The sequence below is a fragment of the Pholcus phalangioides genome, unplaced genomic scaffold, assembly GCF_987345545.1.
Source record: "Pholcus phalangioides strain wild (caught in Gottingen) unplaced genomic scaffold, Ppha-v1.0 ptg000039l_1, whole genome shotgun sequence".
NCBI classification, from domain to species: Eukaryota; Metazoa; Arthropoda; class Arachnida; order Araneae; family Pholcidae; genus Pholcus; species Pholcus phalangioides.
Genome location: NW_028301625.1, coordinates 28,482,640 through 28,770,997, shown reverse-complemented (window position 1 = coordinate 28,770,997; position 288,358 = coordinate 28,482,640). Strand labels below are relative to the sequence as shown.

General features: G+C 35.4%; 3 protein-coding genes and 1 non-coding gene across 6 annotated transcripts; 2 read left to right on the top strand and 2 right to left on the bottom strand.

Annotated features, from left to right (window-relative positions):
• The first annotated feature begins 29,492 nt into the window (after window positions 1–29,492).
• On the top strand, window positions 29,493–53,254 carry LOC149065794 (uncharacterized). 3 transcript variants are annotated; one of them, XM_089253610.1, is made up of 2 exons: window positions 29,493–29,909; window positions 49,494–53,254. In XM_089253610.1, the coding sequence occupies exons 1-2, from the start codon at window positions 29,856–29,858 to the stop codon at window positions 51,111–51,113; spliced, it is 1,674 nt and encodes a 557-aa protein (XP_089109736.1). In that variant the 5' UTR covers window positions 29,493–29,855; the 3' UTR covers window positions 51,114–53,254. The 3 variants fall into 3 exon arrangements, with proteins under 3 accessions (XP_089109736.1, XP_089109737.1, XP_089109738.1); XM_089253611.1 differs by lacking the exon at window positions 29,493–29,909 and adding an exon at window positions 33,566–33,929; XM_089253612.1 differs by lacking the exon at window positions 29,493–29,909 and adding an exon at window positions 39,297–39,516.
• A 78,983-nt stretch (window positions 53,255–132,237) lies between these two features.
• On the top strand, window positions 132,238–139,614 carry LOC149065793 (uncharacterized). The gene is made up of 2 exons (XM_089253925.1): window positions 132,238–133,978; window positions 138,580–139,614. The coding sequence occupies exons 1-2, from the start codon at window positions 132,363–132,365 to the stop codon at window positions 139,511–139,513; spliced, it is 2,550 nt and encodes an 849-aa protein (XP_089110051.1). The 5' UTR covers window positions 132,238–132,362; the 3' UTR covers window positions 139,514–139,614.
• Window positions 139,615–145,868: 6,254 nt separating this feature from the next.
• LOC149065791 (uncharacterized) lies at window positions 145,869–286,927 on the bottom strand. Its single transcript, XM_089253924.1, has 29 exons — window positions 286,764–286,927; window positions 281,308–281,382; window positions 274,241–274,444; window positions 270,174–270,231; window positions 264,795–264,901; window positions 259,681–259,767; window positions 259,539–259,576; window positions 254,923–255,063; window positions 250,123–250,191; window positions 247,469–247,565; window positions 247,290–247,363; window positions 239,616–239,718; window positions 239,439–239,503; window positions 235,115–235,208; window positions 230,842–230,895; window positions 228,180–228,281; window positions 220,221–220,349; window positions 211,995–212,138; window positions 206,970–207,224; window positions 195,340–195,498; window positions 190,215–190,304; window positions 181,945–182,076; window positions 179,280–179,375; window positions 175,724–175,813; window positions 173,414–173,597; window positions 168,383–168,437; window positions 160,776–160,896; window positions 149,179–149,277; window positions 145,869–146,637 (listed from the first exon to the last, which is right to left on the bottom strand). The coding sequence occupies exons 1-29, from the start codon at window positions 286,809–286,811 to the stop codon at window positions 146,515–146,517; spliced, it is 3,093 nt and encodes a 1,030-aa protein (XP_089110050.1). The 5' UTR covers window positions 286,812–286,927; the 3' UTR covers window positions 145,869–146,514.
• Window positions 275,152–275,225, bottom strand: TRNAI-GAU (transfer RNA isoleucine (anticodon GAU)). The gene has a single exon. It is a non-coding gene; the product is annotated as a tRNA-Ile (tRNA).
• Window positions 286,928–288,358: the final 1,431 nt, after the last annotated feature.

Here is a 288,358-nt window from a genome sequence, read left to right as displayed (position 1 = left end):
TGACGTTCGAAATCGGCAATAAATTTTAAGCCCGGTCTAATTAGTCCTCGTGTGCAGAAAACAACCGTTGTGCGACAAGAATGATCGAAATTGTATATTTCGTTGAATAAAAAATCAAGTTACATTACTAACATTTTGCACAAATTTTCATAGGATTGATCGAGTCGATAGGTCAACTAAAATTTTTAACTGTAATTAATAACTGATTGATTTACCGACCTGATTAATCGATCAATCGGACCAGTCCTAATTAGAAGAAGTCAATTTTTGAGAGCTCTGAAGAAAACGAGGCTAAAACAGGAATGAGATGGATGCAAAAACATGAAAATGGCGCATAGTTTTACTGCGAGTTTCTGTCTACGGTGACAAAAGACAAACATATACGGCAAGACAGATCTATAAGACAGAAAGAAAATATTATCTTTGTCCCAGAAACTTCCCATAATGTCCAAGAATCCCTTTAGAATCCTACAAGAAAAGATAAGCTTTAACAGAGGTACCGTAACTTGGGGTAACTTGGACCCCAAAAAGTGGACATTTTTGTACATTTCTTAGCAAAGGATAGACTTAAAAACATTATATATATACAGGGTGGTAACTATCGACCGCCCAATAATTGCACAGGTGATTCCTTGTGAAAAACTAATATAGAAAAGTGTTTTTTGTTTTTCGATCGGACGAATATTAGAATATTAAGTGAGTTATAAGCTTTTAAAATTTTGTGACGTGTCATTTTTCTAACTGTCAGTTATATGCCAAACACCGAACCAAAGTGCATTTCTCCGCCAGCAGCGGGTTGTCACTTCTTAAAAATGAACTGAAATATCCAATCCCATTAGAAGCCAAGTTCGGCCTTCTTTCTTCACTATTGGCGCTTTTACTCTCAATGCAGTGTGATAGTATAACCTTGTTTCCTCCACTATATTGGCAAATTTATCACCAGATTTTTAAAGTGTTAGCCAAATGAGATCTACTTGAAATTTTTTTTTAACCAAAGCAATACTTAGAAGAGTTGATCCACTTTGCCCAAGAATATTTAGAAGACACCAACGAATAAGGCAAATACACAAAAAATAATAAAAGTCCTAATGCATTTCAACACCAATGGGTGCCGTCTTCAGAGGAAAAATTTAACCACTAGTCTCGCTGACCGAGTTTCCCATTTGCGTTGAATACCAAATCTTCACGCTCGGTTGCTCAGCGGAAGAAGTACGTCTGTTCACTTCAAACGTCGTGGTCAGAATGAAGCTGTGAGCCTGCGTGAGATACTAATGCAGAGTATCTTCTGCATTAGTATCAGGACCGGATTAAGACGTTTGAAGACCCTAGCACTTGAATATTTTTGGTGGTTCCCCCTATACCTACAAGTTTATTTTACTCGATATTCAGTCTATAAACTTAAAAAAAATGAAATTTTATACACTGGTGTAAGAAATTAAGAGAATTTGCAGACTTGGTCGATTATCTCTAGAACTACTGTACCGATTTTAATGAAATTTGATATGTACATACATTGATACAATACAAAACGAATAACCATTCAATAATTGTAATACACACGCATGATCGTGCGTAACACTCGTTGGAGTTGGAAGGTATGAAACACCGGTTGCAGAATAAACAAAAAAATGAGTTAATAGGGGATATGGTCCCCTCTTACAGATATACAGGTCTCGCAGCGTGATTTCATACTTGAAATAAGGCAGTTTATCATTTCCTGTGGCGATTGGCCCACTCGTTCAGCAACGCTGTTTTCATTCCCTGGATGGTTCCCGGAGGGGGGTTGCGAGTTGCAATTACCCTCCCCAGAGCGTCCCAGTTCTGGAGATCTGGCTGGCCAATCCATCCGGCGAATATCCTCACAAATACAAATACAACGTCACAACAGGCAAAATGCCCAACGAGGTGGCTGAGAAAAAGATGCCCATAAAAATATGGATGTCATATATTTCAAAAATACAGCAACCCAATTAAAAATGCAATTAATAAAAATTATAAACAATATATACACGTGATAAAATATTATACAATGCCCATAAAGAATACTTATGGTTGTCTTATTCTAAGTATGGATAGCTTCTCGATTTACCCCAACATGTTTATCGTATTTCTTTTTGAACGTGTCAATTGTATTACAATTTACTACCTCCGGGGGTAAGCTATTCCATTTATTAATAACCCTATTAGAGAAAAATTCCCTGCGACACCATAACCTTGCATTGTCCCTCACCAATCGATACTGGTGTCCTCTTGTAAAAGCAGTCGATTGGCGGTGCACTAAAAGTTCATGGTCCATCCTATCCATCCCATTAAAAATTTTGAAACTTCGATCATATCTCCTCTACACCTGCGTTCGTCCAATGTAAACATATTCAAAAAATGAAGTCTCTCTTCATAACTCAAGCCCTGTGTCCCAATAATGACACGCGTAGCTCTTCTCTGCACCCCTTCAACCAAGTCTATGTTCCTCTGCAGGTATAGTCTCCAAAACCTTACAGCATATTCCAGTCCAGGACGAACTAAGCCTCAAAAAAGCGGAAGAATGACTTTAGGAGAACGCGAAGAGACTTTTTTGAAAATGAGACCAAGCATTCTATTCGCTTTTTTGACCACCGCTGAACAATGTTCAGAAAACCTAAGCCGCTCGTCAATGAGAATTTCCAAATCGGTGACCCTAGTTGCATCCGGGATAGTGACACCATTCAACTCGTAAGAGAACCGTGTGTTGTTCGAACCAAAATGAGTGACCATGCACTTACCAACGCTAAACGTCATGCTCCATTCATTTGCTCATGCTGCAATCCTGCTTAAGTTGGTCTGGAGCAACTCCCTATCGCTTTGATTCCCGATTACCCCCATTAGCTTCACATCATCTGCGAGTTTGCTAGTTATCCCATCGATACCCTGATCGAGTTTATCGATAAAAAGTGAAAAAAGTATGGGACCAAGGACACTTCCTTGAGGAACTCCACTTGTGGCGCCTGTCCAACCAGAGAATGCCCGGTTCACCATAACTCGTTGTGACCTATCTCTTAACCACGATTCTATCCAATTCAGCAAGTTGCCCCCAATTCCAATCTCGTGTAAACGCTTCAAGAGTTTACCATGTTGGACCTGATCGAATGCCTTATGGAAATCAAGGTAAACAACATCTACATTTTTGCTCTTACCCAAAGCCTTAGTCACGTGATCATAGAAGCAAAGGAGGTTAGTTACACATGACTTCCCTTTCCTGAACCCATGCTGATTATCCGACAATACATTATTCTCGTCTATCCACTTCACAAACTGCCTTTTGATAATAATTTCCGAAATTTTCGAGAGGGAGCTCATCAAACTCACTGGACGATAATTGGACACAACTTCTCTACAACCCTTCTTAAATATCGGAACAACATTAACAAGTTTCCAATCCCTTGGGACGATACCCTCAGCAACACTACTCCTGTATATCTGTGCGACTGGACCCAACAAATCATTAGCACATTCCCTGAGGACCCTGGGATAGATATCATCTGGTCCTGGTGCTTTGCTTGCACAAACATTTCTTAGAAGATTTAGGACCTCCACTTCTTGTACTTGAATATCGTTGAGGATTTTATTACCCCATGCAACACCCGTATATCGAATATCATTATCTCCGTTAAAAATCGACGCGAAAAAGTCATTGAAAGCATTACACATACCTAAATTGTTCTCTAACCCAGAGCCTCCTATCGAGAGGGGAGCCGACCGTCCCCTTACATCCATTATTGACATATCGAAAAAAGGATTTTGGGTCAGAGCCAATGTTATCTGCCAACCTAGATTCAACTTCCTTTTTACTATCCCTTATCGCTTTCTTCAACAGTCTTCTTTTATCAGTAAACAATGATAGGTCACCTCGTCCACTTTTATACTCTCTGAATCCTCTTTTCTTTTCAAGATAAAGGTTCCGCACGCTATCCGTGAACCATAGAGGGTGCGATGTACAAACACGCTTTTTTCGAACGGGGTATGACGTCGTGCAAAACAGAGGACAGCTTCGTACAAAATTCTACCCATTGACTTACCACCCCCACTCTCTAGAAAATCGTCGAGCAGAAGAGCTCTATGTGGCCTCGCGTTATTGTCCATTAAAATGAACTCGGGGCCAACTGCACCCCTGAAAAGGCGAACTTAGGGCTCCAAGACCTCATCCCTATACCTCACACCAGTCACAGTGCCTCTTTCAAAGACATGGAGAGGTGTGCGTCCATCCAACATGATGTCTGCCCAGACCATTAAACCTCCTCGCCATAATGGTCGATTTCGCGGACATTGGAGGGTAGGTAGCGGGTCCCTGGTTCTCTCCATATGAACGGACGGCGAGAATCGGTGCTTAGGCTGAACCGGGACTCCTCAGTGAAGAGAACGGTCGCCCATTGATCCATACTCCAATCTCTATGCTCTCTGCACCATGATAAACGGATTCTCCTTTCCGTAGAAGTGAGCGGGACGCAAACAGCAGGTCTTCTTGCAAACAACCCTCTCTCATGAAGTCTTTTGGAAACAGTCACCCTTGATACACGGGTTCCTGTGGCTGCATACAAGTCACGAGAGAGTTGAGAAGCTGTAGCACTCCTGTTACGCCTCGCTATAATCGACAAATGGCGATCTTCTCTGGCCTGCGTGACTCTTGGACGACACTTGCCCAGGCTTTCTCTCTATGGATCCGGTATCCTGGAACTGTTTCCATAAGTTACACACGACACTAGGCGTTAAATTGAACTCGCTACAAATCTGGACTTGAGATTGGCCTGCTTCTAGCCTCCCCACAATTCGTCACCTCATTCCATCATCTAAACGTTGGTGGTTACTCATTTTTTTTTTTTTTTAATAATAATAACGTGGTCTTCACGTATTCCCAAGGGATCAGAATGATCCGTCCAGGGAATTCGTTAGTGTTAGTGGACATCCATGCCCGAACCGGGATTCGAACCTGCACAGACGTGCACAGTGAGAAGCTAGTTCCCTAACCACTCGACTGACAGGCGGCCAGTTACTGTTACAATTTGAAATTAACCGATTGCTGCAAAATAACACCAAGAAATTCGCCGAGGTGTGCTAGCGAACGAAATGCGTCTTAACTTACGCGCGCTTATAAAGCCTGTTTCTCTACTAGCTCCGCCTACACACACTTGTACGCTTACGTATGCGAAGTACAAGATTTGCATTTTCGTCTAGTAGCAGTGGTTCAGTTCTTTTCATGAAATTCGATAAAATACGCAAATTGTCTTAATTTATTTCACCAGTGTAGAATAAGGCTACCATAAACATTTTTTATAGGCATTGTATAATGTTTTATCATGTACATATAGTTTTTAGTTGTTTATGATTTCATTTTTAATTGGGTTGCTGTATTTTAGAAATATATGACATCCATATTTGTTATGGGAATCTTTTTCTCATCCATTCCGTTGGACATTTTACCTGTTGTGGCCTTGTATTTCTGTTTGTAATTTGATATTTAATTTGAAATTACATCAAAAATATTTCATAAATTTTGTGATGTTGAATTAAATATTTTAGTACTCTTTTATATCTTTTTAACTAGTCCTAATAAGGATGTGATGTTTTAATTTTATGTAAATTACTGGCCAACTCTTCTTCACTAGTAAAAACGATTGGATGTCCAGGTCTGTTCAATAAATCATTCTTCAATCTCCTTTTTATAGTAGACTTACTTATTTTAATGTGCGCTGATGCGTTTCTCTGAGACATTTATCCTCACCTTACAGCATTTAAACAGTCCTTTAGTTTTCCAGCTGTAATGTAATACACTTTGTGCTCCCAGGAAACCTCTCGTAATTTCAGGAATTATTTTCGGGAAATCGTAATTTGGAGTAGTTTCGTATCCTTACGGGACATGATTTTTTTCCATGCTCACTTGTTTGAGTGTAACATTGTGGATTCACCTGCCTATATTTTATGTGATAGTGGACAACACGTGACGTCTGATCACCTTGACGTGTGCAGCGTGCTTAAGAATTTTGAAAACAGACAGCAGTCATATCGGAAGGCCAAATAGTTAATGACGTGAAGTCAGGGCCTTTCATTTCTTCATCAGATTGAATATATTACTGCGATATAATTGTAGAACTTATTATGCAAAGTCTTGTTTATTAAAAACAAAACTAGCTGCTGATTTTCTTAAGATATCATTGTTATATATAAAATCCAATTACCTAAATTATTTCATCGATCATTTTATCCATAACTTTCTTTCAGCACTTTCATGAATTGCATAATTCGTTCCCCATGTTCCAGAAAAATTCTATATTCTGCTAGTACGAGAAGAAGAGAAATATAGATAGAAACGCGCGTCAACTGGTCTCGTGTTTGCTTATTCCATGACATCATGCTGGAGTGATTAATCCAGTTGTATAATTCTACTATAGAAAGTATACGATTCCGAAAAACCCGCGATTACCGGAATGAAAGTCCTGCCCCTTTTTACTTCGGCCCGCCCGTGCAAAAGTGTGTCTAATGAAGGCATTGCAAACCAAGTCCTTAAGCAAACACCCCGAAAAAAACAACTAATTCTGCATGGCGTCACTAAAGAATACTATCTTGATCAAGAAACCTAGCGGAATTCTAGAGTACCCCTTAAGCGGCTGCGTCGAAAAATAGTCCACGAAATGCTTCCTGTTCAAAGAGTCCATGTCCATAGCAATTAAACAGCTGTCACCCGGAGTCCAAGATATCCATCTTTTACAGGCAGCTTGCGTTCATTACGTAGTATTTATTTGTAGCAAGTGCGTGTTTCACTGATACTGTAAAGAACAAGAGAAAATCGGGTTACTTCTGGCCATCTTTGATATAGCTCACATTATATATTTTTTTTCTCGCTTTATGTACCAGCTCAAGCTTAATACGACATTTTTTTTCCTCCGTATATACACCAACATTTGCCCTCCCACACACTCACAAAATCTTCACTTAAGGCTCAATTACTCGTGCAATGAGTGAATTTACAAGCTATTCAGCGGTGATCCCTGAGGAGCTTATTTTCAATAGAGAACATTTCCACTTCAGCTAAATTTATGGTAGAAGTAAAAAACGTATTTCTCCGCAATACGTTTGCTTTGCAAAAGTAGAAAATAGCCCAACAGGTAGTTGTAGGAATAGTAGACGAATATTTAAATACTAGGTTTCTTGATTAACATTCAAGAGAGTTATCCACATTTGAATTTTTGAAATTTTAAAGAGTATTAGTGGTAATGTGTGTTACTTTTTGATTAAAATTTAAGATGGTCAAAGTCTGAAAAATTGAAAATTTCTACCTCACTTGTTCACTCCAGAAGGTTTTTACTAATCCAGGAAGGTTACTGCCATCTCGTCATTAACATAAGAAACACGATCATTCTACGGTGGAACCTCCCATAACGGACACTCCAGTTAGCGGACACCTTCACTGATTGACGCAATTTTGAATTACATCGACGGGACTCAATGTTATTATTATCCGTTAACGGACAAAATTTTCGGTCTCATGGGTGTCCGTTATCGAGAGATGAAAAATACCGAAGTGTATGAAAAAGGTGGATATGTTCCCTTTTAATAGAAACGACCCACTTTACGTTGTCATTTCTACCAAAACTATACCCGTTTGAATAATCCCGGTTGTATAATATGACAGAGCTTATCCCAAAGATTCTTAAACCGTTAAAAAGTGTATTTCATAAAAAAGTAGAAATGTTCTCTTTTGAAAATAAGCTCCTCATATATAGAAATGTTGATGAAGAATGGATACGATAATTTGTACTAGAAAAATACGATCATATTGACAGTTCTGAAATTTTTGCGAAAAAGAATTATTATTATTATTTTTAATTTGGACAGTAAAAATTATATAGGGTCAACCGGGGTATATGTGGCACACGGGTAAATGTCCAGCAGGCTGTAATTTTTTTTAAAATAATCTTGTAGCCCGCGGTATGAAACACACATATTTTACTTCTGAGGCCTCTATATACAATTTTATAAGAAAGTTTCACAGTTAAACATATTTATTTTTGCACACCAAAATGATACTACCAAGGAATTTAAATTTCAAATTCAGAGTTTGTTTATACAAATTCTAATACTTTCTGCCATAAAAAAGTAATTACACTAAATTTTTATGAAAATACTCAGTATAATTTTATTTACATACTAGTATATTCAGTTTTATTTTTTTAATTATTAGTAATGAAATAAACTGGGGTGACACACTTACCCCGCATAAAAACATAGGATAGGGTAAGTGTGGGACCTGTGAAAATTTAAAATTTTTAAAGTAATTATCGATTTTTTTTAACATATTTGTATAAACCTTCACAGGCAACTGGTTTTCAATCTACTACTTATGTTAACTGCATTTAACGTGTATAGAGATCATCTATGAGATTCCACGTTCGGCAAACACAAATATCCACATACAAATTGCGCAATAGAAAATTGATAGATGATTGCAACACTCTCTCTTCAGTGATTCAAGAATTTGTATCTGAAAAGGTAGTTACCGCTCATCTAGATATTTTCATCTATGATATAAATGTATAGCATATGACCTGTTGAATTAGTTGAAACTTCTATTGCTTTAAATGTACCGATTCTGAAACAACCTCCCCATATTTCTGCATCTATCAAATGCTTCACCCATTAGATGTTGCAGTTTCATTGATACAATACTTTGTCTGATTATTCCACCATAGCGCAAGCAATCAAATTACTCTACAGCAAGCAGTAATTCCTAATTCCCATGACAGCGCTGGAGGGGAAATACTGTACAATGATACCTCGGCTAACGAAAATAATTCGTTGCGGAATCACATTCGTTAGCCGAAACACGATTTCTCATTGGTTTCCGTGTAAAATCGTTTGATTCGTTACTGAAACGGCCCAAAAATTAGAGATAAGTTTTTTAAAACAACATGGAGGCTATAAAAAGGATAAAAATTGACCGAAGGCTAAAATGAACAACTTCAAAATTGCATAAAATGGAATTTACAGGAAAAGATGAGATACTGATCTTTTTATTTTATACCATATACGCAACCATAGGCGTACGCAGAATTTTCTCGGGAGGGGGGTTCAAAATTTTTTTTCTTCTGAAGGGGGGGAGGGGTTACTTTTTACCTGCAAAATAACACCATAAATAATAATTAAAAAAATAATATATAAATATGTAAAGTAGAACCTCTCCCCCACCCACCCACTTTACATACGCCAATGTACATAACCAACACCAGCTTTAGTCTTCTAAAGCTATGTTTTCTAGGCATCGTAGCACTGCAAAAAGAGATTGCAGAAGACTACCAAGATTTGGTGCTTATTCTCAATTCTAAGCAAAGAGCTGGCAACAATATCAAAAGCCTCAAGACACATCAATGACGCATGTGTAAAATTTACTCCTTTTCCTATACGTGTATGTAATTAATTAAAATTGTTCAATGAAATAAGATATAAGAGTTCTCCCAAGAAAGTATCAGATCTGCATACAATCAGTGTTGGTCTGATGATAACTATTAAAATTCCACGAAAAAATTAATTTGCATTATTATACCACCGTTCTATGGTTATATATTATCTTCCTAAATATTTATTCTTTCCGAAAAAATCTATCATTGTCCAAAAATCTCTACTACTGGCGGAAGATACTTTTCCTTTGGATCTGTATAGAAAGCTTTTTTTTAAACTTGAAAATATTTTTTAATACCATAAGCGGACATATGGAAGTAATCATTATTCCACGACGATGTCATGGTCATAGTCAGCCACGCCGAATTCTATCATGAACGATTCAAAATTGGCTTACAAATGGTTCTCGAACTGACACTGTGAAAATGTTTATTCGAGGTTGGTTCAACTTATTGTTATGAGGGTCGTTATCAAAGTAATTTATTTTGGACTGAATGCATCGACGTCAGTGATTCTGGAACTGATTAAAGGCTTTTTGTGTGGTAGATGTCTTTTGACAGGGTGTTCCATGTTGTTCTCGTGCTGTGTTTAAATATATGGACGAGATGGTTATAAATAAACTGGCACTACTCAGATGTATGTAGCAGCAATTCTACACACATCGCTATAACGTATATAGAATGGTATACGACGATACCATGGCACAACGTACGATACCATGGCACAACGTACGATACCATGGCACAACGTACGATACCATGGCACAACGTACGATACCATGGTACGATACGAATGGTACGACACTACTACGACGGCGGAGTAGTGTCAGTATAATTCAACTAACGCTAACTCAGCTTAATTATGCTGACATAACTCCTGCCTATGTAGCGCCCGTTGTGGTGGACGTATTTCATTGAAACGTGGTATATACAGTCGAACCTCGATGTAACGAAACCATTTGTCTCGCAGATTTGTTTCTCTACAACGAGTTTGGCATTATATCGAATCACAAATTGACGTGTGTAATCCCTATATATATGTTCACTGAAAAATTTTGGAGCTAAACGTGGTTGGTGCTAAATCGAGGGCGCTACAACGGGGTTTGACTGTACGTTATTTAGACCATGGGAAAAAGATAACTGAAAATCAGTTATCAGTTATCAAAAATTGAACTTTTTTTATTAAATCTTTCTTTTCCCCATGGTCCACTCGAGTTTTTTACCTTTCCAGACATCATTTTATTCCAGGAAATATATAAAAAAAATCATAATGAGCGCTGAATAAAATGAACGAGGAAACGTTGGAAATATTACATTTTCTAAGAACCTGCTGAGCTTTGTATACAGTGCACATATGCAGGTGAATTCTCGCGGGGAAGCATCCAATTGTTTAGAGTCCTCGGCGCTATGTGTTATTTTTTTCTTTTTTTTTGTTTCCGCTTCCCCAATACCTTTGACAATCCGATGCCTACTCATTTCATTTTCAGCCATCGCTTAGACCAGTGATTCTGAAAGTGTGCGTCGCGGCTCCTAGAGGCCTCGTCAACCTTTGTCAGAGGCGTCGCAGTCAGACGGCGATATGGATGTGTGCTTGTTTGGTGCTTTGGCGGGTTTTTTATAACTTTATTCTGGGGAGTCGTCGATGAACGTTGCCCAAAGTAAGGGGGCCGCTGGTGACAAAAATTTGAGAACCACTGGCTTAGACCATTCCGAAACCAAAACCAAACATTTCGATGTAAGGTCCGTTATAGTTTTTCTTCGGTTTTCTAGACATTTTCAAGGATTGTGGTCGTTCAAAGACACCTAAAACGTTCTTGACTCCTATTTGTTTCTGGGCTCGTTCAAAATAAGAATACCATTTTTAGAAACTTTGGTTCTCTCCTTGTAGCACAATCACTAAAAACCTACCAACCTAGACTGAGCTCAACCTAGAACAGGATTTTCTATGGGGGGCCCTATTTTTATATATAGTAATACCCTTGAAAAAATATTTTCAACTAAATCAATAGAAAGATTTAAAAATATAGGGGGAACGTGTGTGGTAGGGAACTAATGGGAGACAAGGTTAAATTTCAGTATTTGTTTTGTTTGTATTTAAATATTTATTTCACATTTGAATGACAAGAATGACAAGCTCTACTGTCAGTAATCACAAGAAGTTAACCATCCCTGAATATCAGAGAAAAAGAGGACGTAAATCTCCGTTTTCCACCCTGATAAGTAAGTTTGATGTTTTTTTGAAAATGACAATGAATTATTAAATTTCTTCGCATTGGCGAAGATACTGCTAAGATACTGCAAATTTGTATACTGATCAAATTTTCAGTTCTAAACATGTGCTGTTTAGATTTCAAAAATATAAACTTTCAGCCTCTGGAGACTATTAGGACATGTAGTAATGATTTAAAAAAGGTGTTTCTGGTTAATTTGAAGCACTATTTTTCAGATTTTCAACAAGTTAGACTATATAATGGAAAAATATATGCCCACAATCAACTGGGATGTGCTTGATTATATACTTAATACTTAACTGAAATAACGGTTACATAGAAAGTGATGTTAATGAAACTCAAAATATTTTGGCAGTTCAATGGAACTATAGGAAAATCAAATTTCGAAATACTACCCAAATAAGCATAGTTACAAACCTATTCGAAAGAAATTTTGTTTTAAAATAAAAATTCATATTCAGTATGGTTTTATACGACCAAAGACAATAATATTTCACAATGTGTATCCAGTTTTTTTGTGGGTTTATTTTTCCAGTCCCCGAATTGTAATGGGACAAAAGAGTTGATGCATAAAATTGATCATCACAGCAAAAGCAACTAAAAAATTACTTGTTTTGAATATTTTTTTATCTTGTAACATAGAATACATATATGTATGCTCGTCAATAAAACAAAAAGAAAATTTAAAAATTTGCTTATTTCACTTTAAAAAAATGAAAAACTAAAATTCGTCCTATTAGTCTCACTTTCGCCTATAGGCTACAGCTCAGTCAGCTTATCTGTGCTTTATCGTATATACCTTAAACGCGGGCTACTTTCGCCCTGGGATCCTTCTTTGGCACAAAATGATAAAATAATAAAACGTACAGGGGGGAAAAATCCAGAACCTAGTTTTTGTGCATTTTTGCTAAGTAGCAGTAGTAAGCAAGACAACTAAATGCACCTGGTAGTTCACAAATGGCCGACTAGGCAGCAACCGTGGTGGTTTTGTATGCTGTGATTGTTTGTACGTGCTTTTTACATGTCAAAAACTTCCAACTGGGGGGGGGGGGAGTGGAGGGTTGTAATCCAGCTTTGTCCAGTTAGGTAAGTACCTAATTATACAATACAATACAATACAAATACAACGCCACAACAGGCAAATTGCCCAAACTTGAAACACAGTTTAATGCTTTTAACTGTAGTATGATTAAAAAATTTATTTTAATCTTTAATTTTTTCCGGAAACATTAATTGTGAATTTAAGCCCTGGTAATTTCAGAAATGCGCCCTACTTTGGCCTATCAAGATGTTGTATTTTCGGAGTTGAGTTTTTGTTTCCAGACTGGAAAGAAGGCGTATAGATACAAACGTTAGCCTGGCAGTCGAAGTTATATAGACTACAGCAATGAACGCCTTCAAAACTGTTTAGATGCGATTAAATCTATTGAAAAAAACCAAAAGCAAAAGCCGCAGATTACTTTTAAATACCTCGAAGCACCATTAAAAACAACCTTTGAAATGCATTTTCTGGCGAACCTGGTCATCCCAAGGTTTTTTAGTGCCAAGGAAGAACTAGCATCTGCTAGTCATGTTGACAAAATGTGTGATTATGGGTTTCTAATAATTAAGCCTTCAAAGCCTGTAAAACGACGTCTGTTTTGCCAATTTGTAAGACATAAGATTGTTAAGTAAAATCTATTAAAAAAAATGTAAATATTGCTATTTTTGTGATCAATATAAGTCGAAATATAAGTTTTCTTTCAAAAATTCGAGTTTTATTATGGGCCTAGGTTCAAGAAATTTATACCGTAACTTTCCAATTACAATAGAAGTAGAACCTCTCGATAACGGACATTCATTGGACCAAACTTTTGTCCGCTAACGTGGAGTGTCCGCTATTGGGGAGGTACGATATACAGTAGAACCTCGTTTACACGACTTTCATATTTATACGACGTTTGGCCTCAGTCGTAATTGGTTCCTATATGTTACTGTGTGTAAAAGTGATATGTAACTGTGGTTATGCATAATCATCAATCGTCTCGATATAAGGAAAGTTTGATTAAATTGCACTACATTTATCACTTTTTCCGCTGATTATGTATAATTCCCAAATAAAGCCTGATAAATATGAAAAAAATTTATAAAGTTTCTTCTCTTCATTAAACCAATTAATTATTTTTCCAGTACATGGTATGTGCACTACACATATTTCGCAATAAAAATTAAATTAAATTAAAATAAGTGTGAAGAAGAAATAAACGTTCATAACATTATCAGTTAGTTACGTTGGCTTTCTTCACACGTATCAACATGGGCAAACAAAACCAACATTACCAGTCGGAATCAGATAAAATCTAATTTTACTGTCCGCTATCGAGCGTGTCCGCTAACGGTGGGAGGTGAAATACAAGAGGCAATCTCCTTTAATTGTGAAAGCCCTATTCCACGGTACCGGGGATCCGAAAAGTGTCCGTTAACGGGAGGTGTCCGCTAACGGGGAGTGTCAGTTAAGGGAGGTTCTAGTGTAATGCTTTAAAATGAGAAAAAGTGAAGGGGCCAAAGTTACTCACCTACAATGGTAACATTAGCCCAAAATGTGTTTTTATTTTTTTTAATTAGCTAAAGTTAAAAAAAATTCGGTGTCTTATTTACGTATACATAGTATAAAATAGCCTATCAATATAAAAAAGGTTATCAGAACTCTAAAGTAGCAATGCACAATATTGGGTTTATTGGAAAGTGAATTGAAAATTGTTAAAAAAATGAGCCATAGTTAGCCCACCGTTACCGTTACCGTGAAATGTGAATGAAGCCCCGGCCCCCTAGGGCCGTATCTTCTCCGTTTCGACCATTTCAATTAAAAGGTTCTGCTATGCTCATTGTAATTTAGTAAATGAACATAGGATAGTTAGCCCACGTTTATGGTATTTAGACAAGATGTAAACATATTTGAGTTTAGTTAAATGAAAAACAGATGTCGCCACCCACAAGCAGCACAGTTCTATTGTGAAGACGATTTTTCGGAAACAAAAAAAATTAACAATCCTTGGTATGGGGCTTGAAAAATATGATGGAAAATGAGAATGTGTAAAAATATGTACGTCTCGTGGTAATTTTTGTTCCAGTCGAAAATCTATTCTCTATTCTTTATTTTTTTGTAGTCCGTACTCTTGATGTACCGTTGATGATAACGCAGTACTGTATTCGACGGAACAAAGCGAAAGCAAAACCTGGGTGGCTTCAGCGAGGGTGCAAGGGGTGCAGTACACTCGCGGCTGCAGGTTGTAAGGGGCGGCAACGTAGACTAGTTAAGACTCCAAAATTTTTAAAAATTTCACACAACGAAAATTTGCGTGATATCGCGCTTTTGAGTCATACCTCAACAACGGAGATGTTGAGAAAACTTGACGGAATAAATAGACAGGGCCTGCGACCGTAACACCTGAAACAAGAATGTAAGCTATCAGGGGCGGCTCGAGAGCAAATTTCTATTTGGGATCTCGGATTTTTGCGCGCTTCCTGCCTATTTCCTCCCATAGCCCCTACATCCTGCGTCAACACCCCTAGACTGGAATCTTTCGCTGGCCCTAGGCCAGACTTTCCATGGCGGAGATACGGGGGGGGAGGCGTTCGGGGGGGGGGCATTGCCTCCCATCGTCAAAGGTGGAGTCGACTGATCTAATGTATATATGAATTGATATCATCATCATCGTGCCCCTCAGCAATAATGACCGTGCCCCCCAGACTTCCAGGTCTATCTCCGCCTATGGGTGGGGGATCCTTCTACATTTAATTTATAGCGTGAAAAAAAAATAAGGATAGAGTCCCAGGCTCCCGGGCCGGAGCCCCGTCAGCCCTACCCTTGTAGGTCATTTTATTTATTTATTTATTTATACAATATTGTTGGCCCTGGGGCCTATACAAGAGGATGCGATTGAAAATGGCAAAGATATTGTTTGATATTGGACAAAAAACTAGTGATAGTTGAGGATTCGACAATAGAGCTTTGGAGTTTGTTCCATTCACCAATGGTATGAGGGAAGAAGCTGTATTTAAAGCAGCAGCATGGAAGCAAAAATAGGTTTTATTTTAAGGGAATGGTCGAGTCTTCGAGAGATGTAGGATGGTTTGGCTTAAATACCAGAAAAGTATCTGTGTTGAATTGGCCATGGAAAAGTTTATATAACAATATTATTATCGAGAAATGAGACGAAGAGTAGAGAGAGGGAAGAGATGAAGTTCGTTTTTTGAGTTCGGACACACGGAAACGAAAGATAACCAAAATCGTGAGCAAATCGGGTGGATTTATTTTGGATTGATTTGAGTTTGTCTATATATATATCACTGGAGGTGTAGGGGTCCCAGATTTCAGTGGCGTAGGAAAGATCGGGGGAAGACATAAGTTTGATAACAAAGAAGTCTCTGATATCCCGAGTGGAGTGTTCAAGGTTGGCGGAGGAAGAAAAGTTTGTTTAGACACTTCTGGTAAACGTAATCAACATGTTTGTTCCAACGTAGATCGGCTGAGATTATGACACCGAGGTATTTGATTTGAGAAACTTGGATAACGTTAAATTATTGATGGAGTACGATTATGCAAGAGGAAGTAATTTACGGGTAACTTTCGTGTGAACCGTTTTTGAGATATTGATTGGCATTTGCCATAAAGAACACCAGTCCGCGATGGAGGCCAGGTTATGTTGGAGAAGTTCTTGATCAGATTCATGGTGAATGATACGGTAAATTACACACAGTCATCAGCAAATAATCTAGTGGTGTAGTTGAGGGATTCTAGAAGGTCATTGATGTGAATTAAGAAAAGTAACGGGGAAAGCTGAAGTTTAGAAAGCTTACAAAGCTGAAGTTTAGAAAGCTTACAAAACTTAAGTTTAAAAATGACTTAAAAATGAATAGAAATGATTAGAAAATGAAATCGGGTGTATCAGGAGTGTTTATACCTGGGCTGGACAAATCTCCAAAAATTACAGTCAGGCAGGTGACTTAAAACACGTCCGAAAAATATTACTAAATACTATTTCTAAATTTACTTATTTCATTGCAAAAATCTCATTTCTAATCGTTAAAAAAATTCACAAAAATAGCTTCACGCGCGCGCGTGTGTGTGTGTATGTGTAAGTAATAGTATTCACATAATACTCTTTAAAAATAATCAGAAATTGATACACAAATTTTAATGTAAATCGTCATTTTAATCTGCCTTATCACTACCGTGACTGCTGGTGCCATTCACAGTGTTTCCCAATCTTACTTGCTTCTCTTACTGCCCCTTGTCAGAATTTTTTTTCTAACAATTCCTAACAAAACAACTTCTTCCAAAAAAATATTTCTTTTTGTCCTTTCATCTCGGATTTGGCGCCTCTCCAGAACGGACAGAAATAATTTCATTTGGCCAATGCAACTTTTTTCACCCATTCACCACAGACTTAGTACCCCTCTTGAGCGGCACCCCCCGTGACCGCAATGGGTCGCATGACCCAAAGGCCACCCCTGTACTCTATCAAAAGGGGCAAGTGTGCATTTTGGTAACCTCACTTGGTATTTATTTTTTCCAGAATGGTCCGGAAGCAAATGAAAAATTCAGCTTCTCACTTGTCCGGTTCCTGGAGTACCAGAAACACCTTTGAAATAAATTTCTTAATAAAAAAATAACCTCGTGTTATACGTCATTTTTACAGGATAAATGATGATGGCTCCCCAAAATAAGTGCGGTTTTAAGGATTAAGTTACCTGTTATTTGGCATTATTAAGAACGGTAAAATAATTCTGGACAACAAATAAACAGAAAAATCTGGTCCAAAAGCGGAACGCGTGGTCACAATCATTTTGTATGATGAACAGTGGTGTGCGGCTACCTTCTGAAAAAAAAAAATCCGGATTCTCACGAATTCTTCTTGACCGAAGCCCTGCCAGCCTCCAGCAAAGGTAACTTTTAGGGGAGGTAAGCTTTCCCTCAGCAAAACTATTTATGAAGTGTTGAGCACGGGGCCCTGTGGAGTCACACCTGTCGCACACCCCTAAGAGCGGCTTTGCCCTGGGAAAAGCAAAGTACTATAGTCCCGACCATAGGCACTGGAACCTGGGGGGGGGTGGCTGAAGAAATTTGAGCCCCCCCCCCCCAATAATTAAGGGATATACAACACACAATGCAATACACCTTCCCTCTCCTGCGTATGCGCTGGAGTCCCGTAATACAGGACGACCAGCAACTTTCAGCCCCCCTCCAATGGTATTTTTTTCATGCCGGCGCCTCTGGTCCCGACTAGCTTTCGACAATGATGTTAATTACGATAGTTATAATACAATTTTATCATGGGCCACTCATACACCAAGGGCTCCGGGTATTTCCTTAGATTTAAATGTCTATAAGATCGAGTGATCCAGCTATCATAAAGATAGTTGAAGTTGAAAATGACCTTCGGACCACACATGAATATAAGGAGAGAGAAGCTTTCGCGAATAAACTGCATTTTGTCAGAAGTCTGACTAAAAAAAACATTTCAGTATTCGCATAGTTGAGATAAAAATTAAATATCGTAGATCAAAACAGAAATGCTACAAACACTGCTACAGGGAGAGGAGGAGGGGGGGGGGAGGGGCTCATTTATTCCATACTAATTACTAATTTCTACACAATGTTATGATAGAAATCAGATTCAACTCATGTAATACAACACAAATACAACGCCACAACAGGCAAATTGCCCAACGAGGTGGCTGACTTAAGAACATCATGGATCCCCGAGCCATTTTTTGGAGGCCCTACCGACTACTGCTACACCACACATGCACCCCGCCCACATCCTCCCGGAACCCCACAACGAATCGGTACATGCGGGAATGTGCGTGTACGTGTAGTGAAACCTGACGTGAATTTCTGTTGTTTCTCTGTAATGCTTGTTATGTGTAGTGCTGCCAGCTGCCACCAGTTTTTCTAACTATGAGTGAAGTGTTATGATTGAATGATTTATCGTTGTAGGACTGTTGCTCTCTGTGGCGAGGCTTTTTAACGGGGAGATCGGCTCGCATTTGCGCCTTGAAGTTGGGAACCACAGAAAACCAACTTCCGCCGACCACCACTGTGGGGTTCGAACCCGGATCCTCGCATCGCGAGTCCGTCACTATAATCACTCGACCACCACAGCGGCCACCATCGGCCACTTCGGACTTCCATATAAATTATCCATTTTATGCGAGTAATCCATACAATTGACGAGAAACCATATTCGTTAAAAATGTTTAAACTTGGGAGCAAATGTTCCGTTTATGAGTTTGAAACTCACGAGAAAAACTTCATTCGTCCCGCAAAAGCAAACCGCTTTGAAGATGTCGAAGCCGACAGTAATTTTTGGGCTGTATTGCTTATTGTATTGTCTTGGAAGCGAAAACTACTTTTATCGTTACACAGAATACAGTGCGCGGTAATGGGTCAATTGGTTTTTATTTGGGTGTCAATATATTGTTTGAATGTGGAACGAATACAAAGAAAAAAAAAAGATTTCCATTTTTTTTTTTTTTTTAAACGGGAAAGTTCGCTTTGAAATACGAGATACGACTGGGAAAACAAATGAAACTCGTAAGTCGGGGTACCACTGTATTCTAATCTAGAGAACTGTTTCTCAACCGCCGGGCCGCGGACCAGTACCGGGGCCTAACACTAGTCACACCGGGCCGTGAGTGATCCGCAGTTTCATTTTCCCATTAATTTCTCGTTAGTTGTGTGTATGACCGGGCCTTTCACTAAAAAGATTTACCGGGCCGCGGACTTCCAAAGGTTGAGAACCACTGTTCTAGAGAAAGTCACGGGGGCGGGGTAAAAAAACTGCGTTAAATGATGATGAATCGAAGCTGGTAAAAAGAAAGGTCTCGAAACTTTGAAAAGAGTTGATCGTTATAAAAACAATTTTATTCATTTTGTTCAACTTGGACGTCGTCCATGCACTCAAATGCAACACTTAGACCGCTACCAGAGGCGTATTTAGGATTTTTCCGCCTGTGGGCTACACGAATTTTGCCACCCTTCTAGTTTAATTTTCCTGACCACTCATTTCTCGAATTTGCAACCGTGTGCTATAACCCGCTTAGCCTCTCCCACCGTCTGTAAATATGTCCATGTCCCTACGTCCTTTTGGTCACTCACATGCTCACACACTCTCTAAGTCACTCTTTTGGTCATTCACGTGCTTGCACACTGTTTAAGTCACTCACATGCTTGCACACTGTTTCGGTCATTCATATGCTTGCACACGCTTTAGGTCACTCTTTCTGTCATTCACACGCTCGCACCGCTCTAGGTCACTCTTTCTGTCATTCACACGCTCGCACCGCTCTAGGTCACTCTTTCTGTCATTCACATGCTTGTACACGCTTTGCGTCACTCTTTTGATCATTCAAATGTTTGTGCACACTGTTTCAATCACCCACATGCTTGCACACTCATTGATCACTCATATGTTTATACACACTCTAGACTCAGCCATTCATATGCTTGCACACGTTTTGCGTCACTCTTTCAGTCGTTTACATTCTTGCACACGCTCTAGGTCACTTTTTCTGTCATTCACATGCTTGCGCACGCTCTAGATCACTCTTTTGCTCACTCACGTGCTTGTACTCTTTTTCTCATTCACGTTCTTGCACACTCTTTTGTTTACACACGTGCTTGCAAACTCTCTAAGTCACTCACTGATTATGTACTAATTTTTTAGCCACTCATTCCTAAAGTTTGCCATTCGTCCGAACTTGCCACCCTGGGCTATAGCCCCGCTAAGCCCCCCTGTAAATACACCACTGACCGTTACACCAAAACCGAAAGCTCATTGTCGAATGACTATGAAGATATACTGTATAGTTATATACAGTGTGTCCTGTAAGCAGGGCCGTCTATCATGGGCCCCCGAGTCAATTGATTTTTTTGAGGCCCTACTAAAAAATATTTTTCGAAAATTTCAACCAGATGTCATTTTTATGAGGCCCCTCTTCACTTGAGGCCCCGGGTCGTGCCCGGGTGGGCCCATACCTTCATACCCATGGCAATTCATACACAGGATGGTCATAAAATAACTTTTGCTGATATACGATCCCCTAGCGGCCGCAAAAACCAACGAATTTGGATAAAATTCGAGATGTAGGTGCTTGTCAGAGTATGCGCTCGAGGATGTCAAGAAAAAAAAATGAATTCCTAGCTTGCGGTTACGGCCATAACGAAAAACTTCGAAAAATTTGAATGGCAACACCCCCTTTTATGCATTACTAAATGATCAGCGTATCAAAAGAACAAATTGTGTTGGAATGGTACTTGTAGCACCATACATGCTGGCGCAGGACACAGACAAACAAAGAATATATTACCAAGCGGGGTTGGTGCACTAGACACTCGGTCGGGGAATTTCTTCAAACCTGTGGAAGTCCCTGACCAAGCATCTAGCACAGTTTCCCAAACTTTTTTTTTTTTGTTACATCGCCCTCTTCTTCAAAAAAATTTTTTTTCTCTCATTGCCCCCAGACTCAAGTGAACGCCTAGGATCCTATGTTATACTCGTGGCTTTTATCACCCCCCCCCCCCGGACCATTCCATCGCCAACCAGGGGATGATCTTCCCCACTTTGGGAAACACTGGTCTAGCGCACCAACGCCTTTGTGATATCTTCGTGAGATCTTCTTTGTTTGCCTGCGTCTTGGGCCCGCATGTATGGTATGGTGCTACAGATACCGTCCCAACGTCATTTATGTTTGTTTTTTTTTTGATACGCTGATCATTTTGCAATGCATGAAAGTGGATGTTGCCGTTCGAAGTTTTCGAAATTTTTTCGTTGTGATCGCAACCGCAAGAGCTAGGGTTTCGTTTTAATTTTCTTTTTTTCAGATCCTTGAGCGCATACTCTAAAGCACCTATATCTCGAATTTCATCCAAATTCGTTGATTTTTTTTGCGGCCGCTAGGGCTCGTGCAAAGTTATTTTATGCCCACCCTGTATATGAATATGCATTAGACTTGAGTTCTGTCGTGGTGAGTTGGTAAGATACGGAGTTACAGAGGGGAAGAGTTCAGGGTACGTGGGTTCAAACCCACCCACCTACAGATAAATACGCATTTTTTTTCAGCCATCTCGTTGGGCATTTTGCCTGTTGTGGCGTTGTATTTCTATTTGTATAGATCAGTCGGCTTTATCATTGATGCTGGGTTTCCCCATGCCCACCCCCTCGTTTCTCCGCCCTGTTAACTGATGACAGTAACCAGGGCCGTCTTAACAGCATCATGGGTCCCCGGACCAAGGTATTTGAGCCCTGCCTGAGAAATTCTCGAAAAATTCAACTACTTCTCGTTTTTCTGAGGCCCTCTCCTCTTGAGGCCCACGGGCCGTTTACGGGTGGGGCCCATGCATTAAGACGGCACTGACAATAATGACTCATACATTTTAGAATGTTTGCAACTTTACCTTATTAATTACACCAAGCCAGATTGCGATTCTTGCTTTATTTGATTAGCTACACGCAACTCATGTCATGTCAAAAATAGCAGGTGATAACAATAATGTGATTCGGCTGTGTGTGATTGCTTTTATAAATAAATTTTTGAAATATGGATACACAAGTAACCTACAGATCTGAGTTATTGATATATGGTGGCTGATTCAATTTTAAACCACGCATAATAAACAGCATAAATTTATACAAAATTATTTCGAACAGAACTAGTAAAAATTGACATATTGGTTAATAAATTAATCAAATATTCCAGGCAGTTCTCGTGCCTGACTAGAATAGAAACTGAAAATGAATTTAAAAGTTTCCGAGGAGGACTTTTCGCCGTGGGCCACTTCCAGGCTTATCTGATAGGCCTGCATGATGCCAATAATCACATCACTAGAGCCTGGGTTACATGCACTAAAAATATGCAAATATCCACTTAAAAATGTCAAAACATACATTTAAAAACCCAAAATATACACTGAAAAAGTTAAAAATTCTAAAATATGCGCCAAAAATGAGAAAATAGTTTAAAAAAATCACCATGCACAAAAAAATCAGAGATACGTTTTTAAAATGCATATTTCTTAGTGCATATTCATTTACAAAAAAACATCCCCACATATGCATACACCTGCATATGCAAATAAGCTCTACACATTTTTAATTTCTAGTTAGTCGTGGCTGCTCAGTAACGAAATACCAGTAACAAAAGAATTTCTATTTCTAAAAAAACACTTTTGACATCTCTAGAAATAGCCTTACAATAAAACGGTTGATATTTGGAAAATACAGTATTACAAATTTCTCTATTAGTTCATTAAATCCCGCCTGCGGGAAAAAAAAACCGATGTTCTGAAAATATTATGAGCAATACTCATTTGAGAAATTATTTAAAAAAAAGGATCGCGCTTAAATAAATCTTCAGAAATATGCACTTATTTTGAAAATGCTTTGATTTTATGCATTTGTATGCATTAATGCTAAAAAAAAAAGCCAAAATATAAAAATACGTATGTGCGTTTGCATATAATCCGGGCTCTAGACATCACTGTCCAGAGATCTCTTCTAGGAATCGGGTCTCTAGAACAGGATTTTTGCAGGGCCAGATTTGAGTTCTGAGCTCGGTTCTTGCAACCTGCAAGTGATATCTGATAAAAAAAATTCTCCTGCCATCTGAAACAAAAAAAAAAAAAAAACAACGTTCTTTTGTCACACATTTGCCTTGATATGAAAAATTGAATTTTGTGAATTTTACGTATGTTTCTCATCGGAAAACGCATTTTCTCAGCGAAGCTTAAGAGCAGCATTAGATATAAAATAAAATATTTATAATATAATATTTATTATATTATTATGTGGCGTTGTATTTGTATTTCATAATCTTTTTTCTGATCTTCCATTGTATGACATTTCTTAAGGAGTTGTTAGTTTCTAAGTGCAATATTTGCTGAGATATTCGAATTCAAAAATCGGAGAAAAGTTAGGGAAGTACAAGCGTAAATCAGGGAGAAGAGCATTGTTCGTTAGTTTCTGCTGTTCTTTCATAACATTTTTCCGATTTTTGAATTCAAATATCTTAGCGAATATGGCACTTAGAAACATGAGATTTTTTTTGTTAGCCTCAGGAGATACAGGACAACAACTTTCTAATTGGAACTTAGAGGACAAGGAGACCGTATAAAAATGATTTAGATTTTTTTTATTTTGTTACACAATGTATTTTCACTCTGAAAACTGGTACAGGGTGATTGTTGAACGCTTTTTCAGCACTTTTTAAAATAGAATCATACCTCTACGACGGACGGTTGGATGAGATAAAAGCCGCATCACCACTTACAGGACACCCTGTATAGCATAAATGGCTATTAAACCAACCTGTATAATATTCCAAAGAAACCTACATGATGCACAGAATTTCGTACAGCTTGAGAAGAAATACAAATGTATTCGTAAAAGAATAACAACGTGACTTTCCAAATGACACTTCCGACACAACATGGTCAACTAGCGTGAAAGTACGCATCCCGCAAGCAAAACAAAATTAGGTTAGGTGTCCAAACAAATAGTTACACAGCATAAGAACATCGTTCTTATGATTATACACATAAAAAAATACGAAAAATTCGTCATTTACCATCATGACACCTTATAACCGACCCTTAGGGATCTCGCAGTGAGTTGGAGATATTGGTTTGTGTGTGTTTGAAAATATGTATTAAACTTTTCTGGGGTGAGCCGCAGTTGATTGGTTTATCCAATCTCCCATGCCCAATAAATTGGACAAAAGTGTTTGGGAGTCACTGAGCTACAAGGTGTTTCAGAAAAGACCCCCCCCAACTTTAAAATAACATAACTTGGGAGCAGTGATAGATAGAACGTTGAAACAAGTAGTTCGTTTAATGGACAGGCGTGGAAATTTCAGATAAGCTGGTTTCTGAAATTAGTTACGACTTTATGGCTTCACAGTTTTTTATAAATGGTCGCCTGGCCTAGCAAGGACATGACATAAGTGAACAGTGGAGTTTAAATCCCCACTTCTTTCCTGCAATGTCTCTACTGCAATGTATTCGTATGCCTTACAGATTAACTGTTCAAGCTGATAAGAGCTGGATATTGACTGGATTTGCCTGCCACCAAGGTTGCAAACCCTGACAAAACGCGTTTATAATCATTCTATAAAACCCGACAAACTTTTTAAAACTCTTTGTTGATCAAAATGATAATCATACGTGGCATTAAAATATGACGTGTATATTATACACGGATACAAAGGGGGTGGGGAAGAGTTATCGCTCCTATCATCCGCCACCCCCCCCATGGGCGGAGATACGGGGGGCGTCAAAGGTGAAGTCGACAGATCTAATGCATATATGTATAGATGAATCGACATCATCATCATCTTGCCCCCCCCCCCAGCAATAATGACCGTGCCCACCCCCAGACTTCCAAGTCTATCTCCGCCTAGGCCCATCCCCCTCCCGTTCAGTGAAAAAATTGTATTATTGCTATAGGTGGCGCGTGCCGTTCACTATGCATAATCTCTATGATTCGGCATCCCCGCACGTTCGAGGAGTCCGTATCCGCTTATAGTCTACTCATGTACAGAGTGACTCAAAATTAACTGGTTGTTTTTAAAATGGAATAGCATGCAAACGGTGACAGCTATCAAAATTATTCTGGCATTAATGTACAGTATAAAGAGAAAAATGTGTGAGTCAGAAATTTTTGTTAGTATACATTTTCTTGTGTCATTATTAAATGTCCCCGACAGATGGCAGCTGCATCATCATGATACCATATACATGGCAAGGGTATGAATTGGCTACCGTATTCGCCGGATCTCAATCCGTGCGATTTCTGGGGTCACTTGAAGGATGGGGTGTATCACTTTTGGAATGTGAACGTCAAGCCATTCCAGCAGCGACGTTATTAAAGATGTTTACTAATTTCCGATTTCAATTATGACATGTATTTGAAGTGCGATATGCACATTGTAATCAATTGGATTCGCATCACATTCTGATGGGATTTCCTAAAGTTTTTCAATAATTGGCCACCTGTTGGTGACATTAATCTCTTACAAGAATTACTTTAATTATTATCACTGTTTGGTTACTATTTCATTCTATAAACCATCAGTTCATTTTGGGATACCCTGCATATACGTATATATATTATGAAACTGAAACAACGAAACACGATCATGAAAAGTTTATTAGTCTGAAAAAGTCAAAATTTGGAGAAAGATGTCCTCGTTCACTTAACGTGTTGTTAAACGTAATGTGGCTTTTACTATGCATTTACTACGCAATCGCTACGCCATTATGATTTTTATCACACAAACAGTATCTTTCGAAATCAATATACACATATATAGGTGATATATTTTGATTTAACATGGCGACTGAAGCATGTACTGTGCTCAATTCATTTGTCCCTGTCTAGAAAAGACGAATTTCGGTCAGAAAATAGAACTACTAGGTAGTTTTACGCGAGCATTCCTTTGCGTTCCCTTTTATATTTTTCTTAGAAGAGAACACTTTGCCAAAAGTAATAAGGCCTAACTCGAAAAGATGCCTCCCTTAAGGTATGTTTTTCCTTTCACTTATATATATTTCGACTTTCAAAAGAAAATAATGCACATGTGTTTTCAGTTCCGTTCCTTTTTTAAAAAAGCGATTCTACTCTCTCTTTGAAACTGTTTTTCTACTGCCAAATTACGTCAACAAAGATTTCTTTCTGAAGTTTTTCTGTTTTTACAGAAGCTTGATGAATAAAGGGTGTGAAATACAGCTGGGAAAGAAGCGTCGGTTATTCTAAAAAAGATTGGATAGATTCTGACAAAAACGTGGTCAGTATAAACTTGCTATTTTTGTGTGTTTTCATCTTACACATTGCATCCTTACTGAAGACTTATGCTTATTCTTCCATTGATAATTTTTGCGCTTTTTTAAAGTATTTTCCTCCGTACTTACGTCATGGCTCTTTATCTATATACCAGCTAGAGTACTTACGAATGAATATATCTGAAACCTAATTTTGGAAGCACTTGGAAAACCACACACACTCTAGAATCCGGTTTTTTCCATAAGCCATTGAAAATTTTCATCACATTTGAAAGTAGCTTGGAACTACGTGTCTATATAAGAGAAGATTCATCCTTTCCAGAAACTATCGATAGTAATTAATAGATTAAATCAGCGTTTCTCAACCATAGCGTTCTCAACCAGCGTTACCAAACCCAAGGACTAGTAAGCTGTCTGAGAAAATTCGACGACCACTGGTGCTCCGAATTACTGGACATTCTTGTCACCTTGCATTTGTATTTGTATTTTTGGTTTCCCAACTTTTTTTATTCATTTTGCCCGTTTTTTCAACTGCGCTTATTCTAATTTTTAATATTTGCTAAAATCGTGAACGAAGATAATTTTCATAACTTTTCATTCATTTAATTCATTCCACATATTTGTCAGGTTATTAAGTTCAACGTTTTTTACACGCACTACTTTTCAATTTACTGAGATTTCCAGTAGCTCTACATTTCACCTTCCATTTCAACAATTTCAACAACAATTGGTGATTTTACCGACTCATGGCAATGTTTTTGGTGGCAATTGGCGATTTCCCGTATTTAAGGTACTACTTTCCCGTATTTTTCTGAATGGAATATGGCACCCGTTCATTTAAATGTTTTATGTTTTTGTTTTTTTCTTGAAAAAAGGTTTTGGTTATTGCGATGTAGTGACATTTATTCCCCACCCTTCAGTAATTCCAGCAGTTTTCATCAAATTTGTCGTAAATTGCATTTGCTTTTTTTTTGCTACAATCAGTGATATTGCGTATTTAGGATAGAAATTACCCATATGGATATTACTAACATCAACTACAACAATTGAATGATTTTTCATTCAATTAGAATCGAGTTGCCAAGTCTGCCTGCGGACCACTCATGCCATCGTCATGGACCATAGGTTGAGAAACACTGGCTTAAATGAATGAATAATTCTTCGATATCGGCTTGATTTTGTCTTGATGTAAAAAAAAGGTCTCGGGCCAATGCTTCCGATTTTTTAGTCTTATTGAAATTTTCCAGTCTGAAACCAGATTCTTCCTATTTTTCGTATCTTTTCGAAAAATACCTGAAAATCGTCAAATTGTACTTCACAAAAATGAGAAATTCTCTGGTCCTGGCATTTCTAGGCTGTTTCCTCCAGAAAAATATGGAAAATTATGGTTCCGAATTCGGCTAATTACCAATTGTCGCCACATATGATGCTAAAAGTTAGCCGAGAGTTGCCTATTATTACTTAAATCTCTAAAAAATTCGCCAAAGACAGGAAATAAAGCACTACTATCAATCATTGTGGATTGAAATAAAATCCACGGAAAAAAATGTTTGACATGATAGGTATTTGAGATGAATATTTATAATCTTAATAATCATAATATAATTTATAAGTTGGCAAAATAATTCTTATACTTGATTTCAATGAAAATATAAATCCAAGTAGACTTAACTGAAAATAAGAAAAGAAAAAGGAACGTCTCTTTAGAAATATCTGGACTGTCATAATCACAGGAAAATACGGGAATGTCCCGGAAAAACTGGTCGTATGGTTACCCTATGCCAGCGTTCCTCAACCTATGGTCCGCGTACTAAAGGCGATCCGCAGGCAGATTTGATAATTTAATTCTGAATGAAAAATTATTCAACCATTGTAATATTGATATTATTAATAACGGTAGGGGTAGGCAAATAAAAACTGCACCTTCATATTTAGGTTCACCATAAATCATCGAGGAAAACACATTTCTAAGTACGGGATATCACTAAATTTTGCTAAAAAACTTGATTTATTGTCTTAAATGCAACTTGCTAATTATTACTGCTAAAGTTGCTAAAGGGCGGAGAAATAAAGGACTGCTACAAATAGCATTAAAAAAATTGTTTCATCAAAAATATTCGAATAATCTATAACCACATTCCATTGAGAAAAATACGGTAAATAGTGAGTAATACTGGAATCTTAAACATGGTAAAATACGAGACATCGTCGATTGTGATCCAAAACGTTGCCAGAAATAGGCACAATTGTTATTAAAATTGCGGAAAAGCAATGAACCTGACAAATATCTGAGATGGATATTTATATTTTTTGCCATAGTCATCATAATATAATTTATATACATGTATAATAAAAACGCTTTGTATTCACTACTTTAGTAAACATTAAAAAGTCAAATAAAGTGGAAAAAAAACGGGACAAATTTATTCAAAAAAATCGAAGCAACCAAAATTACAGGAATGTCCGTAATACGGGACGGAAGTGGTCTGTCAATAATTTGTTTCAGTCATTTTGCTGATCCTTGGAATCAGAAGGGTTGAGAAACGCTGCCCTATGCAATTCCCCCCCCCCAAAAAAAAGGAAAAAAAAATCTCCAACTTCCATTTTTTTGCTTTTATGACATGTTTCCCCCACCAGCGAAGTGTGTCGTCACGTGACAAACTACAAATTTTCCAAGTCTGGGCATCGGCACCTATGGGAAGAGGTTGGAGTGACGGCATTTCGAGCCACATCCATCTCCCCCGCACGCATGAACCAGTTGCAATCACGTTTATCAACATCAACAACATCCATGCTTACTTACATCCCACCTGTATTTCGGACACCGAACGGCTAAAAAACGTCAACCCAGTCGAGAAACCTTGGACGTATACTTGCTTTATAAGGACCGAGATCCTCTTGGCTGGTGAATATCTAGAAAGTAGTCACATGACGACCGCCACCTATCCTCATTGGCCGAGATCCCGAAAAATAAAGTAACAATAAAAAAAAAATAAAAAAAACTCGTCAACCGAGTTTCACCGCAGAAAAAATGATCAGTTCAACAGTAAACTCCAGCCTGTGCAACTCGTTAGAGGTAGTAATTCGTTAAAGCCGTGCCGTTATATACCACACGTTGCTGTGTTTTTCTTCGCTCTCTCTTCTCGGGTGTGAGAATATTGCTATCATCTTTCAAAATAAAGAAAAAAAGTTGCGTCGCACACAACCGTACGACGCATCGCCGACGCCGCAAACATTCTATTTAGGTGCAGTTGCGGCTACCCCCCCCCCGCCCCCCTTGTTTTTCCCGTACTGTTTTCTTATTGTACCTTTTTTCGATTATTCACGTTTATTTACTGATAGCATCGGAAAAAGTGTTCGAAGTGTTATAAGCTGTGGACTATGTTTTATGAGACTACCCAAAATGTAGGACCTGGATGGCACAGATCATATAAGGTGAGTTACAATATTGAAATTTACGAATCATGATCATCAACTTATTTTCATGGGATTATAATTTTAAGTTCAGGACTTAATGTTCAACCACAAATGCCATATATATGTTACGGTAAACGTGATAAATTCGGTTAACCGACCAAAATGGCTGGTTATTGTGCATAATAACAGATAAAAATCCGTTTAATTATGCATAATAACCGATAAAATCCGGTAAATTATGCATAATATGACAGATTTATTACACTTACAGTAACATATATATTAGACATCCCTATCTATTCGAAACCTAAAAACTACAATATCTGCAATGTGCAAATGTTTTTCATAGCAGCACTTCAAAATGGTGATTATCTATTTTAATAATCACCTGAATTTTTACCTGCTGTTAAATAGTCGTACCACATTGACAAAGAAAGCGATATATAGTTGGTCACAGGTAAAATTTATCCTCGCCATATTTCAATAGCCAACGTCACTTATTCATCAATAATGTACGTATATATAATTTTTTTTTTTTTTTCGTGCCACAAACTTTTCCTTCTGAAAAGGTAAGTGAAATAATGTATACATTCCGTGTATTTTCTATATTTCAAATTGCAAAAATGTCAAATACATGTACATTCAACGATTGTGTAAGAAATACGATAGTTTGTTATCGCGTGCGATCTGTAAAACGGTTTTCCTTACAAGCATATGATGTTCCGTTGCAATGTCGTTTACTGTATTTTAACATAATAATTAATCAGAAACGCGCTTTTTTAACATTTAATATCACATATAATTAATATATGGTAATTAACGCAATATCTGAAAGACATTTAGAGATACGCAATAAAAAAATGTATTAAAGTTTGAATTGTCGTCAGTATAAATGGTAATTTCGGAAAACCGCTTTTTACACGGTATAAAATTAGTTTTCAACTACATGTAAATAATGTTAATTATTTTTCAACTGATTTTCATGAAATAATTTTTCTAACAATACAGTTTTTATTGTAAAAAAAATATCGGTTAATATCCATAATATTTTGATTAGGGCTGGAAATCGATTATAAAGTTTTTAACTATTAAAGTATTTTAATCGATTAATCGAATTTTGATCGATTATTTCAAATGCTAATCATTCATAGCAAACGAAGTATTGGTAACTAGTTAATATTAATTGGTACTATAAAAATATGTTCCATTAATTTCAAGCACCAATCAACTGAATGAATGTAAACAAATATATAAATTTTACTCGTAGATTAAGAAATGGAAGTTAACCCCCCCCCCCCCCCAAAGCCACTTAATATGCTGAGCATACTTGTGATATCTTGGAATTTCTTGATTTTATCTTTTCGGATTTATTAACTTGGATCAGTTATTATAGGTTAATCACTGATTTCGAAACTAATTTCGTTTCTCAGGCTGTTACTTTCCACCCTTGAAACTGCTCTCAAATGGTGCTGGTGGGGTCCGAGGAGCTGATGTTTTCCGAATAAGAAAAATGCTATTCCTGGTAGAGACAACAAACTTTGAACTTTTCTTCTAAAACTTCATCAAAACTCTATTTGAAACTGAAATCATCGCTAGTTTTCGTTGAATTGACTTGTCGAAATTGACTGACTTGACTTCATGTTGAGAAATTTGATCAAAATATTGAATCAAATATTTTTAAATATGGTCGCATATTCACATATCTTGAATGTTATGTATAGGAACATAATTTATAAGCCATCTAATCGGTTAAATTATAAACTTTTAACAAAAATTTCAATCGAATTTTGATCGGATTGATCGAGTCGATTAACTCAACTTAAACCTTTAACTAAACTAAACCTCTAGAAAAAAAACTTGTTGTTAAAAGTAAACTTCTAAGCAACTAAAACTTTCTAGCACTAATTTTGATATTTGTAAATATCTTAACTTAACGTCTTTGTTGTCAAGAATTAAGTACAAAAAAAGAAGAAAAATCTTAGGAAAAAAGGTTCGTTATCATTTCAAAATTGTATACAGTACAACATATTAATGGAATGTGAAAAAGGAAAGAGAAGAAACAGGTTTTATACATTTTTTTTTTTTTTTATGTCTTAATGGTTAACTATGACTATATCGTATCTGGCACAAGGAAATAACTTTCACACGGATACCTCTTTTATTTATTTATTGTGTGTTCTGAACATGACCGTTCGGGAAGAAAAGAAAACGTGCTGGTCAAAGAATCGAAAATAATAATAATAAAGTGAGTTACCTTTGGTCACGCAATGCAATCTGTATGTGAAATCAAGATTGCGTCACGACAAGTAGATGTTATAAATCAAGATTTAACGGGAACTACCTTATAATCTAGCCCTTCCAGTTTTGTTGAATGGGTAACAAGCAGTGAAAGCTCTTTTAGACTAAAAAAATGATGTGAATCCGTTTTGTTTCCTCGTAATAAAAATCATTAATAGTTTTTGTGTCCCAGTAAAAATAATACATTCTAGTTTTTTCTCTTCTAGTGATTGGGTATCACTGATTATTTTGTCCGATTTGAAAAGAAATCTTTCTGTCTTCTGGAACTGTTCTATATTCGGTATTTTTAATTATTTACGTCCACTGATACTAACCCTCTATGGCAGTGGTTCGCGACCTTTTTTGATTCGCGGAGCCCTTTTCGGTCTATAATTTCTATGGCGGAGCCCTGCTTGACTCGAGGAGCCCTTTTTGTGAACAGTTTTTATGGTAGAACCCTGTAAGCTTCTTTTTTTTATTATTTACTTATCAAATTTGCTCATTTATTTTATTTCCCTCGAGTGGCCGCGGAGCCCCTGGGAAGTGCACACGGAGCCCCAATGGCTCCACGGAGCACCGGTTTAGAACCGCTGCTCTATGGTTTATCACCATAAAAAAGTACTGAAATTTCTTTTTTTACAAAAAAAGCGGATATAAATTGATGTTGTTAGCATATTTTTAGTCAAACAATGCAACATCACAACAATTTAATTAATTTCAGTGGATTTTTAAATTAGCTAAAATGGTTAATTAAGGGTAAAACAGAGTTTGCCTTGATTTGAACGTTATTTATAAATAGATAAAATCGTTCTCAGCAAAGTTGAATAGTTTTTACTTCGAATTTTTTATTTCCAATTCCCTAAATTTGGTACGATTTTATGAATCCCTGAACACGTAAAATTTCAGCAGCTATCAAAAAAATGGGACTGACAAGGGGGAAATCAACTCTTTCTAGATAGAAAAGTATTCTACTTATATAAAAACCATATTTTGTACTGAAATTACTCTGGAAGATGTACTTTCTAAAATACCAAAAAAAAAAAAAAAATAGAAAAAAGAAATTGGTTTAATGGTTTTTTTTTTCGAACCATGTATTTGAAATTTCTTGAAATTTATCGAATAGTCTAGTAGGTTAGAGTTTTCATAAATAGATGTTTAGTACTTCTTTTGATAACTTATTTGATTTTGGACAAATTGGAATTTATTCCAGATGAAACATGTCATATCGTCGTAAGAGGTAACGCCAATATCCGTCTAGGTTGCTAGGAGCCACATGTGAATGTGGAAATCTAGTTGGATGGATGCCATGGGTTTCGTCGTGATTTGAGTTAGATTAAGCTGAATCTTGTTCGCAGCTGTGAAAGAAACTAAACAGAGCCAAAGAACTGAATGAAAAACGCGCATTAAAATATTCTGACACGCAAGACTTGGCAATGTTCCTCTTGTTCCTTGTAGATGTCTCACTCACTTCACCGCGCTCCTACCGAAATTACAAATGGTTGGGATGAGAGTGAGAGATGGAAGACTTTATTTTTTATGCTCTTTTTGAGGATTATCGTTCTTTGTGTTTGGACATTATCAGCTTATGTGATGATGAATTTATCATTTTTTGCCAAGATGCCGATATCTCTTCCTTTTAAACGTCAGATTTTCCCCTCATCACGATAGCTTTTATTTGTTGAAATGTATATTATTTAATGACGTGATTAATTTTGAAGCGTCACAAGATAGATGTCACAAATAAACGGAGACTTCACTTTGGTATGTTCGCTATATTTCCTTACTACGAATATTAAGAATAAAGTGCAGCGAATACTTGAGAAATGTTATTAAAAGTATGCGATGCAAAGATTAGACATTAAATTAATAAAATTTATACTAATGAAATAATGACGCGTAACTTGATGATACGAATGAACAAAAATTTTTTTCTATTGTAAAATGTCGTCTTAATTCAGGTGTTAATTACGTATAATATAGTTAAAACTTTTCGTTTATTAGGGAAAATATGTTTTTACAACGCTGTTTTATTTTATTATTTATTTATACACATCTCAACAGGCAATCATTGCCCAAAAACAGAGATGGATAAGTAATACGAAGAAGAGAAACATAATAAATACAAATGCGCAAAAGCAAATGAAAGGTGGTGATTAAAAATATAAATAACATGATACGGAAATTAATGATTAACCTATCAATGCATGAATTTTTTACTTTTTATTCAAAATTTACCATGTTTACCCATATTTTTTACCGAGTTCTTAATTTAAGATTTACGGTTGTTTCTTCGAATTAGAACACATAAAAGTGATTCGAAGGTTTTTAACAACTGGCTGTTGCGAAGATGAATTTTGAAAAGAGAGAAAATTCAACTGCCCTTGTGTGGAATCGAACCCACGTCCTTTCAGTTGAATTTTCTCTCTTTCCAAAATTCATCTTCGCAACAGCCAGTTGTTAAAAACCTTCGTATGTATAGCGGAGTGTGACGTCATCCTTTTAAAATAACAAATTATAGATTATGCCATCAGTTTCAAGATACATTGATGAATAAAATATGGTTCCTTGTTGTCATTGTTAAAATATTTGGTTGGAATCCTTCAACATAATCATTCATAAGGACAGACGAAATGAAATGTCGCTACAAACCGATATCGAGCTGTGTCTATGGAGACCAGAGTGATTTGGCTCCTCAGTAAAACTTCTTGGCACTTCTAGTCATAAAAGTTTTCATAAAAATAAAAAAATGGAACCAAAATTTTGTTTACATCTCAGTACAGATTTTAATTTATGCTGACGTCTAATTAGTCGCGAAAAAACAAAATGCGAAGCAAATCGAGAAACCCGAGAAGCTGTGTTCATGCATGCGTGAAATATAAAGTACAAGCCAACTTATTTTTGAGCTAAATTTAGTAGAACTTAACCCCTCAAGCCTGGAGGAGATTTAAATTAATTCCATCCCGTAGGTCGGAGGAGATTTAAATGAAATCGCTGGTTTTCGCAGATGTTTAGTAAAAAATTTATAAATTTTAAACTAATCATTAAATCAATTTGATATTTTTGATGTTTATGAAATAACGTCTTATCTATAATATTATATACAGTGAAACCCCTCGCTACGACAATAAATTTCTCTATAACGACATCTTTTTTTAGGATATTTCGAAACAGCTACAACCGCTTTTTTTTTTAATATTTCCCTCGTAAGCGTTTAACGTCGTCATTTGTTTGCATTCTTCTGAAGGTGTCTAATAACATCGATATTTTGCACTAAAGGATCGCCGTTAGCACTAAAAAAGTTATTGGTATTGCTACTTTTTCTGTGAGACACAAAAGTGCGAAGCAATAAACTTCTTTACAGTGACAATGCATCTCACTGAATTTTATTAATCAACTAATCAATTAAAGTTTTTTGCAGTGAATAAATACATAAAAGCACATTTCCTGGTGGTATTAAGAATGCCAACGTAAAAACGATGAAACAACAGCATAAATTTCATCTCGCGTAAGGACCATGTTGCCTGTAACGATAGTGTATCGTATCCTGTTCGATATAATAAGTTGCAGATAATACCTCTACAACGATATTTTTTCTTGGTCCGCAAAATATCGTTATAACCGGATTCCACTGTAGTATCATTTGTATTACCTAAAATTTATATATTTTCTTTGGTAAAATTGTTTTTTTTCTTCTACCACAAAAATCGGATTTCTTTCGATAATTTCGCATCATTGGAACACTCACAATGAAATATGATAAATGAAAATAGTATAATAGTTATGATTGCACAAAACCACATTATTATTCGTGGAATAATATAATGGATTAAAAAATAAATATATGAATTGGCCGCCACCGCGATATGAGTTAAGGGGTCAATGTAACTGTTAAAAGACGTATAAATCTTAATTACCATCGAAATAAATCTTTCCCCATGACCACAATTTCGGTTGATAATCTATTTATACTAATGTAGTGTGTGATAAGTATAATAGCAACCAATATTATTCTGTATCAACATGTTTATTGGTACTTTGTTGTGCGTTTTCAATTAGTAAATTGTAGTTTTATTTTCTGTAGTATATAGAATCATCGGTGTAATTCTGGTATCGAATAGTATATTGACTATTTCTTCTATTAATGATCATTATAGAAGTTACAAAGGTATCTAGAGCGTGCAATGTACTGCTATTATTTTTATATAGCAATCAGTAAGATTATGACAGTAGTTTTTCACGGATGAATCGGCAACTAAACACTCGTTAGCGGTGTGAAGTTTTTCTGGATTACGGATGCAATTATGTGGCGGGCGTCGAAAGAGGTTAGTGTGTTTGTCGCACCTTTCCGGATCATTCGTGCCGCTCATCGGACTACGCAAAATATGAAAAAGGACTACAGAATGTGTGTCGTTAGTAATGATAGCAGTAGTTAGTAATTTGCATTTCTATGCCGTGTACTTTTACCCTCTATGCTTCATTCCCCCCATACAAACGTATTAAACAATTTTTTCTACAAAAACGGATGTAAATTGGTGCTGTTAGCATATTTTTAATTTAACTATACATCAACACAACAATTTAATTGATTGCAATAGATTTTTTTCATTAGCTGAAATAGTTAATTAAGGATGAAATATACAGTTTTTCCTTGATTTTGATGTTATCTATAAACAGATTTGCTTCGCAAAGTTGAATAGTTTTTACCTTGAATTTTATTTGCAATTCCCCTCATTTTGGTGCGATTTTATAAAACTCTGAACATGTAAAATTTCAGAATCTCTCAAAAAAAATGACACCAACAAGGAATCAATTCTTTCTAGACAAAATGTATTGTACTTATATAGCCTCATTTTGTGTGTACTGAAATGACATTAAAAGATGTACTTTCTAAAATATCAAAAAAAAAACAAAATACAGAAAACAAATTGCTATAGTGGTTTTTTTGACCATGTATATTTTTCAAATATACACGGAACCATATAAGTTATAAAAATTAGTCAAAAAGCCTGTATTAATAGATATTGGTTGTAGGTTGATTAATATAATATAAATACAGTAAAAGTCTGACATAACAAGTGCAGCTTATAAGGAGAATCTCGCTATAATGGCTGATTGTTAAATAGCTAATGTTAAAAATACAAAACATATTCGGTTACAGCGAGTTAGAAATTGTAAATCTCTCGCTGTAACGTCAACAAAATTTTTAAAATGATCAGCTTTTCTAACTTTTCTTTAAGAGTTGAACTAGAAAGACGTATTTTTATCATCGCACATACCCCTTATAAACATTACTCAGAGGTACTTCTAACAAAGGACGGACTCGAAAAAAAAAGTAACATTTTATACCCCTTCATTTCATATCTCCCAGTGACGAAGAGACCACTGTCGCAGTCAGGACTTACTTAATCGTACCTTGCAGTTTAAAATCGCTTCCAAACGACTGAACAAATCATGCTAATAAAACTTTCCGATTGACAAATGAATGTTAACGAATCCATGAAACCTGCAGTGAGAGGATTTTAATTCTTCGGTCGATTGGCTAAATTGAAATGCTTGTTTTGAAAATACGAAATCCTATGCAAAAACGTCTTAGAGAATCAACTGCTTTGGGGCCAAAAATCAAATTAACGACTAAAGTGCTGTTCATTAGCTGATATTAGAACTAAATTATTTAAAAGGCGATTATATGAAACAGATATAGAGCAGGAGCGTTGAAAATTTCCTCCGTGATTGTGAGCTTTCGTTGTAACGATTTTTGCTGTAGTTAAAATCATAGCCGTAAACTTATATTGGGCCAATGAGCCAGTGCCCCCATCCTCAATACTTTCAATAAACTCACGCTTACGGGTAACAAACCATACCGTCTTTTTCAAAAACGAACATCATGTCTCTTAGAAATTTTAGAAATGATGGCTTATTTACCAAGAACGCTGGAAACTAACTTGTCTTTACTAGAAGCAGAATGAAAACGGAAAACTGAATCAAAAGCCACCAAAATTAAGTCCAACTCCTTTACTCTACTACTCCATTACTCCCTACTTTATCCACTCCTTTTTAGTAAAAGAAAAGGCAACCTATACTGTGCATAATATAAACATTGGGTCTATTACATACCGGACATGTCCGATCTATTGAAAAAACAATTTCGCAGATTCTAATGGTTAAATAAGAAAGTAAATCTAACTTCGCAATCAAGTGAAATAGAAAAAAAACTTTTACTTCAAAATGTTTTAGGGTTATTGTCAAATTATATCATCAGTTGCCACCAAGAAACGGGAAACAAGAAATAACAGCCCGTTAGAGTCATTTGAAATAAATGTGTGTGGTTACAGATACATTTAATCACCACCAAGCGATTAATCATCTTACAAGCAATTTACTGACTTAAAATACAACGTAAAACAAAGTGGAAATAAATAATTTGCTGTTGATGCCGTTTTATTCTTATTTGCGTCATCTCGAATTTCGTTCACTGACTTCACCGTAGTACAACTAGCCACACTGAAGCGTAATTCGACATGCAGATTCCACTTACGTTCGACTGGTCGTTATTACGTGTTTCCGAGTTTCTTGGTGTCGATTCCTTACCATTCTCTCTCATAAGTGACAACTACTCTACTACTTGCAACAACCCACTTCATGTCCGCAGGGGGTCTCAGTAATATTATCAACTCAGTCATAAGAAATTTTCAGACTTGTTCGGTTATCAACTTAGATTCCCTTTTTATTCCGTCATTAGAAGTACTACAATTAATTTTAATAGATTAAGCATTTAGGCTTTATTATGGATAGATCCAAGATTAAGAGTCGGAACTTCTCATTTATCTTAAAAATGGGGGGAATACAGACTTCATTTTTGAACTTGTTTATAGATGTTATTGTTTGACAACAAAAGCATTAAAAATTTGGTTTTCGACAGCACAAACTGCAAATATAGACAGGTTGGGAGAGTGTTTTTGGCTTGTGAAAGATTCTCGTTTACTGAGCTCAGTCGCCGCTATTTGAAGACTAAGCTGATGCAGCAAAATCTAGGAATTTCAGCAATGGTAGGCACCGCTTTCGGGGAAATCTTGCTGAGTGGATGATTCGAAAACTTCACGGCAGTTCTTTTCACAGTTCGAATCACCTCTTACTAAGAACCGAACCCCTTGTTAATCGTCCTGTCTACAACTGGTGCTGTAATAAATGTCGAATACTTCAATGCTATATAGTGCTATATATTATATAGTGCTCTTCGGACAAGATGAAAGAACAAGAGACAATCAAATCGTTCAAAATATTCCAATGAAAACATGTAAAAAAACTATATCGAGACTGAAGGTCTTTTGGACTATATTAGGCTCAGGCGGTAAGAATTTTTCAAGACGCTATATTAGATTATTAATTTTGTATTCCATCATCTTGTATACAATTATAAAATCCGATGAAATTCCTATAAGAAACTGATTCTATTGTCGTATTTCAAATGCATCAGGTTTCATTTCCTTAATATTGTTTCTGAGGAAATTTCGTTTGAGTCTTTGGTGAGGACTATAGTACAAAAAGGCAACAAGAGATGAAAAATTACAATACAAAGAGAAAAATGTAAAAAATTTTAATTTGTAATTGTAATTGTATAAAAATTGTCAAAAAATACAATCCAAGAGAACTAAGTATTTAGCGTACTTTTAAAATTATTCAAAACTGAAATGCGAAGATTGTTTGACTTAGATATCTAAACTACTAAAAGATCATCATAAAGATTTCGATGGAAACTATTTCTTATCTCTTCTTTTTTTTTGAGCAAGTGTAATTTTTTCTTTGGTTTTACGAACTCTTTTTCATAATCACGTTTTTAAAATCATCTAGTTCATTGGTTATCATTGAGTTTTCCATTTGTCCTGACCGACCTGGTAACATATTTTTTATAATTATCTGCTAACATATAGACAGCTAGCGACCAGTAATTACGATTCCTAACCTGTCTTGTAAAAGTTCAAAGACGGAATAAGTTGCTAAAGAAATTATATCTATTGCCTCTGATTTCTATAAACTCATTATAGAAAAATGAGTTCATAATATATTTCATCATCGATTTTCAAAATACGGCTTTGAAAGAATTCGCGATGGTTTATCAAAAATTGATATTACATGGATACGAAAAACTAATCAGAAATTTCATTCTAAGTAAATACATGTCATATTCAATTACTATCAGTCAAAAAAAATCATTTTCTTTCTAAATATGACTCTTTCGGTTTCGAAGCGTTTATAAAAAAAAACTTCTACGAAACACGCACGTTGAAATGTCATTTCTATGAGAATGTGACAGCGTGATCTTCATATTTTTAATTGATTGTTCTGTCATGTCGGAAAAGAGGTTGCAGCGCGCTCTGGCAAAAATTTGGCAGCTTGATCCCACGGCAATTCTTTTTTTTTTTCTTGACGATCTGATATTTTCAGTTCGTTAGTGATGTGTGTGTGTGGTTGCGAACCTTGGCAATGAGCCGCCATTTGGCATAACCTTAACGAAAGTGCTGGAGAATGTCTTATTTTTGTGTTCTGCAACGTTCCAGTGGAGCATCTCCTACAGTTGACGTATCCATACGCAGAAAAAAACCCTTAAATTAGTATTTCAGTCAGAAAATTATGCAACTTTTTACTGTTGGTATCTGTATATCCTTTATTGAATACAGTCAATGTTGATGTGGGTCACTCATCGAGCATACGTTTCATCTCGTAAGAATCGGGAGCACCAATATTATATTATTTATAAAATTATAATTGTTATTTATTTTATTTTTTCTTTCTTGCATTCCATGCTTATTGCAATAAAAGTTATCGCTAGCGCAATATCTATTATAAACACTCAATTTTAGGAAAATAGAAGATACCAATAATAACAATCTCAGATTGTCTTAAGGTAATAAATCCGTGATTTTTTCCTTAGCCAAGATGTATCGTAAAAAAAGATATCATCTGCATTCATGAGGTATGTACCCAAATATTTTGCCATTGTTTTCGATGCAGAAAAGGATCAGAAATACCCTTTTCCTGACTGTGGAATATCCCAAAATTAAATGCTATTAAAGCAATAAATGAAGATTGGCTGTCAGATAAGTATACATTCAGACGTAGGTAATTAAAATTGTTATTTAAATCCTCGCAATAAAACGATGCTCTCTATAAAAAATAGTATAATAAATGTATAATTGTGATCGAGTTAATTAAAAATGGCAAAACTCATGAAGGTCATCGTTGCTATAGACCTACAATTGCTCCAGGTTCATTTTTCTTGCGGCAGACATAATCGTATAATCGTTCTCTAGGTTGGGCTTCCCTGATGAATGTAACCTTCTTGGAATTAAAGGATATAACAAAATAGGTTAAAATAATTACTACAGTGCTTGTCTCGGTTTATTCTCACTACAGAAAATTCATGGATTTAACGCGCTGTAAAGCTCTTATTGCTGTGATCTAAATTTGGTAGATAATAATAGCTGTGAGTAATGAATCGATCAGTTTCATTTTTTGATGCAAAGCAGAATGCAAAATGTCTGAAAAATATGGCGTAAGGGAGTAGGATTTCTTACATTTTACTTTCTTTCTTGTATACTGCGTGTCAAATCTTATACATCATCAGCTTAAGTGTTGCTAGAGGTTGGATATGCAATTATCTTTCTCTCTTATTTTGTGTATATATATATATACATTTCTTTTTTTAACTCTAAGTTATCTCCATTAACTTCGACTAATGGACCACATGCACCTGTAAAATTCACTGTTGCATAATTTTCCGAGATACTTTACTTCGTCAACTTATCCACAATGCATTATTGTAATGATATAATTGTCCTTGGGCAACAGGCCAATCAGAGTAGATGTTGACGGAGAGTTCCACACCGGCAACTGAGGAATTTACGTTACGATCCCACGCATTAGCATCCTCACATCACAATGACGCTAACGATGTTCGAAATGTTTTCATAACAGACACTGCTCGGTTTGTTAGACATTTTCACAACAGACGTTGAAATTCTATACGTAATGTTCTCCTCAGTTTCGAGTAATCACCGGATATTGTTTTCAAGTGAATCCTTGTAAGGTGGCATAACTTTCTAAAATTTTAGGAACTGGCTGCAGAAATTTTTCAAATAGGTTTAAATACGTACGCAAAACTGTATAAAATTTAATAAAAAGTTTTTTATTTTTATAGCCAGCGGTATATTGTATTCAACCGTTTAATTGGCAGGCATTGGAATATTCAGAGGAGAAAAGTTTTGGGAGGTTATATCAAGAAAATGAGGTACCCTGGATGCTATTACAAGACAAAAAAAAAATTATTATCAATATGTAAAAAATAAGGGATGTAGCACTTCAGGGAACACACTGTATTTATACGATTTACGTAGATTTGAATGGCATAAAAATGTCATTTACTGTTTCCAACTTACTTTCCTATCATTGTTGAAGAATGCGATAAGAAATACTGTATGTCTCCTCTGCACATAGTATTTCTCTCCAAACTGCAAAGGTCAAAAATCGTTCTTGTTTTGCTTGTCAAGAAATAGGAGACATGAGTACATTTGAGCCATTCTGTTGGTAATTATAAAAACTTCATGAACAGCTTACAAGTAAAAATTGAACGTTTAGGAGTTGATTAGAAGCATCAATGCCGAAACGAGATCAAAATATACAATTCCTTCATTTGAAAAATATACGAAACTCATGTTGCTCAAGAGCAACACTGCCAAACAAAGGGTCAAGTGGTTTTTTGAATGAGAAGTACAAAATTTGTAACGATTTGCCTCACTCAGACATTTCACCAACCAGAAAACCTGCCTTCATGATCATGGTTTCACTCACAAATCATTCCATCTGTCGGAAAGTAAGAGTAGGATATAAATATACTGTATATGTATATCTGATCATATGAGGAGGTCAGCTGCCGGATATGCAATGCCATCATTCGTCCACCGACCCTCTATCAGTATCTTGTGTAAAAATATCAATTTTCTTTCGCTTGCCAGTTTTCGATGGCAGGAAAAACCAGTTCGAGATCAAGATGGACGAACCTCAAAATTTATTCAGGTGTGGCACTAATTAACACGCGTTCGTGCGATGTACGTAATACCTTACGTAGAATGATCTCATTTCTCTTTCGCCTCTTTTAGTTACGGAGAGATCAAGTTTTTGGATCTAGTAGCTTGACCACCCAAAAAGGAAAATCGAACTCATATAAGAATCCTGTAACTAAAGGCTTCGCCGTCGGGATGAAAAAGAAAAGCGGAAACATGGCTTCAGGCAAACGAATAGCCCTGCGGTGACTGTCTGCAGTCATTTGACTCTGTGAGTCATCAGGTGTATAATGTGTCACCGCGACATGCTCGCCTTCGCATGCATAGTATCGTTAAATAGAAGAAAACAAAAATGACTCTGTATCTACTTTGCGAAATGCCACATAATAATTTATTGAGCTGTCACACCGCACCAACGAGTCAAACCACTGTTTATCGAAGTTACCGTAAAATAGTTTAGCGTAGGTATATGCACGTCTATACAAAATCCGCTTCTGCGTGTCACGTGGATTTAGCCAGGGGTTGCAAAATTAACGATGGAGTGCTACAATATGACTTATTTAAAGCGAGTTGTATTTATGAATTACGAGAGGACCCTTGTTTTCATGATTTAGACAATAAGAAAATTTAATTCCTTAAATTTTATTAATTATTAAAATTCAAAAGTTGAGAGACAATTTATAGATTTTTCTAGCTTATAGAATTGAAGAGGAGGAATGTTTTCAAGTAAAAATATTATTTATAATATTTGCAGAGAAGTAAACTATTTGGTTTTCTGGTTCCGTTATGAAGGTTTAGTATTGGGGAAAAACAAGAATAACAAATTCAATCGCCGTTAGCGATCAGCATACAATTATTGAACACGGCAGAATTAAACCGGAACTCAATCAACGATAGCGTCGTACAATAGCGGACAAAAAGCAATCAAGCTTTTACAAGTTGGTAATGACTGTTGAGATATTATCTACAATATATCTCAAAGTATTTTATGTAATCCTTTAAAAGGCATAACAGAAATCACTAAATTCCCTGTAAAATTCCATATCTTTTTTTTAATAAAGTAGGTTTTCTTTCGATTTTTTTCAGCAGGTGCAAAATAAAAGGGGTGAGAAAATGTGTTCTTTTGAGAAATCAGCTTCATAAAATATCTGAATTAAAATAAAAGACTTTCAAGAAAACGAGACATCTCGTCACTGCCGATGAGAGGGTTAAAGGCAAATGGTTTCATACGTTCATCAACTTTGACTGATTCCGTGTTACTTACATCATACCAATCAACGTAATAACTGATTATTTTGAAAATATAATTCTCAAGAAAAAACCATTTTATCACGTATTATAGTTTTGTAAAGTTCAAGTAAATACAAATACAAATGCAACGCCACAACAGGCAAAATGCCCAACGAGGTGGCTGAGAAAAAGATGCCCATAAAAATGTGGATGCAAAAATATAGCAACCCAATTAAAACGTCCAATAGACCCAATAGAAAAGTCCGAGGATGACGTCACTCTCCGCTATCCATACGCATCAGCCAGCTGTTAAAAACCTTTGGATTAGAAAAGTGTTCGTTAAAACGGGATTCGACTGTCATAGATTGCGGTAAAATTCGATTGATACACGTATTGTCTCTTCAAACTACTTATTAGAATCTTCTCTCATCAAATTTGAAAAAGTCCGCAATCGGGTAATGACGTTTCTTATATACGTATTTACTAGGATATATAACTATTAATCACATACGCACACATAGATAGTGTTATCCGAAAAAATAATTTTGAAGAGTAATTTCACTCCTCTCCAAAATTTCAAGGGTTAGTTTTGTAAAACGAGGGGTATTTTCTCATGTAAAAACGGAGAAATAACTCTATTAAAAAAAACCGTAAAATTTGAATAAGTATTTTCTCTCTTCGACGAAATTTGGAGGAGAAAAATTGAATTTTGATCAGTGAATCAAGCATCTAGATGAGTATTGGCAAACACTGCATACAGATATGTTCACGTGTCATGCCAAAATACATTCTGATGCAGGCAAATCCATGGAAATTACAACATGCTGCAGGGATATAAATAGAACAGCACGATCACATAAAATACCAAATGAATTTTCAACATCCATAAAGAGCGATATCCTGGAGCGCTTCGAAATCGTGAACCACAGTTATTTAGAATTTCATCACCGGCAGCAACTATCAAATGACTGTTTCTATTATAATATGGTAAAAGAAAGAAGAGTGATCGACTAGTAAAAAAAAACAAAAAAAAAACACGTTTTTGTAGTTTTCTATGTTTTTCCTAGTTATGCTGCAATTCAATTTCCTGCGCACTTCACTTTTTTTACCTCGTTCTGATGTACCAAACCACAAAAATAAAAAAAGCCGCCCGTCACACAGTCGAGGTGGTCTCTCATCGAATGGAATGATCCTTGCGCAAGGACTTTCTAAGGACGACCTTAAACATGTTATACGAGGAAGGGAAAAATAAGGCGGCATAAACTTGTTTTGGAATTTTCCTCTCTTTTTCTTTATTTTTTCCTATTTTATGTCAGTTATATATACGTATGTACATATATATATATATATATATATATATATATATATATATATATATATATATATATACTTGTCTTTTTTCCCCTCCACAAAAAAAAGTCCTATTTATTTCTTTTGATAAAATACCAACCTGTCACGTTTTATGGTGCAACGTGTGTGAATCTGACACGAACTGATTGCTTATTGAAGTAGAAAATAATAAAGAAAAAAACCGTAGTAAATTACAAACGGGATATTAAATAGTACCGATGCACTCTCAAGAAAACATAGTTAAGTTTCAAATTTGCAAATATGTTTTCTTGGAAATACAGGGTGATTATAAAAAAACTATCCCGACATATGGGCCCCTAACTATCATACCATTCACAGAAACTGAATGAAATTTTGGCCTAAGGTATTTTGATGTATGCGCTCAAGAATGATATGGAAAACAACAGTGTCACTCTAACAGTTACGGTTACAGTGAGAAAATTTCGAAAATATCAAATGGCAACACCAAGTTTTTTGTATTGGAATGTGATCTCGATTGTGAAAAACTCTAAATAGCGTTCGAACGGCAACTGTAGCATGAAAATCACCGGCGGTAGATAGGCTAAAAGTGAGGACAACCAATAAGGACAGAGAAGCAGCATAAAATAAAGCATTTTATTGTGTTTCACAAATTTTCCACATGACCTTGTGGAGGACTAATCAGGCTGGGATCGAAGAAACGGTGTGACGAATGAAACGAACATTAATGCTCTGGTGCACGGCAAAGTCCTTTTTACTTTTCCCTTGCCTAGCTCCGGGGATTTTCGTGCTACAGGTGCCATTCCAACGCTATTTAGTGTTTTTCAGTATGGAGATCGCATTCCAATACAAAAAACTTGGTGTTGCTATTTGATATGTTCTCACTGTAACCGTAACTGTTAGAGTGACACTGTTGTTTTCCATATCATTCTTGAGCGCATACCTCAAAATACCTTATGCCAAAATTTCATTCAGTTTCTGTGAATGGTATGATAGTTAGGGGCCCATATGTCGGGATAGCTTTTTTATAATCACCCCGTATATATACAGGGTTATAGCGAGAAATAAGTTTTCCCACTTTAAAGAGTTTTGGGGTGCGTTCTATACTGCTCCAAATGAAACAACATTTGTACTACAGGTAGTTCAAATGATGCGCTTGTCATTTATGGTTGACGCCGCTTATTAGACTCACAGATAATGTTATCATTAGGGAATTGTTATCACTTTCGCAAAGAACAGTACGGATCAATATCATAACATAGGGAAAAATTCACTTATAGTTATTGGGACTTCAGATAATGTTATTAATTTTTTTCCCATCGAGAGTTTTATTTTGCGCATTCTGTAGATAAGTTTAACAAAACTTATTTCCCCCCCCCCCCACGTAAGTTATCGCTATCAGGATGCAAGGCTATGTAAGATGCCGCTAGAAGGTGTTCTCTCCTTCCCCTTGTTGAGAAGCAATTCGTGATATACATTAAACAGTTCCATTCTAACGCCTTACAATGGCTGAATAACAAAAATGCAGGATTTTAGCGCAAAGGTGAAAAAAAAGTTCCGATTCAGAATAGTATATAAAAAATGAAACGATTTTGAACATTTTGCAACCAGTTGTGTGGGAAAGAAAAACAAAGTTGTTCCGTTTTACCAATACCCGTTTACCATTTGACCAAACTGGATGTATGGTCACTGTAATTGCAAACGGGACTTTTTTCAGATATAGTTATTATTCGGTTATGGTTATCATCCCGAGTCCCGATGTGATCACATTAAGCGGCGTGGACTGTAATAAATAAAAAAAGTAGTACAAAAAATATGCTTCAACTGAAACACACATGCACCTCGTCCATATTCGTCTGCGGAACTTCTAACGAATTGGTACATGTTGGAATGTGCGTGTCCGTGTTGTGAACCTAACGTGAAGCTTGTTTCTGTGTAATGCTTATTATAGTGCTGCCATCTGCTACCTATTTTTCGAACTATGAGTGAAGTGTCATGATTGAAGATTTACTGTTACAGGCCGGTTGCTCTCTGTAGCGAGACATTTTAACGAGGGAGATCAGCACAAAAAATTTGCTGGAGCACACATTTAAATATTGAATATGTAGCACTAAAACTGCTCAATATGCCCACCCCCTTCATTTCGAACAATGTGCTTTAATCGCGCAGGACAGCATCCGGCACCATGCTCTGGATGCTCTGGCAGACTCACTACGTTCAGATGTGCAAAATATCGTTTTGCGATTAGAACACATTATTCGAAATGAAGGGGATCATATTGAGCAGTTTTAGTACTACGTATTAAACATTTATATGAGTAAGCATATTCAATATTTATGTTCGTGCTCCAGCGCCACTTATCGACGGATTTTTTATTACTTTTTTTATTTAATGTAATTTAAACAAGCGCATTGTTCTGTAGTACTAATTTGGTGTCATTTGCAACAGTAGAGCGCACTCCAGAGCTCTCTGAAATGGAAACTTATTTTTCGCTAACTCTAAATGTGACCCAGTTATCTAGAATACATCAGAGGTGCTCTACCTTTTCTAAGTGATTTGATAACTTGTTACGGACCACAACGAAAATGGCATGATAATTTAAAAAAAATAATTCATTTTTATGATTTTCCGTTGGACTTTGATGTGGTCCAGAGGCTCGAACTACAATGGAAGGTCCCCAGTGAATAAAAAAATTAGGGTGGAGAAATTCGGAAGAATTGCTCTTTTGGGATCACTTCAATAAAGGTTTTTGTTTAAACTGAATCTTTAAATTTAGTTGAAGACAGAAATAGGATACACAAAGAGAAATTCCCTTCTCACACCCCCTCCTAGCTATGTTGTCCTTGAAGCTCCCAATCAGGATACCCACTGTGCAATCAAAATCACAAGACCGAGTGAGTGACACTCGTATTAACACTGACTGCGTTGAATTTCACAAGGAATTCGGTTTCACGTTTATGTCACGTGGGCCGTACAGGATAAATCCAACGGCAACATTTGGCCAGTGGGGGTGATAGGTTAAGCATGTATGGTTAAGTGTGTATATATTGTTTATAATTTGTGTTAATTGCAGTTTTAATTGGGTTGCTGTTTTTTTTTTTCAAATATATGACATCCATATTTTTATGGGCATCTTTTTATCAACCACCTCGTTGGGCATTTTGCCTGTTGTGGCGTTGTATTTGTATTTGTATTTGTATTAAGATCTTTGGGATGCATCTGCTTCTTGTTGACCTATTTCTTGGGATATGACAGGAATGAATCTGTCTCATATCGATTCTTCGGTATCTGTAACTATTAGGTATATGACAGAGATTCTTTTGCCTCGTGTATCGATCATATGGTTTCTCTAGATCTTAGTTTCCTAAACCTCTACCTCTCAGAAGAAAAACTTTCTTATCACCCTTCTTCCTGAGTGATACTATAGGATCCTATTTTCCCCTCAAGGGGCGAAATCACCCACATTGGGAAACACTGCTTGGAAATGTGACAGGATTCAAGATGCATCTGACTCATGTGTTGTCCCTTCAGTTTCTCAAGATCCCAAGATTTATAACAGGAGTGCATCTGCATCCTATTTTCGGTCTTGAATGATTTTTATAGTCGACAAAAATGGTTTTTTTTTTTTTGAAAATTAATATTTTTGTATATCTTGATATATTGACATTTTAAATATATAATCTAAAATTATATCAATTTTATTTTTCAGCCTGCTCACTACGAAGACATGAGTTGGTCCCCGTCTTCTAAGCATTTTCGTTCACCAGAAGGAAGCCCTCAAAGCTACCGGAGAATAAATCGCCCTGAAGATTCTGATCTGAACACTGAAGAAGAGCGTTTCTTTTCTGACAGAAGAAGTCCTACATTCACGAGCAAAATCTTCCGAGATGTTTGGACCGATCCAGGGAGCTCAAATCACCGTTTCACCGACAGACCGAGGCTTTTCAAACGCGTGTTCAAACCTAGCAACTGGGAAGAAGATGATGATTTTGAACGGACAAGATCAGCAGTTCGTCAAATGGCGAGAGATTTTGATCCGGATTTCGATTCCTGTAGGATGAAGAGAGATTTCGACACTGATTTTCATCACAGAGAGCGGGATCTCAAATCAAATATTGAAGAAGAATTCGAAAAAGCTGCAGGTAGAGTTCATCATATACCAATTATGGTGGAGCGCCGGATGGATCAAATGAGATCGAGATTTGACCATCATTCCCCAACACGTGACTCAAATTATGGTCATGAAGATGACGAGGACTGGCAAGGACCTCAAGTACAGAGACTTAAGAAAAATTTTGAAACCGATAATGATTTTGCAACTCTAGGTCGGCATCGGGGTTTTAGAGGTGACTCGAACAAGGCCCGTTCTTACACCAGCCCCATTCCTTCTAAATGGGATCCTGATAGCGTTCACACCCTTCCCACTCGGAGAAGCAGTAAAGGTTATAAAATTTACGACGATACACAGCAAGCACCACCAAAATCCGTGTTTAGATCGTATTCTGAGACACACGAAGATATTCCTAAGCAGCAACAGCAGCATGCCGCTGCTTTCCGATCGCATTCGGATGGTCATTGTCCGAAAACTACTTATGTAACCAAAATATCTGTGAATCTGCCAACGTCTTCAGAGGACAAAAATCATTGCCCGAATGGGGACATTAACGAAGAAGTAGAGAGGAACGATTTACCGGAAAACGTTGACGACAGCAGTGACAACTGTTGGGACTCGCATAAAAGCAGACAAAGGACTCGTTGCGCTAAATCAGAAAACACTTGTCCATCCAATAACTCCCAAAGTTCCCAAACCGATTGCTCACAGCAACTAAATGATCCTGAACACGAAGTTCAAAATAAAAAACCTGAAGAAAAAGTCCCAAAAGAAAGCAAACGTACTTCACTCCAGCAAATTGCTGCGGTACTTCAGAACGTCGACGACCTTCTGGTGCACGTCGAAGGATACAGTGGTACCGGAAGGGATAAACAGTTTCGTTTCTTGGACGAGATGCTTACACGTTGCATGCTGCGTTTAGATGACGTAGACACAGAAGGTCGCGAGGATATCAGGAGTGCTCGCAAGGCTGCCGTTATGCAAGTACAATCATGCATTGAGAAACTGGAATCGAAAGCTGACGAAAGTGAACGGCGCAAGGCTAATAAAACTTCGGAGATAAACCTTGAATCAAGTGAAGTAACTGAGGATTCTGCTAGCAAAAATGATGAAGTTGAAAACGATGGTGATGAGCAAAAGCCTAATAATGTAACTGAGAAAGATGAAGGAGACCAGAAATCCCATTCCTCTGAGGAGGACGAGCAAACTCGATTATAGCTTCACTGCATGAAAAGTTCGTAGGTAAAGGTTATGCTCGTGTATAAAATGGCGATATAACACAATTCAGTTAATATGTCTAAGACGATGAATGTTGAATTTGATAGAAAAACCATAAAATGAGTTCTAAGATGTAACAACTGGAATAGAAAAAAAGAAGCAATAAATGTTATGAGAAATGACCATTCCTTTATTGTTGAAATCTTACAGTGTTCAAATGGCACTGCTGGCTTTGAATAATAACTATCAGTTGAAAATCTTTACCCACATTTTTCGAGAAAGGAAAGGAAATACTATTTTCCCTGCATAATTTTCCCTTTATTCAACTGTTTCATATTTTTACCCTGAGCTTGTCTAGCAAAATTAACTGAGATGAATGATTTTGAAAAGTGAATTCAATCCATCTGGTATGGAATACAACGAGCTGTGGATGACAATTTTTTGTGAACCGAACCATTACTTGTATTTATTCAAAAGGTTCGGTATGAACTTTGCCTATTGATCAAAAAACGTCTCAAACTTTTGAACTTAATCATTTCGTCTTGAGAAAAAAATATTCACATTCTTATATACCGTTGCTAAACAACTATGTGCAATACAGATTAAGAAAATTTTCAGCAGAGCTGATTACGACCTAAGTTATATGTGGAAGTTTTCTACAAAGCTTTAAATCCTTATTTTTTTTCCTGAATTTTTAAGTTTTGTTTTTGTATAAAGTATTAATAAGAATTTCAATGTAAAAAAAGTAACAAATGGGTGTGCTTAATCTGTTAGAAGTTGAACTAATTTCAAACACGACGAAATATATCTATAATACAGCGTGTACAATTTAAAAAGAAAATTCTACGATTGTTTTTAGGCTCAATTATTTTCTTTTGCTTTTGCGAACATCTTATCTGAGTGGCGTTTTCATGCATCCATACTGCGTGTGATTTGATGTTTCGAAAAATTTTCAGTTAATGTTGATACTTTTCTTTTTTTCATCATGTTTGTACTGATTGAACACTTGTTTTAAGTCATTGAACTGTTTACGTTAACTTGAGCTTCTCTTTACTACTTTCTCTTATACTACAACACCAACTCTGGCCATATCGCTACATTGCAATTTACTGCCATTAATGAAATGAGTTGGAAATAAAGGCGATGTCTATCGGTGATCGAAAATATCTTATCTATATCCTCCCTCGGGTTTGAACCTGAGACCGTGACAGCAACCTTGACTGTGGTAGACGAGCATCTTACCACCACGTCAGTCGGGCGCTACCTCTTTTCATATACTGACGAAATTTCTTACTCATTCAAGTATTATAAACACTTGCTGCTTTGATTACATACTGATTACGTACTCGAAACGTAATATCACTTCACCTTGACAAAAGTATTAGGGTATCAGAACGGAAGAAAGCAGAATTCTTGTATTTTTACCATAGGTTATGTATTGAACAACGTTACTGCGGTTTCGATGAGCTCTGAAACTGTTTGCATCTTCCCCAGTGGACTTTCTAGAAAGTTATTTTTAACATTAAAGAAGGGAAAACATACTAGTTCTTCAAAGGTTGATGGTGGTTCATTTTTGAGCTTCTACACTGAAATGCCGCCTTCTAATTTTTTTTCCCGAAAAAGCACTAAAAAAATAAAACCCACTCACGCAGCTTAAAAGCTTAAACAGGGTCAGAAGTTGATATGTTAGAGGGGTAAATCGGATATTTTTACCACAAGACACACACTCTCTCTCTCTCTCTGCTCTTAACCATGTCCCACTATCTCAATGTAAAGAATTATTGTTTGCTTTTTTGGATCTCACTTAACTTGTTCGGTGTATTCACCATGCTTATAATCCATGCATCCATGAACCCAAATAAAGAAAAAATATTCACCCACAGAGAGTCAGTCTTTTTTTCGTTTATAACATTTGCCAGCATTCAATCAGTACATTATGTCGCGCTTTTCACGTGAATTTACATTTATCATGAATTTTTCTACGCTTTTTGTTTTTGTTAAAATACGTTCTAGATGTATTATGGTGCATAGGTTTTGAGAGCTCGGTTTCCATTTTAGTAAGTATGTATATATGCAATTATTGTGTAATTATATATGAACTAATCCGTGTAATATTTTATTGCAATAAAAAAATTTTTTTTGTTGCAAAAATGAAAATTTGAAAATCATTTTTTATCTGTTAGTTTTTATATGGCAAATACAAAACCTATAGAGAATCATACCAGGACGTTCGTCACGTGAATGCACTTAGACGCCATGATTTTCGTAATAACGTTTGCTTTTCAGAAAGATGGCTTCGTACATGAATTAAATGATTCAATATTCCGAAAATTTGAATGATCAAAGCCATAATTCTGATATTGAACATTGGCAGAGCCGTCTGAACTGGGTGAAGTAGTCTGAAACAAATATAAATTCCGAAAGACATTTCAGTAAAATTTAATGAAGAGCAATGGACAGTTGACAATAGGATTCTTAATTTAATCAATAACGACGTGTAAAATGAAGAATCGCTCAATCAAACAGATAGAACAAAGATTTTTTTTCTTTCTTTATTCGCCCCCATATCATGCTCCAGTGTATGTAAAATTAAAACACAATTCTTATTAATGACTAAGGCAGATATTATCATTTAATACACCGCATGACTGCCGATGAAAATACTTTATATATTTCATGTCAGTTGCAGACAAACGCGTTGTTTTAAAACAAGCCCTTAATTATGCACCCTCAATAGAACTAATCTTAATCAGTTTACAATCTCAAATATCCAATGTCAAGTTTAAAATTTACGCTTTCCACCCAGATCCTCAAAAGATACCCCCTTTATTACTTAAATCGAGAAAATTCACAGAAGTGCACACTGAAATTTTCAATCTTAATGGCATTGTATTCGTACTTGACATACATAAAAATTGGTTGCACGAAAACAAGCTTTAAAGATCTATCTCTGTCTTGCAAAACATATTTGTCACTGGTTTACCAACATCTAAGTATTTGTGTGTTTATACTAAGTCTAAATGGGTGGATTTCATCATCCAAATTCACAGCATACAACAACTCAAAATTCCCAGAATTATCTTATTTTTACCGCTCAGTTTCGCAAATCGGGTTTCGGTAGATCTTATCTTCTCTGTCACATAGATTGCATCTGCATCCTTGAATAGTTAAAGGCCGAAATATACGTAAGTTTTGTTCCGCACCTTAATTATAGTCCAGTTTCAATCGAAGTAATCAAGTATATGCATTTCATTATATTTTTTCTACCACTAAATTCACTGACAATCACTTTCTTACAATTATTAGAAATGTACTTTTATGTTATACGGGCTTCGTGTGGTCATAAGTTATTGATCTTACTGCAATTTAAAAAGGCGTAGTGACAGTTCGTAGGCTTCTCACTCCTCCTGATCATCAATCACGGTTGTAAAAACAGCCGCGAAAAGGCAATTTAATTTAGTGGCTTTCGTTATGCGAGAAAGGTTTTTTTTTTCTTCCTTTTCTCAAGATTAGCGGAGGAAGTGAAGAACGTGAATATGATGATATAACAACTTGTTTCTCTCATGGCAACCTAAGACGATTACTTGAAATTTGAAAGCTTTATTAACCTCGGAAAATTTTAATATTTTTTTCTACCGATTACTATAACTGTTTTTCGTGAATATTAATAACACTTATCAAGATAGCATTTTTTTTCTATAGTATTTCCACTAAAATATCAATTATGTCACCCTTGAATACTAGCGTAATTTAGATATGACATGATTAACGGCAACGTATGAAACCCGTGCTCGTGATTAGAATAACAGAGTGATTTAATTTAATTTATATTTGATAAAGCTGAATTAATCCACAAAAATACCACTGATAAAAGTTGCAGAACTTAAGCACCCAGGATCTGACATTTTTACTCAATTTTTTTTTTCTATTTATGTTCAATTTTAGGCCTACTCCTATTTTACTAGCGAAAAAAATGACTGTTTTTAAAGTTTTTTTTTTTTTTTTTTTGGTGATCAGAAAAATTCTACCATCGCTAGCCAACAACTGTGTAAAGGAAAGGGAAAGAAGTTATTTAAAGACTTGAGCTAGAATCTGCCAAAACATGCCGTAAAATATATCAGAGCCGCTGAAGGAGCGCGTTTGGGAATCTGCCACGTAGACACTGAGACTAAAAGACTTCTTATTTTCCACCCCGACCTCTCAAAAAACCGCAACTTCTACCATATCCACGTGCATAGAGATGCATACATACACTCTCACAAAGCTTCTTGTTTTATGCATGAGCGTTGCTTTTTTTGCCATCTTTTCAGCTCTTAAGACATCGCGAGTAAAAATTGCCTACAAGCGTAAAAATAAAAAGCGGTTGCGAGACTTGACCGCCGTCAACCACGTCTTTAATTTATCATTGGCAAAGGCGGATTTATAGCATTGCCTACTGAAAACTATTCAAATTTTGCGGCCTTTTCACATTAATATTTAATGTTCTTAATCATCAATTGCTAAAATCTGCCACCCCACCGCCCTGAGCTATAACCCGCTTAACTGATCATAAACACAACATAATATAACGTAATTTATTTGTCCCCCTCTCCCGTCGATTATTAAAACAAAATTATACACGCTCAGGTGTGCAATCGATTACAAATTTTACAGCATTGAGAAGAAAATACAAAAAATAGAACATAAAAATGATATAACTGTGTGTGTGTGTGTGCGCGCAAAAAAAAAATGAATACACTGTACGTACAATATCCTTTTGGTTTTCACGTGATGTTTGTTTTACCTGCAAAAAATAAAATTTAATAAGTCGAAAGTGTCGGTGGCTCATTCAGAAAAAATTAGCATTCATTTATCCCTTATCGCACTCATTACTTCAAAAAATGATATAAAAAATATTTCTTAATGATATAATACTGTATATTGATGCTATAGGAAACATTCTATGCATTTTCTCTATCTTTTTAACATGAATGATGAAATTGCCGTTCGTCGTATGCATATACAGGGTGATTCAGAAAAGATGGGAAAAACTTTAAGAGGTAGTAGTACATACAAAAACAAACAATTGTCATCAAAGAATCTGCCTGTTGTGGCGTTGTATTTGTATTTGTATTTGAATGTGTGGTCTAACATGAAACTCAAACGCGTAAGCGTCTTTCGAAACGGGCGCTCCGCAAACGTTAAAACGGCATTCCTGTTGAAATTTATCGGGAGAAAAAGAACACCATGCGTACAAATGTAACCTGGGAAAGAAGAAACCGTATGCAAGTCTGCGTCACAGTGAATAAAAGGCACGGATGCCAGCCCTGTGAAGTTATTACATCGTGCAACCGTTCTAACAGTTGTAACGTACGGGATAACGGCGCACTTTAGCAATACTGAAAAGGAGAGACGCATTTTATTTACGGAGCTGCAAACGGAAGTACCACAGAAGCAGCACGAATGTATGGTGAGCGTTTACCCCACAGGCCCAATCCGAAAACATTTGCACGCTTGCATCGGCAGCTGTGCGAAACAGGATCCTTTCTTGTTTCCCGGTCTGATGCAGGTCCGCGCCTTTTACTCGCTGTGACGCAGATTTGCATACGGTTTCTTGTTTCCCCAGGTTACATCTGCATGCATGATGTGTTCTTTTTTCTCCCGATAAATTTCAACAGGAAGGCCGTTTTAACGTTTGCGGAGCGGCCGTTTCGAAACGCGCTGGTGCGTTTCCGTTTCATGTTAGACCATGCATTTTTTGATGACGATTGTTAGTATTGGTGTGTACTATCAACTCTTAAAGTTTTTCCCATCTTTTCTGGGTCACCCTGTATTAAAGGGGTATGGTGCCCATAAATTCTCTCATAAAATTGAAAGAGCTGATAGTTAAAGAAACAAACGATAGTTAAGACCAGGGGTGTGAAACCTCTGGCATGTAGGCCAAATGCGGCCCGCCAAGAGTTCCATCCGGTCGGGAAAAGATGCAATAGAAAAAGTATCAACACACAACGCGATAAATATCAAGGCTGACCGTATTTCTTCATAAAAAATATGGGAGATCGAGATCCATACGCGACATCACCAAAAAATTTTCGAAGGCAAGTAAAATTTCCAATTACAGCCATAACATTGTCAAAGGCAAGTAAAGTTGGCAACTATCGCTAAAATTACTGAAAAATCGCCAACTTCGGGACATAAAAGGCTACTGCAAGTCGTAATGAGTAAAAATGTAATTCACCAAAAAAAGGTATATGTTTGACAAATACAATGTGAGATGAATAAATTTATATGCCCATAATTAATTATGATAGTCATAATTATCATAATATGATATACGTCCTGAAAATAATCTCAATTCGTGATTTCCAAAATTCGAGTAATCCTCATTAAAAATAAGGGGAAAAAACGGGACATTTTATAAAAAAAAGTTGAGACGGTCAAAACTACGGGAATGTCCCGTATAATACAGGTCTTAAGTTCGAAACACACTACACTGACGTGTCGTGATTTTCATCTCGCGTCAGTGTAGTGTATTTCGGCTTATACGGTCATCCTGTATATCAGAGATGGATTTTGATCATTTGAGACCACGGGCGCAGAAGAAAATATTGGGCCTCTTAAATTAGGAAAAACTGTAAATTTTTGGTTTTGCGGGGCCTTCACAAATTGTGGTCCAGTACACGCACATGGTGTGCCAGCCGTTAAAAATCCACCTCTGCTGTATATACAAGTCTCTAACCCGCGAGCTGCAGAAACACCGCTATCTGACCCGCGGACTGAAAAGGTTGACCCAGGTTAAGACCTTTAAAGTTTTACAAATTTTAACAATTTGAACTGTACATATGGATATTATACTAATGAAAAGATGGTTCAAAAAGTGGGAATATATATATATATAAAATAGTTACCCCGAAGTTGTACGATAGGTGACACCAACAATAAACGCGTAAGTCGAGCTGAATACAAATACACTAATTTTAATCAATGTATTTGTATGATAATGAAATTGTAACTATAATTAACGTAATTGTCTCAGTCAATCAATAATATTGAAAAATTTGGACCAATGAAGTTATCATTGAATTTTTGAAATTGCTTCCCAAAAATATGTGCAAACAAACATCATACGTAGTGCAATATTTGATAACAATTTGAGACCTTGGTCCAACCAAATAAGTGAGCTTTTTGTGTTAACCCTTTAAGCCGGGTGTCTAACTCACAGCCCCCGAAGGAACTAACAATTGGCGGCCCGTAATGTCCCAACAATATTCGAAAAATAGTTGGTTTTTTTTAAATTTAAAAATGAACTAATGAATAAATAATTTTGTTTTTGAAAAATATGAAGAATTTATGTATCTCAAAAAACGGTAATGAGAGCCTCTGCAGATATATAAAATCAGCTACATATTCGTGAAACATTCCGAGCCTTTCAGTGATGGTTTCTTGGTTAAGGAATGAATGATTTAATGCTGCAGAAAATGTCTGTTTTCGATATGTGCAAGCATTTCATGATATTTTTGTATTGATATATTGAGGGCGAAACAATAACAGTAATAGCTGACAATTTGCGTGACCAGTTTGAAGTAATATCTTCAAATGTACATTGCTTTTCAATAGTACTCGACAAAATTTCGAGTGTTCATGGACGAGACTCAAATGACTGTTTCTTCGGGCTTTTCTATTCACGAAATTACAAAAGGGGAAGATATCTACCTCCTACGTCGTGGTAAACTGCATAAAACTTTGCACTTAAGAAAAGCCTGTCAACCTCCTATGAACAAATTCGTAGCCGTAAGAAAGAGTGGTACGCCAGCAATTGGCTGACAAAAATGTAAATTTTCCTTCAAGACTTACAGCGAAATTGAAGGAAATGTATTCAGATATTCTTTAACTACAATCCTTCCATTGCGTCATTTATCAGCAAGTCCTTTGATAGAAAAGGGTTGGAAATAAGTTGCATTCTCTAAAGCCTGTGACGATCACTTAGAATTTCATCCGGTCCAGAGGCCCCAAAGTAGTTCTTATTCCCACAATTTTTTCAAGAACTAGAGAGCAATTTCGAGAAACTACCTTATTACACAGAAATTTTTTGGCTGTCTTGTAACTTTCTTGGTTGTCATAAAAATTTTATTTATTTTGCTTTTTTTTTCCCACTGTTAAATGAGGTAAAACTGTTCCTAGAAATTAAAGATCAAGATGTTTCATTTTTTAACGATAAGGTGGGTGCTATATTTAGCATTCTTAATTGATATTACGGGACATTTGAATGACTAAAATATATCCAACTTCAAGGGAAACATCAGCTAATAACGCATATTTTTCAATGCACTTTGAAGTTAATATGTAAATTGAATTTGTTCAAAAACCATTTATAGAAGAGAATATTCTCAATTATTTTTGGCAGGTAGGTAGACTTAATTTTATGGTACGTTTTTAATTTTTAATTGCTAATTAACAAATTTTTAGTTACCAATTACCAAATTTTTAGTTACCAATTACCAAATTTTTAGTTATCAATTACCAAATTTTTGTTATTAATTAAGAATTTTAATTACTAATTTATAATAATTGGCGGCCCATTTGAGAGATAATTTTGAAGCAAATGGCTCAAGGGTCAATTGAGCCTGACGCCCCTTCTTTAATATCAACATAGTAGAAGTCACGAAACCCGCAGTAAAATATCACATATTTTTTTCTGAGATTCAGCAGGTGCAAAATATAGGGGATAGGAAAATGTGTTCCGTTGAGAAATCAGCTTTACAAAATATCTGGACTTTCGTCATTGCTAAAATAAAATACTTTTATGAAGTGGGATATCTCCGCTGCGATGCCGCTGAGAGATTCAAAGCGGGGTAATTTTGTCATTAGTTTTTACTTCTTTGTATAAAATCAAGTACGCAAACTTCGGTGAAACTAATTGGATTGGCAGGTGAATGACCGGGTGCACGGCCAATAAACGTTAAATAACATCATTTTTTGAACAAACTTCTTTCAAACGGGAAATGACGTTTGACTCAACGTATTGAATGGAGACCAAGCCATTCTTTAAAAATAGAATCTTTCGCCCGAGCCTTGATTCCAAATGGTTGTAAGGCCCAAATTGATTTCCGAAATCTCTGGCAAAAGTTTACATCTTCAGCTGCTTCACCTGTTTCTACTTTTAGCACCTAAAAAAACCAACTCATCTTAGCTGCATGCATGTGGTGTTCCGATTGAATAGACAATGCATTCCAATCTGATTATCACATCATAATTAAAATACTGTTCCCATCTCAGCTATAATCTCATAACGCTTACAAATTGTGCTGAATTCAGTAAATCGGGGTAACATAAGTCGACGTATGCCTATGCAACCCAACCATTTTGTCTGCATCCGAGACAGACATTTCCGTAAATAGCACAAATTTCAATTTTTTTTGTAATATAAAAATTAGATCAATCGTTAATCGCAATTAAAAATTTTAGTTGAGTATTTTTTTTTTCTCTACCATTTAACTTGGTTCGTTCAACGAAACCGATTGTACGTCTTAAATTATGTACCTACATATAGTATTTTGAATAAGTGATCATATTTAAAAATACTTGAATCAATATTTTGATCGCATTTTTTGACATGGGTAAATGCAATTCGATTCCACAAAAGCTGATGACTTCAGTTTCAAATTCAGTTAAAGACTAAAATTTATTGTCTCCACTATGAACAGTAGGTTTTCCTATTTTCTCGGCAGCATCAGCTTCTTTCCTGTATGTACCATTTGGGGGAGTTTCTATGTAGTAAAACAAGCAAAATGGTATAATCGGAAGTAGTTTTGAACTCAGTGACTCTTATCTAAAATAACCGATTAAAAAGAAAACGACAAGATCCCAAAGCAAGGAACTCCAGAATTTGACAAAATATGTTAAGCATTTTAAATTGCTTCAAGTGGGCAGTTATAATTAATTTCTTAATCTACGTATTACGACAATAAATTCGATTAAAATTTGATTGATCGGTTAAAAATTTTTTATTAACCAATTAAAAATTTTAATCGATTCCCTCTGCCCTAATTAAAATATATAAATGTGTGTTATGTGCATTTCCTTTTCCTACCATTTTTTCAAAAAAGAAGCGTAAAGTTATAAATTTACATGTTTAATGTAATGATAAAAATTACATATTAATATTCATACCTATTAAAATATAATTTATAAGTTTATACTAAAATTGGTTATAGTCTTATAAATATTCATCTCCCATTTTTCGAAACAAGCGTTTTTCCCAGGAGTTACAATTAAATCCCTGCGATTTGCAGTAGTGCTTTATTTAACGCCATTGGAAATTTTTCAGTGATGAATAGCAATTTTTTTTGGCGACAATTGATGATATCTCGTATTTTCTATCCCTCGATTTCCCGTATTTTCTCGAGAAAATGTGGTCAGCTGAGCTAGATATACGTATACAGGGTGATGCCGTGAAGTGGTGACAACCTGTGAAGGGTCATATTAGGCATCAAGAGAAACAAAAATTGCCATAGAACATGGTATCGCAAACCACGTTTAGTCAGTAAAAATCGCTAAAATACTTATGAAGGAAGAAGGGCGTGACGTCGAGTGGGACAAAAAGTCCAATATAAGTAGGAAAAACATTTGACAGCATGATTACAACACAGCCTGTGGCGTACAAAATAAAGTACAATAATAGCTTCGAACAACTCCTGTAATCATTTCTCTTCGTCCACTTTCTAACACTGAACTGTGCTGCACAGGCTCTATTGTAACCATGTTGTCAAGTAAATGGTTTTTGTATTTATTTATTTTATAGTTTTTTGTACTTATTATTGTACTTACTTTGTACTTATTATTGTACTTACTTTGTACTTATTATTGTACTTACTTTGTACTTATTATTGTACTTACTTTGTACTTACTTTGTACTTATTATTGTACTTACTTTGTACTTATTATTGTACTTACTTTGTACTTATTATTGTACTTACTTTGTACTTATTATTGTACTTACTTTGTACTTATTATTGCAATTTATTTTGTACACCATATGCTGTCAAATAAAATTTTTTTTTTCTACTTATCATTTGCCTTTTTGTCCCACTAGACATCACGCCTTTCGTAAGTATTTTTGCGATTTTCACCGACTAAACGTCGTTTGTGATACCGTGTTATACCGTATCACATTATTGTGATACCGTACTATGGCAGTTTTTGTCCCTCTTGATGCCTCATATTACCCCTCTGAATTTGTTGCCACTTCAAAGCAACACTATATATGTTGCATTTTATTTTCTGAACATCGTTCAACACAAGTGGTTTAAAAAAACGTACAGAATGCTTGGTTTCATTTTCAAAAAGGTCACTACTCGTTCTCCTAAAGTGATCCTGCCACTTTTTTGGGGATTAGTTCGTCCTGGGTTGTGGAGTATGCCGTTAGGTTTAGGAGACCGACCATACTTGCAGAAGGACATTGACTTGGTCGAAAGGCTGCAGAGAAGAGACGCGTGATCTTGATGGAACACATGCAAACACCAAACATATGACCCCCGCTCTGTCCCTTGCACATGCAAACACCAAACATGGCCCCCGCTCTGTCCCTTGTGGGATATAAGCAGGCTACCTTGCGGCTGGGCCATGCTGTGAAGAGTGACTTTATATTTTGAAAACGTTTTCATTGGAAGAGCGCAGGTGTCGGGGGTATTCGATTGGAGTGTTTAAAATTTTCAACGGGATGGATAAAATCGACCAAATGTTATTAATGCCCGACGATATAGGAACCGATGTTATTAATGCATCGTCAATCAACTGCTTCGACAAGGGGACACCAGTATCGATTGGTAAGGGACAAATCTAAATTGTGATATTTCAGAGAGTTTTTTTGTAACGGATTGTGAATAATTGAAATAGCTTACACCCGGGGATTATGAATTCTAACACGATTGAGACTCGTTCAAAAAGAAATACGATAAACATATTGGGATAAATCGAAAAGCTATCTATATACTTAGATGAGACAATCATAACTTTTTATGGGCAGTATATTTATATTTCATCACAATTATTGATTTTTTATTGCTTTTATTGGGTAGTTGTATTTTTGATATAGTTTAGATATGTATTCGACATCCATATATTTTATGGGCATCTTTTTTCAGCCACTTCGTTGGGCATTTTTTCTGTTGTGGCTTTTGTATAACACCTTGCAGGGGCCGGATGGGTACCCCTTGGTAGGTCGGATTTTATGCAACCCTGGTATAACTTTTGAAATACAGTGCCTGAACAAAACAAAGTCTTGATTTGACATTGGATGACCACGTAATGTTGTGCGAAAACTGACAACACTGAAGCATGTCTCGAATCAAGCTACACATGACATCCTGCTGTGAGAAATTCCATCCTCCAATGAGTAGTCAATGAAACTCCTGCAGAGTTGAGGATGCCGCTAAATCTTTCTAAAGGGGAAAAAAATTCTTTCATTATGCTAATTCTACGGGGGGGGGGCGATTCCATACTTCCTCTTGCCACATTTTAATGGCCAAACGTTGATCCTAGAGGCATACTTCCAATTAGAAAAAGTATCCAAATAACATGTAAAACTTAAATGCGTCATTCATGTTACAAAGGGCTGTATACTTATCAAAATACAAAAACTAACTTTTTTACTAACACCCTGTCTTCAAAAACCCAATTACAAAGTCGTTGCCTTGTCTCTTTTGAGGCCACCAAAAATTTCACGTTTATAAGCGCAATATTGATGAATATATTTGAATTTTTTTTCGAAAATTGGAGCAAAGTTGGGAAAAGAACATCAAAAAATAACGTACAACGCTTTTTTTTCCCTTATTATTTATCCTGTTCCTTCCAAATTTTTTTTTGAAATATCAATTTTTGAATTCAAATATCTCAGTGAACATTGCACTTGGAAACGTGAAATTTTTTTTGTTCGCCTCAGAAGAGTCAGAGCAACAACTTCTAATTGAGTTTTTTGAGGACAGTGTGTCCGTGTTAAAAGTTAGTTTTTGTACTTTAGTAACTGTACAACCTTTTGTAACATGAATGACGTATCGAAGTTTTACATATGTTATTTGGATACTTTTTCTAATTGGAAGTATGCCTCTAGAATCAATGGTTCGCCAGTAAAATGTGACAAGGAGAATTATGGAATCACCCTGTATACCATTTTGTGAACTCGACGTCTTTTTTTACAGTCCAAAAAAGTTTCTCTATATCCTCAACTTCTTCGAGACCGAAAAATTCAGAAATCTACGGTAAAGATTAATGAATATGACCCTATTTTTATATTAAAGGGTAATGGAGTGACATGCCCGAATTCTTTGTTTTTGAGGAAGACGCAAGGTAACCGCTACTGCAATGTAAAATCTGGAATATTTTGCGCTTCCAGAAAATGGATCACCTGCAGAGGTCCCGTGGAAAAGAAAAAGACACCTGGCAAGTGAACAAAGCCTTATTCTTGGCGGATTTTTTTTTTCTCCCATGTTTACCAACTTTTTCCAGCAGTAATACAGAGCGAAAGACAGGATGATTGCCAAACTTTGAAATGAAGCTGTGAATCCAGACAGTATCTGATTTTCTTAGGGTTTTTTTTTTGGAGGGGGGGGGGGGGATAACCTCTATTGTGTTTATTTTGTTACACCACGGTCATTTCACATGCACTCTTAGATGGATTAGTTAGACTGAGATCTATATCTATCTATCACTTTAGACGCCAGTTCTGATGTCTTTAGCCTGGATTCTAACCCGTACAGCAACACATTGATGTACTAATAATATAACTGCGGGATGATTGATAAAGCAGTATACAGTTTCCATATGCTATAAAACAGTAATACAGTGACACCTCGGCATATTCCCCGGCATCCGAGTTCTTCCAATGTAAACATGTTCAAAAAATCGAGTCTTTCTTCAAAGCTGAAGCACCGTGTACCAACAAAAATCGTCGTAGCTCTTCTCTGCTCCTCGTCGACCGAGTCTATGTCTTCATGAAAATATGGTCTCCAATACCTTACGACAAAACTGACACATACACACGCACAGAAGGTTCTTCTTCTGGAAATGCCAGGTCCATTGTTGATGCCACAGCGGTGCGAAAACTTCCACAACTTAATGCTTCATTTATACTGAAAATGCACAACAGTTACGGATTTGTTTTCTCAGTTCAAGAATGCAAAACGCTTTCTCCACTAAAGACGCGGCCATTTTGATTGACTAGTCACGTGACATAAGCAATGCCGGAATACCCCCTTTTCCCTCAGTAGCGGGACACAAAGTCTATGAATAAACCTAGCAAACAGATAGCAGTTGGTTGTAGTCCGCATTTTCAATTGTTAGTGTATTGCAGCATCGGGTAACTGTATACTTCTGTATGAATCACCCTGTACTTTGACCCTTTTCTTTGAATTTGGAAAAAAACTTTTGTCGAGATTTTGAGTAAACTACAAAATTTTTCTGATTATTTATATTTCGAAACGTCACGGAGTCAGTCATTCAAACATTTCTTGTGTTTGGCAATAATATTCTTTTTCCACTCATGACTATAATTTCTGGTCTAAATAACATAATATCAGACATCCAAGTTTAGAGTAATATATAAACCTTATATACGACTAATACAGAAGTATAATTCGAATGATGAAAAAATAATTAAACCCAAATAATATCTGGGATTTTAGCGCGAGCATTTATTTCTTTCATGCAAAGAGTAGTCCTATATTTTCAACACAAATGTACCAAATGACAACGACACGCATAAAACGTACACGAATGTACCAAAACCAAAAGCTGAAAATATTTGAAAGGCCTAAGATACTCAGCTCTATTGGTATTTGCCAAAATACCATTTACCCTTGAAATTTTAGATATTTCCGTGTATTTTTGTGTTCTTTGACGGTTTTTCTTTAGGGAAAAGAGATACCGATGATTTTGTTTGTTTAGGAAGACGAACGTCTTTCTTTTTCGCAGGAAGCAACACAAGCGAAAAAATAAGTAAAATAAAAATATTGGTAGCGTCGTCTGCTCGAAAAGTTGCAGAAGTACTTGGCAATGTGCCTTTACTGCGTGCCATGAACACCATTTTTGTAACGGCGCTTGCTTCCCAAGAGAACACGATACGGACAGGATACAGGCAACTGTCTTCACGGAAATACGACAAAAGACGAATGAGGCGCAGTCTTTTTGTCAATGGAACAGACTAAACACTAAAGAAACAAAAACACATAGCAGTCCATTATTTTTCGGTGAACAAAGAGTTCACACTTTATCAGTTGATAGAACAGTCGGCTGAGCACATTTGTCATGTTTTTGTCGAGCTTCTGGTATTCACGCTGGTGACGAAAAACCCTGCTATTTGATGGCTCATCAAACTACATTCTGGTTACATTAAAAGAATAGTTCATTCGTTCTGTAAACAGCATAATATGAAACTACATAATTTTTTTTCAAATTTATTCATGATGTACAAATGAGTACATGAATGATGTACATCAATACGATGGATTATACTAAAACTTCTGCAATCGTTTTTCAAGCTTGAAAATACCCTTTTTTTAGTAGAACTCGAACGACTTTTTCGACATCATCTCTGCCGTCGACTGTTGTCATTCCATACACAGCTGTTTTGCTACAGGTTCATATCGATGGAACCAACTTTCATCTTTCACCATACTCATCAAGAAATCATTTCCATTTCGATATCTCTGAAGAGTGTGAACAAACGTTGCACCAGTGGGGAATAAAATTTTTAAAACCCTAAGCCAGCAATCATTTCCATGAACTGTATCGTGTCCTATTCCAAGTTCTGCTGCAAATTTTTTCACCCGACAAATCTGTCTTTTGGTAATCACTAGAGCCCGGCAGTTAAAAATGCACTAAAAATGCTTAAAATAGGCAGTTAAAAATGCACTAAAAATGCTTAAAATAGGCAGTTAAAAATGCACTAAAAATGCTTAAAATAGGCAGTTAAAAATGCACTAAAAATGCTTAAAATAGGCAGTTAAAAATGCACTAAAAATGCTTAAAATAGGCAGTTAAAAATGCACTAAAAATGCTTAAAATAGGCACTAAAAAAAGGCATTTATAATTGGTGGAAGAAAGAAAAAAATGACTTTAAAAAACCTAGATATTAAGTGTCCGAAAGCTGGTTCAAAATTGGTTGCCCCGACTACAGTTTCGATTATAGCAAATAATAACTGCATTATTTTCAAAAATTTATTTTATGAAAAAAATAAATTGCTTGCGGTCCCTCAGGGTCAAGTCGACCCGCAGGGGGGACCGCAGGCTTTCTGTGCACGCCCCTGCGTATGCCTCTGAGTAAGGGAGTACACAGATAAGTGAACTTGTTTTTATAATGAAAACGTTCACTATGTAAACGTTTCATACTGAAAATCAGCACTTGCTTATTTATATTCATTTAACATGGCTGTCTGAAATAAGCGTAATACGATATCCTTGGCAACAATTAACCGTGTTCTCACATTATTGTCTACATATGTTTAAAATGACATGTCCTGACTGACCAATTCATCATCGCCGAGCCAAAACCGCTGACGGTATAAGTATCAAATTTTGTCAATAGTTTTGTTTCAAGACGTAAAGGCTATCTAAGACGAGTTTTTTTTTTTCGAAATTCGACCCCTAAGAGAGTCAAGAGGGTCATAAGGGGATTTAAAGGTAACATATATATAGAGAAATCACACCCAGTCGAAACCGCTAAAGCTACATTCATGAAATTTGGTCAGAAGTTTTGTTTTATGAGGACACTAACTAAAAATGGATTTTTCGAAATTCGACTCCTAAGGGGGTCCAAACGTAAAATATATAACTTATATAATATATAATATATAAATCACGCCGAGCCGAAATTGCTAAAGCTATATTCATGAAATTGGGTCAAACGTTTTTTTTTAACACTAAGATGGGGCTTTTCGAAATTCGGCCCCTTAGGTGGTCATAAGGGGGTTCAAAGGTAGCATAGAGAAATCACGCCGAGCTGAATCTGCTGAAGCTCTATTCATGAAATTTGGTCAAATACTTTGTTTCATAACATAAAGACTAACTACGAAGGGGTTTTTTTCGAAATTCGACTCTCCAAAGGGGATCATAAGCGTGTTCGATAAAGTAGGCGGGTTTTTTTTGCACTGATTTTTTTTTCTCATCTTTAATTCATGTAAGAAATTAAAAGAATAAATTGATTTGAATTTAATTTTAAAAAAAAGCGTCCATGTTCAATACTGCCCCGACTTTTTTTTTTTTTTTTTTGACAAAGAAATGAACAAAATCGGCGATTGTTGGTTTGCCAAATTTGTGTTTGAACTTGATGTTTGATACTGAAGAATTTAGTTCATATGCAATCACTTATTAATATTTAATTTCCAACTAAATTTTCGTTGCAACTAATTACATTTTTACAAAAGGAATAAATAATACAGTCGACGCTCGTTATAACGGTAATACATTATTGCGACCGTTCCATTATAACGACCAGTACGATAAGTCCCAAATTTTTTCCCTATTCATATCTCATGTCATTTTTCATCTAATAACCTACAAAGACTATTCAGTCCAAAATACAACGTCCAAACTCAGCTCTGCCCTGCGTCTTTTTTTTGTAAAGAAATATACAAAAATCAATGTTTTTCGTTTTTTTTGCCAAAAATGGAGTTTGACCTTGACACTTGATCTTAGAGACCTCCGTACATAAGTGCGAACTTGTAATCAATTATTACGATTTTATCATCATTTTATAACCCAGGGCCCACCCTTATAACACGCGGGGCCTGGTGCAAAAATAATTTCGAGACTCCCTAGCCCAGAATTTATCTATTTTGAAGAGAGGGAAATCGGGCATCCAAAGATTCATGCATTATCAAAGAATATACAGGAATGCTAAATATATCTTTTCACCAAATGAAAATTCAGAATTAGTGAAAGAAAAAATTCCCAGAATTGATGAAAATCCAGAATTAATGAAAAAAAATAATTGCAGAATTGATGAAAGTTCCAGAATTTAATTAGTTGAAACACAGACACCATGTTTAGTATGAAAAAATTGTATTTGTTGGATATACAGGTTATTATAATTAAAGTTCCCATACTCTCAGTAAAAATGGGCATCCGAATATAGCAAAATTATCAGGATATATTAATGATACCATGGGAGAGAGATTTATGCAATAAAAAAATAGTTCAATTTTTTACCTCCATTTGAATAAGTGGAGCTTTTTTTTATTGAATTTTCCTTTTTTCCATGGTCCATATAGCGCATATATTTATACCAAGTTTCGATAGAATACCTCCATCAGAACGGGTGTATAGGTCTGAGCAGTGTCAGTATACTGAAACTACTCAGACCTATATAGCGCCTATTTGTCGAGCTTATGTAGGACGTATTCCATTGAAACTTGGTATATACGCTATATGGACCATGGAGAAAAGTTCAATAAAAAAGCACCACTTATTCACCTGGTGGTCTAAAATTGAACTATTTTTTATTGCATAAATCTCTCTCCCATGGTCTCATTAAGATATCCTGAAAATTTGGCTGTTATTCGGATGAGTTTTTGGGAAAAACTACTCAGAGTACACACACACGGGAACTTTAATTATAATCACCCTGTATATATATATATTTTTTTTCACTTCTATTACCGTAAATGCAAGCCGCCCCCCCCCCCTCTTATCTGCAGAGCCCTGTCATATACACTTAAGGGCGGCTCTGTTCTGACTTGATACATTTTCACTGCAACTGATAACATAAAACAATGAATAATATAGTTTTTTATTCCGTCCAAAATAGGGAATTCACTGAAGAAGTAAATTTTTTCATACTTTTCGATGTAACGACATCCCAATATAAAGTTCGTTTTCCGCGGAACGATGGGGTCGTTATAACGAACGTCGACTTTAAAATCATATCAAAGAGCAAGATACATTCATTAATTTGTCTCCGTCCTTTAAAATCCAGCGGCTTGTATTGGAGAATGAGATTCTATTCATTATATAAAAATATGTCAGACTGACATACGAATTAGATGGCTCTTTTACTCAATGTTTGGATACCTGCTGTCAGCGAAAGAGTTTTGACGTTTCAAAGAGCGTTTCCAGTAACATCAACTTTGACCTGTTGTGGATGTTGTGAGAACATCATGACTCATGAGCTTGGGCGGCGAAAAGATAGCTTCTCTGTACGTCACCTAACTTTTTTGGTGTAATACAATTACCACACTTGGTGGGCCAGCTTCCGCGTCTCATTTAAAATGCAAATGACACACGCTAAACGTTTTAACCTATCAACCGTTCCACTTGCACAGGTTAAATAATTGGTTTTTCAACAACGATAATGGGTGTTTTCTCGGTTTTATTTCAAGTTTGTTGACGTGACACCTCGAGCTGTTGTTTTTTCGTTTGTTTTTTCTTTCCCCTTGCTCCTAATCAGTTACAAATATGACACATAGTCAAACTAAAGAAATAATTAAGATAGCTTTTATTCAATTTTCTATCCGCTATTCACGACCTGCTCTCTCGAAGAAATATATAGTCTCTCTCAGTTTTTTGTTTTTCTAATTTCTTTACAAAGGACGCCTTTATTCTTGAATATGTCGAGTCCGGGTATAATAATATTTTTTTAATTTCTAGTTGAGGATTGTTTAGTAATCGTAATTGTTTGGTGGAAAAATACAGTATTGCACTTACACAGAATTGATGTACGGGGTCTTTATAATTACAGTTCCACTTTGACTGGCCATAAAAGGAAAACGAAAACTACTGGACAAACTGTTATCAAACTTGGTAATAGTTTACAGAAGGTCATGGGACTCAATTTTCCGCAAAAAAAGTTCAAAACTCACCACCAGCGGGGAATAGTGCTGTATGCAATATTGTTAAACGAAATAAGACATGAATACATCGGTTTAAAATGTTTTTAATCGTTTCTAAAACGAAACTGTTTGTGGGGTTGTGTAAAATCGCAATGGCTTACGGTAGGAGGAATGCAAATTAGAATTATGTAAATGTGCTTTACACGTCATTTGATTTTTCAGCCATAAAATTTAGCCACCTCGTCAGAGCTCTCATTGTTTCGAGTCGACGATGTCTGTATCCATGCAAGACCGTGCTTTTCTCTTACACCGACATGTCCATAACATTCCTCCTGATATACTAAGAGCTACTGCTGAGAACGCAGTAATGCGATTTAACTTGCTCTTAGAAAATGGTGTACACCACATTGAACATGCTTTGTAACACGTTTTAAAAACGATTAAAAGCATTTTAAACCGATGTCTTCATTTCTTCTTTCGTTTAACAATATTGCATGCAGCGCCATTTCCCGCTAGTGGTGAGTTTTTGAACTTTTTTGCGGAAAATTAAATCCCGTCACCTCCCGTAAACTATTACCAAGTTTGATAACATTATGTCCAGTAGTTTTCCTTTTAGGGCCATTTCAAAAAGTGGAACTTTAATTATAAACACCCTGCATAATCACTTTTTCCAACAGATTAAGTTGTACGTTTCAGCTTCATAGATATTTTCTACTGAAATCTATAGCTTTTCCACGAAGATGTAATCATTAAGTGAATTTATGTACTTCTTGTGTAGGTTCTCACGCACATTCCCGCATGTACCGATTCGTTGGGGGGTTCCGTGGGAGGGGTGCATTTGGGGTGTAGCAGTAGTAGGTAGGGCCTCCAAAAAATGGCTCGGGGATCCATGATGTTCTTAAGTAACAGCCACCTCGTTGGGCAATTTGCCTGTTGTGGCGTTGTATTTGTATTTGTTCTGTGCATCTTCCGGGCTATCTGTGGGGCCCCATACTTAGCTGGAAGTAAGAGCTCAGATATTTACATATTTACTCTCTAGAATCATAGTACAGAACTCATCGTGTCGGTTCACTATAGACATTAGGCCATCCGGTCCATGCATTAAGATGACTTTGGTTTTATCAGCAATTCTGCTGAATTCTGACCTTTTTTCTGTCACAATTTTCCCCAAGATATTTCATTCGAAAGTTTTATTTTTTCATATTTGTGTTGTTTTTTCCGCATCTCTCTGTTGCTCTTTCAAACATTTGTCATTGCTCCTCTTCCGCTTGATTTTCACCTGCGGCCCTATTAGAATATCCCAGGACCACAAGCGGGCCATATGATCTCAGGTTGAGAAGCACTGCATGTGAGAGGCCAATAAATTTATATCACTGCATGCAGCTGTACGTATGTTCATCTCTATTTTCTAATTCGAGAGGTTGAAGAGATTGCGATTTCATTTGCCATAAAGGTAATTAAATTCCAGCAACATTGTTGAATTTTAATTACTAATGAAGATGAAGAAAAAAGAATAGACAACCCAAAAGAAAGATAAAAGTATTGTTGGCAAAACACATTTACAATTTTGATTTATGCAGCGTGTCCCATAAGTTTGGATGGATTTTAAAGATCATAAAAAATCAAAAAATTGACGTGCCGAGATGTGGTTGGCGCCTCAGAGTCGAATTTTTTCCAACAGAAGAAAAAAATAGTTAAAAATCTTGCCGATAGATGATGCTTTCTTTTTTTTGTTAGATTATAATTATAAATTTGTTAGATTATAACAAATTTCTTTCTAGATGAGAATTGAATTACGGTTTTGTTGTCTTTTTGAAAGACTCCGATGTTGACACTGGTAAAAAAGACACATTTAGTGAATTTGCTGTAATCTAGCTGTTTTTCATGTATTTTTTTAACGTGACGCCGAAGAGAGCCACCTATCGGCGAGAATTTCAACTATTTTTTGTGTCGGAAAGAATTCGACTCATCGACAAGTCTAAAAGCCGAAACACGGTACGTCAATTTATTTAATTTTTATGATTTTACAAAATCCGTCTAAATTTATGGGACACCTTGTATAAATGATTAAAACCTTTACGATATTTCCTCCTTCTATGATTTGCGTTATTGATCATTTCTAACGAGTCGAATAGATCAGATGATTAATATATTTTTAAGTGAAAATTTTTATAAACAAGTCTTTCTGAAAGCTGATTGCACGCACTTCAAAGTGGCCTTATGCCAGGTGATTGTACTTTACAAAGTTAATACACAAACACCCAAACATTTTGAGCAAAAAAAAAATGGAGAAGAAACAGTAACCTTGACACATCCGCCTTCGAACAGTGACCTGGTGGATGACGACCGGCCTTTAATGGTCGATTTCAAGAGATGGTCCTTCCTATAGAGAGAGAAACGAATGTGTGTCTTCTACTTTTAATAGCAGTCAAGGTCTTTTATCGGAATAAGACGCTCGTATTTAAGTTGGCATTCAGAGCATGTCACCCAGCATGACTCATTCACTCACGATCATTCATTTCTCTTTCGCAGCGGGAAACGTGTTAAGGCTATCACTTTGAATAGCTAGCGATTCTTCACGCTAAGTCAATTAGCAAATTAACTACTCTTTCTACTCTTGCTACTGTACACACACACTTCACGTAGCGTTAGAATTTTCGAGATTAAAAAAAAAAAGTTTCCTCTGGGTGAGTTACGATTTCGTTTGATAGATCAGACCATAGTTTAGACAAGATTAGTTGTTCGCTGTCATGTATATGTTACGTAATAAATGTGATAAATTCGGTTGTTATGCATAATCGCCGAACATTTTTGTAAGTTTGTTAAATTTACCTAAATTTATCACTTTTAAAAGTAATTATGCATAGTACCCAAGCGTCGTTGGTAAATTAAATAAGTACTAAAACAGTTATCACTTTCACCGGTGATTATGCATAATACCCAAGCGTCACGTTTTTGGGTAAACATGATAAATCGTACTATATGGCATACTATAAATGATAATTCATACATGTATCTTGGACCCATGGACTTGAACTCATGGGCCTTGATGGTAACCTTCATAGTGGAAGACGAGCATCTTTACCACTGTGCCACTCGGGCACAAAATTCAGGTTCCACCGAGATGCTTGCTGTCGCAACACCGACAATTTAAAATCGCGTAACGCTATATATTTCACACACACATGCGCTCTTACACACCTTTTTAAACACATTCTAAACACATTCGTATCCTCATCCATTCCTATTCTCTCTCTCTATATGTCTCTCCACCACCATTCTCCCCCTCCTTAGCAGCCGAGGAGCCACCTTCAGCTTTCTTCGTTTTCACGAAAATAACTGCGGCAGCGTCCGACACTACCTGACCTTTTTTAAAACTTCCATACGATCGAATGGAGCCCAGGGCGAATACGAAACGGCGAACAGGACCATAGGAACCCTACTGTATCCTGAGATATATATAGCAGAAGGACACAGTAACCATACTCTATCCATCGTGAAATATGTATATCAGTAGGGCCGCGGGAACCATACTCTATCTATTGCGAGATGTATACATCAAAAGGACCACGGGAACCATACTTTACATATATGACAAGATGTACATATCAGGAAGGCCACAGGAACCATATTCTATTGCGAGATGTTCATAGCAGAAGAATCACTTAAACCATACTTTATATATATGACGAGATGTACATAGCAGAAGGACCACGAGAACTACACTCTATCACGAAATGTACGTAATAAAAGGACCACAGGAACCACACTATCGCGAAATATACATATCAAAATGATGACGGAAACCATACTCTATCGAGAAATGCACGTAGCAGAACGACCACGTGGACCACACTCTATCTATCGTGAAATATACATAGCAGAAGGGCCACCGGCACCATACTCCATGAAGAGTACGTATCAGAAGGACCACGGGAACCTTGTTGTATCTATTGCGAAATGTATACAGCAGAAGGACCACGGGAACTATACTTTGTCTATTGTGAAGGGTACATATTCTACGGGCCACGGGAAACAGACTATTGCGATATACACATATTAGGATCACAGGAACCATACTCTATCCATTGCGAGATGTACATAGCAGAAGGACCACGAGAACCACACTCTATCGCGAATTGTACGTAGCAAGAGGACCACATGAACCATATTCTATCTATTGCGAGATTTATACAGCAGCAGGACCACGGAAACCGTACCCTATATATGACGAGATCTACATAGCAGAAGGACCACGAGTACCACACTCTTTCGCAAAATATACAAATCAGAAGGACGACGGGAACCATACCCTATCTATCGTGAAGCGTCCACAGCAGAAGGACCACGAGAACCACACTCTATCTATCGTGAAATATACATAGCAGAAGGGCCACCGGCACCATACTCCATGACGAGTACGTATCAGAAGGACCACGGGAACCTTGTTGTATCTATTGCGAAATGTATACAGCAGAAGGACCACGGGAACTATACTTTGTCTATTGTGAAGGGTACATATTCTACGGGCCACGGGAAACAGACTATTGCGATATACACATATTAGGATCACAGGAACAATACTCTAAAAAATTGCGAGATGTACATAGCAGAAGGACCACGAGAACCACACTCTATCGCGAATTGTACGTAGCAAGAGGACCACGTGAACCATATTCTATCTATTGCGAGATTTATACAGCAGCAGGACCACGGAAACCGTACCCTATATATGACGAGATCTACATAGCAGAAGGACCACGAGTACCACACTCTTTCGCAAAATATACAAATCAGAAGGACGACGGGAACCATACCCTATCTATCGTGAAGCGTCCACAGCAGAAGGACCACGAGAACCACACTCTATCTATCGTGAAATATACATAGCAGAAGGGCCACCGGCACCATACTCCATGAAGAGTACGTATCAGAAGGACCACGGGAACCTTGTTGTATCTATTGCGAAATGTATACAGCAGAAGGACCACGGGAAACAGACTACTGCGATATACACATATTAGGATCACAGGAACCACACTCTATCCATTGCGAGATGTACATAGCAGAAGGACCACGAGAACCACACTCTATCGCGAATTGTACGTAGCAAGAGGACCACATGAACCATATTCTATCTATTGCGAGATTTATACAGCAGCAGGACCACGGAAACCGTACCCTATATATGACGAGATCTACATAGCAAAAGGACCACGAGTACCACACTCTTTTGCAAAATATACAAATCAGAAGGACGACGGGAACCATACCCTATCTATCGTGAAGCGTCCACAGCAGAAGGACCACGAGAACCACACTCTATCGCAAAACGCACATAGGACCAGGAAAACTACTCTACGTATCGCGAAATATATATATCAGGAGAAACACAGGAACCACACTCTATAATGAAATGTACGTAGCAGAAGGACCACAGGAACCACACTCTATCCATCGTGAAATATGTATATCAATAGGACCGCGGGAACCATACTTTACATATATGACAAGATGTTCATATTAGAAGGACCACAGGAACCATATTATATCTATTGCGAGATGTACAATGCAGAAGGACCACGAAAACCACTCTACCGATCGCGAAATACATATCAAAAAGACCGCGGAAACCATACGTTTCTATTGCGAGATGTACGTAGCAGAAAGACCACGACAACCACACTCTATCTCTCGCGAAATATACATAGCAGAAAGACCACCGTCCCCATACTTCATGAGATGTACATATCAGAAGAACCACGGGAACCTTGTTGTATCTAGTGCGAAATGTGTACAGTAGAAGGACCACGGGAACTATAATTTGTTTACTACGGGAACCATAGTATGTCTAATGCGAGATTTATACAGCAGCAGGACAACGGCAACCATACCCTATATATGACGAGATGTACAATTGTACATGCCAGAAAGACCACGTGAACCATACCCTATCTATAGAAGCGTACACAGCAGAAAGACCACGTGAACCATACCCTATCGCATAACGTACATAGAAGAAGGACCACGAAAACTATACACTTCGTATCGCGAAATACATATATCAGTAGGACCACGGGGGAACCATACTCTATCTATTGCAAGATGTACATAGCAGAAGGACCACACGAACCACACTCTATCTATCGCGAAATATACATATCAGGAGAAACACAGGAACCATACTCTATTGCGAGATGTTCATAGCAGAAGGATCACGGAAACCATACGTTATATGTATGACGAGATGTACATAGCAGAAGGACCACGAGTACCACACTCTTTCGCAAAATATACAAATCAGAAGGACGACGGGAACCATACCCTATCTATCGTGAAGCGTCCACAGCAGAAGGACCACGAGAACCACACTCTATCTATCGTGAAATATACATAGCAGAAGGGCCACCGGCACCATACTCCATGAAGAGTACGTATCAGAAGGACCACGGGAACCTTGTTGTATCTATTGCGAAATGTATACAGCAGAAGGACCACGGGAACTATACTTTGTCTATTGTGAAGGGTACATATTCTACGGGCCACGGGAAACAGACTATTGCGATATACACATATTAGGATCACAGGAACCATACTCTATCCATTGCGAGATTTATACAGCAGCAGGACCACGGAAACCGTACCCTATATATGACGAGATCTACATAGCAGAAGGACCACGAGTACCACACTCTTTCGCAAAATATACAAATCAGAAGGACGACGGGAGCCATACCCTATCTATCGTGAAGCGTCCACAGCAGAAGGACCACGAGAACCACACTCTATCTATCGTGAAATATACATAGCAGAAGGGCCACCGGCACCATACTCCATGAAGAGTACGTATCAGAAGGACCACGGGAACCTTGTTGTATCTATTGCGAAATGTATACAGCAGAAGGACCACGGGAAACAGACTACTGCGATATACACATATTAGGATCACAGGAACCACACTCTATCCATTGCGAGATGTACATAGCAGAAGGACCACGAGAACCACACTCTATCGCGAATTGTACGTAGCAAGAGGACCACATGAACCATATTCTATCTATTGCGAGATTTATACAGCAGCAGGACCACGGAAACCGTACCCTATATATGACGAGATCTACATAGCAAAAGGACCACGAGTACCACACTCTTTTGCAAAATATACAAATCAGAAGGACGACGGGAACCATACCCTATCTATCGTGAAGCGTCCACAGCAGAAGGACCACGAGAACCACACTCTATCGCAAAACGCACATAGGACCAGGAAAACTACTCTACGTATCGCGAAATATATATATCAGGAGAAACACAGGAACCACACTCTATAATGAAATGTACGTAGCAGAAGGACCACAGGAACCACACTCTATCCATCGTGAAATATGTATATCAATAGGACCGCGGGAACCATACTCTATTGCGAGATGTATACAGCAAAAGGACCACGGGAACCATACTTTACATATATGACAAGATGTTCATATTAGAAGGACCACAGGAACCATATTATATCTATTGCGAGATGTACGTAGCAGAAAGACCACGACAACCACACTCTATCTCTCGCGAAATATACATAGCAGAAAGACCACGACAACCACACTCTATCTCTCGCGAAATATACATAGCAGAAAGACCACCGTCCCCATACTTCATGAGATGTACATATCAGAAGAACCACGGGAACCTTGTTGTATCTAGTGCGAAATGTGTACAGTAGAAGGACCACGGGAACTATAATTTGTTTACTACGGGAACCATAGTATGTCTAATGCGAGATTTATACAGCAGCAGGACAACGGCAACCATACCCTATATATGACGAGATGTACAATTGTACATGCCAGAAAGACCACGTGAACCATACCCTATCTATAGAAGCGTACACAGCAGAAAGACCACGTGAACCATACCCTATCGCATAACGTACATAGAAGAAGGACCACGAAAACTATACACTTCGTATCGCGAAATACATATATCAGTAGGACCACGGGGGAACCATACTCTATCTATTGCAAGATGTACATAGCAGAAGGACCACACGAACCACACTCTATCTATCGCGAAATATACATATCAGGAGAAACACAGGAACCATACTCTATTGCGAGATGTTCATAGCAGAAGGATCACGGAAACCATACTTTATATGTATGACGAGATGTACATAGCAGAAGGACCACGAGAAATGCACGTAGCAGAAGGACCACGTGAACCACACTCTATGTATCGCAAAATATATATATCAGGAGGACCACAGAAACCACACTCTCTCGTGAAATGTACATATCAGAAGGACCGCGGTAACCATACCCTCTCTTTTTCGAGTTGTACATAGCTAAAGGACCACGAGAACTGCACTCTTGCGAGATGTGCATAGCAGAAGGAACACGGAACTATACTTTATCGCGAGATTTTCACGTGATTAATTGGTATGCAAAATGATCGGGTCACGAAAACGGGACATGGGAACAAAATTTCACAAGTCAAGGACCGGAATCCGTATTAAAATGAAGATCGATCTGAAGTGCTTCTCGGCAACCAAAGGGAGGGGGGTGGTGGGGAAGAGACAGAGAATAGATGATGATGCGAACTTCGAATGTAGTTATGGGGCGGAGTGTCAATAGCGAGGAGTGTAAGAGCGCATGAAAAAGCGCAAAGTGGTTCTACTCTAAGTTGTTGATGTCAGACTTGCGCTAGCAAAGTGCGTACTGAACTGCAAGCCCATCAGTTCAGAGCGTCGGTTAGTGTATGACACCTTCGAGAACGAAAGTGGCACTCTTGCCTAGTAAGAATGAAAGTTGTTGCCGCTCAGGCAATACCTTCAGGCACGCACACGAACGTAAGTAACTGTGCAAGTAAGCCAACAGTGGAAAGCGGCTTTCAAAGCAGAACGAAAGTACAAAAGCGGGTGTCTAAGAATAGTGGAGCCAACATTGTTGGGCTCTTGCTCCAACACATAGGTTACCGTGGGGCTCTTTTACTTTAAAACATTGTTCCAATTTTCGTGGGGCTTCTCGAAACGGTATCTGAACGTTCCTAATATTAATTTATTCTTTAAACTAAGTTTTTAAGCAAAAAATGCATTGAAAAAATAAGAGCTTAGACATGAATGCCTTTCAATACATGTGAATATAAATCAACTTAAAAGTTACGCCGTCTCTGAAAGCTGCTAAAACCTTTCACAGTAGCCTTCACGCATATACGAGGGGTTTTACTTTCAGGCCCATTTCAGAGTTGAAGTTAAATTTAGCAAAAATCGCCAGCTAAAATTCAATTGTGGTAGTTTTATCCGTAATGATAATTGCTAGAAATACGAAAATTAATTTTTACACATATAAAGTATCCAAATAACGTGTAAAACTCAGATACGTCATTCATGTTGCAAGGGGCCGTACAGTTATTGAAACAAAAAATTAACTTTTGATATGGACACCTTATCCTCAAAAACCCAATTAGAAAGTAATTGCCTTGTCTCTACTGAGACCAACAAAAGAAAACTTCCACGTTTTTCAGTGCAATATTTGTAGAGATATTCGAATTAAAATATCGGGTAAAAGTTGGGAAAGAACAGCAAAACCTACAACACTTCCTTCCTTCATTTTTATGTTGTCCTTTTCCAACTTTTCTCCAATTTTTGAATTTGAATATCTCAAAAAATATTACACTTAAAAGCATAGGACTTTCGTTGTTTCACCCAGAAGAAAGACAGGAAACAACTTTCTAATTAGAAGTTACAGGATATAGAAACCGTATAAAAATTTATATTCTGTTGTTTTGTGAACCCCGGTATTTTCACTCTCAAAACTGGTACAGGGTGATTTTTAAACACATTTCGAGCTTCTTTTTTTGTATTAGAACCATACCTCTACTTCGAACGGTTCATGAGATAAAGGCCGTATTAGCACTTACAGGACACCCTGTATATGGCATGCACATGGTGTTAAGGCATTTTTGTCCCTTAATTTTGAAAGTTTGCAAAAAAGATATAAATATTGGAAATGTGTAAAACATTGATTTTTTTGGTATACAAAAATATAGCATATAATAATCGAAAGTATGTGTACCAAATTTGAAAAAAATCAATGATTAAATAATATTTTTGAAGATACCGTATTTCTACTGGATTAGAGCATAGTTTTTGAGGCTTTTTGGCAATCTTTAAAGGTATGAGACATCTTAAATTATAAAAAAAAAAATCTGTCACCTGATAAGTAAAGCAAAAAATTTCTACCTACTCTAAAATAGCTTTTCTTTCATGACAGTTGCTTATCAGTGGCGAATTTCTGAGCGCTACTGCAAAGAAATAAAACTTTGTGAAACGTATAGTACCCACGCACATAATGTCACACCTGCAATATATCAAGCGAGAACCGGAAGAGATAAAATACGTGAGATGTCATCCTTTTTTGAGACCAAATCCACTTGCTACATGATATTCGCAAAAAAACGTATTGATCATTCGTTTCCGTGCCAATATCTTGAGAATCTCTTGAATACTCACTTGTCAAAATTAATCTCAACAATTCGGTTAAGGGATGTCGCGACCTCTAAAGTTTCAAAATGTCAATTTTTCAAAAATATGACTGAAAATTATTTCATTTAATTTCAAAATCAAATGCAAAAAATTTCGTGTTAATCGGTTTTTTTGGTTCTTTTACCCTAGAATGGTACCTATACGTCTGAGAGACGTAGTTTGGTATAGGTATTATTAACAGTAGATTTTTTTGATACAATTCTAGAGTTAAAAAAAAATAATAATAATGGGTAACAACGCGTGAGAGAGAGAGAGAGAGAGAAAGAATATTCAAGAAACTAATCTTGAACGCGTCTCTCAGATCGAATTTCTGAAGTTTCAAAAATTACAAAAATTCTGAAATTTTGTAGGAATGTTCAATTGGCATTGATCTCCGATGTAGCAATTGACGAATGGGAAGTATTTAAAAAAAAATTGGGTAGGCTGTGTCATAGATACGGCCTCAAGTTTGACGTGAATACCTTCATAGTGCCTTGAATCCCGTGGGACATAATGAAATTGGTATCATCAGGTTTGTCTTTGGAATATCTAACAGATGACAATATTGTTTTATTTGTATTGCGAACCTCCCGAGATATAGCGTAAAACAATTTTGTTACCGAATCGGGCCGCGAGCCTGGTGCCCAAATCAGAAGTATTAAAACCAGAGTAGCATCATTGTGGATTTGTCTTAGAAATGCCTATAAGACGACACTGTTGGCTTGCATTTCCTTTGCGAACATGTCGAGATATAGCGTAAAACAATTTAATTACTGAAGCTGGCCACAAGCCTGGTGCCCAGACCAGAAGAGGGATTAAAACCAGAGTAGCATCATTAGATTTGTCTTAACGAGATCTAATCGCAGACATTAAAAACATTGATATACAGGATGATTCACTACAAGTGCGACAAACTGGCAGGAGAGGTAGAGGGCACAAAGACGATTCGGAATCACATAGCATTGAAGGGTCGGAAATGCCTTCTACACGAGCTAGGGTCAAAAGAAGCAAAGAAGACAAGAACAGAAACAGCAATATGTTAGTGTAACATAAAGCATTTTAATGACGAGTTTTACATTGGCAAAAAGCACACATGCTACAGGTGTTCGAAATTTTGACCACGAGCACTCACACACGCTTCACATCTGCGTTGCATGGAATTCCAAACATTCTGGTAGATTCCTGCGTGTCTTGGATCTCCCTGGTAGCTGCAGAGATGTGAGCGACTGTCTTCAACTGATTCAACGAGATCTCATACACTAATGACTTCACATGACCCCAGCAGAAGTCCAGGATTCTCCATTCTCCTCGTCCGGCGATCTAGCAGGCCAATAAATCGGACCACCACGACCGATCTAATGATGTCGAAATGTAATGTTTAGGTGTCGCCGAACATCATTTGTGTAATGTGCGGGAGCCCCATCATGCTGGAACCACATTGAGCGACGCAACGACTGAGGAACATGTGCTTCTTCGATAAGTTCCGTCAGGACTTGCTGCAGGAAGATCAAGTATTCCCTACCGCCGAGAAGAGGAAGAAGGAGGTAAGGTCCGATGAGGTGGTCTCCGACAATGCCGGCCCAAACATATGCAGAGAAACGGCTTTGAAATGCACATGTTCGCGTTCCATGGGGGTTCTCTAAAGCCCAAAATGGGCGTTATGTGGATTGAAGGTTCCCTTCTCTTTTAAAACTTGCCTCATCCGTGAACAAAACGGACTCACCAAAGATGGGGTCTGCTGCACTCTCTGTTGAAGAAACCAAGTAGCAAAATGCCTCCGGTGTTGAAAATCCTCAGGCGTCACTGCTTGGATACGCTGCAAACGGTATGGACTCATTTGGTTTGCTGACAGTATCCTCCATACGATGGGTTGGGAAATACCTAATCGTTGGGCTATCACTCGAGTACTTGTAATTAGATTTCTTTCTGCAAGAAGTAGGACATTCTCTTCATTGTCTGGCGTCCTCGTCGATCGCTCTCGATTCATGGTAGCTCTCTCGAAACAACCATTCTCACGTAACTTTCTGTGCAGACGTGCAACGATCGTATAATGAGGAGCACGCCTGTTCGGGAAACGTTCCTGGTACAAGCGCAGAGCGGCACGCCCGTTTTAGTCCGCAGTGTTCCATACGCGAGGTGCATGTCGGCCAATGCAACGTTCAAGTATTCGTCCATCCTACTACCTCAATGACCAGTTCTCAAATGCTGGTTTCCAGCGGGATCCAAAGCCGCTCTTAAGCCGGGTTTTCCTAGGCGTAGAATTTCTGCGCCGTGTGCAGCGTAAAAAACGCTGATTGGTTAAAAACTTGAAATTCGGGTTTTTTTTACCAATCAGAGTTATCACGCTGCACGCGCTGTAGAAGCCTGCTCCTAGGAAAACCCGGCTTTAATACAGCTTCGGCGGGATCGTTGTGCAGTAGATAACTCCCGTACAACGCCCTCTACCGCATGAAGAAGGCATTTCCGACCGCGCAATGCTACGTGATTCCGAATCGTCTTTATGCTCCTCCTGCAAGTTTGTCTCGCCCTGGTAGTGAATCACCCTGTATTTTGAATACTTCCTGAGATATGAGCATCAAATTATTTCGTTACACAACATTTTGCGAATGCACCCAGCATCGTCAGATGATTTAAATCATCGTATTCACGTTAAAATGTCGAATTCAGATTTTTGACATTTATCTTTTTTCTTTTGTTTTTTTTTCCAACTTTTAAAATTCATAAAATTCTAACGAATGGTCAGATATCCACGTTCGAGGTTCATTTCACTAGCGCACATGTCGTATAAATTCATACAAAGTATCTATTCTTAAAAGGTTTCAGAATTTTTGGTGCAGTTGTTTTTTTTTAATCTTATGGATGAGCTCAAAAACTGCAATCTGAGAAAATCGTGTCTTAAATATTTTTCCTGCATACACTTACACTATAATTCATTTCTTTTGTTTTCGATTTTAGAAGAAAAGATTGACGGATTGATAAGAAAATTTTTGAAATTTGGTTTGTGTCAAAATGGTACATTTTTCAGTCATTTCTGAAAAAATTTATATAGCGGTCGTGACACCTCATATGAAACCGAAAAGGAATGACAACAATTTAAAATTACTCGAAACAATTCGCTCATTATTATTCCGTTTAAAACCAATCTTTTGAAATTACACGAAAATATCATTCGCCCTCAAATAACTGCAACAAATTTGTAAATTGATGTGTTTTAAAAGTCAAACACACACGCAGATGACTGTAATTGTTGTTATTGCTTTTTTTTTTTTCCACGTTTCACGTCAAAAGAATATACTCATAAGCATGCATCAAGCTATTGTTTGTAGCGTCTGCATTGCAATCCATCTCAATTGAATCCTTTGGTGAAGCAGCACAATGGTATGCTACATCTTAACGGATGGGTGGAACGTCTTGTACACTGGGCGGCCACTAAATACTCATGCCAAACCGCTTTATTATGCTCGTTCTGTTGAATAATATCACACGAAACTTCCCTAGTCAAAAAGTATATGGGCGTCTTATATGGACCATAACTTAGCATGAGCAACGAGAGCATTGACGCACGAAATCCAAGGCACAGAATGTGAAATAATAAAAAAAACGTAGTTATATATATATACAGATCTTTAACTATTATTTGCTTTTTCCTCACGTTTTGTGTCATTTATCGCAAATCAAACTTAATACAACCGAGTATATTTTTCTTCAATGCATAAAAAACATTTCTATTCAGTACATAGATGTACACAGATCTGCGATGAAAAAGCTTTTTTTAAAAAAATGATGTTTTTATGGTTTTTTGGATGATAATTACTGGAAAAATAATTTAAATATTCCATCACGTCTAGTTTTTGAGCTAAAGTGAAAAAAATTAAGTTTCAATAGCAATGCATAGGCACAGTCTACAAGACACATTGAAACTTCGCGTTATAAACAAATATAATAAATTATTTCCAAAGATATTCAAATGAATGTTGTAGTGAATTTCGGGAGCTGATTCCGAATCTAGAATTAGTTATTTCATATTGGCTTTAGTGTTTGAGATAAATGAAAATTAAATTTCATTGCCAATACACAAGCAGCATGCAAATCACATTCGAAGTATGCGTTATAAATAACTACAGTAAATCACTGCCAAAGGCATTTATTGATTTTAGGGCCTATCATTATAATGACATAGCTAGGATATAAGTGTGATGTATTTATGAGGTGATGAAAAATAAAAATAAAAGTTTCAAAATATTTGCATTTGAGTTATTTCCAGATGAAATCGTTTTGTGAAAAAACCTTACGTGATGAGAAAAAATGGATTTCATTTTTGGAATCAGCGCTGAAAGTGATAAAAAAATCAGTTATCAAAATTAAAAGTAATTTAAGTAAATTTAATTAATTAAAGTAAATTTTTAAAAAGTATTTTTTTGTAGACCTGTGCAATCGAAGCTGTAGGAATTTCGATATCTTTTGTACAAGAAAGTATCCCAAGATATTTTATTAGGTGTAATTTAGAAGTGCATTAACATCTGTAACATGTTGTCAATTCGTAGGAGCAACAGTATCTCCGACGTAATTAATACCTGAAGTAGGGTTACCAGACGTCCTTATATCTCGAAAAATATTCCTAGTGTCCCAAAAAAACCATTTGGCAACGCTTTAAAGCAGCGGTTCTCAACCGGTGCTCCATGTGAACTCCCAGGGTCTGCACGGCCGCTCGAGGAAAATAAAAAAAACCAGTAAATTTGAAGAAAAAAAATTAGTATTTTTGAATAATATATAAAAATAAGTCAGTGACTTTGATGAATAAATGAAAAATAAGCCTACGGGGCTCCGCCATAGAAATTATATACTGGGAAGGGCTCCGTGGGTCAAAAAAGGTTGAGAACCGCTGCTTTAAAGCATATCTTCCCAAGTTCCATCGCTCTCTTCTTCAGAAATGTTTTTCTCTCATCGCCCCCCAACTCCAGTGAACCCATAGGATCCTATGTTATACCCGTAGCTTCTATCACCCCCTGGACCTTTCCATCGACCACCAGGGGGCGATATTGCCCACTTTGGGAAACACTGCTTTAAAGCAACATCCCGTATTTTGATATATTTGCAATAAAATTATTCAAATAAACTGTCATCATCATTTAAACGGGAAACACATACAAAATGAAATGTAATATTTATGTGATGCGTTTTGTATATATCAACATCAGCTTAATGACATAACATAACAAAACAGGTCAATGTCAAGTGCATTCGAAAATGTTATCCACCACGATGTTTGTTAGTTATCCAACGTACCTCTCAAATTCTACAGGTGACTATTCATCATATTCGTGTACGCTGCATGTGATTCTGTGTACTTATTAGATATTATTAAACAGCTGTGTATTTGAAATACTTCTGAAATTCACCACTGGAGGCACTGATGTTTGTTTCATCTGATTGGGCGAAACCACTTTACCATACCCGGTATCTAAGTTTTCTAGCTCTAACTAAATATCTCCGTTTGCCAACTATTTCAGGTTTGAGGGGGTGCTATTTTGCTATGCACTGTCTAGCTTTCATGTACAGTATATCTATATATTCACCTTCTGAACAAAAAAAATCATGCATACATTATATAGAAAAAGTTTCAAATTTGTGGAAAATATATAGTATTCTACAGCCGTGTTCTTCAACTACTGGTGCGTTGGAATTTCCGATTCCCATGGGAATTTCTTGCCGTTCGCAAAACATTTCTCTCAATTCATATAGCCACTAAATAACTTTTGGGTTAACGAGCAAAATAGCTCGAGTGGCGTGGTGGTAAGATACTCGTCTACCACCCTGAAGGTTGGTGCCAGGACCCACGTTCGATCTCGGGGCAGAGTATAGTTAAGATATTTTTCCTAATGACCTTTAAGTGACCATCGGTAGATGGCGCCTTCATTTCCAACCCAGCTCGTTAAGACAGTAAATTGCGTATAACGATATGGCCAGAGTTGGTATTTGGTGAAGTAGTAATAAATATATAAAAAATACGGTTTATTCATACACGTTACTTTTTATTTCTGTCTTAGCCATCAGCACATCGGCAAATCATTTCCTCTGTGTACTTTTTGGCCGGTACGAAAATTATTCCTCTTATTTATTTGCCGATCTGCAAAATTATTTCTCCTACTCTTATTTATTTTTTCCCAATTCAAATTATTTCTCTTATTTATTTTTTGTAGGTCCGCAAATTATCTCTCCTATTTATTTATATTTTGCTGGTTCTCAAATTATTTTTTCACTTTCCTCCGGTCCGCGAGATTTTTTTACTGGTCGGCAAGAGTAAAAAGGTTGAAGAACGCTGTTCTGCAGCATAATAACTTGATAATAGTATTCTATAGTAATCTTGCGTGGGTGGAAATAGTTTTGCAATTAACATTGAACTCGTGCATCATCACGAACATACACAAGAATGTAATCGCGGAAAGGGAATCGCCCAAGACCTATTAACACCAAGAAAACTCAGCTGACTTCACATTTTTTTTACGGAAAAAAGAATAAGCGCATGAATATGAAATAACCAGTTTTAAGGAGGATTTACAATGAGCTAAAATGTTTCAAAAACGATTGACAGGTTTTTACAAAAAAGAAAATGAAAAATGACATAATAAAACACAAACTCGCCTTTAATTTACCTTTTCATCATGAGATTTGAAGAAAGACGTAAAAGAAGATAAAACCACATATATGGGGTTTGGCGACAGATCCGCACGTTGCATTTCCGCATGGGGGGAATTTGGACACATTTCCGCACAATCAAGCCCCTTCTTAAATATCTTCTCTTTTTTTTTCTTTCTACCCCCTACTTTCTTTTACTCCCTTCCTGAAGCGCATAGACGGAGATAGACTTGGAAGTCTGGGGGGGGGGCACGATCATTATTGCTGGGGGGCACGATGATAATGATGTCAATTCATGTATACGCATATACATTAGATCTGTCGACTCCACCTTTGACTCTGGGGGCAATGCCCCCCCCCCGTATCTCCGCCCATGCTGAAGCGGATAGGAGTTGTATAGGGGCTGTATCCACATAACATTGTTGAAGTTCAACTATTTTTTATCACTAGAATGTCGAATTTTTTGGAACATTTCACTCCAAACTACTTTTCATCCATAAATGTTACGGGAGAAGTTGTTAAAGTTTTGATTATACATATTCAACTGATCGTTTCGATAAATTCGATGAATTTTAATGTGTTTATCACTTTCATCGGCGATTATCCATAATTCCTAATTGAAGTCGGTAAATTTGATAAATATAAAAGCAAATTATCAACTCTATTCTCTTTATTTAATCAGTTTATTAGTTTGTGATACGTCCACGACACGCATTTCGACATAAAAATTAAATTAAAATAAGTGTCAGCCATGTTGAATGCACATTTTAGCACATCAGAATTAACTCATAAAATAAACCAATAATTTACTGATTTAAAATCTGAATATTTATGCTGATAAGGAGTCTGTTTACAAAATATTTGAACCTTTCTTTCTTCAAATGAACAGTTTTGTCGCTCCACCCATTTCCTCTGGAATAAATCGTTTGAAGGTTTACATCCTATAATTTATCACACTTATTGATTTAGCGTATAACATGAATTTGAATCCTCAACATAAATTTTATAATGAAAATAGTGTGAAATGCAAAATTTTTACTTTCCCGTCTAAAAAAATAGTTGTTTTAAAATTTTTCAAAAGCACGTGTTTATGATGCAGAGGAAAAAATCAGTGCTCCAAGTAAGAAATAACGTTTAAATAATAACCGAAAATTTGAATGCAAAATATTTAGTTTATTAATTCGGTGCCATAATGAAGAAGCATAAAGAATATTTAGGTAGAAAGAATAGAAACATGATTAATAAAATCTAATTAACAATGAAGTATTGTAATCATTGTTTCAATGAACAATTTTATATTTCCCGGTTATGCATGTTCAAACACATACTAAAATTCTGTTGCAAAAGTTTACTCTAATTTTGCAGCATAAGCTAAGGATTCCGAAAATGCTTTAATATCTTTCGTGCTTTCATAATTAAGCAGAATGTTTAAAATATGTTTGTCCAGTTCAGCGTACCTTTTGCATCTTTTTTGTTTGCCCTCTAAATCCGCCTCTGCTCGACTCATGAGGAAGTCACTGTATTTAGATTCCTCTTCCAAACCCAGGATAAGCAGTGTGATCTTTGGATTTGTTTTACTCATTATGGAATGCATGAAAGATAATTTCAGTGGCACAATTTCATGTGGATACAGCCCCCTTATAACTTCGGTCCATTTATGGTAGAGAAGAAAAGGGGGAAGAGACGGGAAGAAAAACAGAAAAAGAAAGACAAGGAGGGCTTTTGTTTTCGCAAGTGCGGGAATAGACCGTGCGGATTTGTCCCAAATTCCCTATGTGCGGAAATGCACCGCACGGAACTGTCTATACACCAAAACATATTATCTCCTTTTCTGAGTGAATGACTCATTCCAATATATATTTGAATACAATAATTAAGAGATTAAATACCCCTAATTAACCATAGTTATTCCCTCAAATAATCCGTGGCAACATTGAAGCGAGACTAATAGTTGTAAAAAAAACCAGCAAACATAACCACATATTAAAGATATAGTTTAATCTTAAAAAAACACGTTTATATATAGCATCTATTTTCGTTTTATACACTAAAAACCCCATGTTACATGTTCATGTAATGTTTCTCAAAGTGTGCTTCGCTGCAGCTAGGAGCGTCGCGATAAATTGGAGATATTGATTTGTGTGCTAATTATATACTCTTCGTAGTTCTTTTATAAGTGAAAACATCTACGAAATCACATTACATATGAGAAAAGTGTTCGTTAACGGGAGGTGTCCGCTAACGGGGAGTGTCCGTTAAGGGGGGTTTCCACCGAACCTCGTTTCTAAAAGCAATATTCACTGAGATATTCGAATTCGGAAAACGGAGGAAATTTGACAAAAAACAGCTCGGAATGTGGAAAAACAGCTTTACCCGCATTTAAAAATATTATAAAAAATAGTAAAGCAGTGATTAATTGCATTCATTTTATGTTCATAATGTAGCTGAAATGATGCAATAAAATGTATAAAAACACTGAAAAAAGAAAGTGTATATAAATATTTCATGTAACAAATAATTCAGTTTGAGTCTGAAACAACCGATTGCCGCACACTTCGAAATAACCGATGGGTGAAGTACGCAGAGTGGGTGAAGTACAACGTTCGTGTCTGCAACCGTACCATACGCAATCGTTTGTGAGAAGAGGGATTCAGGTACTACTAAACCTGACATGCACCTCGTCCATACTCCTCTGCGGAACTTCTAACGAATTGGTACATGTTGGAAAGTGTGTGTACGCATAGTGAACCTTCCGTGAAGTTTGTTTCTGTGTAATGCTTGTTATGTGTAGTGTGCTGCCATCTGCAATCAATTTTTTTTCAAACTATGAGCTTTTCCTAAACTCATAGTGATTGAAGTGCGTAGCCGGTCAATTTGTCGCAATCAACTTGTCGCGCTCAACTCGTCGCGCATCAATTTGTCGCAGTGCCAATTCGTCGCGGTACAAATTCGTCGCAGAGCCAATTCGTCGCGATACAAATTCGTCGCGGTACAAATTCGTCGCGATACAAATTCGTCGCGGTACAAATTCGTCGCAGAGCCAATTCGTCGCGGTACAAATTCGTCGCAGAGCCAATTCGTCGCGGTACAAATTCGTCGCAGTGACAATTTGTCGTGTAACCAATTCGTCGGGACGTCAATTTATCGCAGAGTCAACTCGTCACGCGATCTGTATGTAGGTTTTTTTGTCTCATACGTGAAAAAATAAACATGAAGAAAAGTTTTTTTCCATCAAGAAATGCACACAGTTTACTAAATTTTTTTTTTTGTCATTTCGAAAAAAATCATCGAAATTACATCGAAATTAAAATTACAATTGATATTAATGTTTTATTATTTAATTATTGTAAATGTTAAAAAAATCATTTTTTCTATGATAAAATTTTAAAATTCTGTAAAAAAATGTCGGTGTTTATGATATTCCCCAAATTACAGTACAGCGGAGGCTGTCTTTAAGTGTAAACTTGTATCTGTCCCATGTGGAATCGAGACTCCCACCAACATTAACCACTACAGTATCTCCACAAGAACCTGAAATAATTAATAATTTAATTTAATTAATATTTCATTTTCACCGGATAAGCCACACTTGTCGCTTTCTCTCGAGATTTGCATTACTCGTAGCGAGGGGAGTTGGGGCGCACACCGAGATGATAAATTGCGATCACATACATTTTCAAAATTTAATTTGCACCGGATAAGTTGCTCAAGTTAAAAACTCAAAAAATCCAACCAATAAAGTTCATAGGTTACATTCGAGCAAATGCAACCGATAATCTTATTGGTTGAATTTTTCAAGTTTTATAAAAGGACTTTTAGAACACTTTCATAGTGTAATGCTAGCCTTAGATATATTGTCGGTAAAAAATTCCTCAAAGATGTATTCCCTACATGGCAGATACATATTCAATAGTGAATTAGGGCCATTCAAGTATTACGTGAGCAGATTTTCAGCCATTTTTGACCCCCTCCCCCTTGTCAGCAAAAATCAGCAAAACACTGACCCCCATCCCCTCCCCCGTCAGCAAAATTTCACCAGAAGCTTAGAATATTTCATATCTTCAAAAAGGGGTGGTTGATGACGTAAGCGACCTTCAACCCCCCCCCCCCGCCATCAAAAGTCAACAAATCCGAAACTCCCTCCCCGATCCTGACGTAATACTTGAATGACCCCTTAGGCAAATTGTGCTTTGGGATGGGCATTGATCCTAATTTATCATCTTGGTGTGTTCCCGCAACACCCCTCGCTGCGAGAAATGGAGATCCCGCCAGAAAGCGGGAGTGCGGCTTATACGGTGAAAATTTAATTTTGAAAATTTATTTTATCGTAATTTATCATCTTGGTGTGTTCGCCCAACGCCACTCGCTGTGAGAAATGGAGATCCCGCCAGAAAGCGGGAGTGCGGCTTATACGGTGAAAATTTAATTTTGAAAATTTATTTTATCGTAATTTATCATCTTGGTGTGTTCGCCCAACGCCACTCGCTGCGAGAAATGGAGATCCCGCCAGAAAGCGGGAGTGCGGCTTATACGGTGAAAATTTAATTTTGAAAATTTATTTTATCGTAATTTATCATCTTGGTGTGTTCGCCCAACGCCACTCGCTGCGAGAAATGGAGATCCCGCCAGAAAGCGGGAGTGCGGCTTATACGGTGAAAATTTAATTTTGAAAATTTATTTTATCGTAATTTATCATCTTGGTGTGTTCGCCCAACGCCACTCGCTGCGAGAAATGGAGATCCCGCCAGAAAGCGGGAGTGCGGCTTATACGGTGAAAATTTAATTTTGAAAATTTATTTGATCGGCGTACTGACTCTGCGACAAATTTGTACCGCGACGAACTGATTCTGCGACAAATTCGTACCGCGACGAACTGATTCTGCGACAAATTTGTACCGCGACGAACTGACTCTGCGACAAATTTGTACCGCGACGAAATGAGTCTGCGACAAATTTTCACCGCGACGAACTGACTCTGCGACAAATTTGTACCGCGACGAACTGACTCTGCGACAAATTTGTACCGCGACGAGTTTGTAGCACGACGAATTGACGCTGCGACAAATTGATTGCGACGAATTGTCGTGCGACAAGTTGATCGCGACGAATTGACCTAGACCCATTGAAGTGTAATGAAGTGATTCAGGTACTGCAAATCAACACCTAAACCTCATTCAGCTTGGCAGCAGAAGAGGTCTCGGTTGCTATGGAGTAGAAACCACATCCACCGGGACATGAATGATTGGAATAAAATCATTTTCAATGGCGAGTCAAGAATCAGCTTGGGGACTGGAGATAGCTACAATAAATTCGTCTGGAGAAGAACAGGAGAAAAGTTTAAAGATGGGTGCCCATTGATAAAAGAACTAAATTTCGTCGCTCGTTTACCGTGTGAAGTTGCACGACAGCTGACGGATTAAGGTAACTGAGCATCTTGAAGCATACAGTTAACTCAGAAGTCTGCATGGGCATTCTTGAAAACTCTTTGATTCCCAGTGTTGACAATTAGTTTGGGGATTCAACTGACTTTACATTTCAAGACGACAATGTCTCTTGCCACTGCAGTAAAAAAGATGAGAGGTATCTAAAAAGTGCTAACATTTCAACGACGGACTGGCCTGCCAACAGATATAACCCAATCGAGAATGTTTGGCACCAGTTGAAGAAGTGGTAGACTCCAAAAGGCTTAATAACGCAATGGAACTGAAGCAAGCAATTAGAGAACTGCTGGGAAGAGATTTCTCTGTCGTACAGCGAACAACTTATTGCTTCTATGCCAGGATGAAAGCCGTCATCCGGGCCAAAGATGGAGTTTCGAAATATTAAATTTCTTATTTTAGATACCATAATCGATCACTTTTTTCCTCAAAACTAAGGTGATCGAACATTTTTTTCTCGGGTGTTACAAGTTTATAAATTAATTTTCATGGTCAAATTGTAATAAATTTATGATTTTTTCATTTATTCCGAATTCAGAATGACTGATTTAATGAAAATTTTCACTCGGAAAAAAAATAATTACTTTTTTAATTTTGTTTTTTGCGTTTGAAAAGTAGCACTGCTAGTGTTTTCGAGGGTGAACGAACACTTTCTGCCAGGGGTAGAATTTTTAATTTGTGTTTTTTGATTTTATCGGCATTTGAATCTTGTGTTAAACTTTTGAGTCGGACCTATATGCGCATCTTTTATATTCGATACGACAAAACACAGAAAATTGAAAACAACTCAAGAATCTAGCGCCATCTATGGGTCAGAAGTATAGAGGAATTTCTAAAACTTTGATTAATATCTGACGAAATTTTTTAGAAGACAACCTTTTTGTTCATGAACACTCTATTCAAAACAAACACTTTATTCTGCATCTCAACAATAACCCATCAACATAATAATTTCACCACTTTCAGTAGATAATAATAGACGAAAAATCTCTCTTTAAAACCGCACTTGACTTTGGTGCTGCCATCTCTACTTTCATTTTTCTACTTTCAAGCAAACAAGAACTACTTGTGCGCACAAACATTGCCAATGGTACGAAAAACGTCGGAAGTTGTATTGAGCCCCATGGGCTCGAACCCCATCCTTAATATTTGTCACGATATTTTGAAAAATTGGACCTCTTTCTGACAACATTTTCATTAACAATGCAATTTGATGTCGTTCGCAAAGAGTAACAGCATGTTGAAATCGGTTATTCGGCCAATTATGACTAGACCCCAGTTAATTCTAAATATAGACTGGGAGGCCAACTATGTCTGAAAACAGCAATGAGAGAACAGTTTTGATGTTAGAACCATGGAATGGGGCTGGCTTCATCCCCCCCCCCATCAGTGCCGTCATAACGCATGGGACCACCTGAGCATGGCCTCGGGGCCTCAAGAGAAGAGGGGGCATCACAAAAATGAGATGGTTGAAATTTTCGGAAGTAAGCAAGTAAATTTATCAGGTAGGGCCTCAGAAATATTACTTGGCCGGGGGCTAGTGACACTATCAAGGCGGTCTTTTCGCCATAGCCATTGAGGAAACTAACTATCATACGATCATGGCGATTTCTGACTCAAGGATATTACTTTTTTGGACTTGAAACATAAAAAAAAAGTCAATCTACTTCAACCTTTCTTATGCACTAAGAAGCATTAACATATACCCACAAATAGGCATGCACAACTTTCTCTTTCCCCATCTTTACAAGCTCTTACGGTCAACCACAAAGTCTTCAGATACCCTTTTCAGGGCAGGAAGACACATAAATGTCAAACTATTGCATGGATTTTCAATAACATCACTCACATATGTCAACAGTTGAAACATTTAAAAAAGAAAGAGTGGAAATATCATACAACGTATCTATAATTCCGATATATATATATATATATATCACTGGCAAAATAGACACAGTGTGTTTAAAAAGAAAAGTACCGGGACTGATATCTATACTAGTGTAATCATTCATTGTTTTTCAGTTTCCCAGTGAATATCGATTGTTGGCGCAAATTTTTTCATCCTTTCCTACTCGGGGTATGCAGACTAAAGTCGGGCGTAGCGAAATATAAAAATTTGTACATCGCTTACAATAATTTTCGATACTACCGAATAGCGCCGTCTTAAGAACATCATGGGCTCCCGGGCCAAGGGATTTATCTGAGACCCTACCTGACAAATTCTCGAAAAATTCAACAACTTCTCATTTTTCCGAAGGCCCCTCTTCTTTTGAGGCCCCTCGGGCAGTGCGCGGGTGGGACCATGCGTTAAGACGACACTGCTACCGAACCAAACTATCAAAATGAACAAGGTGTCTACGTGAAGGTAAGAAATGAAAATTTCCAAAAGTGCTATGCAAGATCTCAAAAATCCATAAGATTCAGAAATACAAAGGGTCAAAGTTGACCCAATTTTCACATGTAACAAAATTTTAAAAATTTACATCGATTATAGTTTTTGACATTATGAACTATCAAAATAAACAAGATGTTTAACGTGAAGAGAGCGAATTAAAGTTTAGAACAACGTATAATAAAGTTCTATAAGGGTCCATAGGATTTAAAATAAAAAAGGGTGAAATTTTAACTATTTTTGTTTGAAACAGTTTCTCTGAATAGCTTCGAAAGTACAAAACGTACAAATCAATGTTATATATGTTGAGAGAAAAATTCTATGTCCATGTAAAAGCGTTTTTGGTAAAATTCCACCGTTAAACTAATCAAACGAGTTTACGTACCTCCCAGAAGCCAAATAATTTTCCATCCTTGAATCCTATTGTTGAACGTTTGATCTTTGTTAAACGTTTACTTTATCCGTGACGATGAATTCTTTACTTTAACGTTTACGAGTATGGCAATCTGACATCACATGACCTCCTCTTAATGTTTCCTCAAGTTTTTTGAAGAAACTGGAGGCAGTTGTTCAACTTGTGTGTATGTAAAATATGATAAAACACAAGAAAAAACCACAACCTCAAATTAATGGTTATCAAAATTTGAGTGGCGGCTCCCATTAGCGTCTCCAAACTTAGTCAAAGAAATTGCAAATACAGCGTGTCTAAAAAGCCCTTATCCAGGTCTTTCTTCGTCAATCGTTGTTTATGGAAACAGACTTTCAATTAGAAAAAGTATTCAAATAACATGTTCATTTTAGATATGTCATTTCTTTCACTAGCGGCCGTATGTATATGTAATAAGATACAAAATTTAATTTTTATACGGTCACTCTGCTCTCTAACTTTTGATTAGAAAGTTATTGCCCTGTCTCTTCTGAGCTCAGCAATAAAAAAGTCCATGTTTCTAGGTGCAATATTAGCCGAAATATTTGATTTTAAGATCACTAAAGTTAGGGAAAGAACAGTATATGAACGGCATAAAACAAGCTTCCCCCTTAATATATGCTGTTCTTTCCCTCATTTTAATGGTTTTTGAAATTCAAATATCTCGACGAATATTGAACTCGGCTAATATTGAGCTCAGGGAAATAAGTTTCTGATTGGAAGTTAGAGGACAGAGAGAGCGTATAGAAAATTAAATGTTGTATCTCATTCCATACGCGTTCTATAGCAAAATAAATGACACGTCTAAAACGGGCACGTTATTTCGATACTTTTCTGATTGAAAGTATGTGTATTTTCAACGCTTGAGAAGAAAAAGGACTGGGTAAGGACTTTCAGGGCACATTGTACAATACATTTTTTGAGCACATTGTACTATGAGCTAAATATGCTATATCATGAAGCTAATAAAACGATATAACATGCTATCCGTTACACACGCTCTGAATGTCATTGTCGATGCGGAAAAAGCATTGTTACGTTACGAATATGGCTCTCATTCGAGTGAGACTTCGACGTTCTACCTCAGTATATCCAAACATAAAGCACCACCTATAGCTTTTTTTTAGCATTTCTTAACATAATAAATAGTTTATTTATTTTTTAATATTATTTTTGCCACACCACTGTTCATTTTATACGCACAAGAGAGGTATAATTAGACCAGAAACACTACAGTTTTAAGACGATCTCTAACGGCTATGCTTCCACGCTGCTCACACCTGTAGAACCGAATATTTGTGAGCTAATCACTACTCGCAACCTAAAACAGAAAATAAATGCATCAAATATATATATACTATCATATTTACCATGATTAAAAAAAATCCTATTTAAAAAAAGTAATAAGTAGGTTTTGGGCCTATTATATAAAGGCAGGGAAATAATAGGCATTAAAGACCTAGTTGGTATACAATACACACAGACTTTGTCGAAATAAATCCGATTGACTTCTCTTTTTTTACATAAATGAATGCATTGTGCATTGAACAACAACTTTCAATATATATGTTGCCATTAGAATAAGATAAAGATATTGATCCTGTGCTTTATTTGGAAAAAAAGTGACTCACAAAATTGCTAAAAGTTGGAAAAAAAAAACAAGAAAGGAAAGGAAATGCGATCGGATCACTGAATCATAAAGTCGGTTACGAGATTTTTGGTGCTTTAGTGCGTGTTGTTGCGTGATTAGTATTATTTTATCGTTCCGTTAGGCATACCGTACATACTGTATGTGCCTGAATTTATCTGTAACCTCGAGGCTTGACGATCGATTTACTGCCATCTTTTTCGATTACATGTTGTTTTAGAATTTTTTAAAAAAAAAAGAAGTTATATAGATAATTTTATAAGTGAAGAGCTTATTTTCAAAAGGAAACATTTCCACTTTTTTTCGAAATGTACTTTTCAATGGTTTCTGAACCCTTGGGATGAGCTTTATCGGATTATCCAACAGGGTTTATTCAAACGGGAATATTTTTGGTCGAAATTAAAATCTAAAATTAGTGGTTTCTACCAAAAAGAAACATATCCACATTGTTCATTTAATTCGGTATCATTAAATATGGAACATAACAATGCAGTTTATCTATTCGCGTTAAGGGATTTTTTCAAAGCGGCACATTTTTCAGGAGCTCTTTCAAAGGCGCATTTTGCATTAGAACCTCTCGTTAACGGACACCCATGGGACCGAAAAATTTTTCCGCTGACGAGTATTATGTTCTCTATACAAATCCATATTTTTAGATCTATCGTCGCCAAATTTTGCATATATACCAAACAAGACCCGACTTGAACGATAGACTACTTCAAAAGTTCGTCATAGCTGGGAAAATGCCCGAAATGGGCAAAAAATTGTCCAGCAAAAATGGTTCCTGGACCTCAACAATCACTTTCGGAATGTTTACTTTGGTTACCGTGGTTCCCTAGCAATGCGTTTCAGACATGCATATGCAATGGTTTGTCACTTCTTTAATGCTGCCAGTATTAAGTATAATAGTTTATTCCGTTATAATGGTTTGTCACTTTTCCAATCCTCCCAGTAATTGAAGAAAACCCGGGCAAGAGCGCCTGGTATTATATAACTCTAGTGGATAATAAAATACATTGATTTCCGTCGACGTAACTCATAAAAGTTAGTGGAGGTACCCGATAACGGGAGTGTCCGTTATGGGGGTTCCATTGTAGAATGAATGAAAGGACAGTATGGGTACCTTCCTGGGCTAGGTAAAACCTTCTAAAACCAACAGGTGATGTAGAAATTTCCAATTTTTCAGATTTGGCCAGCTTCAATTTCAATCAAAAGGTAACATTTCCACTAAGTTTCTTCGAAAAAACGGAACATTTTCAAAATTCAAATGTAGATGACTTCCTTGAACGTTGATCAATAAACATAATATTTAAATATTTTTATACCACTCCCTTATGATACTTATGTTGGGCTGTTTTCTACTTTTGTAAAGCAGTCCATTCCGGGAAAAAAAAGGGTTTTTTACTTATACTGTAAATTTGGCAAAAGTGGAAATGTTCCCCTTTTGAAAATAAGCTTTTCAAGTCATCATTACCAGTGTTTGTATTGCTTTTTCAGTTCCAAATAATCTTCCTCAGCCACCTCGTTAGGCATTTTGCCTGTTGTGGCGTTGTATTTGTATAACAATTGCTTCGCAAAAAATCATTTGACCATTTTTGTCGCACCACGGTCATTTTCTGCACACGAGGGGTAATTAGACCGGGACCTACAATTTATTGCTGATTCCGAAAGGCAGGCTTGTTTTTTATACTCATCGAGAGGTTAGTGCACCAACCCTTCGATGGAGGACTCCGTGCGGTAGCAATTTTTTCTGCGGTCACGTCGCCATTTCTGTTGTACCCCTGTGTCAGGAAAGTTTTCTGACAAAGACGAACCGGGTATCGAACCCGCGACACCTCTAAACATTCTTTGGTACTTTAGGCGAGTATCTTACCGACCTGGGCTACCGCGCCCTGGCAAAAAAATTCAAAAACTATACTGTTCAGTAAATATACCACGGATATAGTCAGGAGCGGGATTTCTGAAATGCCAGCAAATGACTAATTAACAGATTGACAACTTAAATTTGTTTCAGTTTAAATAACTCGTGAACTGTTGGTTATAGAAACATACTATTAGCTAGTAAAACTATTCAAATAAAGAGTTTATTTCAGATATGTTGTGTTTATTTTAATAGGAGCCGTATATGCAGTGAGATACAAAACTTACCTTTCTATACGATCCCCCCGTCCTCTAACTTTCAATGAGAAAGTTGTTGCCCTGTCTCTCTTGAGGCCAAACAAAAAAAAAACTCCATATTTCCAAAAGCAATACTAGCCAAGATATTTTCAATCGAAAAATCGCTAAAAATGAGGGAAGGAAACAGTATATATTAAGAGGACAAGCTTGTGTTCTATGTTGTTGTTTTTTTCTCCCTCATTTTCAGCGATATGTTTGGCTTCAAATACCTCGGCTAATATTGCATTTGGAAACGTGGATTTTTTTTTTTGTCTCCGGGTGTTACTCGTATCTTCATTAAGATGGCGTTGATGTTGGAATCTTAAAGTAGTCGCACTTCTTTCACAATTTTTCACGGAAGTTTTATTTCTTCAATATCTGAATTTTTTTAACATAGCACTCTATGCCCCCCCCCCTTAACCACCTCTTCCCCTTTATTTCCAACTGTGGTCCCCTTAGAATATCCCCACAAGGGGGTCATATGTGGCTCCAGGTTGAGAACCACAGATGTACGGTAACAACCTGTTCACATTTATAGCTCATCTGAAGAAGACCGATATTTCAGAGCTTTTACTGTGTTTTAAATTTTGAGTGGATTTTTTGTATGTAAATAATGCATGTAATTGCATGTAATAATGTTTTCGATTTTGACTGTACGTATATATTGTGTGTGATTATTTTTCAAGATTTTTAATGTATATGTCTTTTTGTTCATGCTCCAAGTATTCAGTTATGTTGTGGTGTTGTCGGTGCCTGTTTTTCGCATGGTCAAACGGGAATCGTGTGGTACCCAGTTCCATAAAAAGTTTTAGAAGTATTCAAAATTAGCTTTAATACATTAGTCTTTTCCCCTTTTCTGTAGAATATTGCCAAGCGTGGAATTTATTTTAATAGTAATTATGCATAATTGTTACATAATAATAGTTTGTAGACAATGTGTCAAAGAACGATGTATAAAAGTTCATGTTTTTCCAGGGCCCGAATTTGAGGAAAAGGCCCTGGACGTTGTGTGTCCTAGTGAGTAAGAGCAGTTTCTTAGATAGATGCACTCCTAGATAGTTGTATCTAGGACGCTTTGATAAGAGGCTTTCACAGGAACATATAAATACAGTGAAACCTCGTTAAGTCGTCACTCACGTTATCGAGAAATTACGACGGCTTAAGCGGAGTGGCGACTTGAGCAAAGTGCCATCAGTTTAAATGTGCAATATTGTGAAAATCGTATAATTTTAAAGGAATACAAAATTTTTTAAAATTTGAACTGAAATTACAATATTAACAAAATTTTTAGATTACAAAATAAAAAAACAAATATTTTACTTATATGGTAAAATACACTGGTGCACTTATCAGTAATTCCTGATACAAATACAAGGTAAACGCGAACACGGGGCCCAATTTTGACTTGAGGGAGGTCCTAGGCAGAGCAAAGCAGTCACTAGAAGGCCTCAACTAGGGAAAAAAATGTCTGGTTTTCCAACAAATATATTTTGTTTGAATTTGAAGCCTTAAATTTGCCTTAAATTTCTGCCCATGCAGGAATCTGGTAAAATTTTTAAAACTTTTTTTGTTTAGTCGGAAAATGAACTTCCTCATTCGTTACCACAGCTGTTCCGTTTTGGTACGTAAGACTTTTATGGTCACTTTTGACCATATGGCAATGCTATCATAAAGCTCTTTCTTTAAAGGGAACCATAATAACGAGTAAACTGAAATTAGCGACGAATAAAAGAGTGTTTAATAACATTGTTATCTACGAAAGCTGGACGAGACCGAAGAAAAATGACGACTTAAAGAGGTTTTACCGTAAATAAGTAGTTTTGAAGAAGAAAAAAAAAAAAGCTTCATTATTGAATTCCATATTTAAAAAAAATGTTCTTAGCGTATAAATTAATCTACTAATTCCGGTAATTGGAATGAACGAAATGTCTAAAAAATAAAAATATAAACGTCTGGAACTAATGAAAAATTTTGGCCATTTTTTGAATACGATAATACCAAAACCATCCTTATATAATAGCAGTTTAATAAACTATATTCCTTTTTATTTGCGTGGTTAAGGAAGAAGTCATTAACCGTACGGTAATCTCACACTGTCAAGTGAATATTTCAGAATTATTTTGAATGGATGAAAAACTGCTTTTTTTGAAAGTATTTCTTATTATTACTATCGAGAAGAACCCTTTCAACACAAAACTAGAAAATCCCGATTTTTTTTCTCGCATTGCATTGTATTTTTTTTTTTTTTTTTTTACTGTTAACGCGGCTTCTTGCGCTATTATTTCCTCATTCTAAGCTGAAATCACTTTTGTTGAGTCAATAAATTGCGTGGAACCATTGGTGCCGTATATGGTTCATTTTTGTGGTTTGTTTCCGGAAGGGTCAAATGAGTTCGATTCGAACTTGGCAAATAAAAGCGCGAGTTCTTTCATCTGGACCACGGAAGACAAACAACATACAGATGATAACTAATTAGAACTCGTTCTTCTTTAATTTTATAGTTCCTTTTTTTATTTCTCTCTCTCAATTGAATGACGTTTCTGCGCAACTATGGTTATGTTGGCATTTTTGTTTCCTTTTCTTTCCATGTATGTAGTTTTAACATGGGCTTCTTCACTTCCGTCAGCAAGATAACGGTTAAGAACCATCACGAAAGATATGACCTTAAAAAAAACTTGGCGTCGAAATTCTCAAAATGAAGTGACAGAAAATTACAGATAATCACTATGAGTTTATTATGTAACTGATTAATCATTTCTTGAAATGTTTAAAAATTCAAATTGAAATATCTTAATGTTGATTGAAAAAAGAAAAAAAAACAGTGAATATTATGCAGTGTAATTTGAGGTAAGGTTTTTTGTAATTTGAGAAGGTCTAAATATGTGTCTATGGTCTAATATGGGCTAGCTGTTGAACGAGCTCATTGAAGGTTCCGCAACTTGGAAACGACGGCATGAAAATATCGGTTTACGGAAAATAATTTTGCCCCCCCCCCCCTCCCAATATTTGAATGAAGTGTCATTTGCATTGAAAACTTCCTTTGCAATGCAAATGGACGACAATGGTATCGTCTGTTAGATGGTGCAAAGATAAATCCAATGATACCCATTTCATTAAGTCAGGCATGATTGAACGTATTCATTTGCGGCCGGATCTATGTGATAGACAGCCTACCCCAATTTTTTTTATCTTATCTTCATCATTACATATTTTAGGTTGTATTGACGTTTAATGAAACCTTTAAAAGGAGGTACATATAGAAAGTCAGACCTCAAAATGAAACATACAACCCATATATTTGGACCTTCTCTACATACATGGTGATTACTTAATTCCTCTTGCAGCATTTTACAGGTGAACCGTTGATCCTAGTGACATACTTCCAATTAAGAAAAGTATCCAATTAACGTGTAGAAATCAGATACGTCTTTCATGTTGCAAGGGGTTGTATGGTTATTAAAATCCCGGCCGGCTTGCCAGTTTGAGTTTTTTTCCGTCATGCCCACGATCTCACGATCAATGAGCTTATATCGCAAAAGCGACAGAGCCTGGGCGTGCTCGGTTCTATACTATACTATACTATGGTTATTAAAATATAAAAATTGACTTTTTATACGGACACCTTGTCCTCAAAAACCCAACTCAAAAGTTGTTGCCCGGTCTCTCCTGAGGCCAACAAAAACAAATTCCATGTATCTAAGTGCAATATTCGCAGAGATATTTCAATTCAAAAATTGGAGGAAAGTTGGGAAAGAAAAGCATAAATCGGGGAAAGAAGCATTTCCCATCAGTTTATGTTGTTCTTTCCAACTTTTCCTCCGATTTTTAAATTCAAATACCTCTGCGAATATTGCACTTGGATACGTGAAATTCGTTTTTGTGGGCCTCATGAGAGACAGGACAACATCTTTCTTATTCGATTTTTGAGGGCAGGGTATGTGTGTGTCCGTATAAAAATTTAGTTTTTTTGTTTTAACAACTATATAACCCCTTGCAATATGAATCTCGTATGTGAAGTCTACACGTTATTTGGGTACTTTTTTCAAATTGGAATTATGCCTCCAGAATCGACGGTTCGCCCAGTAAAATGCGGCAAGAAGAATCAAGTAATCACCCTGTATATTTTGAACGTCTATTGATTCTTGATTATTATGATCATTGTCACTGTTATCCCCAAATAGGCCAGGGATAACCAAACGTTTCAGTTTCGTGGCACCCTTGGAAATGTTATAATAGTTTTAAATATCATACAGCACCCCTGTTGGTTATCGAGTTACGTGAACGGCAAATGGACGTTCATCGTGATTGTTGAGAATCGATCTCCCACTTTTGATTTGATTTTGATACACTGTAATTTGCATAGAAGCTCACGGTACATCTGGTCAAACTCGCATCAACCACAAGCATCGCGGTGTAACGTTTAAGAATTCCTTTGATCTCGACAGAATAATTGCTGTGGTTTTTTTTTTTTATAGTGTACACACATAGGATGTGTAATTATTGTGTAAATTATTGAAAAAACTGGGGAGGGGGGAATCAAAATTATTTTAATATTCAAAATAATTTTTTTTGTCATGTAATAGCATTCAAGGTACTTCATTTGCTTGCAATGTAATCCCTCAAAAAAAATTTCCCCCTTTCTATTTCAATGCTTACTAATTACCAACCCAAAGGGTTAATTGTTGCGATAACATTATTCGCGGCAGAAATATCGAAAGCGAAATAGAAATGCACATAAATTACTCCATTAAGAATAAATCGGCATGTGATAGATCGATTTCGTGAATTTTCTCCGGCATGTCGGTGGTTTTATTGTTAGCACTTTCTGTCACGATTACTAGATAATCGTCTACCAGCGCGTCTCCGAAAAAAAAAAAGGTTTGAGCACATTGGTTATTGGTAGATGTGTGTATCCTCCTTTAGCGCGTGTCACTATGATCCAATTCGGCAATGCGTCTCTTAATCTTTCCAGATCACGCTACAGGCTTTACTTTATGCAGAAGAGGTCAAGCGGAAGTTATGTTCTGCCGCTTTATTTTGTTTCTACGTACGTACGTATGAAGAGATGAGCTCCAGTTGCAGCTCGACTCAACCTTGCGGAACAGCTCGTATCCCATCCATAGATAGTGTTTGTGTGTGTATATGTGCCCAGTGGCCTGTAGAAAACTGAGAAAAAGTTACTGTTAGCACCTAACAGATAGATGGATAGATTGACGCCATAATTATACGCGCCAAATGATTTCGAATTTTCCAGCCAAAATGGATAGTAATATGTAGTCGATAATCGGTACGCGCGTCAACAAATCGGCCGAGTGCTATCACGTGCCACGAAAACATCGTCCACTGTTGATGTGTTTCGTTTTATTTTCCGTCTGGGTTAGTCTACACGTGAATTTATGGTCTTTTGTGCCCTGGATCTCGAAACCAACCATTTTTTTTTATATTATTATTACAGAGGATCCCGCTCATAATGTTCCCTCTTAGAACGTTTTCCTGCTTAGTACAACTCATTTTTGTGGTCCCATATCTTTTACTAATACAGTACTCATCGAGGTCTCCTGTTTAAAGCGTTTTCCTGCTTACAACGTTTTTCGTGACGATTTTTTTTGAAAAAGATATAAGACCAGATTACACTAAATAAGTTTGATGAAAGTTCTTTTACAAAACTTGAAAAAAACAACCATCCTATTGGGTTATATTCGCTCAAATGTAACCGATACGCTTATTGATTGCATTTTTCAAGTTTCAGAAAAACTTTTACCAAACTTTTATTGTGCAATCCCGGTCTAAGCGGGATCCACTTTATTATTCATTCCTGCGCTTTCCTTTTATTCTTTCAGTTTCTATCATTGTGCAAGCAACACGGTGTCCCATAAATTTGGACGGACTGTAAAAATCATTAAAAATATCAACAAATTGACGTACCGGGGTGCAGTATGCACTCTTAGAGTTATCAAAGAATCGGATTTTTTCTGGCACAAGAAAAATATTAATTGAAATTCTTGCGGGTACTCCATAGTGTTGTTTTCCCTGATAATAAGCAAACTTAATCCCTTTAAAAGCGATGGGAAACAACTGACTAATGAACAAATTCTTTCTAGATAGTAGTAAATGCGAATTGAGTTATGGTTTTGTTGTATCATTATGTCTCTAGAAAGACTGCGGTATTGCGACTGGTGGAAAAGACGCGTTTGGTGAGGTTCCTGTAATCTATGTTCTCCATGCATTTTGTTAACCTGACGCCAAACAGAGCCACCTATCAGCAAGAGTTTTAATTAATTTTTTTTTTCTTGTGTCGAAAAAAACCCGGTTCTTTGACACAAATCTAAGGATGCAAACCACAACCCGGGCGTCGATTTTTAGATTTTTCTCTCATGATTTTCTAAAACCCGTTCAAATTTATGGGGCACTCTGTATTTCGGTACGCTAACACTAAAAACAAAACATCAATGCATTCAAGTCAGTTTTATGTTGGCTTGTTAGTCACACATAAAACCGAACCATCTATCTAAGTCAGTGGTTCTTAACCTTTTTCCGTTCCACGTCCCCTTAGATCAGTGTTTCTAAACCTTTCTGAACACAAGGACCAATAAAGTGTCTGAAACAATTTTACGGACTACTTGTGTCCTGCATCACGGGACATTCCTGTAATTTTAGTTGTTTCAAATTTTTTTTTATATATTTGTCTTGTTTTTTCAAAGATGCTTTTATTTGAATTTTTACATTTACTAACGTCGTGAATACGTAGCGTTTTCATAATACGGTATATAAATTTTATCACGATATAATTATGGCAAAAAATACAGATATTCATTTCACATATTTGTCAGGTTCAACGTTTTGTCCGCAGTTATTCCGCAATTTTAATAAAAATTAGTGATTGTGCCTTCTTCCGGCAACATTTTTATGACAATTAGCTGTCCCGTACCCTACTTAAGATCCTAGTTTACCGTATTTTTTTTCAATAAAATATGATCATTTTATCATTTAAATATTTTTTTCGTGAAATACGCTTATTTACTGTGCCCTTTATTTACTTTATACTCGATGAGTATAAAAACAAGCCTGCCGTTCGGAATCGGAAATAAATTGTAGGTCCCGGTCTAATTAGCCCTTGTGTACAGAAAATGACTGTGGTGCGACAAAAATGATCAAATGACCTTTAGTTACCCACCCTTCAGTGATTTTAGAAGTAATTATAAATTCGCTTTTAAAGCAATAAATTGCAATTTTTCAGCAAAATTTAATGATATCCCGTATTTGTGAACGCAAGTGCCTTCATTTTCCTCGATGATGTACCTAAGTATGAAGGTATATTTTTAATTGAACCCATATGTATATTACCACCCATACCATCGTCGCGGACCATATGTTGGAAAACGTTGCCTTAGATGATGTGTTCCCTATATATTGGAAGGTTATTTTTTTTTATAATTAATTATATATCAGTTACCCATTAATTAATTTTTCTAAATTATTTTAAGTAATATTAAATTCCCTTCTTGGCTATGGCTGATAGGTAGTTTTAGCGTTTTTTTTATACCAATTCAAAAACTAAACTAAAAAATTATATTTTTTAGTTTAGTTTTTGATTTTAAGATTTTGTAAAATTTGAGAGGAAAAGATTCAATATAAATTGTACTTCACATATTAATTCCAGCCAAACAATATGCTGTTTGGCACTTCATTAAATTTTTTGACGTTTTCCCCGAGGTATGCTCATGACAGAGTTACGAATGTAAACAAATCGTATAATATTTTGTGTATTAATGGTATTTTTACTCAATCGCGAAATGGAAAACAAATGCTAACGATTCCTAACCAAAAAAAACTTTTGCAACGCGAGTTTTGCATGACACATATCTGCAAGCGAAAGCTAAAAAAATGAGGTATCGAAATGTGTCGGCATGATTCATATCTTTTAAAGAATTAAAAAATTCAATATTTTTGATCATTTCAGTTTTTCTGAGAGAACAATCCTTCAACATATAATTTTTTTTTCATCTCGCACCCCAAAAATCGCTTTGCCACACCCTCGGTTAAGAACCACTGATCTAAGTAGATATGATATTGTCACTTGACTAGGCTCATCAGAGCCGCCCTTTTAGGGGTGTGTGACAGGTGCGGTCGCACCGGGCCACGCACTTTGTGAGACGTCCCGCTCTCACAACAAATTATTGGAGGCTTTCACCAATTCTTAAATTAATTCTTGCACACACACACACGCCCATTTATTCTTAATTTTCTTCAATTCATAAATTAATTCTTGCATTTATTTTTAATTTTTATCAATTCTTAACTTAATTCTTTCACACACACACACACATTTATATTCCTAATTTTCATCAATTCTGAAATTATTTCTCTTATTAATTTTTAATTTTATTAAATTCTGGAATTATTTCTTCTATTAATTCTTAATTTTCATAAATTCTGGAATTATTTCTTCTATTAATTCTTAATTTTCATAAATTCTGGAATTATTTCTTCTATTAATTCTTAATTTTCATAAATTCTGGAGTTATTTCTCTTATTATTTCTTAATTTTCATGAATTCTGAATTTTAATCAATTCTTGAATTATTTCTTTCGTTAAACACTGAATTTTCATCGATTTTGGAATTATTTGTTTCATCACTTTTGGAATTAATTCTTCCAATGGTTCTGAATTTCCATCAATTCTAAAATTTTTTCCCTTCCGTTAACTCTGAATTTTCATCAATTCTGAAATTATTTATTTCATTATTTCCGAAATTTCAAAGGTGCAGCAATCATTTTTTTCAATTATTTTTAATTCATCAATTCCAAAATATTCATAAGTGTTTCTGGAGAATTATTTCTCTAAAACTACTTTCTTAAATTCTTTAAAATTACCTTCACTACTGAATTTTCATCAATTTTTGTGTTAATTCATATTTAATTGTGTGTTTAAAATTTTTTGTAGGGATATTTCTCAGCATTCCTGTATATTCTGAAATAATAAACGCTGCCCCCCCCCCCACAAAATATATAAAATCGGAGCAAAGTGGGAGGAGTCCTAGACATTTTTGGTGCCCCGAAGTTGTTGAGATGCATTTGGCCCCGAAATTATTTTGGCACCGGGCCCCGCGTCTGATAAGGGCGGCTGGTTCGAATCAGAAGATCTTTAACTCCGTCATAAAATTATATTCTGAAGGCGAAAATATAAGAGGATTAAATCACGCTCCATCAAGTATACAGCTCTAGAAATGTCAGATTTGCTTTCTTGGTGACACATCTATTTTAAACTGGTTCCACATTGATTTTAACCAGAATAAACAATCACTCTATACCGATGTAAATACCGCTCTTATAAATAAGCTCGACTACTTCGATTTCTCTCATGTTCACGTTAAATTTATTAAATTCACGCTTACATGGATTCAATTTAAAAAAAATTAAATTTTATACTTATGTAACGTAAAATCTCCACTGAAGTTTTTGAAAATATACAGTCAAACTTCGTTATAACGACATCTTGGCTATAACGTCAATAATTGGCAGTCTGGGCTGATTCCAACAAAAAAATAATGTTAATGAACCTTACTTATAACGTCGATGAAAACAACCGCCTCGGATATAACAACAAATTTTTCGTCACTTTTGTTTCTGTTGCAATGATGTTTTCCTAAGAAATTTGTAAGAGCTGATCATACCGAAAGAATGAATGTTTCGTGTGTTGTTTTATTTATCTATAACTTTAAGGTTGAAAAAAAAAAGATTTACTACATGTTTGACGCTCTGACTTGCTCATTGACATCACCACCATGCAAAACATTTCCGTATTTTGTCCTTCCCGAATTTTTCTTATAAAAATATCCCTTTTTTTTTTCAACGAAGCTCGCTTTAATTTCTAATCTTAACTAGAATCAGGAATGAGGGTAACTTGCATAGTTTATAAATTGTATTGTATATGATCATAAAAATATTCATCTCACATATTTAACCAAATTTCATTCTTTCCCATGAAATACATTTTATCGGACTTGCTGTTGCTGTAGCACTGTGTTTCTCGCCAAGAGTTATTTATAAGTAATATTTGGCACTTTCGCTGGCATTTTTAGCAACATGTTTCGTGAGAATCGCGATACCAAGTATTAATTAACCCAATTTCCTGTATTTTTCTCGATCAGATATATATATATATATATATATGGTCACCCTAATCATAAAGAAATAAAAAGTTCATGCACAGCTTTTGATTGCCTCTGATTGTGTTTTTCGTCAAAATAATCTTAAAAACAACAACTTCGGTTGCAACGACACTTCGGTTTTGCGACAAAAATTCGGTTATAATTGCCATCTTTGATGTCATTATATAACCGAGTTTCACTATATATCTTATTAAAAAGATATGTCTATTTTAAGGTGTTATTTCCCCCTCCCCTCTCGATTCCTGAAAATTTGGAGTTTTATTTCATTTTTTGGCTTGACATGCATAATGCATATCGTGTATACAGATTGATGTAATGGTACTATTATGGCTTGCTTGAGTCTGAAACGAAAAAAAGAGGGTTGCTTGTTCCAAACTGCTGGTTGGCGACAATAGCGTTATAGTATTTTTTCCTTGACCCTTTATAAGAGTACGTACGCATTTCCATATAAACAAATAAATACGCACAATACATCTTACTTTCACTTCTCCACAGGCATTAAACAGCGCCAAAAAAAACAATAAAAAAATAACGAGGTAAACGTTCTGTAGAAAAATTCGCCAAGCAACAGAGCATAAACATGTCAAACAGGAAAGCAATGCGCCGCATAACCACATATGCCTTCTTCATTTCCCGTTGACTGGCTTTACGCGTATGTGTATACAACCATACCATACCATTCTAAGGATTAACCACCTTCGAGACGATAAAGTTATTATCGGAACAATAGTTTCGATGTTGATGACATAACCGGTGAGTGATATTTGACTTTATATTTTTATGACTGGTCGGTTTAATCGATCAATTTTTAATCGCGGTTAAAAATTTAAGTTGTGTTAATCAATTTGATCACTCCGATCAAAAAATTCGATTATATTTTGTTTTAAAAGTTTGTCATTTAACTTGATTTATTTGACAAAGCTGATTAGATGTCTTAACTCTTTAACTGGCAAGCATTGAAATATTCAGAGGAGAAAATTTATGTTAAAATTTAATTCATGTATTATATTTAAAAAGGAGAGGTTATATTATAGGCAAATGGAGAGAGGAACCTTGAATGACATTGCGTAACAAAAAAACAATTATTGTCAATATTTAAAAAAAATATGGGATGTTGCAATTCAGGGAACATGCTGTATTTATATCATTTGCATAGATTTGAATAGTTTAAAAATGTCGTTTATTTTTTGCCAACTTACTTTTTTATCATTGTTGAAAAATGCACAACATTGTCTCCTCTACACATGGTCTCCTCCCTTCAAAATGCAAGGGTAAGTCATTCTTGCTTTAGCTTGTCAAAAAATAGGAGACGTGTATATATCTTTGGTAATTATAGAAACTTCATGAACAGTAAACATCGAATGTTTACTGTTCATACTGACCATTCAAAACCGTTGTGAATGGTTTTAAATGGTTTTTATAATGATTCTTTTTTTTCAAGTTGAGTTGAGGTACACACACACACATATGCGTATCTAACTCTAATGGTTCTAGCAAAAATATCGACCCAAATTAATTAATTAGTTAACTTTAAATTAAATTTTCTTTTTTAAGGGGCATTTCGACGCACAGTAAACACAAATCAATCAGAAACAATTTTTTTCCAGTTTTGATTCTGGGTGAAGAGGTTATAAATGGTTAGAATTTGAAAATATTCGATTAAAATTCGGTTAATCAGTTGATTAATCAATTAAAATATTTTGATCTACCAGTTAAAGAATTTTAATCGATTCCCAGCCCTAAAATATATATAAGGTACTTCAAAATTTTGTCTTGGATTAAATCTCGCACGTGGTCCATTAACATCCAAAGTGTTAATTAGTTTCGTTTTTTAACACCAGACCAGTCGTTCCATCGTTTTATTTCTCACTTCATCTATTTCAATTCTTTTTTTTTTCTTCTAAAACTTTCTTTTTCTCTGCCTTTTGTTTTGATTTCCCAATGATTATGAAAGAAAAAGTCATTAATGGAAATCGGGGTAATTACCTGTGAAATAAAGCAAAGTGGAAAGCGATTACCGAGTGGGAAGAATACCTTTTTTGCGCAGCTCTATAATTATTATATAACTTCTATGATGCCTGGAAATCCGTATCATTATTAGTTTATATACCACCCAGTAGGTTCTAACTTCATTTAAGTACAGAAAAATGCAAACAATCAAGTAAAAATTGGGAAAAAAATGTATCGGTACCAATATAAACGATAACATTTATTACAGAAACACGAAACACAAGTAAAACCAGGGAAAAACATGAAAAAGATCACAAAATTAACCCTCTACGGCAGTGTTTCTCAAAGTGTGTGTCTCGGCTCCCAGAGGCACCGACCTTCGTCAGAGGTGTCGCGGCGAACTGAAGGTACTGATTTGTGTGGCTATTTATGCTTTGAAGGGGTTCTTTTATGAGGGACTATCAAACTGTTCGGGGGAGTCGCAGATGAACTACGAATTGATCAAGGGAAGCGCGGGTGACAAAAGTTTGAGAAAATTATGCATAGAAAATTATATACTGCAGGCATAAACTTTAAAGTTATTATTATTTTAAATATGAACATTGTAGCAGATATTCTGAGAAATATGGTAATTAGAAATTTTTGTTAGGTCACTGATTTGTTAACGATGGTTCAATCCCATAAAAAAGTAATGAAATTTTTTTTTTTACAAAAACGGATGTAAATTGGTACTATTAGCATATTTTTAATTGAAACAGAACGCCAACACAGCAAATTTAATTAGAGTGGATTTTTAAATTAGCTGAAATGGTTAATTACGGGCACAATGTGCAGTGTGCCTTGATTTTAATGTTATCTATAAATGTGGATTTGCTTAGAAAAGTTGAATAGTTTTTACCTTGAATTTTATTTTCAATTCCCTCAATTCGGTGCGCTTTTCTAAAACTCTGAACATGTAGAATTTTAGTATCTCTCAAAAAATAACACCGACAAAAAACAAACTGAGGGGCTTATTTTCAAAGGGAACATTTACACTTACCTAAATTTTTAGTAGAAGTAAAAACTTTACAAAAGTACAAAATATCCAAAAAGTAGCATGTAGGAATGGTAGAAGAATATTTAAATACTATGTTTCTTGATCAACATTCATCCACATTTGAATTTTGGAACTCCGTTTTGAAAGAAAATTGGTGGAAATGTTACCTTTTGATTAAAATTTAAGCTGGCCAAATCTGAAAAACTGGAAATTTCTACGTCACCTGTTGATTCCAGAAGGCTTTACCTAGCCTAGGAAGGTACCCTTACTGCCCTATTGTCGTTTACATGAGAAACAAGATCATTCTACAATGGAACCTCTTATAACAGACACTCCCGTTAGCGGACACCTCCATTGCCGGACACAATTTTGAATTACATCGACGAGACTCAATACATTTTACAATCCATTAACGGACACTCCTCGGGGCGGAAAAATTTTTAGGTCCCATGGGTGACTGTTATCGAGAGATGAAAAATACCAAAGTATATGAAAAGGTGGATATGTTCCTTTTTGATAGAAACAACTCACTTTACGTTGTAATTTCTTCCAAAAATATTCCCGTTTGAACAATCTCTGTTGCATAATATGACAGCTTATCCCAAAGATTCTTAAACCTTTAGAAAGTGCATTTCGGAAAATAGTGGAAATGTTCCCTTTCGAAAATAAGCTCCTAAACCCTTTCCACATAAAAAAGCATTGTGATTGTATAGCTGTAATTTGTTGAAATCACACTATAAGGCCGGCATCACACTATAAAAGCTTTGAAAAGTTATTTTATAAAACTTGAAAAATTTTAGTTACATTCGAGCGAATGTAACCGATGCTCTTATAGGGTTTTTTTTTTCAAGTTTTGTAAAAGGTATTTTATCAAACTTTTACAATGTAATCCCGGCCTAAGAGAGAGAGAGATGTGCTCTCTAAAACACCAAAAACTTGAGAAAAGAAATTTGTATAATGGGGTGTTTGAGCGTGTATTTACTATGTATATTCAAATATAAACGGGACCATAGAAGGTTAAAAAAACCTAAAGTCAAGTACTATATCGAAATTTCAAATCCAATATCTTCCGTCAATTTTTTTTATTATTTTAAGTTATTACACTGTAAAAGTTTGATAAAAATTCCTTTATAAAACTTGAAAAATGTAACCAATATGCACATCTGTCATATTCGAGCGAACTTAACTGATCCGCCTATTGGTTGCATTTTTCAAGTTTTATAAACGAACTTTTATCAAAATTTTATAGTGTAATGCCGGCCTAAGATTCATTTTCATGATTGATGACCCTGTTATTACACCAAATTACAGTATTTGAATAATTTAGACAGAAATGTGCTGTTTCACATTGTTTGTATTCGGCCCGGTTATACACACTGTGGCAAGAAATGGTTGAGGATTTATTCAATTTAAAAGAAAATTAGATCAATATATTTTATTTTATTTTATATGGCTACAGGTTATGATTTTACATAGTTTATAATAATGTTAATGAATTATTTTTGTCAGGTGAGCGTGTGAGACATACACCATTGAAAACACGTTAGAAGCTTTTTTTTGTCCCGGTTCCTGTACGAGTTCGTTGGCACTGACGTAACTAAACAACGCAACTTACAATCTGCGATTACATACGCCACTGAACACGGTTGAGCATCGATAGGAAAAACAAATGCTCTTGTGCTCTTGTTACCTCGTGGAGGGGCAACCAAAGTAATTGAGGCTTTCCGATGTATGTTCCCTTCCATTAAGTAATACTGTTTCCATGCTCAGATAAACATTCCAAACATCTGAATACACTTGTGTGTCCCAAGACACTGTCATACGGCTAACCCAATCACTCTTTTTTGTGTAAAAAAATTTAATGTTTGAAAGTGGTTAATTATTTTATGGTCTTGTGTATATTTGAATATATATGGTAAATACATGGTCAAAAACCCGTTATACAAATTTCTTTTCTCAAATTATTATTTTTTTTTTTATTGGTATTTCAGAAAGTACATCTTTTAGAGCCATTTCGTTACAAAATACAACTCCATAAGTAAAATACTTTTTTATCTAGAAAAGTGTTTCCTTGTTGGTGTCATTTTTTGAGAGCTCTGGAAATTTTAGTGTTCGGAGATTTATAAAATCGCACCAAATTGAGGGAAATTGGATATAAAATCCGAGGTAACTACTATTCAACTTTTCTAAGCAATAGTTTGTTTCTAGATAACCTTAAAATGGCAAACCGTATATTTTATTCTTAATTAACCATTTTAGCTTATTAAAAAATGCTCTCTAATGAATTAAATTACTGCGTTGATGCATTGTTTCAATTAAAAATATGCTAACTGCACGAATTTACATCCGTTTTTGCAAAAAAATATTCAGTATGTTTTTATGGACGTGAACGATAGAGGGTTAATCGAAAAACTCAATATACTTCAGTCACACTTATTGTTTATTTTGTTAGGACACCTAACTTAAGAGTATTCCTGAAATTATAAGAGAAATGATGCTATCTAATATAATATCAATCATAGAACACGCAATGAATTTCAATGAATAGTTGAAATTGATTGTTGATTACATAAAAATTTAGTTTTTAGCACACGAAATATTTTTAAGCATAAAATGCTGTCAATAACATTGGTCCGACTTGTCAAAATACAGTTCGGTAATGATGGTAGACGCGTCAGTTAGTATTGGTATTTAATTGGGATTGGGGCTTTCAAGCTTGACTTCTCTTGAACTTTTTTTTGTTTTTCAGTCTCCCATGGTGGCGGCATGGTACCTTAATAGAAAAAACTAGCTTGACAGCAAGTTCCAGATCACTAGCTTCTTTCCTTGCACCTTTATTTTCTGGGCTCTCCTTGAGGTCACGTCAAATCGGTCCCGTTGACATTTAGTTGTCACTTCATTAAGCCTCATCGTATGTGAAGCTTTGCGCAAGACTTATGAGAAAACTTTGGGGTTTTTTTTTTAATAGCTTTTTTTCGAAGTCGCTTTCATGCTCGACTCTTGTATTCGAAACATAGATTTTATTAACGAAAAATGATACATTGTATAAAAGTGAAAAATTAATGCCTAAATTCAATACTTTTTGTATCGTATTTCATGCAATAGCATTGAAATAAGAGTGAACAAACATGTACTGTATTTGTGAGCTTGAAGTAAGCGCTGCATCGGTGTATTCGCCGCATCTTGCTAGGGTAAAATTTAACTCAAGTATTAAGTTCTATGCCAATGCCTGCTGTTTTCCGATGCTTCAGGAATAACGGGGGTAAACAAAGCACAATCGTATGTGAAAAAAAACTCGAAAGATACATCTAGTATGGTCTTTTCGAAAAATTCAAATTTTCTTGTTTGTGGCTCTCGAAGCGTTTCCATAATTCTCAAAAACAGACATTAAACAAATCATTTTAGAGCCCACTTAGAGAAGTCATCAACTTGCTGAAAATGCTTATTTATCGTAACTGTTGACAATTTGTTCCAGACTCTGCCACGAAGCTGGGATGGAAGAGATCTCGGCAACGGGATAAGTCCAGTGGCAAAGTTCTGGCGTTCATTCGTTCATTCGTAACTGTTGACAATCGTGCTAAAAATTATGGCTTTTTTGTGGCGACAATATATTCATAAAAGATTACTAATTTCAGTGACGTGTTTATGCTACTGGAAAAAAAAAATTAAAATTCAATTGACAGAAATGACATTTTCACCTAATTTCGGGGTTCAAATCGAAATGAAAACGTTGTGTAATTCAGGTTCTTAGCCGAATAAATTAAATGTTTTAACATTATAAAATTTATAAGAATGGACTGTGACCGAAGCAAAACGTCGTATACATGTGAAAGTTGTATAAACGGAGTTCTACTGTACCAAAATACATATTAGAGAAATCACTCTTCTGTAGTAATGACTGCAATAAGTAAAATTTAACTCTGGATTCCATGATGGGTATACATTATTTGATATAGAGTGAACAAAAAATTTCGCATTTCTTACCTCATTCAGATTTTATTAGGCAATTTTTCGCAACTGCGGTCGTGCGATGTTTCGCCCAGAAATTCCGGTAATTGATATTTAAAAATTTGCACTATGATTTTCACATAGTCGATTCCTTCAAGAGATTTTATTTTCTAAACGAAAAGTAACGTATGTCCTGCATTAGTGTAAAAACACCGAAATCTTCTAAACTCACGTTTTGAAAAACGTAAGCGCCATAACGGAAATTCAAATACGGTTCATCTGTGATTTCTATAAACCTCCATTTTTTTTTATATGATAAGTTTTTTGACTTAGACTCGTTATAGCTATTAGAAATATACAAAACAATTCACACGCGTTTCACGAAAAAGTATGTCTGAGATGACTTTTTTAAAACAAAATATAATGCGATAATGGCAACGAAAAATTATTCCAGGGGATTTATACACATCCCTTTCTAATACTTCTTTTTCATTTCCATCAAACCGGATAACAACAATTATGAAAATCTTCTCGATGAAAAATCCATCTTCGTCCTCTTTTTTTTTTTTTTTTTTTTTTTTGCCTTATTAGGTCAGACTAGGCGTTCCTAAACAGTACAATATGAAACGGAATCGGGAAAGGATAGTCGGCTTGACTCGATATGGCTTGCTGGATGGAAGCTTATGATGGCTTCTAAAAGCGCTACGCCACGGTTCACTTAATGTGTTGATTCGCATTTTGTGCGACGCGTGATCATCGTTCGTCACTTGTCTCGCAATGATGTCGCCATTCACACGTGTTTTCTTTTTGAAGTCGTCGCTCGATCTCATATTGTCGATGAATCGATAGACGTGATAATTCGTTCTCTTGTTTTTGAAGCCGGAAGATGAATTCATCTTAGCATTGCAGAAACCTAACCTAGAACACCGAAACAAACGATCGAGTTTATGATTGCGTCTTCTAATGAATGTCTAAAACGGGTGCCTCAAGGCATATGCAATAGACGACAATTCCATTCTTTATTCCCATGAATCTTCTCATTGTCTTTGTGTGAGTGAAATTATCGTTGGAGAATATAAAAATAACCTACCAGGAATATTCAACGGTGGATATATTGCAGTTTATATAAATTATCGCCTGCGCGCTGCAAATCTCGTGATTAAATTGTATTGTTCTAATGAGTAGATTTCAAGCAAGTTGTCAGCACAGGATCGGTTCTAATTATTTTAGTTCAAATAGAAGCATGAGAAGATGACAGAAATGGTAATTTATTTTTGTTTTTTTCATTAAGTTTTTATTAAATAAGTTTAGATTTATTTCACAGGACTAAGAAAATTGATATCAATACAGCCCTTGATATATCAATAAATACAAAAAATTCGGTTATAACGATACCTCGGATATAACGTCAATAATTGATGATCCGGACTGTTTCCCCATAGAGAGCAATATTAATTAATCTTGTTTATGACGTCGATGAAGAAAAACCACTTCGTATATAATGTGACAAACTTTTCGTCGCCTTCATTTCTATTTCAATGACGTTTTCCAAAGAAATTCCAACGATTAGAGCTGATCGCTTTCAGGGAATGTTGTCCTATTTATACCTAACGTTGAAAAATAAGATTTATCGCATGTTTGATACTCGATTTCTTCATTGACATGACCAATATGCAAAACATTTCCGCATTCAGCCCTTCCCGACATTTTCTAATAAAAGTGTCTCGTTTTTGCAACGAAGATTTCTTTAATTCCTAATCTTTACTGCAATCAGGAATGCAAGTAATTTGCATAATTTGTAAATTATGTTATAATGAATATGACTACTTATAAAAATTTATCTCACATATTTGCGAAGTTCATTTTTTCCCTTGAAATACATTTTAGCAGAATTGCTGTAGTACTGTATTTCTCGCCATCAATGGTTATTTATAAGCATTGTTTGGAGACTTTGCCAACATGTCTGTGATGTCCTGTATTAATTGTCCGAATTTACCGCATTTTTCTTGATCAAATATGGTCACCCTAATCACAAAGAAATTAAAACTACGTGCACAGTATTTGATTGCTTCTGATTATATTTTTCGTCAAAAAAAACGAGTTAAAAAGGTTAACCTCGGTTTTAACGATAGCTCGGTTACAACGACAAAATGTCATGGAATCTTCGATGTCGTTTTTCCGAGTTTGACTTAACTTCGTTTAAATATAATTATTAGAGGGCTGGTCCGATTAATCGATCAATTGTTACCCGCAGTTTAAAATTTTTAGTTGAGTTAACCGACTCGATCAATACGATTAATCAAAGTTCGATTAACATTTCCGTAAAAAAATTAGTAATTTAACTTGATTTATTTAACGAAACCGATTAGATGTCTCAAATTATGTGCTTATACAGGTTGAACAGAAACTGGTGATTTTTTAGTTCTGAATTTAGTTTGATGGGAGTTTCAGAAGACCACACCAAAATTTATTGTCTATGAACAAGTAGTTTCTGATATTGCTAAATTCTTTGAATCGTAATCTCCTCTCCTCACAAGTACCATTTGGGAGGAACTTCTAGGAAAACACAATCAGCAGTGTGATCGAAAGTAGTTTCGAAATCCGGGACTAACCTAAAATAACCGATTTTAAAAAAATGGCAAGATCCAGTTGAAGAAATTACTGATTTTGACAAAATTATGTTCAGCATATTCAATTGCTTCAAGCGGACAGCTTTGATTTCTTAACCTGTTCTTACATTTGTTTATATCTGGTGGATGGGTGCGTAAGAGAAGTGAATAAAATACATTTTTATATGGCATCACAATTAATATTATATAGTTACGAAAATTTTTCGATTAAAACATTTTTGATTAACCAGTTTAAATTTCAATCCATTCTCCCACCCATGAAAATTGCTAGTCATTGCATCTTGTTTACTTTAACACTCCATTATCCACTCTGCATCGAAAGTATAATGAAATAAATCATTGAATAAATCACACACACACACACACACACACAATCGGATTAACCTTCTCATTTTGATCGTAGTACGACACGTGAACTTACTCTTGTCTCAAAAATATTCATAAAAATACTTTAGTAACGTGCTGAATTATTGAGTATTGGCTGTATAAAGAAAATATCGCCCGTGGAAGGTTTTAAAAATTCATTGAAGTTCTTTACATTTTCATTTCCGAATCATTTTTAGACTACTACAAATTAATGTAATGTTTCCGAAGTAAAAAAAATGACGCACAAATTGAGGGGGAGCGGGGGGTCAAGTAGAATTTTAAAGCTCAAAAAATACAACCTGTTATTCAAGGTCAAGGGCTTTATGCTGAAGAATCTTTCATATCTCTGTTGATGTGGTGCTATTCATATTCGAAATACTGTATTATGAGCAGTTTGTAAGTAAATTTTCATAATTTGGAAACGCCTCTTTTTACAACGAATATAACAATAATAATAGCGATTAAAAAAAATTTAGAGCAGTTCTTTTGAAAAATAAATAATACATATTATAAAAGCTTCAATTCACCCTGTGGGTGTAAGGTGAAAAGAGTTATTTTTTATCGGAACCCTTTCGTGGAAAAAAATGTGATTAAATTACACTTTTTCCCACTATACAGCATATACCTTCTACATATTAATAATGTATTCTGACATCTGCCAAATTTCTTTCTGAAAAAATAATGGATCCGGTTGAAAAGTTTTTCCTTCGAGTTGTTAATACTCTTACGTCTGCATTCCCTGAAGCAAAATATTTTTTTTTTCAGCATTTTTATTTATTTCAGAACCCACCATTTGAACATTTTACATCATTATGTGAGGATTCCGATTGAAATGAATAAAATTTGCATGGGAAAAATTTTGTTGGAAAATACGAGAATATCCGTATCTTTGAATCACGAGTGTTTAAAAAATATGAGTAAGAGTAAATCGATGAGAATTTTTGTTTTAAATGGAGGAACAGACTACGGTTCAATGCTATTTCCCAATACATATTTAAGGTAAGTATATATGTATATAAACCCTTTTTTTAAAAAATATAGAATGCATGATTACGCAACCAAAGCTACTCTATAGAACTTTCATTACGAATCGTCAACCACTTTCTAGAGAGAGAGAGTTTCACATACAGTTCGTTTAATTTGATTCATCTCAAACAATATGGTTTGTACTGGTCGAATAATACACGTGCAATCACGAATAAAAAAATGCACTCTGTAAATCCATAAAAAAAAAAAAAAAAAACATCTGCTGACAGCATCATCAGACTGATGCTACTGTTTCATTGACAGTTATGTAAATTCTTTGAATTGTATGACAAAGAAATTTCAGGAACCAATGATATAGATTGATGATTGTAAGAAAAGTTTATTTTGTGTGTGTCAAACACATGGTGGAAGGATGGAATCTACTTCATACCTTCTCTATATATACATACACACACGAGATGTTTAGGATATATCATTGTTGCATATACGGGGTGATTATAAAAAAGCTATCCCGACATATGGGCCCCTAACTATCATACCATTCACAGAAACTGAATGAAATTTTGGCATAAGGTATTTTGAGGTATGCGATCAAGAATGATATGGAAAACAACAGTGTCACTCTAACAGTTACGGTTACAGTGAGAAAATTTCGAAAATATCAAATGGCAACACCAAGTTTTTTGTATTGGAATGCGATCTCCATACTGAAAAACACTAAATAGCGTTGGAATGGCACCTGTAGCACGAAAATCCCCGGAGCTAGGCAAGGAAAAAGTAAAAAGGACTTTGCCGTGCACCAAAGCATTAATGTTCGTTTCATTCGTCACACCGTTTGTTCGGCTGAGATCCCAGCCTGATTAGTCCTCCACAAGGTCATGTGGAAAATTTGTGAAACACAATAAAATGCTTTATTTTATGCTGCTTCTCTGCCCTTATTGGTTGTCCTCACTTTTAGCCTATCTACCGCCGGTGATTTTCATGCTACAGTTGCCGTTCGAACGCTATTTAGGGTTTTTCACAATGAAGATCGCATTCCAATACAAAAAACTTTGTGTTGCCATTTGATATTTTCGAAATTTTCTCACTGTAACCGTAACTGTTAGAGTGACACTGTTGTTTTCCATATCATTCTTGAGCGCATACATCAAAATACCTTATGCCAAAATTTCATTCAGTTTCTGTGAATGGTATGATAGTTAGGGGCCCATCTGTCGGGATAGCTTTTTATAATCACCCTGTATATATACACACGCACACACACATATATATATATATATATATATATATATATATATATATATATATATATATATATCATCGTTGCATATATATATATATATATATATATATATATACACACACACACACACACACACACACAACGATGATATATCCTAAACATCTCGTAGGTACACGAAAGGCACCACACACCAAATCCAGAAATATTGCTATATGCAATTTACTGTCGTTAACGAGTTGGGTTGGAAATGAAGGCGCCATTTATCGGTCTGTTGTGAGGAAAATATATCTATACTCTTCCCCGGGACCGAGCCTGGAACCAATACCGAAGTTTGATCTTTAAAAACACTATAGTTAATAAATAGAAGATTATGCCTTTGTAATAAAGTATTCGTTCCACAGTAAACATGTCCTATGATTAAAGTATGAAATTGCTAAGAGCTTTTTTAGAACAAAAACAGCTTAAATCTTGAACTGGAACAGCATCGGACCGTTACCGATGCGAAATAATCCTCAATAGTACGAAGCACTTCTCTGCGAATTATGTATTTGTAGTCATTCCCTATTTTATCTGGAACTGGGAAGACAAAAAAATCTTATTTAAGACATAAAACCTCGATTTATATGAAATTAAAAACGGGCTCAAAGGTCTTAGGTCCGGATTTGTCTGCTCAACCTTCAGACTCTATTACCAATACCAGTACCTAAAAATATTTTTCGATGTCAAAAGCATCCTAGTTTCGATTTGCCAGAATGTGACAAATTTATAATCCCAAATTCTAATTCCATAAGTAATTTTGAGACATAACTGAGGTTAACTTCTACGCATTGAAAATTAGGTATCCTAACTGTTTTTAATATTACAGCTTGATGTAACAAGCTGTCTTTTGTATCCCGTTTTTACCATTTTTCGTGATTTGGAATTAATGTTTCTAGAAGATTTTTTAACGTGCGTTCAAATTCCATCCTAAATAGTGTCGTGCTGTAAAAGCTGTTGGGGAAAAAAAACAGCAAAAAAAATTAGAGCAAATAATTTTTTGTTCATCACTGCATGTGTTCATAAGAGCATGAAGTGGGACCACACAAAAACAATTTATTCGACACGTTCAAGTCATTTTGATGCTGTTCTTTTTTTTACATTCCACATTCGACTGATCCGCAAATGTCAAATAAATGAACAGGAATGAAGAGAAAAGAAAAGGGAGAAATTGAATGGGTAAATGTTTTCTCATCTTTATTACTAACTCCGCGAAACGAAGTGAGATGAACCACATAAAGATGAATTCGCGAACCACAGGATCATCAAGAATTCATAAAATTCATCGGGTCATGAAATTTCTTGTATCGTTCTTTGTATGCAGTGTAAATTCAATATGATAATCCGATAAAAATTGAAATTGAAATTTAATCAACACATCAAGACAAATACAGAACACAAATACACAAACACATCTTACATTTCAATATTAACCCAAGGGATCGTACGATCCGTCCAGGGTTCTTTAAACGATAATACTTGGCAACAGACCAACCAGGTAAAAAACAGCACTCGTATCTGGACTTGAGTAGATAAAAATTTGTATTCGCTGTGCTTGCACTTTGAGAAATTGATATCATTCATTTGCAACCATAAATTTATCATGCATCACTAAAATTTAAAATTGATCAGATTACAAAAAAAAAAAAAAAAAAAAAAAAAAAAAACTTAAATACAGTCAGTCAAATATAAGATATCCAAAAAATAAGAGTGGGAAAGGCAGATTGCATCCTACTTGTTACTCAAGAGATTTGATTGATATCATTAATTAGTAATAGTTTAAATTTTCTAATACATTTTTCAGATTTTATATCATGATTTAGATTATTATATTCTTTAGGTGCGATGTATAAAAACTGTTTCTGTATTATGGTTTTATTTGGCTTTATCACTTCATATTGGGTTCCAGTTCTCCTTGTTTGTCTTACTGTTTGCTTTAATTTGAACCATGCAGGGTTTTTCTGGATAAATAAAATTGTTTTATAAAGATAAAGTTTCTGAGTATTAAATCTATAGTCATTATTGCAGTCCTGGATCATGAAAATTTTTTGAGATACATTGTTGATTACTTTTTGCAAAGAGCTTCTAACCACGTTAACATTAGTCTCATAGTCGCCACCCCAAACTGTGATAGCATATTGTATAACTGGCAGTACCCAAGCGAAATAGATTGAAAATTCCATTCATTTGAAATTCGAGTCTTCAACCAGAAAGTTCCAAAAGATTATGGAAAAAAAACATAACGAAAAAAATTTACTCATCTAAAAATTATTGTCTAAGCCTATTACAAATAAATTATTTCTGTATATATAATTTTTTTTATAACATGAACCCTATATCATTCCTTGATTCGCTACCCCCGGTGAATCAAGGGATGATACGTATAATTAATTACACTGCTTGAGAATTGCAAAGGGACAGTGTTATTTTTCGTCATACCTAATGACAGACATCCTTTAAAGAAATGAAACTTGGCACATGTTTAATAGACATCATGACGTATCTTTATTAATACCCTGTTCGTACTTGTCAGAAAACTTTCCTGACACAGGGGTACAACAGAAACGGCGACATGATCTCAGAAAAAATTGCTGCCCCCCCCCCCATCGAGGGGTTAGCACACCAACCTCTCGATGAGTTTAAAACAAGCCTGCCGTTCGGAATCGGCAATAAATTGTAGGCCCCGGTCCAATTAGCCCTCGTGTGCAGAAAATGACCGTGGTGCGACAAAAATGATCAAATAAAAGATGCGCCTTACAGCAATTGCAAACAGCTACGAAAAGTGCTCGTTCTGCTGGAAATAAGGACAGATATGAATGAGTTCGTCTCAATATCGAGTGTGACCTCCTATGACACTGTTGCACATTTGGCATCTGTTTTTCATGATGTGCACTTAACTGTTCAGGAGAGCTTGAGAGATTTTTCCCCATTCATTGTTCAAGGCGATTTTGGGTTCTTGTATGGTTTGAGAAGGGTTATATCTTTGATTAATAGTCTTCCGAGTGCTGGAGGCCGTGGGAGGATCACCACACCTCAAGAGGATGAATATGTTAGCCTAGTGGAAAAAAGAAACAGAAATTCCGCTTCTGGCCAGATAGCCGCCGACCTTGCTAACGCTATTGGTACTCGAGTATACACAAGAACCCCTTTTTGGCGATTGAATATTGTTGGTTTATATGCAAGGAAGCCTGTAAAATGAATTACGCTACGAGCACATCATCGTCGAAAAAGATTACGTTGGTGTAATGAGCATATTCAGCAACAGTGATCTAGAGTCATGTTCTCTGACGAATCGTTCTTTCTCGTCAACAGTGATTCTGGACACCAGCTACCGTTGTCCAAGGAACACGATTCCATTATCAGAATGTCCAGGAAATTGATCGCTATGTCCAAGGAGTAATGGTGTGTTCGGGTATCGCGCACAATGGCAGAACTCCGCTTCGTATCTGTAATGGAGTGATCCTAAAAAATTCCCGTCTTTTCCGGGGTGTAGTTGGTACAGACTTTCTATTCATGGATGATCCTGCCCATCCGCATAGGATAAATGTCCGTCACACTAGCAAGTGAAGATATTAAGCGCATGCCATGGCCTGCATATTCGCCGGAATAAATCCCACTAAGCAGGCCTAGGATGCACTCTTCAAATGTATTGCCCAAAGACATAACCCTTCTCAAACCATACAGGAACTCAAAATCGCCTTGAAGGACGAATGGGACAAATCCCTCGAGCTCTCCTCATCAATTTAGTGGCCAGACAGCATATGCACAACAAGTGCTAAATGTGCATCAGTGTCAGAGGAGGTCACACTCCGTACTGAAGAACTCGTATGTCATTCATACTCCTTATTATAATTATTTCCAGCAGAACGAGCACGAGCACACTTCTTGTAAATGTTCACAATCGCTGTAAAAAAAACTTTTTTTCTTTTTTTTATCCATGTGGCGACATCTAGTCCATTTTGCATTACAAAGATACTTCAGGATGTCTATTAAACATGTGCCAAGTTTCATCTCTTTGAAGAGTGTCTATCGTTAGGTATGCCGAAAAATAGCAGTTCCTTAAATTGTCAAGCAGTGTATAATACTGTATATACATTAAATATCTATTAAAATATATTATATTTAATATATGTGATATCCGTGATATGTGCAAACACCCTAGTAACGATATTAAAGATTCACGTTGTCATTTATGATGTTTCCTAGTTCTGTCATCACTCTTACGATATCAACCCTGTTTTTTTTTTGCTGAAATTCGTGACAATAAATATTCTTTTCAGAAGTGAGCCTAATCGTTAAAAATGATGTATGAGTATTTCCGTATCATGAATCTATGTAACAAGTTCAAAGATCTTTGAGTTCTTTTTCAGTCTATTTGCTTTGCGTGCTCAAAATTGAATTACATTTTTAAAATAAATCTAAAGAACTTCCTCAAATGACCTCCATCGAACGAACAACATGCTTAGTACTTCATGAATCTGCCAGCTCAACATTATGTATAATCGTCTGTTTTCTCGTTGAAAATTAGATAATTTGATGCTCGAATCGAAAGATTTAATAAGTTGAGAGAACTTTTTTTTTCATTTTAAACACGGTCATTCGGAAATATACTTATGTTGTATATATTTGAAATCTCGTATTACTATGATTGACAGCATCTGGGTTGAACTCGTGGTTCGTAGTCATGAACTGTCACTAGGAAATGTAAAAACGTGTTCTTCTCCTAATTATGTTTCTTATTGAGCGTTCAAGATGACGAAGTCTAATATAGAGGCATACTTATGGCCGCTAACTAGTTGTTGCCTACTTGAATGAATACAAATTTTCATTTTTCTATCACGCTTTTAATGGAATAAGATCATTCAAGTTCAATAGATAGTAAATACTTTCGTGTGGCATTAAGAAAATTTATTCAGCGACCCAAAGCTGGAATTGCTCTCCAAATATGCATTCTGAAAGTTATTACATCGAATAATAAAAGAACGGTCGGTCAAACAATATAGCGGTTCCACAGAACTTGGTATATTTTTTTTATTGACTTTTCCATTTTTTTTAAATCAATTTTTCATTTCTTACAGCTTTACTGAATGTCATTGCAAACTAACTGTAGCCATTGTTTGCGGTAATAAATGAAGGCTAATCATTACTCATTTTGATTCCGTGAGTTTTAATATCCCGTCCTTAATTCGAAATTTCGTTACTTAAATATCTCTAATGTTTCCAGAAACATTAACGGATACTATTGCCTGCTTCCATTTTTTTAAGAAATAATTCTTTCGCTATTTTATCTGTAGGTGATTAAATGGGTTGTGTCGGGGCCGAAGGGGGCAATCGTTTGAGGGAGCGGAAAATTTTAGGAAAAACAAAAAAGTACTGTTATAAAATCATCGACTATTGCAGTTGGGGGGGGGGCGGAAAAATTGAGTTTACTCTCACCGTTCCCCCCCCCCCCCGAAAAAATTATCCTGACTCATAGTTACAGCTCTACTCTATGGGTTCTGCAATCGATCGAAATGATTGTATAAGTGATATTTTCAACTACGAATAACTCGTCAAGGGAAGAATTCTATTTTAGTGTGTTTTTAAACACACTAAAATAGAGTTATTCCCTTTATAAAATAAATCTGGATTTGTACAAAATTTGGATACGCGTCACAAAAAGAAAGAGGAAAAATAACACTGAGTTTATACAGTAAATTTATGTAATAATATATAAATTTGTGACAATAGCATAACAGTATACCATTATAGCAGAGGCGGTTCGAGCTCATCTGCTACCCGAGTGAAAAGCTTCGTGTGCAGCCCCTAGAGGTATGCTGAAAGGTCTTTACATACAGATACAGATTAACGTCCTCTATGCCTGCGTAGGGCTCTAGGGGTAGGACAGCTTTAGTTCATATCTTCAGAGTGTAATCGTGTACAAAAACAGTTGCGAAGGAGATCAGAAATGACAGAACTGTGTAGAACAAAGAAGTACAATAAAGAAACAGTTTCGGCATCAACAACAACAACAAAAAATAAAGAACTAGTAGATGATGCAAAAAAAAACCACAAAATTCTCAGCTCTGAGAAAAAACGAAGGCAGCCAATATTAAAAACGATTATATTTTTTCATGAAAATTTCAAATTCTTTGATCAAAGTTCCCGGAGGCACTTCAGTGAGTGTGTGTCAATCAAATGTCTGATTATTACCAAGGACTACATTCTGCAGAAAACATTCCGTAAAAGTTGACCATTTAGAACACGTAAATAAGAAATGATTGTTAGATTCACAGTTGTTGCCACAGATACAGCTAGGTGAACTTATTTGATTAATTATGTGAAGATAACCATTGGTAGGTGCTCTGTTGGTCATGAGACGGTAAAAAAGTGATTCAAACTTGCGACTTTTGTAAAGTAGGGCGAAAAATTTTAAATTACAATTACCCTGCAGTATGAAAGGGCTTCAGCTTAAGGGAATCTGGATAAACCTGATTTTCTTTATCCGTCCATAGCCTCACAACTTAGTTTACCAAACAAGATATCTTTGACTATATCTCCCGCTTTGGAAGAAACTGTCCCGTTTTTTTTATGGTCCAGGGTTGTAATTATGCTAGTTTAACCATTTAATTAACCGTTCTTAATTATGCCAAATAACTTTTCCCACATTGCAGCTGCAATTGATGAGCCATCATGTTTTCCTTTTTTTAGGATTAAATTTTTTAAATTAATCTCAAATCTCCAACACAGAGTTGAACTTTGTTTTTGCCAAAATACCTTCTCAAAGGTTCGCAGGGCAGAAACTAGGGGATTGAGAGAAGGTTCTGGTGCTCCAGGCCCTGGACAAGTAAAAAGAGAATTCTTCCTTTGCCCTTATTTGGCTGCTCCTGAAAAATTAATCGGTGGGGAAACAAAATTCAAACATGCCCCGTGTGATAAGAGTCCATTCTTGTCTCTGGTACAGTGAAACTTCGGTTAACGAGCTTAATTCGTTCCACCAACGTGCTCGCTATTCGAATCACTCGTATATCGAATCAAACTTCCCTATAGGAAATAATGGAAACTCGAACAATTCGTCCCCAATAATCCATTCATATAAAAATGACTAATAAATACGGCATTCAATCTCTAACACAAGACAATATAATTCACAATAAAATATATATAATATAAATAACGCCATAAATGAACGTACATACGATAATGTTTACAATTAACTTACTCTAAACCAGTGGTTCACAACCTTTGGAAGCCCGCGGCCTGGTTGATTTCTTTTATGCGAGTGGAAGGCCCGGTCATACGCACGCCTAATGAGGCATAAATGGGTTAAAATGAATCAGTTAACTATTCACGACCCGGTTTATCTGATGTCGGGGCCCGGTGGTTGAGAAACACTGCTCTAAACGACGAGACAGAGGAGGACTATTCTTTTAGGATGATACGACACTGTTGTTTGCAAACTTATTCTTTTCGTGTGACTTTGAAAAAGAACCTATCCAATAACACTTGAATTTGCCTCCTTTTTATGATCTCTCGGAAATAGGAAATTGCATTGTCGTTGCACTGATTCATTGTTCGTTTTGCTACAGTTTTATTTGATTGGTTCTTTTCTACAAAATTTTGCACAGATTCCCACACATTCTATACATCTCTTTAATCTCATTTGAAGTGAGGGACATCTCACTTCTCTCTTCCTCAGACGAGATACCGTCCATAAACTCTTGCTGCTGCGGGCAAAAGAAATCCGTCTACGGTCAAGTCTTGGCTACGTTCTACCACTAGTTCTTGAATGTCATATTCGTGCACCTCCAGTCCCATGGTCTTCCCCAAGGACACAATCTCATTGACAAATGTTGGCTCCTGTGCATAAGCTAGACCTTCAACGTCACGTTCAATAATCCAATCAGTCCACAGTTTTCTCCAAGCAGAATTTAAAGAATAAAAACTTCAAGCGAACACATAAGTAACCATCCATTGTGGTTACAATGCTACCTACATCTAGTTTCGTATCGTAAACAGTTACGCTCGCGCGTGTGTTCATTTTTCGAGTGAGGCACGGTGACCAGAGACTGTAGGAAAGAATATTATTCACAATTCTACCGAAGTTCCACTGTATTACGGTCCATTACCAGTACCCCCTAAATAGCTTAAAAGAAGTGTATTGGGATGATTCCGTCTGTTTCCCCAAGTATTCTCATCTTCGTTGCCAGGGAACATCTCAAAAGAGTGAAAGCTCGCGGTGTCTTGTGGATTTTTATTATTTCAAAATTTTGAAAATTTACTTCTCTAAACAGAAGTTTATGTTAGGCACTCCTGCATTATAGAAAAGTACAAAAATATAAATTTCACTGTAATAATTTCATTGTTTTACCGTTTCAACACAATCCGTTTTAATAAAATCGGAAATAACCGTTTTGTTGGAAGAGGTAGATATTCAAAACGCTTCATTCAGATTCACTTATAGATTCAGCATTTAGAATATATATAGTGATGGGCAAACTACGGCCCGCTTAGAGGTTCTATCCAGCCCACCACAGATTTAAAAGTAATAGAACAGAAATTTTTAATCTCATTGTTTCAAAAAAATTCGTTTAGTCCATTATTTACCATTGTCCCTTTTTAGGACGCTTGTTTTCATTTCTAATTAAGCAGTGGAATTTTTAGTTTAATTTTGATTGTTGTACCTAAATTTTAAACTGACTGCTATAAACATTAAAAACTCAATAAAATTGTTCTAAAATTTTTAATAAAAAATATTAATTATTAATTAATAATTTCAATTTAATAGCACTTTTTTCCCCAAATGATTTTTCTTTCCTATTTCATTCATGTTACCATTTTTATGGGGGGGGGGGGGTTTAAAAAGTTAAATAATAGAGTTTTGGCATATAATGTGTTAAGGGAGTGTTCAACTTTTGAAGATGCAAAATATAGCTGTGAGAATTTGAATAGAAATTGGTTTAAAAAAAATTTTTGCATTTGCAAAAAATGAAACAAGCCCTAATAAATATGCATATTTATTTTCACAGTTGGAAAGCATGAATTTTGGCGCCCCTTGTGAGGTTGAGGGGGAGAATTAAAGGGTCAAATTTACGCCAACTTCCGATCCAGCACCTGGGGCACCAGACCCACCTGCCCCCTCGCCTAGTTGCGACCCTCCTGACAGTGATGGTCTTCATAGAATACACCATACCCCCCCCCCTTCATTTCCAAGCATAAAACTTCCTATTATGAACCAATGTCAGAATATGTCCGACCAGTAATTCTTTTTCTCTTGTTTCTGTCCTGCTCGTAGAAAAATTTGCCCATCACTGATCTAGAAGAATCATGCACAAAAAGCACAATTACCCAGTAATACACGTGTCCAGTCGCGAATACTTCGAAAATTCGTAAAAATCGGAATAACTTATCTATTTGAATGCAGTTTGCGAGAAAAAAAAATATTCTCATGAAGGGAAACTTTGTTTTGGTAAATAAAACAAATTATTGCAACACTTTTTGTTGATGAGGGGCTGCTTCTTACGCAATTAAATCATCGACTTTCATGAGAACCCTAGTCTACCTGCAGTCAAGAAGCAAATATAGTAATTATTTAACAACTCAAGTTTCCATAAAATTGGTTGAAATTGCATTTTTTTTCAAAACATTGAAACTATCCTTTTTTTTCCATTCCAGAAAATATGCTATTCGTCATTGCTGGAAGATTACTGCATCCAAAAAGATACCAAAGTATTGCTTCTAAAAACCAAAAAGTGAAAATGTCATTCTCCCTCATATTGGACCAATCCAGTTGATGAAATTTTAGTCAGAAAACAATTGAAAAACTTAACTGCCAGCTATAAAAGATCAAATCTTTTCTTTCATTCCATGGCTAAAAGAAGTCGATGCAGCTCTGCAGATGTGGTCACAACTTAATGAACAGGATGAGTCCCCTATATGTGGGACTCATCACGGTGTATTTAATTCTTTGGAGAGACATAGCTTGTGCCATGTCACCCTTTAAGGATGGCCGTGAAATTAAATCCGATTCGTTTTATTTTAGAGGTATTTCAGATCGAAATGGGCACATTCATTTTGATTCGCATGAAGATTCCGAAGAAACTACTATGAAAACTGTCATTGCTCCGGTCTTAAGGGATGTCAAAAATGAGCATACCAGCCCTCCTCTACATAACCCCATAAAAGAAATAATACATTCAGAAAGCAACAGAACAGAAAAAAGTGGAAAAAATGAAGGATTGGTGAGATTATTGTACTCACTTCAAAATTTTCAAAATCGATCGATAAAAAATCCTTCGAAAAGTGCTATTGATTCACAAAAGTACACTGAAAGAACTGTTTCTGGCGAATTACGTAATAATAAAATAGGTGCCTACAATATTTCTAATTTTTTGAAAGTAAGACCATCCTTCCATCAAGATCCCGAAACATATCTTAACAATGTGAGTTCTAAATCGGTCGAAAATTATTTCAATTTCAATGCATCATCAAATAATTCCCTCTCTAACGAAACTGAAGAGAGTCATTACGAGGACAACATTTACTTGGAAAATGAACCTGAAGGTCAAGAGAGTCAAAGTAAACTCGATAATACTCGGAAAGCATTGGAAATACAAAATCTTTCTGAATTGGCATCGCAAAAGTTATTAATAGCTAATCCGATCAATGATTCAGTTTTGGAACAATTGAACTTTTCTTTTGAAAGTACTACCACTAACTCTCACTTCGCAATGGATAGAAATCAAAAACATAACTTTGTTTCCCAATCCACAGTTTGTACAAGCTGTATTGAAATAAGTACCGATATTGTTACAGAGGCTTCGCTACAGCACCTTCAAAATGCTCCCGTTCAACCAGAAACAGTAACAAATATTAAACTGAACTTTTCATTCAATAGCAGTATTGATAACTTGGTTGGAAGCACTAATCCTGTTGTAGAAATTAACGAGACGATAAGCGATCAAATTTTGGCGTATTCTCATTCGAACATCAATGATCATAGAATAAGTCTTTCGGAATATTCTTATGAACAAAATGATACTTCATCCTCAAGCCTGGATATCAATAGCCGTCTTCTCTGGCCAAACTCACGCGACAATGTTAATGAGAATCGAAACTCACCGAATTCAAACTGGAATCCATCTAGTGTTTCGTCAGAATTTGTTACAAGACGAGGAAAAATGTCAGATGGCGTTAACTCAAGCAACCAGCCACATAACATAAAAAAACAGTATATGAAGGAATATTTTAACCCTGATTATGATCCCATGTCATTCAGACATGCAAACAGAGAATACTCAATACCCGAATTTCAACCAGGAGCAATTCAACATTATCTGGAACCTTTCCGTAGATTACCAGTGATGGAGGAGAAGACGCAGCCTAATCTCTACGCAGGTGATAGGCATCCTCAGAATATTCCAAGGTCTGGCTTCGGAGTTCGAACTAAATATACAACAACTGCCGTACCAACTGCAGCAAGTACATTTTTCCCCTTCAGGTAACTAACTCTCTTTGCAAAGTATTATTCATTTCCCATCATCTGATTGCATGTAACTCTGTAATAACTATTCGAAACTAAATCGCAACCAAATTAACTTCTACAGCAATATCAAGTTGACTAACGAAGTTATAAAAATTCTTGAAGACAAAAGACTCGATGATCATCTTGAAGAAGGAAGACATATAATAATTTGTGGTGTTCTCTTTTTCTACGTCCGAGTATAGATTTATTGATCTAGTTCAGTGGTTCTTTACCGGGAGTGTGGCAAATCATTCTTGGGGGTGTAAGATAGAACAAAAAATATGTTAACTTATTATTCAGGAAAATTGAAATGATGATAAAAGTTTAATTTTTTGATTCTCAAAAAATATGAATCACATCGATCTTCTGATACCTCATCTTCTAACTTTCGCTTACATGAATGTGTGACATGAAATTCGCGTTGCGAAAGTTTATTTTTCGATTAGCGATCGTACTTATTTTTCATTTCGATTGAGAAAAAATACAATTAATGTCTAAAATATTTTGCGGTTTGTTTACATTTGTACCTCGTGTTATCAGCATGGTGGGCTTAGATTTGATACTGTCGTGAGCATGACTCGAGACAAACGTCAAAATTTTAATCAAATGTCAAACAAATGTTTATACATTGTTGTTCCGGCTGTATCGATAAATAAAGAATTCATTGAATCTTTTTTTTTCTCTCCAAAAATAGTAACTTTTTTTTAGTTCCACGTTCTTGAATTAATTTTTTTAAAAAAACAAGAAGCCAAAATTAAATATTAAACATTGTCGAAAAGGGAATTAAATAACTAAAAAAATTTATAATAATGTGGAATGCAAGAATTTTTTGCCGAAATCTGCCCTCAGGGCTATTACAACGGCTTACTAAAGGCCAGGCTTACTAATGTCAATGAGAATAAATTCTCAAAGGCCAACAAAGTTGGAAAAATCCGCAATTATTTGAGAAAAATTTTATAATTTTTTGTACGTTAAGAGGAGGCCGGTAAATAAGCGAACTTTGGAATGACTGATGTCGTCTCGGAGTTAAGATAAATTTATAACTCCGAAAAGAGATGAGTTGTAAAATGTCGTCACAACCCCACGAGGGTTAGTGAGCTGAATTGAGATTTATTTGCCAGCCCGTGGCACAATTTTTAATGACCACTCTACTGGTCTTAGAAGCGGGCCACTACGGACTAGACTAACATAACAAGACTAACCCTCGTGGGTTAGTCTTGTTATGAAGCAGAAATATCGCAAGAGTGAAGAAAGCCGGAGAGACTGGTCCTCTGCTATTGGTCCAATTCGGTGAAGCCCTGGGATTGACTGGTTCTTTCTCTACTGCGTAGGATGACCTGTAAAAAAACTTAGTAAAGATAGATCCTAGATGGCAGAGTTAAAGTTAAAAAATTAGACAAAATGTAAGTTAAAATAAAATAAAAAGGGTTTTTTTTAAGAGTTTTAGAATTTTTTTGAAGAATATTTTTCAGTTTTTTGAAAGTGGATAGTAGAAAATGGAAGATAAGATAGAATTCTGTTGTAGAATTCTAAGATAGGCCTAGGCCTCGAGTCCATGTCTCCGATAATTTTTCAGCACAGCTTGTGAAGTCACGCAAAAGGTTGAGAGAAATACCGTCCATTATGGAGTCTTCGGCCATGAGTGAGACTATTGAACGGAGATCAGCAACTGCTTTCCTTGTAAGTTCACAAAAGTTCTTTGGGCGACTCGGCGTCCTTGATTGGGGGACGGAAGTTGGCTCTGCCGGTGACGGAGTCTCGACCCGAGGTGGTTCCGCAAGACAGTGTGGCGGGGGTTACCGTAGGTCTGGCCGCATGGGAACTTTTCTTTTCTTCAATGTATTTTCTGAATTTCAGAGTGACTGATCTTGGAAGAGATGTTGCTTTAAAAGATGTTGCTGTGGTCGGTTTACTCGGAGTAAAAGTTTGCGACGAGATGTTGGTAGCCGTGGCTTTACGCCGAGTCGTCTTGTTTTTGTTGCCGTGAAGTACTTTGAGATACTCTGGGCATTTCTTGTAGTTTGCTGGGCGCCAGACAGAACGCAGGTCGGAGCGTCCTTTCCCCGCACCTTCCCGGCTCGTGAATGTCCGTACATTTTATGCATCTATATTCGTTGACGCAGGATTTGGCAAAGTGCGATAAAAGAAGACATCGACGGCGTTGGAATGCGTGGAAATTTCTGATGAATTTTTCGACCGAAATTTCAAGATGGTGAAGGCTAGTCTAAGTGAAGAATACCAAAGTTGTGATCTGATTTTGGAAGAGTGAGTAACTCTCCAAGCTTTGATCTTGGTTTTTCTAAAGACCTCGATATTTTTTATGTTGAAGCCCAGATTTTCCAGGGCAAGCTGAATGTCCGGGATCGAGGTACTGTTCTCTAGGCCTCTCAGAAGAACCGAGAAAAAGTCTGATCTCTTCTCTTTTGGCTCGGAGAGAAGTTGAGCGTTGCGTAGCCATTTTTCAGCTGCATTGAAATCTGTGGAAGATTGAAAAGAAATTTCAATGTTCTTGCCTCTGAGCCTAACCGTGGTAAAGTTGCTTATCTGTGTTAAATTATTTTCCGTAGCTAGCAACGAGAAGAGTGTGATTTTCTGTCGAGTCTCTGGTTGGTCAGTGAGAGCGTTTTGTCCAATGATAGTCGAGAACTCATTTCCCGATGTATCTGGGATTTCTTCTATGATTCCCGATGCATTATGGGTCTCCTGTCTCGAGTCGTCCTGGATGGAATCAATGATTTCTATTGGTTGATTCTTGTCAGCGATTACCTCTGCCGTTAAAACAGGAGGGATTGAAGCTGCTATATATAATGCCTCGGAAAATAATTTTTCCGGATTTTGAGATCTGGAAAGAGAAGAGGGGGGGGGGGTAGAAATTTCCTCTGCAGCCTTGGTGGTTTTTTCTCCGGAATTAAGGTACACCATGAGTCTTTTAGATTTCGGAGAGAGAGCTAGGCCAAGAGGTGCTTTCTTGCCATCAGCATGATTTTTTAGGATGTAAATCAGAGTTAGACCTAGGGCAGGCATCCGTTGATGTATCCTAGAGCTTTGGGTCTGCAATGATGGTATCCAGAAATGTTGCCATTGATTTCATGTCCTGACGAAGTGCTTCCTGGTGGGAGATGAAGCCAGCTTCGGTGTTTGTGATCAGCAGGTCCCAGTCAAAACCATTGGAAGTCAGGGAGTGATGGTGTAAAAAACAGAAGCCTTCTTTGGGAGGGGTCTTTTCGGGGTTCGGGATCCTTTAGCTGGAGCTTTCTTCAACCTTGCCATGTCGGTAGCGGCTCGGGTAATTTGGCACCTGAAAAGAGAAAATTCCGCTCAAAAAACCCTGAAAAAGCAAATACTTACGCCTTCTCCCTGCTTGAGTCGCACTGCCTCGTCGGGATTGGTCTGTTGAGCGAGTCTGTTTTCCCCATTGGCCGAAGTTGTTCCTAAGGGCTCTGTATAGTGCTCAACCTCATCATTTTTAAAATGGGAAACCAAGCACTATTGCTCTTCATCTTCTTTTCCTTTCTGTTGAAGCAGTTCTTGTGCTTTTGAATTTCGATTACTTCTCTAAAAATACGTGGAAAACAGGGGCGTAGACATAAATTTCGTTCGGGGAGGGAACCACTTTCATTTCGGGGGGACCAAAGTGATAGAACAATAGATTTGGCCATCTTTTTCCCTTTTTTCTATCAATTTCTCACATTTTGGGGGACCAGACCCCCTCCCCGCTACGCCCTTGGTGGAAAATATCTCACGTCGTTGGATAGCACTTGGGTGTTCGCGAAGAGAATTTGGTGATCCTTGGTCAGGGCATGCTCTGCTACGGCTGACTTGTCAACCTGACACAGTCTACAATTTCGTTCGTGCTCGATTAATCTGGTCAATATCGATCTTTTGTGGTGCGTCGAGAGATATTTGTGGTCGTGAGATATTTTCCACGTATTTTTAGAAAAGCAATCGAAATTCAAAAGCACATGAACTGCTTCAACAGAAAGGAAGATCAACAGTGCTTGGTTTCCTATTTTAAAATGATGAGGTTGAAATCCAAGCATTATCCAGAGCCCTTAGGAACAACTTCGGCCAATGGGGACAACAGACCAATCCCGACGAGACAGTGCACTCATGCGAACTAAACGTCGAAAGACAAAAACTGTACTTCACGTCGACCAAAAAACCCGAAAACTTTTAAATTTAATTCTAATTTACACGATGGCCATGAAAGCCTTTTTTGTTTCTGATAGAAAATGTATTATCCAATAGGGTGCGGGAAGATGAGTCATATTGCACTGGGGGGCAGGATGGAAAAAGGTTAAGAACCACTGCTCTAATTATTCATAGTAGCATAAATATAAAGTTCGGTTCCAACTATATCCAGATCTTTTCTGAATTTATATGTTTCTCTGTAAAAAATATCTCCTAGCACTTTCAAGAAAATGTTTTGAAACGACTTAATGTCAATGTACATTGGAAATTATTATTGCGACTTTCAGAATCCCCCAATAAAATCAGATTGCATCTTAGAGTATAAATAGCAACATATAGAGATAACTATATATATATCATGGGTTTTTCATTCTGTTCTTTTCTAGGCTGGAAGACACGTCATTGCAGTATCCCCGTAAACAGCCAACGGTTACTGCAGCACCAGAAACGATGTTTCTCACAAGTACACGACGTATCGACGCTGATAATCATGACCAAGAAAATACAGAAGAAGCAAACGAAGATGATTATTATATCGACTTTCATGAAACCTCTCTTACCATGGAAACACTGGCATACTTTTTGATCGGTACTTGCTGCGGACTAAGCATTCTCTGCTTATGCATAGTAGTAATTGCGCTGAGATGCCGTCGAACTCTCGTGCGCAGGAGAATGAAGAGACAGTTCCGAAGAAAGCTTTGTTATGCGAACAGTGGTCATAAACCCCTGTCCTCTCTATGGCAGCATCAGTTCCTAAACCACATCAGCCAACAAGATAGCAAACGAAACAACAGTTCGTTTTCTAGTAGCAATTCATGCAACTGCCGTTGCGTAACTTGGTCTTTGGGAGCCAGAAACTTGGATACTCAACCTATTTGCCCTAATCGAAGCAGCGTGTATCTCTGCGGAAGAAAAAGACTACCTTTTGGAGCTGCCTCTACGTTGCAGTACGAGTCGATGCTGGGCCGGAGACGGCAAACATCTCCTATGCTGAGAAGCGAACAACCATCGAAACCAGAAAGCTCGAATGAGAATGATTCTTTAGATGGTGAATCTGGCACTGAACCCACGACTAGCATGTGCCCGAAACAATGTACCTGTATCCGACCACCATGGGTGTTGCATAGAACACAATCATACAGTGCATGTTCTGCGAATAGGACACCTAGTGTTAAAAACTGCGTGAGAGGTTCCTCAGAAATCGGGATGGAATTTCGACGTTTTAACAGAAATTGTCCCCCTCCAGTTTCTGGAATGAATTATTTAGACAGGGCTGATGGAGTAGTATATTGGTCATCAAATGAAGAAAGACTAATATAGAAATTAATGTACAAAAATATTTTTTGTGGAAATTGACAACGCAAGCGTTTCAAAAAATCGTTTAACAGGCTCAGAATACATGATTTTTTTTCAAAGAATACCGTGTGTAAAATAACTTTTTTAAAAAAAGTATGAGCATGTGAATTTTAGTAAAAATTTAAATGCCAGAAAGAAAACATTCAATGAATATTTCTATCACATTTTTGGTCGAAAATCACCTCGGATTAAAAATTTTCAGACATTACCATATCAATTTTACAGGGTGTTCAGTAAGTGCTAGCACTGCCTTTATCTCATCAACTGTCCGTCGTAGAGAATTTTAAATTGAAATCACACCTCTACGACGGATGTCTTTACATGTCTCTCAAAGTGTATGGGCGCACATTTTTAACCTGCATTGTTCTTTAAATATTGAACCATTCACAGAACTTTTTGTGACCGCACATTCTATAATACTTATACATATTGCTGTTTTTGCTTTCACACCTTCATCTGAAATATTTTCATATTCTGAGTCACTACTCTCCAAATAATCCTCACTTCCTGGTATATAATCTTCATCATCACTACTGTAACCATCCATGACAAAAAATAAATAATTCAAGCAAAAATAAAATGTGCACTCACACAAACGGTAGTCAAATCTCTAATTGCACTCTGAAATGCAATTTTATTCACACCCCACTCATTTTGCCCTCTAGCAGTGTAATAGAATCAAGGTCATTACTGACCTCACAACCAGAACGTGTTATTTAAAAATTGCATACCATCGAATAATCAGGTTTATTAAAGGAGCGACATATGGGGCATAACATTCTGGTCGCTAAATATCTAAATGAGAGGACGTATGCTGTGTATGTCCTCGGAGTTACTATAATCTTAATACCAATGATAACTCAACAGTTCCGAAGAGTTTATATAGTGCTTCTAATTATTCATTGTCTTGGACAATGGTGTATATCCAGGATTTAATCTTTTATTTTTCCTCTCCAGAGGGTGTTTTTTCTGTTTTTTGTCAATGAAAAAAACCACCATTATCTCGACTCAAGGGTGAGAGGGATTTTCCTCCATTCCTTGCATACACTGGTGGTTTTGAAAACAAGAACTTCAAAAGAAACAATTTTTTGCCACACATAGAATCAAAGACTGTGACATAATAAGAAAGTATTTCTCAAATCTTTACAAATTTGAGACTTTATTCCATAAAGAAATAATGTATCCAGTATCAAATGAGAAATTAACTGTACACTTTTTACAAAAAATATTATTGGCAATGACAAAATACAAAATTGAACATCACAAATGATTCACAAGTGTTGTTATGAAATTAATTTCATATGTGAAATGGCATTTTATGCCTAAATAAGGCATCTCAACAAGACACATAATGTTGGCTCATCCCAAGAATTTTATTATTAACATAATAAATTTTTATGTTAATGCTCAAAAATATTTAAATAATAGTTTGTTAATAAATTATTTGTAAATAAAGTTTTTCTGCTCCAATAATTAATGATTTCAGACACAAACACAACATTCAATGGAATTTGAAGAACATAATGAAAATTGGAGGAACATTGGACATATTTTTTTTAATAAGGTTCACCGTGGTAAGTGGAGCCGCTTTCTTTCTATAGTGCAAATTCAACGTATATAACACCTACCGTCAATAAAACGTCTTGAAAATTTGGCAGCAGGTTTTTTGAGTCATGCTTTATTTAGGGCTAATGTTTTAAATTTATTTTCTGCATTATCCCCTTTTCAAGATAAATTTTATATTCTAATTCTTGTTCCATTGTTTTAATTCTTGTTCTCATTCCTTGGGGGGGGGGGGGAGGACAAGAGAAACTTGAGACTGATTGTGCTTAAAATTATTCATAAAATGACTATTTATAAATGAGAGAAGCGTTAACAAAGGGGAAAAATTCATTTCAATCATAAAAACCCAAGCCTTTTATTATTACTGAATGCAAAGCTAATTAACAGCCTTAGTATGCAGAAAATTTAATGTTTATTAACAACAACTTTGATATGCAGAAAACTCACATGTAATAATACCTCCCATAAATATTAACTAACATTATATGAGGCAAATGAGAAGGGTAATGTGAATTTTTCCATACTATCAAACTTGAGAGGTGAAGGAAATGACAGTACTTCATCTCTTCTAATCATACTTTTTGTCTTGAATGTTGGACCATTAAAAGATAGATGTAGTACAGATTCTTCTTCCAAATTTTGCTTCCCAACAAGTATTAAGATCGGTCAGTTGCCCAACAAACATCTTTATAGACTTTTTATTTGTGAGGTAGACAAGAACCCAGTCACCAACCTTTGCTTCTAGAATGGTTTCCAACAATATATCTATGAAGTTTAGTTGTTCCTCTGTTTGTTGACACTCATCTTTTAGGTCTATAGAAGCAGCTAGTGCTGACTCAGGAGATTTCTATCCCTTTCTTCAATTGCATACCACAGTTGATAAAGCCAATGCAAGTAGGTACGAGGTCAGTGTATATTTATTTGTTCAAATTACCCCAACACAGGAAAAATGGGGGCAAGTGTAACCCACGTAATTCCTACTCCCCCTGAAGAAATATCATAATTATATTAAAATGGCAGATTAAATAATAAGAAAGGAAGAACTTGACAGCAAAATATCGATATTAGATCAATTCAAACTTTCAGAAGTACAGTAATACCCCAAGTTATGAGAACTCCGAGTTACACAATTTTTTGAAAAAAATTAACATTTCTTAAATTGAAGCATAATCACAGGATAAATGCCTAATCGGTAGCAATTATTAAGTTATACTTAAGAGTAAGAACTGTTTGGTTAATCAGAACAGTATATCTACTAAATTATGCTGATTTTTGAGTCTACAGTATAAGCTGGGAAAGTGGTTAAAAATGAGAACTTTGCCATGATTTTTTAGAAATATTATTCTAAGGCTTAGTGTGGTGGTGTGGCACCTGCCAGTTTTGCAGACTGGTCACAATTTTATATCTGTCTGAAGTTCAACCTTATTGCCAGCCTTAAAAAATTCATTGACATTCATCAATATAACTCTTCAGGTCTGCAACTCTTAATTAATTTCAACTCACGAATGAAAGGTTTTTTTTCTTGTCTCCAAAATCAAGGTTTTATGAAAAACAATTGAAGCATGCTACACGTATGATGTTTGTTTGCACAGATTTCAGGAAATATGGACCTGATTGTGGGTCCCAATGCAACTTAGATTTTATAAAGCCATCATTATAAAAACAACTTTTTGCTTTTTATTTAGTACATTGGGCAGGAATAACTGCATTTTTAATTGTAATTTTTACCAAAAGATCTGTTTTTCCTAAATTTTGGTCTCAATAAAATAGCATTTACTCATAGGCGGAGATTGACTTGGAAGTCTGGGGGGGGGCACGATGATGATGATGTCGTCAGCTCATATATACATTAGATCAGTCGACTCCACCTTTGATGCTGGGGGGGGGGGGGGGCAATGCCCCCCATGCCCCCGTATCTCCGCCCATGCATTTACTGCAGCGGTTCTCAACCTTTTTTGACTTGAAGAGCCCTTTTTAGTGAAAAAATTCTATGGTGGAGCTTCGTGAAAATTTTTTTTAGTTATTGATCAAAAAGTTACTCAGATTTGTTTTTACTATTTAAAAAATATTTTCTATTTTTTTTTATTTACTGGGTTTTTATTTTCCTCGAGTGGCCGCAGAGCCCCTGGAGAGTGCACAAGGAGTCCCAAGGGCTCCACAGAACACCACTTGAGAACCGCTGATTTACTGTATATGCCTTTGTATGCAAAATCATACCCAACTTATGCTGTTATCGTCAGTCTTGCCTATAGCATAACTTCAAAAAGAGTTACTGTAGTTAAAATGTAAAAGGCGCAAGTAGCAACAAGATCACAAACCTAACTTTTTCATATTAAGTCTCCTTGCAATCTTTTTAGAGCAGCTAGTGCACCAAGCTAATTTACTGAAACACAGAGCAAGTACGAAAGAAAAATTCCACAAGATACCATTCCCAGAAGCTAACTGAATTTTACAAAACGCGTGTGGTTCACTTTTCAACTTCAACTTACAATCAACTTACTTTCAATTTCAACTTACCTCACAGTGAACCTTATTTAAAAAAGCAAACTTTTTAAGATTTTTTAAATAAAAATGATGAAAAAGAAATTTTAAAGTCACACAATTCATTATGTTGATGGAATAATCACAAATGTGAATGTGTGTGCACTAGTTTCTCTGCAGATATTATAATTGTACATGCACACTGCATGGCAGAAGAAAAAAGTCACAGTGAAAATCAAAGTATATAAATACTGAATTGTGTGGGAAGCATAGGTTGTTCATTTTGAAAATTTCCATAATTGGGAAATGTCCAGTAGGTCATTACATTTTGGAAAAATGTTGGAATTTTGGAAATTTGGTAAACTACTGCGCATAAAGGAAAATAAGTGATAAAAAATAATAATTCTGAATTATTGTGATCTTGAAATCTTTAAAAACATTTGGCAATACTGAACCATCACAAGAGCTGACTATGTTTGGTAGTGAAAAAAAGATAAATTCAACTCAAAAAACAGATGAGAGCCAAGAAAAAAAGACTAGTTTGCCAGGTAACAATAAAATAGGACTTCAGAGCAATGAAAAGAATCACATAATCTGATGATTCCAGATTTACTCTCTTCCAGTATAATCACATTAGAGCTAGAAGGAAAGCACATAAAGCATTGGACCCTTCATGTGCTGTATTCACAATGCAAGCCTTAGGAAGTATTGTTATGATCTATAGCTTTGTTTCTGTTTGACTGGAGTAGACTCTGCAATACTATATAGCAAACAAAATGAAGTTAGCCAAGTATCTCAACACAGTTACTGACCATCTTATTAAATAAATAAACTTTCTCTTCTCTGAAAGCTGTGACATATTTCAATATGACAATGACACAACACATCAATCTCACAAGCTGTGAGAAAACTTAGTTTAAAAAGAGTTGTTACTAATTAGTTTAATTAGTTCATTTGGATCACTTGATTGGTCACCACAAAATTCCAAACTAAATCCAACTAAGAACTAATGGAAACACAAGCTGCATATCAAAAGCATTACGGAACTTATCAGAGAGGAATAAGTAAAGACATAAGAATCTTATGAATAAAACTTGAAAATCTCTTACAAAAAATAGGGGATGGGATATTGCATAACCTTAAAGAAACAATGTCAAAGTGTTAGAGTATGATATTTTTGGTTAAAAGGCAGTGCATGTATCTGAGCAAAAAATAACTCAAAATAAACTTGCTCACTCATGTGAAAAATATATATTTGACTTGAAAAACCAAGGCTGTGAGGGAATAATTGGCTTTCGAACAAATATACTTACCACTAAAGGTGTTTTATTAAATTCAATTATTTATTTATGAATAAAAAAGATTGACATAGCAGTATATCGATATGAGTGTGGGTACATATCTGAATACATTGACGAATGTGTAATAATTTATCTTCTCTTAGATCACCAAAGACTGGTACTGTACTGGCTTCCAAAAGTTAAGCATGCAGGCAGCTTATATAATATAGCGACACACACACCACTTAAATTATATCTCTCTGGATTGAATGGTTAGTGGAACACAAATATGTGGTACTCAGGTATAGTCCCTTTGTGTGGAGCCTTTGATGCACAGTACTGGGGGATATTGTGTTACCAAGTGGCACTGCAAATACGTAACGCTCCATTAAAAAAGAAAGTAACAGTTGTAATAGACCACAGAAGTAACAATTGTGGAGGTAGCTTGATGCTTCCACTTGGTTACTATAGCAATATACTGATTATGGAAACCATTCCAAACAAGTCAAGCAGCTGTCCAGAGACCTGCGTCCGATCAACCAGGGGTAGCTCTTGGACCAGGTGCCACTCTAGAGGTGGTGCCAAAAAAAAGCTTTGTCGACCAAAAAAACGTGGGTGGGGGAGCCAAAAATAGGTCACGATCGGCATACTGCTATGGAAGCCAAATGGAATCAACAAGCAATCTTCACAACTGTTACATCCATGGTTGTAGCATCACTTAGTGAAACAATATCTGCCAGTATTGTGCGCCGAAGGCTCTACGTGAAGGGCCTGTACCATGGCCCCCACATCCTGTAGCGGGGCCCCTAGGCTGGGACTTTTAACGGGCCCTTTCTGTAGTTAATTTATAGCATGAAAAACTTTGCACGTTTTTTGAATGCAAAATCACAATTACTATGCACCAGTGGACCCATCTCATTACTAGTCTTCATCAATAAATAGGTCAAGTATGATGTGCAGTCATGATTCACGCAGATAAAAAAAAAATGAACATTAAACTGAAAATATATATATTCTCTTCTTGAAAACTTTACATTATAGGCCTATCTTCATGCCAATTTGATATTGGCACTAAGACACACTTGAACATAGCATCAAAAAGTTTTAAACAACTGAAAATATCTTTTATAAAAAAAAACTGAAATGGTAAAAAAGAAAACTATTCCAACATAAAATAATTTGCAAGCTTAATTCAGTAATCAAATTGGAAAGAATACTATGGGTTTCAATAAAATTCTGTCAACACCATTGAGATTATTGCATTTAATCATGAAAACCGTAAACGTGAAATAGCGGTATCGTGAATTCAGGGTTTACTGTATAATTTCGTGAAATAAAAAAAATTATATTTTTGTTTTAATCTTTTTAAAAACTATTCTCATAAAAATTAAAAAAAAATACAATTTCTCTCTCCTTAAAGTTTTTATCTGCATCCTTGTAAAATCTTTCTCTAATTATAAAAAAAAACTGAAATCAAATAAACTCCCTTGATAATGATAAACCAAAATAACTAATCCAGGAATGTTTCATAAAGATAAGTTAAAAAATCTATCATAAAAAATAAGAAACAAGACTATTTTTCGTAACTATCATGAAACAAAACAAATGTGGTACATTTGCATATAACATGAAATCAAAATATTATTTTATCAGTTCTTTGTAGCATCCATCACAGACACGGACAGGTTTCTTAGATGATGCAACTTCAGCAGTTTTTGCAGAGCACTCATGACAAAATATTTTCCCACAATTTCTACAATGATGCTGAATAAATATAAAACATGAATAAATTATTTTATTTCAATCAAATAAAAAACTATTTGCCATTGACTTATAAAAAAATAATAAAAAAATTGAGGCAATATCCTTAGAAACACAAATCTGCTTAAACAGTATGGAGTAAAATAATAGGACAGTTTCAGTTTTTTCTGCATTGTCAAAACCTTTACTAAAAAAGTCAATCTTTGTTCTAAACAACATACTAAATGCTATGCTTATGTTTAATGACGTTATATACCGTATTTTAACATGAATAAGAAACTACCTGATTCTTTGGCTTAAATTTTGGAAAAACATTTTCATCAAATCAAAGATATTGAATATATTTTTATTTTAAGATTTGAAATTTTTTTTTTTTTTTATTCATTCATAGAAATCATTAAATTCCTCATTACATTCTCATCTGACACATAATAATCATTAACTCATTCATTATCATCATCAAAGTCATTCTCATCACAAATTGCATCATCCTCAGTACCATTGATGTTATTACATTTCTCTTGTATGTACTAATATGTTAAATCGTTAGCACAAAGTATGTTATGTCATACTATCTATATCCACTTATCATTTGCTGCTGTCTCTTTATGCGTGTGCTGTTGGTTGATAAATGCCTGGCATTTGGCAATGCAAGTTATGAAGATTTAAGTTTTAAGGAATTGTGTGTTTGTGAGAGAGAGTAATTTGTTAATTATCTATAACACTATCCATATATAAGAACCAGCCCCTATACATTTGGGACCCAATTTTTTGATAAAAGGGATTCCTTACACATGTTATAATACAATACTTCATATAATATGCCTAAATATTGGGAAAAAAGGTATCCAATAGTTTGGGGTAACACAGAAAGTTCATATTTATACACGGAAAGTAAATTAAATTTCCTTTCTAATTATAAAAACTTTTAATAACACCATTTTTTCAAGTGACATTGTGGCGGTAGAAAGAAGGGGGGTCGATGATGTTGACAAATATATTGAAATCTCTCCGCGAACATAATAAAATATTAACTCATTAACTATAATAACTTATAAAAAAATAATAAAATAAACAATTAATACGATGAAGACAAAAAAATGGTAATGGTAATCGAGAACATACAAGCGAGCTCTGCTGGCCGTGTCAGCCACACAGTTTCATGTATATCACTGTCTGGTTCAATTATGCAGGACATTCGGCTCTCTGGGCCGAAACATGCTCTTTACTAATAATACACTGGATCCCCACAACATTACTTGATAAATGCACTGAATGTCATAGAACAGACTTTCAAACTTATTACCCTCATCCTCCTCACTTTTCAGAGAAAACAGTTCCCATCTCTCCCTGAAAAGCCAACCCACAGAATCCTTTTTACATCAGTCTACCGCACCTCCTCCCTCTCAAGGAGCATTATTAATCACTTTGGGAAACACAGCTTTATAGTAAAAAATTTGTTTTAAACTCTCTTATCACTTATTTATAAAACTTTGTAATGTTACTAAAAAACGCCAAGCATATTTGCATTTGAAGGTACATGGTGATCAAGATTTAACTACAGTAGAATCGCACTAATCTGAATTAATTGGAACTAATGAAATTGTTGATGTCTAGTGAAATGGTAAACCTAATCATCATGTTACATTGTTTCAGTTGAGGGCCACAGTAATTGATTCTATAAAATGCTTTTACATACACAATTTCATGTTCTAAAAATGATTAACCAGAACATCTAAAATTTTCAATCATTATTAATTTGATAATTTTTGTCGCACCATTGTCATTTTCTGTACGCAAGAGCTAATTAAGACTGACAGTTTATTGCCAATTTTGAATGGCTGCACTTGACATTTTGGCTTTTTTTCATAATCACTGAGAGGTTGGTGCACTAGCCCCTGTGTGTGGCACCCCTACAGTAGCAGTCTTTTTCTGTGGTCATGTTGTCACCATTTCTGTTGTACCTCCACATCACAAAATTTTCTGACAAGGACAAAATCAGGTATCAAACTCGCGACACCCCTAAAAATCCTTTGGTACTTTAAGCAAGTATCTTATCAACCTGGACTATTACACCCTCAATTATTATCATCTATTGTAAAGTACATTATCCTTGACAAAGTGCTTTACTTCAATATCATAATAGCAGGAAAAAAAACTTGAACAGTTTCCTGGTTCTTCTTGTGCATTTACTTTTCATCCTTTTTGAATAAATCATTGAATTTAAGCTAATGTAAAAAAACTTGCTCGTTAAAAGCTGCAGAATTGCTATACAAATAGCTTTGTGTAAAAAAACCACATTAATTTGCTTGTTATTTCCAGACTGTCATTGGAAGTGATTTTGTTGTAATCATGTCCAACTGCATCAAAAGTTTAAAAGTAATTCACCCCAAAAATATTGGGGTATTTGCAAGTTTGTACTATATATACACTGTGTATTGTACTAAGAATATAGTTGTAATATACACTGTTAAGTACTGAAAATAGTCAACAAAAAAATTTCAATTAATTTAAACTCAATAACTATCTACAGATTAATTATACCTTGCGAACTGTTACAGTGAACACTCTACCACATGTTGTACAATGAGTGACTTCAGCATCATCTGCCCATTTACGACCAAGATGCCTCTCCATTTCCATCTATAAAATTGAAATTCCTTTTACAATAAAATCCATTACGATCAAGAACAATTATTAGTCTCTGGCAGACAATTCAAATACAAACACAAAGGCCACAACAGAAAAATTGCTCAACGAAATGGCTGAAAAAACATGCCCATAAAAAATATAGATGTAAAATATAACTAAAATACAGCAACTCAACAAAAAAGCATATATCTGAAAAATAATAATAATACATTGCCCACAAAAAAGATTATGGTTGTCTTATCTAAGTATGCATAGCTTCTCAATTTATCCCAATATGTTTATCATACATCTTTTTAAACATGTCAATTGTGTTCGAATTCATGACCTCCAGAGGTAAACTATACCATTTATTGACAACCCTATTGGGTAAAAACTCCCTGTGACACCACAACCTGAAGTTGTTGCTTACTAAATGATGCTCCTGTCCTCTTGTCAAAGCACTTGATTGATGGTGTATCATGGGTACTCATGGTCCATCCTAGTGAAAATTTTAACACTTCGATCATATCACACTGACACCTGTGTTCTCCCAATGTAAACATATTCAAGAAATTTAGTCTTTCTGCACAGCTCAAGCTTTGTGTGCGAACAAGAGCATGCGTAGCTCTTCTTTGCACCCCCAACTAAGTTTATGTACCTCTGTAGGTATGATTTCCAAAAGCTCCCGGTATACTCTAATCCAGGACAAACTAAGCCTCAGAAAAGGAAAAAACTGACTTAAAAAGGAATGTGAAGAGTCCTTTTAAGAAATGAAAACCGAACAAAGTTCATAAAATCTAAGCCGCTCATCAATGAGAATTCTCGAATTGGTGATTCTAGTCGCATCCAGGGTAGTAATAACATTCAACTCATAAAGTGAAAAATGGGTTGTTCGAACCAAAATGAGTGACCATGCACCAATCCACACTGAAGATCATGCTCCATTCATTAGCACATGCTGCAATCATATTCAAGTTTGTCTGGAGCATCTCCCTATAGCTTGGATTCCGGACTACTCCGATTAGCTTCACGTCATCTGTAAATTTGCTAACAACCCCATCTGAGTCTGATCAAATCTGTCTGCCCTGATCAAGTTTATCTATAAGAAGTGAGAAAAAGTATGGGCTCAAAGACACTTCCTTGAGAGACTCCACTTTTCACACCTGTCTAATCAGAAAATTCCTCGTTCACCATAACCTCTTTGTGACCTATCTCTCAACCACACACGATTTTATCCAATTCAACAAGTTTCCCCAATCTCATGTAAATGCTTCAAGAGTTTGCCATTCCAGGAACTGGAAATTCCAGCGTTCAATCGCGATCTCAAAATTGTACGTCTAAAGGCAAACCAGGGCGAAAACGTGGTTAATCCAGTGTTTTCGACATCGTCTTTCTTCATTATCGCTAAAAAAATAAATTTGCACAATATACACAATTTTTTTCAGTGATTTATCTCTTGCACTTATATTTTCAAACTATTTCAATTTTTTTTTCTTTTTATACCACAATAATTTTTTTAAGGAAATGATAAATCAATTTTAAGTACCATAATTATGTTTGTTAGGTAATGGTAATAATTAATTGATTTTGTTCTTTTTTAACTGATCTTAATTTTTTATGGTAACTTCACAAACTTGCATGTGGAAAACTTAAATATTTTTACTTGGGCTCTTAACCTATGGGTATTCTTTTTTTTTTTTTTTTAAATATTTGATTTTTTTAATAGAAAATATTTTGAAGAAAGAAAAATTTCAGAATTTGAAACAAATGACAGAAATATGTACATAAATCCATAATCAATGCAAAATAATGCAAGGATTGATGAAAGAAATCATCTCTGAATAACTAAAAGCCTTTCAATAATTTGAGGCCCCTTTTTGATTTGTTGTCCTGGTTCCAATCTCGTTCGTTCATCTGTTAATATATCATAGTCACTGGTTACAGAAACCCAAACATTTCAGCACTTAGAAATATTTAATAATCATTTTCAAATTCAAATTATATTAAATTTAGAAAGGTTAAAACATCAAATTTGAATTTGACAGTATAAATTTGATTCCTGTATATACAGGACGAATGGTGATTTCGACCCCCCCCCCCCCTCAATGTTTTCTTCATGGCGGCGTCTCTGTGCTTACGCATGTAGGAAATTTATCCTGAAACTTGGAGATGTAGTTTGGACCCCCCCCCCCCCGTTCTGTGAATAATAACAAACTTGTAATATAAGCTTATGAAACTTTTTGTTTTCAAGCTCAACCCACGTAGTTTTAACATCACTATACTCCGTGTGCTACACTTTCGGGCCTCCAAACATGATCTCACGTAAGCCAATCAAACTACCCCCCCCCCCTCTTTCCTGCCAGATCTATTTCTGAAAAGCATCATACTCTGAAATGTGTAAGAAGGATTCTTCTCCATTGTTTGCCCAAGATTCAGTAATGGCTGCAAGGTCAAGGCCCCTCCACAGCTTTCATGGTCTGTAAAAAAAATTAATACGAGTAGAAATATCTATAGAATAGAAATTTCTTATTCAATGAGGTAAACTGAGGCAAGTGGAAATTGGGTATTGGGTATAAGTGGAACCGCACATGATTTGTAAAATTCAATTAGCTTCTGGGAACAGTCTCTTGCAGATTTTTTCTTTCTTTCTTTCATACCTACCTACATTTTCCAGTAAAAATATCATAGGTACGTTAGCTGCTCATACAAGGAAGTTAGGCTTTTGGTCAAGACACTACCTGTTGTGCCCTTTACATTTCAACTATTTCTGAAAGTGTGAGTTGGCCTAATATTGATGTTTCGTTGCCAATTTCTTCCTTTCTAATTACTTTTTCTGTCATTTTAATATAATTATGATATTTCTTTAGATAAAATAGGAATTAAGAGGTTTTTATTTTTTTCATGTTTTCACTGTGTCAAGGCAAGTGGAATCCTATGCATTTACACTAACCCCCATACTTTCACAAATTTTTCATTTCTCTTCTCATTTGCCTCTTATGTCAGGTAATATTTACACCGGGGGGGGGGGGTATTTTTACTTTTTACACATTGTGCGTTTTCTACATTCCAAAGTTATCGTGTATGTGTGTGACTGTGCGTTTAACGATTATTTTTCTGCATATTAAAGTTGTAAATTAGCTTTTTATACCAAAATAATAAAATGTTTGTGCTTTTTATAGTTTAAATGAATTTTTTCTATTTGATTAAACTTCTTTCATTTATGAATGATTTTAAAGCACAATCAGCGTTAGTTTTCACTTCACTTACCCCCTCATTGAGGCAAGTGAAACAAGATAATAGGGTTGCTATAAAGCTTCTTGATGGTAAAGAGAGATGAAAGAAAACACAGAGAACTTGTTCAAATTTATTCTACTGGTGTTTGGATGTAATATTATGCCTGTTATCATAAAGAAGTTTAAGCACTAGCCCTAAAAAGTGAATGATTTGAAGAACCTGCTGCCATATTTTCAAGAAGTTTCTTTGACTTCTCCAACATAGGTGCTAGGTTGAACTTAAACTTGAGTTTACCTTACTTCAGTTCTTAAAATTTTACATTAGTTCCAACATTCATAGGTTGATTTTTCAGAAAAAACCAGAAGTAGCCAACCTTTTTTCAAGCCGTGCTACAATTGAGATTATTTTTGATGTGCATACCACTTTACGAATTTCAACATGCAGACTACAGTCTGCGAAATACCAAGAAAATTTTGGATACTTATCTCTGAGCCTGCGAATGATGATGGTTGCAGCTTGATGCATCTTGTTTTTACAGGATATAAGCATCGTTTTCTTGCCCCAATAAAATATTCCTTGACTCTCCTCTTATTTTCATAAAAATGTTCATTTTGTCATTCTTTCGAGTTTGAAAATGTTTTTATTTTTAAGCGTCCAACAACTCTGGCCCCGAAGATGAAAAACCAAACAGAAACACATTAAATAATAAGTTATTTTTATTGTTAAGAAAGAACCATACAATTTATCAGCTTAGTAGCTTATAAGATTATCAAGAAGAAAAGGATTGTTCAAAAGTTGGAGAGAATTTTTTCAATTAAAAAATGAAATAGAATTTTTTGAATTTTGAAAAAGTCATCGCTTGCCACTACTGATATAATGGCATGCCATTTGGGGCACGTGTGTCACACAGGTTGGCCACCTCTGATATAACATACCATTGTATTCAGGATTAGTAAATGTAGCTTCCAATGCATTGGAGATTCTTGAATAAGTTAATGCACATGTTTTTCTAAGTTATACAATAATCCGTAAACATTTTTAGATGCCCCTCTCTTCAAATGTCTTTCTGATAAAATTCAGTGCTTCTCATGAATTTTTTCTCTGTTAGAATATCTTGCCAATTTCTACTATTATCTTCATTCTCTGAATGAAGGTTATATTAGAAGATAATGAAATTATCTTCATTATCTGAATGAAGATAATTTATTTTATTTTCTCACCATGTATCTCCTGTACACTGTGTATGTGCTTTATGTCATTCACTATATCCCTGTCATTTTTATCGTCACATTCTTTCTCTAACCATTTTTTTTTTTCATAAACCACTTACCAATAAGTTCTGCCATTCATCAAAGCTCATTTTGTTACAACTCTGCTACCCTCATTGTTCATAGACAAAGGTAACAGACATTACAAAGGTAAAAGTGATGATTGGTAGCCTTTCGGATAACCTTGTGAATAACAAAAATGTCCTATAATTTCCCACCACTGAAATGAAGGGGGAGGGGGGGGAAACAATGTTTGTTTTTATTGATTAGATTCTTACATGAAGCCGATTCCTGAAAGCATTAACTATTGTAATTTAATAGTATGTGTAGAATGAACATCTGTGAATGACAAAAATCACAGGAAATGCTTATTAGTTTTTTCTTTTGTTATGAAGTGGTAATTCCTAGTAACTTGTTTAGAGTCATTGTTAAGGGGCCTAACTTATGTGTGAACAAAAACTTACAAGTTATTGGCTCATTTGAAGATTTTAGGCACAATTATTAAAAAAAATTCATTTTTCCATTACCACACTTATTATTGTCACCACTTTTTCTGTTACAGTGGAACTTTGGTTAACGAGCAGAAATTTTGACTCCTTAACGAGTGATAATTCACATTACAAGCAAAATTTTGCACTTTGTTTTTATTTATTTTCACATTATAACAACTGAGCTGATGGTTTTTTGCTTTCATCCACACACGTACTATGTAATTGCTGGTAATATTCTCCCATACAGTCTCCGGTCAGCATGTCTCACACAAAAAATGAATGCACGTGTGAACATGACTGTTTACATTGCAAAAGTAGATGTAACACTATAACCACACATATGTGTGCTGAAGTTTAAAATTCTGCTTGGAGAAAACTGTAGGCTGATTCCATTATTGAACGTGACTTTAAGGGGCTGGCTCATGAATAGGAGCCAACATTTGTCAAAGAGATTGTGTCCATGGATGGGAAAGACCATGGGACTAGAGGTGAACGAATACAACATGCAAGAGCTAGTGGTAGAACATGGCAAGGAGTTGACTGTAGATGAACTCATGTATCTCCTTTGCATGCAATAGCAAGAGTTTGTAAATGGTATCTCGTCAGAGGAAGAAAGAAGTGTGGAGAAGTCCCTCACTTCAGATGAGATTAGAGAAATGTGTAGAATGTGGGAATCTGTAAAAAGTTTTGTAGAGAAGAATGAATCAAGTAAAGCTGTAGCAAAGCGAGCAATGTATCTGTCCAATGACAATGCAATTTGAGTTGTTTTGTATGCTTATGTATGGGTTATTATATTACTTATACTTTATATATATTGCAGAGATGCTGCTGTACTCTAATTTACCTGGGTCCTGGGACATAGGGTATTCAAAAAATCTGGGTCCCTTTTGAGTAAAAGTGCCTTTTTGCAAAATTTTGCTTTTCGAAAAAAATCATCCTGAAAAAATATGGTTCCCTCCCCCCCCCCCCCAATTCACTGGTATTTCTATGAATTTTTTATAGCATGCCCCAGGTCTTTCATCACCCGCATGTATCTCTTCGTTGAGACAGAGTGGCAGGCCATGTTCTGAGTAGGAGGAGGAGGTATCTCAGTGAATCAAATAAATAATTCATTTGTAAAAACATGTTCTATCCAAAGGTTCATTTACTTTCATTGTCTACTAGTAGGAAAAGCAAAGAAGCCCATTAATAATGAGAATTTAACATGTGGAATTTAGCACATGTAATAAATCTATCGCAAATATACAGTCGATCCCACTTATAACATTCCCATTCAGAACATTTTCACTTAGTCTGACTTATTTTTGTCGTCCCAACTCTATAAATAATTCTCATCAAGATTTCCTGCTTACAACGTTTTTTATGACAGTTTTTTGAAAACGTTATAAGCAGGATCCACTGTAATTAAAAGTTAGAGGCACAAATTTGTTTAAATATTTACTAATACATTAGTTTATTAATTCCCTTTTGATTGATTTTTTATTTCTTTAAAAAAAATCTTAGCTCCCTCAATAATATCTTTTGATTTAAATTTAAAGCAAATATGAGATTCTCTCTCAGTACACTTCTCTTCTGATTCCCTATTCATATAAATCCTTGCGAAGCAATTTCCTGGTAGAATGATTTTATTTTCCCTCCCTGATGATCCACCACTCTGATCTGTCCCCATTTAACTGCCACATATTTTCACACCTAAATACGGGAGCCATGTTAGATTTGTATTGGTGAAACTTAAGTGTGTTTGTGTGCCCAGCATTTAGCGTGTTTTGTGTTCAGTAAGTGGTGCCATCTATCTAGGGCTGCAACTAGATACTTTCTCAAATGGGGCAAGCACACATTTTGGCACCCTGTGTAATGTAGAAGCAGTTATAAAGGGTGAATTTGGTGCTCCTTTAGTCCAGAGCCTGGGACACTAGACCCACCTGCTTCCCCCCACCAGTTGCGACCCTTCATCTATCCTCCAAATTGGTAATGTATGGATTTTAAATTAAATGTATACATATTTGTGTTGTAGGTCTTTGATTTTCGTGGCAACCAGAGCTTTTTTCAAAGAAATAGCCAACTTAAAATTGGAAAACCTCAGAAAAATCATATTTTTAGCAGATTACCACTGCGCAATCACAGGGTTCCAAACCCAGATTTTCACCAAAGGCAAAATCTAGGGGTTATGGGGGCCTGAGCCACCCCCCCAAGAAAATGAAAAATGAAAAATAATTTTGTAGAAAATTATAATATTGGAGAAAACACTGTCTAATACTATGTTAATTTAAAATTATTTTTGAGCGTTAGTGACCCACAATTTCTGTGGAAGAAATCATTGTGCCTCTCCAAAATCCAATTCTGCATACACACCCGCGATTTTTGCGATGCGAAACGGCGACTACCGCATAGCAGCTATAGATGACAAAATGTGGATATTCAAGGTAGTTTTTACAGATTTGGTGGGTTTTTTTTTAATGATCTCGGAAAAAGTTTTACACTTTGAACAAGCGTTCCAAATCCTTTATAATTTTTCAAAAAATGTGCATTTGCAATTTTGTAAGAACAATGCAAATTTACACCATATAGATGCTGTCTTTGAATGCCGGCAAATAGCAGCGAAAATACTGTAATTCCCAATATGTAACCGGAGGGGAGAAAATCCGCATGGGAATAGAAACTGAAATTTGAAACTTCTGCACACGGCCCCTCATTAAGGGAAGCAACTAAATATCTTCAACAACCCGCATGTATATTAATACAGTACAGTATACAAAGTAGTAAAACCACTTTCTGAAGCTTGCACGATCATGATGGATTGTGAAAAGAAAAAAAAAGAAAGGGGGAAAATATTAAGGAGGTTTTCCTTTCTACTTTTTTTCTTCTTGGAACTAGGAAAGAACGTGTCTCAGAGGACGTGTGAACCAAATTTTTATGCATCATTTTCCAAAATTCTGGGTATTTGACGCACCGTCATTTGCACCTCTGTATTGTATTATTATATTATTATTTTGTGTTGTATTATTGATGGAATGCTGATTTTATTAGTCACTTTATGTGAATGAATAACATGGGTGGAGATATACAGGTCCCCCCCCCCCAGACTTTCAAGTTTATCTCCGCCTATGATGAATAATTGTGGAACAAATTATCCAAGTTTCCATTTATTTCTTATGGGGAAGTTTGATTCGATATACGAGTGATTCGGATAGCAAGCATGTTGGCAAAACGAATCAAGCTCATTAATCGAAGTTACCCTTATTAATTTTTTTACTAAAAATTTACACCAACATATTCAATCATGGAATCATTATGAAACCTATTTTTCTTTTCTCTATGCTCATTTGCTGCATGAAGCTATCTGATGATAAAAAAAGATCATTTAGATCTTAGAGATTAAGATCCAAATATAATATAATTCAAAATTTTATAATATCAATGAAGTTATTGGTATTTATATTATTTGCCATTCAAAGCGGTCTAAGAGAATTATAGGCCTTTGGGTAGAGTGATTTTTCTGAGGGCGCCCCTCCCCTACCTGGTTACAAATAACTACCTACAGATTTTAAGCAGTCACGAGCTGCTTAGAATTTATTTTTTGTTCAGCACTACGGAATAAAATCCCAGCGATGCATTGACACTTAAATATTTATTTTTAGAAATACAACATGATTAAATTCTGAAACTTGCATGCGTGTAAACTAAAAATTAGAACAGGCAAAAGGGAAGAACAAGTGAGTATTACACAGCTATATATACTGTTGGTGGCTGACGTCATACGTCGCACAAAGTGTTGCCACAATACTCCCCCCCCCTCCCGTTAAGAAGTAGGTGGAAGCGCAAATCGGAACCTTCTGCCACTTCGGGTGAATGTGTCTTTGGTAGGCACTGTGGATTTCACTTCAGTCGGCACTGGACGTAGCACAACAGCAAGTTTTGATTCTAATGTAAAGGCGGGTTTGACACGGTCAATCGAGACATTGACCTTTTTACCTTTCATCTCTAAGAGAAATGTTCTGACCTTTCTTTGGAGCACACGGTAGGGGCCTTCATACGGTGTCTGTAGTGGTCGTCTCACTTAATCGGTACGCAAAAAATGTGTGCACTGATTCATGTCTCTATGAATGAAGGTGGCTGGCTGATTATGGCGGCTCGCTGGAACAGCTCGAAGATTGTTTATCTTCTCTCGTAAACGAGAAAAGAACTCGTGCACGTTACACGATGGCACTTGCTGTTCGGAGCAAAAAAATTCCCCTGGCAAGCGAAGAGTAGTCCCGTAAACGAGTTCCGCCACGGAACTGCCGATATCCTCTCGTAGACTTGAGCGTAATCCCAAAAGGACCAATGGAATTGTCTCGACCCATCTTTCGTTAGCATGGCAACAAATAGATGACTTGAGGTTTCGATGAAACCCAGACGTGCCAACTTTTGAAATCCAGAAATCCGGAGATTCTCCCAAGGGGGGCAACGGACCGACCAAATCGATGTGCACTATCTGGAATCTTTCGTCCACCAGAGGAAAATTTCCAACTGGGGCACGCGTGTGTCGCTGGATTTTTTATTTTTGACATGAAATACATGAACGTGTCCAGGCAGCACAATCTTTTTAAAGTCCTTTCCACACAAATTTCTGCGTCATGAAATGAACTGTAGCACGTACTCTTGGATGGGAGAGTCTATGCACCGCATCGAACGCCATTCGCCGAAATACTGCTGGAACATATGGCCTAACTACGCCAATAGATAAGTCACATGTAACCGAAACATTTGTAGGTGAAAAAATCAAGTCTTTAATCTCGAGACCAGAGTTGGGACCACGCAACACCCCCAATTCCTGATCGTTAATTTGCTCTTTTGCGAGCTGTTCATAATTCATTTCATTAGGAAAATAAATACTTGAAATTCGTGAAAAGGAATCTGCTACGACATTTTCATTACCAGATATATAACGTATATCTGTTGTAAATTGCCCTAAATATTCGAGGTGTCTTTGCTGTCGTGGAGAACATTTCTCCAATCTTTGTTGGAAAGCAAACGTTAGGGATTTTTGATCCGTGAATATTGCGAAATTCCTGCCTTCTAAGAAATAACGAAAATGTCGCACAGCAGAATAGGCAGCAAGCAATTCACGATCATAAGCACTATATTTTGCTTCTGCAGGTGTTAGTTTACGAGAAAAATATGCTAGAGGTTGCACATTTTTATCCACTACCTGCTGTAAAACTGCGCCAACAGAGACAGAAGAAGCGTCAACCATTAGTGAAATTTCTGCATCAACTACCGGGTGAGCCAACAATGTAGATGTCGCTAAAGATTCCTTACACTTTTGAAAAGCGTTAAGAGCTGCATCTGTCCAATTAATTAGTTTTATCATTTTTCTTTTTAGTAGCTTTTACGAACTGATATAGCGGAATTTGAATTTCTGCGGCTTTTGGTATAAATCTGTGATAAAAATTTAGAACCACCGAAAATCGACGTAATTCTTTGACAGTAAACTAAAAATTAGAACAGGCAAAAGGGAAGAACAAGTGAGTATTACACAGCTATATATACTCTTGGTGGCTGACGTCATACATCGCACAAAGTGTTGCCACAGATTTACATACTTGCTCTCAAAAATTCCATGCCTATCTTGTTTTCATGAGGCCCCTCTAAACTAGAGGCCCAGCGCACTAAGATGTAGTTGTAGCACCATTATGCAGTGAAAAAAAAAACCAAACAAACACTCTGAAACTATTGCTAGAGAAATTTAAGTTGATGATGGCATCACTATTGCCTGGAGAATGTTTCTGTGCAATGCTCTATACAATCACCATTTGGTTTCACTCATACCTCTGAAAATATCTTTTAACTGGTATAATGTGTTATATACTCTATCAATAGCAAGGCATCTGGGAAAGTAGTGACAACGACTACAAAAAATCAAGCCTTGTAACTGCATCCTATATTGAAGAAAAAGTGTGTAAGTTTGAATGCTGCTTGTGTGCAAACATTTTGAGTTTTTTGATATTAAATATAAATCAAATTTTTAGCAGCAATTGTACTCTCTGCTCATCTCGGCATGCATTAAATCAGTTTTGAGACTCTTCTGATGGTTATCATGCACAGTCCACATTGCTTCCATGCACAGAGTGATTTTGCCACACAGAACAAATTCACTTTATTCTCTTATATAGCATTATATTTCGTCATTCCATGTGGATATAAAAAAAATATGCATGCTGAGTAACAACAGATTAGTGCAAGTAAAAAAAATTTAAGAGGGCATATTAGTCATAATAAATGCTCATAAAAAATGAGTACAAAACTGAAAGTTCTATTCTTGTTGACTTTTTACACTGTTAGCAGTTGTGGATTAAAGTGGGTTGAGGCCCCGGGCACAAAAGAAAATATTGGGCCCCTTGAATTAGAAAAAATCCGCCTATGACTGTTAGCTAATCTTTATTCTAACTCAATGTTGGCCTTCCAGTATACTTGAGTGCAGCCTCAATAAGATTAAGAGTGAGAGCTAAAAGGTTATATATTTGTACAACTATACCTGCAAAGTCTGATTTTCCCGGCCAAGATCATGTAAAGCAGCATTGAAATCCTCTAGTTTTGTATGCAGTTCAGAATTACTTATGAGAAGTTTTTCACATTCATTTTCACTTTTCAGGCACCTAAAGATAAATTGTAACACTAAAGTGAAATTTCCAAGCAAATAATAACTAATGAAATTCAAAAGAGTAAGAAAAACTTCAGAAAGAAACCAATAAATAATTTTAAGTTTCTGATATTTTGATTATCTAATCAAAAAGTAAAAGAAGACACTAAGTGAGAATACTAACTATAACTTTAAATACCAAATATTTAAAAATTAATTATGACAAAACATTTTTAAAAACATCAGACTCAGATTCAATTAGAATACACAAGCATAAATATACAGAATGAGCAAAAACTCCCATGAAGATATACTGAAAACTGACTGCTTACATAGAAATACTGGGTTTTTTCTTTTTGAAAAAAATCTCATATCTGCCCCTACTGATACTCAAGCCTGGGTCCCTTGAATGCCTGCCAAGTGCTCTACCAACTAAGCTATATTCACAGATAATTTCTCTCGCAATTCTTTTATTTTAAATATTAATTTTTTTTTAATGTTTGACAAAAGTAAGTGGTCATTCTATTCAGGAGAATGTTTTATATTGAAGTTTAGCTGTTAGTGCATTAAACATGAAATTTCAAATTAATAATGTGCATGTCCCTGTTTAATACTCATTGGTATAGTTTATAGTAGTAGGGTAGTATGGTTTATAGTAGTAGGGTAGTATGGTTTATAGTAGTAGGGTAGTATGGTTTATAGTAGTTAGGGTGATATTCTCAAAATTTAAGTTTCACAAAACGACAGAAAAAATAAATCACTGCATATATTTTTTGTATGCACCTTTATAAAACGGAAAACTGCCTGGAATAAAAAATAGTTTCAGTCTCTTGGCGTTCCGTTTTGTACAGGTTTCACTGTACATCTTGCATTAAGAAGTGGAGAGTATATCTTTCTCTACATAAAAAAAGTGTTGTTTCAACTAAAATACTTAACCTGGAGGGCATAGAGTTTTTTTCTTTTTTAATAAATTAAAAAATTCAACATTTTACTCATGGACGGTGCTGTATCACAAAAACCTCATGAATGCAGCACACATGAAATGCAGCACACATGAAAAACACATGAAATGCAGCACAAATAGTTTATAATTAATGTTTATTTCAATTTGTGTTACATATAACTAATTTAAATTTTTGGTATATTTCATTCAAATGTGGACGATAATAAAAAAGACGAAAAATAAAATACTCATAGAAGGTCAAATTTCAAAATTCTGTCAGAATAAGTTTAATAACTTTAATTTTCTGAACTTGCTTAAAAAACTTTGAAATGTTTTAAAAAATGAAACTATATGTGATAAAGTAAACCAAAAATATTCGAACCATTTTGTATCTGATATAGTTCAAATAAAGATTATATTCTGTTTATTGGAATACTGACAGCTAAACCACGCAAGACCCTTTATCCACCCTAGTTCTAGAGCAATCAAGTGCCTGTCTACAGTAAATCCTGTCTTGAAACTTCTGTGAAAAATTTTTCTCAATCAGTAAAAAATTCTGAAAAAATATGAACTAGCATTTAATAAGACTAGTTTTGTCCAGAATGAAATGTCTTCAGAATGGTAAAATTGCATAAAAATCATTTCCTAACCTCCTCAAGGTCTGGAAACATCTGAACGGAGTAATAAATGTTAAGTTTAAATTTATCTCAAGTATGTTTTTAATTTTCTAAAGAAGTCAAGTATTTTGCAAGCTCGAACAACTGAGCACAACCTGGTTGAATATTTGCTCAAGAGGACACATTGTAGCAACCTTAAAGAAAACAACAATTTATAGCTTTGAACCAGTAAGAGTTTCCCAAAATGTCAATAGCTGGTGTTGGAAAATATTAAAAAAGAACTCAAACCAATGATGGCCTTTCAACCAAAAAAAAAACATTTCTTTATTCAACAAAGCCTGTGAGAGGTTGACTAATCATTCAATCACTTACTTCAGAGTAGCCTCCCGCCCATAAGTCAAATGAAGCTTGTAAAGGGGGTTTTGATCAGGCAGGAAAAATTTTTCTAAAAAATTTCAGTATATGGTAAATATATAGTTCATTGATACATATCAATGCATAAGTAAACCATTTTTTTTGAGAGAGAGAGAAAAAGGCTTTTATTTGTATGAATAAAAAACATTCAATTTTATGTTAGAGGTTGTTTCATCCTATTCATTGTATTTTCCTCCGCTCTCTCCCACTTCCCACCTGTTCCTTCTTCTCTTGCTTTCCAGAGATAGAGTCGAATCTTGGTCCTAAAGTTCTCTGCTCACCCACAACTTCTCAAACACAATCTAGATCCAATTCCTTTTCTGATGCAGTCAAAGCACCCGGTAATTCAGATTCTTCTATCCTTCTTAATATACATGATACTGAAATGACTATTCTTAATCAACTGACACTTCTCTCTCAAAAATAGGACTCTTTCAATATCCAACTAAACGGCTTATCTCAACGATTAAGTGTGGTTGAAGACAAATTTTTCCCTATCGAAGATCTCCAGAAACAGGTTCTGACCTTTCATCAGACTTCTCCGAATTTCATTCTTCCCTAGTCAGCAAAATAACCGATCTGGAGTACCGCTCCCATCGTGCCAATTTAATTTTCCGTGGAATACCGGAAGAACCCCCTCGATGCTTGAATTAAAAATAATTAATTACTGCTCCGATCTTTTTGATGTCAAAATCTCACCTTCCAATATTGACCATTGCCACAGAACTTGGTTCTAAAAGATACGTCGGATCTAGACCCTCAATAATTAAATTCAATAAATGCAAAGTCAAAACCAAAATTCTTAAAAGCACCTCCAAATTAAAAAATAGTGGCATTTCCATTTCCGAGGATTTTTCTCCTGAGACCTGCAGACTGTGGGACAGATTTGAAGGGCCTCCCAGAAATTCAGCGATGCTGGTCTGAAAGTCAAACTTTTTCATAACTTTGCCCTCATCAATAACACTAAATGCATTTGGGATCCTAACGCTAATGATATTTTCCCGATTTCCCAATCTCTCATTGTAATCCTACCCCCGTCTGACTTCCCTCAATCTTCTCCCACCACTTCTTTAGGCTTTGCACCCCGAATTTCACCACCTCAAATTCCCTTTTAGCATCTTAGAAAAATTCCTTCAAAATTGGTACTATTAATGCAAGAAGCATTTCCAATAAAATTTATTCATATATTTGAATCCATATTGTTAGCTCATAATTCCAATTTTCTTGCTGTCACTGAAACCTGGTTATATAGAAATATCAGCAATACCCAATTCTTACATCCTAACTACCTTGCATTTCGTAAAGACAGAAACACCCAGGGAGGGGGCGTTGCTTTCATCTTTAACAGCTCCATTCCTTTTTTTGAAATTTCTTTGGACACCAATCTTGAAATTGTTGGTGCTGAGTGGTGTTGCCTGAACCGCACTCCTATTGCAATATTTTCATTTTATTTACCCCCTGCCCCAGATTTTCACTGTTTGTCAAATTGGAATCAATTTTAGATAGATTTTTTAATTCAAACCTCCTAATCATAGCTGGTGACTGGAACCTACACGGAACTGACTGGCACAAACCAAAGTCCCTCTCGGGTAACCATTTTATTAATAATAGAGTTCTTTTTTTTTTCCTCATGTTTAATCTCATTCAAGCTATCCTAGAACCGACAAGAATCTCAAACCACTCAAGCTCTACATTAGACCTATATATATAATTGCTGTTTCAAATAAAATCCTGGTTTCCGATTTCTCAGTTTTTGATGGCATTTCCGACCACAAAATACCTTTTGTAAATTTTTCTCTCCATCACACTCTCCCTTCCTTTAAGCACGCTGCAAAACTCAATTTTAACAAGGCCAACTTTCCCCTTTTGCAAAATATCCTTCGCATCCATTTCCCTAATTTTGTTTCACCATTTTCCTCAAATGATGTTGATATTCTCTGGAGTAAATTCAAAGCTTTATCAAGAAATTCAAAGCCTCTGTTCCCCTCAAAAATACCTCTTCAAAATGTATCTTTAACCCCTAGATCAATCGTGATATAATCCATTTAAAAAGAAGTATTCACTGAAATGTCTCCAAACTTAAATTCAATAACTTCCTTTCTCTCAGAAATAAGATCTCATCCTTCATCAAAAAACAAATTACCTAACTAACTTTATATCTCAATACCTTAAAACTAGCTCCTCAAAATTTTGTAATTTTCTTCGCCTTCAATCAGCTGGCCCATCTTCCCTCAAAATTTATAACATCGACCATACTTCTCACCTTGATATTGCCACAGAAATTAATCAGGCTTTTTCATCAGTTTTTTTCTCTGACCCCACTCCTTCTCAGTACTCTTTTTCTGATTCATTTTTCAACACTAGTCCTGTCTTCTTCTCTAAAGCAGGCCTTCTGAACCTTTTAAGAAAACTGAAACCCCACTCTATTGGCCCCGATGGGATCCCAAATCATATTCTCAAATTTTGCGCTGATGAAATTTTTAATTCCTTTTAATTATCTTAGTCTCATTAAACTCATCTAACTTGCCCTCTGATTGGAAAATTAATAAGATTATCTCAATTCACACATAAATCAGGTTCTCTTTCAAATTCCCTTAATTTAAGACCCGTCGCAATCACCTCTACCTGCTGCAAGCTATTTGAGCACATAGTTGCTAAGGAAATCCGCTCCCACCTCGATTCAATGAACTTCTTTTCCTCAAATCAACACGGCTTTCGATCATTTTTATCAGTAACTATCCAATCTATACATGATTAATCAAGCAGTATCGACAAAAACATCCAAACTGATATAATTTTCTTGGATTTCTCTAAAGGTTTTGACAGGGTGCCCCACAATAAATTTCTACTTAAACTATAAAACCTTGGCCTATGTGTTCAACTGCTTAAATGGGTGGAAGCCTTCCTTACCAACCGCAGTCAGTTTGTTTCCTTCAAGGGCCAAAACTCTCCACTTCTCCAAGTTAAGTCTAGCATGCCCCACGGTTCAGTCCTCTCACCATTATTGTTTTTGATTTATACTAACAACCTCCCTAATTCCATCAATTGCCATATCAGACTTTTTGCATCATCTACCAAACAGTGCACAACGAATCCGACCAAGCATCTCTCTAAAATAACCTAAACATTGTCGCTGAATGGTGCTCATCCTGGCAATTACCCCTCAATTCTTCAAAAACAGTCTTTATGTGAAAATTACTTGCAAAAACTTCCCTTTGATTTTTCTTACACTATCAATAACTCTATAATCACTGAAGTTTCTGATTATAAATATCTGGGTGTAATTATTTCTGCCGACCTCTGTTGGAATCTCCATGTTGATTATGTCTTTCATATATATATACGTCTCCAAAAACTCTTTTTTTCTTCGTCGGAACCTCAAAAACTCCACCCGTTACACATCAGACATCTCTGCTCCCAAACCTACATCCTCCCTGTACTCTCATGCCTGTGAAATCTGGGACCCCCATACTCTCTCAAACATAGACAAATTAGAATCGGTTCAAAATAATCGGTTCCTGCTTCATTCTTAACTGTTGGTCATTCTCTGCCTCTGTCACTGAACTCAAGTGCAAACTCAATATGCAACCGCTTTTTACCCGTAGATATATATCTCAAATACAAATACAAATACAACGCCACAACAGGCAAAATGCCCAACGAGGTGGCTGATAAAAAGATGCCCATAAAAATATGGTTGTCATATGTTTCAAAAATACAGCAACCCAATTAAAAATGCAATTAACACAAATTACAAACAATATATACACATGATAAAATATTATACGATGCCCATAAAGATTACTTATGGTTGTCTTATTCTAAGAATGGATAGCTTCTCGATTTACCCCAACATGTTTATCGTATTTCTTTTTAAACGTGTCAATTGTGTTACAATTTACTACCTCCGGGGGTAAGCTATTCCATTTATTAACAACCCTATTGGAGAAAAATTCCCTGCGACACCATAACCTTGCATTGTCCCTCACCAATCGATACTGGTGTCCCCTCGATTATCTTTCCTTTTCAAAATCCTTCATGGCCATTTTCATATTGACACTTCAAATTTTCCATGTCAGTCTTTCCATGCAGAATAGAGAAATCACATCTACATATACTGTTCATAAAACATAATTTTCCTTTCGTGGATGCTATCAGTGATTGATAATCTTGGGTATATGAACTCTTAAAAGCTTTATACTTAGCTTTATATAGAAGTTTTATATTTTCTTTCTGAAGACATATTTAATCAGAGGAAATAATTAAAAAACTTTAAAATACAAAGCTGCTGACAAAAAAACTTGTGTTTACCACACGGCTGTTAATGGAATACAATAACGATTATACAGGTACTTCAGCAACCAAGGTCATGCCCTTGATAAATGATTGCTGATAAACGTTTCGTAAATAAAGTCATGTCTTTGCCAGTTGCTTTAATGCGGTCACCAAGACTTTTTTTACGGCTGCTCAATGGAAACGACCACGGCTGTTCTCTATGGGTGTTTTCCCTAACAACAACGGCAGTCATTGACATCATGACAACATGAAAGCTCATGTAAAATCTAATTTTCTGCAAAAATCCGGAGAAATTTTAACAAATCTGGAGAGCAGGAGGAAGGATGAAAAATCCGGAGTCTCCCACCTAAATCCGGAGAGTTGGCAGGTCTGTGATTGGAACAACCTTCCATCAAACATTATTGATTGTACAACAGTTTCTAATTTCCTTTGTGACATCAATCGTCTCTGTCAAACTTCACCACCACATTCCCTTGTACAGGCCTCGGCCAAGCAATATTGAATAAATAAATAAATGTATGTACACATGCACACACATGCATATATATTGATTTGCCCCCACGGTTTTTTAAGTATGTGTTTATTTTGGTTTCTCTTAAAACTTTATATACTACTTATGATATTTGTATTTTCTACATATGTTTTAATCAGAGTTATATATTTTTTTAAGCATTTTTAATTTTTTTTGTGAATCCAAGGTATTGTAAATTTTTGGTCCTAAAAAGATGAATGTGTTTTTTATTATAGTTTTACGATGAAGAATGTTTTGAAATTAGGTTCTGTTATTCCTGATATTTTTTTGAATTTGTCTTATTTTAAACCAATTTGTATTTCTAAATAGAAAAAGTAATAGTCTATAAACATACGTTTTACGGACATTTGATCTATAGTCATTTATTTGGATATTTAATGGATAATGAGTATTAGGCATGATTATATTTAAACTTTTTGTTATTGTTCTATTTAGTAATTGGATATCACAGTCATAATCTCCTCCCCATACACAAATTCTATTTTGTAGCCATCTTACATATCCTGGCCCAAAGGTTGCACAGTGATGACTTAGTTCATATGACTGAATCACAGGTTTCTTAAGCCTCATATTCATCAACCAATGTCAACAAAATAACTACAGAAAAGTTTGCTTTTCTTGCAAGTATGATCATTAAAATGAAGCATTTCCCTTTAAAAATACAAAAATATAATATTTTTCTTTCAATCAATCAACCTACCTATCTAACAAAGCCTGTCGTTCATCACAGAGGTTTTCAAGTTTTGCTTCCAGCTCTGTAAGATACAATATGTACTAAAATTAGATGAATAAGTGAGTATATACATTCATATTCATACAATCTGAAATCCCGATTCAACTATTGCAATGGGGACCAACAAAAATTATCATTAAATTGAAGAAGCTAAAAACTTTGCAAATTTACTTAAAAAGTGTATTTTATAGCATTAGTAACTTTTTGAAGAATAGTTAAAATTCAGTCAATGTAGGATATTGTTCTGTTGTTCCTTAGCAGATCCATCTCACTGAGCAGACCATCTGCCAATTTATTTACTGGTCAGCTTTTATTTCACTATTTTGTCTTTTTATCTAATTTTTATAATACCAGTCTGTGCACATGCTCCCACAGTATGTTTATTCTTAACACATTGTTGTCAGGTTATGTACTTCCAAGTTTTTTGCAATCTGTCACTTGAGCACGGGTCACGTAAAAGTATGTATTTAATAAACTTGCAGTGGAGAGTGGGTGTCGTTCACACCCGCTACACATGTGTCCATGATGCAATATACATGCATATTGTGTTAATAAAACAACTATTATGGGAGAACACTGCATAATTTCGACTTTTTCATCCACTGAAAGTTCTGCAGATTTGTTCCTCTACTGTTTCAAAATCCACCTTGCAGGAAATTAAATGTTGAGATTCTAGGAAACCAAATATAATACAATATGGGAAGCATAAAATTTATATGGTCCCCCCAATCAACCCCCACATCTATACTTTTCAAGAATAAAAGAAAATACTTTTTTTTCAGTGGAGGAGGGGGCTATTGTACCAGGACTGTAAGCATAGCCCGTACATGTTGCAGGCCCCTAGGCTGGGACGTTCAGCAGGCCCCCAAGCACGTGTTTTCATGGATCCCACAATAGTGAATTTATTGTGTAAAAAAATAACAAGAATCATCTCTGGCTTCCAGACTGAAGTCCTGTCAACTCCACCCTTGTGAGGGCCGCAACATTATAACAAGATTTTACTAAGAACAATAATTTGTTCCCCCCCCCCGTTTACTGCATGGCTTTGTATAGTGATTAAAAATGATAATTTTTTAATCTCTTGAATCACCTCAACTGGAATAAACAAAGAAAAAATTGGTATTTTGAGATGAGCTAAAATGATGTGCATTCTGTTTTTCAATCGCAGCAGCTATTTGCAATTGTTACTGCATTGGGAATGTGCTTGGGTAGTAGCGATGTAATCAGAGTATCAACTCAATCTGAAATCGTAAAAGCACCTCATTATGTGGAGGGGGGGGGGGACTCTTAAAGAGGATGCAAAGGCGTCACTGGAAAATTTTAAGTCATTAATTCAACTCTGCAAATGGATTTGATACCAACTCAGTGTCACTGAAATACTATTAAGCAAGTGTTTTTGTTAAAATTAAGAGATATTTTTCAAAATGTTAATTGGAAAAAAATGTTCCATAAAATATGGGTTATATTATGATTACCTCATATATGTTTTGGCCTATGAGGTTCAAATGCTGAAGGACAGAGAACATAGCAAGGAAGAAAGGGAGTGGTTGGCTATTCAGGTTATTATACACTGGTGTAAGAAATTAAGAGAATTTGCAGACTTGGTCGATTATCTCTAGAACTACTGTACCGATTTTAATGAAATTTGATATGTACATACATTGATACAATACAAAACAAATAACCATTCAATAATTGTAATACACACGCATGATCGTGCGTAACACTCATTGGAGTCGGAGGGTATGAAACAGCGGTTGCAGAATAAACAAAAAAATGGATTAATAGATGGGTTGATAGGGGGTATGGTCCCCGCTTACAGATATACAGGTCTCCCAGCGTGATTTCATACATGAAATAAGACAGTTTATCATTTCCTGTGGCAATTGGTCCCACTCGTTCAGCAACGTTGTTTTCATTCCCTGGATGGTTCCCGGAGGGGGGTTTGCGAGTTGCAATTGCCCTCCCCAGAGCGTCCCAGACATGCTCTATAGGGTTAAGGTCTGGAGATCTGGCTGCCCAATCCATCCGGCAAATATCCTCACTCTCTAGAAAATCGTCGAGCAGAAGAGCTCTATGTGGCCTCGCGTTATCGTCCATTAAAATGAACTCAAGGCCAACTGCACCCCTGAAAAGGCAAACATAGGGCTCCAAGACCTCATCCCTATACCTCACACCAGTCACAGTGCCTCTTTCAAAGACATGGAGAGGTGTGCGGCCATCCAACATGATGCCTGCCCGCCCAGACCATTAAACCTCCTCCGCCATAATGGTAGATTTCGCGAACATTGGAGGGTAGGTAGCGGGTCCCTGGTTCTCTCCATATGAACGTACAGCGAGAATTGGTGCTTAGGCTGAACCGGGACTCATCAGTGAAGAGAACGGTCGCCCATTGATCCATACTCCAATCTCTATACACCATGATAAATGGATTCTCCTGTCCATAGAAGTGAGTGGGACGCAAACAGCAGCAGCAGGTCTTCTTGCAAACAACCCTCTCTCATGAAGTCTTTTGGAAACAGTCACCCTTGATACACGGGTTTCTGTGGCTGCATACAAGTCACGAGAGAGCTGAGAAGCTGTAGCACTCCTGTTACACCTCGCTATAATCGACAAATGGCGATCTTCTCTGGCCATCGTGGCTCTTGGACGCCCTTACCCAGGCTTTCTCTCGATGGATCCGGTATCCTGGAACTGTTTCCATAAGTTACACACGATGCTGGGCGTTAAATTGAACTCTCTATAAATCTGGACTTGAGATTTCGCCTGCTTCTAGCCTCCCCACAATTCGCCACCTCATTCCCTCATCTAAACGTTGGTGGTTACTCATTTTTACTGTTACAATTTGAAATTAACCAATTGCTGCAAAATAACACCAAGAAATTCGCCCAGGTGTGCTAGCGAACGAAATGCGTCTTAACTTACGCGTGCTTATAAAGCCTGTTTCTCTACTGGCTCTGCCTACACACATGTGTACGCTTACGTATTTGATGTAAAAGATTTTCATTTTTGTCTAGAATCAGTGGTTTTACATTCAGTTCAGTTCTTTTCATGAAATTCTATAAAATATGCAAATTCTCTTAATTTATTTCACCAGTGTACTTCTTACGGGTGCTCGAAAAAAAGTCCACAGATATTGATGCTTATTGATTATACACACAGATGATGATGATTATTTTTAAAAAATACTTTAAGTTTGAAGAAGTATCTTTACTCTTCAATGAAATTTGGAGGATGAAAATTGAATTTTGATGTGTGAATCGCGCATCTATATGTCTATAGGCAAACAACACTGGGCCCTCCCCCTTCAACTATGGGCAAAGAGGTTTGGTATGTCTGCAAATACAGCATAACACATCACAATAAAGAAATGCACTATTTTAAATGAGGTAAAGTAAAATATTCTCCATGAAATATCTTACACTAAATGCTTTTTTTGCACTCTCATTATTAGCAAAATTATTGATGCGATAAAAATTTAACTTTTGTCATATCTCAGTTTCAATACACAATAAAGCTAAAGATGGCAGTTTTTCTTGTAGAATACTTGAGTGAACTGATGATTTTATCATTTTTAACTAGAAGAATGATTTTTCTTTAGAACAGTTTGATACTGGTTACGTTGTCAATGATGATTCATAGCTGTCTCAACATTTAGAAATGTCTCCTCTAAACCTCTAGTGTTATTTAACATTTGTGGCATTGTGGCAGCATTGAACAAAGAATGAAAATTGTTGCAGTTTATCTGAAAAAGAATTTACAAGATCAGATCTTAAGTTTTGCATCGCAAATATACAGAATCTTCACGAATATTTGAGGATTTATGTTGATCAAACAGGCAAGCTTTCTCGTCATCGTTTCAAAAAATCATTTTAAATAGGTGTAATAGGTGAATTGCAAATGTTGTGTGAAGTCTATTACTGATTGGTATAATATTAAAATTGATGTTTAATATGGTTTGCAAATATTGAGCACCTTGGAGTTAGTACAATATGATTCAGGGAAAATTCTTTGATTTTCCAAAATCTTACTAAATAAAATTTATAAAAATTTGAGTGAAATATATATTATTATAAATTTGGAGCCCTTTCCCTTGGGCAAATGTCCATGTTGCCCAAGTAAAAAAATCAGGTTCTGTAGATTATCCATAACATAATATAATGTAAAACTATTTCGCCTCTTCCCTAAACTTTGTGGCAAGCTGCCACTGCTCATTATATTTAATGAACACACTGCACTTGTAAGTGTACAAGTTCACCCTAATTTTAGTATCTCAGATTACGAGTAGCCAACACCTTGTGCAGGCAATGTTTCCTTTAATTTTTACTTTTATGAGCAGACCCTGTTATTTTTCCATGCACGCATGATACTGCAATATGTCATAGATGCCAATAGCGATTTTGTGAGTGTGGGAGCATTTTCATCATATGCTGCTACTCAGAATACATGGGAACGTTGAATGTACGTTTGGCTTTTTTCTCTACTAGGTTTGTAAAAATGGCCAATAATAAGCAATTTGCAACTGATTGGCAACTCATAGCCTTTCTACTATTGCAGCTTCCCAGTCTTTTTTTTTGGTTTTTTTTTTCCCAAATAGACATAAAATGGAGCAAAAAGATCTAAAATAACATTTAATAAAATTGAAATTTGTGCTGGTCATCCTGGTTTTGATCTAAGCTTTGCATATGTCTAAACTTCATGTATGTTCTTTCATGCAATTTCTCCCGTTTCTGTTACATATGCTTCCAAGTTACTATTCCAAGTGATTCTGTTTCCTCATTCTACTACTAACTTTTTAGAGAGGTATTATTATAAAAATATCCAAAAATACACATCTTTAAGTATTCAAGTTGCAGTTTTAATTCAGCTGTATAGAATTTTTTTTATATAAAAATGGAGATACATATTCATTTATGTGGTTTTATTCATTAAAGTAACCAGCTTAATAAAGTACCAATGATGATAAATCAATTTTAGGCATTTATGAAAGCAACTCACCAAGTTTCATTCCACTAATTTCATCAATTTTATCTTCAAGTTCGTTGTGTTTTCCAAGTGCAGATAGCAGATCTGCTTTCAAAGTATTTGAGTTCTCAGACAATATATTCAATTTGGCGTCATAGTCTGAGCATATTTGTTCAAGTTTCTTTTCTTTCTGATCAAGAAGTTTGGTCTTGTTCTCCTGAAATTTTAATACATAAAAACTGTCAGAGAGAAATGCAATGCAAAATTAGTATTCAGAGAAGGGTATTATATCTAAAAAATACTGCTGTGAAGTTGCGGGTAATGTGATTGGTTTTAGGTTGTGAAAGCACAGCTTTGATTCCCATGACAGTACATAAAATGGTCAGTTGAAGTTGGTTTTCTGTGATTTTTAGACTTTGAAGAATAAATAGCCAATTTTTCCTTAAAAAAGTCTCATTAAAGCAATTAATCAGACCCGCAAAAAAAAAAAAAAAAAAAAAAAAAATACACTCATCAAATAAAACATCAATATGCAGCTTCCTTACTTCTTTTCTGAAAGATAGATAGATGGCAACACCTCCTAAACACATAACATTCATAATACAAAATGCACACTAAACCTGTTAGTTAACTAACCCTTTCCACGATTTTATAAATTTTTACTCATATGTATTATAACTGGCACAGAAGAAATAACCAAATCCTCTATAAAATTCAAAATCAATTTTAAAGAAGTATTTTTCTCTCCTATTTTCTGCAGGTGATAGTGCTTCCCCCAACTCCACGAACAATAAACCAAGGAAGAGAAATACTCAATTTTTTCTATTATTCATACTGTATATACGAATATTCTCATACTATTCCAAAGAGAAGGTAAAAAAAGCATATTTCTAACAGTCTCACTTTTTTTGTTATCAATATGTGAACAAAAACTGACTCTGCCACTCGCAGTTGATCAGGAACAGGTTGGGGGAATGGAAAACATGTTTTATGGAGAATCCGAATTCACAAAGCTCTTTGGGCTCGTCATTGTCAAAATAAGAGGGTTTAAAGGGAATGAGATATCTCATAATTACCAAAATAAAAAGCATCAAGTTGGGCAAGATATCTCATAAATGCTGCTGCAAAGGTTAATGTAATGTGTGTGTAAGGTGATAGACCAAACAAAGGCTCAACAGAAATGCAGGTAGATTATTGTTATTCCTCTCATAATATGAATAGATTCAAAGCACATTGCTGAAAATTCAAAAGAAAAGTTTTTCAGTGATATAGATTAAAGTGGTTATCCATATAATTACAGTACAACGTTGATAACTCAACATGTGGGTAACTCAACTACCCCGGTGACTCAGCATTCACTATTCCAATGGTTGGCACAATACTGAAGTCAATGGGGAAAATTTCTCTAACCCCACACATGATAACCAAATCCCGCTTAAGTCGATTATGATTTATATTGCTGTTATCACAACTGATTTTCAGAAATTGTCCATGTGTTGAACAGTTCAAAAACTTTATGACATTACTCTCATTTGTTTTGAAAATTCCATGTTTCAATGTTTCTGCCATTTGTTTGTTGATTAATATGTGTCAAAGATTCTTCCTCATGTATTTGGGTAGGATTACTTCCCATTATTCCTCTGTTTGTAACCTGAAAACTCAACCTGTGGACTATGAAAGCCACAGATAGATGTGAATTATTTCTGAAATTTTTGAATAACAGATGATCGACAAAGATAGATTGAAATGCTTCAAATGAGAGGAGGAAAGTTATTTTCAACAATTGCACATAAATAACAGATCTTCTGGCAATTAAATGATGCTTTTTTAAAATTCTGTATTATTCTCAATATGAAAACTTTTCATAGAAAATTGCAGATAAAAATATTTTATGAATTTTTAGATGATGGCAGAGGAAAACATTGAGGGGGACCAAAGTTGTGAGTCGTCCCGTATATACAAAAATTAAGCTCATACGCAGGTGGGTAACGGGTGCATTGCATTGTATATTCATTAATTATTGGGGCCCTCACAAAATTTATTGGGGGGTTGAATAGCCTCAGCCCCCAGGTTTCAGCACCTATGGATGATGGAATATGTTTAACAATGTACAGGAACATATGCACAAACATAAACAACTTTTAAAAATTGCTAAAGGTGAAGTAAAATGAAACTGCGCTAACTTCACATCTGCTCAATTCAACATGTTTTTTGATCCCCATGGGGTGTTGAGTTATCGAGGTTCCACTGCATTTGCTCATTAGAATAATGATAATTGAGTTTATATTTTAATTATTAGCTGTCTCAATACTCTGATAGAAAAAATAGCTGAATATTTCATACCACATTTATGGACAGATTTTCATTTAATAGATGCAACTCCTGTAATTCTTTTTCTTTTGCAATTATTTCAATTTTTATTTCATCCAGTGCCTGATAATAGAATGCCATAAATGTTATTTGATCTTATTAAGATCACAAAAAAAATTCATTATCAGAAAACAATGAAATATATATTACATAAGATGATAAATCAATATGTAAGTTACACTTGGCAACATATTATGATAAGACCAATTTTTCTGTCTTAGAAAAAATACATAAATTGCTAGTGAAATACTGTGCAAGTGAATAAATTGTCTCAATATCTCAATAAATAGGCTGTTATACATATGAAAAGATATGCATTATCATAGTAAAGCAATGTATGATTTGGTATGGCACAATGGTTTATTTTCCTTTTTATTAGTAAATCCTGTTTTAAGTTGTTTCGATTTTCCTACCTAGAGGGACTATTAATGGACACTCTGAATGTATGAAAAAAAAGGAGCTATTACCAAAATAAATAAATCCACTATATGGTACAATAACGGTTTTAACAAAGACTTAGTGTCTTTGTAAAAACACAACAAAAAAAAGGGTGACCCACTGTATACGCCTTTCCCCTTTCTTCATGCAAACCCTTCAAATGTCTGTGATCAACTTGGGAAGTCAATAATCCTTTGCAGTGTAAAACATATTTTGAATACCTCAATCAGAATCTTAAAGAATATATGTATTTATCTTCAGTCTTTTGCAAATCCAGGTGATTTTGAGAAAGAAAAGAGGTATTCTCTTTTGTTTTTTCCTGAAAGATATCACCTAGATTTCAACCTAGATTACAACCTAGATTTCAAGAAAGACTCGTTTTGAGCTAAGACATTCTTATATATCTATTGTATACTTGAATGTACAGAATTTTTTATATTTTTTTTAGAAGCAAAATCTGACACTATACGATATCAACTGCAGTACAAATGAATGTTGTATACTGCATATGTGATATTGTAGCATTTTTAGAGCACTATACTCCCATCAGAGCAAATAATTCTCAGAATTTATAGCATGAGATTTTTTAGGTAAATTTGATGAATACTAAAAACAATTATCCCTTTTACCAGCAATTATGCATAACCACCATTTTTTATTGATAAATATGATAAACACATCCTATTGCCATGATAAGTTTTCTTATTTAGATGACTGTACTTGTGAGCTCGAATTCGAACCATACATAATGAACTCTGACTTAATAAACATCTCTGAAATAACTCCTATAATTAACTCCTATTTCACGAATTCTGCTATCAGACCTCAATATAACAAACTCTTGTTTAACAAATTTTGCCATTGTACCCTGATATAGATTATTATGCATATGGATACCCGTTAGGATATTATGCATAATCACTGATAAAAGTGATAAATTTCAAGTATTTATCAAATTTGCCAGCTATACCTTGGGATTATGTAGTCACCAATAAAAGTGATAATTTTTTTAGCATTTATCAAATTTTCCAATGATGCATGATCACCAGTAAAAAATACAGTTGAGTTCCCTGATAACTTCCCTCCCCCTGATGATTTGATAAGTGTATGTTACAGTTGACCCGTATGTTATAAGTGAGGTTTTGAAATTAGCTTATATTGCAGCTATATACATGCATAAAGTGCATTATTGAGATTGCTGCAGACAAAATGAGCTAATGCAGTACGTAATTAAATTTAATACTGATATTTAAAACTAATTAAAATAGTTTTTGGAATCTTCTGAGGAATTTTGGAAATTTATTAGAATACGTGATATACATAAATTTTTTCTTAACTTCATTGATTTCACTGATATTTTATTTGAGTTTATGCCAATAGTTTTATCCAAAGGTGTCAGCATTTATACAATTAATTTAGAAAAAGGCAACTAATGTTCATAAAATTTTACTGTTCTTATCAATCAACACGCTTTTGCTTAGTCTTTTAACAGGTAGAGATTTGATGCTTTTAAAAAACAGTTCAGATTACTGTTTTTCCCAAACACAATGAGAGTAGTAGTGAAATGTGTGTTTCTGGGCCATAGAAGCTCCTATGGGAACAATCTATATTAAGTTTGGAAGCATAACTAAACTTTTTTGTCAACTTCTCCATGTTTTTATAAGAATCATTCTATTGCATCAACTGGATTATGAAAAAGACAGAGAGAAACAAAAATGTGATCAGCGTACTGAACAGACAGCTGTTCTACTCAAGTAAAAAAGGAACTGGGAGTGTCATGCTTGTTGACCCACACTAACGGAATAGCGAGTTGGTATCCTCTCATTATCACGGTTTATGATATGCGCATTTCTGGGCTGTAGTAGCCTCTATGGGATAGTAGTAGTGAAAAGTGACAGTAGTAGAGAAATTCGACTTCTCTCATAGGAGTTTCTATGGCCCAGAAACACACATTTCACTACTACTAACGAGTATTTGTTTATCACTGCCATCTACCAATTCAAAAGTATCAGAAAAAGTGAATGATCAAAGTCAATGATCTGAAAAGCATCAACAATGTGCAGTTTTCATAGAAATAAAGTAGTTTTTTATAAACAACAAAACACTTTATCATCACAATAGTTATATTTGATACTATCAGGAAACACTTTTTAGCTTTATTCACCAGACGTGGATCCAGGGCAATATGTTAAAGAGGGTGAATTACTGGGAGCAAAGGGAGTACAGTGAATATACGTTCCTTAGAGTTTGTGGGACAAAGCCATTATTTTCCATTGTATTTTTGGCTCTTGTGGGGCAATCCCCCCAGTATCCATGCCAGATTCATTACAGAGCCCTCTATGTAACTATTTCGAGATAAATTTTCCATTATTAAAAGAAATTCCCACAGCTTTCTATGAAAGAATACATCAAGATATCACCCGAATACAATGAATGTACAAAATAAGTCATTTTTTGACTCCATTTTCCCAGGTTTTTGTTTGCAGCATGCTATATCCGAATTATTTTCTAGGTTACAAGAGTGTTTTTGGTATGTCATATCCCCAGTGGTTTATATCCCAGTTGGTTTATGCGCAGTATGTAATAACAGGGATGAAAATATATAGAAGTGAATGAGCTAAAAATTGGGGAATTACAAATCCTGTGTTATATCCAGGGAATGTTTTAAGTGTACTCGACTGTATATATAGTCAAATATAACAAAATTTATCAAACATACCATGGAAATTGGCAATTATGCATAGCCACCATAATATATGAAGAGGAGTATTTACAAGGGGGATAAACAGACTATAGTCCAGGGTGGCAATTCAGAGGAGAGGGAAATTTAAGGAATGAGTGAGCAAGGAAATGGAACTAAAATGTGAGAATAGTGGCAAAAAAAAATCTGTCTCTACCTAGAGAGCAGGAACCAGGCGAGCAACTGAAAGAAAGACCTAGAGAGTATGTAAGCATGTGAAAGACTATGAAAATATTCTAAAATAATTCTATTACTTTCAGGCAATTAAAATAGATATGAACAAAGATATAATTTCATAATGACAACACAATAAATGCATCATATGGAATAAAAATGATAAATTTCCACCACCTTTTTTTTCTCTTGACTGATAAAGTTTATTTCTTTATGAAGCTTCACATTTTGTTCAGTTAGCATCAACTTGGCATCATCTAATTCACTAAGAATCTAAAACATATGCAAATTTTGAAAGAGTACTTAATATTTTGTGCAAAATATCTGTCTGTAATCGCAATTCTAAATAATACTTTAATTAGATTCAAAGATCACAACAAAAATCATAAAAAAGGCAAGTACAGATACAGAATATAAAAAAATAATCATTTGTTAATTACATATTTAAATACATACATATATATATATATTTATTTATTTACTGACAGGTTCCAGAGATCAGAGATGCATCCCACAAAATTTACAAATTTTCTGTATGCTATAAATTCACTGAGAAATGAACATAATAAATAAGAAAGCTCTCAGTCCTGAATGTTGAGAAGAAGCTGGTTAAAACATTGGTCACAAAAAAATGGTCATGGCAATGGGACACAAAGAGAGAGGGGATCATGTTGGAAAGGTTAAGAAACATTATTTATATTAAGTTAAAATTCCATGAATTTTAAGGTTATATAGCCTGTCTTGAAATTATATAGACAATCATTTTTTTGGGTTTTTTTTTTCAAATTAAACATGAACACCCACATTATACAAGTAATAAAAGACAATAAAACAATGAATGAGAAAAAAAAAAAACCATTAAATAAATGAAAGTCAACATTGAACACACACTTTATGTGCCCTACAAAAGGGGCAGCAGTCCTTCTGAGGCCAAAAATATCAAATACTTAATTCACTACCACTGAAACAGTTATTTTCCGGATATTATGCTGAGGTGAACTCGGAAAGAAAAGTCATCACGTCTCCGCCGGGACTCAAACCCAGGCCCTCTTGCATACTGGGCAAGCATGCTACTATATACACCACTGGAGACATGACTCTGCCTTCACGTCCTGTGGCATGAGGCGCTGAAGTAGAGGCATTAGTAGCCTCTCTTAACTTCAGGAAATGGGGGTTCAAGTCCCAGCGGAGGCATGATGACTTTTCTTTCCGAGTTCACCTCAGCATAATATCCAGAAAATAACTGTTTCCTTGATATCTCGGGCGGAGAAAAAAAAGCCATCTATCTCACTCTAAACCGTCCCTACCGGGGGCCATTTCCTTAAGTTAAGAGAGGCTACTAATGCCTCTACTTCAGCACCTAATGCCACAGGGCATGAAATAAGGAAGACAGGGTCATGTCTCCAGTGGTGTAGATGGTAGCATGCTTGCCAGGTATGCAAGAGGGCTTGGGTTCGAGTCCCAGTGGAGACGTGATGACTTTTCTTCCCGAGTTCACCTCAGCATAATATCCGGAAAATAACTGTTTCCTTGATATCTCGGGCTGAGAAAAAAGCCATCTATCTTATTCATTACCAATATTAAAACATGGCTTTAAAAAACTATTAAAATAGCCTTAAAACATGTATAAAAATTTTCTGATAATTCTGCTACATATACAAGCAGTGTGACACAATATAAAATGTAATACAACATTACCATGTGACAAAACATTTCATTTTTTAAAGTTAATGTGAATACATGCACTATATGCATATAAATTGTAATTTTTTTATAATTTCAAGTATTTTTTACATATTTGTACTGTTTGGATTTTATTGAAAGGGTTATTTGTTATCGAGTGTTTTAATTACAATGTATTCATTGGTTTAGGTGTAGTAAATTAAAAACTCTTTTGAAATAAATATTCATTTTTTTGGCACTTCAAAAACATTTTTAAATTTTATTGCCATTCTGCTTGTTTTCATAGATTACCAATCTGTGTTTCTTATCACAAAGTTAATTATTTTATAAACATATAGCTGTCAAATGCTTAGATTATGACACTATGACATAGTATGATATTATTACTATTTTCACCATCGGTCTATCACTGCATTGAATATTGTTTAATTTTTGGATGTTGCTCTGGAGAAGTGCATAATTTATAGAAGAAAAGACCCAAGCATATATAAAGCAACTTTAAAAAAATTTCTCTTTGGTTTTTTCGAATCATTTTTTTTTTTTTTGATTATTTATCACAGTATATATTCCATTTCAAATTGTCTTGGATTGTTATTCCCAAATATTTATATGTATGTACTATCTCTATTTCTTGGCAATTGCAGTTTTGTTATGTAATGGGATCACAAGTACAAACTTTAATCTGAGGATGATGTCACTCTCCGTTCTATATGAAGGTTTTTAACAGCTAGATATATTTAGGAAAGAGAGAAAATTCAACTGCCCTTGTGGGGAATTGAACCCATGTCTTTTTACTTTCTGGGTGAACGCACTAGACTGCAAAGCAATGAATATCTCAATCTTTCCCTGGAAAGGAAAGCTTACATCATTTCTGTTACACTTTTTATAGCAGATTTGAAAATTCACTCCCCAGGCTAAAGAAGTTTCACTTCAAAAATTTTATTAGCACTGGTTACAATTCAGCAAGTTATATAATCTATTTCAAAGTGCAAACTAATAAACAAATTAAAACAGCTATAATTTCTTTAATAAACTAATAATTTATTTAGACAATATTGTTGGCAGAGACCTATACAAGAGAATATGTTGGTTGGTTACAAGACAGATACATTGGTTATGATAAAGATATTGCAAATAAATTAAACAAACATGAACTTACTCTTGCTTTCTCTTTGACTAGAATATCTATTTCACTCTGAGCAGCATTCAAGTTGTTTGTCAGATCTGCACAAACAACTTTTGCTTGATCCAACTGTTCCTCAGTGGCAATTTTTTCTGCAATCTGTGAATCCTCAAAAATCAAAATGATCTGCATCATTGTCTGCTAATTAAGTATCATTACTTTTATGTTCTTAGTTTCTAAAAACAGCCATGCAATATGAAAAATATGCAAGAAAGGCAGTACAAATACAAATACAACGCCACAACAGGCAAAATTCCCAACGAGGTGGCTGAGAAAAAGATGCCCATAACAAATATGGATGTCATATATTTAAAAATCCAGCAACCCAATTAAAAACACAATCAAAAAATTATAAATAATATATACACATGATAAAATATTATACAATGCCCATAAAGAATACTTATGGTTGTCTTATTCTAAGTATGGACTATGATTAAGTATAGAGTATGATTTCGTAACTCTGATATCATAAATGCATTAAGGGTAACATACTCACATGAACACGGGTGGAGATAGACTTGAATGTCTAGGGGGAGCATGATAATGATGTCAAATCATATTTCATATATATGTATATACATTAGATCAGTCCACTCCACCGTTCATGCTGCCCCCTCCCCCGTATCTCTGCCCATGCACACAACTCTTTCCAACGTGCATCAATTGGTTAGTAATTCCCCAGAGGAATATTTATGAGACGCATGCATGGTTTAGTAGTAGTATGAAAGCATGATAGATCAGAATCATACAGAATCATAATCTACTCACCAAAATGCTCGGCATCACCCAGAAAAAGTGATAGTGTTTATTAGAATACATTCACACACTGAGTGAATAGTGTGAGAGAGTGGAGCTTCTACTGGATATATATATAGTGAATTTTTTTCACTCCTTTAAACTTCTAGGCTAGCCTACATAGAGGAGGGTCATCAGAACCTTGGGTGGATACCATAAAGAAATAATGCTTCTATGTTAGCATTTCAGGCAAAGGATTTCAATTTTTCACACAATACTACATTTATAGAGTGTTAATAAAGTGAGATTTTCGGAAGAAATGTATATGAAATAAAAATGACCATCAAGACCTATTGCATTATTATAACTTTCCTGCTCGTTATGTCATGGTTGAGCCATTTAGATGAGAGACATTGCATCCACCACTGCGGCAGATATCCTCAGTGCAGATGGTTGGCAAGGAAACAATACAACCTTCTCAAGAGACCATAAATTACTAGTGTTGGCTGGAGGATGCAGAGAGAATTATATTGTTAGTGTGACATGGGAAGAGTTGGTGTGATATGTTGGTGTCAATATGATATAGTAGCTCCTGCCGGTTGGGCGAAGCTCAGAGGCTTCTAATTAATATGATATAGTAGCTCCTGCCGGTTGGGCGAAGCTCAGAGGCTTCTAATTTACATGATATTTAGATTCTGGAGGATGAATTTCAAAATTATCTTTATCCTGATCTGTAAAACTGGATGACTTGTCATATTCAAGTATAGTCCATCGCCCTTTCTCATCAGACGAGGATAGAAATGTGATTTGAAGGAGAGGATGTCAAGGTTTTCAAAAAAAGCATGCTTCACAACAGCAGATTTTTCAGTTTGTCGTGGGTGAAACACTGGTTTTGGTGTTTGAGGAAACTGGTTTTAATAGAGCTCACGGATGTGGATGCAGAGCAATTCACAGGAAAAAGGGATTCTGTTGACCCTAGTTGAAGAAGGGTCTCTAGCAACATGCCCTCACTTTTTTACCTGTGTAGACCTATTGTTATTTTGTGCAGGATTTTCAGCTATGACGTAATGACAAAACAACATGCTAGAATATTGTGAATTTCTTCGGCATAGCAGAAAAAAAACTGTGCGCTGAAGCACTCTCAGCCGCATGGTACCACACACAGAGTTGCAACTAGGGGAGGAGCAGGTGGGTCTGACACCCCAGGCAATGGACCAGAAGGGGTGCAAATTTCACTCTTTAACATCTCCTTCAACATTACAATGGGGTGCCAAAATGTGTGGTTACCCTGGCTGGTTGCGGCCCTGGCCACACACATGCACAGTTTAGAGGGAAGATTGTCTTTGACCGACCAAAAAATACAGTTTTAAAGATTGGGATCGAGACAATGGCAAAACTATCTTACTTGAATCCAACTCTTTCATTTATAAATCAACCATTTTTTTCACGATTTATGCAATATAAATATTTTTTTCTGTTTCTTAATTGTTACCTGTATTTATAACAGTATTGTAACTACACATAATTTTATCTGATTCACACTCTGCCTTTAATTTTATACCATATACAGTCGACGCTCGATTTTACGAACTGTTCTGAACGAAATGCCATAGAGAGCTAATGTTAAAATCTACTCTATTTTATGAACCCTCATTTCTATTAATACTTTACTTTACACAAACTTTGTTTTTCTTCCATTTTATTTCTGGTTATTTTACTCTTCCCGCTAACTCCGAAAATTTGCTGTAATCAAAAGTAAACTTCAATTTGGACATTCTGTCCAATGTTTCTGACATATTATTATGTTACATGGAAGAAAGACAAATACCATTCTTTTACTTGTCAAGGTGTGTCTTGAGTTGAGATAAGAAAGTAACTTTGAGAATTTTTTGTGCGAGCAGATAAAAAATGTTTTTTTTTTCACTCTATATCTATTTTTCTATGCTTGTCTTTGCTTGAAGTACATTGGAATAATTTCATAGAAAGAAGATTTAAAACTGATTAGTGTGTTATCAATTTAGAAATGATATGAAGTTATTGAAAATAGGGCTCAATATATTGCGGGGTGGGAGGGGGAAGCTAAACCCAATATTTTTATAGGTGTTATCAAGATTCTATTTACATCAATTCGATAGAATCTTATAATTGCCAAAATTTTGCGATGAAGCAAACAAAAAATAACAGATTTTTTTTTTTTTTTTTAAATCATCAATAAATGTGGAGAAATAACTCATTTTTTATTTTCTGCTCATTTTTCATTATCTCTCCATATTTACAAACTCTTGATTTTACAAACTAATTACGAAGTCTGTACAGGTTTGTAAGAACGAGAGTCGACTGTATCGAGCAGATCTTGAAAAAGGGACAAAGGTGCGTGTCTTCCTAGAAAGTTTTGAGCCATTAATTTAATTATTCAAATGGAAATACATAGGAAAATTAAGTTGCAAGATAATTCGGAAAAAAATATATTTTGAAAGAAATTAATGCGCGAACTCTCTTACAAAAGCAAAAATTGCCAAAAAGTACAGGATTCCAAAAATTACACCAAGTTTGCTAATCAAAGATCAGCAAAAGATTTGATACCAACTTAATATTATTGAATTACTTTTAGTTTCATAAAATTGGAAAAGAAATTATTTCCAATTCCATATTCCAATTAAGAAAAAGGAGTGCTGATTTAAAAAATGTGTCCAATATAATATGGGTCCTATGGTTATCTCACATGTTTTCAACTACCAAGATTTGGTAACCCATTCCATATTCCATCTCATGCTGGTAAGACAGAGCCTTGATAGTTATAAACATGGGACGGGAGAAAGGGAATGATTGTTACAGATTATTGTTAGGTTTGTTTTCTTTCATGCAAATTAAATGAACTCAACCGTAACCGGATCGATCACAATCTGATATGCAAATCATGACACGATCGCACATGTTTGTAGTGTGTATATATGAACTGTTGGGATCCTGTATTGTTCTTGTTTTAGTATTATGTTTGCGTTGTTCCATCAGTTATGTTAGTATTCATACGTTAGACGTAATATGGACTTTAATTTTCAATGATTTCTAGTGGAGATCAATATGCTTTCGTTAAATAAATCCGTTAATTTGCCGATCATTATTTTCGTATTCTTTCCGTCTGTACTCGCGCATAACCACACTTTGCTAACAAGGGTTATGGGCCCAGCCACGAGTGCAGATTGGAAATTTTAAAGGTTAAGTTACGATTTTGAATCGGAAAGTGAAAAATCCTTTGTGCAAACATGCCCATATTTTTCTCATTGCATCTGCGACACTGGTCGGTGAACTATAATTATCAATAGGAAACTTCTGTTTGCCGTCCGTAATATCTTCGCCATCTCTGACGTCATATTTTCACCGATCTCCGGCTTGATCGGGTCTAGCATATTCCTCCTTTATCAAGCTTATGAGATTGATGGGAGCTTCATTTTGCTGATTACCAAGAGTTTCTGCCGATTACCGGGAAAGAATCATAGTTTTTCATCGGAAGTGCATATTCACAATCATCTTGAAATTTGCGTTTTTCATTGATCAGTCTTTTCTGCTCAAGGTCGTAGCTGATTTTTTTCATGAAGGACAATCAGTGAACTTGAAAAAACTGGATTTACTAATGAGTGTGTCAATTGAAACATCGCCAAATTAAAGATTGATCTAATCAAAATACCAGGATGAAGAAATTTTCAGGTATGAGAAATTCTAAAATTTTTCATTGTCAATATGAGTTTTTCGACGGGGGCAGCAGAAAATAGTTGTACTAGACTGCTGGCAAGGTTGTATTATATGCTTATACTCGTTGCAACATTTTTTTAAGAAATGAAATTACTGGTAATTTTATTATTATGTACTCTGTTGGTTATTTTTATTTATTTTTTTTTTTTTTTTGTATGCTTAGAAATTATATTCTTATACATTATGGATACAAAGGATGTAAAAATTAAGGTCCTGAATGGGGACAATTGGCATAATTAAGGTCCTTCTCATGCATAGGGGTTGTTGGTCTTTCATAGATGAAACAGAACCTCCATTGAATGATGAAACCACATCACGTAAAGAAGTATTGGATTATAATTTGAGAAAAAAATAGAGCATATTCAACAATATACTATGCAGTTGATCCTCAGTACGGAAATTTGATAGCTAAAAATATTGATGGGAAATCTGCATATATGACACTAAAAGAGTACTTTGAGCCAAATACCAGAGCACGCCATCTCATTATTAGATGAATTTTTCTCACTTAGATTTGATAAGAGATCAGAAACTATAGGGTTATATTGTGCTAGATTGAGAAATTGTGTACAAAGATTAGAAGATGCTGGACATGCATTAGAATCTTTATATCAGAGTTTTCAATTGATAAGGTATCTCCCACAAGAATTTTCAGGAATAGTTCAAACTATTTATAGATGGCCTGAAAAAGATTTTCTCTTTGATAAAGTCGCTAAAGAGCTAGTAAAGCTAAGTATATCATCATTCCGGTTCAGCAGTTGCCATCAGCAACATTTTTTGCTAATTGTGTGGAAATTCATACTTTTCTTTCAATATTACAGTTGACGCCACTTTTTAAAATCATGGGTAATGTTATCATTTGGGTTTTTTATCACTTTTACAAAGAACGAATAGACAAACATCATGACATAGGAAGAAATTTGTTTATAGTTATCAGGACTTCAGATAATGTTATCAATTTCATTCAATTGAAAGGATCTTTTTTGTGCACATTCTGAAGCTGAAGTTTAACCAAACCTACTTTTTCCTCCCTTTTAAGTTATCAGGCTGCAAGACTATGTAGGAGGCGAGAAGATGTTCTCCCCACCTACCTTGTTGACAAACATTTCTGTACTTAATGTTGTAATCATTTCGTAGTATTCGCTGTGATCCATGTATGGATCCCATATTAATATAAAGTAAGCTAACAAAGACATGAGTAATTTTGAGAACAGTATAGATGGGGCATATGGAGCAATTGTTAAATGCAATAATGGTAATCCAAATGCTAAAACTAAGTTAAAGATCAAAAGAAAAATGAACAATTCTAAAAAACTTGGACCTTGTTACAGATGTGGGGAGTTTGGGCATTTGAAGGTTAATTGTAATGTAAAAGTACCAAATCCTTCAAATATTGTAACAAAAAAATTTAACCAGTGTTAGTAAAAGTTTCAAAGAAAAATGTAATGTAAAAGATAAGCCAGTATTTCAGTCAAATGTCGAAGTCTTGCTTAATCATGCTAAACTTCATATGGATAAATTTAGTTGGTGTTTAGATAGTGGAGCAACTCACCATTTTTGTAACAATAAAGACCTTTCACTAACTTTAAGGAGTTAGATGTAAATATAGTTTTAGCTGTAGGTGGGGTTGAAAGCCCAATAGTAGGTATTGGTGATGTAACTTTCCATGTAAGATTGAAGGGAAAATTGATTACTATTGAAATATGTGATGTATTCTATTCACCAAAATTGAGACGCAATTTAATGTCATGTTTATTTTTAGAAAAATGTGGTGCATATTTTATTGGTTGTAATGGAAGACTTCGTGTCTATACACCAGAGGATGCACAATTATTTTATGGTATAAGAAAAAATGATTTGTATGTTCTAAGACCAATGTATGATCTTAATGGTAATTCAAATAAGAATTTTAACATTAATGAATTGATAACAAACAGTTGTGAAACCTCAAATACCTTCAAGAGTGTATCTGCTGATACAAATGCCAAAAAAGAAAAAAAATGTATAATTCCATTGCAAGAACTGACGATAATATACAACTTTGGCATAAACGTTTTTGTCATGTGAATATACATTATTTGCAAAATATGAGTAAGAATTCAAGTATTAGAGGGTTACCATTGTTAAATAATCCTATGGAAGAATGTGTTAGTTGCAAACTGGCAGAAACTAAGAGAAAACCTTTCAAACCTATAGAGAAAATTCGATCTAGTAGACCTTTGGAATTATTGCACATGGATGTATGTAGTCCAATGCCTATTGAATCTTGTGGAGGGAATTTATGTTTCTTAACTATAACAGATGATTATTCTCGAAAAGTGTTTGTTTTCCCAATGAAAAGAAAAGGTAAAGTTTTCCAACTTTTTGTAAAATTTCATGACACAGGAAAGGTTTCTAAATCTGAAAATAGTAACTGTTCATACAGATAATGGCATGGAATTTTGCCATAATGAATTTGTAAAATTCTTAGACAATCAGAGAATAGGATATGAAAGGACAAATGATTACACCCCAGAACAGAATGGTGTGAGTGAACGTTATAACCTAACAGCATTAGATGGTGTTAAAGCTATGCTGAAAGATAGTGAAATTGATAACAAGTTCTGGGCAGAAGCAATAATTTGTTTCACTTACGTTTGGAATAGAGTCTGTCACAAGAACCAAGCAAAACCGCCATTTGAGTTATATGGGGGGGACAAACCAACGGTATCCCATTTGAAGGTTTTTGGTAGTACTGTTTATGTAGGAGTTCCAAAACAAAAAAGAAAGAAACTAGACATGAGAGCGCATTTAGGAACCATGATGGGATATGCCCAAAGAACACGTGGTTACAGAATTTGGTTAAGAGATGAACACAGAATGATTGAAACTGCTAATGATAACTTTAATGAGCAATTGAAAGGAAATATGACATATTCTAATAAACAAAATTATGCTAACTTCAAAATAGATGACATTTCATACTCAGATGGTGAAACTAAGTCAGTAGACTTATCTGAAATAGCTTCAGAATGCGCACAAAAAAGATCCTTTCAATTGAAAGAAATTCATAACATTATCTGAAGTCCTGATAACTATAAACAAATTTCTTCCTATGTTATGATGTTTGTCTATTCGTTGTTTGTAAAAGTGATAAAAATACCCAAATGATAACATTACCCATGATTTTAAAAAGTGGCGTCAACTGTAATATTGAAAGAAAAGTATGAATTTCCACACAATTAGCAAAAAATGTTGCTGATGGCAACTGCTGAACCGGAATGATGATATTCAACATTGTTAAGACACTGCACAAATCATTTATGTTCATGGAGCATTATTATTTTAGCACCACATAGATGTACACAGACAGTGTAAAAAATAATTTGATTAACAAAAACAGTAAATAAACCGTATCCAGGGCCTGATTTTGACATGAGCGACACTGGACAAAGCAGAAATTAATGGGGTCCCAGCAACTGTGGTCAAAGATATTTGGTTTGTCAGTGAATAAATATTGTTTAAATTTTGGGTGCATCAAAATCATGAGGCCCAGGGCAAATACCTCACTTGTCCATGTGGAAATCATGCCATATCATAATGAAAAACTAACAAATTTTGCATCCCTCCCATCTCATAATTTTTTGTGATAAGTCACCACTGTCATATATGATCTTTGACAGAAACAATGAGTAACACACATGCTAAGTACTATATCTATTATAACTACTGTCTATTACTATTCTATTATAAATGGAAATATGAAAATTTTAACGTACTCTCTGATCCACAAGTGAAGTGATTTCTTCCTTCAATAAATTTATTTTTTCATGAAATTCATCTTTCTCACTCAACAATAAATTTTTTTCCTGCAAGAGGCAGTATTAAAAAAAGTTTTTTTAAAGGTATGATAATACACATTGAAGTCAAATTATAACATTAACACTGTATATGAGACATCATTAAAATTGAAATTTACTCATTTAATCACTTATAATTGAAAAGAACTTATGAATGTGAATAATAACGTTTGAAAAAGCAAGGTCATATTTCAAGAATGAGCAAGACAAGCACATGAGACTCATTCATCAAGCCCAAGTAACTCAGGCAGAGTTTAAATTAAAAAAAAAGCCTTCTTCAGACAAATTAACTCTTGTACACATAAAACAAATGAGGTATGACAAAGCTATCAAATTGAAATATAGTGAAACCTGCAACAATGATACTTGACACAACAATGATCCCTCCAGATAATTATTTTTTTCTTGGTTTGCAGAATATTCTTGAATTGATATTTCACTCCATATACAAAGTCGAATGTGCAGCAGCTGATGAAAAACTTTTAATTATTATTAGTTGGATTTATCAGAAATTCAGATTAGAATGGAGAAAAAAGATTTGTTGAAAGACAACAGTGCTATTTAATGATATTGTGCCAGTAAAAAATTTCAAATTAGAAAGAAATTAGAAAGGATGAATTATAATGCAATCATATTTAATTATTGAATTAGAATACAAAACATATCTTACTATATTATGAATACATATGTACAGTAGAGTGCTCAAAAATCTTTTGACAAATGTAATGATGCTTGTAGTGTCATTTCATTTGCATTAACTGCCATGACTTTGACACATGGAAATTATTTATCAAAACATGTAGCTGAAATTTGTTTGGGGTTAGTGAGCTTTCATTGACTTGTTTTTGTTTCAGGGTGGATCAAAAGAGTTTCCACAAATGTAGTTTAATGAAATATAGAAGTAATTAATTCATATTTAATATAAATTTATGATAGGATTATGAAGAATACATAATAAGCACTCTAAAACATAAGGAATGCTTTGTGGATTTTTGGGGGAAAGCATAATTTTTTAAGGTTTTAAGGAATGGGTGAAGTCAAGCTCAAATGGCAAATGATTTTGGTATTTCAAGACAGTTAATAAGTGTGTGGAACCATGTTTATGCTCTGGAACATGTAAAAAGTAATTTTCCTTCTATACAGCAAAAGGAAACATATAGGATAGAAAAAACAATCAAAATGAAAGCAAAAGAAATTTTTGAAAAGTCCCTAGGCAAAAAACCTGCATAATTTAATTTGAAACAGACCAAATGCGAGTGTATCCCTTGTAAAATGTTGGCTGAATATTATGGGATTATTTATTTGTCTTCCAAGCAAAAAAAAATTATTACTTAACAACGGAAGGGCAAGGGCAATAGAAGTATATAAATTTTCCCATTGGCAAGAAAAACAATCTGGGATATAAATTATACATACAAGAATTATAGGTAGTTATGAAATTTGGCATGAAGGTAGTGTTTACGATACAAATTAAGGAAAAATTAAAAAAATCTGGAAAATTCCTCTCAGGATCGGAAATATGAAAAAATTCGGGATATTACCAATTTTCACCAAAAACTTGGTCAAGTTATTGCAAAATCTCCAATTATTGATGAAGGAAAAGGAGAAAGATCTGAAAAAAGGGCACGGTGTTGTGATTCCGGGCTTGTTGTGATTACGGGCTTGTTGTGATTTCTAAATGTGTTATACATCAATAGCTATCCCAATTATTCTATGTGTGGGGTCTATCCATTTCTGGAAAAGACGGAAGCTCTCTGCTATTCTAAAGTCAAACATGCATAATACCTATATTTTCCTCACTGATCAGCACACCTTACTTTATGGCCTTATTTAAAGGTCATTATTTATAATATAATATTAATCAGTGGATTATAAAATTTGATATTAGTGTCCTGAAAACGTCATGTAATTGAAGTTGTGGGGAGCACAAATGAAATATTTTAACTTTCAAAAGTATAGAGTATATAATCGGGGAAGAAAATAACGTCATATAAACGGAGAGAGTCATGCAAACACGGGTTTAACTGTAAATAAGTGATATCAGGAATTCCAGAGAATTCTCTGGAAATACGATTTCCCGTTCCCAAAGGCTTCAAAATGTCTGGAATTTAGAAACCCTATACGTGACACGTATGATGATTGTATCTCTTCAATAAGATTGTAGAGGAAGTGCATTTGAAAAATAGTTTTGCCATTCTGTACTATTCTATACAAAATGCAGAAATTTATTATAGTGAGAACCAGGATTTTGTAAAAAATGTAGACAGAGGCCACCTCCGTGATGCTACCTTCACCAAATATTTTTTCAGTCATTTGATCAGTACATCTACGGCAATTTTAGTGTGAAATAGTTTCTGGGAAAGCTTTTAAGGGCTACTACTGTCAGATGAAGCGTGCTGACTGATAAAACATTCTTTTTTCTTTTTTCCTTGACATATTTTCATTATGACATTTTATTCTAGTAGTGATGTTTCATGCTACTGTAGTTTTGCTACCTTTATTGCGTCAGCTACTTCTCTTTGATTTCGTCTCACCGTCCCTACTAAGCTCGTATTTTTGTGGCTTTTAGCATTTCATCCAGCTTCAATGTAGTGAAAAAAGTTGCCGATAGTGAGATTTCTGTCCTTGTCTTCAAATGGCTTGATTAGTTGCATCGCTATGTGCTCTGAAAGAGAGAGATTCATTGGACGCTGATCCTTCCCTAGGTTTGGAAATCAATTCAAAATTTAGTATTTTGGTGTCCACCTCAACTACTACTACTAAACCATACATGCACCTCATGTATATTCCTCTGCGGAACTTCTAACGAATTGGTGCATGTTGGAATGTGCGTGTCCATGTTCCGAACCTAATGTGAAGCTTGTGTGTGTGTAATGCTTGTTATAGTGCTGCCATCTGCCCCAATTTTTCAAAATATGAGTGAAGTGTAATGATTAAAGATTTTACTGTTGTAGGCCTGCTGCTCTTTGTGGTGAAACTTTTTAATGGGGAGATCGGCTTGCATTCACGCCTCGAAGTTGGGAACCACAGAAAACCAACTTCAGCCAACCACCACTGTGGCGACAGTGGGGTTTGGACCTGGCCCTCGTGATGAGAGTCCGTCATTATGACCACTCAACCACCACAGCAGCTTGTTCACGTCAACTGCAAGCCAGAATTCTATTCCCTTTTTGTGACATAATTTGCGTACAGAAATTTCAGCTACATGTTTTTTATAGAGCTTTTATTTTCCTTGCTTGAGTCCCATCAGAATACCAGGTATTCATCAAGTTTACAAAGAAAAAGAAATATTTTTCTCGTAGAATAGTACGTTGGGTCAAAATGATCCGAACCGCGGTTCTAGGTATAAGTCCTTATAGCTCTGGAATACAAAATGTGAAGAGAATAAAATTTTCATGAATTAATATTCATATATCATGAAAAGTAACAAAATTTTTCCACCATCTTAAGTTTTCGAGATAAATAAAAACGAAGTTTGATTTGGGTCAAATTGACCCACTCCGTGGTTTTAGTGTTAAACAGATATTCTGATTAATCAGAATTTGACTTACATACATTGCCTTTCTTAATTTGTGAGCTTATTATAGCATATGTTCTACATACAGTAAAACCCTTCTAAATGGTCGCCCCTCTTTTACATCCAAATAATAATATCCATTATATAATAAAAGTATGCATTTCAAACTTTGATTAATGGTCACCCTTAGTTTACACGCACACATTTTTGTTCAGCTGGTCCACAAAAGAGGAGTAAAACCTCATTTTTTCAAATTTCCTCATTTTTTTATGACGAACAGAAAACAAATTATGTGAACTGGAAAGAGAAATCAAAATATATGAACAATGATAATTTCAAAAAAAAAATTAATCAAAGAATCCAAAAATTAAAAAGTCATAGCCAATATTTAGGGTTCTCATAGGGGGGGAACACCCTGACATTGGTTCAACACAGAACGTTTCTGAGAGCATTCCTTGGCCTTCATAGCCTAAATATATGCTCGATTCCCCCGACGTTCTGCTGCAGTACCATTGAATTCAAAAATCAAAATATAAAGCTAAAACAAATGTTTTTGTCAAGTTGAAGAAAAGAGCAAAGTTGCAATCAATATAAAAATATATTAAATAGATGCAGAAGGTGCAAGTACATACCATGTGCTAGTCCCGACAAAAACATTTGTTTTAGCTTTATATTTTGATTTTTGAATTCAATGGTACTACAGCAGAACGTCGGAGATCCAGCATCTATTTTTAGACTATGAAAACCAAGGAATGCTCTCAGAAACGTTCTGTGTTGAGCCAATGTCAGGGTGTCTCCCCTCCCCCATTGAGAGCCCTAGACATTGGCTATGACTTTTTTCATTTTTGAATTCTTATTTGAATTTTTCATTTTTGAATTCTTATTTGAATTTTTCATTTTTGAATTCTTATTTGAATTTTTCATTTTTGAATTTTTCATTTTTGAATTTTTCATTTTTGAATTTTTCATTTTTGAATTTTTCATTTTTGAATTTTTCATTTTTGAATTTTTCATTTTTGAATTTTTCATTTTTGAATTTTTCATTTTTGAATTTTTCATTTTTGAATTTTTCATTTTTGAATTTTTCATTTTTGAATTTTTCATTTTTGAATTTTTCATTTTTGAATTTTTCGATTAATTTCTTTTTGAATTTTTCGATTAATTTCTTTTTGAATTTTTCGATTAATTTCTTTTTGAATTTTTCGATTAATTTCTTTTTGAATTTTTCGATTAATTTCTTTTTGAATTTTTCGATTAATTTCTTTTTGAAATTTTCATTATTCACATATTTTATTTCTCTTTCCAGTTCACGTAATTTATTTTCTGTTTTTCATAAAAAATAGTACTTAAACAATGTTTTTGCACTACACTGTATATTACAGCTACCTATGGCACTGATATTGGTGAGTTTCGACAAAAATTGAAAAATTAAATTTGCATAATGTACATATATATATATATATACACACACACACACACTACTACAAGCAATAGTAAAAATTTATGTAATTTAAAGGTATTACATACTTCAACTAGAGTTTTTGTTAAATTTTGAAGTTCATCAATATTTTCTTGATTAGTCTGTTTTTCTTCCACAAGCTCATGAACTTTTTTATTGAGAGACAACCTTGTAGACTCCAACTCATCACTGACAGATTGAAGGTTCTTCAATTTTGTTTCAAGTTCCTGAATTCGATTTTGAAGAAAAAATATGTTCATTAAAGTAACCTAAGCTCTATGCACATGAGAAATTGTAGAATAGCTGTCTTAAAAATGTAAATTAATTCACAGACCATACCTAAATTTGATATCATGTGTTATTGAATACATTTAGTTGTAAAATCAATCCACAGATCCCTCACATAGAGCTCTGTAAAACAGAGATGAGGGAAAACCTGAACAAAAAGAAAGAAAAAAAGTGAAGATAATATACTAGAGTGCATGGTTGTGGGACTGAATGGTAATAGTATATAAAGCCAAATTGTTGTAATATCTATTATTGCAGTAAAATGGTTGTTTCAAAATCTATCTATATATATAATGACATGTCCTAACTGACTGATTTATCATCGCCGAGCCAAAACCACTGAAGTTATAAATATGAAATTTGGGCAGTTTATTTCATGACATAAAGGTTCACTAAGAAGGGGTTTGTTTAAACTCAACCCCCAAGGCATAAGAGGGTTCAAAGGTTGGGTAGAGAAGTCACGCCAAGTTGAAACAGCTGCAGCTACAAATATGAAATTTGGTCAGTAGTTTTATTTCATGATGTAACGACTCAATATAAAACAAAATTTCGAAATTCCACCCCTAAAGAGATCATAACGGGCTCTAAAAGTTATATAGAGAATCACGCCAAGCCCAAACCATTAAAGCTATTAATACTAAATTTGGTCAGCATTTTTATTTTGTAATTTGGAGACTCACAAAGAAGGAATTTTTCAAAATTCAACCCCAAGGGGTCATGAGGTGTTCAAATATTATATGGGGAATCATCACAAAGTATAATTTTCAGACTACCAAATCCACGCGAGCGATGCTCTGGGTAACAGCTAGCAATAAACATGGATGGCTGTTGTCTAAAAATAATTTGATCTTTAGATATGACAAAAAGTTATTAATCTGATCTCCATAGGCAGAAATAAACATGAAATGCTGAGGAGCATGATGATGATGATGCCAATTCATTACATTAGATCAGTTGACTCTGTCACTGGCACTGGGGGAAGCATTGCCTCTTCCATGCTTCCCCCCCCCCCCCCGTATCTCTGCCAATGGCTATGTCCCTGATCCCCTTCAAAGCTGGAGAAGTCAAAGAGATAGGACGAAAATTCTCTGGCTTTGTAGGATCACCCTTCTTGTATATAGAACATACAATCACTTCCATCCATTTTTCGGGAACATCACCAGAACGAAAAATATCATTGAACATTTTCAGCAAGATCTCCCTTGGTTTCCGTGTCAGGTGCCACAAAAATTCATTCAATACTAGGTCATTCCCATGAGCTTTTTTTGTTTTACCTATTGCATTACATAATTCAATATACGAGATATCGTTATACAGGATATTATCAAATTCAGGATTTAAATGAGATGAAATGTCAAGGTTTATAATCTGTTCATCATTAGCATTTTGCGAGAATAAACGTTCGTAGTGCAATTGCCAGTTTTCTAATGAGACACTATTTAGAGTGAAACTACTTTTTTTGTTTCTAAATCTATTGACAATCTCCCAATAAACAACAGTGTTTTTTGTGTGGCAAAGAGTGGAACTCACACTGCTCAAATATTTCTGTTTTTTCTTCACACATATTTTTTTATATATATTTCGGTGCTTTCTGAAATTTTCCAAGTTGATTTCATTCAATGTGTTTGTAAGTTTTCTCAAGTATACAAAGAATTCAGATCTGAGTGCCGAACACTCTCTGTCAAACCAATAATGAGAGGAGGATCTAGAGTTAGATTTACGATTACCGTTCCCCAAACGTATAATCATCCCAGCTTTTTCTGCTGCGGTAATTAAGAGGTCTCCAAAACGGTTTGCATCAATATCAGAATCCTGTGATTCAATCAAAAAATTCAACTCGGACCTGAAAATTTCTTTACCTGATTCTTTCCACACACATTTTTTAAATGGGGTACTTGATTTAATAGATTTACTACATATATTTGCAGTATGAAATATGAATTTTGTTATTATCGGCATATGTTTTGATGCTGGGTTTTTTCCTACTTCAAAATCCATAAAAAAGTTCGTATAAACAGGGTAAGAGACAAAGCAAAAGTCAATCATGCTAGCACCATTGTACAATAAATAGGAGTATTCGCCTTCACTATCCGATTTGCTCATGCCATTTAGTAAAACAAAATTGTTTTCAATAGCAAAATCATAAAATCAATGATCCCTAAAATTAGTTGCCTTATCTTTAGAGGAACGATAGAAATCGACCTCTGTACGCTCATCGTTTTCAAATGGAAAATATAATTTTTCACCCATTCTGGCATTTGAATCAGTAGCTATGATGGTATACACATAACCCTCACACAGATCATTTAAATATGTTAAAAATTCAATAAAGTCTACATCATACTCTTTATCAGGAGGGAAATATGAAAAAATAAAGAGAAATTTTTCTATATCAATAAAATTACATTCAATAATTATAAAAAAATCTATTTTTCTGAACAACATGCACATTCGTAAACGATTTTCTATTATATGCAAACAGAATGCCACCACTAGCACGACCAAAAGTTGACTGTTTGACTGCGAATTGATCAATAAAATCAAAATTGTTATTTAATTTAGGAATATTAGCAGTATTTAAATGCCATGTTTCAACCAAACAAAATGCTTCATACGAGAACAAATCGTTCCAAAAATTAGGAAATATACCTTTGTTATTTAGACCCTCGACATTGTAAAAAATCAACGATTTCACATCAAAATTACTTACTGTATTAGATTTTTCATTATCAATCTCTTTCCGGGTTACGAGGGATTCACTAATGTTAAACTGGCTGAACATTCACAGTGGCATTGGATTCAGAAGATCCGCTGCCGGCCGTTCAAATCGAGTGACAGTGTCACTGTCACGATCATATCGATAAATCCGATCACCAAAGAAAAGAGTTTTATACTTGATCACGAAATTAGATCCTAATGATTGTGCAAATTGGCGCAGTTTATATCGAATAGTTCTTGTACGATGACAAAAATCTTCATTGATGTCGATATTTGTTCCCTTTAGTTTTGATCGGTTTCGGAGCACAGAAGTTTTTTGAGCGTGGAAGGTAAACTTACTAATGATCAAACGTGGGCCACTGTTTCTTGATCTTCCCACACCATGCACTCTGTCCATCACGATATCACTCATCCCTAGATGGTGGACACAGATCTTCTTAATTTTGAGTTCCAAATCATTTACCGTTTCATTTTCCTGCTCGGCAATACCGGAAAACACCAGATTATCCCGTCTCGAACGATCCTCCAAATCATCAATCTTAGACATCAGGCTATCATAATTCGTCAATGGTTCGGCAGTAGCAATCGCTGGATCAACATGAGAATTTTCTAATGCCTTCATTCTTTCATCCATGCACCTGATCGTAGATTCACCCTCCCCCAATCTTGACTGTATATTTCCGGTATTCTCATCAGGTTTTCGACCAAGTCCATGTGTAATGACAACAGCAGCCTTATGCCCTTATTCATATCAAAACCCTCATCTGATTGTTCTTGCAAGTTTTTCATCTCTTCCATGTAATGCTTGCTTTTTTTCAAATTAGAGTCCACAAGTTGCCGTGGAAAACGATCCTTTCGTTTTACGCCAGTCCTTGAACATGGAGTCACTTGATCCAGATTTACTGTCTGCAAAGATACATTCGATAGACACTCAGACCTATTATTCCACGGCCGCTGCAACACCAGACAATTAGCACATTTCCATCTTGCTTTTTCGCTTGAAGGCATAGACGCAGTCGGGACAGGATCAGCACAAGCGTTGTAGAAAGATGACCAGCATGAGATACATTTTATACCATCCTTTAACTCAACATCATCAATCTCACATTTTCCACATATAATTTTAGCCATTCTTCAGAACTCGAGGGCCAAATAAAATCAAGTAAAAACAACCAAATAAATAGATATAAATAATAATCAAATAAAAATCTATGTATTTTAGGTTTAGTGCGGAGCCGATGTTTAGTGAGTGTTATCGCTACAGATAGATCGTTGCCACCATTTTTAATGAAAGTAATACAGGAGTCTGTAAAAAAGACGCATGAAAGGCCTCTGGCTCAAAATCTTTCCCACATCGAAGACACCCCTTCAATTCCTGTAATACTCTCCACAACACAGGAAAACACTATTGCTCTCATTAGTATAAAAATTGGGTGACCAAGGGCGATTTCTCCATTATTTTTATTTTTTACTGCACAACAAAAGAGAAAGAAATTGAGTCTTCCCCCAAAATCTCCTGCAGGGGTAAACGGAATGAGCTCAAGATGGAGAGATTGTTTATTTTTATCTGACCGAAATCGCTATGCACTGTACGTATATAGGTGCACTGCCCATCGATTCTTCTCTTTTCGAAAAATAACTGTAGTATTATATACACTCAAACCTCCAATTTTTTTCTCATCTCGGTCATTTTTCATGTATATTTTATAGTTATTTTTTTAAATACGTATCTTAAAGATATTTTTCTAGTAATGTATATCTAATGCATTTCGCCGCCCCTTCTCATTTAGCACCCGGTGCAATTGCACCAGTTGCACTGCTCTAAGACCACCCTGGATGTGTGTCACCATTTGTGAATCAACCAATGATCATTAGCAGGTATGGTAAACCATTCAAAGGTGGCATATTGAACATGAATATGCTGGAACCATTCATCCAGCTGTTTGAAGCCTGCCAGCAGACTGGATACACGCCGATGAACTTGAAATTTTTGGCACTGGACACAGGCTTGTGCCCACAGACAACAGTCCTGCTGAAGGCCAGGCCTGTAGAAGTAACATAGAAGAGAGTAGCTGTTGTTTCAGTCAGAGGTAGTTTCTTTAGCTTCAAGGATATAGATGATGAAAGTGTTTGCAGTAGCAGTCTGAGAGTGACGCAACCTGTGCAATTTCCATACGATTAAATTATAAGGGGCAGAAAAAAGTTAGAAAGGTTAGCTATACATAAATAGAAAATAAACCTTAAGGTATTCAAGAAAAATTGCTATACAAAATATACATGAAAAATAACAGTGATGAGAAAAAACTTCAAGGTTTGAGTAGATGATTGTTGATGACGTTTTTGTGGCCATCATTTGATGAAAATTGTCTATTTGGGTTCGAAGACCACTATCCGTTTGAGTTAGTCCTCGACACTTCCCAACATGAGTGATTGGCATCTTCAGGAAAATTATAGAACTGGAATCCCTTGAGTGATTGAGTGACATGTGGCACAGTTTTAGAGCACTTAAGTGGTCCCAGTGCAGCTCTACATCACTCAAGTTACCTGCGGCACATTCCCAGATTACTTAAGTGATCCACAGCATAATTACAGATTGAGTAATTGAGTAAATAATCATAGTTGAGTGATGTGTGGTGCAAGTACAGAGCACTTAAGCGGCCAGACACATTTCCAGATCACTTGGATTAGTGAAAAATTTAGAGATCACTAAAGTGACTCTATAGAGGACTTATGAATAGGGAGAATGTTGGTGCAGGTGCCTACATACCAGCGAAAGGTTTTACTCATTTTTGGCGCACAGAGTATGATGCCATTAAGAATATTTCATACCCCCCTCCCTCTTGTCATCAAAAGTCAGAAAATCAGAACACCCCATTGTTGCTGACGTAATACTTGAACAACCCCTTAGTCAATGGGGTTATCAATTTCTTATTTTTGATGTCAACTATTAAGCCAAAATGGAAAAGAAAATTGGCATTGATGATGGATTTATTGACATCTGCAATGGTGAAAAGGCATTTGAAAGAGCTTCTGAGATCAAAATTCATATTCAACAATTTTGTACCATACATCTGGATTTTCATGTTGTTTGCCACTACAGATTGATAGGAAAGGGGGGTTTTCCTTTCTCTGCAGGAGACGGTATTATGGTGCAAATATCCCATCCTCTATCAATTAAAAGTTTCAAATTGGGTGCATGATTGAAAATGAAATGGTGGCTACTATTGCTAAGCCTTACAGTATCCGCCACGTTAACGGAAGCCTTAATTAGTTTCCCTCAAACGTATAGTTTTCTACATTTTTGTGCTTCTGCCCGAAATATTCTATGATATATATATATATATATACCAACAAATTTTGTCATCTTTTTTATTCTCACCGTTGCATTTTCACTGCCAAGAGGTAGATCGTCATCTAAGATAATGTCCATCTCTTGAGTGGCTGCAGCAACAGCTAAGACACACAAACTGTCGGCCAGATAAGCTGTTTGTTTCTTGAGATGTTAAGTATGAGTGGATTCAGTTGTGCAGATTGCTGTCTGGCTCTTGTGGCAGTAACTTCTATATTCTAAAAAGTGCCATCATGGCTAATTGATACAAAGTATCCGAATTAACGGCTAGAACTGTCTGAATATTAGAAGGAAGGTGACTAAGCCCAATGTTTTTTATGAAATTCTCCGTCATTTTATTGTCCCCTTCATTCTTTGGAGAAGATATCAAGGTTTGAAGTCTCATGGCCTTAAGAGCATCATGGGTCCCCAGGCCAAGTGATTTTTCTGAGGCCATATCTGGCAAATTTTTGGAAATTTCAACCAGTTCTCATTTTTGTGAAGCACCTTCTTCTCTTGAGGTGAGTGGGCCCATGTGTTAAGACGGCACTGTGGAGTAACTTCTATAGTAAGTCCCCTATAGAGTAAGTCCTCTTACTCAATATTCTGCAGAAGAGTTTTGATTTTCTGATTCTCTGATTAAACTTTCTTTAAGCACAGTGATAGGATTCTCTGTTGGAGGTTGTAAAACTAAATCTGAAGTAGAAGTAGTCCTGAATACAGTAGGACCTCCCAAATCTGAAAGAATCTATCATCCAGACACTTATAAACCAATTTTTTTATTCAACAGGGGACTTTTGATGATTTTTATTTGCCCAAAATCTGCTTCAGCCTTTTCTAATACATTGGAAATCTTATTTCGTTTTGGTCTTGAACACCACTTGTTGGTGGCCACTGCAACTGTCAGGCTTCTCGGAAACAATGAGGGCAACTGGGTCTCAATGAATGTGATCCGTTAGAAATTCAGCTTCGATCAAAAGAACTTTTCTTTCTTCATTTCATTTCTCCACACTCTACAATTAACTTTAGTATTTTAGAACTTGTCCAGCACTCTACTTTTGTGATCATCCAAGTAAATTTCCAAATATGACAAAAACATCAAATGATGTGCAGGTGCAAGCTGCTAATAGCACTTTAGGATTACAGAAAATTGAACCTTTGAAAAAGCTAGAATGCAAAAAACCAGTACAAATGTTGTGTGAAGAATATGGAATCAGAAATTTAAAATTAATTTTTTTTATAACACACTATTTCAGTATCCTGCAAGACTGACCCAATCCAAAGAAAAATGATAGAAATGTCTTGGTTACAAAAAAAAAAATTTCGGCCAAAATAGGGTCTTAGCAACCACAGATAATTCTTTTCTGTTCTCATCACAATATATTACATTCTTTTTTGGGAGTCTTCCACAGTCCAGTCTGTCAACTCTCTTTGACAATACACACTGCAAATTATGGAGATATGTAAGTTTTTTAAGAATGACACTCTTTCGATATCACTTCCAAAAACAAAATGTGATAATTACAAGGTCCGATATAAATAAGTCGAGGTGGACCAAATGGTTTTACTGCAATGTCCATCCTTTTTAAGGATTCGTTTAAATTTTAGTGGTCAATGCCAGTGTAATCATTTCTAGCTCTGCTGAGCATTGTAAATATTGTTTATGCCTCTGCATACCCAAAAAATACAGAAGACAATTGAATGTTATTGGATATCATTAGAGTCACTAAACCTAGAATAGGTCTATGTATCCAACTGCTTTGTTATACAAACTGTTGTTTCACCTATACACAAAATGTGCACCATAATTTTACCATAGCACCATAATAACGATGAATGTTAATTACTGTCCAAGACCATGAAGTAAATAAAAAATTATTTTTTTTCAACCAGGCAGAAGTTTTTATTGACTACTCTATTTGTAGAACCCTCAAACTAAGCAAATGAAAAATTACTAAACCACCAAATGGTCCAGATACATCCTGTCCCCAAATAATCTTAAGAACAATACAATTTCTGCTTTGGCAGAATCATTAATTGCAATCTACTACATTTGTATTATTTGGCAATATGTCCATGATTCCCTTCTCAATTAAAATCAATTATATGAATTTTGTTAAAAAGTAGGAAAAGTATGACGAGTGGGAGCCCTGCGTTTGACAAAATCAGTTGTTCCCAAACACTGTGAGTAGCGATCACCTGGGGGATTTGGGTTAATAAAATAGAGGGTCTTAATGAAAGGGGGAACTCAAGTAAATTAACAAAAAAAGACCTGAATTTCGTTTCAAATTTCTAAAACTTTTAAATTCAAAATTGATTTAATTACAATGCCCCCATAGAAACTGGACCCTAAGGGCTCAAGCCACATAAGCCTTCGCCCCACAAAAGCATAACTGGATACAGGTTGTTTCCCTAACAAGGTGGGGGGATTTTAATTATATAAATAATTTTTTTTAATTGGGGGGGGCGCGATCATTTTCATTGCCCCCCCCCCCGTATCCCCATCCATGGCTTCAATCAACTTTGCGAAATCACCTAAGCCCTCAGGTTATCATGAATATTCAATGCAATCCATTCCTCCATACGTCCTTGATAGTCGTACATACGGTCCTCTGGCAACCCTAGACCCCCATCCCCACCAATGTTTTTGTCGTATCGGAATTTCTTCACCACCTACAACAAAACTTTCCAAAGCAAGCTCCATGGGCACATCCATGTTTGTTGAAAATGCATCCTGCGAATCAAAAACTCTGAATACACTATTGATCGATATTAAGTCATGTGCACAACAGCAGCGTTGCGCTGCTACGCATAGCAATAGTGGGCTCAAACCAGAGCAAAAGACCCAAATGACATTGAATGGAGCAAGGTGTGATTGATCGAGCAGTTTGTTCAGTCGGTTTAACGATCGGCACCATCTGTCGAAATCGGCAGTTTACTGTCGGAATCGACGAGCATCGCCAGACAGGGATGAGCATCAGAAGAAAACCCTGTCTAAGTAGAATAAGCACGAATGAGCCCATTTTTTTACTGATTGCATTAACGTGCACAGGCAAAACGTATTGGCGCAGGTAAAATAAAAAATTAGAAGAAACGTTTCTTATATACGAGAGCCGAAACCATAGTTTAAGGGTACATAGTCCAGCTGATTTTCCAATTCAGAGGGAAGCACATAGAAGGCTGATCCAGCCCTCTGGGTAAATTCCTTAGGAATAATTTTTTTTGCAAAAGTAAGCACTTGTACAACCACGGTCAAAATTCGGGACATATAAGAATTTTTTGGGAGTTTGGGAGATAGAATAGAAATTCGGGAGCCTTCCGGAAAATCTGGGAGACTTGGCAGCTATGGAAAAAGTATAAAAATAACATGTAGAACTCAGATAAATGTTACAGGCGTTTCGTATAGTTATTAAAATAAAAATGTTAACTTTTTATACGGACACCCTGTGCTGAAGAACCCAATTGCAAAGTTGTTGCCCTATCTTTCCTGATGCCAACAAAAAAAAATTCCAGATTTTTAAGTGCAATATTTACTGAGATATTTCAAATAAAAAATATATATATATTATATTTACATATATCTTATATTATATTTTAATTCAAATTGAAACAAAGTTAAAAAGTATACAAAGTTCCGTATAAAAAGTTCTATTTCAATAACTATGCAATCCCTTGTAACATGAATGACATATCTACACATTATTTGGACATTTTTTGTAATTGAAAGTATGCCTCTAGGATTAACGGTTTGCCAGTAAAATACCATTCGTCGTTACCTATGCACCCTATAGTATATTGCTTTATTAATTTTTTTCCAGGAAATACAAATCAAAGTGCTCAAAGAGGCGCAATTATTACTTCAAAGATAAGAACTTGGGAAATAAACAAAACTGGATCTATAATCTGGAAGATTCCAGAATCACGTAAGTCCAGAGGAGTCCAAATTTGAGAAGTCCTACTGTATGTGACAGAGTTTGAGAATATAAAATTGCACACAACATCATCATAATTAAATTTAGTTCTCCTATTAAATCAATCAATTTTCTTGAATCAAGGATTCCAGAAATTTGGAAATTTGCTTCAATCTGAGCAAAATATAATTGTAGATTGCCAAAAAGGAAGAATTTTCATTGCAACTTAAGCAATTTTTTCTTCCGGGTTGGAAAAAATCCGGCTATAGTGTCGGGGTGGGGGGGAGGAAAGAGGAATATTACACAGATGTTACAAAGGGATGAAGAGGATTAAAAAAGAGAGAAAACAAAGCAATAAATTTTGTTGGTAGTTGGAAGCTACAGGAGGTCTTTTAAGGGAAAAATGATTTACCCATCTGGCCTGTGGAAGCAGCAATATCCGATGATACATATGTCCAAAATAAGGCATTACCAATGAAAATGTTGTGCAGTTCTGGTTTAGATGTCATCATTGCAGTTGTTGATGTGTTTACACATAATATCTTGCACACATTTAAAAAAACAATATTTTGCTTTCACATAATTAATTTATTCTGTATAGAAATATTTATATTTACACAAGTTAAGGAGAGAGCAGAACCATACGTTTTTCTTCCAAGCTGTCTAGGGACACTGTCTTTCTGTGAGTCTGGGGTTGGTGATCTTGATGTCATTGGCGTCCATCACAGAATGATTATTGATTAGGAGAGTACTTAAAAAACATTCTTTACATTAATTATATATTGTATATACAGTCTGTCCTGTAAGTCATAATTCAGCCTTTATCTCATCAACCATTTGTCTTAGAAGTATGATTCTAATTCAAAAAAATGCTGAATGTTCAGAAATCAGTCTGTACCAGTTTTGAGAGTGAAAATACAGTGTCATAAAATAAAAAAAATCTGAATTTTATAGGGTCCCCACTGTCCTCTAACTTACAATTAGCAAGTTGTTGCCCTGTCTTTCCCGAGACCAACAAAAAAATTCAGTGTTTCTAAGTGCAATATTTGCTGAGATATTTGAATTTAAAATCTGAGAAAAGGTGGGAGAGAAGCGTTGTCTGTTAGTTTAGGATGAAAAGAATGCTGTTTTCTTGATTTGTGTATAAACTTTTTAAACACTCATTTTTCATACTTTGGAGCACCCTGTATTTTTTTTCTTTTGCATTTCTGAAATTTGATACCATGTGTACAGATACCATGTACCAGATAAATAAATATCAAGAGTTTTTTTGCTGCATCATCTAATTTTCTTGTTTGTTACAATTTTCTTACTCTGCATAAACTTATGAAAGATATATAAACTTCAGTGTGTGAAGAATTTCATTACAATCCTAAACTAGCAACAAGATTATTTAATTACCATTTAAAATAACCAAAAAAATATGCAATGAAAAAGCCAATGACATACATACTTCTACAGTTAACTGAGAACTTTCTTCAAGGGTACCAAGTTTCATTTTCAATTTTGATAGATCTTTATCTTTCGTTTTCAGCAGTTCAACTAACCCTTCATTCTTTACCTTTAATTCTGTAACTATGCTGTCATTTTCAGATTGCTTCTTTCTAATAAGTTTTATAGACGAAATGATATTTTTATAATGTGAAGAATCTTCAAATTTTTCAGCATCAAAAGTCAAATCTATCTCTTCATTAGTTTCTTTGTATACCTATAAAAAAATTTATGGAAAAAGAATGTACATGTAACATTAATTATAAAAAATTTTTTCAATAGGGAAAAAATATGAAAAATATGTTAATTGCTATATACAATAGAACTTCAGTTTATGAATGATTCACATGTGTGAAAATTTACAAATTTTGACTTGATATATGAGATATTTCTCGCAATACGAGTAGCACATATTCCAAAGACACCTGGATGGGCACTAGTGTAAATGAGGCTTTGCGTATTCACTTTGTCTGTTAAGTGTCTTATGATCACAACTAAAAAAACCAATGGTTTGCTTTCCCTCAAGGCCATCTTAACAAGTAATGGGCCATGCCCAAGTATTTTTTGGGGCTCCTTTTTTATTATTTCAATAAAAGACCAAATTGAAAAACATGTTGTATGTATTGTGCTATATATGTAAGGAGTGGCAATCATAACTCAAGCCCATGACAGACTGTCTCGTACCTTTCTTCTGTATTAATGCAAGTGAGGATTACAAACTGAAGCAAACCCCTGCTCTTTTGTATCATTCTAGAAATACTTGAGCCTTTTATGAGAGGCTCATATATAAAATGAGTAAAAATGCAATAACTAAGTATATCAACTTTTTTTCTTTGAAAAGGGTGTTGGCTTACATGAGGGCGATTGTCATAGAATGAATCATTTGAGTCATTTTCCATGGAAAGTTTAATTTGATATATGAGTATTTTGGATTACAATCATGCTTATGGAATGAATCATTCTCGTAAACCGAAGTTCCACTGTATATATATATACCAGTTACTAAAAAATTAAGAAATAAATATAAAAGTTAGAGTAAATTCTCCTACAGAAAGTCTGTAATATGTGATTAGGGGGTATAAATACAGGGTGTCTACAATCAAAGTATTGTGTGTTCTGGGCAATCTAGCTTTAACTAAAACGAAACTTCGAGAATGTCTTGACCGACTGGCAGTTCAAGGTGTTGACACAAAACTTCTTCAAAAAGGAATTGGTCTTCAGGATGAAAAAAGCTTCAAAAAGGTTCTGGCTATTTTTCCTTTTCCCGTGTACGCACAGCAGGACATCGAGGCCTCTTTGTGAGGTTGATTGCTTTGTACTGCCCAGATCGTAACAGAGATGTCTGCAATCTTCTCGGAATGACATACACTCATTGTATTAGGTCTTTTGCCGAACCCACCTTTTTTTTACTCCTTTCTTCATATATTTTTTACTCTTTTCTGGTAAATATTGTATCTCTGCTCAGGAAAGCTGTATGCACTAATTGAAACTCTGAAGTCTATAATGTTTATTTTATTTACGGTATAAACTTGAAAATTGTATTTATAGTGCAATTAATAACATTTTATTCATTTCAAGCAGAAAAAAGTCTTTGTTCGTAAAAAGTCGAATCAATAAAAGCGCATTCACTACTAACAAAAGTACTTTTTCCAATACGTTTATAATGATTTGTTTAGGTTTGTGGGGTAAAGTCAATAAATAAAAACATTATAATCAAGCATTGTCTCGGGAACAAATGTTCAGTGGTGGATTCAAGATTCTGCCACCAAGTGGGCTGTACATCATACAAATTTTGCTGCTCTTTACTCCTCTAGTCTAATTTTCTTGACCACTGATTCCAGAAATATGCCACTCTTGGCTACAGCCCAATTATCCACCCTTCCCTGCACATATGTATCTCTCTCTCCAAATTACAATTTCGGTTGCTCACATGCTTTCATAACTTTTTGGTAAATCTTTTAATTGGTTGTTCCTCACTTTCACAGTTTTGATCACTCACATACTTGCACACTCTGTCATTCTTTTGATCAAACACTGGCCTAGTTCTTCGCTCTCTATGTTGCTCTTTTGGTCATCCGTTCTCTTGTTCGGCCCCTCACTAACATTGATTATCAAAATCAGTCTCATATTTACACACTCTCCAGGTAATTCTCTTGGTCACTCATTCACCTGGCTCCTCGTTCTCTATTTTATTCATATAATGTATTTCCACACTGTTTTGATCACTTACATGCTTGAAAACTGTCTAGGAAACTCTTTTGCATGGCCCCCACATCCTGCGATAGGATCTTTAGCGGGGGCCCCAGACCAGACTTTTTACGGGCTCCTCTATAGTGAACTTAGTGTGTAAAAGCAAAAATATTACGAATCATCCCGGTTGCCCAGACAGGAGTCCCGTCAGCCCTACCCTTGGGGGAAGCATGCTTTCTTTACACTGACCTAGTCCTTTGTTTCATGCTTTCACACTGTACACTCATAAGCAGTGGGATATTTATGGGGGGGGGGAGGTTAGCCAGCACCTCCTAGCGATAGAACTATCTCTAGGAGGTGTAGGCTATAGCCCAGGGCAGCAAGTTCAAAGGGGCGGCAAAGTGTAGGAATGTGTGGCTGAGAGGAGGGTGGCAAAATTTTATAACCACAGATTCGCCTCTGCCCAGATAGCGAGACTAGGTCAGTGAGTGACCTAGAGAGTTTGCAAGCGTGTGAATAAGCAAAAGAGTGTGCAAGCACATGAGTGAGCAAAAGAGTACTCATGTGTGAATAAGCAAAAGAGTATGCAAGCACGTGAGTGAGCAAAAGAGTACTCAAGCATGTGAATGACCGAAAGAGTACACAAGCGTGAGTGCTCAATAGAACTTAGAGACACAGGTATATTTATAGGAGGGGGCAAAACGATTTAAACTGGGCGAAAAATCGAGGAATGAGTAGTCAATAAAATAAAATTAAACTAGAATGAGAAAAGGGTGGCAAAATTTGGTTAGCCAACAAGCAGAATAATCATAAATACATCTCTGCTCACAAGTACACTCTCTGGGTCACTCACTGACCTGGTCCCTCTTTTAGTCTTTCACATGTTTTCATACTCTCTAGTTCTTTTTTTTTCTGGTTGCTCACCTAGTCTCTGCTCTCTAGGTAGAGACGGTTTTGTCCCTTTTCTCACATTTTAATCTCATTTTCTTGATCACTCATTCCGTAAATTTACTGCCCCTCCGAACTTGCAGCCCTTGGCTATAGCCTGTGTTCTCTTGATAAATTTCATTATATATTTCATTTCTTACCGGTGATTATGCATAACATCCAAGGGTCGTTGGAAAATTAGATAAATGGTAAAAAAAATTCACTTTTACCAGTGATTAGGCCCATACATAGTCCCAAGGTGTAGCACACAGGAAAATATGATAAATACTTGAAATTTACCTTTTTTACCGGTGATTATGCATGATACCCTATATCAGGGTAGGATGGTAAAATTTGTTAAATCGCAGTTTGTTATATTGATGTCCGAGTGCAGAATTCATCAAATAGTAGTTAATTATAGAAGTTATTTCGGGGATGTTCAAATAAATTTGTAACATCAGATTCATTATATGCGGTTAAAACTCAGGTTCACAAGTACGGTCATCTAAATCAGTATTTCTCAACCTTTTTCAGCCAGTGTCCCTTTTTTGGACAATATTTTTTCTCGTAGCTCTGTCTTACCCATCACCCCCCATCATCCAAGAGTGGGACCCTTTTGTGGTCCCCTTAAAATATCCCAGGACCGCAAGGGGGCCATGTAGCCCCAGGTTGAGAACCACTGATCTAAATAAGAACTTTTCATGGCGATGGGACCGATTTATCATCTTTATCAATATTAAATGGCAGTTATGCATAATCACCGGTAAAAGTGATTTTTTTTTTTTTTTTTAGTATCATCAAAAATTACGTACGATGCCTGGTGCTAGAAATTCTGAGAATTATTTGCTCTGATGGGAGTGGAGTACTCTGAAAAGGCTAGAATATCACAATTGCAGTATTCAACATTCATTTGCACTGCGATTCATATCGTAGTGTCGGATTTTGCTTCTCAAAAAGAAAAAGAATTCTACACATTCAAGTATAATAGATACATAAGAATGTCTAACTATACTCAAAATGAATCTTTCTTGAAATCTAGGGGGTATTTGTAATGAAAAAAAGAGAGGGAGAAAACATCTCTCTTCCTCAAAATCACATTTGCAAAAGACTGAAGATAAATATAATTTTTTTTTTCAAGATTCTGATTGTGCTATTCAAAACTGTTCTATGCCGCAAAGAATGATTGACTTTCCAAGTTGATCACAGACTAAGTTGTGGCCACAGCAATTCTGGCGTTTCTCTTGCACAGTACCATGGGGCTTAATCCCTTCGGGAGTGTTTGCGTGAAGAAAGGGGGAGAGGCGTATCCTTAGCCATCCTTGTCATGTTTTATCAAAGACGTTAAGGGGGAAGGAAAAACAGTAAAATACGTTCAGAACTGTTTAGAAGCAGATATTCTGCTTCATGTTTTTACGTTCAGAACCGTTTTGGAAAGGATTTTTTCACACGTATTTGTACGTGCAGATCCATTGGTCAGTTAATGAAAGGATGGGGGGAACTTGCCCACAGTGAGAGAGAGAGCAAACTGTCAACTTTGGCTTTTGATTGTGATCATGTAATGCTTTGCACACAATGCAAGTGTATAAATCCTCTTATAAGACTAGTCTTTATCTTGAAATCTTTGATATTAAATGACTCGTATTAAGAGAATATTGTTAGTTCATTAAATCAAAATTTGTTTAAAATTTTTGCTTGTATTGTGAACCATTGCTTATTCATCAAGTCTGAATTTCTTAAAATCTGAAATCTGTTCATCTTGCAAAACACTCAGAAACTGAGTTACTCTTAGTCAGAAGTTTTGCTGCGCTTTTTGTTTACGGCCTGAAATATTGCCATAAAAATACTATTGTAAAGTAATAGAAATGCTCACTGATTCCAGAATTTTTCCAACACAGCTGAGGAATTGCAAAATTGATGAAGATTTTCTTTCATAGTCCTTCAAAACTCCATCTTTACATTTTGTTTCCTTTCTCAAAGAATTGACCATAGACTCAAGTGCCCGAATCTTATCATTCTATCAATAAATATGATAGAAGCATATATTTGAAAGAGACTCTTGTACATGAAACAAATCAGAATATACTCCTCACAATTACTTTCAAACACACATTATACAGTACATAACAAAATTTTTTTTTTCACTGTAATTTTTACATTACGATACACTTTATTAAAACTTTCTATCCAATGTATAAATATGCTCAGAAAATGAAGTACTGAAAAATGATGGAAAATATCTTTAAAAAAATTAAAACAAGGTGTCTAAAACATTCACAGAAAAATACAACTTGAAGTACTCAATCATGACACAAGGTTTAACAACCATGAACAAGTTGCTAGAGGGAAAACAAATACTTTTGCCTTTATATCTGGAAATATAGCAACACTTAATGTCTGGTATTCTCCTTTTGATTCATAAAAATTTTCAAAAAGAGTCTACAGTTGTTGGAATTGTTCCAATCTCCTGACTTGAAAATAGGAGTGACTGGCTGATTTCAAGGAACTAGGAAGAACATAAATAGCAATGCAATGGTTCAATGCAATTTCTAAAATATTTTGAGGGTGGGACTTGGCATAGGCGGAGATAGACTTGGAAGTCAGGGAGGCACAGTCATATTGCTGGGAGGGGCATGATGATGATGATTTCAATTCATATATACATTAGATCAGTCGATTCCACCTTTGACACTGGGGGAGGGAGGGGAAGCATTGCCCCACCCATATGGGACTTGGATACAAAAAAGTTGAGTTTTTCACCTAAAGGTTCAAATACAAATACAAAAACAAAGCCACATTAGGCAAAATGGCCAACGAGGTGACTGAGAAAAAGATGTCCATAATAAATATGGATGTCATATATTTCAAAAATACAGCAACCCAATTAAAAATGCAAAGTATAGGTACTGCTTTAATCATATTTCAGATGTTAATTTGAAATAAATAGAAATTAAATAAATACAGTAAGTGAATCATCTGAATTTGAAGATGCTATGTTACAGAAATGACTATTAATGCATTGCAAACAAGAGACTGAAATATCAGTCTAATCTCATCTGCCTAGAACAGGGTTTTTTTCAACCTTTCTTATCTTATGACACACTTGAATTGAGATTTAAAAAAAGTACAGTTTGAATGATTTAATCACTAACCCAGACAAAAAAAAAAATATTGCTAAATTGTAGTAAAAAGACAGACAAAAACAAAACTAAAATAAAATTACAAGTTATGTAATCATGTTTCGACTTCTTTAGAAATAATTTAGTCAATTTCTTGTCATGACACACCTACGATCCTTTCACAGTACAGTGGTTAAAAATGAAACTTGATCTAGAACAGTGGTACGCAGACTGTGGGTCACATCAATGAACTAGGGGGAAGGGGTCACAGGAGATTCTCCAAAATAAAACTCAAATAAGAAATTCATTTTTATTTAAAAATACATCAAAACTAAAGAATGCCTTTATTCAGCTGAGCTAATTACCATATATATCATAATATGTAATTTTATCAAATTTCTACTTGTACAATAATCAACATATCGGTTCTGTCATGCCAGAATCATGAATGTGCAATGTCATTGCAAAAAAAGAATGTGGGAAATGATGTTGGAATGTTTATCCTACCCATGTTACTCTACGGAAGTTATTTTCCTAAAATGTTTTGCAATGTGTTTCAATAGGGATAAACATTCATGTTTCAGGCACAACTTAGATAGAAAAACAAGGTATCCAAACAGCTGATAAAAAAAGGAAAATTTGCACATTCGTGCTTCTGGCATGCGGCAGACAATATAAAGTTTTACAGGGTGGCTTAGAGAGAATCACCCGATTTCAAAATTGTATATTTAAAAAAAATTAAAAACACAGAATAGAATAATGAGTAATAAGTGAATATACAGGGGAAGATGTGACTACGTTTTACGAACATTTTTTATTAATGGTCAATTTCAAATGTAAAATCATTCTGAAATCAGATGATTCTTTCTTAATTACCCTGCATACAAAAATCTAGGACCATAGCATCACTACATTTCAATCTTACATAAGGGACACTAAGTATATCCAAAAAACAAAGTAAATATTTATATTATATCAAAGAAAAATTGAATATCTTTGGATTTCAATATCGCCTAATTAAAATCAAAAGAGCAGCTCCAAAAAGAGCTTTCGGGACAGCACATTTACTGGCAAAAAACGGATTATCCTGGAACATATGGTCAGCCTATGTAGAGGTCGCCGATAAATTTTTTTTGGTCAAAAGGGGGGGGGGTCATGCTTCAAAAGGTTTCTGCACCATTGGTCCAGAATGAAAACTTGTTCTTCAGTGGAAATAAATTGCTGAGTATGGCAAGAAAATATTTTTTATTCACATTTTGAAAAGAAGAGTTTGAAATTGATATTTTTACCCTTTCCTTAGTCTAATTCGAGTTGGTGAAAAAATATATGTACCAGTGTATATAATCGTGTATATCTCTTCTGGATTCATATATACAGTGCACACTGCTTAATGTGATCACTAGAGCCCGGAAGTTCAGGCAAAATGCCATAAATGCCTTTTTTTGCCTATTTTCAAACTTTATTGGTAAAAATGCCTTTTTTGAAATTTTCATGACATAAATGTGTGCCTATTTTAACAGTTTTCAGTTTATTAGTGAATTTCAGAGACCCATAATCTGTAAAACTTGGATATGTTGAGTATTAAGAACATAATTTCTCTTTCAAAATTTTCCAACTCTCAGTATTAATTATCATCAGAAATCCCACCTTCCAGCCAGGAGCGGTACCAGGGTGATGTGTTGATGGGGGGATTTTTTACAGTGAAGGAGTCAATCGGTGAGATCCAACCTAGTGTCCGCAGGCGCCAAAGATACTTAAAATGTAAAAATTAATATTTAAAAAAATTAATTAGGAATTACAATTATTTAAAACTTTAAATTAATTTAAAATTAATTAAACATTAAAATTAATTGAGATTAAATTTAATTTTTAATATTAATTAAAAACTGAAATTAGTTAAAAATTAAAACTAAATTAAAATTTATATTTATAAAATTATATTTTTTCAATAGCAACAGACTTATTTAAAAAATTGCTTTGCAACAACTCATGAATTAGCTGTTTTTGACAATAAATTTTAACATATGTGCCGGCCACCCTTGTAAAAAATACTGTATGCAAAAAAAGTTTGAGGGGACAACTGAATAACGTGTTATACAGGGGAAACTCGATAACTCGACACGTGGATAACTCGGCTATCCGGATAACTCTACATCTATTATTCCCTTGGTTGGCCCAATACTAATTTCAATGAAGGGGAAACTCTCTAACTCGACACATGGTTGGCTTAACTTATAAGTCGTCTACGATTTTTGTCCTTTTACCAAGACTGGTTTTTACAATTGCCCGTATGTTACCATTCTAAGAATTTTTTGACGTTGTCAGTGGGTACTTCAATAATCCTTTGTTCTATATGATGGGTCCCTTTTATGTGCTGTGGGTAGGGGGGCATGCATGTGAAGAATGAATGTTTAAAGCCTCTTGGCCAGCCTATCATTTTAGTGGCATTTCCAGGATAGGTCTTTCATTCTTTTCATGGTCAAAAAACGTGTGGAGGATTCCTAAAGTGTGGTGTGATCCTTATTGAATGTTGAAATTGTCAACATCCAATAGGATAAAAATCTTATCTATTGTGAGTTTTGATACTGTCTGTTGAGGAGAATGTTTTTGGCGAAACTCAGTTTTATGATTTCTTGGAAAAGGAATAAAAAAATTTTCGATAACAAGAAATAATAGACACATATTTTATTGAAATAAGTGGGTACTAACTTGTGTGCATAATTTAAAAAAAATTAACAGAAAAAAATTTCTAATAAAATTCTAATTGCATGATTTAAAATAATAAATTTCTCCAATTTTGCGCAGACTATGGTTGTCAAAAACCTATTCAAAAACATGTTTTTTCCACCACAGATACGTTAAATAACAAAAGATTACTTTCATACAAAATGGATTGATTTTCACTAATAATTTATTATAATTATCAAGTGCACAATATTAAGTTTCAAAATTTTTTGTCTGAAAAGATTTTTCTCGTGGTTAAATTTAATTCAGACAGAACATCTGACACCACATAATCAATTTTATATAGTGGATTCCACTTATAATGTTCCTCAGAGCTGAAAATTAGGAGGAAGAGGAGCTGGGTTTGGTGTCCCTGGCACTAGACTTGGGGGGGGGGGAGCGTGAATTTCAACTTTTACCTGCCCTTAAACATTACAAGGAGCACCAAAATGCTGACCAAGCATCTGGTTGCGGCACTGCTCTTAGAACCTTTTCCCACTTGGTACGATTTATTTTCGTGGTCCCATCTTTCTCTAATACTTATTAATATTTCCCATTTAAAGCGTTTTGCTACTTACAATGTCTGTTATGGTTTTCGGAAAAACGTTATAAGCAGGATCTACTTTAATCCAGCAGGAAAGTTCAATCCAGGTACTTATTTATTTGCACCTGAAAGATTTCAAATTATAAAGGCTTTAAATTATTAGATGGGGTCGAAGCCTATATTTTCATAGACATATTATAGAGAGGCTATGTTCACATGCTCACCTTCTGCAACAGGGCTTAGTTAGGTTTTCTGTTTGGGGGGGGGGGGGGGCTTTGCTGACATTTTTCATACTTTCAAGCCCCACTATAGTGAATTTGTAGAGTGAAAAATCAAAAAATAGCCCTGTTAGTCTCACCTTATGGGAGTCCCTGTTAATATCATTATCAGTGAGTCTGCAAACAAATTCGACTTCATTCCCAGGGAAAACCCTAGATGTGCTACAAAAGTAATATAATTAATTTTCTTAACCCACCTATTTTAAATCTTAAAAATTTTCACTTACCGAAAATAGCTTTTTTCGAACATCCAGCTATTTTTTAGTACACCTCAAGCTCGCGTGTTCAGGACTAAAGTTAAAAAAAGTAAAACAAGGGGTAGAAAACAATGATTCATATTATTCAATGGCTTGTGCTTTATTGTGTGTTACTAAGAAAACTGAAGGGTATAAATTTTTTTGCCCCCTCCCGACATGTGCCCTTAGGCATTAAGGATATGTATGGGTGAGTATACATGGTGGCCGAATCGCATAGAATCCTTATAGAACCTTAGTGGGAATACAATTCACCCTCCTCTGACTATGGCTTCTTTATTCTTTTGGCCTTACCAGCAGAAAAAAGCTCAAGGTAAAACTTCGAGAGCACAAATTTTAGCAAAAGGAAATTTGAGGAAATTTTAGTGACAAGAAATTAAATTAATTAAAAAATTAAGGATTAATAAAGAAAAAGTAAGTTAACTGGAGTTATGTTTGCTTGAAGGCTCTTGGGGGGGATGATCGCCCCCATCACCCTCCCCCCCTCCCCTGGATCCGCCACAGCTTCCAGCCTCCTTCAGATGCAAATAAGTGATCTGAGAGATTGCAGTTGCCATTGCATTAACTTTGCTTCGACTGGATGGTGTTAGACATGAATGATTTTGTCGCAGATGAATACATCCAGTGTTAGAAAAGCAGAGGAAAATTAGAAATTTTTGTTTCTTCACAGGCTTCACATAATATGTCTCGCTCAGGCACTAGACTGCGTTTTATGTGTATAGTTGACTGATGACTGTTCCAAGAGGTCATGAATTGAAGTCATGGCTCACACAAGGTGGGGGTAGGAGCAGACAGTGCTCTGAGGCTTTTTATTCCTCACTTATAGCATAACATATAGCTTCTGTTATAGTGGACAAAAAACATTTTGTGGCTCTAAGCAAGAAGCAATGATTTCTTTAACAGTCTTACACACTGGCATTTGTTGATCCAAAGGTAGCTGGTGTTTTATTGGATTTCGGATGACTTCATTGTGGAGCCGTCATTATCACCTGATGGTGGGGGCAATTAAGTTGCTGCTATTACTGTCTGTTTAGAAGCTAGAGTGAGACACTTATCAATTGTCTGGTGGAGGTTTTTCCCACTATGTCCAAATGAGTTACATAGGAATGCTTAACTATAGAAAACAAAATTCCAGTTAATTAATGAAGTGGAAAAAGGGACGAAGAAAAAGTGTGATATCGCAAAAGAATATGGCATACGTCCTAACACGTTATCAACTTTTCTTGATGTTGTGGTCAACTCATGGATGCAGTCATGATTGAAGGCCTAAAAAAAAAAGGCATCAAATCTTCTGCTGAAGGAAATGAAAATGATTCTGAGGAAGCAGCCAAGGTGCCTATTCCAACACCTGCTGAAGCTGCAGACTTTTTAAAAAAATGAAGTGATTCATTGTAGGCCCAAATGATGTTGAATATCGCATTTTTCATTCTCTAAATCAACTCAAAAATTTTGTGATAAGTGTGAGAGCAACCCAAACACAACGAATGAAAATTACAAATTTCTTTAAATGAAATAATTAATGACATAGTTTATATTTTACCCAATCACCAGTTGCAACAATAAGGAAACTGGCAAAGTAAGTGAAAATATTCAACACATATTTGTAGTTAATTTTTGAGAGGGTATAGTTGTTCTTTTTTCAAAAATTGGTAATTCAAAGTTTTTGCAGTCCCCTTGGACTTTGAATAAACCATGTTTGACTGTAGTTTGTGATTTTTTTTTATTAGTTAATTTAGAATAAGTGGCATGATTGTTAATTATAGTCTTTAACTTAAAAATAAATTGATTAAAATCAAAGTCAAGATCTGTCTGCAAATAAAATTTATAGTTTGGAAAATCTCTTGTTAATTGCGTGAAGCTTATAAATTTAAATCTCTGTGAAGAAATCAATTTTGTTGAATTTACGTTAGTCACATTGTTTCACAATTTGCATAGAATAAGGTAGTGATATGTTAATTCAAACAATAAAACAGGCTTATAAGAGGATTCAAGTTGTGAATAGAAATATGACCAAGACATGATGCAGATGAAGATTGAATCACTTGACTTTAATAACTCAAGTGACTTGAATCTGTGATGGGATAGAAGATCCAAACAATCAAGTTGTGGTTGAAGTTCAGTATCAGTGATATCAATGTTAAAGTTGTGAATTAGCAACAGGTTTTTACATTGAACTTTTTTTAATGTCCAACTCTTTTACAAATTTAAGAATGTGCAAATAATGTAAGTGATGCGAGAGTGGCCTTGACATTTTTTTCACACACACATTACAAAGGTAATTAGGGAAAAAACCTATTTACTAAAATAGTTTAAAAACAAATTTGAAAATTCTGAGTTAATTTTTTTCCCTCTACTGCAAAAACAAAACTGGATAGATGGATAAAATTTAACATATAATGTTATTAACTCCATGATATTTGAAAATATGCAACTCGTATGAAAATATGAGAACTAGCTAAGGCAATCGGTCGTTTTAGGTACTTGCATAATTTACAGAACACTATATTTCAGTTTCTCAATACTTTTTTGACGCAGTTTTAGGTCACCATCAGAATTATATTTGAATCGGTAAGGCTACAACGATTTACACACTTTTTAACATAACGCTATTTTCATAAGGCGGAAAATCTCTATGGTTTCTTTTTTCATGTAAAGAAAATCTCTATTTTGTATACAAATAAAGAGATTAAAAAAAAATAATTTTTATTTTTCTCTGTAAGTAGGAATTCAAGTCCATGTGAGGTGGCTGCTTATAGTTTGATATCATCATAGTGATTAAACCGACGGTGTTTCAGTTTTCAAATAGTTCAATGGGTGGCTGCTATAAAATGAATAATATTCATGTTCTTAATTATGTTACTAAGAGGCAATTACAATAAGATCTAAAGTTTAAAGTTAATTCCAAACACAACCTACTGAACTAGAAAATGAAGAGCTAGTTATTCAGTTTACTAATGGGTGGAAAAAAATTGTTTCTCTGCAATAGTGCACTAGCTGTCTTAACTTTTTTCAAATATGCAACAAAAAAAAACTTAAGCTAACTCTTGATATCGTATTGTTATAAGCTGAGACAATGAAATTGAGTATTTACACAAACAAAATAATAATATAAATATATTGGAAAAATATGAACATGCAGCTCATCATTATCATTCATTTTATACATCCATGTTTATGTACCTGTGTTTCCAATGATATTTCCATTTGACTGATTGTTTCTTCTTTTTGAAGTAGACTAGATTTTAATGACAAGCATTCTTCTTGCTTTGACGAAATCTCACAACACTTAATCTTCATATTTTCTGAAACCTAAAAATATATTTGAATAAGGCAAAAAAAAAAAAATGAGGATTTATTTCTACATGTACTAATTTTCAAAAAATATTTTTGTGCATGAACATTATTAAACATTTATGCATGAAAGTGCATAAAGTTAAAAAGAGCATACCCCCCTCCACAAAACACTAAACTTGTGGGGTCATGTGGGTATTGTGATAACTTTTTATAGCAGATGACCAAGCTTTAATTCCAATGACCACATGGTGCTGATAGGCTAAAAGTGGTTTCTGTATTTTTTCAAACTTGAATTCCAACTGTGAGCCAAACTCATTAAAAATTTGCACCACAGCTACATAAGAACAACAAAATTACAAAAATGCATTTGTGCTATTTAACATCACATTCACTCATTGCCAATTTGAAACTTAGGTGACAACACCTAAAAAAAGGGGTTAAAAGTATCAAATTCTCAAAATTGTTATAAATTAGGGGGGGGTGTGTGTTTTTGCACCTACATTCCACACACACACCTGAGAAATTGGCTTTCAAAACCTGTGAAATCAAATTTGGGTGTGTAGCTGTTTCTTATATATATCAACAACAGCAAATTAAATTTCCCAAATAGGTAGGTTTTATAGGTGAGATTTTGATCATTGATCATTTTTTGTCACACCATGGTCATCTTTTGTATACGAGGGCTAACTAGATTGGGACCTACTATTTAATGCTGATTCTGAGCGGCAGCCTTTTTTATACTCACTGAGAAGTTGGTGTGCTAACCTCTGATTGTGGGACTCCCTGGGCTATCTTTTTCTGTGGTCGTGTTGCCTTTTCTGTGCTACCCCTGTGTCAGGGAAGTTTCTGACAAGGACGAACAGGGTATCAAACTTGGGACACCTCTACACATCCTTTAGTACTTTAGACGAGTATCTTATCTACCCAGGCTACCGCTCCCAGGTGTGATTTTGCATCTGAGAAGAAAACTTTATTCAGGGACAAAAATTGAGATAGACAACTTTCTGTGAAACACAAATGTTAACATTGTTATCACAATCTGAACCCAGTATCATTACAATATATGGACAACCCAAGTTCACGTGTGAACGATTCACTAACAATTTTGCATTTTAATTAGAATAAATTAAAGCAATCTGGATAAGGATTATGATGAATTTACTTCACCAAAGAAAACCACAACTGTTTTCTACAATGACCTGCTTGAATCAAGGTGTAATCTAGTATTTCTCATGCATTTTACCCTTTTAGAACTCTAAATTTCTACAAGGGTTACTTATTTTAACGGCCTCAAAATTTCAGATGCTCTCTAGAACGACCAGGTGTCTGCAATGGGATTTTTAGTGCAAATTTAACACTAGAACTACCAGAATTACCACGCCCCTATAACTACCGGAGCAGTCAAAATGACAGCTATTGTAAAAATACATGATACAGCTGTAAATGTAGATTTATTTTTAGATTAAAAGTAGTACCATAAAAACTAGAGTTGCCTGTCTTGAAATATTATCATATGGAGGATTTAAGAAACAGGGGGTCCTCCAGAGGTTCAACTTGTGAAAAAGTATTATGTTAATATTTTTGAATTTATATATTGCATATTATTCATTTATTTCAATATTTTGGGATGTAAGTTGCTCCACAACAAATATGTGACACCCCCATCTTTCTACTCTGGGGTTCCAATGAGGCAAAAGAATGAAGGGTTACTAGGGATGCCAGACATCTGGCATATAAGGGATTCAATAAAGCACATGGAGAAAGGTATATACATTGATTTGTATGTTCATGAATTATTTGAGGGCATGCTTCATAGAAATTCTTGGGAGCTCAAGTTACCTGAATCCTAAGGGTTCCACCACCTATGGTTCCCCCCCCCCCATCTCAATCAAGAAAATTTTACATTTGAAGCTATAACTCAATTTACAAGCAGAAAGATTGTGAGGTGTTGTAATTTGGTAGTTTTTGAGTAAAAGTGATTGAAACAGGCAAACCATTTTGGCACTTATCATATAATCATAAAATAAGTTCAAATACTATGGGAAAATAATAGTTCTGTACGAAAAAACACAGGATCTAAGGCCACTGTTCAACTTTTACCCCCACTTAATGGACTCTTCAACACATTGACCAGGGCTTATGGCAACAAAATGCATGGTCAAAAATAAAATGTGATTGACCTCCTTGGCTACCCTCAAAAACACTCTGGCACCTTCACATTCTTGACCATTCCTCAAATGTTTGGATTGGATTTTGGGTTTATTGGCATAAGGACCAATCAGGTCAAACTGTGCCAAAACAAATGACCAATTAAAAATAAGATAAAACTTGTTCTTGTCATGTCAAGAAAGTAAAACTATGTATGATAAAAAAAACAATGTTGCGTGAAATGTAAAACAATGGCATAGATTGTAAACAACTAATTTGTTGTAAAAACCAATGGCTTTGATGAATTTAAAAATGTGAGATGCATCGAAATAGTCATTTAAAATGTCACGAAGTGAAAGATGACTTTGACCAAAAGCAGTCCTAAAATGATGACGATGATGTGAACAAAGTAAAAGTATGAGCAATGTCAAAGGACTTTATCAACACTCTGGTTGACTCTGTCGTACTAAAAGATATGATTGAATAAGGTGACTAGTATAGGGGCGAAAGTCTAATCAAACCATCTAGTAGCTGGTTCTCTCCAAAGTTTCCCCCAGGATAGCTGGAGGAAACACGCAGTCAGGTCTGTTAAAGCGAATGATTAGAGGCCTCAGGGCCGAAACGACCTCGAACTATAAGGCGACTATGTCCTATGTGCAATCGGGCGAGCAAGACTTCCTCCTTTTCGTTAGTCCTGCAGCTCAGACGGCAATGGTCGAGTGTGAGCTTGATAGCATGTAATTTATTGTTCATTTGGTTACTCCAATGATCGTGTCAGCAGCGATGCATAACTTCTCGGAGGATTGGGAAGTGGATACTGGCAGGGACCAAAAAGCTATTGTCAATGTTAGATGTTGTTTCACATTGGTGTCTGCTTTTCATTGTCAGATATTCCCATATGACCTAGTACTCAATAAAATTTAACTGTGGTACCACGATGGTTAAGATAATGTAATTAATGAAAGATGGTATGGATGAATGTGAAAAAAGAAAGAACACAGTGCTTGCAATGAGCTGAGAAAGTCACTATAAATGACGCATCATCAGTGGCACTTGCGTCATATATGACGTAGAGCCTGAAGGCATGGGTCCCCACAAAGGAGGGGCTGACAGGGCTCTAGCCCCAGGCCCGGGAGAATTATCATAATTTTTTGTTCTTTAAAACTGTGAATTCCCTATAGAAGGGCAAGTGAAAAGTCTGTTTTGGAGGCCCGCCAAAGATACCAGCCTCGGGTCCTGCTCCAGTATGTGGGGATCATGCCTGAAGGATAGCATACAGTTCCGCTGAATAAATATAGAATATGTCTGGTAATTTGAAAGATGTCTCCGCACAGCAAATGTGGGCATAACTGACATGGCGAGGGATCTTAGAGCCGTCAGTACATATGGGGAAGTACCTGTTGTACCTACTTCCTCAAATGTGAATTAAATGAGACAATAAAAAATTTAATTTTTTACAATAAATAATCTTCCTTTTAATTTATTTATACATTTCGTGCACACAAGTGTTGTGTATTAGGTCATAACATTATGCAGTATGTATGTCTAATTATTTCATTTTTTTCAGCATTCTCATTCAATAATTGAATATGATTGTATTAAAAACTCATTCATGCCAATTTCTTTGTTTTCAGTAGTTTAGCATTTTATCCAGGATGACGTCACTCTCCGCTATCCATACGAAGGTTTTTAACAGCTGGTTGATGCAAAGATATACTTAGGAAAGAAAGAAAATTCAACTGCCTTTGCAGGGAATCGAACCCATGTCCGGACAATCCCGTTCAGTGCACACAAGCTCCAAGGAAAGATTGAGATATTTGTTGCCTTTGTAGTCTAGTGGTCTAGGACATTCACCCAGAAAGTGAAAGGATGTGGGTGTTTAGTCCCTGCAAAAGCAGTTGAATTTTCTCTCTTTCCTAAGTATATCTTCGCATCAGCCAGCTGTTAAAAACCTTCGTTTAAGATTTTATACTGATACAATATTTGTAAATCAAACTGTTATCTCAAAAATCTCTCCCTCCCTTCTGAAATCAGAACTTTCAATAAGCCAAATTGAACATGACTCAATGTTTTCCATCCTACTGCATATTCAACCGAGATCTGACTGCATATGAAATTGATTTTCACTATGTGTGTAAGTATGAAAATTGAAGATTTGTATTGAGAACACAATCAATCTTCATAAAACTTTGCATGTTTACTAGATAGAACATAATTTAAATGATAGGCTCGGCTCCTTTAAAAATATTTTTAAACTTTGAGAATGTCAAAATTGGGCAAAAATTAGTCACAAACCACTGCTTTCCCATTCTTTAAAGAGGTAAAGGATTGTCCTTTAGCTAGTGTACGCAAGAAAACCTGCTTTGAAGACTGAACTAATGCGAAGAAAACACATTTTCTTCAATGCATTTGGGGTGACAGAATGTCTCTCCATTGACTGCAATTGATCCAGGAATTTTTTTTTCTGATGAGTATTCATTGAAAATCCTTAGAACAAAAATGCATATAATTGTGGGGATATTTGCATTTTGTAATAAAGAGATTAGATATAATTCCATAAAAAGCAAGAAAGTAACTTTAAGTAATTTTCAGTATACTCTATTTGGAGATAATACAGGGTGAACGCGACATGTTCTGCCAAATAGAAGGGGAGATAGATAAGCCCAATTGGAACATGAAACACCCTACTGACCCTGTCTTATCTCGAACCATTTTCGAGTTATGGCAGATAATAGATTATGGAGAAAAAATGCATCCAGTCTGAAAAAACCCAAATTTGTGAAGAAGACATACACAGAAATTCAACACATATTTGGCAAGAGCAGAAAAAATTCTTACAATAGCACCAATTTCATTAAAATATCTGGATTTAATGGCGAGCTACACAAGCACTAAAAGATTGACAAAGTTCAAAATTGAATTGTCAAAAAAAATTTTCATCGCCAGTTACACAAACACCCTTGTAGCTACAGTTGGTCAAATTTACCAAAAATGTGTCCATTGTACCAGCTTTTGAAAGAGCCTACAATAAAGCATATTGGTGTTCTGGTTAAACAGAAATTTAGCCTTTTATTTGCTAAACATCACTGAAGTAAACATTTGTCAAAATAGATCTTTGACAAAAATTTGGAATTGGTGGATACAGATTGACAATTCAATTTTGTAGAAAAAATCTGATAAAGTGACGTTACCTCTATCTACAGCATATCTGTATTTAATGGTGAATTTGAAGCACTAAGAGATTGAAGTGAAAAATGGAATTGCCACCAAAACCTACTAAAATTATTTTCGTATTGTAAACAAAAGACTGAAATTATATCCTGAACTAGATCACCGATATGTTTTATTGTGGGCTCTTTTGAAAGCTGGTGACACATTTTTGGTAAATTTAACTGATTGTAACTGGTGTGTGTTTGTCGATTGTAAGGGTGTTTGCAGAGTTGATAATTAAACATTTTGGTGACAATTCAATTTTGAACCTTGACAATCTTTCAACGCTTGTAGCTTGTCAATAAAACCAGATATTTCAATCAAATTGGTGTCACCTAATTGGATTTTTTCCGTTCTTTCCAAACATACTTAGTTTGCATGTAGGTCTATCTCAAACTGCACAAATAGGGTTTTTTCAGACTTGATATATTTTTTTTCCATAATCGATTATCCACCATAACTTGAAAATGGTTCAAGGTTGTTAGAGTGATAGGACAAGGTTGTTAGGGTGTTTCACAAAGCCGTAACTAGGCTGGGCCACCAGGGCAATGCCCCAGGGCAACGAGCCAAATGGGGGGCCCTCACAATAAAATGCACACTTATTTTGCATATTCCAAGAAATTTTTATAATTTCTTGTGTGAAATAATCTGCAAGAGAGAAAATATGTTTTTGTGTTCAACTTTTTTTCCATTTTTAAGACAAAGAACGATAAACACAGTCGGTTCACTAATCGGTTTCAAACATACTTTGAAATTGGATTGGCCGCCACGGTGATATCCCCGACAGTGTAAGATAGAGATAGTCATCAATGGCTTAAGCCCACCTCTCATGATGTCTGGCTCCAAACAAAGTTTTCATGCCTCGGGGAAGCAATCATTTTTATGGTTTTCAATACAAAGGCCAAAATGAACTAAGGAATAATGATAAGAGAATAAATCTAACAATGGGGAACGTTCAGACATTTCGAGATGGATAGCAGAGTAAGGTGTCAAAAAATGATAGAGGCGAATAGAAAAGAGATTGTTCTTCACCTAAACATACTGAACCTATTAGACACTCTAGGAATTTTTTCTCCTGCCAAGCATCTTCCTTTGAAATTTCCGAACAAGTATAGGATTTTCTTCATAACGACTGGGGTTGCCGGAAGCATTTTGTGGTTTATGTCGAACAAAGACTTTTATTGTCCTTTACCTTAATTATCTTACCCTGTGTTTGATTATGGATGTCATGGGAGGCGGGCTTTAGGTACTGTCTCATGGACTTTGTAACCCATTTAACACCAATCACAACCAGACAGTTTAATCAATGTCTTTTTTTTACACTTTATGCTACATCTTTGAACTTTCAAAATCTTTATATTATTATAGAGTGGGAGTTGAGACTAAAAAAAGTCCTTTTAAGCACTGAAAATAATGTAATCAGTTATCAAAACTAAAAAAGCTTTCAAAAAGTATTTTTTTAAACCTGTGTAATATATGAAATGATCAATGCCTTTAAGATTTGGCTAATGGGAATTTTAGCAGCATCGATATATGATACAGGTTCTTGGACAAGGGTTATAGCGTAAAGAAAACTAAATTTGTCATCTCCAAACTAGTCTTGAACTTCTGGAATCAGAAGTTAGAGACCAACATACAACCACATCCAGAGAAATCTTCTGATGTATTGGTCTTAGTATTCCGATTCCAACATTTGGATGAAGAGTTTGGCAAAGAAAAAAAGTTTTCATCAAGAATTAGGCTCTGCCTATGAAACTTGAAGGATTTTCATCTAGTTTCGTGATATCAGATAATGGTATCTGATGCTACTCTTATCAAGGGATTGTGGTGTCATGCTAAAAAGAGCAGCTATCCAAATGCAATCCATCTACAACTTATTGATTTTTTACAGCAGTGACTGTGGGAGACATGACTGAGGTTCAATCCAGATACATGCTATAGACTTGATGATGCCTTCATACATGAAATCTGTGATCAAAGCTAAAAACTGACACATTACTATGTATTATTATATCAACATGCATTTTCTCATGCTGTCAAAGCGAATGCACTTGCAATTTTGGGGTTGCAAAAATTTTCTCTTTTGCACCAGTGATTTTAAGAATGAGAGATTCTAGGTTTGCATACATGACTTAGGAAAGACATACAAAACTTATTCGATTAAGTTGATGTCCATTTGCATGAAAGTATTCACATAATATTTAATTTTCATTTAAATGTTTTGAAGGGGAAAGAGTATTTTTATATTTAAAGAAGAGTTCAATTCAGTTTGTTAATTTTTTCACCACCAATATGAAGAAGAAATAAATTCAAATTCAGAAATAAATCACAGCTATACTGTAAATTTGGGCTTTCCAACTTGATCATCTCATGAAAATTTGTGAGTTACTGGGAAGTTCTAATTTTATTAAACAAATGTGAATATTTATCTTACATGGAGAAATGCATTCATAATGCTGTGAATAGAAATGAAGATATAACAATCACCTCAAGAATTTCCTTTGTCAAATCTTGGTGTTTATTTTCCATATCTTCTATAGTTTTTGAAAGAGTGGCACGATAAGCAATGGCTTGAGCTCTCAAGTTTGCCTTGGAAATAAATTTATTATATTTAAATCACCAAATGTAAAATATGATAACATTTTTCAAAATAAATTTATGGTTATCATTTGCTTTACATGATTAATTGGTTATATAAAATAATCACTTGAGATAAAATCGCCAGATTATAAAAATAAGTGCTAATTCTTTGAAGAGTGTATAATACCTTGAGGGTAGGGATACTGGGGTTTCTATGGAATTCAAAATTTCCAAAAGTCCTGAGAAAATTCGAGCAATTATGGAAATTCTACATTCATCAAATGTGGAAGAACTAGGCTGATTTCTTGGCATGGTCACATATTATTCAAGATTTCTACCTAATATTTCCTCTGTCATACACCAGCTGCAATGACTCCTTCAAAAAGATTTAAAGTTCCCATGGTCAGAAGCATGTGCAACAACTTCCATCAAGCTGAAAATATCAAGTGCCTAAACTCTAACTTCATATGATCCAAACTTAGAAGTGAGTTGAATTCAGCATAGTCAAGGGCGGGATACTGGGTTTCTTCTGAAGGACCATAAATAAAAAGAAACTCAACCCCCAGCAGAGAAAATTTTTTTCTAAATTCAAAATTTTGAAAAAGTAATTCTTTCAGCTGACCAGAGATAATCCAAAGAAATCATTTCGCCCACACAGAAGTTGTCTACCGTAGGCATAGATAAAACGTTTTGTTTAATTTCACCTGGACCACAGGGTTCTACAGCCCTGAAACTTCTTTTGACACAAGTCATGAGGAAACCTTCTTTCCTTCACTATATACTGTACTTCTGATAGTCTTTAACCGCATAGCTGCTAACTTTGGAGAAATATAATTATGGAGGTTTTCATGAGGATCAATATTCCACACTGAAGTTACTTCAGAAGTAACTTAAATATACATATATACAAAAGTATATAGTTCTTCCTCAAAACATTAAAGCATTACTTATTTTAGTTTAATTAGTCTTAACCAACATCATCTCTTTCACATGTAAGTTCAGATTGGTTATTTTCCTTGTTGTGAAATTTATTTTTATCAATATCTGTTTATTAATATTTCTGGCAAAGATTCATAAAATCACTTGATTAAAGTTTTTTTTATAAACCAATAATAATTCATGTTATGACAATAATACAGTAAAATCTCTCTATTGTGGACACCGGCAGAACAAAAAGGATTTTCATCTGTAAAAGAGGGATCACCATTAATGAGGAAAGTTTGAAATACATACTTTTATTATAGAAGGGGAAACTTATTTGGCTGTAAAAGATGGTGATTGCATCTGAGGGGTGCCTGTTAAGAGGAGTTTGACTGCCCTAACAAAATATTTTCATCTATTTTTTTTTTATTATTTAAAAATGTTTTATTGTTTAATTATTGTTAGGAGAATAGTCTTCCACAGCCTGTGTCATCCACGCTATTCAGCCATTGCAATAGCATTGGTTTGATCAATCAATGAAGGGCTGAGTTGTCTGGAATTCATGCTGGTATTTTCAAGAAAAAGAATAAAAAAATGGTTAACTTGAATTGGCTCTTTATTGAAATTAAGATAGTCTTTTCTCACAAACCACACATGTTCAGCAAAGGTAGACTTTTCATGTTTAATGAGACAGCTCTTGATGCTGCTCTGAGTTATTTCAATACAGAAATGAAGCCACAGGAATAACATGTTCTTTAAACTCCAGCAGAAAACAGAGGATCACTGGGATCCTTGGCAGAGCACAGCAAGTGTGTGGGAGGGTTTTGAAAATGGTGTGTATGCTGTATTGCTTAAGTAGGCTTTCTATATGATCCCTCTTATTGAAATATAGCGGGTATACCGTACCCAACTTGAGCTTTTTTTAGGGGCATTGGTTTTAGGAATAGACTTAGGATGAACAACTCTTGGCTCTGGATCCCGAGCCAAGTAGCTATTTGCTTGTAGGGTTGTTAAGGTAATAAAGCTTCTGTTGAGGGTGTTGTAGTTCATAAATTTGTGTGGCTTGGTGGATGAGAGTCTTCAGGATGGCATATCTTTATGCTAAATGGTGATTTGGTTTCAGATTAGTAAACAATGTTTACTAATCTGTTGGTAGGTAACCAGGGCAATAACTAGGAATTTGCTCCCCCCCCCAACAACTTTAAAATTTGGCAATTTTATGATAGTTTTCTTCGTTTCCACCTAAAATTGTTGCTCGGGGCACTTGCCCCCCCCCCTTATTTCTGGGCCTGTGGGTAACTAACACACACACATAGGTTTCCTAAAAACTAGGTAGTAAGACTTCCTAAAAACTTGGTGGCTGAGAGTTGTTACTTTCTGTTATTCTTTGAATACTATAACTGACCATTAAACACATCATTTATTAAACTCTTTTCATTTTCTACTACTATTAAAAATATTATTTCATTTAATGTTTCTCCCTTAATTATTCGGCACAATTTTAACATTTTGAGAACCTCACAATAAGGAAAAGCATGATTCTAGAGATGAAAAGTTTGGTCCCATAGGTGTGATGGTGTCCCTTATTGAGAGGTTCCATTGTTCAAAAAAAAGGCTTCATTTTTTTCAAATGAGTAAAGAAACATACATTCTCTTCTTGCAACTGTAATAAGGCAGTATTCTGTCCTTCTCCTTCTTCGATCTAGCCAAATTAAAAAGAAAATAATTATTTCTATTTTTCAATAAGCTCAAGATAATAATGAAAAATAAAGAATAAATAAAAGGGGAAAAAAGTCAACAGCCACAATATTGGGAAGGGGACAGTGGGAAGGAACCTTGAGGACAAGATCAGCTTGTAACAAGTCTCCTCCTAAACATTTTATCTCCAGCTTAAAAAAGGAAGAAAGAATCAGTAATGTTAATAGGATGAATGTACGGATGTCCTGAAAACACCAAAGCTCCAACCTTTTTTATCTCACCCGTAGAAGTCTTTCAGTAGGAAATTGAGCCACTGGGTGGCCATATGGGCATCTTGCTAGACTCTCATTGTGAATATCTAGATTTGAACCCTGTTGGTGACACAGTGGTGGTTGGCTGAAGTTGGTTTTCTTTGGTTTTCCAACTTTGAGGCATGAATGCAAACCGGTTTCCCATTTGAAAAAGTCTCTCTGCAGAGAGCAGGCAATACTATCATAACAATAAATATTCAAGCATTCCCCATCTTTACTTCAATATATGGAAAACAGATGGCATCACCAACAAGAACACAAACCATCACAACTCTGACAACATAAATACGTCAGGGGCCACACATACAATCAGAAGAACCTCCAAGTTCTTTGGGTTTCGCCCTTGTCTGTTTTCTGTGTGAGCCATTGTCGTGCAGGAGGAGAGCATAATTTCTGTTGACCTGTGTTGGGTACCAAGTGTAGAACACCATGCACTCATGGCTGCTTTTATGTATAGAGGTCAGCATTCACAGTATTATCTTTTAGAACAAGCTTTGTGCCCTATGTTCAATAACAGAGCTAGGACTTTCTGCATCATTGATTTTTTTGGCCACTGTTCTTGCTGCCTTGAGCCCTTTTTTTCCACAGAAAATGTAAAATAAGACAAATTTTCTTGTTTTTCTACATCTATTTCAACAAGATAAAACAAATACTTATATGAGTAGAATCACTCAAACTGATAAGTACAATAAAGCTTGGAACTTGTTCTACAAAATATGCTATAGCACATTTCTTGCAGAGAAATATATTTACACATGTGTGAAGTACAGGTTGTCAAAGAAAGGTTAGCAAAAATACAAATGATTGTTTGACTGGACCTGATATCAACAAAAATTCTGAGCAACTGCACCCTCAAAAAAATTATATGGGAATCCAAGATGATATCCTTTTAAAATTTCGAAGTAACAGTACAGTTATTGTATACATGTAAAAGTGTGCATAAGACGGAGGTAATACCACCCAAAACTATCATTCCATCTAGTCAATGACAAACTTCTGTGTATGTGTATTACAAACATCTTTTTCTTTTAACAAGTTTTATTCTCAGACAGATGGCTTGACTATAGGAAATCCTCTTTTGCTCATTTTTTGGAATATTTATATAGACCATTTTGAAAAAAGGAAATGCTTAAAATGATCTTATTCTCTTCTTCAAGCATTATGTGGATGCAACATTTGCTTTGTGGGAAGGGAAAAAAAACAAATTAGAGTGAAATTTTAAGCATAATGAATGAAACAAAGTTTCAGCTTTTAATTCATATGTTGAGAGAGAGATCACGACCTCAGATGAACATCATAACAGCAATCTCTATATACCATGGTTTTGAAAAAGTGTACAAATTGATATCATTCATGAAGTACTAAGACCTAGACCAGCCAATGTGTTACATAAAGTTCAGATTCAAGCTTCAAGAAATAGATTTTTCTACCCCATGTACCATCTCTATTCACAAGAAAAAGCATGCATGCACTTAAAAATTGCAACTTAGATGCTGTTAACATTCCAAATAAGAATATCAAGCTTAGGCCATCCAAAAGTCTGATTATGAAAGACCAACCATGCCAACATTCGCATGAAGCCTTTCAGTAGTGATAAATGGTGAGCTTTACCATAGGGGCCTTTCTCTCAACCTCTAGACAACAAAAACATAGTCCAATGAAAAAAACACTCAAAAATTAATTATTTTAATTTTAAAAAAATTAAATCGAAAAAGATTTAAAATTCATTTAAATACAGTACTCTATAGACACTGAAGCCTAGCCTGGAGGCTCAGGCCACATGAGGCCCCTTCCTCAAGCAACTTTACAAGATCGCACAGTCCCTCAATAATTCATGAATATTCAATGCAATGCCTCCCTGCATACCCTCTTGTGGGACGTATATACAGACGTCTGGCAACCCTATGGACATTCCAATGCTTTTTTTTGTATCAGAGCTCCTACAGCACCTCTTACTGCGAAATGTTCTCTCTGAAACAAACTCTGTGAGCGCAGCCACGCACGTTGAAATTCTACCTGATCATGCATAACTATCTAAAACAATGATGCTATGTATTGCTAGCTCTACTACACATAGAAAAAAAGCAAATCGATGCAGATAAAATAAAAATTTGAAGGAATGATGCGCAACAAATCATCATAAAGCTGCTATTCAAGTTCCTTTTTCATAATTCCTTTCAATGGAGTGGTAACTTTCCCTGCTTTGGCAGCACAAGATAAGGCAGATAAATGGTAAAAACATGGAACTTAAAATTTGCCCTCACTCATTTAAATTCTTGCTTAGTCTATCCCGAAACAAGTGGTTTTTGATTTCAAAAACCCAGAACAACGTTTATCAGATGTGGGGACTGGTGCTAAAACAACCACGGCTACTTCGGAGGATAGATTCAGCATATTCATTAAATACTTTTATAAGACCAGATATTAGATACTTGTAATTTGCTTTCTCCCACAGCTCCATAACTGAGTGCTGCCATCCACAGAAACTACAGACAATCTGTAGCAGTTGGCAACTCCGAACAACGGGAAAGTTATAACATTCCTTGCAGTGATTGCCCCCTTTGTTTACATAGAACAAACAAGAAGATCAATAAATATAACTATGTGAACATCAAAGTTATGTTAAACAACAAGAGTTATAAAAATCAAATATAACTGCTCATTGCTGACAAAAAGACCATAATTTAGAATCTGATTGGGAAAGAATTGTGACAGAAAAGTGAAATGCCAGTGATTAGGTGTAAAATGTTAGTGCTGCTAGATTATTAAGAAGGAATTTACATTAATGCTTAGAAAAAGAATTGCTAATAATAAATAGGCCAACAATACCATAGCACTGACACATTTAAAAGGAAAATCTTTGTATGCCCAGATATGCCCACTGCAAACATCTTCTTATGTGAAGAGAAGTAAGAAGTACTTCAACGCATAGTATTTCATATAGAATCCTCTTCAAAAAAGTTTTCCTTTGGAAATTTCAACACTTGCGAAGTTTTTTTTTAAAAGGTTAAAACTTCTTTTCCAAGTCTATGAGCCACAGAGAGATACACATTTAACCATCTTCCTTTCTTTAAACTACACACCAACTCTGGTCATATCGCCATATAGCAATTTACAACAGATCGAGTTGGGTCGGAAATCTTCCTCTCTAGTGAAAATCACATACTTCTGTGCTTAAGTTCTTTGCCATTACCTGGGTTTGAACCCATGGACCTGACACCAGCCTTCATTCTTTTAGACCAATATCTTACCACTGCGTCACTTGTTCCTACATTTCACCATATGGCTACCTGTGTCACATTTTCACCTGCTTCTAATCTATCGATGGTTCTCCATTGAAGTTTGACAAATGGTCCTAGAAGTCATTCCAATCAATCAGCTATACCACAATTTTTTACCCTAAAATCACAGCCAAAACCTTAACTTCCCCACATGCTTTTTATGCTACTTGTGCATGACAGAATCTGAAAAACTTAAAAGCAGCACCATTACTTTGTACATTGCAGTTTTGTTTAGCATTCATTTCCGAATTCATTTCCAAGTTATCAACATTTTTCTGATTTCTGATTTTTCTTTAGTTTATGGAAACCACACACTGTATTAGATTAGCTTAACACTTTAACACCCATGATGACTAAAGGTGACCCAGATAGGGAGTATGGGTATGTTTTGGAGGCTATTGTGAATGGTGAAGAAGATGAAAGCTCTTGTCAGAGGTGGGAACCAGAAAGACAGGTCCAAGTCCACTTTGAGAAGAAATATTTGAGTTTAAAGATTTCCAATTTTTTATCTATATTTTGTTAAAAAAACAATGAAACACATTCAAGAACTGAGAATTAAATCTTTTACAGTTGAATAAATTAAAAGTAAATTTATTGTTGCAAATACATTTACCTACTAAATCATACTTACTTTTCCCAATAAATCTTTATGCCATTCTTTTAGCTGTTCAAATTCTTTACTTTTGGCTGCCAATTCTACTTTGATTGATTCAGCTTTTCCAAGACTAATGCAGAATTATAATTTATCACAATCACATGTAAAAGAAAAATTAAAACATAGCAACAGTAAATTACATTTCTAAAGAAAATTTTATTGAAAATTTGCTTGAATTTTTCAGAAAAAAATTGTCATATTTTGAATGGTTGCTAAAACAAAATTTCTCGATGTCTCTCAAAAGCATTAAAACATATTTACACTGTATTTACTTGGTTGAGCACCATCAACTGGGGTGACTTTGACCACTTTAAAAAAAAAAAAATTTTGTGGTGTAAAACTTGCTTAAATTATCATTTGATGCTCTGCAGTTGTCAAGGCATTTTTTTTTACAAATGAGTGAGACAACCTGAGGATTGGAGGTGTTTCTTGATAAGTGACATCTCCAATAAGCTTTCAACAAGATTCAATATTGAGAAAAATTTGAAGTTTTCTGTAAACTTTCATCTGTGGAGCCATTTTCATAACCAGGTGTTCCATCAGTTATTATTATTAGTAGTAGATATAATGAAGATCATACAGCAATGGAAATATCGGTTTTCCACCTTAACTGAAAATTTTTATTTTTGTGGACAATGTCATCCCAGGTTTCATAGGAAACGTGGAATCACTTTGTGCATTTTCTAATTGCCATTTTGTATCAGAATATCAATTTTTTTAATTTATCAAAAGAGAAATAACTTGAAGATGAAGAGCTGAACACCGAGGACAAGGTTAGTATAAAAACAGTTTTTTTTAACCAAAAAAACCAGGGTTTTTTTTTATTTTAATAGAATTTACATTAAAAACAATAAAATTTCTGGAAAATCATTCAAACTTCTGACAATAAATTATAATAAAATTTTTATTAATGTAATTAACACAATGCCCATATGAATTAATCTATAAATATTTATTACATTTTAATAAAAACCAACTTTTGCAATTTAATTATTTTACAGCTTAACTCAATGAATTATTTTGTGTTAGAGAATTCTTAATGTTATTATTAACCCTATAATAAAGGTGTGTGTGTGTGTTTTCCCCAGTTACTTTCAATACACTTAATTAGGACACTATTTTGCAAAAACTATGATAAAAACTAGGCAAATGCAATGTGTTAAATGAAGCATAATTAATGCAGATTAATTAGCAATGATTTACAATATACAAGGTGATTATAACTAAAGTTCTGATTTCTAAACACAGTAAAATAGAGACTGCTGGTCAGAGAGAGAATGACTTGAAAATTTGCATGAATATTCCTGAAGAAATCAAATTTTGTATGGCGAAAGGGGGAAAAATACTTTAAATGCAAAATAGACGACACTGTATTCATCCAGCACATAGAAAATTTGCTTGAAGAATGGAATCAATAGCCAGTCAAGGCAAAGTGATAATGCAATTAGCATGGCACGATTTCGTAATTCATGGAAACATAAAAAATCAAGTCATTTAAACAAAAAACTACAACTTGCACAAGGAATGTTAAATATGTTATCCACTGTGTTCTGGCTGTGAGGTGGAAACGCAAAAATGCTTGTTCAACAACAGACCAGAGTATGTCATGGTAATGTGATGTGCTTTTTTAATTCACCAAAGTTTCCAATTCGACCACTGCACATAACATTTTAGAGTATCCCCAAAGCCAAAAGCTGCAACGGTTATAACAGTGTCCACCTGTCAGGTGAACATGGTGGCCAGCTGTCATGTCATCTTGTTATTGTCAAAATGGTTCTTTAGCAGCTGCTTCACTGGTGTTGCAATGTGCATCTTGATAAAAATTGTGCTCTTCAACAGGGCTGGACAAATCAAAAAAAATTTAGGTGCCAGCCAAATTTGTAAGGAGGGAAGTATGTTTGTCCCCAAGAAAAACAGCCCTGAATAATTTTTTTTTTACTTTTTCGGGATTTTATGACCCATTCTCATGTTGGAAGACACATTATTATGAAATCAAAAATTTTGTGTCATACTTACATTTTAACAATGATGCATATAAAATTTTAGGCATCGAAACAGATTTTCTAGTCACCATGGCGACCTAGCACCTCAGATTTGTCTGGCCTTGCTATCCACACACAGATGCTGTTGAAGTGCCGAAATGATGTGGTTCTACAAAATAGATTATATCGCTGGACAAGTACAGCATCATCTACTTGTACATTTTAAAGTATTTTTTTATCTTTCGCTAAAGAAAATTCCATTGCTTCAGGAGTATCCATGAAAATTTTCAAACCATTCTGACTGGTATTTCTTATTGTATAATGTTTTAGAATCAGAACTTTAATTATTATCACCCTGATATATATATATATATAACTAATTATTTTTCATAAACCACTTGCTACTGTAGAACCTTGAATAAATAGGGTAATGCTGAAAATATTTAAAAAAATTCAATATTACGATTGGTAGTGATATACAGTATGAGATGTACTGCTTCTTATGGAAAGAAAATAAAAATGTCTGCGAGGTAACGTAACTACTAGTACACTGGTCTTTGTCCTTAAGGAGCAGCTGGTCTCTTTTTGGATTATAAAACCACTTGCCAAAACCACTTGTGTGAAATTTCTGTTAAAGGATACAATTTTCCTTTCCATTTCTGAGTTAGACAGGTTCCGTTTAATCCAAGTATTTTAATGTGTATTTAGGCATTGTAATCGCGAGACCATTTTTTCCATTGAAGAAAGGTTTCCAATTAATACAAGTTCCGCTGAAGACAAGTTTTACTGTATAATGTTTCTATGCTTATTTGTGCTTATGCCGTTGTTGTTCTGATTCCCCCAATCTAGCAACATAACAATGATGGTGTTTTTTACTTGTTGGTTAAAAGGTATGACCTTCTTACTGTTGTGGAAGAGTAATGGCAAATGGCAACACCACAAGTAACATTGACTAAAAGTTACTGCATGATTATGGTCAAGGTCAATACAATAACTGAGAGATGAGTATTGTAATAAGTAGTAGCAGTAATTACATTCAAAATACAATATTATATAGTAGTCAAAATGGACATGGTGCTAGCCTCATGCCAATCATCAATGTGCAAATTATTCCAGGAGTGATGCCAGATAACAACACTCTATTCTTCCTATGTGATAGACATTCAACCATTTTGGACAAACAATTGTCCTGCAAATAAAACATTTTTTTAACATAATGGTTTCTGAGCTCCTTTGTGACCATACTGCTGTTGTTCTGATCCTCTGAGATAACAACTGAAATGGTGGTTTTTATATTTTACCTGTTGGCAAAAAAGGGCGGTCTATCAACACCTACTGATTAAACTGTCTTTTTGACAAGAATGACAAAACAGTACCAAGCTTGATAGATGGAGCAGTGCATTGAAACATTGACTATTAACAGATGTTTGACATTACAGATTATCTTAAGTCAAAGCCTGACAGGCAACTAAAGTAGCGGGATAATACACAACCAAATACAACTGAATTTGTCGTCTTCCAAATTAAGTCGTTGAGGAGAAGCATTTTTTGGAGCAGATGAAGCATGTCTATTTCTTAAATAGGGTAGCAAGTCCTCAGCATGTGCTGAGCGCTGAAAAATTTTTCAGCTAGCCCAAATGGGAAAAGTAATGAACTTGATGAGTTCCAAAACAGTCAAGGACCAAAGTATGGCTGTATACAGGTTGGAGCATATCCCATCTACCAATTTGAATTGAATACCCTATCTGAATACAAGTGTGCATGCACTGTATATCTGCATTCATTAAGAGCTGTTAGCATTTTTAAAAATAAATCATAGACTGTTAGCGCTGACTCCAAATTTATGAAAAGTCTCAGAAGATGCAAAAAAAATTGAGTGTATTTGCATAAAATTGTAGGAATGGCATACAATTGAGAATGTTATTCTGCACTAATGACAATATTGTCCACACATACACAAGGCTGTCTTAATAGCATTATGGGCCTCCAGGCAATGTGATGTTTGGGTACCTAGGTAAAAGTGCTTGCCTACCAATTCATATTCTTACTCTTGAAAATCATAGCACAAAATTTCATTATTATGAGGCACTTGATGCCCCAGACTGTACCCAGGTGGGGCCCATGCACTATTTTGGCTTCATCATAATAATTTTCTGTCAGTAACTTCTATTAAATAACCATATAAAATTACTACAAACACTTAACATTTTTCCATTTTGATTAGAAATTGGTAGACATAATATGGCCACCTGTATATAGTCCCATTAACTAAAAAAAAAACCAAAAAAACACAATCACTCTTCGAAAATTATGCTTACTTATCTTCAGCCATTTTCTTCCATCTTTCTGCTTCACAAGCTTGTGATTGATTCTCTTTTTTTACCTTTTAAATAAAATATAGAAGTATATTTTTAATTGTGCTTTATTTTACAAAATGAAATGACAGAAAGTAATAATAGTAAATGAGTCTCATCTTAGAAAACGTGAACACTTACATCATTGATTTCAGCTTGCAAACTATTATTGAATAAAGAAAGTTCAGATAATGATGATTTCAAGTGAGCTACTGCTTTGTAGAGTTCTTCAATATCAGCTTCACTAGCAAGTTAAAAAAAAAAATTTCATTGGTAAGAATATTTAAATATGTAGGAAAGATTCTATATCCACAAACACAGGGAATGGAGTTCGAAAAAGGCATAATTATCAAATAGTGATGTTTATCAATATTTGGGCAACTTATGTCCCTTACTGTTTTATAATACAGTAGCCCTTACACCATGCACATTTTGGTTATTCTGTGCATTTTGAATGTTGAAGTCTAGTCCATTCCTGACATTCTGGGAAAAGCAAGGTTTAATAAAGGTCACAGAATACATCCAAAAGACCAATATAAATTCATATAAAAAGGTTGAATAACAATAAAATGATAGTTTTTCACTGTAGCAAAAGTGTTATAGAAATTCTATAATGATGAAAGGGCATTTAATTATAGCTCTAATTCTGATATGGCTAATCTAATAAGAAACACAGATACTATATTCTACACATATTTCTGCATGTTCAGAGATCGAAGAAATAAGGTGTCACTTTTTTAACTGCTACATCGTTTTTCTCCAGGTAATTCTTTAATTTCTCACTCTGCTTTTGCTAATCTCACACACATGATCAAAGAATATGAAACAAATATGCATGAACAAATATGATTAGTATACAATATTTTAATAAATCAAGATTTGTGGCAGTAAAAACAAACATAGAACAAGAACTATCTGATCGAAGAATATGAAAATGTTTCACAATCTACATGTTTCCCAGTGCGACTTAAGTGAGGGTGCAAGGGTTGCAGTGTACCCAGGCAGCTGGTCGTAAAGGGTGGCATCCTAGGCTTTTGTGTCTGTGTGTGTTTACCTACACAAGTTTATAAAATTTTGGTCATACTTTCACTCTTTTGAACCATACCTTGACAATGAAGATGCTGAGAAAACATAAGGGAACAGACAAGGTCACAGGCTGATACCAGAAACAAGAATGAACAGTATCACATGAGGCAAGTATGCATTTTGGTGCCCCCACCCAATTTTTCAGGAATGGTCAAATAAAAGAAAAGACAGAAATTGGGTTCTTATTTGTCCAGGGTCTGGAGCACCAGAACTCTCTCTTGCTTCCCTAGTTTCTGCCATACGAACTTTGGAGTAGGTATTTTGGCATTATCACATTATCAAAGTTCAATTCTATGTTGGAGATTCAAGATTAATTGGAAAATTCAAACCTGAGAAAGAAAATATGATGGCTTATAGATAAGAACAATAATGTGATAAAAGTAATCTGGCGCAATTAAGAACAGTGAAATCACCCTGGACCAAAAAAAAACAGGACAGTTTCTATAAAAGCGAGGCATATGGTCAAGGGCGTTTATTGAGTAAATATTGTTTTTTTCTGATTGTACAGATGTCAAAAGGGGAGTCCCTCAAGGAAGTGTCCTTGGACTTTTTATTCATAAACTTGACCAGAGCATTGATGGGATTGTTCGCAAATTTTCAGATGACATGAAACTTCACAGCATACTGCAAACAAAAAAACCTGAAAAAAAGTGAAGCCAAGAACTGAGTTATTTATGCAACATACATTATATGCGAGTGATATTTTGATTTATTTCTCATAAAAAGAGGTAAATTTCTTCATTGATGAGAAATTATATTGGAATATATAATATAGTTGCATTTGTTACTAACAGATGATGCTATAAACATTCATTCGGCTTCACTGCCATCTGTTGACAATAATGTAGCTATTTTGACAATGTATGAAAAATTTTGGTATTAAATAAAATCCCTTTGTGGAAACTGTATTGTTCTCGAGTTATTGAATTTTTATAACCATTTTTTTATTAAACCAAATATCTGAGTTTTTGTACTGGTGCTTTTCTTCTGGTGATGCTTATATTCAAAGTTCTTAATTTGTGAATATGCCTTCCAATAAGCTGAGAAGGCTCCAACCTTGTTAGTTCAACTGGTGAGTGCCAATGAGTTCAACTGGCATCACGGAGATAAATAGCCTCACATCTTGCAATAGGGTTCATAGGCTGAGATCTTTTGTGGGCTCCCAGGTGAGACCCTTCACGGGTCGCTCTATTATGAATTCATAGTGTTAAAACAAAAGGGGAATTATTTGATAAGAATCATCTGGGGCTCACGGGCAGGAGCCCAGCCAAACCCATCCCATTGTGGGGGTCATGCAGGGATTTCAGTTGAATAGAAGCTTCCATGATAAGATTTGGCACAATGATTTCATGACAATAAATATGTAAATTAAGAAGTGGTGCCTAAGTCCTCTTTCATTTTGCCCTGGGGCTATGATGTTGTTGAGACAGCAGTAGGGACACACTTTTTATTAGACATATTTTCAAAAATTTGTTTGGGTTCTGTAGAACAGCTTCATAATCAAGGGTTCAGTTAAAAAATTTACATTGGAAACCCTGAGGTAGAGAACAAATATAAGTATACAGCAATGGGCAGTCCAAACATTCCAAAGCCGAAACAGCATCCCACTAGAGTAGTATTTCCCAACCTTTTTCTCATCCCGCACCCCTTGTGTAATGTGTTGTCTATTTGATATAAAATTCAAAATTATTTTTTTGGAGAAATTACATTAATTGTTCTTAAATTAATTACTATGAAAATTCTAAACTTAATAAAAAACACAGGTATATTATATCAACAAAAAAAATTAAAATTACATCAATTTTTGTAAATTGACTAATTTGTTGGCATGACTATCAATGAATAATTTGCGGTCACCTTTTTGTTATAATTTCTTGAAGCTGAGGTTCTTTCTTCGAAAAAAATACCTGCATATCATTGCTTACATCTAAGCGATTTCTGGTTTTTGTTTTCAATTGTAGTAGTGAAGAAAATCCTGTGTGTTTCACAAATATAGGTAGTAGCAAATGGTACAAGCATTTGCAAAGCTGTCTTTGCCAATGTTGAAAGAAATTTTTTTCCATTGAGCACACCAGAATTGTTCTAAATCAGAATTTTTAAATTCCTTGAATGAGAATCATCCCACACTCTGTCAGCCCCACTCTTATGGGGGGGGGGGGGAGGAAACGCAAACATAATTTGGCCACCAGCGCCACTGTAAAATTCAATTATTTTACGTTTTTCTTTGGTCCCACCTGAAATTTTCAGCCGCCTAAATTTCGCCACTGGAGTGATTGCCACCTCTGTCTCCCCCATTTCCAGCCCCAGATTATGTCTACTTTTGGGGGGGGGGGGGTAGCTTATGTTTGGGTATTTTATTTTCGCTGTGACATGGTTCCTCAACTTGGTGGGGGAAAAAAGGTTAAACGAGATCAATGAGGATATTACATGAACATACAGGGCGATTCAGAAAAGATGGGAAAACTTTAAGAGGTGGTAGTGCACACCAAAACAAACACAAGTAAAATAAAATTATAACAATATTATTTTATTTGAAAAAAATTGTATTATAAAAAAATAATTTTTTTTTGTGTACTACCACCTCTTTTTTCTGAATCATCCTATATACAGTAATTAGTATTGCCATTAATAATAAAGAAACTGTTTCCTCAAAAACTAAGACTAGAAAAAATATTAAAATTTTTTTTTTAAATCTGAGAGAAAAAAAAATTCAATTCTTCACACTTACTAGTTTCAACCAGAACAATGATATACAGGGTGACTCAAAAACTCAACGTACAAACTAGGAAAGGTAGAAAACACAAAAACATAACAGAATCACATAGGAATGTATGACCAGAAACCCCAACCTGATTAGCTGGAGGATAAACAAAGGTGCGTAAATGACAAGCCAATAATGGGTGGAAAAACCTTTTACACAAGGACAGTACATGTACATATTAAGTTTCACAACAAGTGCTCAAAGTTTTTATCATTCACAGTTATGCAGATACATTTCTGTGCGATTCTGTTTTGTTTTTGTGTTTTCTACCTCCCTAAAAGTTTGTACGTTAAGTTTTGAACCACCCTGTATATATTAATTGTTGGACATGATCAAAATTCTTTGACGTTTATCCAAGTCCCGCTCTCAGCAATATCAAATTTAAGAACAGCATGCTAATAACATGAGGTATGAATGTAAACAAAGTGCCAAATATTCTGGGTAGTAATAGTAGTTTTCTTCAATCAAAATGGAAAACAAGTAGGGGAAAGGTGGGTAAGAGTATGCATGTAAGTTTTTTGCTGTTGACAACAGGGTTAGTAAAAGTGACCATGTCCATGGCCAACTCAATTCATGTGTTGAGTCAGCTGTGCCATGACCGAGTTAACTTATGTACGTTGAATTGTCCCAAAAAAGTGCTATTGCGTTGTTATATTGTTGATGACATCCCTGCATACCTACCTTTTCCCTATGATCACAAATTGAAAAAGAAACTTATGCAAAAAATCTGAAAACTGCATGCAAAAGGTGAGCATTATATTTTAGTAAGTTTCTTCACACTGGGAACATTCAAATATTGCGTGACACATTTCTGCGAGCGAAAGATAAAAAATGTGGTGCCAAAATGTAGACATAATAAATTTGACTTTTTTAGTTCAATTCAATCTTCCTTAATAAACAGTGAACATGTTGTTATTATTTTTTTCTGTCTTGCACCCTCAAAAATTCTTTCCCACATCCCAGGTTGGGAACCACTGCACTAGAGAAACTTCTAGTATGATGTTGACTGAAAGAGGCATTTATCAGATGATGAACAAGGAATCCAAACTTGTGCTAGGGGATTCACCTAAAGAAGTGAAAGTTAATGAGGCTTTTCAAGTAAAGGTCATAATCATCATCAGCATCACTCCTGAGGGACATACACTGGATGATCCCCATAGAGATGAATGTTAAAATTGCCTATTTTAGCGTAGAAATGAGGAAATTTAGTAGGGTTTTCCGCCACATCAATAATTTAAAAAAAATGAATTGAATCTCTGGTTTTCGAAATACTGAGCTCGCTTAGAGATACAAAGCCTAGAAAATTGAATATAAAAAAATGAGCCAGACCCACTTTTGAGGTGGATATTCATGCAATAACATTGATTTCAAATTTTCATTTATATCTTCTTAAGCGGAAAGTTGTCTCTGTATTGTCTTATATTATCCAATTGCATCAATCCATGTAGTTTAGGATATTTTTAAATTAATTATGGCCCCTTTTAAATTATGAAGGTTTTTTAACAACTGGCTGTTTACGAAGATATATTTTGGAAAGAGAGAAAATTCAACTGCCCCTGCGGGGAATCGAACTCACGTCCTTTCACTTTCCAGCTGAACGCCCTAGACCACTAGACTACAGAGGCACAGAATCTCTCAATCTTTCCTTGGAGCTCGTGTACACTGAAAGGGACCATACATGGACGGCCGGACCAGACTCAGGCCAAGCTCACAACTGCTGACGCTGCTACCAGATGGCGACTTATACAAGGATGACGTCACTCTCCGCTACCAATCGAATTCCCCGCAGGGGCAGTTGAATTTTCTCTTTCCAAAATATAACAGCAGTTGTGAGCTTGACCTGAGTCTGGTCCGGCCGTCCATGTATGGTCCCTTTCAGTGTACACGAGCTCCAAGGAAAGATTGAGAGATTCTGTGCCTCTGTAGTCTAGTGGTCTAGGGCGTTCAGCTGGAAAGTGAAAGGGCGTGGGTTCGATTCCCTGCAGGGGCAGTTGAATTTTCTCTCTTTCCAAAATATATCTTCGCAACAGCCAGTTGTTAAAAACCTTCGTATGGTAGCGGAGAGTGACATCATCCTTGTACCATATAAATTACATTGAAGAACCGCAGCTTTAATCAAGCATTTTTTTAAGGAAAAACAGGCAGATCAATAACTTGAACTTCAAGAAAATTTTCAAAATATCTAGAGCCCATCAAAAAGAAAAAAAAATTGATTCATTTTTACGTTTCTTTAATTTAGATTTGTTTCTTTCATGAATCGCACAAGAAGTCACCATATTGGTTACCTTGTATGTCCCCCCCAACGAAGGGAAATATCACGTGATCCAAAAAGCCTCATTGGAAAAACGTTGATAAAGAGTGAAACGATTCTTAAACGATAATTTTTTTTTATGGGCAGTGTATTATATATCATTAAATTTTTTTTGTTGATATATACTTTTATATTGAGTACTTTGGTTATATTTGCCATTGATATTTTTATGGGCAAATTTTTTAGCCACCTCATTGGACAATTTGCCTGTTGTGGCCCTTATTTGTATTAAAAAAAGAATGAACCTAATTTTTTCAGAAACCAACTTCTCTAGAGATACACAGCACTTTCTGGAAGGGCAAGGAAAAGAGGTTTATTGAGATGAATTAAGCATTGAATAGTATTTCAACACTGAAAAAGTATTGTATGTGCTTGTGCTTATTTATCCACTCGCGCTCTCCCTTAAAAATTATTTTGATGGGTAAAAATCTGCACACCAATAAGTCACACCGTCATAATAAATCTGTCATAAAAATGCCACTCCTGTAATCATATTGCCCTAAGCAGCCACTTTGTCACCTCATGCCTGGCACCAGCCCTGCGTCTAACAATATCCTATGATAATTCTGTTTTGCAGAATTTGCTTGAATAATTTGGGCAGAAATATTTCAGACCTTTGACAGGTGCATGAAACAAACAAAAGAATTTGCTAGGTAAAATTTATGGGAAAAGTTATATGGGCTTCCATTCAGATGAAGCTTGTGCTCTTACAGGCATATAGTTGGGCTCGTTTCTTAGGTGAAATAGCTTTATATGAATTGTTTTCATAGTTTTATGATTGGCAAATAATTAGACAATTAGAAGGGAGTCATTTAAGATAAATTCAAAGCAATAACATCAGAATTATAATCATTGCCAGGGAATGCTGCGAAGAAGATAATTTAATCAAAGTTCTTATACTCTAAAATGAAATGGACAAAAAATATATAGCCTACATAATTTTTACTTTAACGTGAAATTTTTTAGCTTTCCAAAAGTAAAGATAACAATTTTTTATTCAAAATACCCTTTAATTTTTTTATTGAGACATTATACTGAAAAACTTATATTGAAAAACTTTTTTTTGTTATATGAATATTGTGTCTTATTTCAACAAATATTTTTGTTATTGTTACTGCCAAAGACCCAAATGCGGACACTTCGCAAACTGGCCAAGAGTTTTGGCCAAAGTGATTTTCAGAAATGATTCTGGCTTTTGCCAGCCAATTTGTGAAGTGGCTGGAGATCCCTGGCCAAAGTTTGATGTGCTGATGTAGAGGGTCCGGTAGATGCCAAATCCATTTTTTCATCGCCAACGTGTGATACATATAATAGTTGTATTGGATTAGCTCCACATGATGAGAGAAAACACTATTTGTACAATAATATAAACATAAAGCTTTTTTTGTGTCAAATTTTGAAGAAAAAAAATTATTATGCATCATGACTAAGGATTGATGGACTGCCATTGCTAACATAAACATAATTGACTGGCCAATTCATGAACTGTCCAATATCGGGCTTTGGCAGTAACATTAACATAATTGAATATTTTTTGTATCACTTTTTTCAGGCTCATTTTTACAATATTTACATGGATGTGTTTTTACAATTTTGACACTGATTATAAATGCTAGAAAATTTGGAAATGAAAATTTTGAACATTTGGAATTATTACCTCTTTGCCCCAAGATCAGTATTCTTGAACAGTACATCTTTCAATTTCCTCTTTAGTTTATCATACTCATTTATCTGATGAAAAATGGAAAAAAAAACCACACACACACACTGTTAAATAATCAGAATGAATGATAAACAATCCAAATTAAAGCAGAGTAGGTATCTAAATCAATTCACTTTTTTTTGCTGATCTTCAATTAACGATTCTTGTTTTGTCACCTTATCCTTCAAAGCAGCATTATGTTTAGCCACGGTGCTAAATTTTCTATCCAGCCTGAACAAAATATGGAAAAGATTTAATCTAACTAATTACAGTTGCACTGAAAACCAATCAATATCAGCATGCATTTGACAAAAAGAAATTATTTCAAAAATATAAAAATACTCTGACTAAACATGGTGTAATACATCGATTTCTTGCAATTAAGAAAAAATTGAAAAGATCAGGATAAAGCAATGAGGCATGAAATTGTATGAAAACTGGTTAGAATATGACTAGATTAAATTATAAATAATAGATTGGACAGAAAAAAAACTAAAGCTGTTGCTTTTAAGGAATAACCAGAGTCAGACTCTGATATTAGAGGTCTTGGTCCACACTTGCTTTGGTCTTTGTTCCACTTGCCCACATGCAGAAATCGGGCCCAGAGTAATAACAGATAGGGCAACATATTAAAAAATGGTGACCAGAAGTCTCAACTGGAAAGCTATAGCAATAATAGTATCTGGTAACCTCTCATAGCAATACAAACAGGATACAGTCATAGCTCTTTTTGCAAACTTGCACAGACTTGAACATTTAGTTCATAAAATCAAAAGTTCATACATTTATGAATGGGAAAGATGTTCAAAGAAATGACACATTGTTTATAAAAGTTTGCAAAATCAACTGTGTTTACCATAGCAATCTTTCATACCTCTTGTGATTGTTTCAATCAAGTCCGGAAAATATAATTCAATAAGAACTAAAACATAACAAGCACAAAGTCAGTAAGGCACTCACAAGTTTGAAGAAAATCTTCTAAATATCTATAATTTAAATTATAGATTTAAATATTTAACTCATGAACACTATGAGACACTCCCCCTTTTCAAATGCTTTAACCCCTTAATGATCATGGATATCTCATCCAAACACAAGTGGAAGAAATTCATTGCAGCTCTCCCTGTTTTTTCATCACTGTGAAGCTTCTTTGTAACGCTATGAATAGAAGTTTTTTTCCTTTCAGTTCTTTCTATAGTCATGTTTAGCGATATTTCCCCCCACATATACTGTATATAAGAGAAGGAAAGAGAACACACACATAGGGGAGAGTGAGAGTGAGGACGAAAGGTTCTTATCTAGTTATTCACTGTACTGTTTTTCTCTTCTATTTTTTCCCTTTTTCTAACATGCACAAAGAAGGAAACATTTTTTTTAGAATTACCACTGATACTGCAAATAGAGATTGTCCAAATTTGATGCCAAAAGTCTGTACATGAAGGGAGTGAAGAAGCATAATAATAAGCACATCACTATTCAGAGAAATATTACTTATTTTTTTTTAATACTAGTTCCAATATAACATATTTTGTTTAGAACAATGGGTACTATGAACAAAATGAAGGAGTGGCAATGAGCAGTCTAATATAAGTTTAGGTGTGGTAAACTTTTATACAGAGTGATTTCAGATTCAAACTCTGATCTCTACAATATACCAGCCATCAGCTGTTTCATAAGTGGAATGCAAATTCATGTTATTTAGCCATGGATAAGAGAAACACCAATTCAGTAATACCCAGAGTTACGTGAACTCTCTGTTACTCAAATTTTAGTGAAAAATGCACATTCCTCAAATTCAAAAATGATCACAGGATAACTGAAGACTGGAAATGGTAAATGCAGTAATTACCAAACAAAAATATGTTTTCGCGTCAAAACGTAGTAAATAACAAATTAGTTGTCAACCCGGGAAACGTTGTGAAACTCACTCCAAGTAGTTAAAACACGCGTTAGTAGCTGTACCTTGACATGGAGGTCTATGACGCCTGAAACTTATTTTTTCTTCTCTTGTAAAATATGTGATTCTGTACTTTCTGCATTTACCATTTGCGGTCTTCAATAGCTGAATTAGTAAAAATTATTGAGATATATTCAAGAATAGTTTGGTCAATCAAAATATTATATGTACTGAGCTATACTGATTTTTGAGAGGCAGTATTAGCTGGAGAAGTTGTTAAAGACAAAAACATTTGAAATTTTGATCTACGAGTGGAAGTTTTTCCTTGCCTCCAAAATCAAGGTTGCATGAAAACATTTGAAGCGTAACACAAAGGACGTTCGTTTGCTTAGATTTAGGGGCCGTTCAAGTATTACATCATCATCAATGGGGGGGAGGGGGTTTTCAGATTTGCTGATTTTTGATGACAAGGGGGGAGGGGGGTTTGGATAATGCTTAACGTCATCAACCACCCTTTATGAAAATATGAGTTAGGATTCAGAGGGGCAGAGCTGATGACGAAATTTTGCTGACAAGGGGGGGGGGTCAAAAATGGCTACAAATTTGCTTACGTAATACTTGAACGGCCCCTTAAGGGGAGTATTTATTTTTTTTAAGTATCTGATTTTGCCACGAGGCAGCTAAGATTTCATCATTATAAAATATTTAACATAAATTTATAGCAGTATTTCTTATGCTAAATTCAATATTTTTCTATTGACTATAGATTAATTCATTTTTGCTGCCTCCTTTGTACACAGTATAGTTCTATTCTACATGCATGAACTATTTGTAGTTATCAAGTTAGATGATGGATACATATAAAATTTATTCAAGATAATGAAACCTTACTCATTAAAATCATCTGCTTTCGCAGTATTCTGTAATACTTGTGTAAGCTGGAGCTTTTCTTCATTTAGACTGTAAAGACAAACATTCTTCATTAGTTTTATTACTAATTAAAAAGTTTAAATACAATAAAAATTCATTGTTTTCAAATAATCAAAATTGAGATATATAAATTTTAGCACTTTAAATCACAGGAAAAAAAAACAAAAAGCTTTTATAAAATGTAAAAAAAAAAGAAGGAATTTAATTTATTGGCATGCTACACTTGAAAATAATAATTAAAAAAGGATCCCATTTTTTATCGCAAGGAACTAGCAAAATGACTGAAAACATAAAATTTTCACTAAATAAAGAAAAAATTAATATGGATGACACGCTGGATTAACAATACTCCAGGTCCAAGATAAAAGTGCTGAAATATACAAATTATTGAAAAGAGAAATAAAGACATCCACTCACACACATGAATGGTTAAAAAAAAAATCGAATAGACAAAACATATATTATATTGAGAGGAAGGTTAGCGGAAGTTTTCAAAGACCGGTTGGAATCAGTAGGGGTAGTAAGTCAATGGGAAGAATTTAATACGAAGCTGTCCTCTGTTATGCACGATGTCATACCCTTTGTTCGAAAAAAGCGTGTTTGTACATCGCACCCTCTATGGTTCACGGATAGCGTGCATAACCTTTATCTTGAAAAGAAAAGAGCATTCAGAGAGTATAAAAGTGGACAAGGTGACCTATCGTTGTTTACTGATAAAAGAAGAGTGTTGAAGAAAGCGATAAGGGATCGTAAAAAAGGAAGTTGAATCTAGGTTGGCAAATAACATTGGCTCTGGTCCAAAATCATTTTTTCGACACGTCAATAATGGATGTAAGGGGACAGTTGGCCCCCCTCTCAATAGGAGGCTCTAGGGTAGAGAGCAATGTAGGCATGTGTAGTGCTTTCAATGACTTTTTCGCGTCGGTTTTTAATGGAGATAATGATATTCTATATACGGGTGATGCATGGGGTAATAAAACCCTCAACGATATTCAAGTAGAAGACGTGGAGGTCCTAAATCTTCTAAGAAATGTATGTGCAAGCAAAGCACCAGGACCAGATGATATCTATCCCAAGGTCCTCAGGGAATGTGCTAATGAATTGTTGGGGCCTGTCGCACAGATATACAGGAGTAGTGTTGCTTAGGGTATGGTCCCAAGGAATTGGAAACTTGCTAATGTTGTTCTGATATTTAAGAAGTTTAGTAGAGAAGCTGTGTCCAATTATTGTCGAGTTTGACGAGCTCCCTCTCAAAAGTTTTGGAAATTATCATAAAAAGGCAGTTTATGAAGTGGATAGACAAGAATAATGTATTGTCGGATAATCAGCATAGGTTCAGGAAGGGGAAGTCATGTGTAACTAACCTCCTTTGCTTCTATGATCACGTGACTAAGGCTTTGGGTAAGAGCAAAAATGTAGATGTCGTTTACCTTCATTTCCAGAAGGCATTCAATCGGGTCCGACATGGTAAACTCTTGAAGCGTTTACACGAGATTGGAATTGGGGGCAACTTGCTGAATTGGATAGAATCGTGGTTAAGAGATGGGTCGCAACGAGTTATGGTGAACGGGGAATTCTCTGGTTGGACAGACGTCACAAGTGGAGTTCCTCAAGGAAGTGTCCTCAGCCCCATACTTTTTTCACTTTTTTATCGATAAACTCGATCAGGGTATCGATGAGATTACTAGCAAATTCGCAGATGATGTGAAGCTAATGGGGGTAATCGGAAATCAAAACGATAGAGAGTTGCTACAGACCAACTTAAACAGGATTGCAGCTTGGGCAAATGAATGGAGCATGACGCTTAGCGTTGATAAGTGCATGGTCGCTCATTTTGGTTTGAACAACCCATGGTTCTCTTACGAGTTGAATGGTGTCACTATCCTGGATGCAACCAGTGTCACCGATTTCGGAATTCTCATTGACAAGCGGCTTAGGTTTTCTGAACATTGTTCAGCGGTGGTCAAAAAAGCAAATAGAATGCTTGGTCTCATTTTCAAAAAGGTCTCTTCGTGTTCGCCTAAAGTCATTCCTCCGCTTTTTCGAGGCTTAGTTCGTCTTGGACTGGAGTATGCTGTAAGGTTTCAAAGACCATACCTACAGAGGGACATAGACTTTGTTGAAGGGGTGCAGAGAAGAGCTACGCGTGTCCTTATTGGCACACGGGGCTTGAGTTATGAAGAGAGACTTCATTTTTTGAATATGTTTATATTGGATGAATGCAGGTGTCGAGGAGATATGATCGAAGTGTTCAAAATTTTCAATGGGATGGATAGGATGGACCATGAACTTTTAGTACACCGCCAATCGACTGCTTTTACAAGGGGACACCAGTTTCGATTGGTGAGGGACAATGCAAGGTTATGGTGTCGCAGGGAATTTTTCTCTAATAGGGTTGTTAATAAATGGAATAGCTTACCCCCGGAGGTAGTAAATTGTAACACAATTGACACGTTTAAAAAGAAATACGATAAACATGTTGGGGTAAATCGAGAAGCTATCCATTCTTAGAATAAGACAACCATAAGTATTCTGTATGGGCATTGTATAATATTTTATCATGTATATATATTGTTTACAATATTTGTTAATTGCATTTTTAATTGGGTTGCTATATTTTTGAAATATATGACATCCATATTTTTATGGGCATCTTTTTCTCAGCCACCTCATTGGGCATTTTGCCTGTTGTGGCATTGTATTTATATTTGTATTGTATTAATTAAAAAACCAATTACAATTACAGGGTAGCAAAAATTAATAATCCATCTTGAAAATTTCATGTTTCTTGAAACACACAATTACTGGGGCAAATTTTTCTCTACTAAATTCATATGTTGAGCAATCAAAAATTAAGAATGGAATGAACATTCGGTTGGGCTGAATATCTGTGCTTTAACAAATCTTCTAAATCATGGAAATAAAATTTTTAATTGGTGCCTAAAATTTGCTATGCATAATATGTAAATCGTAAATAGAGAAGAACACAAATCTTTTTGAATTTATGTCAGCATGTCTACTAACTTACCAAAGGTGTCAATAAATTCTACAAAAATAGGGAAAAAAATTATTTTGAACCTTTTTTTCCTTCCAGATGTAAAAAAAATTTTACGATATTTTTTTTTTTGTTGAGCTCTAGTATAAAAACTAAATTGCTTCCTTATAGATCAAATGTCTTTGAAAAATACTGATGATATTAGTTTAAACATACAGTTATCGCTCAATTATACACCCTCTCACTTATACGTTTTTCTCAGTTATAAGATGGTTTTCTGCACTTTCCGGTCAGACATCCCATCAAAAACAAGTCTCAAGATTCTTTACTCGTAAGAAGTTGTGATATCTGATGTAGAGCCAAATCTAATGCTGTTATTAACTGTGACACTTTGATTCACAAATCACTCCAAGCTTCCACACCTTTAATTGAAGAACATTTTGGGACCTTATCATATTATATAAAATAAAAAGTCAACAGTGTAAATACCATATCCTTATATAAATATTATTTGATGGGATTTTATTAATGGTGTTAATTATTAATTAAACTTAATCACGGCTGACACCTCCTCATGCTACGTAATTGCCACACAAGTCCCAATAATGTTCTTCAACTAAAGGTGTGGAGCCTAAAATATAGCCAATTATAGAAAATTATTTCCAGTGGGTGAGATGGGAACATACGCTTGGATAGGTGAAATACCGATAATAGAGTAGTGTCACCCCACCTAACGGGGGACTTGAGAATGACTTCACATTCATTTTTCTCCATTATAATAAGTAGCAAAATTATTATCCTTTCATAAAAACACAGAGGAAAACTTCTTTCTACTGGTGCAACTTTTAGTAAAGAAGTTACAGTATTTTAATGTGCATAAAGAACCATCCTTGATTCGTGGGCTTAAAATTTTGAAAAAGTTCAAAAAAGATACATCCATAATATTATTTATGTATAAGAACCCCCCTATTTTTTTATGACCCAATTTTTAGCAAAAAGGGGTTCCTTATACACGTTAAGATACGATAATTCATAAAGCTACAAAAAAATTTCCAAAATCTGTATCCAAGTCACCCCACTTTATGGTATGTTTAAAGCAATGTGCATTGAGCTGATTTAAGACCTCTTAAAAGTTAGCAAGACCTTCTTAACAGCTAGTCTTGCCTTGGAATGAAATATTTTTTGGCAAAAAAATCCCTAACAATGAAAATGGGCTACCAAGATATATATAATTTGACACTGTGTGCTTCGAGTCCTCTTTTCATGAAAACCATTTTTTATGTTTACAAAGTTTATTTGATTTGACAAAAAACATTTGACAAAAACAAATTTATAGTTAATTGGTAATTTCTTCACAATTCCCCCAGAATGTACATTTTTTATATCAGCTAATACAGTAGACTAGTGACTATTCAGCCTAGTTTAAAAATAATAATGCATAATGGATTACAATATTACCTTTTCACATTTGTGTTATCATTTATCAATAAACAGCAAAATAAGATAAATAATTTTTGTAAGAACTTAGCCTACGTTTTACGTTTTGTTCATTTTGAAAGTGTGTGTATTTGTTCTGTGCAACAGTGTTTAAACCTTTCGATATTCCAACCTTTTTTATACAGTCATGGGTGGAGATATGGGGTTATCTGGTGACCCTTTGAGCAAGGAACAATGCATGATTACAGCAGTGTCTTTGTTTAACAGGAAGTATTGCTGTTTAAAAACTGTTGGGACTGGTTCAATAAACTTTGCACGAAATTATTTACTTTTTACAAAAGATTTCCAACTCCAAGTTCTTTTTCTCCAAGATTTCTTTTTCCACTTCTTGTTGTAAAGTGAGCTGATCCATCATTTTTTGAACTTTCACAAGCTCATCCTTGAGGACTAGAACATCATCAGAGCTTGGTCTGTAAAAGGAGAAAAAAATTTTGATTGCCCAGAATGAAAAGTGAAAGAGAAGAATACATATACATAAAAAATATATGAAATTTTAGTAAATAATCATGAATTCCATCACTTTTGTACATCAAAAAATGTTTCCTTCTTTAGTATTGTATCAATTTTAACGCAATAACTTTTGTTTGATACTATTATGCTAAAGGGAAAAAAATCACTACATCTTAAAAGAGTGTAAGGAATATGATGAAATTTGAAATACAGATACAACATCTACACTCATGTCCATAAATTAAGGATTATGCCAGCTCCGGCAAATAAAGGTTCAGAAACAAAACAAACGTTACTTATTCATAAAGCCCATTTATTAAACAAAAGATAAAGAACAAAAACGATGGTGTATGCATGATACCATTCATAAAAACTATAATTTTTGCTCCCTGGAGCAATTGTAAAAAATATCTCCTTTACAAAAACTTACTATTACATGGTTGGTATGATGGTTAATACATTGTATGTCTCTCATGCAATGAAATACAGTCCGTACAACGCCTAGGCATGCTGAGTATCAAATTATCGATCTGATCTTGGGGAAGATCACTCCACTCAGCAAGCAATGCTCTCCGAAGTTCCGGTACACATGTAGGAGGTGGTTGACTGGCTGCAACTCGTCAGCCAAGCATGTCCCACACATGCTCTATCGGATTCAAGTCAGGTGAGAATGCTGGCCATTCCATACGGGTTATATCCTCAGATTCAAGGCATTCGTTTACGATGTTTGCTCGGTGAGGACGGCCATTGTCATCCATAAACACAAATTCTGCGCCCATGGCACCCCTAAACAAACGTACATGTTGTTCCAGAATGATGTCCAGATAAATTTGGGCTTTCATGGTTCCGGTTTGAACATGCAGATCTGTTCTGGAACCCAGTATAATTCCACCCCAAACGAGCAATGCTGCACCACCGTAACGGTGTCGTTCAATGATGTTGTCTTGGTGGTAACGGGTACCTGACTTTCTCCATATGAAAGTCCGACGTGAATCAGACTGCAAGCTAAACCTGGACTCGTCGGAAAACATCACACAAGCCCACTGTGACGATGTCCACATTGCATGTTCTCTACTCCAGGCTAATCGCTGCCGACAGTGAGTTGCTGTGAGCGGAACACATCTGACAGGCCTGCGAGCATATAGACCAATATCTCCCAAACGTCTGTACACAGTTTGCCTTGAAACTGTGGTACCCGTGGCTGCAGATAGCTGACGAGACAGGTCGGATGCTGTGCTCCGTCTGCTTCTTTTGGCAGTTACTGCCAAATACTGGTCTTCATTCGGCGTTGTAACTTCGGGGCGACCTGTACTGTAACATCTACTGACATTTCCGTTATCTTGGAATCGTTGCCAAAGCCTAGAGATGACACTTTGGGCAATTCCAAGTTTCTTGGATACTCCCATCTGAGTACTCCCACATTCCAGGCGGCCGATAATTCTACCACGTAAAAAATCATCCACATGCGTCCTCTGTGTCCTAACTATTCGCTTATGGCACTGAGCGCCTTACAGAACTCTTGTGAACAATTTTACTTCTTTGCACCATTCCTTATATACCCCCCTCTTACACTCTCGTCATTGTGACATACTATCGGCATCATCTGGTGGCTTCCGAAATTTGTATATCATTCTTGCAGATGTGTGTGATAATTCTACAGGTGAAATTTTTACTTTAGATTTCGATTTCCGTGTGATTCTGAATTATCCTTAATTTATGGACATGAGTGTATGTTGTGAGCATATGATCTTTATTTTAATATCATATATGCATAGTGCGTCTGAATATACAAGATGAACAGAAAATAAGGCATGGGGTGGTCACCATAAAATGCTATGCATTCTACTACATTGCATGCCACTGATCGGATGAGCCAAACAGGCCCCCTTTCCCCAAAAGGTCCATCAAGCTATACTTAGGTGCATCTACATGTGCATTTCATGCATTGCCCTTGAGTGGTTTGCTGGGATTTCCCATGATGTGTACAGCTGTCACAAAACATTTCATCATGAGCTAAGCAATGCACACTGGAAAAACTTAGGTGGGCCCCCCCCCCCGGGCCAAGTGATTTTTCTGAGGCCCTACCTGGAAAATTCTTGAAAAATTCAACTACTTCTCGTTTTTCTGAGGCCCCTCTTCTCTTGTGGCCCGGACGGGCCCATGTGTTAAGACGGCCCTGAGCCAAGGCTGCAGTCAAAAGTAAGTTGTGCTTGGGGAGGGGGAGAAAAAAGATGGAAAAGGTATGAGAGCAAGTGAACTGGCAAAGCAAAACCAAGGAAAATGGGTCAGGGCGAGTGAGACTATATTGACACAAGTTTACATAGCTTGCCTGTTATAAGCAGTTAATGTAATGGCTCTTAGTGTGTATATATGCAGGGTAACCATATTTAATTGAGAAAAATACGTGAAATTGGACTTCAAAATGCGGGACATTGCCAATAATCACCAAAAATGATGCCAAAAGTGAGCAAAGTCGTCAACTCATGCTAAAATCACAGAAAAGTTGCCAATCAAGGAAAATGAAGCATCACTTCAAATTGCAGTGAATTAAAAAAAAACCATGACAAATATGTGAAATAAATATTCTTATTTGTAGTTGTAATTATCATAATTTAATTCCCAAATTGGGAAGATAATTTAATCATTAATTTGAAGAATAAAAGTCAAGTTGGCTTTGTTGAAAATACGTGAAAAACTGGGACATTTTTACAAAAAAGTTGGGACAGCCAGAAAAACAGAAAAGACTCTCCCGGTAAATACACGACGTATGGTCACCTTATATAAGTGCACTTTATATATATGCATATATATATATATACATGAAGAACAATTTTAACTATTCCCTGGACAAATTATATAGCTTTCTGTCTTTTTCTTTTATATGCTTCAAACCTCTAAGCTCCAGTTGAGGTCAATTTGACCTCACAACAAGATTAATAATTTTTTATATTTTTACACCAAACATCAAAATAATTTTCTATGTATTCTTGCTTTGTTCTTAATTTTCTGTATAGAGATGGGACAAATATTCCGCATATTTGGCCCTTTTGCCAAATATTTGGTTCAGCCAAATAATGTTCAAGTATTCGGCCGAATATCTGTGTAAATCTGAGCACAAAAAAATAATTTTAAAAAATTACATTAATTGGAATTTTTTGCATAAATTAAAAGTTTTTACTGATTGTATTTTGTGTGGTGTATACCTATCTCTTTTTGTGCAAGAGGTTATGTCAGGGTGAATTTCTAGAATAAGTAAAACATGAAACTGAAAATAGCATCCTACTGCAATAATGTGGAAGTGAGCATGAATTACACAAGTTCACTAACTGAAGGATGTACTTAGACAAGAAATGTATTGAGCTATTGAAAGGGGCAAAGAACATCTAGAGTGGAAAAATAAGTAATAAATTTTATGATGCATTAATACTTAAGAGTAAATAATGGTTGACATTTTCTTAATTAGGTGTGAAATTGTAACAAGTGCTGAAAGAAAAATTCATTCTATAAGTACAACGATACCTTGGTTTATGAATTTTTCTTCTAAGGAATACGGATTCAGCTAACAAACATTTTCAATGATATGAATGCATAAAATGAACACATGCACTAACATAAAATAGCCATATCATGAACTAAATTTTTGCACCAATTATCATCAGAATTACTGTCACTAGAGCCTGATTAACTCATGTCCACCTCGGAATCTTTTTCAAATGTACCTACACTTCTCTTTCTGAAATTCTGAAAATGTATTGAAAATAAAGTTAGCCTATGTTTTCAGAGCAGTTGGTCTTTCAGAGCAAGACTCTTAGCATCAATCTGAACAGTGACATTCTGGGAGACTATCTCCTTTATCTGCATATATCAGACACAAAAATGAGCTGACCAAATCACAAATGAATGGGGACACTTATGAACTCGATTGGGTTGCGTCAATATGAACTTTAGTAGACTAAAGAAAATAAATTTTTATTGTCTTAAACTAGTTTTTTATTAGATTGTTAATCATTTTTAAGCTAAAAACAGTGCAAATATATTGGGGTCAAAATGGGCTATTGTGAAATTTCATTATCTTGTGCGAAGGTAAGAATACTAAAAATTTTGAAAAAGATTATTCAAGAATTTTTTGCACATTTTCTATAGAATGATTAACTTTTTGACAAGAAAATAGGAGACATGAGATTAAAGTGAATTTCAGCTTCAAGCATTTGGTTGGTAAAGGTTAGATTTAATCACAAATAACAACTTCCTAAGAGTTCCTCAATCTGTATGTACAATATTTTTCTTCAATTTTTGTCATTCTTATATCATGTTTAAGCACTGTTGGTTTCTTCCACACTGCAGTTATAAAAAAATGTTGGCATACATGAAACAATTATGCTTGACATAGATTGATAAAGAAAGGTTTAAGATAAATAATATCATTATTACTCACCTTTGTCGAATTTCTGTCTCCAGATCTTTTACTTTGTCCTGAGACAAGTTCACAAAAAAATTACAGATGAAATGAAAAATGAATATCAGTTTGCATGAGAGTGAATATATGCATGCAAGAATTCTGACTATAAAATACTCACCTCAGTATTCTTCAAGAGAGTTGCCAAGGTATCATTTTCTTTACTTTTTCCCTCGCAGAAAATTTTCATATTTGCAATTTCACATGCCTTTGAAACATGTAAGCAAATATTCATCATATTAAATATATGTTATTATATATCAAATATTAACATATCATTATATATCAGTGTTTCTCAGTCCCTGTGCTGTCATGTCAATCATACTAGGCCATGAGAGTTTCCCCTATATTTCTATGCATTTTTTATGAATAACTAAATGGTTTGGTTCATATTTTTAAACAAATAAGAATTGATAGACGATTAGAAATTTTGATGCAATCAAAAAACATTTCAAAATTCAAGAAAGGGATTGCAAAGGCTGATGTTTATAACCAGTCGTGGAAATTGCTGTAATCTAATAGGAATAATGGATGGCATATCCTATGTTCTCCATTTGTCATACATGTTCAACATATGCATTGCAAATTTCAACAATCGAGCAGTAAAGTATACGGAAAAAAAACTACTTCCAGTTCAAGTCATCAAAGCAGTCCGTAACTGATTTTTACAATGAACAATACCAAATACAGTTTCTTTACAAGAATGCAAGTTTTTTTCCTTTTTTTTCGAATGTTGTATATACATTACGGTCAAGGTCTGAAGTCTAGCATCTTTGCAAAGGGGCCAGCAGCTGGTTAGTCACCTTGCAAAGCAGCCAGTACCTGAAATTTGGGCAATATGGCCAGCAACTTAGCTTAGCTAACCTGTTGCTGGTCAATTTATGTAGATGTTATACTGTATATTTCAGCCACCAACTGTAACACACACACACACACACACACACACACACATATATATATATATATATGTATACAGGATGATTCAAAACCCAATGTACAAACTTTTAGGGGAGGTAGAAAACAAAAACAAAACAGAATCACATAGGAATGTATCACAATTTTTTTTTTTGCATAACTGTGGAAGGCAAGAACTTTGAGCAGTTGTTGTGAAACTTAACGTGCAGTCATACTGTCCTCATGTAAATTATTGCTAAATAAAGAGTTTTTCAGCCATTGACTTGTCATTTCTGTATCTTCATTTATCCTCCAACTGACCATGTTGGGATTTCTGGTCATACATTTCTATGTGATATGTTTTGTTTTTGTTTTCTACCTCCCCTAAAAGTTTGCACGTTGAGTTCTGAATCACCCTGTATATAAACACACACAGGTGTCTCTCGCTTCATACAATTAATTAGTTCTGTGAAATAATCACATAAACCAAGTTGAGTTCAACTTGGATGAGATAAGGATTTGGTAAGGATAGGATGATAAAAGAATGACACTTTGCACTAGTGAGGAAAATTGGTGAATGAAATATTTGAAAATTTCTCTCATAATTGTTTGTCCCTCCTAGTCTCATTAGGATTAATCTATTCTATTATCCTGAGGTCCCAGATTTTAATTAAAATTGCACTGTTTTCCAAATCCTGAATATTTTTAGTGAGTTTTGATGAGGATTTGGGCACAGTTCCTCAACATCCTCAAATCCAAAAAAAAGTTTGCTGCATCATATCTTGGGGTTTACAAGCTTGCTTTCAAGACCAAAACTATTTGGGTAAACGAGTAAAACAAATTACTAATTTAGTTTGGGTAAAATATTCTCTCTAAAATGGCAAATTCTAGTAGTTGGCAACCATCATGTGTGCAATATTTATATTTTCCAACAGGAGTTGTGAAATTACTATATGATGCAATTTTTTTACATAATTTTAAATTGCATTGTAGCAAAAACCTGTAAAGTGAGGTAGTGCAAAGCAAGGGATACCTGCATGTACAGGGTGGGTATCATCAACTGTCCCATAGTCACATATGAAACATGTGATTCCTTGTGAAAAACTAATGTGGAAAAGTGTTTTCAGTTTTTTGATTTGATCAATAATTATGGAGTTATAATGCATTAAAAATTGATGATGTCACTTTCGAATCCTGCCAAATTCACCAAACAGGCATAGAATGTATAACTTGACGTTTTGAAGCTGATAGCAATGCCACAACTTTGAGCATAATCAAGAAAGCTAAGGCTAAGAACATAGTGGGGGGGGGGGCAAGCAAAGTGACAAATGAGAAGGAAGAAAATATAGCTGCAAGCAAGGAACAAGCACACACAGTGGGAGTGTTTGATATAGCAGAGAGTATCAAATAGAAACTCGCAATCAGCTTGGTTTTTTTAATTAAAGAATGCTCCACATCTTTAAAATTTGCAAAAATTTCATAATTATAAAAATCATTGCTCAGATAACAGTTTAGAAATAATAGTGTTGTGTGAATATCGCTATTTTTAAATACAGAAATAACCGACTCATATTTTGGTCGCTTTCGTCCCTACATCTTTTCCCATGGCACTTGAGCATGATCACTTGCCGAAAAATCAATAATATTTTCTACTAAATTTATGAGAAAAAATTGAGAAAAATATCAAGTTTATCAAAGCCCCTGCCTTTTAAATTTGTATTATTAGCATAGGTGGGAGGGTAGAAGTAGAAAATCTCCCCCAGTGTTCGAATAGCTTCATTTGTATGAATATTTGTTGTTTCATTTTTTTCACAAGAAACATAATTATTGACACACAAAAATGGAAATATTGACGGTATGCAGAAAATAAACAAACAAATAAAACTTGCTAATATTTCCACAGAAACAAACATACATGATTTTTTTTTTAAATTCAGACTACTCAAATACATTTTCTCACACACAGTGCATGATAAATTAGCTTAAAACTCAAAATATAAATTTTAGGTTTGGTTAAGCACATGCTCACGAAAAAAGTTTGACGGGAAATTTATGAAAATTATTCGGTACTTGCTGTTTCCCCTTGATCGACCACCCCATTTTGAAGTATCTTTAGAACTTAACATCAACAATTCTGGTGACATTTTTTACCTCACTACTGCTTTTTAACAGCGAAAACAAGCCCTTCGATGACCATCTTGAAACCACACACAAGCGAGCAGAGCAGCGAAAACCAAATATCTTGATTCCTTCGCTATTGTAGTTTGTCGCAGAGTTCCTGCCCTATATTAGGTGCATTGGAATCCATGTGTTTGATTTTGCTGCTTGGATATTTTCTACCCCCGTTGCTTTGCTCTCCGCCCCACTGTGTTTTCAGATTAAAGCTGTGCAAACCAGTTTTTTTTCTAGTGCTTTCCCTCAACAAAAAAAAAAATTCCTTTAATAATAAAGGGGAAAAAAAATTACCAGATTTTGACAAAAAAGTGTTGATTTTGAGAAAACAATTTTCTCAATAAATTTTTACAAATCTGGTGATAAATTTGCTAGTATAATGGGGCGAATGTGACACATAATAACAAGAGATTAACATCACTCTACACGAAGGTGAAAAATTCCAATCATGAAAGAAAATAACTGAACTTGGCTTCTAACGGGGTGAATATTTCAGTTCATTTTCAATTAATGACAACCTGCTTCATGGGGAAAAAATTCTTTGGGTGTTTGGCATGTAACTTTGATCTTTAGAAAACTAACACATCATAAAATTTCACAACATTACAACTCCCTTAATATTTGTCTGATCCTAAAAGAGAAAAACTCTTCCATATTAGTTTTCAAGAGGAATCTTGTGTGCAATTATTAAACAGTCCATAGTATTCATTCTGTATAGAGTGGGCAGCAGAAGTTTAGACACTGATGAAATTCGCTCTTAAATTTAAAAAACAGAAAGTAAACCAAATTCGCAAACTCTGAAATAAAGTTGCAAATTTGTGCCCCCTCAGAAATATTACTTACCTCTGTTTACACATAGCACCACTACATTGAAAAGGTGGAACAATAGTTCTCCAAAATCAAAACAGAACTGCTATGTTTTATATTTTTCCTGCCTCTACTCATCAGATCTTCACATTCTGATTGCATTATTGACATGAAATATTTATCAGTAATACTGTGCAATTTGAACCACATATATCTTTTAAACCAAACCAATTCTGAGTTTAAGTAGGGTTGCCAGTAGGGCTATCTTAAGAACATCATAGGGCCCCTGTGCAAAGTGATTTTTCTGAGCCACCCACCTACCAACCAACATGATATTCTCAAAAATTTGAACCACATCTCATTTTCATGAGGCCCCTCTGCACTTGAGGTCCCTGGGCCATACCCTGGTGGTCCCATGCATTAAGACAGCATTAGTTGCCAGTTACCCCTCATTTATAATGACATCATACATTTTTTATGAGATTTCACTCTTATGTAATGATTTTCAGGTTTTCAAAATTAACATTGTGCTATGTTTCAATTCTGAAATCACTCTGACACAGGTTTTTGTATTATAATGTATCAATATAATAAGTATTATAATGTATCAATATAATATGTTATTATAATGTATCAATATAATATGTTATTATAATGTATCAATATAATATGTTATTATAATGTATCAATCAGTATACCATATTTTGATAGTGTAAAATATAGTAATTCTTAAAAAATTTAAATGATTACATCTGAATTTTTGTGATGTATCATGAATCTATGTATACTTAGAAAAAGATCAATTTGGTTGAAAAAATACATGTTGATTGATAATTACAAAATATAAGAGGTGAATATGTCAATAATGTGAATAGGATGTGGGGATCTGATGATGGTATCTTTTGTAAATAAAGGTAAGACACATTACAAAAGGTGGTGTGACCTCATTGAAGAGTTTAGAAATTTGATGACTTTATATAAAATCAGGTAAAATCAGGACGTGCTATAGAACCCTAGTGATACCGCAAGAGGTGCTACCATCTTTCAAAAAAGAAAATGCTCAAACTTGCTTGTGTGGTTTACTCACTTTGAAATAATAAAATCGGATCTCTCTCTCTTTCTCTCTATTGAATAATCTATTATTCAATTATTATTAAAATAATTCATTTGTTAACTAATAGGTGCTTCAGCATAAAACAAAAAAGTAAATGTTCAGTAAATATATTACAAATTTTCACAGAATAAAATGGTTTAATAGCAAAAATTGTACAGTTGTTCAATTATGATAGCTTATAAAATGCTTAAATTATGAGCTTCAAAAGAATCACAGATGCAAATAAAAAATTTAATAATAATTCTTACCAAAGCAGCAGTTTTTGATTCCAAAACCTCTTTCTCTACTTCTGCTTTGGAAGATGTTTTGGCTTCTTCTACCAACTGACTTCTTAAGCTTTCCATTTCATTTTGCACTAGTATATGTGTGTGTGTATATATATATATATATATATATCAGAGCAGAATAAATTAAAATTGATTAATATTCATGGTAAAATACCAATATCAGTGCCAAAGGCAGCTGAAATATATAGTGTGATGTAATAAAGGACAAAATATATAAATTGAAAATACAATGTAGCCCAAACGCTGAGAGAAAATTCAACAGAAATGAAATTTCAAAATGTAAAATACAATACCATCTCTGGGTTTTTCATCAGGAGGGAACACCACAGTGACTGGCCAAAGGCAAAACGTTTTTGATAGTACTTAGGCTAAGCCTCAACAAAAGTACTGGATCCCCCTCCATTTTGCCATGTAATATGTCAGAAGTTTAACAAACAGAAAACTACAGTAGGCAACACAGCTTTTCCTGCTTCATTTTCCAACCTTTACGCCAGGGGCAACACTTAAGTGCTGTTGATCGGCTACTCGTAGCTCAACCAGAAGAGTTCTCTCTCCATACATCCATTGGTAAAGCTTTTTTTATACAAGTAGTTTTACTTATTTTTTCTGCATCTCATCTATATCCAGTGGAACTTCGGTTAACGAGCGGTTTGGTTAATGAGCAATTCACATAATGAGAGAAAGTTTTGAACAAATTTTGACTCGGTTAACGAGTGATGATTTGCATTACGAGAAAAAATGTTGAGCTTTGTTCATTCATTTCCACGTTGTCACAAATGGAATTGCAGATAATATTCTCCCCTAAAGTCTCTGGGAAGCGTGCCTCACTCTGAAAATCAACACACTTGCAAGTGTGAATATTTAGCATTGTAGCCATGTATACGTGCGCTTGAAGTTTTTTTCAACGTCCTCTTGCAGAAAAATGTGGGCTGATTTGAATTATTGAACGTGACAAAGTACTTGTCGAAGAGATTAGGGAAGACCACGGAGTGGGGGTGCATGAGGATGGCATTCAAGATCTAGTGGTGAAAAATGTCTAGGAGTTGACAGTAGATGAAGTGATGTATCTCTTTTGCATGCACCAGCAAGAGTTTATAAACGGTATCTCTCATCTGAGGAAGAGAGAAGTAAGGAGGAGTCCCTCACATAAAATGAGATTAGAGAGATGTGTAGAATATGGAAATCTGTGCAAAACCACACAAATAAATTTGTAGCAGTGTGCGAGCAATGAATCTGTCCAACAAAAACACTGCAATTTCCCATTTCGCAGAAATCCTAAAAGAGAGGCAAGTGCAAAGAGAGCAAGTGCCATTGGATAAGGTTCTTTTTTAAATTTGTTTGTAAACATTGAGTCCGTAAATCGCCCTAAACGATAGTCCTCCTCTCTCTCGTCATTTAGAGTAAGTTAATAGTCAATAATGTTTGTAAACATTATTGTATTGCATGTTTATTTATAGCATTTTTATTATTTATGGCGTTATATTATGTATATTTTATTATTACTGAGTTTAATTTTTGATTGAATGCCATTTTCATTAGTCATTTTTATGTGAATGAATAATTGTGGAATGAATTATCAGAGTTTCTATTATTTCCTTTGGAATAGTTCGAGTTATTTGGATAACGAGCATGTTGGCGGAAAGAATTAAGATTGTTAAACAAAGTTCCACTGTAGTTTATTTGTTGTAGATGTTGATTGTTTTATTAGCTTTTGTATTTATGATTATATATTTTTGTGTGGAAAGATTGATTTTTCTATCTGTTAAACTCCTGATGTACTGTATGGCAAAATATAGAGGGATCTAATATTTTTTTTCAGGCTTAGCCTACGTACTATCAGAAACGTTTTGCCTTTGGCTAGTCTCTGTGGTGTTCTCCGTTGAAGAACCCAGAGATGGCTGTGAATATTCAACTCATCATGTGAAAAAATTTCTTCACAATTATTTTTCATTTTGAAATTTCATTTCTGCTGAATTTTCTCTCTCAGCATTTGGGCCAGGGTTTAAGCTGGATAAAAAATTCCTTTCGCAAAAAAGCGAAAATGAGGGGAAAAGCTTTAGCAAAATGCTACAATGCTAAGGGGCATTCAAGTATTATGTCAGCAGATTTTTAGCCATTTTTGACCCCTCCACCCCTTGACAGCAAAATTTCGTCAGCAGCTTAGAATATTTCATACCTTCAAAAAGGGTGGTTGATGACGTCAGCAACCTTGAAACCCCTCCCCCCTTGTCATCAAAAGTCACCAAATCCGAACCCCCCCCCCGATGCTGACGTAATACTTGAATGACCCCTAATGTAATGATTGATGGTTGGATGTCTACTCGTTGTGTACCTCGTGTACGTATTTTTGCAAAAGTGGCTACTACTTTTTTCGCATTCTGCGATTTTCTTTCGCATTTTGCGGAAAATGCGACCGTAGCTTAAACCCTGATTTGGGCTATATTGCATTTGAATGTACATATGTTGTCTAATATATATATACATAAAAAATGAAGCACTGGACTATTGAAAATAGTCATACCATAAAGTCTACACAACTGAAAACCACTTACATCATTTTCTTTTTAAATCTATTAACAAGAACAAACAAGGTAGCTATTATATATGACATGAATGTCGCTCTCCACTTGTTAATACAAGATATACGGAAGACTGGATGTTGTGAAGATATTTATTATTTGAGATGTTAACATCTCAAATAATAAATATCTTCACAACATCCAGTCTTCCGTATATCTTGTAAGGTAGCTATTTCTGTGAACTTTCTACATTCGACGCAAAAAAAACAACTTTACGGGAAAAATTGAGAGCATCCACTTCTCAAATAAAGAGAAACAAATGAGTAATCCTGATGATTTGACAATTGGCAAGCATTATTACAATGATTGTCTGCCTGTTCAAAAATGCTTTCTATCCTACTATCAGGTCACACTCTCCGACATATGTTCATGCGACTCTCATTTATAGTTTGCCAAAATTTGGTCTCGATTCAACTTTATGCATTTTTAAACAACTAATATTGTGCCAAAATGAATACATTAATTTTCTCATTATATCCAGACTCTCGATAAATATGGGCTCAATATAAACAGGTACTACTACAGTACCTACTGTACTTCAGCATTTATACTGATATATAAAAAATTGAGACACAATGGGTGGGAGTGTGAGTTTATTTAAACCCTGAAACTGAACTGATAAGTCAGAGATATACTTATTCATATGAGCGAGAGAGAGAGAGAAAAGTTTAATTTTTAGAATTTATTGACATAAAACATAAAAAACAGAGGAGGGGGAAATAAAACATGAATAAGGGAAAAACAAACACAATGGGAGGGGGAGAAAACCAATGCATCTATCCATATTAGACCCAAGAAATCTATATGTGATCTGTCCAGGGTCGAACTACAAATAATTTCAATGTTGGCAAACACATGCTATTGAAACACTATACTCAGCATTATAAATACACATAAATGATACAAGTTGATCAAACAATAGGTACAGTACTTTGTTTATTAGTAATTAGTATTTTTATCCAATGGCGCTTCTTACTTTTTTTAGTACATAGAAGCGTAAGAGAGACAAAACAAACTTGTTTAAACACTTGGCATATATTGATGCTTCTTTAGAATTTTGAGTTTAGGTTTAAAAATATTTTAGAATTGCATTATAAGGAGTTAATATAATCTACAAGCAGTTTTTAAAGCGGTTTATGTTTCTTTCGAATTTTATATCATTACTTAATGTGTTATAAGATCTTGGTGCTAAATATAAAAATTGTTTCTGAATGAGTGTCTTTTTAGGTTTTATGATCTCATATTGAATTCCATATTGTCTTGTTTTTATGAAAGTGTGTCGCAAAATGAACCACGTAGGGTTTTTTTTTTGTAGAAACAGTAAGGTTCGATATAAATGAAGTTTATGTATATCAAATCTATAATGTCAACATTATAATCAATATTTGAAGAATAAGAATATTGACGGTTTTCTTTAAATTATTCGTTTGCATACCATATTCTAAAGTAGAAAAAACCCATGCAAAATAAAACATACAGAGAAATTCACTTGAAATTATGTTTTTCAGATGGCAAAATCTAATATTGTGTGATATATTTTAGTTTATTACTGATTCAATAACGTGTGATTTCCATTTAAGATTTATATTTAACATAATTCCAAGGTATTTCATTTCATCAATCTCAGAGATCGTGGGGCATACACAATGATGAAAAGAGCAAACTGAATTGTGACACTGCAATGGCAGTTGTTCTTTGTCGTCATTATACAGTTGAAAGTTGATATATTTAGTTTTAAGATTCAAGGCCACTTTATTACTATTTGGCCAGATATTTATTTTATACAGATTTGCTTCTGCATGGTTTTTCAAAACATCATAATTTTCTGCTGTTATGGTTATGGCTGTGCCATCTGCGTAGCTGATTAAATGTCAATTTAGTTGAAAATACTTTAAATTATTAACAAAAATTAAAAACAATATGGGGCCAAGAACTGATCCTTGAGGAATACCTTTATTTATATATTTAAAACCACTAACCATATTCCCAATTTTCACAGCTTTCATTCTGTTTACAAGATAACTTTTTAACCAATTATACACAGTACCTCTGAAACCGGCACAGTAAATTTTATTCAGAAGAATTTTGCGATCGACACTATCAAAAGCTTTCTTTAAATCTAAGAATATAGTCAGTGTTTTATTACCTTCGTTTATATTTTTATGGATGTTTTCCATTAGTTTTAAAATAGTAATTTCTGTATTTCTATTTCGTAAAAAGCCGTACTGAGGAGCTGAAAAGTACGAATTTGTATTTAAGAAATCTATTATTTTCGTTTTAATCACACTTTCCACAACTTTAGACATTATTGGAAGAATTAAAATCGGGCAATAATTATTTAATTCATTTTTGTTTCCATTTGTATAAACAGGGATAACAAGAGCATTTTAAGTTTCTCTATAAAAACACCTTCTGTGAGAGAACTATTGATAATATATGTAATAAAACGAGTATGATATTTATAAACCATTTTAAGCATTTTGGGGGAAATTCTGTCATATCCAACTGCTTTATGGTTTTATTCAAACAAAATATTATTCGTTTAACTGTAGATTCTTCAACAGAAATTATAGCCACAGAATTATGAAATTGTATGTAATAAATATTTCCCCCTTAAAAATTGCAAGTTGTCAATAACTGTATCAGCCACCTACTCAAGTCTATTTGAGATGGGAGCAATTAGTGTTTCCAACAAAAATTTCAGAAATTTTTTAAACTTAAATTATCTTAAACTTTTAATTAAAAAATTGGAAAAACTTACACAAGGCTTTTCCTTCTAACAGAGCTTGTACTTGCATCCTCAAAATTTCAATTTCACCCTGAGAAAAGAACACATGGCAGTGTCTGAAGAACATATGCTGCATATTACACTTTATGAACTCTATCAAGGACATCCAGCAATTTTAGCAATACAAAATATTAATTTTGTGTCTTTCATGTTCTGTTTGGTATAGACATGGGGCCCTTGATATCAATTGGTGTAATATAATGTGTATAACATTTGATGTTTAATAGGATTTGCAAAATTGTGATCCTGAAAACACCAGAATATTGTTTTCTAGCTTGACAGGTGATTGTGCAGTAATGAGGACTAGAATGAACAGTACTTGAGCCTTGTGTAGTCACAAAGTATTGTAAAAATGTATCAATGCTTTCCAAATTCTCAAGTTATTCCTAGAGATTTCATTCTTATGCTGAATGAATTAACTGCACACAGTTTTGTCATTTGTAAATGATTTCACATGAGTAGCAGAAATAAAATCATTAACAGTGTAGTTTGTTATATTTAGATTTCAGTGATCAGGTTCTAAAGAGTATAATTCAGTCTTCCCTATATGAGAAAAATGCTTCTGGCAGAAAGAGCAGAGAGAAAATATATATATATAAATAAGTAAAAAACTATTTCAATCTAAACTGGCTTTTCTAGCACACTATCAGAATAATAAAAAATACACACACTTGAATGCTTTGTTGGACTGCTTTTAGCACAAATTACAGAATGCTTTTATCATGGCATTATTTTAATGAAGTCATTCTGTATCTCAACACTTATTTTTTGACCAGATTTGTATTGAAATTCTCTTCGATTAATAGGAAGAGTGAAATGACTCCTCAAGTTTCTAGATTTGATTTAGATTGAGAATTTATATTAGTTAATCTGAATATCCAAAACACTTCTCACAGCTTTCTGTGAATCAGTTTTTCTTTCAAGTCTGCTAATAAATGCACTTGGTTTAATTTTTAAGGAAGACATTTAAAGATTTGAATCTCAGTGTTTACCTTCATTTTCTAAAGAATTTTCTAATTGAAAATTTGTAGAAGTGACACTGAAAGAGACACTAACTAGTCTTCAACCTTTTCGAAACCTGTATATATATACACAGTAGAGTCTCGTTTATTTGACCTTCACTTATCTGACATTCTGTATTATCCGAAGTCCCACCGAAAAAAAAAAAGAAAAAGGATGAAGCACCAACTGTTGAGCCTCATTGAATTTCAAATAACGACCGAGTTAAGGCTTCAGATACTGCAATTAAATACATTGAGTAGAAGCTACAGGAATCAACATAACGATGCTGCAAAAATTTCTTTAAATCATCACAGGACTGATTTTTTAAGTACTGCATTTAACTACAGAACATTCTGTAATTATAACAGTTTGATGTTTAATAGGTTTTTTCTTAACAATTCCCTATTATCTGACATTTTTGTTTATCCGACGTTCTGCCAACCTGTTTATGTCGGATAAGTGAGACTCTACTGAATACAGGTAATTACATAATTCCCCTTGTCCCATTTTACTGGTGAACCGTTGATCTTAGAAGCATACATCCAATTATAAAAAGTATCTAAATAACGTGTAGAACTCAGATACATCTTTCATGCTGGGAGTTATATAGCTATTAAAATATAAAAATTAACTTCTTTTACGGTCACCCTATCCCCAAAAACTTCATTAGAAAGTTGTTGCCCAGTCTCTTCAAACAAAAAAAATTCCACGTTTCTAAGTGCATTTTTAAATTTTGGTGCATTCTAATTAACTGAAATATCTGAATTCAAACATCAGAGAGAAGTTGGAGGAAAAACAACATAAATGAGGTAAAGAAGCATTGTCTGTCCAAAATTTGGAAATAACAGCATCAATTAACAAATTTGTGCTGTTCTTTTCCAACTTTTCAGATTTTTGAATTCAAATATTTTAGTGAGTATAGCACTTAGAAATGTGGAACTTTTTTGTTGGCCTCATGAGAGACAGGGCAACAACTTTCTAATTAGGTTTTTGAAGACAGGATGTCCATATAGAAAGTTAATTTTGAAATTTAAAACTATATACCACATCTGAAAAAACATGAATTTGTGAAATTTCTGAAAGACCTATATCCAAAGCAAGCACACATTTGAAAAGAACAGAAAAAATCCTATCAGGTAATTTCCCATTTCCATCAAAATATCAAAATTTAATAGTGAGCTACAAGCACTGAAAGATTGGCAAAGTTCAAAATCAAATTTTTGCCAGTTCTGGCCACAATGTCAAATTTATAAAAAAAATTTCCTTTGCAACAGCTTTTGAAAAAGTCTGCAATTACCCATATTGGTGCTCTAGTCACATCTGTCAAAGTAGACATTTCATTAGATTTTGGCAATAATTTGATTTTGCACTTCACTAATCTCTCGGGGCTTGTAGCTCACCATTAAATCCATATATCCTAATAGAGGTAATGTCACTGCATGGATTTTTTTTTTTTCAAAACCAAATCATCTGCAAAATAAGCAACTGTCAATTCTGAATTTTCATTGAACATCTACTTCAACGAATGCAGATTTCAGTGATGTATTGCGAAGAAAAGGCTACATTTCTCCCGAACTAGGATAATGATGTGGTTTATTGCAGGATCTATAAAAGCTAGTGGAATGGGCAAGTTTTTGGTAGGTTTGACAATTGTAGCTAGAAGGGTGTTTATGGAATCAGTGATTACAGATTTTGGCGACAATTTAATATGCCAATCTTTCAGCGCTTGAAGCTTGCCATTAAATCCAGATATTTTGATGAAAATAGTGTCACCTTATATGATTTTTTCCAGTCTGTCCAAATATGTGCTTATTTTCCTCAAGTCTATCACAAAATTTACAAATTTGGGTTTTTTCAGATTTGACACATTTTTCTTCCATAATACATTCTCCCACTATAACTCGAAAATAATTTGAGATAGAACAGGGGTTGGTAAGAAGTTTTATGTTCCACTTAGGCTTGTCAATCGCTCCCTTTTGTTTGGCAGATTAGGCCACATTCACCCTGTATATGCACAGTGTGCCCAGAAAGACTTTACACAGGCCTTTCTCTTCTCAACCATTGGTTATAGAAACATACTTTTAATTAGAAAAGCATTCAATGTTCGTTTTAAATATGTCATTTATTTTAATGAGTATTTAGATATAAAATTTGATTTCTTTTCTATGGTCTCCTATCTTCCAACTTCTAATTAGAAAGTTGTTTCCCTGTCTCTCTTGAGCCTTACAAAAAAAATTCATGTTTCCAAGTGCAATGTATCAGCCAAGATATTTAAGTTGAAAAATTGCTGAAAATGAGGGAAAGTATAGCATATGAAGCATAAAACAAGCCTGTTTCTTTATATATATGCTATTCTTCCTTTAATTTTCAGCAGTTTTGAACTCAAATATCTCAGCTAATATTGCACTTGGAAGCAGGATTTTTTTTTTGGGCAGGGTAATAACTTTCTAATTGAAAGTTGCAAATTTAGTTTTTATATCTTCCACAAGTATCTCAGTGCATATACAGCCCCTGTAAAAGAAAAGCCATACATCTGAAATGGGCACATTATTTGAATACTTTTTTCTAATTGAAAGTATTTTTCTATAACCAATGATTGAGAAGAAAAAGGCCTGGGTAAGGACTTTATGGGCATGCTGTATATTGAAATAAAATTATTAGACTGTTCTTTAGAGCATAACAATGGTTTATATATACTTTATACATTTTTTTGTAAGAAATTCTTTCATGATAAATGTCTGCTTTAAATTAAAAATTTGAAAGGTGGAAATATATTTTTAAAAAATGCATATATATAACATGTAGTTGCATTTTTCAAACATTTTTATCAATCACCTAATTTCAATATTATTGAAATTACTGCCTAGATCAAGTCCGTAGCGAGGGGGGGGGGTCTGTTCCCCCTGAAATGTGAGAAAATGACCAAAAAAAAAGGGAAAAAGATGGCCAAATTTATTGTTGTATCACTTTGGTCCTCCCCTCTCCCCGAGCAAAATTTCTGGCTACGGGCCTGGTCTAGATTTGTTTTCATTCTGTACCTGATCTTTATCAGAAACATGATGACGAGAGAAATGAGATGTCAATTCTAATTCACTGCGAAATTTCATGCGACACGTAGAACATGTTAATACTCTTCCCTCTGCATCTGTTCCTTCTAGCTCTTCAGAATGATTGCTTTCATAATGATTTTGCAGTTGAACATCATTTGGAAAAGCTGCATAACAAGTTGGACACAGAAATCCCTGAGAAAATATGAAATGAATGATTACTTTTATACAACCATACTGAATACTTCAGAGAGAATAAGGTATAACTCACAGTGAAGTTGAAACAAGAAAACATTCAATGTTCACTTCCTTATCTATTTTCTTAAGCTAAAACTAACAAATAATCTGCAGGTACAAAAGAAAAAAAAAAGAATGCTCAACTCCAAGGACCAACTTATTTTTCAAATATTTTATTCACATGCAACTCAAAAATTCAAAGTAAAGAAATTATCAAGCTTTTATTTGAATTTTGAATTAATTAAATTAATTTTATTCTATTTTTTTAATTAATCACACACACTATCAATTTTCAACTATTTAAAAAATATAAATCAGTTTTATCTTCAAAACTAGAACCAAGGATTAGATCAATTTAACCAAAATCAAACCTTAATTGTGAGTTTTAAAACATTCATTGATAAATTTTCATTCATTTCAAAAACTTGAAACAGATAATTAGGACAATAATTAATTTGATTTCTTACTTATTAGAATATCATGCAAATATTAATTTACAAAAGTTTGATCCTTCTACGCATTGGTAACTCTGGAAATTACCATTAAAAAGGCAAATGGAAAGTGGATGGAGGATATAATGGAATACTCTGTTGAGTAAGGATATACTGGAAACAGATATTTTCCAGATATTTTTGCTGAGATGAACTCGGAAAGAAAAGTCATCACGTCTCTGCTGGGACTCGAACCCAGGCCCTCTTGCATATCAGGCAAGCATGCTACCATCTACACCACTGGAGACATGACCCTGCCTTCCTTATTTCATGCACTGTGGCATGAGGCGCTGAAGTAGAGGCATTAGTAGCCTCTCTTAACTTCAGGAAATGGTGCCCGGGTGGGACGGTTTAGAGTGAGATAGATGGCACTAGGATATACTGCTGGATAGCCAGCATGGTTTCAGGAAGGAAAAGTTGTAAGCAACCAATCTCTGTTATGCTTCTACAATCACATGATTAAAACGTTAGGTAAGGGCAAAAATGTTGATGTTGTCTGCTCAAGATTTTTAAAATGCATTGGACAGGGTCTTACATGGCACTCTTGAAGTATTTACATGAAATCGGGATAGGTGGATTTCAAACAATTGAGGGTTTTCAATAAATAAGTAATTATTTTTTGTAAAACCATGAAATAATTACATTCAAAGAGTTTATATTGTTAAAAATTTGAGCAAAGGTAAAGAATACAATTATCTATACAAAAAAATTACCAGAATATTTCATGTGGTGCCCAGGGCCACAACTAGGGGGGGTACTGCCTGCTACCCCAGATGCTGGATCAGAAAATTTTACCCTTCACCTCTCCTTCAGCATTACAGGGGGGAGCCTAAATGAGTGCTTGCCCCGGCTGACCAAGCATCTTCTAGTTGTGGCCCTGGTGGTGCCCAATGTTGAGCATGAAGGATACTAAATACTGCCATATGAATTGTATCTAGGCCTACAATTTTTTTATATATTTTTATTTTTTCATTTTCATTCTATGCTCATACTATGCTAATTGCTCTTTCCTCTCAAGAATTTTTGCCTTATCATTTCTGATATAAGAAGAAGATAAATGGGTACCAATAAATTTTGTTTTGAAATGAGAATTTTTGCAAACATAATGTGAAGGTGATATCCCACACACCCTATTCATCATACTTGTTTTTTTTATCTGCAGTTTTTTCCCCAAAAATGAAACAGGAAATGAAAATAGTCACAATTTGGCACCTGTTCTTGACATGATGGACATTTTAACCAGCCATCTGAACATGAGCCAGAAAATGATTTCTAAAGAGCATTTGACAAGCTTTGCAAATGCTCCAGAATGTATGCAAACAGAATAGGGTAATATAGTGAAACGCCTTTATAACGATGATCAAGGGACAGGAGAAACAAAAACCTATCGTCATAGATTAAATACATTAACATTATGAAAAGTGAATTGGGACCAGAAAGTAATATCATTTTATAGACAATCATCGTTATAGAAAGTATCATTATACAGTATTTTCACTTTACATCAAAAACTTACTGCGTTTGAGTTCTTCAAATATATTTCTTTTACAGCTTCAGTCCAGGAACTTCTTGTGCAAAATGCTTTGAATGTCATTTCAAATAATATAATTCTTATTTATGGGTGTAGTAAATGCTACTTAAACCAAAAAAGGAAGTTTTGGCATTTTTAACTGTGCCAGGGTGAAGTGTTTCATAAAAGAATTTCTTTTACTCATTCTGAAGAGAGGAAATAAATCTGTGCAGTTAAAAGGAATTCTAAGTATTAACTCATGCCACTTCATGCTCATTACCAACTTCTACTTTTGTAAATGCTAGCTGACCAAGTATAAACTATATATTGTCCTTCTATTCAATTATTGATAGAATTTTAAATAACAACACTGCACATAACCACTAAGTTGTCTCACTGAAAGAACTTGAACTATCACATTGGAACAAATTTTCAACACAGATTAGCCTCCAAATTCCTTCAGTCTCAATCTGATACAGCTATGAAGTATTTCAGGTATACAAATAAACCTCAAATCTGAATTTAAGTTTCATTAACCCTTTCAGTAGCAATCCTGAGATATCTTGTCAAACTTGATCTGCTTTATTTCTGTCACCCCAAATTATTTTGCCTTCTAAAACACATTGAAGCTGTTTTTATGATAAAACATGTTTTCCATCCCCCTCCAACAAATAAACTGCAGTGGGCGGAGTCAGCTCTTGTTCAATCTCAGGTAAGAAGAAAAATAGAGAAAGAAATATACACTCAGTATAAATAGTACAAAAATATATTTTCCCCAAAAGAATTTCTCTTCCTATTACAAAGCAGCACATGTCATAGCAGGTGTTTTTGAATCATATTGAGGGAAATAAAAGCGATGGGTGGAGTAAATTTTCTTGCTGGTGGAGTAAACTTATCTGCTCACAGTCAGAAAAAATACTTCTTAAAATATGTGGCAATTTGAGAAAGTTTCGCAATTTCAAATGTGGCAATTATAATGCAGATCAGGGAAATTTTAAAAACCTTCTAAAGGGTTAAACAAAAACTCTGTCAAAAATGCATGAGACACATGCTAATAATGTTTTTTTCAGCAAATATCTCACTGAACAGCTACTGCACTTGAAACAAAAAAGAGAGAGAGAGTTAAATTTTAACTTTCTCTTTCTTTTGCTAAAATTAAATTTCAACTTAAATCACCAGGCAGTCTAGTGGTTAAGGAGCTAGCCTCTGACTGTGCAGGCCTGGGTTCAAATTCCGGTTCGGTGGTAAATTGGCTGTAACTCAGAGAACATGCAGAGCAAGGTATCTCTTACAGACCTGCTGGAAGGACATTGAAATCACTTGAGGCCAATAGTGTGTATTGTATACGTGAGAAAGATGGCGCCCCATGCCGGAATCGAGTTGGCAAGTGTGTGTGAGCGCATGTGCACAGTGGCACAGTGAGTGGACGAGGAGAGTGAGTGACGAAACGGTGGACGAAAGACGGTATAAGAATAATCTCTGTAACTGTATGTAAATAATAATATAGTTTATGATTAAATCTCACAAATTTGGGGACTCAGCCGGGATTTCAATGCTGACGACGGTTCCTAAGCCGATTATTCCTGAGATTTCCAAGACGACCATTCCCGAGATTTTCATGACGACGGTTTCCTTCCATTAACGACGCCATTTCAAGACGACAACACTTTCTTCTTGTGACGACGCCATTTCAAGGCAATGACAATTTCTTTCTAGTGATGACACCATTTCAAGACGATGATGGTTTCTTTCTAGTGATGACGCCATTTCAAGATGATGATGACGATTTCAATTCTTTTCAATGGAGACGATTTCAATTCTTTTCAACGGAGATGGTTTCCATTCGATGACGACGAGTCTGACTGATCTACAACGGCAACAGCATTTCGATGACAAAACATGCTAATCAACGACGACGATTCTGAAGTGTTCACGGTGAGTGCGTTTTGATCAGTTTCTGATGAACAAAATATCGATTTGTTTGGGTGAAATCCCTCAAATTAATATTAACATAAAGAGTGTGTCTGCGAAGATTGTTATGAAATTACATGAACTTGTATTCAGGTCTGAGGGTGATAGGGGAAATCGAAAGAGACGCAGGAATTTCAATGGTTTTATGTGCAAGCATGGCTCAGAGGAATACAAAAATCGACTGGTACTAATTGTTGAGCAATGGAGTGATACAGATCAATTGCTGGTTGCAAATTTCCTGTGCCTAGACTGTGATGTAAGACAGGATCAACTGCCAAAAACGTTTTATCAACTAGTGGACTTGAATGGTTTGAATCAGAAACTTTAGGCATCTGACATTGAAGAAGACGACCATTATAGTGTTTCCATTTCCAATGACGAAGAAAAGCCAGATGGCCAATGATGTATGATGACTCAGACTTGCAAACTGACCTCAGCATTACAGCAGATGTCAGAGACTGTGCTTCCGGTAAATTACGACAACAAATAGATAGTTCCAAGACCTGGTTCTGCTGATTCCAAGTGCTTCACAATGAACTTTGCCATGAATCTGAAAGATGTCAAGGACTCGATACAGCCGTTTGATGGTACAAATGCCTATCCAGTCAAGAAATTTGTCAAGGAACTGGAAAACATGGCTCAGATTTTCAGGTGGCCGGAGTTGCATTTGTTTGTGTTCGCGAAGAAACGACTCAAAGGTCTCGCAAAATTGTTCATCAAAGGTGTGAGCGAGGTATCAGCTTGTGGGCGATCTTGAAAGATGCGCTCCTGGCTGAGTTTGGTTCAAAATTGAGCAGCGCTCAAATACATAAGATGTTATCTGAAAGGAAATTGAAAAACAAGACAGCTCATGAATATTTTTTGCATATGAAAGAAATTGTTCATAGTGGCAATATCGAAGACGCTGCAATTATTGAGTATGTCCTAGACGGTATTCCAGAGGACAAACACAAAATCTTGCTATACGGTGCAACGTCAGTGAGAGAGTTCGAGGCAAAGTTGGTAGTGTATGATGACTTGAAAACTAGCAATAGTCGAGGGCACCGCTATCCAACACCTTCGACCGCGTGTCAACGTGAGCGCCGAAACAAGCCAAGACCTTCTTACACCCCGATGCCAAGAACAGATGTGGTTCAAAAAGCTAGCATCAGATGGTACAACTGTGGAGAAAGAAATCATTTCTCAAAAGACTGTAAAAATAATTCGCGTGGCATTAATTGCTTCAAGTGTAATAAGTTCGGCCACAAATCTATTGGTTGCACGCAAAAAGATGTGAATAAAACAGTCAGTGTCCCAAGTAAATGTAAAAGAAATAACTGTACAAAAATCGTGAAGATCATGGACAAAGAAGTAGAAGCATTACTTGATATGGGAAGTGACGTAACCATGATCAATCAATCTTTTCACTCTGAATTAGAATCACCCAGTATGTGTTTTGATGGTGTAACATTGATGGGAATAGCCGGAGAAAATGTCTCTCCCTTAGGTTTTTTTATGCTGACATATTCATCGATAGACTGTTTAGTAGCTGTTTCCATGAAAGTATATGTTGTAAAGAACCTCTGCAATCAGATGGTCATGGGTGCTGATGTTATAGGTGAAATCAATATCTCCGTCACTGAGAGAGGCATTGAAGTTAGTGGTTTACGCGATGACACAGAGATTTCAGTAAAGTACGCTCATATTGTGTGTTTACAAGACAACCAACCAATGCCAGTGAGCAAAAGAAAAAACGCTCACCTAACAGACAGCGATATGACTGATGCGGAATCGTCAGCATCAACAAATTGTGTTCTGTTGACAGCTGCGGTGAGTGAAAACAATGTCGACATGGGACATAAAGGCAACAAGTACATTAAAGAAAAATTAGGGGAGAGAAAGAAACAGATTAAGCCGAAGGACAAGCGCGTCATTAAACACCTGAAACACGAACTATCTGAGATGACGAAAAGACACCAAATGGAGCTGATGTTGAGACTGGATGAAAAAGAGAATTTACTGAAAGCTGAATTCGAACGAGAGAAAGAGGATTTGCTGACGGCATTGAAAGATTCGTTACATCAAGCCATTGATGGAACTGTATCACAGTGCATGGATGAAATGCAAATGAGAGTTGAAACACTCTTGAGTGAGGCTTTGATACCTCAGGATGCGGGAATAAAGGAACATCGGAGGACATCTAAAAAACAGGTTAGCGAAGTGACTGACGAAAACAGGAAGACGTTAAACTCAAGACGGAAGACGTTAAACTCAAGACGGAAGATCGCAGAATGTGTTGCATTGCTGATTGGATCGTGATCAAGGGGTCTCGGTTTGAGGACTTGAAGATGCAGTCAGAATGTCGAAACCTTGACACACTGACGAAAGTCAAGGTGAAAGACGCATACGACGAGATCGGTGCTTATGAAGTACCATCGAGGATCGTCAGCTGTGCCGAGTGCATGATGAAGTCGATGTTTCAGAAAAACAGATCTTCCGGGACGGAAGATTTGCAGGATGACTGATTGTGAGAAAGATGGCGCCACAAGCCGGAATCGAGTTGGCAAGTGTGTGTGAATGCGCATGCGCAGTGAGTGACGATGCTGTGGATGAAAGGCAGTATAAGAATAATGTCTGTAACTGTATGTAAATAATATTATACAGTTTATAATTAAATTTCACATATATGTACATAATCTTTGTATAATTAAAAAATAATTAAATCGACAACTGCTGCAATTTATATAAAATTTTAAAGTAAACCATTCCATGAATCTGCCTGTTATGCACGCATATGCAGTAATTTGTTCCAAGATTGATAATGAAAGTTGATGCAGATTACAACAATAACTGAGCAAATACAATTATACCTCAGCAGTCCGCCCATCTTTTTCTTCTATTTGCTCAGAGTTTTTTGGCACATTTGAGTCAGAGCGGGAATGGCCCTAAAGTAAAAACAGGAATTAAAGTAAGCAAATAAAATACCCACAAAATATTGATGAGTATTTTTTTAAAACTATAAAATAATGCGGATACATAATAAACTGGAAAGATATAGCTAAACGAAATGCAAAAACTTATTCACAAACTTAATATTCAATCATTTACACACAGAAAATAACTTGTCCTGACTGACTGATAGCAAGCCAAAACCGCTGAAGATATAAATATGAAATTTGGTCAGTAGTTTTATATTATAATGGACAAACTCGTTATAGCTCCGTTCACATGTGCAAATATTGCGGTAGCATCGGGAGCTCTAGCACCCACTTGACAACTTTTTTCCTTCATAAGGGAAGAAATGGAGAGCAGTCATTGGTGAAAATTCTTGAAGCGGGTTTTAAACCCGATTTTTCTATTTCCCATGTAAACAGGGCTTAAGAAGGGGTTTTTCAAAATTCAACCGTTAAGGGGATCCATAAGAGGGTACAAAGAGATATCACGTCATTATATAGAGAAATCACATCAACAGAGCTGAAACCGCTAAAGCTATGAATATGAAATTAGGTCAGTAAGTTTAGTTCATGATGAGCGTAAAGACTAAGCAGTTTGTTTTTTTTTAATTTGACCCCTAAGAGAGTTATGAGGAGGCCTCAAAGATTATATAGAGAAATAATGCCAAGCTAAAACCGCTGAAGCTATAAATAAGAAATTTTGTCTGTATTTTCATTTTGTAATGTAGAGACTCACTATGACACCTTTCTGAAAACTCAACCCCCAAGGGGGATTATGAAAAGTTCAAACGTTAATATCACTGGCAAGCAATTTTCAGATTACCAAATCCATGTGAGCGAAGTCATTGGTAACAGCTGGTTCTATACACAGGAGTCCCTTGTTACAACATGCAGTGCCATCTTAATGCATGGGCCTCAAGAGAAGAAAGGGCTATTAATCTTTTAAGTAGTTGAATACTTCACTTATAATTCTGTAATAGATTTTGTTTTGCTAGCTCTAAAGTTCAGCTTTCGTGAGATAATTTTAATTCTATTTGTGATGTATGGAAGTCTTTCTATCCGTAATAGCTAGCATATAATACATACATATTATAGCGGGGCTTGACAAATTGTGAAAAAATCTAGGCGCCTACCAAATATTTCAGGAGCCAAGCATATTTCTTTTGCCAGAACTAGTAATCACATATAGAAAATTTTAAGTGGCAATGCCAATTTTTTAGTCGCCATGGCAACCTGGTGCTTCGGATTTGCCAATCCCTGCATTATAAAGTCTCGATAATCTGAGGTAGATGGGACAGAGGCTGCCTCAGATTACTGAAAACTCAAATTACCAAAAAAAAAAAAATACTGAAATATTTGTTTACTTAAAAAGAGAAAAACAAAAACAAGAAATAAAGGACTTACAATATACTTTCTTGAATAACTATGGATACGATTTTTTATGAAGGTTTTTTAACAATTGGCTGTTGTGAAGATATATTTTGGAAAGAGAGAAAATTCAACTGCCCCTGCGGGGAATCGAACCCATGTGCTTTCACTTTCTGGGTGAACGCACTAGGCTACAGAGGCACTGAATCTCTCAATCTTCCCTTGGAGCTTGCGTACACTGAAAGGGACTGTACACAGATGGCCAGACCAGACTCAGGCCAAGCTCACAACTGCTGACGCTGCCACCAGATGGCGACTTATACAAGGATGACGTCACTCTCCACTACCATACAAAGGTTTTTTAACAACTGCTGAATTTTCTCTCTTCAAAAATATATCTTCGCAACAGCGAGTTGTTAAAAAGGACAGTGACGTCATCCTTGTATAAGTCGCCATCTGGTGGCAGCATCAGCAGTTGTGAGCTTGGCCTGAGTCTTGTCCAGCCGTCCGTGCACGGTCCCTTTCAGTGTACACGAGCTCCAAGGGAAGATTGAGAGATTTGGTGCCTCTGTAGTCTAGTGGTCTAGGGCGTTTACCCGGAAAGTGAAAGGACATGGGTTCGATTCCCCGCAGGGGCAGTTAAATTTTCTCTCTTTCCGAAATATAGCTTCACAACAGCCAGTTGTTAAAAAACCTTCGTATGGTAGCGGAGAGTGGCATCATCCTTGCATAAGATTTTTTATAACTTGAAGAAACAATTTTTTCTTTTGTTGAAAGTCATAGTTTCAGATGCATAACGTTGATAGCGTGACTTCAATTTGTTCTATGTATAGACAGCACTAAAAGCTCCAAAGCGTTTTTAATGCTGTTGCACCTTCACTATACGTTAGTTTTTCTGTTATAAGAGGGGATATTTCAGGAAGGGGAAATTGGTGATGAACGATGCTGGAAATTTAGCTATCAACCATGAGCCATTACTGGACTATCATTGCAAATCCATCATTACAAAGAAAACTGTAAAACTTGCTTCTTTTCCAGCGACTCATTCAGATTGAGAATGGTTCCATTCGGGAAGGGCATTTATAAGGGAGTAAGAATATGTTATTACTGGAGTAATCCATTACAGGACTCTGGCGGTATATTCTACGAACCTTAAGGGCTACCTTGTCCCATTCAAAATGAAATCACTGTAGTTCCATGTGCATTCTTGGAAAAAAAATGAAATGAGCCTGGTTATTGAAGGAAAGGAAAAAAAGAGAGAGAGAGAAAAGGGTCTGGAGAAGAATTTCAAAAGTTTTGAGGCAGAACATCTGCAAGCATTCTTCTTTATTTCACTTTGTGAGTTAAATAAGTTAAAAAAAAAAATTCCAGATTTCCTAACCAAATTTTTGCCACAATTCTGGAAATCATCAAAAATTTCCAAGAACAAAAAGGAAGGAATTTCTGCTCAAAAACCGTAATAAAATGCATGTCCTCTACATTATGTATGTCCAGGAATCCTGTATTAACAGGTCATCTAGCAACCATAAGCTCTTCCTTCGTGTTAGCGACTCTGGAAGTATGAACTTTATCCATCAACAAGATGGGGCTCCAGCCCATTTTATGGTTTCTGCGGTTCCCAACTTCGAGGAGTGAACGCGAGCTGATCTCCCCATTAAAAAGTCTCGCAGCAGAGAGCAACAGGCCTACAACCGTATAATTATTAATTCATTACATTTCACTCACAAGGAGATGAGGAAAACTCATAGTTTAAAAAATTGATTGCAGATGGCAGCACTAAACATATAACAAGCATTACATAGAAACAAACTTCACAGAAGGTTCACTATACATACACACATAGGCGTACGCAGAATTTTCTCAAGGGGGGGGGGGTGGTTTCAGTTTTTTCCTTCAAAATGACACTATAATCTCTGCTTGAGAGGGGGTTATAACCCCAAAACCCCTCTTTTGCGCACACCAATGCATACACACACATTAAAACATGTACCAATTCGTTAGAAGTTCCGCAGAGGAATATGGACAAGGTACATGTCTGGTTAAATAGTATGTAGTAGCTCATTTTATCACAGTGTACACACACATAAATTATTGAAAGCCGGATAGTAGGTATAAGCAATGGATCTGTCATGGTGGGAAAGATGATAACATGTGGAAGCCATAAAAGTGGTTGGTTATCTCGATTCACATCCCATAATTTTTTCTTACTTTTAGGTTATGCAAAAGACTGTTTGAGACTTCTTCACTCATAGGCGTATACAGAATTTTTTCAAGGGAGGTTTCAATTTTTTTTCTTCTCAAGGGGGGGATTTACGGTTTTTCTAGCAAAATAACACTAGAATCTCAGCTTGAGGGGGTTAGAACCCCAAACCCCACCTTTGCGTACGCCAATGCCTTCACTAGCTGATTTATGAGAACTGACAGCTTCCATAATCATTGTTTTTTATGAAATTTGATAATTACAGTCAAACCCCAATTTAACGCCACCATTTATTTCACAAAATTCAGCGCTATAACCCAGAGATGCCATTGACGCGCTATAACACGTCAAATACCCGAAATTTTGGGAAAGGACACATTTAAAAATTTGGTTCACACATCCTCCAGGACATGTTCTTTCCTAGTTCCAAGATAAAAAAAGTAGAGAGAGAAAAGCCCCCTCCCCAAATTTTTTCCATTCTTTAGTCTTATCCCGATCGCGTGCAACCTTAAAAAAGTGATTTTACTACTACGTATACTGTACTGTATTGCAGTGGTTCTCAACCTTTGGAAGCCAGCGGCCTGATTGAGTATTTCGAGTGGAAGGCCCGGTCATAAGCACGACTAATGGAAAATGAATGGGAAAAAAATTAAACGATGAGTCATTCACGGCCCGGTTTCACTAAGGCCAGGGCCTGGCAGTTGAGAAACACTGCTGTATTGTCCTCTACACCCCCTCGATTTTGTCTTTGGTGAAAATCCAGGTTTTGGAACCCGCGATTGCATAGTGGTAATCGGCTAAAAATACAATTTCGAAGGTTTTCCAATTTTGAGTTGGCTATTCCTTTGAAAAACGCTCTGTTTGCCACAAAAATCACACAGACCTACAATGCAAATATGTATACATTAAATTTTAAATCCATGAAAAACCAATTTGGAGGATAGATTCAGGGCCGCAACTAGGGTGGGGGAGAGCAGGTGGGCCTAATCCCCACACGGGCTCTGGACTATAGGGGGTGCTGAATTCTGCCCACTGCTCTGTCTCAACGAAGAGATATAAGCAGGTGATGGCAGGTGGGGCATGCTGGGGAAAAAAATCAGAGATACCAGTGAATTATGGGGAATGGGGCACATAAGTTTTTCAAGATAATTTTAATTTTTTTCGAGAGGATAGTTTCACTCAAAAAGGACTCCGATTTTTTGAATACCCTGGGTCCCCAGGAAAATTAAAGTACAGTGGCATCTCTGATAACCAGTTTGACGTTATATCAAATCACTGTTTAATGCATGTTATGTCTAAAAATGGAAGATTTACTGACTGAAATCTTCTGGCACTAATGGGATTGGTGCAACATTGGAGGTTGCTATAACAGGGTGAGACTGTACATGCTACAACAGATTTTGGAGAAAATTGGTTAGAGATTATGTTCGCAGGACCACACAAGGCTCACATATTGACCACCCCTAGTATGCAAAAAAAAAAAATACTTTCTATAAAAAATAATTTTGTGATCAATTGTTGCTTTAATAAAGTGTGAATACAATTTTGTGATCATGTTCAAATTGTACAGCCCATATTTTCAAGGTTCCTTTTCACTTTGTCATGAATCTAACCACGAAACAAATGGAGATGTGTAGAAGAGCGATATGATTCAAATCACCTCAAACAAAATTTAAAACTGCAATAAAACATGAATTGAAAAATCATGACATTAAGAACGAACAAAATATGGACCTTCAGCAAATACTCTTAGGGCGGACAAAGATAAAAATGATATGGTTTCTTAATAAACAACGAAACTTACCTTGTCCTGATCAGATTTCCGGGGAAGGAATTTATTCAGATTGAACATGGCAAACTTCTTTTAATCTTCTTGAGCTACGAATATTCCATGAACTCTTCCGAATGTAAAACAGAACCAGGTAAAATCCGTCCTCGAATCGACCATTTGAGTCGGCTGTAACTGACATTTTAGGCATGTTACAACTATTGAATGTTACTTGTGACCATATGATAGGTTTTATGCATCATGACCATATGACCTGTAGGATTCTCAGAGGAGGTATGAGGATTTTGGATCACGCGATATTTCCCTCTTTCTTGAGGGATATACAAGGTAACCAATATAGCGACTTCCTGTGCGACTCATGAAAGAAAATCTAAACTAGGGGTCTTCAATGTTTTACTACGCTCGAAGGCCACATATAGAATTTGTCACGTTCTACGGGTCACTCATTAACGGCGTAGGGGGTGCCCCCAAGACTAGGGTGACCATACGTCCCGTATTTTCAGAGACAGTCCCGGTATTTTCTGTTTTTTTAGCCGTCCCGGTTTTTCCCGTATTTTACACGAAGCCCACTTGAATTTTTATTCTTTATTGAAGTCAAAGATTGAAATTATTTTTCAACTCATAAATTATATTATGATAATTTGATAATTACAACTATAAATAAGAATATTAATCTCCCACATTTGTCTTCGTGAACGTTTTTTTTTCGTGGAATCCATTTTAATCCACTGCAATTTGCAGTAATGCTTCATTTCCCGGAATTGTGATTTTTCCGTAATGTCAACAACATTTCGCAACTTTGTTCGGTTTTGGTGTCATTTTTGGCGATAATTGGCAATGTCCCGTATTTTCCCGTATTTGGAATCTCAAATTCCCGTATTTCTCTCGAGGAAATATGGTCAGCTTACCCAAGACGATCACAAACTAAATATTTTTCAAAATATTTTAAAAAATTTAAACATTCAATTAATTTTAACAAATCTTAATTTTGAATGATTTAAAAAAACATGTCAAAAAATGTCTTTTTTGCTATATTAATACATTTCTGTTATTTGAAAATGCTTTTGAAAAAAAAAGTTGGTAAATCTAAATTTTTCTCATATTTCTTGAGCCTCCAATCAATCTCAGTGTGTCTCACCCCCCGCCCCTTCCAAAGGTTGTACTATGTAAGTTCAGGTACGACAAATTAAAATGCGACGCGAACTACAAATTTTATGATTCCATTATGCAGCATTTTCGTTTTAAAAAATTAAACTGAATTGGGGTAAGACCAATTATTTTAGGTATTTTTTATATTGTATGAAACAGAATGAAAATGAATGATTTTTGTTTATGCATGTGTATATTGTATTAATTACGTACTAAATCTAGAAAAAAATCTGGTTACTTACACATTACGAATGCGAGTGGATGTAATTTCTATATTAATGCGAAACTTGACATTGTTTTTGCTTGACTAAAGCTTCAATGTTAGGTAAAATTTGTAGTGTTGCTATTCGTAAAGTATTCTCCGAATGCCAATCAGTCAGACGTGTTCTCGTTTTTGATTTTGTATTTTTTTTTCATTCAACTAAACAACAATTGTTTACATATGTAAGTGCTGCCAAATA

Coding starts and splice junctions, on each gene's coding strand:
- LOC149065794 (XM_089253610.1), top strand. CDS start 29,856: ATGTTTTATGAGACTACCCAAAATGTAGGACCTGGATGGCACAGATCA. Junction 29,910..49,493: donor GATGGCACAGATCATATAAG/GTGAGTTACAAT, acceptor TTTATTTTTCAG/CCTGCTCACTACGAAGACAT.
- LOC149065793 (XM_089253925.1), top strand. CDS start 132,363: ATGCAGCTCTGCAGATGTGGTCACAACTTAATGAACAGGATGAGTCCC. Junction 133,979..138,579: donor AGTACATTTTTCCCCTTCAG/GTAACTAACTCT, acceptor GTTCTTTTCTAG/GCTGGAAGACACGTCATTGC.
- LOC149065791 (XM_089253924.1), bottom strand. CDS start 286,811: ATGTTCAATCTGAATAAATTCCTTCCCCGGAAATCTGATCAGGACAAG. Junction 281,383..286,763: donor GGAAATCTGATCAGGACAAG/GTAAGTTTCGTT, acceptor TTTTTACTTTAG/GGCCATTCCCGCTCTGACTC. Junction 259,768..264,794: donor AATCAAAAACTGCTGCTTTG/GTAAGAATTATT, acceptor CATGTTTCAAAG/GCATGTGAAATTGCAAATAT.